Here is a 243,793-nt window from a genome sequence, read left to right as displayed (position 1 = left end):
GGTGCTGAACAGTGGGAGGTGGCACACAGGGGTCGCTGGCGAGGCTGACAGTGCAGCCTTGCTCCTGTGGCATGTGGCTCTGCTGTACCTGCTTCCAGCTGGCAGCAGGGGCAAGAACAGGGGCAGGCCTGAGGCTTCTCTCTCTGGCCAATCCCTGGCTGGAGCCAGACGCACCTGTCTAGGTGACAGACCCGGGGCTCCATCTGGCTTTGTGACCACAGGTATCCTTGCCCCCAGCAGAAACTCGGCTCAGGCAGTGTCTGGTTTCTGAGGGGGCTGGGCTGGGGCTGGGACCAGGACCTGTCCCTTGGAGCCAGTCTGGAGTGACTGTGCACTGCACTGAAAGACCAGATCCTGAGACACTGCAGACAAACAGTTCGGGACCCAGGCTGCTCACTTCTCTTCGCAGGTGTAGCTGAAAGGGGGCCTGAGTGCTGGTTATTTCCCAACAAGGGCCTGCATTTAGCCTTGCAGGTGGGTCAGTTGGGAGAGCCTGAATCTGACTTTCCAGGTGTTGCAAGTTTAGAAATGTTTAGTCCAGCCCTGCCATGACTTGCTGGGACCTCGGCCAACCTCTTCTCCCTGGTCTCTTCCCTCCCAGAGCCAGATTTCAGTGGATGAAAAAGCGCTTAATGCAGGGCACGGCAAGAGCTGGTGTGTGCTGCAGGGAAGGTGCTGGGGCCTCCCTGTCTCCCAGGAGGTGGTGGGACGGCAAAGACTTTACTTCCAAGCATGTCAGAGCCAGGGGAGAGCCTTTAAGAGGTCATCTGCTCTACTCCCTGGTGCAGAGACCCCTCCACCCAGAGGAGGAGAGGGGCAATCCCAGATCACCCAGTGAGCCAAGCTGGCCAGACCACCACAACTGGCATTAGGGGTATCCCCTGCCCATGACTGCCACCAGGGTGAACCAGATGCTGGGGTCCCCTTGGTAAAGGACAGTGTCCGCTCTGGACTCAGAGTCATCCTTGTAACATCATACAGCTGAATGGAGACAAGAGTCAGGCTTAAAATAGCTAAATAAATCTTTAATATTTCTAATTGCAAATGTACAGAAATTGCACAGCCACACAGAGTCTTAGAACACCAACGGCTTCCTCTGTACATTATTACATAGTTAAAAGTCACAGCTGGAGGGAGGAGCTCCAGCCAGACTCCAATGTCTGCATTTTTCCTTTTCACATACTTACAAAAGAGGGGAGCTGGGATGTGGTGTGGGAGCTGGGGGGGCTTTGTGGCTGAGTGTATAGAAAAGAGAGGGGCTGTTTCCCTGACAGTCTGGTTCCCGCAGTTGGGCGGGGCTCAGGGGGAGGTGTACTTGGGGGCAGATGCTCTGGGGGACCAGGGCGTGCGGAGCTGTAGCCTTGGTCCTCCACCCCACTTTCTGGGCAGTCGGAAAGAGTCCTCGCTGACAGGAGGTTTGGCAGTTTCCATCACCCAGAATGTGGAAGTTAAGCAAAAAAGTCAGGCCTCTGTGCTGGCAGGGAAGGACGTGGCTTTCTCCAGCAGAGGCTGAATCTTGGTGACCAGGGGGCCCGGGGACTGTGTTCTTCCTCAGCAGGGACTATCCTTCCCTCCAGGACCTCGGGCAACCCCAGCCCTGGCTGCAGGCAGGGCCCAGCTCCCGGGAAGTCAGCTTCTCTGTGGCCTGGGCAGGAGCCCCCACTGACCGGCCCAGTGAAGACGCCCCAGCAGCCCCTAACCAGACGGCAACTGCAATGCCAACACATAAATGCCACAGGCAAGGAAAACACAACCCCAGACCCCGAGCCTCTTCCTCCTGCCCAATACTGTTCTCTAGATTAAGAAATAAAATAAAAACCCTTGGGAGAGCAGCAGTCCGGGCCAGCCCTCGGCAGCACCAGGACCGAAGGATATGTACAACCATTAGGTGAGATAGTTACATTACAGTCAAACACCAAGAACATTTACAAAATTGGCAGACTTGCAATTAAGATAAAAATCTGTGAAGAGTCTGTACACTTTTACAGTTTTTGCACTAGGTAAATAAGGCTCTCGGCCTGAGAGCTCACCCACCCACTCAAGGGCAGCTGGCACCGGCCATAGCAGGCGGCCTCCGAGCCCGCCTGTCCAGGCCCTGGGAGCCTCCCCGTATTGGTAAGGGGGGCTCTGTCCGAGGTCACTCTATGAGGCAGCGGTGGGAAGGGATTGTGGGGAGGAGGGCAGGGCTCACTGGGCAGTGGGAGGACGAGACTGGAGCCAGGCCCTGCCTGTGTGGCCGCCCTGGTCTCAGGCACGCAGGTGCAGGGGTGGGGGCAGACAGGGGAGTGGGGCAGGAAGGGGTGGGGGCAGGGCCACTGCTCCCGCCTCCCATCTTCCTGAGGTCTGTGGCCCTTGGCGGCCCAGCACTCCCTCCAGCAGCATCTGTCTCCAGCCTAACTGAATTGTAGGTTACATCTAAGAGCCCCTTCCCAGTGCCAGCCACTGTCACCTGTCCCCGAGCTCAGGGTGGGCACAGTATGGCTCTGGGCCACCCCTCCAGCACATCCACCCTTCAGGTGGGGCCTCTGCGGCACATTCCAGCTGCAGGGACAGAGGGGTGGTTCCTGCAGCTCGCCCTGCCCTGGCTTTGCTGGCAAAGGCCCCGCTCCCACCCTTGTTACCCAGGGCCTGCGCTCGGAATCTGCAGGGGCTGGAAACAGACAGGGGCCGAGAGAGACCCGAGCTCCTGCTCATCTGTTTTGAAAGGGGGGGGAGGGGCAGATAAGCTACAGAACAGCCTAGAGCTGAGGAAAACCGGCCCCAGCTGTGGGGTGTGCCCCTCCCCTGTGTGCAGCGCCTGGGTCCTTGGCTGGGGGCCGGGAAGGGTGAGGAGGAGGCCGGCCGCACACACGGGGCCGGGTGCAGGCTGCTGCTGTCTTGGAGAGGGAGCAAGTCTAACATCCTCCAGGGCCGCTATTTCCCATGCAGTGCGCACGCTCAACTTAAAAGGCCCCTGTGTTCCAGCAAGCGAGCAAGCGGGCTTTTGTTTCTAATGCATACTGTGAAAGGAAAAAAAATCACAGTTATCCACCTTCTCAGGGCCTGCAGGCATTAGAATCTTTTTTAAAACCATCACTCAGAGGAAGGATCACCTTTTCTCTCAGGGTGAGCACGAGGTGGCACTCCCTACAGGGCCACTGTGGCCTGGGTGTGCTGGGCCCCAGGAGAAGGCAGATACAGTGCTCAGGGCAATCTGGCCGGCTCAGCCCAGATCTTTGGCTTCCGGAAGCCCTCGAGCATCAGCCTGGGCCTGTGTGGGAAGTGTGGGAAGCTGTGGGTCCTCCCCACAGGGACAAGAGCCCAGAAGAAAAAGCCATGGCCCTCACTGGGTCTATCTGGCAATAGAACTAAGGCAGGGCAGAAGGTGGCAGGTGGCGCTCTGGGACAGGTTTGAAGTGGGTGGGTGGGTAGGAATCCTCAGTTCCTCACAGCCAGGAAGGTCCCAACAGGCTGCATGCAGTGGCAGGCGCTTTGGATGGAGACAGGCAGGGGGACACTGGACTCCTGCCCTGTGTCCTCCCCATTGTATTCCTGCCTGCCAACCCATCTGCCAAGTGCCCGGTCCCACAGGACAGGGCCTGGCTGCCAGAGAGTCCTGGGCCCCCCAGGGAGGCGAGAGGAAGCCACAGGTATAGGCCCCTAGCCCTTGAATCCCCATTCCAGGAAGCCCCCTCCCTGGCACAGGTGTGGGGACACATGCACTCAGCCAGATCCAGGAGGACAAGGACACACCACATTCAGGAACCGACAGACGTTTTTGGCAGGACCCCTGCCCCATCAGGCTGTCCCCCACTCCCCAGCGTGCAGTCTCTTCTGCCCGCACCCCACAGGGAGCGGCTGGTGACCTCGCCTCATGCTGCTTCAGTCTCTGGCGGCTCCCTCTGTGGCCGCCTCCTGGACAGCGGCGGGGAGGGGAGGCTCAGCCTCCTGACACCCGCACTGGGGCTGCAACCGTGGGTGCCTCCCCTGGCAGAGACCCTGCCCTTGGCCAACATAGTCCCCCTCTCCTTGGGTAGCTTCCTCCCTCTCAGGCAGGTTAACAATTGCTGCTGTTTCTGAACTCGCCGTTCTCAGTAATCTGCAATTTGGTGGGGTTGGTGGGGGAGATGCCGTTACGGGCTTGCATGCTGTACCTCTCTTTCAGCTGGGTCAGGGCGCTCATGAGGCGGGCATTGGCAGCATCCAGCGAGGCAATGCGCTTCTCCTGTGGACAACGGGGGTGTGAGGGGGGTCATGGGACAGGCTCCTGGGACCAAGGGAACATCGAGAGAGCTGGAAAGAGGCAGGACTGGAGCTGAGGAGGGCAGGCAGGCCCCGGGCTGTGAGTGGCTGGCAGGAGACGGTGGCAGAGGCTCCGCAGCATCCGGGACGCAGCCTCACCACCTGCTTCTCATCCCGAACGGAGCAGTTCTAGTGCCGTCTATGGGCTGCCTGAGGCCCCTAGAGCAGGCACTCTTGCTCACATGTGGCATGTGGCATGTGACACACCAGAGGTCACAGCTACTGGTCTGTGCAGTTTACAGTCTGAGCAAGGCCCAGCCTACTCCTGGGCAAGTGAAAGGAAAGGGTGCAGTCCTGAGTAAAGGAGGCTAGGGCCAGAGTGCCTTTCATGCCTCCTCTCAGTGCTGCTTGAATGCCATAGCTGTAAGGAAGAGCCCCACTGCTCCCTATGACCAGCCTGCATCACTCCCACCCCAACTTCCCTCCTGGGAGCTGCCATTCTTTGGTCAGCACTCCTGGTGAAAGACAATACCCACCAGGAGCCAAGCAGGGGAGGAGCTGTCTCTCTCCTTTCACAGCCTGTCCTAATAAGCTTGTGGCCCACTAAGACCACAGGTCTGACTTCTCAGGGCAGAGAAGTTTCTGGTTTCTTATTCCACTCAGTGTCTGCAGTGAGGTATAACTGAGGATGCAGAGGCTAAAGTCACCCCCTCCTAAACCCGGGCCCTTTAACTCTTGTGGCTGACCAAAGGGCCAGAGCCCCTACCTGGGCATCAATGATCTTCTGTTTGGAGTCCACAGCTGCTTGCATCTCTGCATGGTCCTTCTTCAGTTCCTCCTCCACGGACATCAACCTATAGCCAGAGACAGGGACAGTCAGGCTGGCACTGGAGAGAGCAGAGGTGGGGAGGGTGTGGCAACAAGGAATACACTAGGAGAGCCCCTCCTCGGGTCACAGACTTGCCTTCATACTTGCCCCGGGCAGAGGCCCTCCAGCTGACTCCCAGCAACTGACACTGCTGGGCCTGCTCCTTCCTCACCTCGGCACCCTACACCTGCTGCTCCTGAAGCCCCAGAGACCCCTGGGCTGCCCCTTCCCAATGTTCTTCCAGGAGCCAAGATGGGTGGGAATGGGTGTTAGACCTTCAAAACCCCTGAACTTTCTCCACCATGCCCCTGCCATCTTCACAAAGTTGTGCGGGCTCCGCACCGGGCACTCGAGGTACCAAGATGAATGAACTCTAGTCTTTTCCCTCAAGGAGTTACAGGGCAGGAGGAATGAGTAACTAACTACACCCTGTACAGAGCAGCTGCGCTAGTGGAAAGTTCAGGTCCCTGGAACAAGCTGGAAACGGCGACCTTTCCTGGTCGGTGGGCTGGGGTGGGTTGCATATCGGAAGGACACATCTGAAGGACAGGTGTGCAGGCAGGACAATGGGCAGAGGCTGGGAGGACCCACCTGAAGATGCTCAGTGGGCAGGAGGCTGGCTCCGCCCTGCTGCTCCCTTCCTGTGAGCCCTCCTGGCGCCACCTGGCTTGATCCTGAGATACTCCTGCTACTGGGCACTCCCACTCCCACTTTCCCAGTCTCCTTTGGTTTGGGGACTCCATCTGGGTCTGCCTGTCTCCCAGATGGCTTGTCCTGTCTGTTCTGGACACAGGGGTGCCACAGGGCACTGGCCTCAGCCTCACTTCTCCTCACTCTGTGCACTCCTCTCGGATGAGCCCATCCACTCCCAAAGCTTCTCTCCATCCCTGCTCTCATGACTCCTCCAGCCCATAGCAGCCACCGCACACTGAGCAACCACCAGCCCATGCATAGCAGACGCACAGGGAGCCATAGTGGCGGGGCTGGTTCTGCATGGGACTGTAATGGGGGCAGCAGGCCAGCACTTCAGGAAGCACTGACCAGGAGGAGCAGAGGTGGGGGGACCTCCGGAGCAGGTTCTCCAGTACAGGAAGGTACCACTCTGAGAAAAGCCTGTGTTGGGGGTGGGGGAGGGTATTAGTTTTGTTAAGGAAAATTAGATTGGAAGGAGATTGTATTTACCCTCTTGTCTTAAAAACAAACAGGGCCGGGCATGGTGGCTCACAACTATAATCTCAGCACTTTGGAAGGCCAAGGAGGGAGGATCACTTGAGGCTAGGCGTTAGAGGCCAGCCTGGGTAACATGGTGAGATCCCATCTCTTTAATAAAAAATGAAAAAAGAAACAAACAAACTAGAAAACTGGACGCAATACAGGCAATGCAGTACAATAATTTCTAAAAGAAGAGAAACCAACAAGGTAAGCCCAGTGAACGGCCTGGGAGCAGAGGGAAGGTGGAGTCGGCAGCCTTGCTGTGCTGAGGAGTCAGGCAGGTTGGGAAGGTCAAGGTGTGGGATTTGCAGGGCAGACAGCCAGAGAGGAGGAAGAGGCAGAGAGAAACTCCACACAGCTCCCAACTGGGGGTTCCCCTTGTGTTTCTGACTGAATAATATCTGCATGCAGATGAGAAATTACCAGGCGAGGCAAGAACCATTAGAAAGGAGTACACAAAACAATCCCAGAAGCAGTTCATGTTGTTCCAGCGAGAGTGGAGTGACACAATGACACTGGGAATCCCAGAGGACCCTCAGAAGGAAACTACCTCACCAGCAGGGCCACGTTAGGCTGAGACTAAAATGTCTGCAGGATGCAGCCTAACAAAGCTTAAAAGGAAATCCAGAGAGGATTAAACTGATTCCAAGTAACCTCAGTGTCTCCTAGAACAAAGCCCCAAAAAAGGATTAAAAGGAACACAAAAACATCTAGCACCTAACTGTAAGGTTCACAATGCCTGGCATCCAACCAGAAATTACCAAATACACAGAGAAGTAGAAACATTCATGAGCAAGAGGAAAATTAATCAGCAAAAACAGACTCAAATGTCACAAAGGATAGAATTAGTCAAGGACATAAAAGCAACAAAGTATTATATATGCATTCTACAGGTTTCATAAAATAGTATAATAGACTCTACGTTTCAGAAAAGAGAAGTCAAAGCACAATGAGAATTAAAATAGATGGAATTTAAAGCAAAATGAAAGTCTGAGAGGTGAAAAAATACAATTACCTGCAGTGAAAAAAATACTAGATCAGATTAACAGCAGCTTACACACTGAAGAAAGAATTAGCAAACTTGAACACAGTCATAGAAACTACCAAAGACAAAAAAAAAAAAAAAAAAAACAGGAAAAAAATGAAGAAAGAAAACAACAGAGCATCAGTGAGATACAGGACGATATGAGCCTAACACAATCCCAGAGGGATGCTAGGAATCCCAGAGGAAGACAGGGAGAAGGCGGGACTGCAGACATCCAAATCCAAGACCCAAGAAACTAGAAGAAAACTACACCGATGAACATCACAATCAAACTACTGACAACCAGTGATTAAGGGGGAAAAAAGTATCTTATAAATAGCCAGGGAAAACAGATAACATAAAGTACAGAGGAACAAAGACCATGACAGACTCCCCGTACTTACAGCCTCAGGGAAAGGGCCAAAGCCAGACCCTTGCCTGTTTTGTAAATGGCCACCTCACACAAATAGTTCTGCTATAACAGCAGAGCTAAACAGTTACAACAGAGACCATATGGGCTACAAAGCCTAAAATAGTTTTGATCTGCTCCTTTGCAGAAAGTTTGCCAGTCCCTGCCCTAGAGCGACAAAGAGATATAGCTAATAAGTCAATAGGAGACAAAAGGGAAACAAAAAATACGCAGTCCAAAAGAAGGCAGGAAAAAAAGAACAGATGGTACAAACAGGTAACAAGGCAAAAATTTAAACATATCAATAATGACATTAAATGTAAATTGTCAAAACACTCCAATCGAAGGCAGAACCATTTAGATACAATCAAGATCCAATAGTATGGTGCCTGTAAAACAAACTCATAGATGGGTGCTATGCTCTGAATGTTTGTGTCACCCTCTAAATTCATATGTTGACACCTAACCCCTAAGGTGATTATCTTAACAGATAGGGTTTTTGAGAGGTGATGACATCATGTGGGCTTTGCCTTCAAAAATGGGATGAGTGCTTTCATGTTACACAAGGGGCCCAAGGGAGCTTGTTCACACCTTCTGCAGTGAGAGCACAGCAACAGCACGCTCTAATATGAAGCAGAGTCCCCACTATACACTGAATCTGCTGGCATCTTGATGTTACACTCCAGAACTGAGGGCAATACACTTTGCGTTGTTTATAAATTACCCAGTCTAGGGTTCTTCTTGTAGCAGCCTGAATGGACTAAGACAATGAGCCAAAGGCATAAGGATGAAAAAAGATATACCATACTAACATGAATCAAAAGGAAGCTGGGGTGGCTATTTTATATCAGACAAGGGAGATTTCAGAGCAAAGAATATTCTAAGGGATAAAGAAGGTGATTTTATAACGACAAAGAAGTTAATTCAACAATAGTATGTAAATAGCCTAAATGATTACGCACCTAAGAATAATTTCAGCGTACATAAAGCAAACACCAGTTGGAATGAAAGGAGAAACAGAAAAGCCAGTAAGGATACAGAATACTTGAACACTATCTACCTCACTGACACTTGTATTATGGAGGAAATATACCAGGATTGATTAGTAAAAATAAACATGTTAAGCAAGCCTCTGAATTCAGAACACGCACACCGCAGAGAATAAACACCATGTGGAGAGGCAGTTAAATTGAAAGGCGTTTCCATTCTTGGAAACACACACAGGTGAGCCAAGAGCAGAGCTAGAGATCAAGTGAACAGCAGGGTTCTAGTCACCCTGGTTCCACTCATGTTAACTATTTCACAATGAACAAAACTACAAGTAAATGAAGCAAACAACAGTCAGGAACAGAGAAACAGGTGGCCTAAATAGAAGGAATCTGGGAAGGGCTTATGCCATGGACAAAGCATGGAGCAGAGCACTTCCTGGCTCTTGCACACCTGCTTGGTCTGTCCAGGTGATGGGGTCTTAGACCAGGCCAATTCAAACAAGACATAAACCCACACTGTCTCTCCTCCTGCGCCTGCTATTACTAAACTCCATGTCTGGGACCCTGTGGGTTGACTGCACTCTGCCTGACATAGGGATGCCCTACCCATAGGCAGAGACAGAGAGATGGAGGTGTCAACATGGGGCCTGACATAAGCCTTCACTAAAGATGAGAGTCAGCATTAAAACCAGCTGTCCCTCTGAAGCCCTTCCCCCAATAACCCAAGCCCCTTAAAACTCAGCATATCAAGACTGGCAGTATCCCCCATTCAAACCACTCCTCTCAACAGTTCCCAGATGAGTAACTGGCACCCTGATAGGCCCACACTCTTTGGAGGAATCTGGGGGCTATGCTGTGTCTTCCACCTTCGCCTACTATATGTAACTGATGCTTATTCCCACTTTTCTTACCCTGTATGGGGGTCCTCACTGTCTTTCCTGGTACCTCCTAATCCAGCTTCTTAACACCCCTGAGAGTGCTTACTAGATGGTGTAGCTCCTTGTAGGGGCTCAGGCTTATTAGGACCCAGCCATGACTGGTCCAGCCTCATCCCCAGCTTTGCATTCTGTGTGGGCTGCTCACCCTCCAGGCCACCTCCTGCCTCCAGGCCTGTGCTCACACTGCTCCCACTGCCCAGCCACTCTCTTCCCTCCTCGATGCACTCTCAGCTCATCCTTCAGCTGCTCACCCCTACCAGGGGCTTCCTTGAAGGCAGCAATGGCTGCCCTGTCTGTGCCCATGTCCAGGCCAGTCAGGTGTGGGCCCCACCTGCTGATGATGCCCTTCATCTGGATATCCTTGTCCTCCTGCTGCCGCCGCAGCCGCTCCTCGCCCTCCTCCAGCCGTGCCTGGTACTCCAGCACCAGCTTCTGTGTCGTCTCCTCCTGGCACTTGAACAGGGTCTCATACTCCTCCAGCTTCTTGGTGGAGATTCGCAGCTTGTCCTGCAGCACCGCCAGGTCCTGCCAGAGGGGCAGCATCCACGGGCACAGCACCCAGGACACAGAGAGCACAGCCTTGTCAGCCCAAGTGGGAGGAAAGGTAGGAGGGAGCCCCACTCGGAAGACCCCAGTGACTGTGACCTGCCCACTTCACACAGCAATGAGACGCCCAAGGAGCCCTGCCAGCAGGAGCTGCAGCAAGATGCGTGCCTGCGCCCCACCCAGGGGTCTCCACTCTAGGCTCCCAGCCTGACCTGTATGGCTACGGCAGGGATGAAGACTCAAACCCAAATCCCAGGAGTCAGGGTGTAACTAGGGCTTTGAGCTTTTTATGACAAAGGTTAAAGAACCTTTGGATATATGAAAGACATGTGACAGCACCCTGAGAGGTGGGAGCTCTGCAGGAGGGGAAACTGAGGCCCAGATGGTGACCATGTCACATGAAGAGCAACTGACCAGCAGGGCAAGATTCCAGCTTCCCAGCCTCTGTTTGAATCTAAAGCCAGGGGGTGGCAGTGGCATGAAGAAACGAAGAAAGAGATAATTGAAAGGCAGGTGGTCCAGGCTCTGGATCTGCCTCAGCCCAGCACAGACCCCAACGATCAGGGCAGAGGAGGGATGTGGGGATGAGGCTGGGAAGCAGTGTGGCTGCAGAGGAGCCAAGTGCTCTGTGCTGAGGGAGGCAAGGCCAACACCGGGATCGAGCCAGGCCAGATGCCATGAGGACACAGGGACACAAGGAGCCTGGAGTGAGGCCAGGCCTCCTCCCTCCTGAGCCAAACTCGGGCTCTGGGAGCACTGTGTCTCCTGTCCCCTGGTCCCCCTTCATGTAACTATGGTGAAAGCAGGTGGATGTAGCAGACCAGGGATGGCAGCGGTGGCAGGATGCAGCATGGAGATGGGCCTCGCCTGAGGCCGGGGAGGAGGAGTTCTGCCATTCTGACCCCAACACCCTTGCTCGAGAAGGGGCAAGAGCATCCAGAGGGGAGTGGAGAAGCGCCTGCCATTCAGGGGCCTGCGCTGGTTCCTCCATCTACCTGGACTGTGGCCACCAGCAGGAAACAAAAACTACCCCTGGATCCAGAGCAGCTGCCACAGCTAGAAAGCTTGGGAGACCAATGAAGCATCCCCCGCCCTAGCAGATGCTAGATGTGTGTGGCAGAGTGGGACTTTGATTTTTAGAAAAGATTATTTTCCCAGGAGAAGAAAATATCTCATAGGCAGCCTGACCCCACCCCCCATGCTGGTAACTGCTGTTCCTTTCCCAGGCCCTGGTGGAGACCAAAGTGGAGAAGAGCCAGGCTGCAGGCAGGCACAAGCCCCCGGGGCCAGGCTGGGGTTGCTCTCCCACCCATCCTGGGGACCCATGTCTCTGCCTCCTCAGGTACCAGGCTCCCTCAAAGGGACTCTATCTACATCCTGGGCACCCTCAGCCCTCAAGCCCCAGGTTCTCAGGTTGGATGCCTCGGTTGCCCGGGCTGAGGAGCCTTCCCAAGGTCCTGGGAGTATGGATCCAAGACAATTCCCTGTTGATTCCAATCTGCAGATGGGAGGCCTCAGGTCTAAGCTGCTAATCCATTCCTCTTATTGCTTTTCTTCCAGACCCCACTGACTGCTGTCCTCATGGGGAACAGGGGCTCAGAGACGATGGACCCTTCACAAGGACAGCAGCACCCCTTACTGGAGGACCTGGGGGAGAGACTCCTACCAGCTGCTGCCAGGAGGCAGCCCCGCCCTGCCCCGAGCTGCCAGGGTCCAGCTTTACCTTTTCTGCTTGGCTGAGCTCGTCCTTACTCCTTAGCCTATCCCTGTGGGGGGGGTCTGGGCCCAGGCCCTCGTCTTCTAATAACTGCGCGTTCATGGTCAAGAGCCAAGCAGCTGTGCGGTCCAGGGCATTGGGGCTCACGGGTGAAGGGCCCTACAACGAAACACAGCTGTGAGGGGCTGGAGGGAGGTGGAGGGCAAGGAGGGGGCAGGAGTGGCCCAGGTGAGCCACAAGGACAAGCAGCTCTGGGGCATGGTGGGAAGGGAGGGGACCTCCAGCTGACTGAGTGCCTAGTAAGGCAGTCCCCACCTGGGAACACTCTCTCTCAGAAGGCAGCTGGAGGCAGAGCCGACAGCCCAGGTGGCATCCTGGGCACCACACTCTGTTGCCAAGGGGACAGCGAGTGACCCTGCCACAGCAGGGGCTGGAGCAGGCTGTGCTGAGAGGGGGGCAGGGGCAGGCTGGGTGGTCAGCCCAAGGTACCTCCATTCCAGGTACCACCTGAAGCCCTTGGGTGATGGGGCTGTCTATCCTCCAGGTGGTTGTCCCCAGAGGCCTGTCCAGCCTATGGAAACATTTTGGGAGTGTGGGACCAGAGTGGGGTAGGATGACTCCTACTTTGGGTGGGGGCTTCGAAAAGCTTGGAACTGAAGATGAATGCACTCTCCTCCTCTCTCTCTGACCCCAGCCTGCCCCTAGGGGAACTGACAGGGGGGCCTGGAGTTCTCTAAGGCCACAGTGTCCCTGGTTCACAGGATTTAGGCAGGAGCCAGGAGGAGGGAGAGGGTGGCGCATGTGGCAGGCTGGTGGGATGCAATGGCAGCTGGGTGCGGGCGGAGGTGAAATGACCGAGAGGAGGAGCATGGTATGGGGTATGACAGCCCCACTGGGTCTGAGTGCCCAGCCCTGCCCTCTGACTAGCAGCACTGACCTGTTTGTGCACTGCCCGTGGCTTCAGTTCTGGGCTGTCCCCCTTGGAGGAGGAGGACTGCTGCCTCAGCCGGGCACTGGGGCCCGCCCAATCAGATGAGGCTGATGCCAGGGTTCCGCTTGAGGGTCTCGGATACTGCAGGGTGCTCAGCAGGTTAGGGGGCGTCCGGCCGCGGGGGGCAGGAGGTGGCGGTGGGGGTGGGGGCGGAGGCTGGTCGATCCTCCTCTGGGGGCCGGCACTGTTCTGTCGTGGTACCGTGGGCTGCCCGCCCTTTTCAGTCAGTGACATCTGTCGCCGCGCCAGCTCACCAGGCCGCCGAGCCAGCTCCTCCGCGGCAGTGCTGAAACTTCCCAGCTTGGCAGCGGCCGCCAGCTCCTCGCTGTTGCTGTGTGAGCTCAGGGAGCTGTGGCCCTCAGAGCCTGAGTCACCAAGGCCACGGGGTGACAGCGGCAGGCCAGCCGCCATCTGGTACACAGGGTTCTGGAAGGAGAGCGGTGCCAACAGCTGGGGCCGGCCTGGCGCGCCCTCGGAGGTGCCTGGTGTGGTTGGTGGCTGGCCTGCCCGCCGCACTGTGGCCAGCCCTGCCAGGCTCACCGGGGTTGCCCGGGCTGGCCACCCAGCCACCAGCTGAGCTGCAGGTGCCTGCCCATCTGTGGGGAGGACGTCGGGGCCCGTCGGGGAGCCTGCCTCCCCGTCCAGCGCGCGGGCATCCTGGAGGTCCACCATGGAGAGGCTCTTGCCACCGTTGGCCATCTGAAGATCAGGCTCGTTGGCTTCCGAGTAACTCGAGCTGCGGGCAGGTGAGGGCTGGACCCCGGAGGACCTTGTGACAAAAAACAAGTCCTTGTTTTCGGGGGTTGGAGACGGTAACCGGGTGAAATCTATCAGACTGCAGGGAGACAAGCACACACAGGGAAAGAAGGGGAAAAGAAGAACTGTGAGTGCAGCCAGGGCGGGTCCAAACCCACAGCACCCGCCAACCTGCTGGGGCCTGGCAGCCCAAGCCGGCGCTGGGGAGGTGGATGTGCTCGGGTGGCAGGAGTGGGAGAGTCCAGGCCAGAGGCTGAGGCGGCTGCTCCTGCACAGAACCTCTTCTCTAGGGGCCAGCACTGCACATTTCAGGCCGCGCTGCCTGGCGGACCCTTTCTCTGCTCAGCTGCATCTTGGGACAATGAGTGCTGAGGCCTGGCCTGTTCTGGAAAACTCCTCCTTAGCTAAGCCCTAAGCCACAGCTCAGTGACTCTCTGCTATCCACGGATCCTGCATTGAGAACTCCAACTTCAGAGCCACTGGGTTCCCTATGCCTCTTCCCTCTTGTTCCTCATCAGAATGGTAACTAAAGTGGGAGCCCGGTGAAACCTCCTCTTGCCCAGCCTCCTGCTGCCGCTCCCTTGTTTGACTGGCAGGCGGGGGCTGGAGTTCCTGGCAAAAACAAGGAATGAGAGCAGGCTCTGTGGAGAGCATGGCTTGGGGGGAGGGCTGCACTTGCCCTGGCCTCCTCCTCACTCTAGGCTTTTCTCTGGCCTCTCCTTGGCCCCTCCCTAGAAGCCAGTTCCTTGGAAGAAAGCATAACCGTGGTGGGGGCCTCAGGGGGGCTTTGGAGGGAAGTATGTGGGAGGGGGAACTGGAGGTAGTGAGGACTTGGGGGGCTTCGAATGGTGAATGGGTTGGCTTAGCCTCAGATGGAGAGGAAGCGCCACTCCCTGAGATGGATAGTGGTAGCCACTCAGGGCTGCAGTGCTTGTGGGCAGTGAGAGCTGGCTAGAGCAGCACATGAGCTAGGAGAGATGGAGAGCAGCAGGGGCCTAGCTGCCCAAGCCACACATCAGGTCAGTCTCCTCACAACTCATGGGCCTGGCCACCTCTCAGCCTCTCAAGGGCTGTGCCCACCCTGCCCCTCAAACTCTTGGCATGAGACTCTACTTGGCCTCGCTTGGCACGTTCACTGAACAGACCCAATGCAAGACTCAGTGGACCTGCATCTCTGGCCCCTTGTGGGCTCCCCCAACCCCAGGTTCTCGATCTCAGCAGGTTCTTGAACTCAGCACCCTCCCCTGCTTAAAACTGCCCTGCCACCGCCTCAGGGAGATCACACTCCCAACTCTGCTGCTGCAGCCTAGGCCTCACACGCTGAGCTAAGAAGGATCCCTGGCAGGAGAGGGGAGAGATGGAGTGGAACAGAAATGCTTCAACATGAACTGAAAGAAATGTCCCCATTTTGACTTAAACCCTCAAGAACGTTTTGCTTCCCACTCTGCTGTGTGTGTCTTATTTAGGCAGAGCAGATCCCAGGACTGGGTCTCAGCATCACTTAATGTTCTCTGGGGTTCCCAGCCTCAAAGCCTGGCAGAGCCACCGAATGCCTACTGAAAACACCCCCAGCTAAACACCACTTCTGGAGATTTTGACTCAGGTCCAGGAAATAGAGAACATGTGTATTTCTAACAAACATCAAGTGATCTGGAAATGCTGGGGGTACCTGGGACCAGTAATTATTCTTTGACACCTCGTGTCTTTGCTTGTGCTTGTCCCTCTACCTAGAATGCCTTTTCCACCAATGGAAATGCTACTTTTCCTAAAACATTAAAAAACAACAACAACAACAACAAAAAACAACCCTATAGCATTACCTCCTCCAGGAAGGCTTCCCTGATTTTCCCAAATGGAGGTTCACCACTTAGGCTTGTTTTATAAACAGTATGTAGGCATCCTCTTCCCCATTGAGATTACAGATGGGTCGTGCCTAGTTTGCACATGCACCCACCACACCCAACATGCCTGACAGCTCTTACCCAGAAAGATCGTTCTCAATCACCATCTTCTGCAGCCCAGCTGAGATGCTGCTGCTGCCAGAGCCCGGTGTGGAGGCCAGGTCGTTGGTCCCTGGGAGCTGCCCACTGCCTGGGGTGCTCAGTGCTGTGTGGACGTCCCTCAGGATCCGAGGCAGGGGTCCTAGTTTAGATACTATGCTCTGCAAAGGCATAGTAAGAGGCAGGTGTGACCTCCTGGGGCCACATGGGTAGGCTATGCATGCTGCAGCCACTGTGGCTCAAAACCACCGCAGAGCCTGTCAGGAGTACACATCCCCCTCCACTGCCAGTCAGAGCCGGTGGGTCTGGGAGGGCAGTGAGCCCAGAAATCTGTACATCTACATTTTTTGCCAGCTCTCAGATATTTCTGGGGCAGGAGCAGGAGGCCCACAAGGGGAGATTCTGACCTAGCGTAAGCCTCTCCTTCAGTTTGCCCTGCCCTGGTGCCTCTGCAGGGAGGAATGCACATATGTGGAATTCCTGCTTTTCCACACCTCCACCTCTCCATCCAGAGGCTTCTGTGACAGCCCCTCTGACATCACCTACTCAATGGGATGGGCTGGGGCTTGACCCACTTTTGCACCTGAGCCCCAGTGGAGATGGTTCAGGCACAAAACCATCTGAAGACAACAGCCCCAGGTGCTGGTCAGGCAGAAGGCAGTGCCTGAGCCCATCTCAACCTTGTTAGCACACTTTAGAGGACTTGAGGGGCTGAGGATGCTAGGCTGTGGGGACGCTGCCTTCACCTGTGTATGCACAAGCTTCCACAGAGGTCTCTGTGCAAAAAACAAAGTATGAAAACTCATGCAGGCAACAGAGCATACACTTGAGAGGCTTTGGTTCAAATCAGTGAGAGGTTTTGGTTCAAATCTCTGTTGCACCCCATCACTGGGGTGACAATACCGATCACCTGCCTGGTTGTGCAGATACATGGACAGCACGGGGGCATGGTAAGTGGTGGCAGTGACAGTGAGGTGCTGGCTGCAGTGCAGGGACTGGAACTGGTGGAAGGGAGGGTCTCAGCCCTCATCTCCACTTCTCCCTCCTGTGTCTCTCACGGCCAAAGGCAAGTGGATACAAATGAGCAAAAAAGATGGCCTCTGCAATAGCACCTATTTCTAGTGAAAAGTCAGGACCAACCTAAGCGTCCATCAATAGGGGACTGGTGAAATAAACAGCATTTCAGCCTATGATGCAATCATTAAAAAGCCCCGGCAGTGGTACAGATTGCACTGACAATGCAAGGAGGCGCACAATAGAGTTGGTAAGAAATGCACAGTAAGTTCTCGCTTTAAAACAAACCGAAAAAGGGAAAGAGCTCTATGTGTGTAGGCCTGCATGAGTGTGTGTGCTTACACATGCACAGACTGCGACCAGAAGGCTGCATACCAGTGCTGAGTAGTCACCTCTAGGGAATGGGACCAGGAGGCATGAAGGGCCTTCCAGGCCAGTTTCAGCACTTTACAAAAGTAAGGTGGTCCCCTGGAGCCCTAGGAAGCAACAGATATTCAGGAAGCAGTTCCTGGCAGACCCAGCCCTAAAATCCAAGAACTAGTTGCTCACTGTGTGGGCTGAGGCTGGCGGTCAGTGAAGTCTCGGGCTAGGGAGGGCTCAGTTCAGGTGACTGCAGCAGTGTCAGAGGTGTCTGGGGAGTAACCTTGTCAATTGATGGTCAAGGGCAATCCTAGAAGTTTCCAACTTCCTGCTGGACAAGTGGAGGTACAGGGTCCTGAGTCATCTTCCTCATACAGGTGGATTCATGGTCTGATTCCATTCCTCACATGTTCCAGCAGGCAGCATAGTGGAGCTTGTCCACTAAACTGAGTGCATGGGGCATGGGGCATGCCCCAGCCCCAGTACCCTGAGTGGGGCTGCCTTGGCAGATGCTACTGAGTGAACACAGCATTTGCTCTCAGAGAAAATGGGGCCCACAGATCCCCATGACAGGAACTAGGCCAGAGCCCTGGGCTCCTGGTACCCAGTCAGCTCCTGATCATGCCGCAAGGGAGAACTCTCTGCCCTCCATGGTTACTCTGGAAGGGGGAATACTATAAGCCCAATGGCAGCTTTTGGCCCCACCTCCGCCCTATGGCGACAGGCACCTGCTCCAACTGGCTGACGGCCTCCCAGAGCAGTGAGTGCAGGCTGGAGAGTTCGCGGCCCAGGTCGATGTAGCCCTCGAAGCCGGCAGTGTTGGAGAGGGTCTCGGGGTTGGAGATCTCCAGCAGGAAGCGCTGCATGTTGGTCCACTCGTGCTCTAGGAACTGGTTCATGAAGGACATGTACTCCTCCTTGCTGCCGAATCTGGAGAGAGGGCAGCTGGGTGAGCACTCCAGGCCCAGGCAGGCCCTGCCCAGGAGGTCCCTCCACTGAGACACCACCACCGCTTGACCCACTATGGCCGGCTCCCACCCCACTCACTCCCCAAGTCAGCTTATCTGCTCCTACTCAGGTCACCAGGGCCCTCCGTGCTCATGGCAAGTCCAGCGACCCTTTTCTGAAGCTTTTCTCTCAGGACCTGGAATGTTCCATGTTCCCCATACACTGCCTGTTAACAGTGTCCTTCCGCTTTTCCCATGCTCAAATCCATGCTCAACCCAGGTCTCCCAATGAGCTTTCAGACATGTATTAATATATCCTCAGGCACCTCCCCTGGGAGTCCCTCCTACTTGGCCTGGCCACACCTGAAGTCATCACCATCACCCAAACCCATGCCCTCCTCCTGAGCTCCCTACCCTAAGTGGAGACCCCACTACCCACATAGATATCTGAGCCAGAATTGGCCAGTTGTCAACTCCCCCCGTCTTCCTTGTTCCCAAATGGCAAGCCCACTGATTTTGCCTCTAATTACCCCTAACCTTGTCGCTTGCAGCCACAACCTCCTGCACCACTTCACCTCCCTGCGAATTTTCTGCTATTATTGCTGGAACCACAGCTATGCTCTCCGCTCAGGTCTCCTGGCTGCCATCCTGCTCCTTCCAGCCCATCTGCCCACTGCTGTCAGGGTGAGCAACCAGAAAAGATGAAGGCCATCCTCTCCCTTGTTTAAAACCCTCTGGTGGCTCCCACTGCCCTGTCTGGCCTTCAGGTCCCTGCTGTCCTCTTAGGTCTCATGGCTGGCTCCTCTTGACCCGGCACAGTGCACGGCCCTCCCTGGCATGCCTGGCCTCTGCTCCTCTTCCTTGAGACAATGAATGTCTCACCCTGACATGCAGTTGGGGGATCATGTCACCTTGGAGGCTTTCCTGTCTCCTCTCCCAACAAGCTGAGGGCCCTCCTAAGAGGCTCGTGTGTGTCTGTCACTGCTCTCCTGCTTATTCCACATGTCTCCCTGGCTGAAGTGCCAAGCGCCACCAGGGCTGATTCACCTTGGTACCATCAGAGCCCAGCACACAGAGGGCCCCAGGATGGGGCTCAATTCACGCTTTGAGAATGAACAACAGTGAGGTGACCCAGCCCTTCCACTTTCACCTGCTTGTTCTAAGGATGCAGCTGAAAACACCAATAGTGCTTTATTAGCAAAGAAAGACATCCTGACAGCATTACGACAGGATGGTGGTGCCCAACCCAAGTGCCCGAGCACCGGGAATGGGTTAAGGAAATATGGGCCAGTCCCCCTTGCAGGAATCTTAGTCATTTATTTCCAAACAGGGCTTAAAGAATGTTCAGGGATATGTGAGAATCCTTATAATCATACATTAATTCAAAAAAGTAGAAGGAAAAAAAATGTCTCATCTCATCACCTTTAAATGTTAAGAAACACACCCAAATGACATGCACTTTGAGTAGCAGGATAGGGTGTGGAGATCTTATTTTGAAAAAAGTGGGAAGGAGAAGAACTGAGGATGACAGGGACAAAACTAGGGGCTGCTGATTGTCTCTGCCCAGCTTGGGGGCAAAAACACCCCAGGGCCTGCCCTATGGATGCCAGCCCTGCCTGACTCTGCCCGGTGACGGAGGAGGCACTCACTTGGCAAAGTTGGCCAGGTTCTGAGTGACCTTGGCGATGAGGGTGAGGGTGCGGGCGGTGCGGTCGTCGGGGTACTCCTGCAGCAGGTTGAAGAGTGAGGGCGACATGATGGCTGGGCAGAGGAAGCGCAGGAAGAGGGAGGCGCTGATAAGCCGCTCACTGATGTCCGGCCGGCCTCGGCTGCTGCACTCCTGCCTCCATGAGGCAAACACCTCTTTCAACTCCCTCGGGAAGACGCTGTGTAGGGACAGACAAGGGTGGGTGTGGCCATCAGGCAGGGGACCAGGACAGGCGTGCACAGAGCAGGAACCTGGATTTTAACCTTGGCTCTACCTTGCCAGCTGCGTGAAGTCAGCCCCGCTGTCTGAGCTCTGAGGATGCAGCCAGCTGGGGAGAGCACTCAGCACAGGGTGGCTGGAGCAAGTGCCCAGGCAGTAAGACAAGCGGGGAGACTGAGGCTCCCACCAGGCAGTGGGTTCTCAGTGAAGGGGAGGGCAGGTGGGATGGGAGAAGAGGCACGAGGAGCTGGCTCTCCATCCTAACCGGAATCAACTGCTAAGGGTCAGTGCTTAACTGCCTCTCCAGCTTCCGGCCTGAGCCCTCCCATCTTCTCCCCCAGTGTCTACTTCATTTTCCAACCCAAACAGCAGGCATCTGGGAAGTGAGGAAAACAGGAATAGACCACTATTCCTTGGGTTTCCATCACTGGCTTTGAGCCTCACTTCCTTTGCCTGAATAATGTCATGGGAATCTGGGATTTCCTACAAGCTCAGAGTGATCCACCAGATGGGATTACCCCTGATCACAGTGGAGAACACGGCTCTTCATTCTCTAGACGGGGAGGGAAGGGGAGGTAGTGACTTCCTCAGGGTGACAAAGTGAGTGGGCAGAGCTGGCCCTAGACAACAGGGCTCCTGGTTCTACTGGGCATCCTGGCCTGCTATGGTCAGGCCCACCTGGCCAATCTTGAAGTGGCTTTCCTATCTTTTTTACCTAACAGATGTATCTCTCACCCTGGGGCAGTCCAGGCCCCACTGGTCACTGAACCCAGTCTATACTTGGCTGTCATAAACTCAGGTGATCTGACCAAGGCCCTAGTCCTTCTGGAAGGCTTTGTTTTTCTCTCCCTTAAACTGAGAGCAAGGCCTGCCCTGCCAAGCTCGCAGAGCCAAAAACCCCAAGGCTGTAATAGGCTTGACCAACTTGAAATTTCTTCCCCCACAGGCCCAGCAGCCGGCTCAATAGGCTCTCCTGCAATGCATGCTGGCTGAACCATCAAGGGCACGCCTACGGGTAGTGAAGGTGAGCCACCTTTAGCCCTGGCTCTCACAGTGCCTAGCACAGAACTGGACAGGGAGCAGGTATTGAGTGGTGACATCTATCAATGGCCTTGTCCAGAATGGAGAGGTGCCTCTGACAAATGCCAGAGAGAGGAAATGGAAAATCACTGTCCACACTATGTTTTCCCTGAGTCACATGCCCAGCCTGCCCTGAAGAGAGAGGAAAGGGGGAAAGCACAGCCCAGCTGGGAATGGGAAGTGCGTTCCCAGAGAGTTCAAGCCCAGGCCCAGGGGTGTGGAAAGCTGCACATTTGTGGCCCATCTTGAGGTGTCCACTCGGCCCAGGCAAGCACCTTGTATAGCCCAGGAGCTAGGGCCCTGGGTGCCCACACTACTGGCCCTGCCCATTTCCTGTCCTTGAGGAGCAGCAAACACTTCCCTGGCCCTCCTGTGTGCCCAGCCCTGAGCCGGTGGGTTCACCTCCCCTCAAGGTGCCCCAGCATGTGCAGGAAACATTTCAGGCACAGGTACAACCCTATCCTGATGGGATCAGAGCTGCGATGGAGAACACCCAGCTGTGTGGCCTTGAAGCAGGAAGGGCAGGAGCATGTCAAGCAGGTCAAGGTGCAGGTGAGCGAGAGGCGAACCTAACAAGGAGTGAGGTGAGGCCGGGGAGGGAGTCGTGTCAGGAGAGGCTGCGGTCAGAGGCTTGGGTGGCCATAAGCCCTGAGCTGGAGGGGAACACGGGTTAGACGTGGGCAGCTTCTCCGGTGTGCAAAGGAACCCACTGCTTGGCCCTCCTGACAGTGCCGTGTTGCCACCACAGACAAGGCTGCACTTGGCACCAGGCTGGCTGGCCACCACACACATATACCCCAGGAGCAAGCCAGTGGCAGTGAAGTCAGCCTTACCGCAAGTTTCCACGGGACTGATTCTGGCCCTGCTGAGGGCCTGTCTGAGCCGCCCACTGCTGCGTGCCTTGCTCCTTTCCAGGGCTGGCAGAGCCTGTAGACCCCACTCTACTTCAAATCCATCCCTTCTTCTCTTTGTTCTCTAGTCCCAGCAAGAGGCCTACCTGGTGCTCAGGCCCCCAACATGCCCCTTCTGGGTCCCATCACAAGGCTGTGACATGAGCACCTTAGCTCCCAGGGATAGGTGAGGAGCCTTGGGTGAAGCCATCCACCCACCCCAAGTGGGGGCCCGTGCAGGGCTTTCAGTCTCACTCCCGCTGCAGTCCAAGCACCCACATTAGCCCCCGGCACATGAAGGGCACCCTCTCATCACCAGAGACAGCGGACTGGCATGTCCAGCTTCTTCCCACCACAACATCACAAAACCACAGCAATGTGCTAGACACTACCCTGCCTGAGAGCGCAAAAGGGACTAGGTCAGGAGACTGACAAATCAGTACAACTCAGGGACCAGGGAGTACCAGGCGCACTGCGGGAGCTGACACTGAAGGCCGGGGAAGGCGGCAGCGTGGGGAGGCCTGGGAGCCGCACTGACCAGTAGGAGTTGATGATCTTGCAGAAGGCCAGCTCGCAGCACATCTTAAGGTTGCCCTGGTGCTCTGGGAGGTCAGCAGCCGAGCACTTGCTGGGATCCACCTCGCAGTTCTCATCCGACTCGTACAGTGCTTTGATGAACTCACCTATGACGAAGTGGGCAGGGAGTGGGCAGTAAGGACCCAGCAGACCCTGTCCCACCCTCTGCCCCTTTGCCAGCCCACTCCCTACCTAGGGCGTCCTGCAGGTACTTCTGGCCCACTAGCTTGAGGTACTCCTCAATGGCCTTGGTGGCCAGCGTGTTCTCCCGGAAGATGAGGTGCTCATTGTCTCCACAGCGGTCCACCTCTGACATCATCAGGTCTGTCAGGAAGTCCTGGGGAAGCAGGAGGTGGGAGAGCAGGGCCTGAGCTGGCCTGGCATGTAGGACCCTAGGATTCCAGACCTGGCCAGAGAAGCCGTGGCATTTTGAGGCTGCTCCATCACCAAGCAGCGGAGGGCCCCAACAGGAACAATGTGTCCATCTTTGGGGGCTGCTGGGGAGTGTGGCAGGGCAGGCCCCCCAGCCAGGGGAGTAGCCTAGAGCTGGTGACAGTAGAGCTGGGTCCATGGATGGCAGCAGCCTGAACAGCAGCATGCCTCATGGAGCAATTAGCCCCCACCACAGAGAATGGATTCATTTCCATGTACAGCCCTGATCAGGTCTGGCCTGGGGACCACAGCAGAACTCGCCTCTCCCCCACCATCAGTGCCAAAGAGAACAAATGAGGCTGCCCTGTCTCATTGTAAAAATGGCCACCAGTGTCCACCTGTGACTGATGTGGGCTCCCTCTGTACAGCCCCACTGCCCAGGGAGATGGTGAGCCACCAAGCTCTGGCAGGTGAGAGCAGAAACTGACATGCAACTGGCTGGGGAGGGAAGGTGGAGGCACCACTGCCACGTGGCAATCCAGGGTAGCAGCCCCTGGCCCTTCATGTCCCACACAGTGTTGTGGAAAAACCCCAACAAAGGAGCCTGAACCCACACCTTCCCCCAACTCTAGCACCCATGCGGATACTAACTCCCTCCCTCTCGAGCCCCCATTTCCTTATGCTCACAAACAACCTGTGTCTTGGTGAGGGGGGTGGGGTGGGGGAAGATGGGAAAAACTGTCAGGTTTCAAGGGAAGGTGACAGTCAAGGCAGAGGGCCACCTAGCACAGAGCCTGCAAGGCACCCAGCAGGAGTGAACCCAGTTATCTGTGCTCAAGAAATTCTTCACTCCAACGTGCAAGACCTTGGGGTCCTTTAAAACAGAACTGAGTTCTAGACACAGGAACTCAGGCTGCACAGCAGAGTCACAGAGGGACAGCATGGGCCAAGGGGAAGCTATTGTTGGCTTCCTCGGAATCATGTGGCCTGAGGACCCCTTCCTGACCAGTGGGCACCCTCCAGGGTCTCATTCTCTGAACACACTGAAGCAGACGTCAGAGCTGCAACTCCCCTGGAGCTCCCCCATGGCCCCCGCTCAGGACCACAGCCTTCCTGAACTCCTGCAATGAGTGCCAGGTGCCAGTGTGGGATGAGGAGAACTTCCTGAGCCAAGACACAGTAAGGGGAAAACCACTGCACACAGAGCAGGAAAATGACTTGTCCATGGCCACATGGTCACCTGGGGCCAGATCTGGTCCAAGTACCTTGCTTCCCAGACCCTGTTACTCCTCCAGCCGTGGAGAGGGAGAGGGGCTAGTTACCAAGTATTCCAGGAGTGAGGGCTTGGGGGCTCCGGTGCCTGTCACCCCAGTGGCACTACTTTCTAACCTATATACTGCTCCCCAACCCCACTGAGGGCCTTCAGGGTTAGTTGGAGCCCTGGCTTCGCTTCTCCCCACAGTGAGCACCTGGACGCAACTATTGTCTCAGGCCACTTCAGGTAGGAATCCACTTCCCAGGCTAGGCCAGCCCCAGCCCAACACTGGGGACCAGGTACTGAAACATCAGACACAGCTGCAGAAAAGGCTCCAGCCTCTGCAGCCCCTCTCACTCCCTCTCTGGTGCCCATGGTCCTCGATTCATTCAGTTTCCCAGCATATATCCCCAGTGTCAACCAGCATGTTAAGGATGGGCAGCCAGTGCTGGCCCAACGTGCAGCCTAGCCAGCCAAGTCTGAAGATGGTGGGAGAGGAAGGGGAGGAGGCAGTCCAATACCACGGAGGAAAACCGCTCCCCATCACGGGTCCACGGGGAGGAAGTCCCCTCCCCAGCCTTCCACTTGCAGCATACACCAAGTCCACAAGAGACAGGGAGGCTGCAGAGGGCCTGCGGCTTCCAGCCATGGCCTCCCATTCCAGGGCCTCTAGGAACAGGTGGGAGGGTGAGGGGCCTCCATGGAGTCTTGTGCCCTGGACTCTGCCCTGGGGTACCTGGGGCGTGGCTCTCAACTGTGCCTCCTTGACCCTGGGCTAAAGGCCTAAGACCTTGACAAAGGGCACCCCTCAGCCACCTGCCACTTGGCTCACAACATACCACTGTCTAGAGGGCAGAGAGGCTCAGTCCTTAGCCCAGCACTGGAGTCCATCCACGCTACAGAGGCCTCAAGTCCACCCCCGTTTCCCACCCTTTGGGCAGCTTCCTGAATGGCAGGTGGCAAGTGTAAAGATAGAAGGACGCCTTTGAGACCCATAGATCATGCTCTACTGCCTTCCTGGGGGCACCCTGGTCCAGGAGTCCATTTTATCTCCAAACCAGGTAGGTGGGGCTCAGGCATGGCTTGCCTGGTGGGCTGTTGGGCCCATCTTCAGGAGTGGAAGGTGAAAGGGGTCATGGGGATGGATACTGGGCACCTCTGGCCCTGAACGAGGGCTTGCCTGGGTCTTAGACGATTCCTGCTTCTGTGAGGCTCTGGGGTGGGGCTGGTTAGATTGTAAAGATACAATTTTGACTGCATCTACCTGTGTGAGAATCTGTGTGTCTGGGTGAGAGTGTGGGGTGAGGTGGGGCTGTGATGGTGGCTCATCTGTGTGTCCTGCTGGGGAAGTGTGCCAAACTCTATACCCACCCTTGGCTCACTGGGGCTGGTGGGACCCGTGTGCTAGGATAGCCGGGCCACCAGGCCTGTTCCCCTGGACCTCAGGTGGTCAGTCCTCTGTACCAGTGGTAAAAGGCACCTCAACCCAAGCCCATTCCCTCACTGCCAGCTGCAATCCCATCCACTGGCTCCACACAGGTTCAGTGATCAGCCCCAGCCACAGAGCAGGAGTACAAAACCCCCAGACTATGACAGAACTCTTGGGTTTAGGGAGCCCATCTGGTAGTGACCGGTGCCTCAAGGCCTCCATTAGGCCTGGAATGCATGGATGTGGGGAAGGGCAGGTAACCCAGCCATCGCCCAGCCTGTGTTGGGAGCCAAGGGGCCTGCACGCACCTTCACCTTGCCCGTGCTCTGCAGGATGTGCACCAGGGCAGATGCCATCTCCTCCTTGGTCTTGGCACTGAGGATAGGCTCAAGGGCTGCACACAACCCCAGGTAGTGGTTGGTGATGTGCTCAGCGAACTCTTTGTACATCTCCATGGGCAGGATGGTAATGGTTTGGTAGCGCGCCTTGATGCGGATCATGGGCCCGGGGCCCTTGCCACCTTTGGGGTTGGGTGTCACCACTGGGTACCACTTCTCCACGAACTGCCGCCCAGCCACTGAGGCAGCGGGCAGGCTCACCAGGCCCAGGTAACTGTTGCGCTCCTTCTTCTTCTTCTTGTCAGTCTCCCGGTACAGGTGGACAGTGACTGTGCGTAGGGGCGGCAAGTTGTGGAACTCGAAGTGCTCGCCCCAGAAAACATTGTCCGTCTTGAGCTTGCCCGTGGTGCGGGCGTAGAGCACATCGTCCAGACACAGCTCACAAAGGTACTTCTTCTTGGCGGGCAGGTCCTTGGCTTCGATCACCCACAGCTTCAGGATGTGCTCCACACGCCGGCTGTTGTCCTGCATGTGCACAGGGGGTCCAGGGTGGTCAGCTTGGGGGTGTCACACGCAACCCCCAACCAGCCCAGAGTCTGAGAGAGTCCTCAGACCCAGGAGGAGCTCTGAAGGTGGAGGCGGCAGTGGGCACCTAGGCCCTGAGTCAGAATGAGGCGGGGCCTGATGGACAAAGGCTGGATCTCTGGTCAACCTCGCACAAGCTCACTCACCTTGGGTAAGTGACTTAACTGGAGCCTTGGCTTGCTTGTCTATAAAACAGAACTAAGATAACCCCCATCTCATGAAGGGCGAGACTAAAGGAGGCCAGCACAATGCCTGGCACGTCACAGGCTATGAAGTCATTATTAACTCTTCCTTAATTTGCTGGTCTGTAAAGTAACTTAAGAGATGACTATGGTGACCAGGACTTGATCAGGCCCTCAAGTCTGCTAGGAAGACAGACAAAGAAGCAGTGTCTGTCTGTGTCTGTGGGGCTCCTAGGACCTGATGGAGGAGCCCAGGGGCAGTGGGAACACAGAGGGCACCAACCTGGGACAGGGCTCCTCACCTGGAGGAGGGGCAGACATCTAAGCTGGAATTGGACAATGAGCAGAAGTTGGTCAGGGGCTGGAGAGTAGGGACAAGGGGTCCCAGTGGAAGGACCCCAGGTGCCCCAGCCCAGCCTCAACGTGTAGCTTAGAGAACAGAGGCACGCAGCACGTGTCTCAACCTGGCCAATCAAACATGCCTTTCAGAGTCCACCAGTATTGTCCACTTGAGTCCTGCCTCCACGCAGGCTGACCACTGCCAATCCCAGGCCACACCACAGAGATCATCTCTCTTGCTTCCCTGTGTCTGAGCCTACCATTGATCCCCTATGATTTGGTGAGAGGGGCGCAGGCTTACCTTGTTGGGGTGCACCGCCCGCCGCAGGTTCTCCATCCACTTATCCCGCTCAGCTGCAGACCGGCAGGAAAAGCACTTGCTTCCTGATGATGTCGTCACCTGTGGGGAGCAGGCAAGGCAATGTTACAAGGGAAGGGACCACAGTAAGGGCAGACAAGGATAGAAGAAGACCTTTGAAGCTCAGAGGACTCTGGTCACCAGGCCTGCATCACAGCCTCAAGAAGGAGCCAGGACAAGGCTCACATGATGCCTCTATTTCACATTTTACAGGTAGTACACTGAGACCCACTGTCCCAGGGCAAGTCAGCAGCCAAAGAGTGGCCCAGTCCTGCACCAGTGGGCTCCTCACTCATCCTTCAGTGCCCTCTGTTCAGTAGGAAAACATCTTTCTAACTCTATCCTCCCTCTCCCTGAGATGGGAAGAGGGAAGGAACGAAGACCTTACCCAGGTCAGAGGGCAATGCTTAACCCAAGTGTACTTGCCCTAAAGGCGAAACCACAAGAACCAAGGAGATAATGAAAGGTACCACAGTCCCTCAATCCTCAGCTGACATCTCTGAGGGTTCTCTTCTGCCAAGCAACAGTGACAACGATGGTAATATAAGCCTGGTATTTTTTACACCAGACCAGAAAATGAGACTCGGACTGTTTGGATGTACCAGGCCCCAGGGTCCCTGGTCCCTGACCCTTCTCCTCCCCTCCCTGTCTATCACTCACTCATCCTCAGGTCCAACTTAGACATCCCCTCCAGGTAAGGGAGCCAGTTGGAGCGATTCCTTCTGTGTGTTCCCACTGCCCCCAACAGCAGACCCAGGGTTCTGCAGGGGAAGCACACTCCACCAGGCACTCGAGGGCCTGTACACTCCATAGCACCTCCTGCTGTGAACCAGCAGACAGGGCCATCTTCACCCTATCTCTGGCAAGGAAGTCAGAGCTCAGATCAAGCCCAGCTTGGTCAGGGGTCCTGAACCAGAAATGGCACCCAGTGGGCACAGGGTATGGGGTAGGTGCCAGGTACCATTCTGTCTTTTCCCCAGGGCTAGGTGTGCCAGGAGATTGTCACATTAGTCCCCAAGTGGCTGCTTTCCATTATCAGGCTCATTCCTCTACCAGAGAGTTCTCTGCATAACGCATGATTATTGGGGGTAGGAATCTTCCCAGAAACCAGTAGGAAGCAATATGAATAACTGGAGAAGCAATTAGGAGGAACTCCCAGGAATACCTACAGCAATAGTAACCCTACTCCTGGCTTGGTCTCAGCCTTGCTGTGTGACCTCTGATGTCTTCGTGCCTTCTCTGAGTCTCAGATCCCCATTTACTATGAGGGACTAGACAGGTCATCCCCAGGTAACACCCTTGCCCAGGGTGGATAACTGACTCTGCAGTACAACCTCAGGTCGCAGAATGCCAGGGCAGCAAAGATTTGGGCTTTTATTGTTCACAGCAGGAAACAGGCCCAGAAAAGGGGAGACTCTGTGCTATCCACACCGCATTTGGGGTACCATTCTGTTTTTGTAAGAAAACTGCATTTGGGGGTGAGTGAGCTCTAAGACACGGGCTCTGGTGCTTCAGAAATTCAGGCTTTTCCCCTACTCACCGTCACCCACTGGGGGCAACAGCAGCTTCATGTTAGCATGGAGAATAGGTGTTGGCCCCTTTTCTGAGAGTCTAGAGAACAGAAAGGACAGCCCCCACCCCAGCTCCACTTGGTCTCTTAGGAGCTGAAAGGTATCAGTAAATAATAGCCACTGTCCCCAAGAGCCTGGCCACTACCCTCATGACCCCAGCCCCTGCTGAGGCCACAGCAGACTGGACTCCAGGAGGTTGTCTGTAGGAGACCAGCCAGGCCAGGAAAGGATGGGGTATCCACCCCAACCCCTGAGATGGGACCCACCTCAAAGCAGTAGTCTTGGCCAAGGATGCTGCTGTGCACAGGCTTGATGACCACCTCTTCCTCCATGCTGAGGTCCAGCGCCTCCACTGCACTGCTGGGGCTGAGCAGGGACTCGTGGGAGCGAGACTCCTTCAGCCTTGGCATCAGATGGGACCTGGGGTTGCAGTAGGTGTGTCAACCTGGGCCCCACCCCTGCAGGCTGGGCCAAGCTGGTAGCCACGTCCCACCCATCTGCCCTGCCCCTGCCCCTCCCGGGAGGCAGTCACTTCTCTCCACTCTCTCCTTTCTGTCTTAAGACAGATCTGGGGGAAGGGTCATCACAGAGACTGGTGGGAACCTTCTCCACACTGCAGGAGTCTGGGTCTCAGAGAACAAGAAGGTGAGGATTAGGTGACTACTCCGGGGTTAACATTAGCAAGTGAGCCTGCGGGGCAGGGGCCAGCTTGGCTCCTGGGCAGCCCCGGAGACCCAAGGAAAGCCCATCTGACCCAGGCAGCTGCCTGCAGTTCTGGAGCTGTGCCCATTTCCCCTCAAGCCTGAGCAGTCACTCCGTCCCAACATTTATCCAGCACACCACTGCTAAGAGCCCTTCCTCATACGCTGTCCCAAACCACCAGCCCCACACAAGTGAGAACCACAGGGACCCTGCTGCTCTCATCTTACAGATGAGGACAGTGAGGAGAGGTGAGTCTCGAAGCAGAAGGGATGCGGCAGTCTACACAGTACCCAAGACACACACTCTGTCAGGGTGAACATGCTGGGGCCCGGGGCCCGGGTCAGCGGGTCCAACACAGGCACAAAGAGCACAGGGCTGATGCCATCTGGCACCCAAATGCAGACCAGGCCTGGGCCCACTGCTCCCCTGCTGTGGTCCTGGGGAAATCATCCTCCTCTGAGCCTCAGTTTCTTCAGTGCATCACATGGAAAGCACCTCAGATGATACCTGCTCCAAGGTTAGGTAAAGTCTCTTTCCAAAGTCAGCAGCACAGAGCAGGCAGTGTCTTCCTAAAGCCCCAGCCCTGACGGTGGGGCAGAGGAAAAGTGTAAAGACAGGCTGGGCCTGTTAAGACCACCTCTGGTGCAGAAGCTGTGCCTTGCTTGTGTTGGCTCAAACCCTGGGGTTGGTGACAAACCTGATCCAGGCTTAGCCCCCACGGACCTCCTACTGTCAACCCCCTATGTCCTTTGGCTCATGGCTCCAGTGGTCCAAGTGCTCAGTCCATTGTTCTCTTCCTGCCTCTCCAAAGACCCCTACCTTGGGCCATGCTGAGGCTTGGCCCCTGACTTGGGGGGCTTGTGGCTTGGCAGAGCCACCAGACACTTCCCTGGAGGGTGAATACCCTGTACATTCATTTCTGTGACTGCCTCGGGTCAGGGGGCTGAGGCCCACTCCGTGGGTGCTCAGAAACCCAGAGTTGAACAGGAAAAGCCCTGTTCAGAAGGACTCAGGCTGACAGAGGCCACCTTCCCACCCCAAGCTCCACATCTCCATGGCAATAGCCCTCTGAGCATGAAAACCCTCCCTGACATGGAGTCCCATGCTAGATGCCATATGGAGTCAGAGCTGAACCCCAACCCTTAGATATTCCACAGAGGCCAGCCCAGAAGCCCCATTCAACAGACTCCCTTTGCCTCTCCATGTCCAGCACGAAGCTGGCCTCTGAAAGCAGAGGGAATGGGCAGAGCCAGAGGAAGGCTATGAGACAAGCTCAAGACAGGGCAGGGCCTTCCCAGCTTCCCCAAGGACTCCCACCTAGGGCTTCCTGCTGTGGCCTAAGCCCATGGGTATGCTCAGCATGTGCCTCTGCTCCTCCGGGGCGCTCTCCTTGGGAGGCCCAGCTCACAAAGGGGCACTGTGGCCTACCCACCACAGCACGCCACTGTGTTGGAACAGGCTTCTTCTCCTGATGATCCTCCAAGGCCCAGCCTCCTCCCCGTCACAGCAGTGGCCAATGCCATGGGGGGGCCTGTCCTCCCCGGGCTAAGATTCCACCTGAGCCACCCGCCTCCCAGGGCAGACTCCAGGCCTCCCTACCACATGGGGCTTCATACCTCAGGGGAAGAGACGCCCTGCCTGATGTTAGGGAAGTCACCCTAGCTGGGAAGGGCTGGGACTCACAGCCCCCTAGGCCTCACATCTGAAACCCAGCTGTGTTCTGGCCCAGCTTGGAAAATCTCTGCCAGGTAAAGATGTTGGGAGCCAGGAAGGGTAGGGTAGGGACCCAGGAAGTACAGAGCGGGGAGCTGGGTAGCTAATGAGCTGAGGCCGCCTCCTGCCTGGGCGCATGAATGAGCTGGCTGTGGAGAGGAAAGGCGAAGCATGCTTCAGCAGGCTGGGCCTGCCCAGGGAAACCTAAGGAGACCCTGGTCCTGTAACCCCAGGGGCCCAGTAGGCCCAGGTCAGACCCCAAAACAGCCAGATTCTGGAGCCTGTGGTTGCAGAGTCGTCTCCTTCCTTCCCCTCCATCCTGTCCCACAAGCAGGCTCTGGCTGGCCTGGAAAGGATCCTGGCAGAAGAGAGGGCTGTGGGGAAGCTCAAGGCCCTTAGGACACCCTGGACTGGCCTACTTGGGCAGCCCTGACCCTCCCCGCTTCCCTGAGGGCTTCTCCAAAGGAGGGATGTAGAGCAGAGGCTGCATCCACCCCTGCAGCCTAAACTCTCTAGGAGGAAGAGGAACAGGGCAACACAGGCCCGCAGAGGCCCAAGCGGTTCCCGCAAGGTCTCTGAGGCTACTCCTTCCTGGATAGCAGAGCAAGTGGGTGGTGAAGGCAGGGCCAGTGGACCTGTACTCTCTCACTCGTGTTCCTATGCATTTCCTTCCTGACCAGCCTGGAATCTACAGGCCCTGACACACAAGTGTCCTTGATCCCTACCCTATCTGGGCCCAGAGGGAGCTGGTCTGCTGTGACCCTGCCAGGGTGTGCCCATGGAGGTAGCTGATAAGATGAGGGGGCTCAGGAAGGAAAATTGGTCATTTGGTCACTTCCTGAACCCAGCAGGACCAACTCATGGTCCAAGAACCGCCCCTCTGGGAAGCCAGCCCTGTCCTGTGCCCGCAGCAGCCCCTGGCCACTCCATGGCAGAGACTACCTGCTCCTTCAGTCACCCAAGGCAGGCTTCTCCCTGACCCTGGCTTCATCCCATGCTGGCGTTGTTGAGCCACTTCCTTTTTCACTGCTAGCCTCTGCCTTGTCAAGCTAGGGAAGCAGCATATCAGAGGCAGGGCAGGAGATGGGCACCAAAGACTGCCCAGGCTCCAAGGGACAGGGTTAGGCACAGCCTCCCTACCTGGGATGCTCAGGTGAAGGGAGGTGAGCAAGCACTGGTTTCTACCTTGCTCCCACTCCACTCCCAGGAGAGGACACTTGTAGGCACCCACCCCTAGTCCGCACCTCTAGTCAGCGTCCAGTTGGTCACTTGCACATCCCCTTTTCCCTATTTCAACTGCACATAGCCTTGCCAGGAGTTTTCATCTACCCTTTTTACAGAAAGGTATAATAGGGTCAGGGAGGAGCAGTTACTCAAGCTGCTCAAGGCCCCCTGCTGGGATGGGAACCAAGTCAGTCCAGGAGCCTTGCCCACAGCTGCCCTGTGTGGTGTGGTATCTGGGGGCCGATGCCCTTATTTTCAGGGCCTCTGCTCTCCCCTAGCCCTGGGTCAGGTCCCTCTCTGTTGCCCAAGGCTGAGGTGGGAGGGAAGGTGGTCCGACTGCACGGCCCATTTCATTGCCTCGACCTCGACTCAGTCTCATGATGGCTTTCCCCTCTCACATCCTGTGGTCCTTGGAGACTAGAGCTTTGGTCCCTTAGGCGAGGTGGCACCAAGGAGGGCAAAAGGCCTTCACATGAGGATTCCAGCCCTGCAAATCACTTCCATGGCCCAGATCTGAACTACTTCTTGCAACAACCCTCCCAGGACGTCACACGCCTACTATAGAAGCAGGTCTCAAACCAGGGAGTGGGCTCCACACTGTCTGCGCCTCCTCACCATGGCATGGCAGAGCTGGCATCCCCAGACCAGGCTTATCTTGGGCCACGCATCACAGGAACCACCCCGCAAGTCACTTCGCAGAATCTCCACGAGCCCAAGAGGCAGATGCTGACCTCATCCCGCTTTACACAAGAGAAACTGAGGCCTGCCAGGGAGGGCAAGAGATGTGCCCAGCATCCCATCTTTGCTCTAGTGTGGCTGCCACACTTAAACCTTTGGGGTCCATTTCCTCACCTGAAAAAGGAGGAAGGAGGCTTGCTTCACCCAGAAAACACAGGCACTTGGCACACACACAAGGTGCTGTGAAGGCGGCAACTTCAGCCCGCTGAGTTGTGGGGGTGAAGGGATCCCCTCTCAAGACCACACAGGATTCAATGCCAGCCCTGGAACTTGGCACTCCAGGCCACTGGCTGGCATCTACCTGCCTGCCCCAGCTGAACAGGCTCATTCTCACAGCAGCCTGCCTGCTGGGCCCCTCTATCCCAGGGAGCAGGAGTCTCAGGTGGGATCCCAGGCACATGCTATCCTCTCTGCCCACAAGTCTCCTTCCCCTCTCCTATCCAATCTTCAACACCCAGCTTCAGTGCCCCTTCTTCCCTGAAGCCTTCCTGGACTCCCTGGGCAGACAGCCACACCCAGGTTGTGCTGGGAAGGTCTGTCACAGAGCTGTCTCCCTGTCAGGCAGGGGGCTCCCTGTGGGTAGGGCTGGGTCTGGCTGGCTCCAAGGTCCAGAGCCTCAGAGTTCCTGGACCAAAACCCCAATACACCAGCAGCCAAGGTGAGCTAAGCTCAGAGGGAGCAGGAGGTTAGCAGGGATAAGGACAGTCCTCCCTCAGCCTGCAAACCCCGGTGATGTGGTTGTTCCCTTGGAAGAGACAAAGAAGGCCTGAGGGTGGGTCGTCAGAGCAGCTGCCTGTTCAAGGCCAAGTCCCAAGTGCAGCATTCCAGTGTTCATTCCAGAGTCTCCGGGAAATGCCCTTGCCTTGCTCTGTCCAAGTATGGGGTGCTTCCCCCATCCCTCTCAAGGTTAAGAGGCTCATCTTATCCTCTGTGGTTGTACCCTGCTCCCCACGGCCCCAGCCCTTCTAAACATGGCAAATCACTAGCCCCATGACAGCGCTCCAGGGACTAGAGGCCCTTTGCCTGTTTTCCATGGCATGGAATTCTTCCTGCTCCCAGGAAGGGGTGGCACCATTACACCCAGGTCACACACAGAACGGTCAAGGCCACAGCTAGGGTGACCTGCCCTAGACTCCACTGCTGCAGAGGAGCTTGGCTAGGGCCTGGGAGCGCAGAGGGGACTGGGAGTTCCACTGGCCACCTCCCTAGACCGCAGCACCCTTCACTGGACAAGCCACACCACCTGGCCTGGCCTCCCCACTCCTGTCCCTCTTCTCTCGCGTCATGGCCTATAAGATAGTCAAGTCCCAGATGCCAGTGTATGAGCTCTCCTGAAAGGCTCGTCGCACTACACCCTGGCCAAGTGACCTGGACTCTCCTCCCCAGGTGCTTCCTGAGCAATCTGCCAACTCTTACCCTCCGAGGGCCCATGTCCAAGCTGTCTCCCAAGCCTGCCCATTCTGCCTCTCCCTCCACTTCTCTGCAAACAAAGTCCATTCTCAGTTTTCAAGGCCCAGCCCAATGTTACCATCACAAAGCAGTCCCTGGTCTTTCCAGGCAGACAACTCACACCATGCTATCTAAACTGGCTCAGGGTCACAATCTCCCACCTGTCCCACTTAATTCTAATGACAATCTTGTCAGGACTAAAAGAGTTCACCTAGAAAGGTGAGGCCACCTGCCCAAGATCACTTGTGTAGCAAGTGGCCGAGTCAGATGTGAACCCAGTTCAGTGGAGTCCAAGACTAACTGCACCAGCCTCAGCCTGGCCTTTCTATCATCCAGGGGTGACCCACAGCAGCCAGGCAGGGAAGAAAGGTCCACAGACAGCTAACACACTAGCTGTGAACCATTCACTCCAGGTGGGGAAGGAAGGGCTGGGGGATACAGGATAGGGCAGCCCCTGCCCAGGGACCAGGAAACGTGGGCACAAGGCACGGAGAGCCGCTGTGGGAGACAGCGCCAGGGCCCAACAGCAGCTCATTGTGAGGGCCAGCAGCAGAACAACGGGGACATTGTCCTGGCTCCGGAGTCCTAGCCTTATCTGATAGCCTTCCAGCCAACCCACAAGCTGTTTTTCAACTCTGATCCTTTTTTCTTTTAAAAGGTTAGTGACACAGAAGTTCAGCAAACTCATTATTCCAAGGAAGGAAAGGACCCCAAACCAAAACTTACAGTAATTAAAAAGCCCTACTTGACACAGTAAGGGTATTCTCAGCTACTGTGTGGGGGACATTGAGAGTGGGATTCTTTGGCTGGGAAAGTAAGGGGCTCAGGGTCACCCTCCAAATCTTGAAAGCTCAGAGGGAGCTGCCCTGTATAGCCCCAAAGGGCAAGGCTGGGACCAGGAGAGGCCACTTCCAGCTCAATCACAGATGTCCCCGAATGGGCCAGGCTCATCTGGTTTTAGAGAGTGGACTCCCCATCTCTGGAAGTGTGCAAGCAGGAGCTGGGAGGCCCCTTTAAGAGATGCTGCATGGTTAGGGCTGCCAGGATAACGGGCTGGGCAGTGCACACAAGCAGGCAGTGGAGTGAGCCCTGGGATTAAACACACACACACACACATACACACACACACACACACACGCACATACACACGTACACAAGTGAATGCTACAGAAATGCACCTGCAGCTGCCAGCAGGCAGGAGGACAGAGGGCCTAGTGTCAGGTGTGCCTTGCTGCAGAGTAAACCTAGTCTCTATTCCTTATGAAACACACAACCTTGGGTACTTTAAGTTATTCAACTCTCTAGGACCCAGTTTCCCCATCCAGAGTGAAGGTAACAACAAACCTTCCTCACAGGTTACTCTAAGGATCAAATGAGACCATGCAGGAGTGAGGGTCAAGAGGACAGGGGCGTCAGGAACTCCCATCACTTGCTTGTGACTGTTCATGCCACCTTGGTCTGTTCTATTCACCCACCTCACTGCCAGCTACGATGCTGAGCTGGAGAAAAGGCCATGAACAATACTGGTAAATGATGCACACGCTGCTATCACCTAAGGCTGATGTTTCTGGGATAGGTCATGCTTTTGACAATTTGGAGGGACAAGATATGGACTTCCCAGGCTGTTCCCTGTTCCTGTCCCTACAACTCAAAATCTTTACATGCTCCATACCTCAGCTTTCCCCATCTGCAAAATGGGGATCAATCACATCTCCCCAAATGCTCTGGGACATCTCAAATTTCTTTAAAAAGCCCTTAATTTCCTGAAGCAAAATGAAAAGAGCAGAAGGTGTGCCTAGCAGTGGGCAGTAGACCCCTGTGAGGGGGCCCTTTGGCCCCTCTGCCTGTGACTCCCAAGCACAGCCATCCCCAGCCCCAGTCTCCAGCCCACCAGCCTGTGTGGTCCCCAGCCACTGCCCACTACCCCAACCAGATCTGGAAGGAAGAGAAATCCTGGACAAGGTTTGTCTCCATAGAGTCGGTGCCCACCCGAAGGCTGGAGGGGCCAGCTGGTTCTGGAGTCAGGATTTCAGCACTCTCTAGGCCCCATCAAGTCAGAACAGGCCAATTATGCTTCTGCCTGTCACAACCTGGCAGGTCCGGGGGCTGTGCTAGAAGTCTCTGCCTACACTGGAAGGAGATAGAGTCTGGACACGGTCAGAATGAATGCACTGACCTGCTGGGAATCGAGCAGCAGGACATAAACAGGACAGTGCCCTGCCTGGTATGTCCAGCAGAGTGCTCTCCCCAAGCCCAGCCTTGCCCTGCTGGCCTGGGAACCAGCTGCTCAGAAGGCCAGTGCGCACTCCTGGTCCAGCTAGGATCCCAGGGGAGAGAAGAGGAATGCAGCTGCCTGGTGGCTCCCAGGGCCCTGGGGAGACAGAGCCTCTCCTAAAAAGGCAGAGAAGTTGGCTTCCCTCCCTGGGAAGTCTTCCAGGGATGACAGGGCCAAGAGGTGTGGTCGCTCTCAGCCCAGGGTTCCCTCAGGCCAAGGTAAGGGGCAGTTCCTAGCAGTCAGCAGGACCCAGTGTGACGCGACGCCCCCATACACACAGAGAGCCCTGAGCTGTGAAACAGGGAGGCACCTGGCCTTCTGCCCTCACCCCTGGGAGCCTGTGCTTTCCCCACATCACAGGGCTGAGCTGGCAAAGGAGGGTCCACACCCTACAACCAAAACAGGAGGACAGGGCAGCTCATTGCTTGCGAAGGCTACAATGCAGCCAGAGGCCTGGTGTCCTGTAGTACCCACTATAGGCTGACCAAAGGAATGACACTGTGGCAGCCTGGACCTAACAGCTACTCACTAAGCACCTGCTATGTGCCAGCTGCAGGTGTTCTTACCAAAGGACACAGATCCTCTAGCGGCTTTCCCCCAACAACACTGCACAAAAGGCAGCACCGCCCTAGAATGGGAGAGCAGGGATTCAGACTCAGGTCCCACGAGCCCTGGCTCATGAGGCAACTTTTCCCATACACACCCACTTAGTCCAAAAGGTTCACTGGAAGCTTTAGGACATTCTCTAAAGAGGAAACAGAAGCTTGGAGACAGGGAGTGGCTTGGCTAGGTCCAGAAGTGAAAGCTGGGGTTCTAATGGCCTGGTCACCCTCTGCACCTGCTCCGCAGGGGGTTAGGCCTGGAGTCGAGGGATGCAATCACCCAGCACCCCAGCAAGGGCCCGTTCCTCTCCCTGAGGGAGTCCTAGGTCTCTGTCCCAGCTCTATCTAGAGTCTATGATAGACCTTGAATGTGTTTCCTTCCCTCTTTAGGTGCTGTTTCTTCACACACTGAGCTACTTCAAAGAAAGCCACAAAAACCCTATGTCAACTTCCTAGAACATAAGGGACAATAAACTATCACAACTGCTACCACCACCACCACAAGCACCTGTAATAACATAACAGTAGCATCTCACTGCTGCCTGGGGCGAATTGGGCCAAAGCTCAGGGGAGACCAGGGATTCGGGAGGGCGCTGGTACTGGCTCCTGAATGAGAGGCAACCTTCAGCCTTCTCTCCCCATATAAACCGTGCAGGCCTAACAGAGTTTTCAAAAAACAGGAACACAAAATTTACCTTTCCACTTATTTCTTTTTTGGGGCGGGGGCATGCAGAGAGACAGAGAGAAGAAACAAAAAACTTTCCATCTAATCCCCGAAGTCATCCTGCAGCCAGAATAATTTCAGGTTTTTAATCAATAGCTGTCAGACTTGTCAAATTACTTTGGGGACCACAAAGCAGTTTTTAAACATTCATAAACCTCAGAAGAACAGCAAAGTGCCCTGAATTTTAAAAGAAGAGCACCTATGGAACACTCATTGACGAGGGTGAGTGGTGGGCATATCCAAAATGAGCTGTGGGCTAGCTGCCGCTGCCCCTCCTGCTTCTGAGCAGCAACAACTCTCCAGCCCTCCCTGGCATGTAGGAAAAACTACCAGGCTTGGCCTAGCCACTCAGAAAGTTTAGGGAGGGTGACAGCCCCTCCACCCCCAACCCCAGGAAAAGAGCCCAACTCCCCTGCACCTGGGACTCCAACCCCAGACACAACTGCAGCAACCCTGAAGCTCCCAGACTCTAGAGTCCATCACAGACGCGCTAGCCCACTGCCCTTCCCCAGTCTCTCCATTCGGATCACTCCTGAGAATGTTTCAAGGCCATGACCCAGGCTCTCCCTCTCCCTGAGCTCAGTCTGTGCCTGGCTCCTCCTCACACGTGAACAGACCTATGCATCATGGCTTGAGTGGTACTGGTTTCTAACTGGCTCCGTACCTCCAACAGCGCCTCAAGACCCAAGTGGGAAATGATAATGAAACGAAAAGAATAAACGAGCTGAAAAGTGAGAATTTCATTCTCTAGGAAGTGCTTCACTCTGACTTACCTAATTCCTCCCAGCTCTCCACATCCAGGAAGCCCTCCCTAGCCCATGCTCAGCCCCCGCCACAGAATGTGGAGGCAGAAGGAGCATCTTCTTCCATCACATCTCTTCCACCCAAGACCTGGGTGCCATGCCACGTGGCTTCCTGGGACCATGTGGGCCATTCATGTTAGGGTGATCTAGGGATGGCCTCCTTCCCCCATCCTTGAGGGCCAGGTTTCCTGCCTCAATCAAGGACCAGCTGCTTGTCTGCACAACCCCAGCTCCTAGCACTATGCTGGTTGAATGTGGTAAGTAGGCATGGTTCCTCAAAAACACACACATAAAACTCCGTGACTTTGGTAAAATTAATTAAACTGTGTGCCCGGTTTTCTCATCTGGTAAACAGGGACACCACCACCTTTGGCTGTAGGACTCACCTGACCTGCAGCAAACTCTCCATACACAGCCCCAGTGATCAGCCCTGGCTGCCCCCATGCCCATCCAGGCTAGGCTGAGACTGCCTTCCCTGGACATTCTGTCCCTTCCCGCATGCCTATCCTGCCAGCACTTCTCTGGATGCTCCTGGCTGCTTCTGGGGCCCAGGACATTTTCAAAATCTGTCTCTCACTCTGCCCAGCAGATCCTTCCTGACTCTCCCAACAGTTGAGCTCTCAAAAAGCCTCTCTGCCAACTGACCCCAGACCACCTTACCTGCTCCACCCCATCACTCCAAGAGCAGACTTCAGAGTACAGGCTGTTTTAAGCAGGAATCTCACAGACTGCCATTTAAGAAGAGATGGACAAATCTAGGAACAAATGCTGGCATCCTAGACTCCAGCCCCAGTGGTCACCCCAGCTCAGCTATCTCTTCCATTCCAGCCACCATTTGGGACAGAGTGGCTTTGTGGCATACAAGGCTCCCTCCTTGTTAGCAGCCTGAGCTCAGAGAGGCAGAAGAGTCGAAGATGTGAAGGGAAGGAGCGCAGGGTCAAAGGAGTGTGGACCTCCATGGGCCTCTCCTGCTTCCCAGCTTCCTCTGCCATCAAGTGGGATGCCCTTGCCTCCTGCCAGAACTTGCTGAAGATGCATCATAGTAAGGCACTCCCCATCCTGATCCTGGACAGTTGTTCAGCCACCAGCTCAGCCACCAGCACAGCCACTGAGTGCCTCCACTAGGTCAGCACGAAGCATGTGGGGCTATGGGCCTAAGGATGTCAGCTGCCCCTTCCTCCCAAATCCTGAGGTCTGGAAGTCCGCATGGGGCACCAAAGCAGCTGCTTCTCAGACTGTAACTAGCAGGAGACAGCCAGGAGTGTCCAGCAGCAGCAAGACCACAGGAAGGTGGTTATTAGTAAGCCCCAGGGTTCCAGGCCACTGGCACGGGCAGAAACTCAATGACACCATGTCGAAGAAAACCAGGAGTGTGGTTACCGAGTTCCGCCTGCTGCTAGTGACCGTGCACCAAAGCTACCTGTGGCTCTCAAGTACCTGCTCACCCACCATACCACAGCGAGCCCACATACCTGGGAAGTACACGTAGCAGGCACTGGCTCTCCACCTCTGACCCTCACACAGCTAACTGCAGTAGAGAATGAGGCTCTGAGACCTCCAGGGGCTTCCCAAAGCCAGGGTATCAGACTTCAGGGTCCGCCCTTTCCCCCCTCATTCCACACTGGCTGACTCCAGGCTAAGCTAAGCTAGCCCTGTCTGTCATTTGTCACCTGGCCCACAGGATTCCAACTGAGAAAGCAACATACTTAAAATCCAGCTTTCCAAGGTACATTTCCAGGTTCCAACCCAGCCATACCAGCCCTGCTTGGCCCTATCTGGCTCATAATACTAAACCGCATGCCTCTGCTCAAGGGGTTGCACTCCAGCAGCCTATCTGTCAATGCCTGGCTCAAAGGCCACCACCTCCACAAAGCCTTCCCAGAACCGACAACTTCCTCCAGGCTCCCTCCAGGCTTTGCACCTATACACACGCCCTCTGCTCTGAGGCAGAGGCTCAGAGAGGTCAAGCAGCTTGCCTAAGGCCACGATTCACAGGCACGGAGGTGGAGCAGGACACCTGGCACTAGAGCTCTAATTCCAAACTCTCTTCTCTGCCTGTGGATGCCACAGGTTTTCACCAAACCTACAAAATCTTACGACCAAATGCACAACTTTTAAGTAACTACAGGAACCCTGGGTCACCAGAAATGTACTGAGAGCCCTGCCTTTGGCACCTCCTGGGTGGCTGTCTGTAAAACAGGGAGGACACCTACTGGCAGGCAGTCTCATCCACCCCCAGCAGTGGTAATGAAGGTTGTCAGGACCAACCTGCACTGAGACTTGGCTGTAACAAGCCCAATCCTTCCTCTGACTTCTCCAGAAATCGGTACTTGCCCAGTGAAGACGCTATCACACCAAAGTGATCTGGCTTCTGACAACCGTTTCAAGTATTTAAGCAGAGCCAAAACACACTCCTGGCCCAGACACAGCCTTCCCAATCTCCCACCCGCCTCCACCCCACCCAGCGGGCCTGGGCCCCAGGGACTAGGGAGTGGGAGCAGGAAGGGAGAAGAAAAAAGACAGTTCTGCTGAGGGGCTGGGGCAGAGATACCATGGTCCCCAAACCCCAGTGCAGCCCCACCCAGCCAGCTCAGAGCAAAGGCCAGCTCAGAGCAAAAGCTCCTCAGCTCAGAAAACTTGTCTATGGTCCCTGGCATTTCCTGGTTTTCAACGGAGCACACCACAGGGGCCATTGCGCCTGGGGGATGGAGCGACTCACACTGGGCTTCCTCTCATTTTAAAAACTTAGAACAGCAACAGCTCTTCTTGGTGTCCTGTTTTTTGGCAGGGCCATCCTAACTGCTTCTACATCTGCACAGAGGGGCAGAGATAGCATCACGGAGCACACCACAGGGGCAGAGGGGACTGGCTCCTGTGACAGTTGCTCACTGAGGGTATCTGCTGCCACCCAGCTCATTCAGGTCCCCCTGGACCCTAAGGCTGCCTCCCTCCCGGCTTTCCCAGCCTCCCTTGTTCTAAGCTCCACTCAGGCCACTCACCATCCCTCAGCATGGCCACCAGGCTCGGGAAGCCAAGTGGCTGGGCCAGCCTTCCCGCTGTCCACTGCTCCCTGCTGGCCCTGGCCAGCCCAGCCCCGCTCTGCTCCCAGACATGCCACTCCAGCCCTGTCCGCTGGGACTAATCATGGTTAGTTCAACAAAGGCTATGTTCCAACTCTCTGTAATGTGCTTTTAAAGGGCCAGTGTCCTACTTGGGCCTGCTGGGTCTTAAAGGTCCAGGTCCCTTTTTCCTGTACAGGAAACAGGAAAGCAAAAAAACACAACTCCAAAACTCATGATCAGGTTAGAGGCCCTGGGCTTCTAAGGAAGATTTTAGACACAATGAACAATAGTAAAACTTCAAATTCCATGAAGGTCTCAAAAGCTCAAAAATCAAACAAGGAAGCTAAACCTCAAGAATAAGAGAAGGGATGGTGGCCCTCTTTGGGCACTATGTGCTGGGCACAACACTGGGTACTTTATGGCCTGGTCTCATTTACTCCTCACCTCTCCAAAGACACGCAGTACCATTGCCCCATTTTTCAGATGAGGAAGCTGAGGCCGCAGGGGCTCCCCAGCTCGCCAGGACTTGCCGCAAGCCAGCAGTAAAGCTGGACCATACCCTGTGAGGTTGATCATGGCCAGTCTTCCTCCCACCTGCTCCCTCCATGAGGCCCAGCTGTTCCATGTCATCCAGTGTCTCTCCTTCATGAAGAAGAAAGAAGGGGGTGAGACGAGGAGTCACCTGTCACAGGTATCCCACCACCAGGCTTTCAGTTTGAGCCTCAGAATCCTGCGGTGTCAGGTCTATCTTTCCCTCCATCTTCCAGGTGAGAAGACTGGAAATCATGGCTTCTGACATAACACGAAAGGAGACAGATGAACACTAGGGGAAGGCGAAAGCAAAGAAAATGGGGGAGTCAGAGGGAGGATGGGGGGAGAAGAGGCAGGTGCAGGGAACTGAGGCAGATGGGGGCAACCATCCTTCCACGCCAGGACTCAGGCAAGCTGGCTGAGGCCCTTCTACTGTCCACAGGAATGAGACTTCTCCTGGGCAAGGGTGGGCAGGGCCTGACTAGCTACTGGAATAGGAGTAGGATGGGGAGAGGAAGGGAAGAGAGACTTGACTGGGTCTCAGCACCTGGTCTAAGGTATCCTCAGAAAAGCATGGGCCATTCTGGCACCTGGAGTGCCTGGGCCCACAGTAGGTGCATGTGGCTATCTTCTTTTTTTTCTTTTTCTGAGGTGGAGTTTCACACGTGTTGCCCAGGTGTGCAATGGTACTATCTTGGCTCACTGCAACCTCTGCCTACTGAGTTCAAGTGATTCTCCTGCCTCAGCCTCCCGAGTAGCTGGGATTACAAGCATGTGCCAGCATACCTGGCTAATTTTGTATTTTTTTAGTAGAGATGAGTTTTCACAATGTTGGTCAGGCTGGTTTCAAACTCCTGACCTCAGGTGATCCACCCACCTTGGCCTCCCAAAGTGCTGGGACAGGTGTGAGGCACTGCACCTGGCCCAGTGTGGTTATCTTCTATCAGAAAAACCAAGGCCAGGAGGCGTCTTCAGACCCGACTCTGCAGGAGCTGAGTCATTCAAGGATTTAGCACCCTCATTCTTGTTTCTATGATGCCTGCAAGTCAAATAAGTTTCAGCATGTATAGCCTGATAGTAAAGAAGATGACCTCTGAAGCCAGACTGAGTTCAAACCTGGACTCTGCCACTTGTAAGCTGTGTGATCTTGGACAGGTTAAGTCACCTCTCTGAGCCTCTCTCAGTTTCCCTTCCTATAAAATGTATATAATAATAGTATTTACATCAGAGGCTTGCCAAGAGGATACAAAACAAAGCCTGGCTGAGAGTGGGCATGTAACAAAGCCTAGCCTTTAGCTGGGGTGAAGGAAGCTGCCCCCAGATAGCTGGAGGCACAAACAGGAAACTAGCCTCTTGGGTAGTGACCCTGGCCAAGTCATTTCTTTCTCTCAGCCTGTTTTGTTCTATAAAAGGACCCTCCATGATTTCGAGGCAGGACTACCCCTCTGCCACCTCCCAGATGCCTGGTTCGCCCCATAAGGAGACAAAGACAGAAGGAGAGAAACACTGAGAAATCCTTTGAGGCCTGAAAATATCTTGGTCCCCCAGGCCCAGGCTAAGAAAGTCTGCTGGGTAGGAGGGACAGAGCAAGGGAGAAGCAAGAGCCCAAAGCCACACAGGTTGTCAGGAGGCAGCATAAGGCTTCGCCTCTCTGGGTGGGGACCTGCTCCCAGACTTCTCTGGGTTTGTCTTCCACTGCTCAGACACGGTCATGGGATGTGATCTGGCTAGCTCACCTTACCCATGGGGAGTTCTGCATCAGCCATAGGGCCACCCTACATGCCTGCTGCAGAAACAGCCTCCCCAGATGTTGGAGGCTTGCCACAAGCATCCCCAAGACCTGACAAGGTTCAAGGCTTGCCTCATCCTATCTTCCTGAAGAATGTATCTGATGTGCATGCAGGGAGAGGATGAGGTGTCAAGCATCAGAGGAAACAGGTGGTTGGGAGGCAGGAGGATGCCTGGGAGCCCTGGCGGAACATCTGGCCTCTATTCCTGAGAGGCGGTAGGAGACCCGGGTATCATAAACCCCACCCCTACTACCTCATCCCCAGGGACAGTCATTGAGCAGAGGCCCGATTTGGGGGTTTTGCAGGCCCAGGCTGCAATTCTGGTCATGTCACTTAGCAACTGTGGAACCCTGGGCAAGTCCTTTCACTTTCCTGAGTCTCAGTTCCCTCATGTATAAAATGAGGTAATACAGTATCCCCTGCAGGTAACAGATGTAAAAACACTGGTTAACCAGGAAAGGCATTTAACAAAGCAACTGGGAACCTGAAAGACTCAAATTATCTGAGTGCCATTCATTCAACAAACTCTGGAACCAACCAGGGGTTCAGTAGACGTTAGGTTGTCTCCAACGTTGTGCCAACCCTGCACCCTCAAGACAAATGCATTCGAAACCCCCGCAGAGCCAGCAAAGTCCTGGAGCAGGGTTGTTGGGGGTGAGGGTTCGAGCTCCTGGCCACCAAAATATTGTATACAAAATCTCAAACTTCTTCAGAGCCAAACACATAAAGGAGCCTTCCGGAGAAATGCCTTTAGTGTAAAGGAAGTCTAGCTCTGCTCTGGGAAAAAACCTTGAGGTAAGCCAGGCTCCAGGACAGTCTTAAATAGGGGCCATGGACCCAGAGAGACTGGGGCAAGGAAAAGCGTTGATGTGGGGAACACAGGGTCAGCAGACTCAGCGTGAGTCCAAAAAACATGACAGTCAGCGAGCCCTCCAGGGAGGGGATGGAGAGGGCTCAGAGAGCTGGGAAAGATCACTGTGGGTAGCCTGTCGGTACTCCTGAATCAGAATCTCTGGGCTGAGATCCACTGGGTCAGCTGCTGGTAAACCCACACTGTGGACAGAGAACATTCAGGCCGCTGCCCTGGCCCTCCCCTCCTCAACTCCCTGGTCAGCTGGATCCTCAAGCACTTCTCTGACCACTGCTGCCCCCGCCGCCTTCTCCTCACCTCCTTTCCCTACTCAACATACCTGTCTGTTCTGACCCCACTGGGTCCCCTTGAGGACACCAAAGGCCTCCATGTTGCCAAAGCCAACCAGTTTCTGCACCTTATCACCCCCTGAATCCAGCCACCCCGCTTCAGCTTTCCTCTGTCCTCACAGGCTGCTGGCACCTCACCTCCTTTCCTCCAGGTGCTGGAGGTCCTCAGGGCTGTTTCAGAGGCACTCTTCCTTAGCATAACACTTTCCTCTGGTGATCCTATCCATTCCCATAGCCCTAAATACCTCCGCATGCTCACGACTCCTAAGTGTATCCCCAGCCCTCCCCTCCTCCGAGCTCCGGACCCACACGTCTCCATGCCGGCCTGGCAGTGCCTCTGGGACACCTCACGGAGCTTTACATCTGAAATGTCCAGCATGGAGCCTCAGTAGCAAAGCCAGGAGCCCTTCCTTTCCCTGGCCTTCAGAATCCAATCCAACACAAATCCTGCTGCTACTTGCTCTGAAATCCCTCACCCTCGTTTACTCCTCTCCATCTTCCCCAGGCAGCCTGCTGTCCAGGCAGCCTCCCCAGCCATTGGGAGGCAAAGGGACCCTTCAGAAATGCAAATCAGATTACTGAACTCCTCATCTTAAAACCAGTCAATTACTCCTGACCACACTGAATAAATCTGAACTGCTCCCCAGGTGAAAGACATTGGCAGGCGTGACCTACCTACTCCCTGACCTCATCCAGCAATACCCAACACCTCCCACCACACACAGCAAAGTCTCTTGTTTCCTGCTCAAGGACTTTGTACTTGCTGCTCCTTGCTCCAGCACACTCTAACAGCAAATTGGCGGGCTTCTGGCATCTTCTGCAAATCAATCCCTCCCTGACTGCTCCATCTACAGGTCCTGCCCTGCCCCCATTACTCCCTAGTGAAACACTTGGCTTGTTTGCTTCACAGCATCTTTCTTGGTCTTGCAGCTAGCAAATATTTAAGTGCAAACTTATGTGCCAAGCACTATTTAGGCACGGGGAAGACAGGTGCTGAACAAAGCAGACAGAAATCCCTGACTCACATTTCAATAGGGAACTTCATCCCATTGGGAATCACTTTGTTTCCCCACTCATTTCTTATCTGCCTCTCCTGTCAGAAGGTAAGCTCTGTGCGGCCAAGCTCTACATGTTGCATTTCTGTATCTTCAGAGAGGGTCTTATGTGGTGTATGAGCTCAGTAAGTCCCAAGGAAATCAAGATACAAAAACAAAGACCAGGGAAGCTAAAGAACCAAACTCTAAACCCTGAGAGACACATGACATCAAAAGCCAGGTCTTCAATGCCTCCCATGGCCTCTCTCCCTACCCCTGGGGGCCTCAAGTGGGAAGAAAAGCTTCTATGACACCCCAGCCTTCTGGGGTCAGGCAGAGGCACATGTGTCAGCTTTGTTTAACTGCTGGGTAACAGATGGGTGATGCAGACCTGAGAAGTTAGGGAGGCTTCTTGAAGAAGTTAGATCTGAACAAGGCCACCCACACCTCCCTCCCAGATCTAGGGAGGAGGAAAACTAATTTGTGTTTTAGGGCTCCGATGTTCTGTGCTCTAACAGGAAAGAAGAAAAAAAAACTTTTACTTTTTATTAGTGTCTGGATCAATAAAAGTTTTAGGAGTAAAGCGTCTCTCCTGCAATACTAACTGCGCGTGCGCACTAGAGAGAGCGAGAGAGAGTGGGGGGGGGAGAGAGAGAGAGAGAGAGAGAGAGAGAGAGATGTGGATTATTAAATCTATCTCAGAGAGGCAAGGCTGGGAGAGATGGAGGGCACAGGAGCATGGGCAGCTTTCCTCTCACTTGTGCTGGGAGCCTCTGGCTAAAGTCCCTCATTAGCCCTGCAGACTGGGGTCAAGGCCCACTCCTCATGGTTCCCTGAGCCTAGGTCAGCAGCCAGGCCGATGGACGCCCACCTTCCAGGGTCCCCACAACCTTGCCTGCTTGGCTGTCTCTGTGCTGTGCCCTAAAGCTTCTCCCCAGCCCACCTCCCACCTCCAGGCTAGAAAGTCAAGGAGGGCAGGGCTTGCTTCCCTGGAAGAGAAGCCAGTTTAGCAACCCCCAGCCCCCACCTTCACTCTTCCTCCCAAGTCTGAGGGAATCTCCCATTCAGTCCCTTAAGCCTTGCACTTTCTCAGCACACCAACAATCCCTGCCCACTGAGGACTGAGTTCTGGAACCAGGCCTCCTTGGAGAAATAGTGCTCACCCTCCAGCCCAATCTACTCCCATCCAAAGCCTGTCTGACCCCATACCTGACTAGAGACCCACCCAAAGGGAAGGAAGTTTCCTTGTGGCTTCTGTCCTCCCTCCCACAGAGCCTCAAACAGACCTTTGTGGCGGGGGCGCAGGCCTCTCTGCTGACCTGGTTCTGGGCACTTGCAACCCCGAAGGCCCTGGAGCCAGATCTGGCTTCCAAAGATGGCCAGGTCTCCAGTGAGCAGCCCCTCCGGCCCGGCCCAGGATCTTGCCGAAGTTGTCACCGAGAAGTCCAAGGCCACAGAGGCCCATTCCTGAGGGTGGTGCTCACCCAGGCACCTCTCCTGGACAGATCAGGAGGTCTCTCGGGGCCGGCATCTAAGAGGTGAGCCTAGGAGGGCTTCCCCTTCCTGAAAAGCAAGTGCTGAATCTGTGTCTTCCAAGTTGAAATTTCAAAAATGACTTAAATAAACACCGTGGTGACAACATCTAAAGGTTTCCATATCCTTCAGGAAACAAATGGAAAATTACAGGCTTCCATACAGGTAACCACAAGGCACAACCTCCAAGTCCAAGAAGACGAGAAAGACTCCTGAATGCAAAATATCACTTCCAGCCACGGCAAGTCTCCCTCCAAGGAAGGGCCTCTGGGCAGGGTGCAGGCCGGAGCACAGAGCTCTGGGTCAGGAAAGAGGGAGGAGCCGTCCCTACAGGCTCCTCCCTTAAAATGCTGACTCCGCCCAAGGTCATATCCAGCCTCAAGCCCCGCCTCTGGGCTTTTGCATTTGCCATTCCGTCTGGTCTGTAATGCCTGGACTGGAGACATGGCTGGTTCCTCCTCATTCTGGTCTCAGACCAAAAGTCCCATCCCAGGAGAGGACTTCCCTCACCACTCTAGTTAAAGGGGCAACTCCCACCTCCCAAGTTACCACCCAGCTTCATTTTCTCCACGGAACTGCCCTGAAGTCATCTTGTTTGTTTCTGTTTTTTACCCACCATGAAAATGTCCGGTCCACGAGAACACGGGGCATGCCCTGGGTAAGCCCAACACAGCTCGAACCAGAGCCCGGCACAAAGTAGGCGCCCGACAGATGTATTGAATGAATGAATGCATTTTTCAAGCTGGTCTGAGCCAGGTCAGCCACAGCGGTGGAAAGCAGGTGCGGGGGAACCAAAAGACTTGGGGACGCGCCAAGGTAACCTCCCCCGAGTGCCGCTCCCAGAGCATTCCGGACTAACCTAGGGCTGCGCCACGCCCCAAACCCTCTCCAGCCCGGAAGTGGCCGGCCCCACCCCCAGCCCTCTGGGCACGCCCACCCACCCCACAGCAGCAGGCCCCGCTCTCCCCAGGCCCGGCAGCCGGTAGCATTCCGCGGCCACTTGCTTCCAGCTGCGGCCACTTCCCGCTCGCGATCCGCCGCTGCTCCTCGGGTGCCCTCCGGGGCCCTCTGCCTTGCAATCTCTTCCCCAACTTCGTGCGAGTCTGGGTCCTCACCGACTCCGACAGTCCCTCACTCGCCCGCGGCCCGACTCCCGCGGCGCATTCCAGTTCGGCCCCACCTGCCCCACCCCAGCTTCCTCGGGCTTAGACCAGCGCAGCCCAGAGACCTAACCTAACCAAGGCAAACGCTTTCCCTTCCCCACATTTCCATTCAAACATTTTACCAAGTGAACACAACTGAGGTCCAGACAAGATCAGGGGGTTGCCTACCAGGATCACCTAACCCGATTCCCCACCCTGACTTGGGACTAGACAGCCTAAGCTGGGAAGGGCACTGGGTTCCCAGGCAGCAGTCCCAGGGTTCACGTTTCTGCTCTACAGCGGCGGTTTTCTCTTCTGGAAAGCATCTGGCTAGTCCAGCAGGACAGAGGGTGCAGGGAGGGAGGAGACAGGCAAGCTGTGTGAGCTGCCCAGGTTCAAAAGTGAGCCCAGAAGCCTGGGGGAGACAAACCCCTGACCCACCTACTGGCCTGGAGATTCATCCTTGGGTTACTTACCAGGCCCTAACTGAAACAAAAACCCCTAGGGGAAGGGCACACCCAGACAACCAGGTATTTTTGCCTGGTGTCACCACTTCCCATCCCACTAGAGAAGCCACCACAATGGTATCCACTTACTGAGTCTCTATCACATTCAGGGTATCATACCATCACACCTCCCTCCCTTACAGACACCAGCTAGAGGTGTTAGCTACAGGTCTGCCTCCAGCAGAGGCCAGGAACCCAAAGCTCCACAGCCTCCTAATGTAAATATAGATGAACAGAAGCCAGTGGGAGAACAAAAGCCACCACCTGGAGTCCTGCCTAGGTCCTGCCGGGCTCCTCATCCTCCACCTTAAGGCATCACAGACCCCAGGTCAGTCCTTGGCAGTTGCAGCCTGCTCCAGGACTTCAGCAAACAACACAGAGCTCCTACTAAGCTGCAGGCTGTGTCAGGCACTTACTGTGTACAGGCAGGCAGGAGACTGGCTTGGGGCAACTGCAGGGCTGGGAAGAGGTTTTACTGTGACCCCAGCAGCAGCTCCCAATCTGGAAGGTCCCTGACTCATTCTATCCCCTGCTTGGTCCTAGGCTCCAAGCTCAGCTCTGCTGTGCACACCGGCAATCCAATACCACACAGTCTGCCCATGTTTGCATCCATTCACACCTCCAAAGCCCAAAGGGCTACCGGGCTCCCCCTACTGCCTAAAAGGCTCCCAGCCAGAAGTGCACTTACAGTGTTCTGTCCCCTTCCTTCTGAGTTTTCCCTCAGAGTTTTCCTCTCTGTTTATCCAATGTCTTAATAAAGTTTCCTAGCAGAAGAAAGGTCTCAGAGAGGTCCTGGGGCCAGAGAAGCCCCTTTGGCTCCAGAGCAGCCAAGCCAACAAAGAAGGGGAAAGCAGAGTGCATCCTCTGAGCACCACTTCCCTCTGGGGTACAGGTTCCAAGTCAGGTCTGCTCCCACTGATTTCACAATCATGGCAAAAAACAGGCAAGGCAGATACTATGACCACTTTATAGATGAAATCAAGTCTGGAATAGGTAAGTCATTTGCTCAAGTTGACCCACCTATATCTGAAAGTGTGCCTCACCCCTAGACAACTGTTTCTGCACCTTTTACTTGTCCCTTTTTATTTCCCTCCTCAATCTGAATACTCCTTCCACCTGGAAGCCTTCCTAGATTTCCCTCAGGCAAGAAGCCATCTCCTGTTGATTCATCCACGCTGTTATAGTATCTTGTTATAAGAAAACAGGGCCCTATGACAGGGCCTTTTCCTCTGCATGACAGCTCTCATAGGAGGGAGTCACGAGCTAACAAGAAATGAGCCTACATCTGAGGGTTAGAATATGTCCATCTCCAGTGGGTATCCCTTCCTCACTAGCTGTCTGCCATCATGTCCTCTGTGGCTCCCTGCTCCTAGCCCCTTGCTCAGAGGTCTGCATAATGGCTTACAGACTCCTGTCAGCAACATTTTTAATAACACATAAAAGTACAGAGTACATAGTGACCATTCTTGGCCACATGCAGCTGGGCGAATTTCAGAGGCTGCCCTGATTCAGTCCCTCCTGGTTTCAGCATCTCCTGTGGCCATAGAACAAGCCCAGAGCCTTGGGCCTCTCCCAACAGTAGGTCCAACCTGTCCCGGCACACTCCTCACCTTTATACCTGGAGGTTGTCACTGGCAACAGTCACAAGGCCTGCCTCCTTTTCGACTCTTCCCCATGCATGTCCTGCCTTTCTCATAGTCACATCCTTGCTTCCACTAGGCTCCCCTCCTGCCCCCATTTCTAATTTTCATTCTCCTTTCAAGGCCCAGCTCAACTGCCCCCACTTGAGGGAGGCGTTCCCAGTGGCCCCGGGCACAGGAAAGTGCACAATCTCTCCCTCTCTCTGCCTGAATGCCGGGTCTGACTCCCCCCTCCTGGGTACTGCTGCCTGCCCGGCCGGGCCTTCCTTAGGGTCTGTCCATCTCTGGTTCTCAGGGCCTAGGGAACCTCATATATGAGTGATGGAGAAACATACACTACAGGCTGTCTTCTCCCTAGAGCTCAGGGCGTTCCTGTCTTGTTTTCTTTCAAATCTGAAGATGTCCTCGGCAACTAGGCTAGGCTCTGTGGGGGACTCTGGAACCCTCTCCCCTCAAAAAGTTTCCCATTTCCTTGAGTGACAAGAGAGTCTGGGCCACAACTGTCAAGGAATACCTCCAAGGAATGCCTGCACAGCTCCATGGGGAGAGATGTATGCATCCTGGGAGAGGAGACATTTCTGGTGACCAGATGTCTCTCTTCTTTATAGAGGCTGAGCAGATGAAAAGAGGCTCTTTCTAAAGCAGGGTGCTGCTAAAACCCACCAACTGCTCCAGGATACGTCTGTAGGACACAAACAGGTACAGGACCAGAGAGGGACACCCTGTGGCAAAGTCAGCCCAGGGTCTGGCTGTTCATGGACAAGGGCTTCTGAAGAGACCACAGCTGTACTTAGCCAAAGGCAAGAAAACAAACTTGGTATTAGATTGAGGGCCAATTCAGGAAGCAGTTTGAGTGCACCGGCTGTTCATTTATGTGAGCACATCTATGCTATTGGTTTTATCATCACCAACAAGCAGCAAATGTGTCCTGGCACCTGCTATGTGCCAGACCCAGCACTAGGTATTTTACAGACATTATCTCCTTTCATTCTCCAAAGAGCCATAAGCTGTGGGTACCCATGCTATATTTTACTAAAAATGAAGCAGAAGCACAGAAAGGTTGGACAAGTTGCCCAAGCTCACACAGCTAGTTACTGGTGGGAGCTGCGATCCTAGGACCATAAACAACCTGGCCCAGCCTGTCCCTCGGGTCTGAGCTGCCAGTGTTCAACATTTCAGAGCCTCTGCTCTCTGTTCCTGCCCCTCAAGCTCCCCACTCACCTAGTTTTGAGCTGTGTGGGTGGTTAATGTATGTGCTAGCCCACAGCCTCCCCACTCCCTTGCTCCTCACCATCTATTCAGTTCCCCCAGCTCAGATTCCTTCTACCTCCAGACAAGCCAGCCAGACTCCCGCCCATCTGGCTACTGCTGCCCTGCTACCAGCCTGGTCGCATCCCCTCCGCCTGCCAGTCCCCAACCAGTGTCTTGTGGCGATGGCTTCGCCTGGCAAAGAATCCTGGAACCTTTTCCCCACAGTGATGTTGACACATGTTCACTCCAAAAATGTAATGTTTCCATCAAAACATTTAGTGGGAGTAAATTCCCACCCATGCGACATCTCTAAAAAATATAGAGTAAATCTACTCGAACAAGCCGTGAGACATGGTCAGCATTTTTCTTTCTTGGTCGTCACAGTGCCAAGTGCTGGGTAACACTCAGCACAGTGTGCCAGGGGCTGGATGCTACCAAGAGGCAAGGGAAAGAGGACGGTTACAATTTATGAGCCTGTGACTGCTGGTTCTACTGTATAAGACGCCAGGTTCAACCTGGGCAGTCCCTTCAGCCCTGACCCCAGAGAGTCTAGTGCCACTAGCTGGGCTCCCACCAGAGCTGTGTCTGTGTCTCTGGCTAGGTTGCTTGCTGCTTAGACCCTAAGTCCTGCCCCCACCCCACCAGAGTAGGGCCCAGCCATCACCACACCATGTCTGCATCAGGTCCGATGCCTAAGTTCACATGCACGCTTCCTGAAAGGTCAGGGAATTCAAGCCTCCCTAAACACTCCCAGCCCTGAGACCAGCAATAATATTATGGGGTAGTGCAGGGAGATCCTGCTGTACACCTAGACCCCATGGCTGCCAAAAGAAGAGACTAATGCCAGGTACTGTAACCCAGGTGCCTGGAGGCCAGTGTTGTGGGTAGGTCTCAGCCCACCCCAGCCGCAGCCCCAGCCCCACTGCACAATCCGAGATGACTGAGGCCAGAGCAGTCCATTCTTGGGGAAGGCCCAGGCCTCTACAGCAAGAAGCTGGAGGAGATGAGGAAAGACCCATTGGCCACCACTCTGTTCCCACTTCTCCATGTAACCAGACAGCAATTCTACAACAAGACAGCATTTATAGCACAATGCCACGCCCCCTTAGATATTCCCTGCTTCAAGGAGGGCAGAGGGGCAGCCTCTGCTTTGGTTTCCTCTCAACGTTTTCTCTAGACTCCGTTCCGTACAGCCATCTGGCACAGTGCTGCCATGTGTGACATTAACCTCCTCACCATGACATGTGCCAGAGGGAGGGATCACTGTTCCCATTTTACAGATGTGAAAACAGGTCCACCAGGGTTAAACAACCAGTTCAAGGCCACCCAGCTGGGAAGGGAGTGACACCAGGAACCAAACACATAAACAAGACACCTGGTCTGTCCTCAGGAAACTGGCAGTTTAGTGGAGAGGGGAAGGCATACAAGTATTAAGACCAAACAAAAATATATGTAACAAGCTGTGGGCCCAGAAGATATGGTGAAAAGTGTCAGGGAAGGGCCTGGCCCAACAGGAGACCCAGAGAGTCTGCAGGAGCATTTCCAGTTTGGGAGCAGGGAATCAGGAAAGGTATCTGGACAGGAGGATGTCCAAGCATATCCTTGAGATCTGTGTCCCCACCAAGTTCTGTGCCTGGCACATGGCGCACACTTTTCATTGCCAGGAGGGTTAACCCTGGGCAGGCTGCTGGCATGTACACTGCAACCCAACTCCATCAGGACAGCCCAGCCCTGTGAGGTATGTCAAATTCGGCCTCATTTACACAGGTGGGATCAGAGGAGCAAGACAGTCAAGTTCTTTGCTCCCAGTCACACAGCTAAGAAGGTGCCAGCTGGGTCTGATTCTAGGGCTGCCTCTCCAACAAGCACTTCGTTTCTCTAAGCCTTAGTTTCCTCATCAGCAGAAAGGCTGCTGCAGAAGAACCTCCTCTACAGATGGGTGCTGGATAGTAAATGCCTATCACCTAAAGCCTAGGTCCCTGGAGGTGATGACCACACAGTTACGGAGCCTGAACCTACACTGGCCCAGGGTGCCTACTCCTGCAGCAGGGGTGAAAGCGGGTGAAAAAGGAGAGGGGGATAGGTTCCATTCACTGGCTCCTCTCTTCCTGAGCCAGGCTTGCCAAGCAATGGCCACCAATATGGAGCTATAATTGGTGAGCCTGGCAGCGCAGGGCCCAGCAACAGACCTGGTTGGTGATGCTATTGCAGGAAAACAGCTGAGCACAGCAAATATAGCCAGTGACCCAATTCAGTTCTGTTCTGTCTTCGAGAAAATAATTGAGTTTAAATGAATAGGTTTCCCATGTCCCCTCCAGCCTCGGGAAGGGTGAAAAGGGAGAAGAGGGAGATAAGAACAGTTCTTCAGGCTTACTGTTGCTTATTTTTGAGTCATTAGGCCTGTGAAAAGTTTCTTTCTTTCCTTGGCAGCCAGTGAGGGTTGGACATGGCTGGGAGGCAGCGTGTGAAGTGAGAACCACACAGCATGGAGATGAGGATGGAGGTTCAAGTCCTGGCCTTACCAAGAGCTTTATGGAGTGGCCCAGCCAGTCCCCTCTGGGCCCCAGGCTCCTTATCTGTAGAATGGGAACACTACAACCCCACACACACCCACATACCTCCCAGGGTTGCTGGGAGGAGCCTTCCAAGGAGAAAAGAAGTCTGAAGTGAACTGAAGAAACCAAATCTTTGCCCTGTAGGAATATAGGCCTACTGTGGCCACACCTGTTTTTAAATAGAAGCCAGAAATCTAGATTTTCAGGTGACTGTTTAAGTAAATGTTTTAGTGTTGGTAACTGATTTTAAACAAACAAGCAAAATAATAAAACCTTTTCACCTCATCAGGCCAAAGGAAACCTGTCTGTGGGCTACATCTGGCTACCAGCCATTCATATACTACCTCTGATTTAATGACAGCATATATAAAGCAATTAATGACATGCTAGAGTCCTCCCACCTGTTTAATGACTTATAATTTCTTTGTCAGAGAGGCTAGGCCTACATCACTTGACAGGAGAGGTGAGGGTCACCCTCCTCCTCAAGGCTGGACTCCTTCAAGACTTCAGGGGAGAACACAGAGGGGCTGCTGCCCCCCATCCCTTACTGCAGGAAGGCAGGTGGGTATGCTGGGGCTGGTTTTGTTCTAAAAGTTAAGGAGACCTGGGCTCACCTCCTGCCCATCCCCAAATTCTCTCCTAGGATCTCGGCTTCCTCTTTGGCAAAATGGAGGTTTCTGAGAGGACCAAATGAGAAAGAGAAGGCTTAGAGATAAAGCGTGAGAACACGTGTCCAGTGTCCCCAGAGAAGTAGTGCTGCTCAGTGGAAAGAGCCTGTGAGCTGGCATTTCCTTCTTGGCTCTTGGCTGTGTGAGCCCAGGGAGGTTACCTAACCTCTCTATACTTCAGTATCATCCTCTCTCCACAACAGATAAGAATCTTTGGGACACAGAGGTGTTGTGATGATTAAATGAATTGATGACTGTCAAGTTCCTGGGAGGAAGCCTGGCACAGAGAAAAGAACTGAAAAATGACAGGCATTATTACTATTGTTGTTGTTATCTTTAGTGAGAAGCATGCCAGAGAATTATGATTGGGTGATTACAATAATGTAACACAACCAGGCAAACTTGTTGTTAACAGATGAGGCCACCTATAATTAGCACAATTATTACATATGCAAATGATGCTGCTTAAATGCTGGAGAAGGGTGTTCTCTGAAGTGTGTTTAAATAACCCTTTCCCCTGGCTCTCCCCACTCCCCAAATCTCATTTACACTATTAATATCATTAGCAAACATTTTCTTCGTAAAGCAAGATAGAATCCCATACTAGGCATGTTGAAATCAAGGAGCCCCTGCCTAGCCCACCTGGAGTTGTTCTAGAGCTCCTGGGCCAGCTGCAGGCCTCCCAACCCTCACTGGCTCCTCTTAAGTTGGGCACTAATGCCCCTCTCTGATACAAGGAGCTCTGGAGGGTTGGGGATGTGTTCTCGGCATGGAGCAGGCCCTGTATCTGAGAAGAGGATCTCAGCAGCATTAATATGACCCATGAGTTCCCTATTGGCAGGCATATCACAATGCCTACCTTACATCTGAGAAAACCCAGTCTTTGAGTTAAGGAACGGCCCAAAGTCACACAACTAGCAAGCTGCAGTGGAATGGGACTCACACTTGGGTCAGACTCCTCCCTCTGGGGTCTGCTGTTCTTGCTGTGGCCTGAAAATGGAGTTCCACAGACCTCTCTAACTGACAAGCCCACCGAGTAAGTTACTCCAAAACTGATCACAGGAGGCCTCTTAGAACCAGAGGCGTCAACAGGCTGACATGAGTTTTTGAGTTGAAGAAACTGAGATTCAGAGAAGTACCATAAGTTGCCCAAGGTCTCATGGGAAGAAAGCAGAACAAGGGCCTAGAACCCAGGCCCTCGAACCCCAGGACCACTGCTTTTGCCTTCGGATCTTTAAAAACAATTCCATAATATTCTCCCCTTGATAGAGAGGTTGATACTTTAACCATCCCCGTATGCCCTGAGTCCAAAAAAGACCCAGGGAGACAAAAGGTACTTATGAAATGTTTGCTGAACTGGACTTTTTTCTTACCAAAAAAGACAACACTGAGCAGCTGAAACAGTGAAGGATGCAAAGGATGGTGGGTGGTGGCTCACGGACAAGGGAGAAGGCAGACAGCCTGTGTGGGAGAAGGAGTGGAGGTGGGAGAGCCTGGCTACCCCCAGCTTGGGAAGGCTCCCTTCAAAGCATTTCCCTGCTGGATGCCTGCCCAAGACAGAGGCAAGCAGCTGATTCTCAGCTTTGAGGGAAAAGGAAATACACAAGTGTTAACAGATACATTAGCTCCTCACCTGCCCCTGCAGTGGGGGCCCCCAACATTCCTTTTCTCACAATTTCCTTGGGTCCAGAAATTGAGGCTCAGAGAGATGAGTGCCTTGCCTGAGGTCATAAAGTGGTGGAGAGGAGGGCCCAGTGTCTTTCTTGCTTGGCCAACCAGGTTCTCCTGTTGGGCCCTCCCATCACACCTCCTCATCCCGGATCCCTGGCTTTTTGAATCCTAAGGGATCCTCGGCAATTACGGTGAAGACCCTTGCCATGCCCCGACTGCAATGCTAAGGCATACTGGCACCTCTATGTGTAGGCGCTCTGCCAAGCCTCCCTTTTAAAACACATGTTAATCCTTGAAAGTTTCCTAGGAAGTGGGTATACTTCGTGTCCCCATTTGACAGAGAGGGAAACTAAAATTCACAATAGGGCAAGTCACCTGCTAGAGGCCACAATGCTGGGAAGCAGATTCACCACAGGCAGTGCAGCTCAGGAGCCTCAACTGTTACATCAGTGTCTCTGCTCTAAGGTGGGGCCTGAGGAAATAGAGGTGAAGGGGTAACAATGTCCAGGCCAAGAGCAGGACACAAGGTATCACCCCGCATAGCGCTTTATCCCACTGGCAGTCATTCAACTGTCCCCCTGCCTCCAGGCAAAGCTATATATAGGCCTACAGTAAGCCCAGCAAAATATTTCTGAGAGACCACCCCACATCCCTACTCCCCTCCACCTCCTGTCCGCAGCCCACCAGCATTCCAGGGTGGGGACCTGAGCTCCTAGCAGTTGGCTGAGCTCAGCTGACCTTGGCACCAGTTCCTGAAGTACAGTATGAGAGAGTAGGGTAGAGAAAGAGACCCTTCCCCTTGAAGATAAAGGGGAATACAGGGCTGAGCCCTCAGTTGCCAGCTTCTTCCTCTCCCTCCCAGACACCTTCTGTAGAAAAAACCCAACTCAGTTTCTCCTCTCTCCTTTTATACTCTCATAAAGCAGAATACTTCCAACACCAGATGTGGTGGGGGTGGAAGGGGTGGTCCCCACACTCCAAGCAAGTGATCAGCTGGGCAGCAGACACCAGCCAGGTGTCTTCTAATTTTGTTCCATTCTGACACTATCTACCTGGAGATAGCATCAGATCCCCAGGTTGAGGGCTCAGTCCCCAAGACTATCCCCCCATCCTGCAGATGACATTCACAAGCCCCGGGTTGGTTTACCAGTGCTTCCCACTGACTGGCTATAAACTGGGTTTCCCATGACCCTCTCCTTGGGCTTGATTAATTTGCTGCAACAGCTCACAGAACTCAGGGAAACATTTACTTCTGTTTGCCAGTTTATCATAAAGGGATACAAATGAAAAGATGCACTGGAAGAGGTAGTGGGCAAGGTCATGGAGCTTCCATGCCCTCCCTGGGTACCTGACCCAGGAACCTCCAAGCATTCAGCTATCTGAAAGCTCCTTGAGCCTTGTCCTTTTGGGTTTTTATAAAAGCTTCATTTCATAGGCATGATTGATTAAAGCACTGGCCATTGGCGATTAACTTAACCTTCGGACTCTCTCGCTGCCCCAGGGGCTGTCCGAAGTGGGCTGAAAGTTCCAACGCTCTAATCCTGCCTTGGTCTTTCCTGTGACCCCTTTCTGAAGCCACCTGGGGGCTGCCAGCCATCAGCCAACTCATAAGTAGACATCACTTTAGAGATTCTAAGGATTTCAGGAGTTGTGTACCAAGAAACCAAATAACTGTATATATTTCCCAGTGTCACACCCTCCCATACCTACCCTTACACACAACCAAGGACTTGCTTCTAAAATCACTGATCTATCTAGGTCCCATCTCTTCTTAAAATCCTTCCTAGCCGCCATGTGCCCAGTGATACCCAACTACCTGGCCTGCCAGCAAGCCCTTCCCCTCCCTCCTCAACGGAACCTTCACCTTCACCCTGTGGCTTGACCAACAACTCAGTGGAGTTGAGCCCTGGTGGAGTCCTCACTCCCTTCTCTGTCCACACCCAGACCCTCTAAGGTGAGGCCTGTTGACCCATCTGCATTCTCAGCCAGCAGGAGCCCTTGAGGGCAGAGATTGCTGTGACTATCCCCTGCCCCTTGCCCATAGTAGAGTGCACACAGAGGAAGCATGCAGGAAATGGCTGGAATTTGCTGTACTGGGTACCCCAGGGTCAAAGAGGCCAGATCTAAGGGAGAGCCTAGGCAGTGGAGTCCCTTGGAGGTAGACCTGACTATAAGCCCTCAAGCCAGGTCAGACCAGGGCCCGCCAACTGGCTCTCCTAACCTGGCTCATTAGGGGAATCTGGATACTGCCAGGCCCAATCTTTCCATGGACGCCTGACAATGGCTGTGTTGAGAATCACAGGAGATGAAGTCATCTCTCCCAGAAATAGGCTGATTAAGAAGACGTGACGACAACGCAAACAGCAAGGCTGGACACACACACACACACACACACACACACACGCACACTCACTCACCATGTGTTTCTCCACCCCAGGAAGCCGGGCCAGGCCTGAGCTCCTCTGGGAAACAGAAATCGTGCCAGGAACCAGAGCCAGCACAAGAAGCCTGGAGGCAGCTGGTCTCTGGGAGTGGCTGGTGCTGGGGGTGCTCTCCTCAGAGATTGCTTTGCGAGGGCTCCCCGTCCTGACTCTTACTGAAGTCCCCAACCTGCCCCTGGCTCTCTCAGACCCCCATGGTTCACTCCCTCCTTGGCCTCACCCCTCAACTCCCAGGGTAAAATCCTACCCACCCTTTTGGGCCCCCCCCATTCCTGTCCATCCTAGATTCTGAGGAGGTGGGAGTGTCTACTGGCTAAGACAGGGCTCAGAGGCCATAGACACTGGGCTGAAATCCTGGTTCTGTCCCACTGCAACGATATGACCTTGGGCTAGTTAATCCATCTCTCTTCTCTGAGCCTAGCTTCCCCATCTGTAAAACGCAGACAGCAATGTGCCCACGTCATGGGGTACGATTAAATGTTTATTTATTCATTCACCAACTTTCTGTCAGGCCCTGTTCTAGGTGCTGGAGACACACCAGGGTACACATAAATGTTCTACTGGATGCATGTGGCATCCAGTCCCCCGTGGGAAGAGAACACGATGTATGTAATAACACCAGGGGAACTCCAGAACTGGGGACGAATGCAGAGCCAGGCCCAGTAGAGAGTGGGAGGGGGCTGTGTTTGACAGGGTGGTTGGATTAACACTTGAATGAAGCAAGGGGTTCAAATCACACAGGTATCTGGACAAAAAATGTTCCAGGAAGACAGGAAGAGGGAGCAAGGACAAAGATGTGTGCTGGAATACTCTTGGGACAGGGAGCCAGGAGGGATGGGGAAAGTACAATTGGAAAGGTAGTCAGATGTTGCCCATTCAGGGTCCACAGGAAGGAACCTGAGGCATAATGAGTGAGTCCTGGGCAGAGAACGGACTGAAAGGGGAGCAAGGGTGGATGTGGAGAGACAAGCCTAGGGCTGTGGTGGCAGAACACACAGCACACAGTGGGGGGGTGTCACCTCAAGCATCAACACGAGGGAATCCTCAGTAATCAATCCTCCACATTATCCCTGTCACTATCCTCATTACCATCAACGTCCTCATCATCCCCAACACAGGCCCAGGCTCTGCGGCTCCCAGGGGGGAAAGACTCTCAGGTAGCCCCTAGGAAAAGCCCCGGGAAGTGGGCAGGACTCCCTGCCCCATTTGACTGATGATTAAGTACCTTGATCAAGATCCCCGAGCAGCAATGGGTGAGGCCAAGGTGCCTTAAGCCAGTTGGCTCCCCAGCCTCAGCAGAGAAATCTTCACCATGCACCCTCCTCTGTGTCCCAACCCCAGGCCCAATCCTCAACCAGCTCTGTGTCTTCATCCACAGAGGGCCTCTACAGGGAAAACACTGTTCTCTAAATGAAACAGTCCCGAGTGTCTGCATCGCACAGATGTTAGAGTTCTTTTCCACCCAGTTCCTAGCTTGCTGAGCAGGAGGTGCTGTGAGCCCCATCAGGTGGAACCAGGGTTGGGAGAGCTCCTCCCAAACTTAGCTCATGACTCACTTCCTTTCAGGCTCCCCTGAGCCCAGGCACACTCCTCCCTGGACTTGGCTCCTGGCTGTCCCCAGTTCTGAGCAGCAAAGAGAAGCCGAGGTAGAGACAGTCTCAGCAGAGGTGGCAGGCACCTCTCCCACCCGACTGGGAGCTCCTCCAGGGAAGCAGGGACGGCAGCTGATTCCTGTCTCTGTCCCCAGGGCCAGGTACAGGTGAGCAAAAACAGAAATAACTCAATCCCGAGGATCCCCGGGGGGTGGCCTGTGTGCACTCAAAACCCTCAGCCAGCCAGCCTACTTGCAGCCTCCCCCTCTGCAGGCTGAGGCAACCCATGACCTGAGTCTGTGTGGCACTGCGGGGAAAAGAAACATGCCCTCTTCCATCCACAGCCACAGACACACAGCCACAGTCCGTGGAGAACCACCCACCCCACAGCTGTGGGACTGAAGGCTGTGGGTGCTAAGAGAGAGGGCTCTGGGCCATGGCAGCCAGGCTCCCTCAGTCCTTCTGCAGGCCAAGGAGGCAGGAACTGGGTGGCCTGTTCCAGGCACAGGGACATAGATAAGATCATTTCATGGGCCACAGAAAAAAGTCTTCAAAAAAGTGCCCCACCAACAGTCCACTGTGATTTCTGGTGAGGTAAGAGATTCTATGGTGGCAGTGGCATAAAAGTTTTGTTACTTCTTGCTTTATAGTGCCTGGAATTTGGTACTCTACACTTGTATATTTTAAAACTTATCTTGTTTTGAGACATAGTCTCATGATATTGCTCAGGCTAGACTTGAACTCCTGGGCTCAAAGGATCATCCTGCCTCAGCCTCCCAAGTGGGCCTGCAGTCATAACTTCCCTTTTTTCTGTTTCTCCCCACTGTCTGCTGCTCACGCCATGATTCACACCTGAGTTTCTTCTTCAGACCACCAGCTGTCTGTGTGGCTGTCTACTCCACCAGTCGGTGGGAGCCCTGGGCTTCAGTCGCCTCTCTGGCCCAAGGCTCTGCATACAGCAGGGGCTCAATGGAAGTTTCCTAGACAAGCCTCTGGGACAATCTGAAGGACCATATCTGCAGGTGATCATTCAGAAGAAACTCAAATGTAGATCATGGAGGGGAGTCGCAGACAGGAGGAGAAACAGAGAAAAAGGAAGTAATGACCGCAGGCCTGAACAGGAAGACACCTAGACAGGCTTTGGCCAGAGCAGTTCAAACCCTCTGAAGAATGCAGGACCCCTGCAGGAAAGGAACAGGAAGAGACAGAGGAGAGAAGAACCCCTTTCCAAAGGTTTAGGGGTTCCTGTCTGCGAAGGCCCTCCCTGCCCAGCCCAGAACCTGAAGGAGCTGTTGGCTGGCAGGAGAGAAAATGCAAATGGCAGAGGAGGTCACGTGCACGTGTGAACACTGGAGAGATGGACAGCCCCCATTCCATAGCTTTCCTGTAGATCAGGATCGTGTGTCCTGGGGTTTTTTCTTAAATACTCATGACCCTTCTTCCCTTAGCTCTTGCCTGGCCAAAGCCTCTCTTTATGTGCCAATGTTGGGTAAAAGCTCCTGACTGGAGAGATGGACACAGCTGGAGGCTCTCAGGGTGGCCTGGGTCAGCCCTGCAGCATATCTGATCGTACAGGGCATGAAAAGCTTTCATGACTGGGCGTGGCCCCATCAGTCCTGCCGCTCACTTCCCAGTCTCCAACTGCCCTAAAATGCTCATGCAGATTCCTACCACCACCCCTCTGTCCAGGTTCCCCCGCTCCAGGAAGGCCTTGCCTACTGCCCTCTGCCCATCTGGGTTTTATCCAACCTTTACAATAAAGGTCTTTAACTAAAGAGTATGAGCTGTATTTGGTCAACATTCATGTTTTGTTTAGCCCACACAGTGTTTGACATTTTTAAGTTTTGAATCAAATGCCAACATTTAAAAAATGTGAAATTTTAAAATGTCACAAAAAACCTCTAGAATTTTGGCTTCTCTTATAAATCCAAAGGCCTGCCACCAAATGCCCAGTGCCATGGTGCAGTGGCTGCTGCCCCCTCCAGCAGAGCATGGACTCTCCAGATGGCCACAGTTGCCACTACAATGGTGTACTGTCAGAGCAGGCAGGACCCAGCAGGACCCACAACACAGCAAACCTCCTCCCAGGATCCCAGTCAGTGCCTGGCACACAGTAGGGACTTGCTTACTGTCTGTGGAATAAGGAATAAATACACAGTCCTACACGGTGCCTAGGATTTCCTAAGTGCTATACCGCTTCCCTGAGAGACTCCCACAGCAGGGACAGAACAATGCCCTGCACTCCGGGGGTCCCAGTCCCACAGCTGGGCACACCTGCAGCAAGACACTGGGGTGAGCCTTCAGGCTGCATCCAGATCTCCCCATTGTTATTTGATCTTTACATCAAAAGCTGTGCTACCTAGAGCCCAGCCAAAGTAAGAGTGATCCTGACACCTTCCTGCCTTCTAAAAAAGGTGGCCGGATTCCTGCCCAGCCCATGGACAGTGATCCCCAGGACTTTTGTTAAATTGAAAAGGAGAAATTTGGCAGCAAGAACTCACAAATCCAAGGTTTCCTCAATGCCCGCCTGCAGGAGGTCTGCCCCTCTTTGAAGCTGGTAACCAACTCTTCCTTTTCTTTGGAGTAAATGAAGCCCCACAGGGTTTTCAAGGTCAGAGTCACATTGACAGGAAGGGTTCTCTTTGTTCTCCTGCCTCTGACTTACCCCAGACACAGACAATTGTCCCCAGCAACCAGGTCCTGGGTAGTGGCAGAGAAGGCCCCTGTTCCTGCTGGGTGGAGCCCTGAGGATAAGCCAGGTATCTACTGCAGCCCCCAGGAGCCCTGCTTCCTGGGATATGGATTCTCTGTTGGCCTGGCTTCCCTGCCAGCCAGAGAGCTCTATCTCTTGCTCACAGGAGTTGGAAAGAAACAGCTGTCAGCCCCCAGAGTGTGCTCACTGCCCAGGGAACAGCCCCCAGAGTGTGCTCACTGCCCAGAGTGGCTGGGCCTGGTTCTGCCCCTCCCTGGCTGACAGATGTAACCTCAGGCTATAGCCCTCCTCTCCCTGAGCTTAAGTTTCCTCCTTTGGAAAACGGGAAAATAAATACCTGATCCAAGACAATCAGCCTCCTAAGGGGACTGGGAGGAGCTTTGTGAATCATAAAGTGCCATGCCAAAGTTAATTATTCCAGGGCCTGGCACAGTACCTGGCACACAGTAGGTGCTCAATGTATCATTCACAGTACAAACATTTACTGGGCACCTGTGCTGGGCCAGGCTGCGTGCTAGGTGCCAGAGGCCCAGAAGGGAGGCCTGGGCCCTGTCCGCAGGAGATCTGCCATTCAGCGAGGCACACAGACAACTATCACAACCTGAGAACTGCAAGGAAGTAAGGAGCCAGATGCTATGGGACCCAGACATGGGGGTGAGGGGCTCAGGTCTTACGAAAGCCTCATCTTTTTGGCTGCTGGGTAACAGAGGCCAGAGTTGGGGCTGCCCAGCTGTAGGCTGCCTGGCATTCTACCCATTTTTCAACAGGCCTAGTTGAAGAGAGTTGCCAGACTTGGTGAACAATCCAGTTCACTGAAGGGGTCCATGTACACCTGGACACGTGCCCAGGACCTAACAATGCACCTGCATGGCCCATACATTCTCTTAGTGGCTGCCACACCTGTTTAGGGAGTAGACTACAGGGCCCCTGCCCTGAGAGGAGCTGCCACCCCATCCCAAACAGGTGATGGCCACCAGAGGACTTGAGAGTCATGTTGCTGGTGGTTTACATTATGGCTCTGCCTCTTACTAGCCCATAAGACCTCAGTCAAGCCACCAAACCTCTCTGCATCTGGTTTTCCCACCTCTAAAACAAGCACACCTCTCAGGTCACTGTAAGACTAAGAGACGAAGCACCTGGCCCAGAGGATGCTTATCCTTGGGCCATCCCTCCCCTAGTCCAATCTGGCACACACACATGTCTGGGCCAAGCCTCTAACGAGCTCAGCTTCTATGTCTCTGCCTCTCCTTAATGCTGCTCCTGCCGTTCCAGACTTCTGACTCTCCCAATGCTCCAGGCCCTTTCCACCTCTCACTGCAGTCTCAATGAATGTCCCAGGAAGATAGGAAAGTTTTCGTCCTCTGATCACTAGGACCACGGGGTTCCCTCTGCCTGAATGCCCTTCCCTGCCTTGGTCATGTGATGAACCCACCTCTTTCAAGCCTCAACTCCTGTCACTTCTTCTATGAAGTCCTCCCAGATTCCTTGAGAGATGGCCCAACTCCTCCCCCAACCCCAGCAGAGAGGCACAGAAGCAGCAGGCCAGGATCTCCAACTCCTTATGTGTCCTTGGGTATGTCCCTTCCTCATTCCTGGTCTCAGCTGCCCATCTGTAAAGGGATCTCTATGACTTCTCATCCTAAGGCCCTAGGAATGGGCTTGGTCATGTGCTCTACTTTGGCGGGAGTAAGGGGACCATAGTTAGGTTCGCTCCGAGGTTCTGTGGGGCTAGGAAGGAGCTAGATTCTTGCTTTGTTCTACCAGGGAGGGCAGGACACGTATATATCAAGAGATACCAACTAGTGCCCTCATGAAGCCCCCTGTCCCCCCACCAATTACCACCAGATGGAGCAGACCCAAAAGTAAAGCACAGAAATTAGGCTAAAAAAAAAAAAAAATGGAGGGCAAAGTGAAGACCTTAAAGTCTGCCCAGGACTGGGGGAGGGGGATCAGAACCAGCTTTAAGCAAAAGGAGCTAGGATCTGAAAGAGAGGTATGATCAAAGTAGGAATCGCAGGAGAAAGAGAAGGCAGCATTTCAGAGAGAGGACAAAACACGAGTCGGGGAACCCCACGACACAATCCTGGCCAACTCATCTCCTGCACTTGCTCTTCGCCAGGTGCTGCTAAGCATTTAGCTGCAAATCCCATTTACTCCTCTTGACAATGCTATGAACTGATACTATCCCCCAATTCGCAGAGTTAGCTAAGTTCTCTAAAGACACAGCTGATGAGTGGCAGAGCTGGAGTTTCAACCCCGCATTTGCCTGCAGTGTCCTGTGAGTCAATAGAGGAGACAGGGCCTGGTGGCTCGGGGGAGTGGGTGACGCAGTGTAAGGACTCAAGTCTGGAGACTCCCGAGAGACTTCTTAAGACCTTCAAGTCACATTTTGTTGTACCTACAGATAGATCTGGAATGGTACCCAGCCCATCCCAGCATATGCTGATGACATCCCTCGGGGTGACCTCACCCACACATGGGGGCGTGCAGCAGAGTCCGAGGACCCCCGCCTGCGCCTCCTTTGCACCATCTGCCTGAACGCTGCCTGAGCTGCTTCGAGCAGCTAGCGAGCGAGCGAGCGAGCGAGCGAGCAAGCGAGTGAGTGAGTGAGTGCCTTGGAGGGCGTGAGGGAGCTGGGAGAAGGCAGCCAGTCAGGAGCCGCGGCTGCCGGCAGCCACACAGACAGGCTGGCACAGAGCTGTTGCCAGGGCAGGCAGGAGAGTCTGCCTTCACAGGCAGAGGGACTGAAGACGGGTCACTCTCTCCTGGGTCACCAGCACATTCATCCAGACCTCCCCACCAAGAGCCTGGCCCTACTGAAACCTCGACACAGAAGGCCAGGGGCCCAGCAGGGAGGCCACCAGCAAGAAAGGCCATCAAGACAGAAGGTACGGTCACACCTGACATGCCAGAAACAAGTCTCTGTCACAACACAGCCCAAACAGGGACCCTGGCTGGGGTCTAGAGGCTTCTGGGCCAGGAGTTTCAACCACCCAGGCTCAGCTTGCAGGACACCCATTACTGTGTGGTACCTGCCCTCAGCCTGGACCAGGAACAGCAGGAAGTCCAGGACTGGAGTGGGAGGGGAAGACAGAAAGGGGAGGTGGTGCTCAAAGGAGAATGGTCCTAGTGACTGGACTCTCACTTGGGCCTCCTCTCAGTGTCTGGCATATGGCTGCCACCCAGCAGCCAAAACTATGGGTCAGGAGGAGCAAACATACAGAGAGGCAAGGGGGGCAGGTCAGGATGACCAGGGCACTGCTAAGTGCTGTGTTGTCCATATGCACACATACTAAGGTCAGTTACACACGGTGTGATAAACACATGTGCGTGACCTGAGTGAATCTACCCAGGGGTGGATTCTCAGCATCCACATGCCAGGGGTAGCTACAGCAAGCCCACTAAATAGTTTTCTGTAAAACTGCACCAAAAAGGATGCAGTGTTTCCTCTCATATGTAGCAATGTGCTTCTGCTAGCATGAGTGGCCTTTAGCTAGCTGGATAAAAAGGCCTTGTGGGCACCGCCATCCTGTCTGTACCTGCCCTAAGATTCAGGATACGCAGCAGGCCAATTCTTAGGAAGCCGCTCAGAGTCCAGAATTCTGCTTGATCCTAAGTCCCACCACTTAGAAGATCCTGGCCCCTGAGCCAATGAGGAAGCTGGTAATTCCTACCATGAGAACTGTATAATATCACGTAGGGGTGAATCTATGGTACAAGGTGCTTCTCTGAGGAGTCCTCTGAGGGCAAGATGCCCCAGGGGCTGCCTCAGGCTGACAAGAGACCCTAGCCCATCGTCATGAGTGCTTGCTATGATACACACATGCACAAGGCCCAGCTCCGTATGAGACTGGCCTTCACTCAGTCTTCCTGGTAGTTGCTAGGAGCAAAGGAGACAGAGTTCCCACTCACCGCTCATCATTAGAGGCTACAGAAATTCACCAAACAATCGGACAACAGCAAAGCAGCCACTCTGATCTGAAGGGGAGAGATTGCAGGGATGACCATGGGAAATGTGTGGCACTGAATCACCATGCCTGCCTTGGCCCGGTGGCTCCCACCTTGGTCTTTGGCCAAGCTGGGACACTTGTTTCCCCATCACATTCCTGGGCATCTGGAATGTGGCTCCTGGCCTCCACCTCCAAGGAGGCAGGAGCAAGAGCAGAAAGCATAGTTCTAGGTACCACCCCCAGGATGCCCACTGTGTCTCCTGGCAGTGACTGGGCTGGATCCCCTCAGGTCCAGTCCCTCAGGGCACTGCTGTTTATGTGAAGAACTAAGCAGAATTCTTTTGGAAGTGGAATCTGAGCAGGACAAAGAGCTGGGCTCTGCAACCAGCCCACATAAACACAGCCTCCAGCCAGGAAGGGCTGCAGTTCATATTTCACAAGGCACAGGGAACAGCCAAGCAGACCTGAGTTTGGGATGAAACTCAGCTTCTGGCCACCAGCAGTAGCAAAGCATCCCAGGCCAAGTTCCTGCCTTACCCAGGGTTCTGTTGCACACCAGGTTCTGCCCTACAAGTGGCCCTAGGGGCACAGTGTGGCCTGGCTCCCTCAGCTGGCAGCAGGCAGTGGTACAGCCAGCTCAGGAAGATCAAATTACACCCCACTACCACCATCCCTTAGAGGCCTGGGACCCTCTCAGAGAGGGGAGAATCCAGAGCTGCTAACTGGGGATCTCAATACTTGAGTGGGTCTCAGAATCACCTGGGGCTTATCAGGAATACAGATTCCAGAGCCCCCCTTAGACCTGTGACTCTGACTCTCCCAGGGTGGTCTCCGGAATCTTTTTACCAGGTTCTCATGGCACTATGATGCTCAGCTACATCCAGGCACCAAGACAAAGTGGGATGCCTCTGGTGCTCCTTTATAATGCCACAGGAAATGCCTGGACTCTCCCTATCTGCTGCTGCCACTCCTGAAACCTTGGGGAGTTTACAAGGACTTACAAGCACCTTCTGGTGACCATACCTCCAACCACCTCTGCAGACAACTGATAGGCCCTACCTGATGACAGGCCAGCTGGGATTAGAGGCAGGATAAACTGACCCACTTCATGGGGAGAGAAGTGTTATTTACAGAGCCTTTTCAAAGGGGGGTCATCAGTTGACTTGGCATTTTGAGCATCAGAAAATTACCCAAGTCATGTTGTCATTAAAAGGAAGCAAAGACCAAGAAAGCAAAGAGGACTGGCTATGGCTGTTGAGGGCTCCCCCTTTCTAGAGTCCTATAACCCTCTCACTCCAAAGACACTCAGGCAGTCACCATGCTGCACCCTGCCCTGCAGGAGCAAGGTCCTTGACCCCAGCTAAAGAGGTACCTCAGGGCAGCAAGCGCCAAGGCCAGCTCCCTGAAGTAGGTGGGCATGCCTCTTAGTGTGGGTTACACAGGCCCATGTTCAAATCAGGACTCTGCCATTTAAGGGCTCTATGACCTCCGTTGAGTCTCTTGACCATCGTCAGTCCTGGTTTCCTCACTTGTGAAATGAGAAATATCCATTTCCTAGGATGGCCAGAGGGTTGAGGCCATACAGGTCCCCTTGCAGGCCCTCTTGTAAGACCCACTGGGTCTGCACGAGTTCTCGCACTGCCCAGAAGATTCTTCCCCGAGAGCCCAGCTTATTACTTTTGTCATCAGGGAGGCCATCGCCACCACCCCCACCAGATGAAACACTCCAGATCGGGGCTCTCACTGCCTTCAGGACACATGCCTTATTGCAATTACACAGTTACCTGTTGGACAATTGCACTCCAGCCTGCATCCTCCACTAGGGGAGGATCTAGGGCTGGTTTTGCTCACCATTGCATCCCCCAGCTTAGCACCATGGCTGGCACGTAATGGGCTCTAACTGAAGAGTATCCTCTTCCTTGAGACCAGGCTGTCAGAGCACCTGTCCCATTGCTGGCTCCTGACTTGATCACTCAGCAACTCCTGAGCCTCTGTAAGATTCGAAACGGTGCGCTGCCCTAAAAGGGAGGCTCATAGCGCCAATAGCTGCCTGCTTGTTTCCCTGCTGCTTGGGACTCGGCCTTGCATAGCTCTCCAGATTTCTCGTAGTAACACCTTCTCAGAGTTTCGGAAGCAAACCAAAGTCATTTGCCAACTATTTTCTCCCATTAATCTCACAATGCATTTGCTATTTTCCCTCCATAATGACTCATTTAGCAGCAACAGAGCAATTAGGCAGACCACAGAATATTGATTTTCTAAGTGGGAGAAATGTCAGCACAAACATCACTTCATGTCTGTCTTGGGCTGTCTCTTGCTATATGATGGGGTGAACCCTGGGAAGGCTGGGTTGGATGTACTGCCAGGTTCTGGGATCTCAAACAGAAAAGCAAAAGCATGGTGTGTGAGAATGTGAGTGTGTGTGATGGCAGGATGATACGATCAAATTATCACATCACATGATCCCACATAGACCTCAGAACCCTGGGAATCATAGTGCCCATTTAAAAATGAGGAGATAGAGGTTCAGAGATTAGGTGACTTGCTCCAGACCATAGAGGAAGTCAGAGCGTTGGATACAGACCTGGGTCCATGGGTCACCAGAGCAGAACTCTTCATCAGACAGCCCCCATGTGGCTTGCTTTGGGACCAGAATGGAAGTGTCAGGTGTGGCAGTGCAGTACCTTTCATGGTATATGGTATAACCCAAGGAGATTTCTGAGATACAAAACAGTTGGCCCAAGTCCCAAAGTCACATCTCAGCCCCGGTGCAGCCTCTAAGCCCAGCTGCTGTGAAGAAGATCACTCCAAACTCCCTGGCCATCCACCAGGCTTGTCCAGTGACTCTCAGAAAGGCCTAGAGAAACACAAGCCAGCTGCACCCCCCTCCCCTACTCTTTTACCCCCGTACCACCACTACCGGCCCAAGATGAGTGCCTACCCAGCTCCTGGGGCACTTCAAACATCCCCACCCTATAACAAGAGGGCAGGAGAAGGAAAAGGGTGAGAGTCGGGAAAGGTGTGATAAGCCAGCATCTGGTGATTTTAGGCCCATATCTAAGAATGGCTCCAAAGCCATGTCCCACAGCTTGGAAACCTTGAAGCAAGGCTTTTGCTCACTCCGACCTCCACCCCTCAGACACTCCAAGCAAACTGGGAAGGGCACTGTCAGAGCAACAGGTCATAAGGCCCCACCCCAGCCAACATACTGACATTTATCCAGGGAGCAAATGGTTTCTTGGTGGCCAAGAGGAAAGAGCTGAAGGACCAGCTGGCAGACATGGGTTTAAATATCAGCTCTATGAACCCCTGGGTGAGATAATTACCCTCTCTGAGCCTCAGTTACCTTACTTGTAAAATGGAATAATCCCTGCCCTGCCATCTTCCTAGCTGGTATGAGGGCCCTGTGGGGAATGATAGGGTGCCACATCAATGCTGGCTGGGGAAGCTCCACAAAGGGGGAAGTTTCCAAGAGTTGGCACTGTCTTCCAAGGGCAGGGGCCACTCCAGGTAGAAAGAGCTCCCATTGCTAGAGATGTGCCAGCACTCCGCAGTGCCAGTGTGGATGGGAAGCAGAGTATCCTGTACTCCCTCCCAAGGGCCCAGACACACACACACAGGATAAGGAGCCATGCGTTGTAGGACTGACTGACTTGGTTCACTGGATGCTGCCCTGACCTGTTTGGACTGTGGAATTCCCTCATCCCAAGCACCCATTAACATCATAAGCATGTGTTCAGAAGAAGCCCTTTAAGAAATACTCAGAAGTTTTGGAGCAAGGCCTTTCAAGAGTACTTGTGGCTTGGAGAGACTCTAGGACTTTCCCCAATGTCAACTACATGTTGGGGGCAGGCCCACCCTTTACTCTCCTCTCTAGGGTGACAGGGAGACAAGGCCATGTGTCAGAGGGAAAATCTACTTCAATGAAACACCATAAAAAGGGACTTAGAAATCCCAAATAGGAATCACTCCCAGGCTACCCTGACTTTAACAAGCCCAGAAACTGGGAGGGATTGAAGAAGGGCCCCAAGCAGAAATACCTCCCCCTCCCCTATTCATCTGAAAACTTGCCCTCACTGCTTTTACTCTCTGCATAAGCACTGTTCCCTTTGGGCTGCCAGAAGAGAGGGCTAAGACCCCACAACAGCTGATCACACTTCAGAGAAAAAGGGTTAGTCAGACCACAGAAAGCAGGAAGAGTAAGAATCCTAAACCATCTGTGTGCTAGAAAACCCATGTGTGGATCCTGGAAGAAAGCACACTGCCCCTGACCTGCCCTTTATCATGCTACGGGAGCCATGCGGACACACCAGAGCCGGCTTCCAACCCAGTGCCCTCTCCTCTCTCTGGGGGCTACATGCCAGGAAAGGCAGAGGAGTCCGGGAACCTTCGGTTCCCTTGGAATTGCTCCGGCAAACCCATCCATGGCAAACTCATCCATAATGGTGCAGACTTTGCTCCCAGCAAGGACAGAGCTTTATTAATTATTCAGGGGAACGGTACAATTATGCAAATCTGTGGGCAGCCTCTGCCCTACCACTGCCTTCTGCAGAGGGAGTCTAGAGGGGGGGATGGGGAGGCCCAGAGTCCAAGTTGCCAGGTACACGGGAGCCGCCCAGCCTGCAAAAAGGGGAATAAACCCCCATACCCTAGGCCTAGGCTCGTCCCAGACAGACCGCTCCCCACAGAGGGCTCTCTGACTAGAGCCAGGGCCCATCCCACACACAGGAGAGCTGGTAGCTGCTTTGAAGAATCATGTTGAGGACCTGGGATGCCTTTTTCCAAATACATGTGCCCCACTACCTGTTGCTGAGCCAGCAATGCCATCATTCAAGGCTTATTCCTGCAGGTCCTAATGGCAGGGAACACTTCCAGAGCTTCCTCCGAAACATGCTTCTGAGGAGACATAACATCTCAAATGAATGTTTACCAACTAATGTTCTGCAAAATATGACTGCTCCACAGATGTTAACAGCTGCTCCTGGGGTGGGGCAGGGGACAGGAAACCCTGGATTAAACAAAGCAAAACTGATTTCTTTATTGCAGGACTTCTCAGGGCCTTTAATCTCCTAGGTCACAAATGATTTCCCAAGAATGAGGAAGCAAAATTTGAGGATGCAAAATGTATTTAAGCACACAATCACCCCACTGGAGTAAAACATCAAGTCTCACCTCCAAGAACCTCTGGAACTGAGTTTGAGAAATTCTGGACAGTCTGCTTCCCAGTTCTTTTTGGATTATGGAATTCTCTCATCCCAAACACCCATTAACATCTCTAAGAATGTGGTGTTCCATGGAACCCAGTTTGGGAAGACACTCCTATGGATGCTCTTCTGTACCTCCTAAGCAGCAGAGGTACAGAAGACAGCACGGCCTTTCAAGTGCACCCCTGGCTTGTACAGATTCTAAGACTTGCTAAGTTCTCTGCCAGCTCCATTATTCCTTAACTCTGAAATTCTCTGGAGTAGGTTTTCACTATCCTCATAAACAACCATCACATTCGTAGACTTTATGATCCTAGGGCAACTGAACAAGACTGCCTCAGGCAGGCTGGATGGGCTCCTGGCAGAACATCTGGCCCTAGCACTACCACTTCCCTACATCACATCCAGTCCACAGAAGGCGGTGGCTCCAGGGAGCATGGCCTGCAGCACAACAGGTGATGCCCTTGGTGAGTCTGCTATAGTACTGCCCAGGGTGGCTGGAGGTTTCAGCACCAGCTTCACCTATCTTCCCACAGACCCTGAGCAGAGGCTGGTGGGGGAGTCCCTGCCTACCATCATTATCACCCTGCTTGCCTTCACCCTCCTAGGTAGTGATGGAAGTCAGCTCTATGTTCTAACGTTGGAGGAAGGGAAGTGCTATGGAAGGCCACTTAGCCTAGCCACGACCCCTTCTTCCAACTGCCCCACTTCACCCAGCACTGTAAGTCAACAGATCCAAATGCAGCCACAGCTCATCACCTCTGCCCACATGAAAAGAGGTGTGGGAGCCCAGAACCCTGGGGGAGCCACAGAAAAAGACACTTGAATAAGTGATAAGCTGCAAACAGGAGGAGCCGTCACTGAGTGGGGCCTGCCCTTGCACCCTGATGACCCTATCTTAAGGCCCGCCTCCACTGCCACCCCTACTGCCTCAGGACTTGGGCACCCACAGCAGCCCCCTGCAGAGCCCCTGGTGTCCCTGGGACACACTTCCAAACCTCCTGGCAGCTGCCACATCTCTTACTTGGGAGACAGAAAAACATTCTACAAAGACCTGGATGTAAATCCTGTCTATGCCACTCACCTGCTGTCCAACTCAGGGCAAGTGACTTTTACCTCTCAGAACCTCAATTTCCTCACCTGTAAGATAGGGAGAGGGCAGTACTGTGCAGTGGTTAAAAACACTGACATGGGAGCCAGACTGCTTGGGTTTAATCCTAGCTCTGCCATTTCCAGCCATGTAACTCGCGCTTCCTCAGCTGTGCACCAGGGACAGTGAGCATATATGTCTTACAGGCTGCTGTGAGGGTGAAGTGAGTTTAACTCTGTGAAGTGCAGAGGGCAGGGCCTGGCACACAGGATGTGCTCAGCCATGTCAGCTAATATACCAGAGAGGGCCCTGGCTGTGGATCCAAAGAGATCTAGATTCTAAATCCACCCCTAGGAGTATCCTGGCTATGTGATTTTACACTCTGAGGCCAGTTTCCTCACCTGTAAAATGGGGGGAGCATAAAAGGAGGGTAGTCAAAAGAATCAGAGATAGTACATATACAATGCATAATGCCTGGCACACAGATGCTTGGTAAGTGACCAGGTGGTTTATCAATGTGATCACTGACAGAACATGTCATGTGAAACAGGGCACATGAGCACAGGCTGTGTAGAACAGTACTTGATGGGGGCTTTATATAATAAAGCCTGGGTTTGAAACCAATCTCTGCCATTTATGAGCTGTAGGACTTGAACAAGCTGCTCCATCTCTCTGTGACTCAATTTTCTTCTCTGTAAAATGGGGATAGTAATAGTGCCTATCCTTCAAAGCTCTGTAGTAAGAATGAGCTGAACAAATGCACAAGAAAGCACCAGGCGCAGAGCCTGGCCCATCCTGAGTGGCCACTCTAGTCCAGTGGGTGGGGCTATCACAGCATCAGAAGCAGCTTGCCATGAAGAGGGCAGGATGAAAGGCATCTCCGTCCCACCCTGCTACGATGGCTCCATTCTCTAGCAGCTCCAGGGGCTTCATGACCTGAATGCAGTAAACCAAAGCCCAGGAAAGACTGGGCCTGCCCTGTGCCAGGAATCCAGGGCCCTGAGACATTAGTTTCTGTTTTCATTTTTGCTTTACTGAAATAGAGAATCTGAAGCTCAGAGGGAAAGCAGTTGGTGGAACTGGGCCTTAGACCAGCTCTGGGAGACTGACTCAGGCACACCTGCTATTAACCTCCACGGCAACTGGCGGTATGGAGGACGGAGTTTTGGAGTAAGACAGCCCGAAGTTCAGAGTCCAGCTGCCTGCCTCACAGGCCTAGATCCCCCATCACATCCCACAACCCTAGTGGTGCCCGGCCTCCTTAGCTGGGAGTGCAGCCCACCCCACCTGGCCTAGTATCTCCAAGGACAGTCACTCTCTTCCCTGAGCCAAGACCCACCAACAGGTCTGGAAGATTCCACTCCCGGGAGGGAGCCAAGGGTACATGGTCCAGTCCTAAAATGCCGATGAGTTCTGTCCTATGGAATTTGACTTGGCAGACCTTGAATTGCATTACTGCCACTCACTCGATCCTAAGCAAATGAGTAAACTTCCCTGAACCTCAGTTTCCCCACCTGCAACCAGGGAGTCAGCAAGAAGAGCAGGCCCTGGTGGCGCAGGTGGGCTGAGCACTGGACCTGGAGTTAGGAGACGAGTTCCAGCCTCTCTTGCCTCTGCCCCTTCACCTCTCGGAGTCTCACCCACCTCAGCTGCAAAATGTAGATCGGTCACAGATGCCCGGACTGTTCCAAGCACTCTCACCGGTGGGGAGGAGCTTTTCACATTGGGATCCCAGTGCAGGCATAGAAAGGGACTACTGAAACTCCTCTGAGGAGGGTTTATTTCAAAAGGCATCATAGCCTTAAAGAAAAAGAGCATGACATGCTACTAATGGGATCTTGACATCAACTAGGGAACAGACTTGCCTGGTTACTGGGTTTCCTCCAATGTGTGATTCTGGGACACTCACACATTGGGTTTCAGTTTCTTCATCTGTGAAATGGGAAACAAAAAGCCCTCTTGCTATGAGGAATCAGTAAGAGTACAGCACAGGAAGTGCTTAGGCAAGTCACCAGCACACAGCTGGGGCACAATTCCTGCGCCCCTGCAAAAGGAGCAAACTTTGGGGAAGCAAGACTACCTCACCCAGAAAGTCTAATTCAGAAGGTCTGGGGTGGAGTCCAAGAATCTGCATTTTACCAGATGTCCTGGGCAATTCCTCCTCAGACAGGTCCTCCTCTGCCCTTGGTTTCTAACACAAGAGTAGGGATTTAGTCATAGCCACTTAGTTTCCTGATGAAATGTGGGCAAGTTGGAAAGAGGGAAAGAAAGCACAAAGGGGAGTAAGGAGCAGAGGGGGTGGGGCTGGGAACAATCTATTAATCAATCTCCTCCCCAGCCAGAAACAGTAATTGTTGAGGCTCACACATCCTTCACCTGCTAACAATCTGCAGCTGCAATACAACGCTCTGATTATGAATGTCAAAAAGGCAGAGCATGAAATTAACTTCACCTTAGTCAGTGGGCACAGGGAGACACTACACTAATTCACTGCCCTCAGTATAAAAACTCCCCATGACAATGTCGCATCAAATTAGGGCCCATGCTACCCTGGTGCCATCTCTATCTCTCCCCAGTGCACTCTTTTACAATCGGGCCCAGCCTGAAAACAAGGGCCCTGCTTGTTCCAGAAAGCTCAGGGCAACAGGCTGGGGGTGATGGGTTACCTGGGACAGGAGGAAGATGGGCTCTTCTGCTCCCCCGTGGGGGCTGCCCACTGAAAAGGGGAGATGGGAGATCACTGTGCCAAGGAGTAATCACTCGGCAGAGCGTCTGACGCAGGGATGTACCACTAGCCCCAACTGAGAGATGGGAAAACTTGAAGGAAGCGGCAGAAGGGTGGAGGTGGCAAAAACCTACTCAGGCTGCCTTTGGGGGAACCTCAAAAAAGTACAGCTTGAGGCTGCCCACTGGTCCATCCCTCTTAAAAAATTTAAGCATATTCAGTTATTCACCGGCTAACTCTAAATGTCTCTGCATAGGGCACAAAGTACTCTGTTGGTACCTCCAACCAGCCCACTGCCAAGGCACTGTCATCAGCTGAGGTCTATGAGGGGATGACCCTGGGGGTCTGCAGAACGCAGGCCTCCTAAGCCAGCACAGGGAGGGGCAGGAAGGGAGGTCTTATTTCTGGCCTGCCCTCAAGATCCAGCCTGACTTCTAGCCTTGGGGTCACTTCTTACCCCTTCTCCAGGGAATTCTCAGGTAGGGTGCCAGGAACCTTTGTGGTTGGGGATGGACCCTGTTTCCCTCTCCCTCCCATAGGTTTCACCCCATCACCCATGTGGCCCAGAGGGGCTATCTGGTGCACACTGGTGGCTTCCACAAGGAAGTGTGCATGCCCAGGGGACAGGCAGCATGGCCTGTATACACAAGGTAGGACAGCCACATGCCCATGAAGGATAGAGGTGCCCTCTATCTCAGGAGGGGATGGTAACACAAGCACACCCCAGCTGGGAGGGGAAACTTCCCTATCATTTCCATCACTATAATCTCCTGAGAGTTTCCAGCCAGTCCTTTGAGGTAGGTGGGCGGGCACAATCACTCATCTTGATGGATGAGTAGAAGGAGGGTCAGAGGAGAACCGTGGCTTACCCACAGTCACAGAGGCAGGGCCTGAGCAAGAGCCCAAGGAAGGAGTGTGCAAGCAAGCTCTCACATCACACATGGGCCACAGGTGACTCCACCATGAGCTCAGAGGGAAGCAGAGAGGAGGGAGTTGGGCCCTTGGTGGAGGTTTGGCTGTGGGAAGCTGCCCCAAGCTCCCAGGCTCTGACTGGGGGGTTGCTTGCCTGCAGGTGGTAGCCTAGAGGACCCTAGAGGGGTGGGAAAGCAGAGTGGCCAGTGACTGTCCCTCCCATAGCCCAGGCCTTGGGCATGTCAACTGGCTGCTGTGAGGCTGGTGCAGCCCCACTCCAGCCCAGGTTTTCTATCCATACCTCCTCACCCCACCATTAGGCAGATGCTGCCCAGAATACCTCAAAGATGGATGCACTGATGGCCAAAAGACTAGAACCTCCAGAGGTTCTTCATGCAAGGGGCGCGTTCATTTACTCACAGCCAATCACCACAAGCGAGTGGGCTGGCAGCTCAGAGCAGGGGAGAAGCTAAGCGTACCCAGCCACCCTGGAAGGAGTCACCAAGCTGGCTAGGGGAGCTGGATGCTCTTCCTTCTTGCCTTTTTGGTCTCTTATGATATCCTCCAGTTCTGTTCTGTGGCCTTCTAAAATAGCCATTAATTAGAGCCTGGTAATTAACTTTCTGGTTCAAGTAATATTTTGCAAAGGAATTCCATTAAAGAGTCGATTTGCATATTCCAATATGGGGCCTGGAAATAGGCAGGGCTACTTGAAGGAGAATGGAAGCGGTCCCATGGCACCCCTCAGACCTGGCACCTGGGCCTGGGCTCTGCCTGGTACCCAAAGGTGAGATGGGAAGCAAAGAAGCTCCCCAAGAAGGTAGAGAGCTTATTCACACACTGGCCAGTTCAGTGTCCGTGTACACTTGGGGCCAGGTGCAGTGGCTCACACCTATAATCCCAGCACTTTGGGAGGCCAAGGTGGGTGGATCAGGAGCTCAAGAGATAGAGACCATACTGGCCAACATAGTAAAACCCCATCTCTACTAAAATACAAAACTTAGCTGGGTGTGGCGGCATGTGCCTGTAGTCCCAGCTACTTGGGAGGCTGAAGCAGGAGAATTGCTTGAACCCAGGAGGCAGAGGTTGCAGTGAGCTGAGATCATGCAACAGAGCAAGACTCCATCTCACAAAGAAAAAGAAAAAAAGAAAGAAAGAAAGAAAGAAAGAAAGAAAGAAGGAAAGAAGGAGAAGAGAATACATGCACACCAGTATGCACATGAGTGCTCAAAGCTCAAATAGAGAACACACTATACACATGGGTACAACAGGGTCTCCTTACACAGACATGTACAAACAACTGGTAGATGTATACCTAAGGAGAAAACACACGATAATAACAACGGTAGCCAACACTTATACCGAGCACACAGACTGAATCATATGCAATTGCCTATATTTGGCCTCCAAAACCAGCTACTTTATAAAGTCTCACCCCATATGATGTGCCAGGCATTGTTCCAAATACTTCACCTGTATTAACTCAATTAAATACATAGACATGTACAAGAACATTAATATATACACACACCTTCATGAGGACAAGTACACACTTATAAGACACACAAAAAATGTACACAGACATACAGATACTTGTGCAAAGAAAGGCTTTTCCAGCCTTTGAAACCCCAGCCTGGCTTTCTCAGTAGCTAATTTCCATCGTTCCTAAAAATATTGCCCAGCTCGGATCTTGGGAAGGTACACGAGGGAGCTGCAGAACCAAAAGGAGGGCAATAAAAATGAGAAAGCAAGAAATAAATTGATTCTTCCATACATCCAGGTCGTATTCTGTGGCTTTCCCCTTCCTCTCTGGAGAGGAGACTCAGAATCATGTGCTCCCGTGCTGGTCAGCCCTGCCCCCAAAGGTGCCCATGGGGCTCAAGTATAATGCTGCAGTCGGGAGGGGATCTGGTTCCAATGCCTGGCTTCTGCATAGGCCCCACCTCCGTGCCTTGGACTGTGTGCCTCAGTTTTCCTGGCCATAGAACAGCCCTTTCACTGTCTACCTACCCTGTAGGCCAGAAGACCTCTCAAAGTGCTGTGTAAATACAGGGCCTCTTTATGATACAGGGATGAGGAATTAAACCTGATTTCCTTACGGAGCGGAGGAGGAAGGGAGAGCCAGGTGACCCTTCCTTGCAGGTAATTAGTGAATTCCCTCTCATACCTCTTGGAAGGCAGAGGCTCATTTCACATGTAGGATCCACCTACAATGGGACCTCTCGGAGCTGGGGAAGACCAAATAGAGCAACCAAGAATCCTGTAAGAGGCTTGTCAGAACACTCAGGCAAAGGACAGGAATAGGCAAGTCTCAAAAGAAGCACCACCACTGGCCATGAAACTCAGGAAAGCAGTATTCAATCAACAACAAGCAAATCAATGCAAATAACAACAAAACGCCGTTTTCCTGCCTGTCCAAATGACAAAGACTGTTCTAATGATGACATCCAATGTTTTGAAGGGTGTGAGGAAACAGGTGAGCACTCTCAAAAATCACTGGGGGTGTGTGAATTATTACAGGTTTTCGGTGGGTGACATTTTTCTTAAAAAAAAAAAACCCTCAAACTATTCATATTTTTTGACCTAGTAATTCTGAGACTTTATGCTTTGGGAAAAATCAGAAACATAGAGGATTTAAATCCTAGTATCATTTTTAATAAAGAAAAACTAGACATAACCTCAATGCTTAAATGATTAAAAACACGGATGACCCAAACAGAAGATGGAAAAATGAACTTTTAAAATTGATTCTTAAAACACATATGAGAACTTTGCTTTCCCAGGTATAGGCAGGAATCCCCAGGAAAATGTCTTGTGCTTTAAGTAATAACGACTGTTTCTTACGTTTAAGGCAATAATGATCCTTCTTACAACTCAATCCACCTTACCAGGCACAGCAACATCTATTATCTCTTGAACCTCAGGATGAGGCCACATTATTGCTTATTATTCCCACACTGTAGATAAGAAAACTGAGGCTTACCAATATGCAGTGGCTTAACCTTACCAATATTAACTGAAAATCTATGACATTATTAACCTAACCTCTTCCACACATTATTACTTGATTGAATTTGAGAAACATTTAAGAAATGTACATGACCCAGTATTAAATGCCAAGGAAACAGCACTGAACTGGACAATTTCTATGAAATGTGTGCTGAAAGTATTAATGTTACAATCTTCAGCAACATGATTATCATCATCCCCATTCTGAAGATGAGCAAACTGAGGCTCCGAAAGGTTATGTGACTTGAAGCCCCAGGAATGCCTGGCTTCAAATCCAAAGATCACATACATCCCATTACCTCTGGCAATTGTCTAAACTGCACTATCATCTCGACATTACCATGCTTGACAGATCAGTCCCAAAAAAAGGACCAGGCCCTCCCTGTCTATAGTAGGGGAGGGAACAAGGGCAAGAAACACCAGATGTGGGTGCCCAGCCCTGCCTGGTGGAAAGCAGGAAAACAGACCCTAACTACCACTTCCCTGTTCCTCATCAACCTTTCTCACTCTCCCACCTCCACGGACTGTCTCACCACAGGGGCAGAATTGATTCCCGCCTACTCAGGGCCAGGTGAGGGTCCCTGGAAGCTGCCATCCCCAACATCCAAGTACTGCATCTCCCTCCCTAGTCCCACATCACTTGGAATTCCACCATTAGTAACTTTCAGGTGTGGGAACACCAGCCAACACACACATACTCTGGAAGGAGGAATCGATCCTTAACTCTACACATAGCAGCCTTGCCTACCTGCACCAGGGCTGCCTGCGTTTATGAGCTAAGCTCTGCACGAGGCCGACTGGGAAGAATACGATGTAGGGTACAGCCGCTTTGGAGTAACTACTGGGATAAGTTTAGACAGGTAGCATGCCAAAGGAGGCATATTCCCAGCAGGTGTGGAGGGCTAGGGTCACCCAGAAACAGCATCAGGAGAGACAAGGAATGAGGAAAGCATAATATTGCTAGCTGACCCTCCTAGCTCCTCAGGAACATTAATAAATAAATGAATGACTTGGAAATTATCCTCTGGGCTGACAGAACCACATCCTCTATCACTTTTACCAACATTAAAACAGCCCCACAAATGAAGCGGCAGCATTTCCAGTCTGCAAAATGAAAATGCTTTTACCAGCACACCTTTCACCTGGAAAGTGCTCCAAGCAGCATATATTTCTGTTACCCAGGAGAAATGATCACCTGTCCCTGGTGCTTACTGCCAAAGCCTCTGAAGAAGAAATGAGTGTCTGAGGGACCCAGGGACTGTGGAGACCAGCTGGCAACCTCCCCTGAGGCTGTTTCAGAAGAGTAAGTCCAAAGGCTCAAGCCTGTCCTACAGTCCCCCACCCCCAGAGCCCAGCTATGCCCACCAAGTCCTGTCTGGCCTGACCCCCAGCCTCACAACCAGACAGCAACCCTCACTCCCAACCAGCCAGGTTTGGCATCCCCACACCTAAAACCGACTCCTTTTCCAGGGAGCCAAAAAATCCCAGCACAGAACCTACTGGTTTCCAACCTCCAGATGAGAGAATTCCAGCGCAAAAAAACCACCTCCCCAACACAGCAGCTTGCAGAGCACGCAGACAGCATTCAACAAAGCCTCTTCAGCAGCCATATAAACCAGAAACATTCATCTAAAGTCAGAACTCAAGCGGCCACCTTAGAGTGCCTGTGCTGCTCATCTACATGAGAAGACCATGGGGACCAGGGCTCCCACTCAACACCCTAGAAGCCCCTACCCTCCTTCCTATCCCTATCCCCACCCACTCACTAAGGCTAGCATCTTGGCACTTACCCCTCCATAGCCAGAGGCATGGCAGCCAGAGGGGGTCCCATGGAGCCAGGACACAACCCTTCCTCGCTTCAAAGCCAAGCCGAAGGCAGCCCATCCTGTCCTCCCAGCCTTCAACAACACAACCACACCACATCAGAGTAGGGAGAGGCACCGCTCCTCTCATCCAGGTTTGGCCATGAGCTGGGGTGGGGGTGGGGTCACCATAGTTGTTTTTACTCACTGAACTCCAAACAGGATGACTCCAGGGACAGCCCCGGAGAAATTTCTGCCCATCCATCCCAGTAGCAGCCGATGAATCCATTCCTAAGCAAAGCAACAAATCAGGAGACCCTAGTCCTGTGAAAGCCTATTTCAGCTCCAAGGCTGGGTAGAGGAATTTCAAACCCACTCTTTCTGCTTGTCCATGGGAAATCTAGGCTCCCTTCCTTTGCCAGCGAACCCACCAAGCCAGATTTTGTTTATAGAAAATTAATACGACAATTCCACACCGCTGCCAGTGACATTCTGCTCCAGCCGCTACCGTTTCCTACCGTTTCCAGAAACAGGCTTGTAGTTTCACTCCCAACCCCCACTCTGCGCCCCTTCACCGTGAGGCAAGGCTGACCTGAGGCCAAGTGAGGAAGGACCAGCACAAGGTGGTCTTGGCCATGCCCCGACCTCTGGCTAGGGTGGCTAGCCAGCACTTGCCGGCTTCTAGATACAGGCTTCCCGCTGTAAGGAGGTAAACATGACATGCATGCCGCCTGCTCCCAGGAGGGCAGACACACTCAGAGGCCAGACTGCCTGCTGTCTTTCCTTCTCCCCCGACAACCACCACATGCACACAAAATGGGGTACGTACACAAGCCCCCGCATGCGGGTGCAGAGGGTCCTGACCCCCGCCAAGGAAAACGTGGAGAAGGGCATGTTCCTGGGGAAGAGAGCCGAAGGCAGGGGCCGGGTGGAGGGAAGAAGGCAGCAAACCGGGTGGCCTGCCGCCCAGACAATAACAAAGATGGGAAGCGAGATTTTCAAAGACGCAGTGGCTGCACCCAGCGCTGAGCTCTGGCCTGGCTGCATCTTCCTGCCAGGGCACGCCTGGTCCCCTGGGGCACCACGGCCATCAGAGAAAGGCAGAGGGTCCCGCCTCAGGCTGGGCTTGGCAGCTGGGGCAGGAAACCAGCTGCAGGCAGTGGTGAGGACGCACTGGAGAGCAAGGCTCTGGGCCGATGGAAATTAAAGGTCTAGCCATTCTACCGGGAGGTGGGAGTGCTCCTCTCCAGGAAGATGCTAGGGGTCAGTTAAACAGTCACTCAGCCTTGGGCAGGAGTTGGGCTATGACTTGTACTCCTCTGCCTGCTAGAACCAAGGGGGAGGGGAGAGACATTTTCATGCTACCTATGCCTCCCCTACAGGGAGTGCCAACACAGACACAGCCTAAGAAGGCAGATGCCAGTGGTCTGAGATGTTCGGGCTGAATGCTGAAAAGGTTCCTCGGTGCCTGCGGGTACTTTCACCTCCACAGGCTGGGCAGGGACATGTTCTAACCCGCACTGGAATCCATCACCATACCTGTGCCTAAGTGGAAAGGTGCCTGTGGCTGGCACCACTCTGGGAGGACCTGGGCCCTGAGAGGCTGTGTCCGCCCAGTGCCCCCTGGAGGACAGGATGGCTTGCCCTTGCGAGCTGAAGCCTGCTCCTTTGCCAGCGTCTCCGGCAGGTTGAACCACCTCCTCCTCCCTCTCCCCCTCTGCCCCACCAGCCACCTCCCCACGGAATTTCCACACCTGCTCCCCTCTGGCCCAGGAGAAGGAAACAGGGAGTAGGAGACACCCCTGAGAGTGGAGAGGTGGAGGGAGGGAGGGAGAGAGGGAAGCAGCTGCCCACACTGGAGAGGAGGCGGCCCTGGCTCCCCAGCCTCAGGCTATGCCCCCAGCTCAGGGCCTGGGTACTGCCCGCTCTGCTCGCCCCAGCCCCCAGCAGAGCACGCGCCCTACTTAGAGCAGATGTGCCCACTAAGTGGCCCAGCCCCCTGCTCCTCCTCTCCAGATGTTCACCCTTCCCCTCACCACGGGCAGCGCCCGGTCTCGGCCAAACCCGGCCGAAAATGTCTTTTGTATCTGATATCCAGGGGCTCCAGAGGCAGGGGGATGGGTCCGGGGGCGGAGGCGCCACTTCCGTCCCCGGCTCCGCACGGCCGGGGAAACAATGCCCACTCACCTCGGACAGGCGAGGCAGGACTTCCCCGAGAGGGCACTCCGCGCCGGGCCTCGCCCGGGGCCGCCGGGGGCACCCTCTGCTCTCCTCTCCTCTCCTCACCTCACCCCGGAGAGAGGCGCAGGGTCCTCCCCTCGGGAACCCCGTCCGGCTGAGGTGGCCCCACAAGTTCCCGGCCGGCGGCGTGGGGTCCCCTCCCCCGTGTGGCGCGCCCCGGGTCGGGCTCGCGCTTTGTCCCCGCGCCCTCCGGGGCGCAGCCCCAGGCGGCGGCGCGGGGGACCGGGCGGCGGCGGCGGGCTCACCTCTCATTGTCCGCGGCGGCGGCGGCGGCGGCGGCGGCGCTCCGGAACCCCGGCAGGATGTGGCGGAAGCTGTGGTTGCGGTCCAGCTTGGGCTGGCTCTTGGTGCGCTTGATGGAGCCCTTGAGGCGGCGGCTGAGGAAGCCCTGCGCGCGGGGCGACAAGAGGGGGAAGGGGAGGCGGGGTTAGCGCGGCGGCGGCGGCTGCGGGCCGGGACCCGCGCGGGACCCGCACCCTCGCTGGGCGGCCGCGCGGCCGAGGGCGGGCCGGGCTCGGGCTCGGCCCCAGCAGCTCGCGGCCCGCGCCGCCCGCCCGCCGACCGAGCGCCGACGGCCCGGCCCGCGCAGCGCGGACCAGCCCACCCCACCCGCCACGTCGCCCCCGCCCCCTAAGCCGCTGTTGCCATGGCGACGCCGAGCCGAGCCGCGCCGACCGCGGCCGAGGCTGCCCGAGACCCCGGGCGCCGGGGCGAGCGAGGAGTACCGGGACTACGGGGCGGGGCTGCGGAAGGGCGGAGAGCCCCGGGGACCGCGGGGGCCGGGCGCTCCTCTCACCTCCCCGCCGCCTCCAAGCCCGTCCTCCGTGAGCGAGGTCACACACCCCCACCCACCTGGAGGAATCCACGCCCCCCCACCCCGTCGAGGATTGACACAGCGCCTTCCTCCGCCGCGAGGTCGCTGCTCCCAGCCTGCGGTGGTACCGATGAGAGCGGGCGCGTGGTCGGCTAAGGCGCCGGCTGGCCTGCGCCTGGCTGTGCCCTGGCCACCTAGCCCCGAATACTGGGCGACTTTCCTTCCTAGAGCGGCAGTCGCTCGATATCAGGGTGGAGCCCCTGCCCAGAACCGCTGTACGTATCCCAAGCAAGGACAACCACCCTGGGGATGGGATTCCTAGCGCCCAGCTCAGGGAGGAGTCCGAGGGGCTAAAGGGTTTGCTGAGTATCCCAGTTAAACGCTTCAAGATTTGGGGAACCTTATTCAGGCCGTTTATCCACCTACCAGGTTGCACTGACAGAACAGAGCTTAATTCCCCACCTCCCCATCCCAAGAGCTCCTGGTCTAATGGAAGAGACAGAGGAGACAGGCGTTCATTACGCACAGGTCGAACCGATCTTCCCTGTACAAGTGATGGGATAGATGTGGGGGCCCCAGGGGACACAGCCTGGGTCCTGCCGGGCTTGGAACCTATAGGCAGCTTGAGGGAGAGGAAAACTGGAGGAGGGAGAGTCCCCTGAGAGGGGGTGATTCTGGGGCTTACCCACCCCAGTCTCAATTCCAGGTGGTAAGTGGGATATTAACTTAATTTGAGGTTACTATACATAATCCGAATACCACATTTCATCCATCACAAAGTAAAGGGTCAGTTTGGCAGCCCTCTCTTTGTCCAAGAGGAGCAGTGGACGTTTGCCACAGGCGCTGGGCTGCATCTGTCCATCTTCAGTATGACAAGGTCAAACATAGGCTGTACAAAAGTCATCTCATGTCACCCTCACAGACAGAAAATGACAGAAAAACATTCTCTGCAAATGAAGCTTGCTCAGACAGGTAAAGTGACTCACTCAAGGACACCCAACTTCCGGGACTGGCTGATTTGAGAGCTTTCAAGATTTCCCTTTTCCTATCTTTCTCCCTCTGCCTTTTCATCTTTCCTTACCCTTTCCACAGGAGACCTACCCCTGTGGCCACCTGTTGTAATTCTGTGTGTCCTTCAAGGCCCACCTGAAATGCTACCTCAACAGAAGGCCATCCCAGGCAGTGGAGCCCAAATGCCTCTCACCTCTGCAGCTTGGAATTATCCATCAGAGTATTCTCATCTGCTGCCACAGATATCTCTTAGGTATTAGAGGCTGCAGGAAGGACCCTTCTCCAGAGGTGTGACTCATAGACAAGGCAATGCTTACTGCAGAGGGACCACAAATGGTGGCAGACCAGGGGACCACTAGGCTCTCTGGGAGACACAGCATGGAGGCACCGACCTGCACTTCTGCATGAGCTCTGAGCTCTGAGCTCTCCCAACCAATGCCTCTTGCCAGGTATAGGGGAGGGGGCTGCACCTGGCTAATTTGGATGGGTTCTCCTCTCCCAGAGGTTGTCAAGCAAGTTATCCCATGGGCTTGTACTTGTTCTCGGTTTTTATTTTCTACACTGATGGAAATTTCACAATTTTTGCAATCTTGAGATACAAAGAACGAAGAAGTATGTTTCACTATTTACGTAGCTCATGCTGGAGCAGTATGGATGGCTTTATCCTATTTCTGAGTTAAAAAAAAAGTTTTCTCCCCTCTAGGAGGTTTGATGCACATGTAGCACCTCCTCTTCCCCACTCTACCTTCTGTGACTCTACTTAATGCTCCTCTGACAAGCAGCCTCCTCCTTAAAGCCTACTTGGAATGGTACCTCCCCCACCCAAACTGACAATGACCTTGGGGACTCCTAATACCGCCTGTCATATTCACTCTTCCACCTTATTGAGAGCCATTATGTGCTAGAAAGAGTGGCCAAGATAGCCATGAACATTATGGGGTGAGCAATGGATGGATATTCAAGAGGTCAGGGAGTTCAGATCATGAGAAAAGTGATTCTTCCAGGGAACAGAGAGGGTTCCCATTGACCCACCCACCCATCCTATCACACATCCACCTAAAGACCTGTGTTCCCCAGAGGACTCAGCTCAGGACCTTGCATATGACAGGCTTAACAAATACTCATCAGCTTGGAAAGCCACTGCCAGAAGGGGACTCACATGCGAAGGCTGAATTAGAGGGTGACTGGGACCAGAGTAGGGAAAGGACTTCCTCAAGGTCACAAAGCAAGGTTAATCAAGGACCTCAGACTCCAGTCCCCTGCTCTGCCCAGTCAGACAGCTTGTTGCACTCCTTCATGGGGGTGGAGGGCCAAGGGTGTCCTCTCCCTCATTGCCAGATGAAGGGAGGCAAACCTTTTCTACTGTCCCTTCAGGGGCAGCTCCTGGGACTTGATTTCTGGAGGCAGCTGTAGCCCAGATTTGGAAAGAGGGGCTGACCGGTCTTGAAGTCAGAAACTCTTATTCTAGACCAAAGACAACCTTTAACTGAGGGGCTATGGGCAAATCATTCAGTCTAACAGGTTCCTGATACCCACTTTCCAGAACCCTAGTGGAGCCCAGTGACAGCTCAGTGACTAAGAACCGAGCCGGAGGCAGGCACACGGGGCTCAAACTCAGCTCCACAGACCCCTCACTGCAAGAATTGACAGTCAAGGCCCCTCTCCTCTGTGAAATAGGTGGGGGGCTGCAGTGAGGATTAAATTGGCAGATAAAAGCTGAATAAGCTGCCAGGCATGGTGACTCAGGCCTGTAATCCCAATACTTTGAGAGGCTGAGGCAGGTGGATCACTTGAGGACAGCAGTTCAAGACCAGCCTGGCCAACATGCGGAAACCCTGTCTCTACTAAAAATACAAAAACAAGCTAGGCATGATGGCACAAGCCTGTAATCCCAATTACTCAGGAGGCTGAGGCAGGAGAATCACACAAACCCGGGAGGCAGAGGTTGCAGTGAGCCGAGATCATGCCACTGCACTTCAGCCTGGGTGATAGAATGAGACTCCATCTCAGAAAGCAAACAAAAGACTGATAAAGCTGTAGGCTCAGAGTGGGGCAGACAATAAGTGCTCAACAAAAGGCACATATCATTCTCAGATGGAATCTCGTATACACGTACAGGACTGTTAAACACACTCAGTTTGCAGTAACGTGTTGGGCCTAGCTCATCTGCAAGGATATTATAAGTAGTCTCCATAATCACTCCCTTGCCTACTGATAGACTCTGACCCCTAGCCACACTCCCTAACGCCTGGCTTTATCCCACTTCTCCTACAGATGGCCCTTGACCCAAGGAGCCCCCGCTTGTGACCATGCCTTCTGGGCAGCTCGTCTCACATTGCTTGGCCTCAAATCTTCATTCAGACAATCTTTAGGCCAATTACTAGATCTCTCTGAGCCTCAGTGTCTCTATGTATAAAATGGACTGATGATAATACCCACTTTATGGAACCCTGGGAAGGAAGAAATGAGGTACAATGTCGCCAGAAAGACAGTAACTATTAAGCAACTACACACAGTAGTTGCTAGGTTTATTGTGACCGATACTGATGTTGGCTGAGCACAACCACCTCTTTTTGCCCCAGCAGGTAAATGACCACCAAGGGTGAGAGTCTGTCTGGGCTCTCCAAGGGGCTTGCAGGCCGCCTGGCAGGGGGAGAGGGACATGAATGAACATGCTTGCAAAGTGATTCTGGAGCCACAGAGTGTCATCCAGTTTGGTAGTTTTGAACTCTTTTAAACAAGCACTTTTTTTTTTCCTAAAGCAACCTCACAGAGACTCCTGATGTCCAAAGTGCACGGGGCGGGCAGGGCTGCTCAGATGGAGGCCTCAGCTTTCATTCACTGGAGCAAGGACTGATGTCTAAAGCTCAGCAAGCAGCCTACACAGTCTGCGGGGACCCATGGCTCCCTCCCCAGATGGGGCATTCTGCCTCTGTTAAGGCAGCCCATGTCCCCATCTACTTGTCAGGCAGCTGTGCCATGGCGCTGAGGTCAACCAAGGCCCCAGGGCTTTTGCACAAGCCTGCTGCCTCCTGCCACCTACCCAGCTCGTTCCCTGATGATTGGGCATGGATAGCTGTGTAGCCCCTGCCACTCTCTGTGGATGGCCCACTGCCCATCTGGACACCCTTCCTACACCAGCTGATCCCCAGGGCCCCTAGGCTTCCATCATATCACTTACCAAAGCACAGGGCAATTTGAGTAGGAGTGAGAGGCTGGGGGGTCTCTGGCTGGAAGGACCTGAGTCCTTAAGCAGCTCTCCCACCCCAGTTCCTGCCACTATACCACCATCTGACATCTGGACCCCAACCCCGCTCCTTCTCCAGAAGGTCCTGAATGACTTTCTCAAAGGTCTTTCAGAATTCAAGACACATGACTTCTTCATTCATTAATTTCAATCAATTCCATGTGATGATGATGACATATTACCAGCAACTGAGCTTCCATTCTGACAAGTCACCCTCACTCTAGGAGGGGATGCCTAGGGGGGCCCAATGCCTCTTATCAGGAATCCTTGGGAGGATGAGGGCTTCAGAATTCAGGATGTTTTGGGTTTCGTGGTGGGGAAATGGAGACTCAGAGAAGGTAAGCCACCTGCTGAAGGTGGCAGAGCTGGGACTGTAACCAGGAGAGTTCTGGCCCCTGGGGTGGACAGCGTGGGGACTCCCACATATAGAGGAACAGAATGGACAGCTGAGATTGTCCTCCCCACATGCAGCCCCAGGCACTGTAATAGGCTTCAGGGACCAAAGCCAAGGCAGGAGGGAAGAAAGGGAGGCCCTGAGAGCAGGGCTGTCACAGGGGGCTGCCACAGGGGGCTCCCACAGAGGACCTGGAGCCTCCCCACCCCCAGGGAGGGGAACCTTGCCCAGTGCTGTCCTTGCCTGTGTTCCCCTAGGGAACCGGCGATCTGCATTTCAGCACCGCCACCTGGACACCCAGGAACCCCATGTCACCAATGGTCTCAAAGCCACTGCTTCTCACCTGAATGTGAAGCACTGAGCACCATGCCTAGCACACAGTAGGTGCTCAGTCAAGGGTGAGTTCTTCCCCCAAACCCAGCATCTCTTTGTCCTTGTATCCTTCCTCCAGGCCTGTCTTCATCACCCTCTCCCCTTCAACAGACTGATGTGGGCTGCTGCAGATGGGCAGGCAGGACTGGCAGACGTTCGTAGCCTGTTGAGCCCTCAGCTGCCTGCTCGGGTACCCCAAGACAGTACTCAGGATGGAGAAAGAACCCTGCGGGCCCTCCCTCCACCCAGGCCCGGCTCCTCCCATAGCGGTTTCTAAAGCCCATCCCCAAACAGAGAGCCTTGGAGAAGGGAGGCTGTTTTGACAGGCATGTCTCTCAATATCTTTCTGGGGCTTCGCCCGAATGCCAAAAGCACATATAAATAAACAGGAAAGGGAGGAGAAGATCCCATCCAGATCCTGCCACCTCTCAGCTCCAGGAGGGGAGAAATGCTAGCTGCACAGGCTGCCAGGCTGACCTGACACCACGGCAGGCTGGTGGCAGCACTGGAAAAGGGTAGAGGTCGTGCTTCCAGAGTCACAGGGTGGGAGCCAGGAGGGCCTACAGAGGGCAGACAGGCCAGTGCCCACATGATACAGAGGAAGCACCTGAGGCCCAGAGGGCAGTGGGACCTGTCCAGTGTCACCAGGTGGGGCCATGAGAACCTGGGTCCCCTGCTTCTTGCCCAGTGCTCTTTGTATCTTCAGCATCCCCGCTTCAAGAACCTCCCAGGCTGCCCACACTTCCTGTTTCTGGGCCTCAGTCTTCCCACCTGCTATGCAAAGGGCTGGGCTGAGTGATCGATCACCAAGCTCGTTTCCAGGGCTGAAATTTGATGATTCTATAAAGTCAGAGCAGCTTCCGGGGCCAGGCTGCCTGGGCCGCCCCAGGCTTGGCACTAATGGCATCAGAGAATTCTCTGGCTTTGCCCAAATCCTTCAGACGAACCACTCCTCCTAGCCCCCCCTCTTCCCTGTTCCTGGGTCTCTACCCTCAGCAGCCTGCCAGGGTCTCTGGCCTCCTCCCCTCAAGGGTACACGACATCAAAGAGGGTCCCAGCTGGAGAATGACTCACTAATGTTGGAACGCCAGACACTGAGACAGGCAAAGAGGGGAGGCATGTTAATCTGGGATTAAGTTGGTGCCTTCCTGGTGGCCACCGACTCACAGGCCACCCTGTGCCCATAGAATCCTCCACAATCTCATGCCAGTGAGATCGCCACATACACCACCTAGAGAAAGTAGCCAGACTACTTAAGTCATACGGAGAGAACACATTCATAGGTCCTGAGGGCCTTCGGGGAAACCCCAGGATGAAGCTGGACCCTGACACTCAAGGGTCACTGTTGTGTTAAAATACACACTTAAGCATGTTCACATAGAGAAATATACAAGGCCAGAAACATACACAAGTTCAAGGACAGGCACACATACAAATACACACAGGAAAGGCAACCCGCAAAGAAATGCATACGTAAGCATGTAAGTCCCCCTAATACCACCACGCATACAGACACACACAAACACGTACACACCGATCAGCACACAAACGAATACACACATAGACAGTCATGAAACATACAAGCTAACAAATACACTGAAACAAGCCCACACACATACATAGTCATGAAACATATAAGCTAACATACAAATACACTGAAACAAGCCCACACACACACACAGTCATGAAACATATAAGCTAACATACAAATACACTGAAACAAGCCCACACACAGTCATGAAACATACAAGCTAACATACAAATACACTGAAACAAGCACACACACACAGTCATGAAACATATAAGCTAACATACAAATACACTGAAAAAAGCCCACAGATACAAAAAAAGTACTCAACTATCATCAGGCACCCACAGAACTGTGCAGACACGCAAGCGAAACACACTGGCCCACATGTGCTCAAATTCACAACCAGGATGGGAAGGGCAAGCAGCTGAGCAACCTTGAGTTGGGAGCCCAGATCTCAGGACCAAGGCCAGAAAACAGCTCTTCACTGCTTCCAAAACAATCGCCCATTTTCTCCCCGCTTTTCTTGCAGGGCTTCACTTTGTGAGGCTTCACTTCTCTCTCGCTCTGAAAGTTTGTCTTTACCGCTCCCTCCCTGAACATGTGACTTTTGTTCCCTGTCAAGAGCTAAAGGTCCCTGTCCTAAACAGTTTTCCTGCCCAACAGCACACCTGAAATTCCACCGTTTGACACACCTCTTTAGGTTCTCAGGGTAATCCAATCTCTAGGAATCCCCAGGTAAAATGTAAATATCTTTCATCCTTCCCAGGAAGAGGGTGAGAGCAGGTGATTCCAGCATGTAATGGTTCTGGGGCCTTGGCCTCCTGACTTAACCTTCCATGCATGTGTCCTCTGCTGTAAAATGGGGACAAGGTGGTTGTGAAGATTCAGTGAGATCATGCACGGAAGAAACTTTACAATAAATACAAACTGCTGTCATTGCTCTCATGATAACTTTCATTATCATAGTTTTTTATTACTTCCTTTGACCACCAGAGACCAGCCAAGCCATTAGTCAGAAGGGCCTGGCCCGTTCCTCCTGCCTGGGAAGGAAGACCCTCCACACCCTTCCAGGTACCTCCTCAGTCTTTGACTTAGAGGCCTCCCCTGATGTCCCCACACGAGGCCAGGTCTCCCTGCAGACTTATCACAGTTGTAATTCTGAGTGTGTTTGTTTAGTGCCTCCCCCACCCTATACTGAACTGTGGTCCAGGGCAGGGGCCAATGGCAGCCGGGGTCTCCAGTGCTGGACACCTGGCAGCTATTCTATCGATATTTCCTGAATGAATTAACACATATTTGATGATATAAAAGGAAACAGAGAAAGTGCTCTGTGGGGTTTTTCAAAAGGATTTCACTTGGGAGCAATCTAGGCAGACTGGCTGGAGGAGGCAGTAGGACAGTGAGGAGTCTGGCTGCCCTGGGAGGCCCCTGGAGTTACCATAGGTCCCTCCAGCCTCCAAGTTACACACCACCACCTGAGCCTGGGCTTGTCATCCCTTCCCCAGTGCAGAGGACACCCAAGTAAAGGGGACTCCTAAGGAACACTGAGAGTCTAACGGAAGAAAAAGAGAGGAGCCCAGTCTTGAAAAGGGTGAAGGTAAAGCTGGGAGGGGAGCTGTGGACGTCCGCAGGGCCCTCCTGGTATCTGCCAGTGCCCAGGACTAAGCAGACATCGGCAAACAGAAACCAATTACGCATTCCCAAGGTCTCAGCTTGGGATGTGACAACCAGAGCAGCCAGGGAGTGACTCATTGTCCCATAAATCCTCCAGCTGACACTTGCCTTAGCATAATAAGCCTGTCCCAGAGGTCTGGATGGCTACAAACACCTCATCAGCTCTTTAAGCTCTCAGCCAACCCTGGCCTCAGGGTGGGGAGCTGGACACTCAGGGCCATGTGGCTGCAAGGAAGCTGATTCCACCGGGCAGCTACACCCCTGCAGCTGGGTCTGTACTTTCTCCACCTGCCTCCACGCCCTATCACAGAGGTCCCGGCCAGTCCTCCCAGGGCAGCTTGCTGACTTCAGTGCTCACTCCCCAGCAGAACTCCCCTATCCTGTCCTCTGTGCACTGCATGAGTGGCAAGAAAACCACGTTTGGAGTCTAGAACTCTGGGGTCAAAACCCAACTCTGCTATTAATACTAATGAGGGCTCTTCCAATAGGATGCTGCGAATTAGAAGTATTTAGTAAGCCCTGTCTAAGCTGAAAGCACTGTATGAGAGCTTCCCATGACTTCTCTTGTTTAATTCTCACAACCCAATGTGCAGACGGAGAACAGAAGTTCAGAAAGGGCAACTCATTTGCACAGCACCACATGGCCAGGAAGCGATCGGCAGGGCTGGGTCCGACGCAGACAGGCTGCTCCAGAGCTAAAGCCCTCATGTAACTCCATTATTGGACTGAGGCACTGAGCCAGCACCTGAGCCCCTCTGTGACTCGGTTTCCCTGCTGTACAATGAGGGGATTTGGTCTAGCTGATCTCTATATCCTTTCCAGCTTGGGTGTGCCTCCCTGGTGACCCATTTGTAGGGGACAACACATGGGAAGGATCTTCTAGGGACAAAGGGGCACTAATGGCAGAACTTTTAGGCCTGTGCAAGGCTAGAGGGGGGTTCTGTTGGGTAGGATCGCCCTGCACTTCCAGGCACCCAGCTGGCTGGGGCGGCCCCAGGGCAGCAAGGCAGGATACAGGTGCTATCTGGTTTCTCTCCCTGGACCAAGAGCCACCAAGGAAACAACAGAACCCCAGGGAGCTCCAGGCCTGAGGACCAGTAAACACTAGTGGGAGGGAGGGGTGGGGAAAACCCCATAAATCCACCTGAGTAAGCAGTGCTTTTAAAAGCCCTTTTCACTACAGAATACAAAATGTACCATTTGGGGAGAGGATTTTATAGGCTATTTCTCCTCCTGCTTGATTTACCATCTGCGGGCCAAGGTTCACCTGGGAGTCCTGGCCTCAGAAGGCCCATGGGTATGGGGTAGAATCAAGGTCAGTTTCTTTTTCTTTTCTTTCTTTCTTTCTTTCTTTTTTTTTGAGACAGGGTTTCACTCTGCTGCTCAGTCTGGAGTACAGTGGTGCAATCTCAGCTCTCTGCAACCTCCACCTCCCAGATTCAAGCAATTCTCCTGCCTCAGCCTCCCGAGTAGCTGGGATTATAGGCATGTGCCACCATGCCCGGCTAATTTTTTGTGTTTTTAATAGATACAGGATTTCACCACGTTGACTAGGCTGGTCTAGAACTCCTGACTTCAGGTGATCCACCCGCCTCAACCTCCCAAAGTGCTGGGCTTACAGGCGTAAGCCACCACACCCAGCACTTTTCAAGGCAAGGGCTGGTGTCCTCGTCGGGCCTCTGGTGGGCTGGGTCACTTGTCTTGACCTGTCCTCCCAAGGCAGGGGGCCACTCTGACCTCAGATACACAGTGTGGGGCTGGCAGAAGTGGGGAGCTCGCTGCTCACCCTCTTCCCTGCTCACCCTGCAATTACTCCATTTAATTCATTTATTCCCTGTCTCCCTCTGTCACATGCACCTTCATTCCACAAGCCCCTCACTAGCCTGTCACAGGTGAGGCCTTGCTCCAGTGCCAGGAGTTCAGACAAATCAGAAATAGTCCCTGTCCTTGAAAACGTGACCACTGTCTGGTGGGAGAGACAGATGTGATGGATAATGAAGTCACAGTGTCCGTGAGAGAGTGTGTACAGGTGGGGTGTTCTGCAGCCTGGACAGAGCCCTGGATGGCACTAATGAGCTCTGGAGACAGAGAAATGGGGAGGAATTGTGGGCAGAAGGACCTGTCCACAGGCTGGGCGTGATGGCTCACACCTATAATCACAGCACTTTGGGAGGCCAAGGAGGGTGGATCACCTGAGGTCAGGAGTTTGAGACCAGCCTGACCAACATGGAGAAACCCCATCTCTACTAAAAAAATACAAAAGTTAGCCAGGCACTGTGGTGCATGCCTATAATCCCAGCTACTCGGGAGACTGAGGTGGGATTATAGGCATGAACCTTGAACCCAGGAGGCAGAGGTTGTGGTAAGCTAAGATTGTGCCATTGCACTCCAGCCTGGGCAACAAAAGCAAAAAAACTCTGTCTCAAAAAAAAGAAGAAGAAGGACCTGTTCATACAAAGACATGAAAGCTGGGACAGCCTGGGGGGCTTGAATGCCAGGCTGGGAACTGGATACCCCACCCTGCTGGGAGCCATCTAAGGTGCCAGAGCAGGGGAGTAACAAGCTCAGCTCATTTTAGACGTTCTCTAAGCAATTCCACAGGAGAAGTTACTCATCCCGATGCAGAGCCTTGTGTTGGAAACAGATGCCACTGCTGCCACCTCCACAGAGGGCCTCCTGGCTTTGGAAAAAAATCCCACCCAGCGACTCAGATATAATTATGTCTGCAATCCTACCAAAATGCCACTTGATCGTTTCATTTTCATAGCATGAGGAGGTGGGGAAAGAAAGGCATCTGAGCCTTGCCCGTGACATGCAGGTCTCCCCCACCTCCCAGGAAAGGAGAGGACCTGTAGGGCCACAGAGCAGGACGGCAAGAGGAGAGCAATTCTCTCCTACCCTGGGTGTCCGACCCCAGGGGCCAGGCCTGCTCAAAGCAGGGGCAGAACAAGAGAAGGCAGGGAGACTGGGAGGTGGTCTGGGTCCAAATGCCAGTTCTGTCCCTGCCAGCTGTGTGGCCCAGGACCATGCACCTCCCCTCTCTGGGCCTCATTATCCTCATCAGTAAGATGGGGAGGAAAACAACACTGGCCAGCAAAGACTGGGCTGTGTGCCGTGGGCCAGGCGCTGTGAGAACCTCAACACCCAGGCCCGTGAGTGGAGCCATCCTCAGCTGACTCTTCACTCCGCATCTGCCTTGATTTTGTCACCTTCAAAGAGGGAGATTTGTGTTACCTGAGTCTCAGGTTGTACGGATTAAATGAGACGATACCAGAAAGTGCTCAGCACAGGGCCTGACCCAGAGTACTGCACAGAACGGGATTCAACCCCGATCCTTGTACAGACAGCAGAGGTGGTAGAGCTGGGATTTGAACCCGGGCCAGTGGGACTTGGGGTACAAGCTCTGACCACCACCCTGCCTCTCGAACAATGCCCACCTTGCCCCTCTCAAAGCAGTGGTAGATGAACAGGTGCCTTCAACCCACCCAAGGGTGGCAGTGACTGAGTGTCTGTTGGCCCCAGCCCAGTGACCACAGTGCGGCGGCCCTGCCTGACAGATCACATGCTGGTCCACCTCACCCTGTGCCCTTCCTCTTCATGGATAGATGTCTCCACCCCAGACCTTGTTCCATCCAGTGTCCCTGACCAGGGTCCCCTTTCAGAAGCCCTGGCTTTCTGGTCTACCCAAGCCCAGATGGCAGTCAGTCATGCCAGGCCCAGCCATGACAGATGGTCCCAGACCTGAGCTGCCCCAGCCCAGCAGTGGGCTCTTGTTTAGCACAGTGGGCTGCTCCCTGTGGCCCCAGACACACAAATCCCTGGGACTTCAACACTTACTGGGAGGAGCCACCCAGGAGTCCACTCGCTGCCCTCTGCTGCCCCCAACTGGCTGGAAACTGCCCTGTGCAGACACCTCCACCTCCCTCTGAACTTGCCACCTGAGAACTTGGTCTCTGGTCCCCTAGGAACGCCTCCACCCCCTCCACCTTCTAGCGCCAGGGCTGAGCCCTAGAAGTTCAGCCAGGGGTGATGTTGCTTTGGGGCCATGACAGAGGAGTGTGGAATGGGGAGGGATCTGTCCAGTTACCTGGGGTTCTGGGGGAAATGAGGGGAAGAGGTATACCCCTCACACGATCGAGGTGAGCAGGTGTGAACATTGGGGAATGCTCCCTTGTGCCAGGCACTGAGCCCCCACAGCCGCCCAGTGGGGAGGGGTTCCTGCCCGTTTACAGACAGGTAAAGAGAGTGAGGCAACTTGCCTGAGCCATCCCACAGAACAGAGCCAAGATTCTAATCCTGCTCCATCTCTGGGTCTGTGGGGGGGACTACCCCTGGGAGGGGCCAGCACTGTAGCCCCAGGACCCCGAGTAGGTTTGAAGAGAGGCAGAAAGGCCCTCACAGAGCATTCCACTTGCCCGTCACTGAACTTGACATAAGCAGGGATTGGGGAGGCAGCCTTTACACCTCAATGGGAACCAACCAGTTTATCTGATTCTGCGCTGCCCAGCAGGCTTAAGTGCAGGGCTGGGGAAACGGAGTTTGCAGGGATGGCTGACGCATGCGTTTGGAAGACCCCAGGGCAGGAAGAGGAGGGGGTACTGAGGCTGTGTTGTAACCTTCACTTCCATCCTCCACTCACGCTGCCCAAGCCAAGCTGACCCTTGCCAGGAGGAGGCAGGAGATTCCAGGGCTCCTTGAAGTGGGCTCCTACCCCCTACCCCTGTGCAAGGGCATTCTGAGCACAGATGTTGACGGGGTGGAACAGGCTCCTGAGAACCTGCTTGAGAAAAGCGATTTGCTTGTCCCCCGAACTCCATGATGGATCCCCACCCAGTCTTGGTCTCTGACCACTGAAGGAGGTCCAATCTCTTTCAGCCTGGTCAAGTATGCTGCACTCCATGTCTGCTCTGGCCTACTCTAGCCCACCTCACCTCCCTTGCTGAGGACCTTATACTCCTGTTAATATGGCCTCAGATCCCATCTGCTCTGTTCACTGCCATGGATCTCTTGTTGCTTCCATTCCAGCTACGTCCTCACATTTCAGCCCCTAAACTGCTTTCCGTTCCTGCTGTCATTTGCTCCTAGCTGTTTCCTACGTCCCGGCCTGTGCAGGGGCTGTCCCAGCTGGCTGGAACATCCTTTCCCCTTCACCTGCCTGGAAATGACTTCACCAAACCCCAGCTGACCCCTCTGTATTTCTGCAGGTAGCAACTACGTTTTCATCCTATTTTATCCTCAATGGCCAGCATAGGCCCTGACACACAGTTAGTGCTGATGAAAAATTTATCGAAAGAAAGAATAAAGAAAGGCAAAGGGCGAGAGGAAGGTAAGTTGTTCACACCGCGGAGAGACTCACAGACCAGAGCTGGGCTCCCACCCCTGCCTCTCACCCGCTGCAGACCCGAGAAGGGCAGGCCCTTCCCCTTCCCGAGCCTGGGTTCCTCAGCTATAAAATGGACCTCACGAAACTGCCTTCCTGTTTATTAATGGGGTAGGGGGACAGCTCTCCACCCTACCAACACTGCAGCAGTCCCACCTCTGTCCCAGGCGGCAGACTGGCCTACTCTTAGATTCAAGAGGCTCCAAGACCCCCTGTCCCCATACTCCTGCCCCGAGCACCATCCTTATCCCACCCTGGCCACCCTCAACAACTTGTGAGTCCCACCTTCTAACACTCCCTCTGCAGAAAAGGGGGATGCCCCCTGCAGAAGGCAGACACAGACCAAAATGACAGTGATGTCCCTTCTGGGTTTGAATAGTTTAATACCAATCAGGCTCCATCAAGGGCAGGGATGGAGAGGGTGAGGGTGGAGGGGATGGGGCTTGCTCTCCCACCACCCTGCCCAGCTGCTGAATACACACCGGATGCTCAGTCAGGAGACTCTGGCTCATGGAGCAGAACTGGCAAACTCCTCATACTTCAAGGAGAAAACTGGGGCACCCATGGTAGGACCCTACCCAGGGGTCCAGCACTGCCACCTTGTTAAAGTCAGGGTTGCATGGCTGACATCCCTCCGCTGGTTGATGGGCCGCAAACATAGATTTGTCCCAAGTGAACGTCATCTGAGATGGACCCACAGCAGCCTGGGCCAGTGGAGGGAGCTCCAGCAAGTATCCTGGGCAAGCCGCTCCTCTCTGGGCCTCAGTTTCCCCATATACCCTGGGACAGACCTGGCTCTTCTGATCTGTGAGCCTAGCTGGCTTTTCTGTTCTGCACCCCAACAGCCACCCGGAGCCTGTGTAGCTTGGAAAGGGCACAAACGGGGGGCAGTGAGGCCAACCGTGTAGGGAGCAGAGAATGCCCCTCCTGGACCTCAAGTCATGTCCCCAGTCCAAACTGCGGGTCCCTCTGCAGCTGGAGCCTGGTGGCCAGGAGGGGGCAGTGTGCAGATGAGCAGGAGGGAGCTGTCGGGGGCTTCAAAGGCAGCTGGGCCAAAGAACACGCATTCCTCCCAGGAAATGTGATGGGGGCCAGGAGAGGGGCTCAGCTCAGACGGGTTGGCTGACCTCCTGGAGCTGGGAGGAGAGGGCAGGAAGGAGTAAGGGGTGAGGAGTACTGGATGAGGGGGAGAGGGACAGAGACCTGGGCTCAACTCCAGGCCCTACCCCAGACAGGCTGTGTGACCTCAGGAAAGGACCCTCCCCTCTCTGATTCTCAGTCCCTCCTCTGTATAGGGAAGGGTTGAACCAGATCATTTCCAACAGCCATAGGCGGGAGGGTCACCCACTAGCTCTCATGTTTGCATTCGCATGCCTGTTTCTGGTGTTTGTGTGACAGAAAGATAGCTGAAACATGGAGAGGGTGCAGGGAGGCTACAGGAGTGAGAGGAGGCGTGAGAAGCTGGGAAACCTGAGATCCACACACCAGAGGTCTCCTGCTAGCTCCACTCGCAGCCACCATCCACTGTGGCTCTTGTGCCCTGCAGGAGAAAGTCCAAAGGCTTCCACTCACCCACCAAGATCTCTCATCTTCTCTCCAGGCCCTCAACCCATCCAGCACTCCAATCACACAAGGCCATTAGCTTGCTTCTATTCATTTCACCAACTGAAATAACCATCTCCCTTGGTTTCTGACGAACTCCTATACAACCCTCAAAGCTGAGCCCCAAAAGTCCCTGCTCTAAGAATTCTTCTCTGTCCTTCCTGGCCAGAGATAACTGCACCTTGTTCTGTCACAGCATCAGGACTATGCAGGATGTGCATAGCCAGGCACCCAGTGAAAGTGAGTTGTTGAAAGAAACCAAAGACCTGCTCCGAGAAGCATCTGAAATCAATCAGGATTGAGTTTATCTGCAGTTTCTGCCAGCCCCCTGGGCCTTCCCCTCCCTGACACTTCTCCTTCTCCATCTCGCAAAAAATAGCCCTGAGACCTAATTTCAGCTAAACCTTCAAACACGACTCTCCACTTTCAACTTCCCGAGGAGGAATCAATTGGCTGTCAAGTTTCCCAGAGTCTCTGCCACCTCCCACACCCTAGGCCTGCCAGCGCTCCTCAAGGTTGATGGAGAGAGGGGAGCGCAGAGGAGGGACGGAGGGAGGACCCAGCCTGCAACAGGGAAAACTGGGGTTGGGAAGAGAGCAGGCTGAGGAGCTGGTGGGGAGACTAGGAAGAGTCATCAGCTCTTTGCCTCCCGAATCAAACTGTGGCTCCTCTGCCATGGAGGCAGCAGAGAGAGAGAACAGCACGCTGTCGCTGCTGGGGGTCCCAGGGCCTGGGGAAGCTGGGTGGGCACATGTAAAGCCCCCAAACCCAGCCTGACTGTTGGTCTATGTGGATCCAGGGCCCCAGCTTCCTGCCTGCCACCCTTCCCTCCCTTCCTTCCAGGAGACACTGCTGGCACAGAGCAGACAGACCTGGGTTTGAATCTCAGGAGCCTGAGAGCTGACGGCCCCAGCTGCGCAGGAAGCCTCTCTGGTCATCTACATCAGGCCCCTTCCCCATCCTTATTCAGAGCCCCTATCACTTGCTGGGCACGTGCCAGCCTTGTAGCACTGTGCGGTCCTGGAGAGCCACTCCCCCACCCTCCAACTCTCCCTATAGGAGGGAGAGAGTTGTCCCAGATGGGCAGCAAAGTTCCATTCCTGGCCAAGCCATAAAGCTGGTATGAGGCTGTAGAGGACCTGAATCCCAGGTCGGCAGAGTCTCTAGAGCCCATTCTCTCAGCCACCGCACCAGAACATTTAAGCACCTACTGTATGCCCGAACTGTATACTGCCTTACAAAGTCCATCCCCCACATTTCACAAAAGGGGAAACTGAGGCTCTCCCAGGGTCACATGGTCTCCAAGAGGTGGGGGCAGGACTCACACTGAGCCTTCAACACCTTGCAGAGTGGCTGCAGGTCCATGGCTGACTCACAAATGAGGAGGGGTGGCTGTGAGGTTGTAAACAACCCAGGCTCCTGAACCGCTGTCAGCTGGGTGGTGACCTCTGACAAGTCCAGCCCTTCCCAAGCCTCGGTTTCCATGGAGAAGCGGACGGGATGAGCCTTGTAGACCTTATACCCTGACTCACTGATTCTCCCACAGGCGCACCCCTGTAAGAGATGCTGACATACAGCCATCTGGGTTTGAAATGGCAGTGAAGGTGGCAGTTATCGCAGTACATCCTGTGGCGTCTCCTCTGCCTCCCCGAGGCAAAACCATGTTTCCCAGGTTCCCTCAGGGGTCTACACAGAGCAGAAGTCAGCTGAGCATGTGAGGACGTAGCTTTCGGGAGCCTATGAGTGAGCAAGCATGTGCTACAGGCTAGGGGAGGGAGAGGGTGCTTCTGGCCCTACACAGGGTCTGTGTGCGTCTGTCCCCAAGGCCCAGGCCAGGCTCACCTCTGACCTTTCCCCAAACACCTTGTCCTCTGCCTGTCCCCCAACCCTTCTAGATCTTTACTGATGTTTTACAGCCAAAAATGGAAACCTGATTCCGATGGTAATGATAAATTTCATCCATGAAGCACCTACCATGGGTCAGACCTGGGCGACCACATTCACCAAGTCCACAGCCAAGCAAGGGCCATCATTCCACATCTTACTGTCAGGGACACGAGGCTCAGAGAGGCTGAGTGACTACTGAGATCACATGAGTCATGGAAGAGCTGGGATTTGAACCCAGATCCCCACCTCTGAGTTCTCCAGTCCCCCCCAGGTTGCAGCACCCAGCCCAGAAGAGAATCTCAACTCACATCCCTTAAGGATCAAGGTCCCCAGAAAAGGACACAAAACATGAAGGTCCTGGAGTCCTGGCTCCAATGCCTGACTCTGTTACTCAGGAGCTGAGTGACACCAGCTAAAGAATCTCACCTCTCTGAACATCAGCTTCCCAAGATGATGAGGAGCCAGCCCTATGGCAAGCAAAGCATACCTCTGCAACTGCTTTTCTCCCTCCCCAGAAGTCCCCCTCTCTCTGTCCTTGCCTAGCCATTTTCTACAGACCCTTCAAGTTGCAGCTCAAAAGTCAGCTCCCAAGGGACCCCCTCCCAACCAACTGGGAATAGCCAGTCACTTTCAGCTCCCCTATATGATGCTATCCAGTGACAGCCAGGCCTTCACACCCTCTGTTCCCTCCACCCAGAACCCTCTTTCCTCTGCTCGCACATAGCAGGCATGACAGAAAAACTGGTGAGTGAATGAATGAACAAACAAACCTTCTGACATCCACCTGCCCTACAGACCTGAGCTCCCTGGGGGAAAGAAACGTGTCTATGTCATCTCTGGGTTTCTGGTGCCTGAAACAGTGCTACAGAGAGGTATACAGAGCAATGCTTGCTGAATGAGGGAGTGAAGGGACCCAAAACTCTTGTGTGTGTGTGTGTGTGTGCGCGCGTGCGCGCATGTGTGCACATGTTTGCACAGTAATGCATAAGGGCATAAACAATCAAACGTTAAGGGTCACTGGGCTCTGTTTCCATAAAGTTGTTTAGGTTTGTAATTTTCAGAAAGTCTGTGTGTGGCAGGGTGTGGTGGCTCACACCTGGAATCCCAGCACTTTGGGAGGCCAACGCAAGTGGATCACGAGGTCAGGAGTTCGAGACCAGCCTGGCCAATGCGGTGAAACTCCGTCTCTACTAAAAATACAAAAATTAGCTGGGTGTGGTGGCGCATGCCTGTAATATCAACTACTCAGGAGTCTGAGGCAGGAGAATCGCTTGAACCCAGGAGGCAGAGGTTGCAGTGACCTGAGATTGCGCCGTTGCACTCCAGCCTGGACAACAAGAGCAAAACTCCATCTCAAGAAAAACAAAAACATCTGCGTGTTGGTGGGGCTCACTCAATTCAATAGCTATGATACATATACTGTGTTTTGTTGGTTCTAAGCCATCATCAATTGTAAGATACAGCATTATTTTATGTACCACCAAGAAAGATTTAAATTACGGTATGCCATGAGAGGTGTTAAAATATATGGAAACAAAATAGTGCATGTTTTCAAGGTTGCTGAAGCGCAGTGTGTGTGCCCCCACCAAGGGTATATTTATCTAAACTGACCTGAGCCTCTTCTCTTCCCAGGCCAGCTCAGTGCTGGGCCCATAGCCTTCAGTGCTGTCTGTCCTCCATCTGCCCCCTCCCTCTCAGGATGGGATCTCCCATGTGGCCCCCGGGGACCAGGGCTGAGCCACAGAGAGGGAAGCAGCTGAGGGATCGGATACCTAGAGCAAGGGAGGCCGGATGCTCTCCGGGTCTGTGAGGCTCCAGGAAGGGGGGCCGCGGGGTCACAGAGCAGCACCCCGGGTGAGGTGATGATGGTGGTGGCAGTGGCGGTGGTGGTGACGCAGAGATAGTTACCGTGACCCGGAACGGCGTGGCGGCCGAGGGCTCCATGCTGGGGCTCTTCTCGGAGAGGCTTCCGGGCAGGCTGCGCCGAGAGCCCGGCCTTTCTTGAGGCGACTCTGCCAACAGAGGGGAAGAGAGAGGTTGAACCAGAACAGCCAAGGCCGCAGAGCTAGAGGCTCCTGCCACGCCCATCCCAGCCAGGAAAACAGACAGACCGGTCCCTAGAAAATGGTGCAGGCACTGTGGAAAAGTCTGGTGGTTCCTCCAAAAATTAAAAATATAAGTGCCACATGACCCAGCAATTCCACTCCTGGGCATAGACCCACAATAGTTGAAAACAAGTCCTCAGACAAATACCTGTTTGCAAATGTTCACAAAAGCCAAATGGTGGAACCCCAAGTGTCCATCAACAGAATAGACACACACATGGTATTGACACGTGAGGGGATATCATTCTGCTCTAAAAAGGAAGAAGTTCTGATACAAGCTGCAACGTGGATGGACCTTGAAAACGTGACGCTGAGTAACCCAAAAGGGCATATTGTGTATGATACCATTTATATGAAATATCTAGAAGACACCAATTCATAGAGACAGAAAGTAGATTTGAAGTTAGCAGAGGCTGGTGAGACAGGGGAATGAGTTATTGCTTAATGGTTCACAGTTTCTGCAAAGAGTGATGAAGAGTTTTAGAAATGGATAGTGGTGATGGTTGTGTAACATTATAAATGGACTGCATGTCACTGAATTGTACACTAAAACTATAGTTAAAATGATAACTTTTATGTTGAACATCTTTTACCACAATTTTTCGAAAAGGGGAAAAATGGCCTGGTATAGTGGCTCATGCCTGTAATCCCAGCACTTTGGGAGGCCGAAGTGGGACGATCACCTGAAGTCTGTGTGTTTTCCTGGCTGGGAGTTTTAGACCAGCCTGGCCAATGTGATAAAACATTCTCTCTACTAAAAATACAAAAAAATACACACTCCTGGTGGCATGTGCCAGGAGTCCCAGCTACTTGGGAGGCTGAGGTAGGAGAATTGCTTGAACTGGGAGGCAAAGGTTGCCAGGACCCAAGACTGTGCCACTGTACTCCAGCCTGGGTAATAGAGTGAGACTCTGTCTCAAAAAGAGGGAAAAAGGTTCCCCAAAACCCCTACTCCTTGTAATGTAGTGAGCTCCCTGTCACTGGAGGCATACAAGCAGACAGATAACTGAGCCATCTCCTGAGATGCCATATTGGGGGAATGTGTATGACCTCTCAAGTGTTCTGTTTGTTTTAGAGACAGAGTCTCACTCTTCCACCCAGGCTGGAGTGCAGTGATGTGATCATAGCTCACCACAGCCTAGAACTCCTAGGCTCAAGCGATCCTCCTGCCTCAGCCTCCCAAGTAGTTGGGACCACAGGCACACTTCGCCACACCTACTTAATTTGAAAAACTTTTTTGTAGAGATGGGGTCTTCCTTTGTTGCCTAAGCTGGTCTCAAACTCCTGGCCTCAAGCAATCCACCCACCTTGGCCTCCCAAAGTGCTAGAATGACAAGGCTGAGCCACTGTGTCAGCCCTCAAGTTTTTTCAAACATGAGAATCTGTGACTTCTGGCTTCCAGTTCAGACCTTCTTTTCCAGAGGCTTTAAACTTGGAAGGCCTGCAAACTTGGAAGGCCAACAGAGGCCAGCAGGAAACCCAGAACCCAGGACAGCAGCCAGCCACTCAGCACTAACTGGTTACTGCTATACATCGCAAGGAGGGGCTCAGGGCAGCCATAGTGTCCACGGTTCAAGAGAAGCTGAGAATCTGGGTTGTTCAAAATATGAAGTATTCTGACTCTTTTTTTTTTTTTTTTTTGAGACAGAGTCTTGCTCTGTCACCCAGCTGTCACCCAGGCTGGAGTGCAGTGGCGCGATCTCGGCTCATTGCAACCTCGGCCTCCCAGGCTCAAGCGATTCTCCTGCCTCAGCCTCCGAGCAGCTGGGGTTACAGGCGCCCGCCACCACACCTGGCTAATTTTTGTATTTTTAGTAGAGATGGGGTTTCACCCTGTTGGCCAGGCTGGTCTAGAACTCCTGACCTCACGATCTTCCCGCCTTGGCCTCCCAAAGTGCTGGGACTACAGGTGTGAGCCACGGTGCCCAGCTGAAGTATTCTGACTCTAAAATGATGATCGCTCATTGAAAACTTTTAGCCACAGCCTGAGCACACCTACATAAAACCTCCTGGGTCTGTCCAACCTGCCAACCTGGTCACTGATGACCGCAAAACAACGTGACACCAGCTGCTTCTTTTCCATTGCTCCAGAGGTGGCCCCGACAGAGGACTCCTTTCCTGCTCCCCTCCCCGAGCCTGGTCCATCCTGCAGGCCCTGGTGGAGAGCCTGGGTGACCCCCTCTACCTCCCACTCTTGCCTCCCTTTTGGCTCCTATAGCAATAGCTAGACCTGAGTCTCCTCTCAACGCTCTTATTTGCAGTGTATGTGTGTATGTGCACAAGTATGTGTGTGTGTGTGTGCACGCGCGCGCTTCTGTCTGTAGAACTCCTAACGCCCACGCCTAAGCTGGCTGCATCTCCACCTCCCCAGAACCCTGCATGGAGCCTGGTGCATGGGGGTGCCTGGGAAAGACCTGTTGACTCACAAGGAAGAGAAAGGGCAGGGCTGAGGTTCCGCTGGCAGGTGTGAACACACAGGGGTGTGGAGTGAGAAGGGAATGCCCGGACAAACACACGTGCATGTTTCTATTCATGCAGATACTCCAATGTGTACACTCTCAAACTCACCCCAGGGACACACTGAGGAGGGGACGTGTACATACACAGGACAGATGACAGGGGACTCACACAAGGAGCAGGCTTTCCAGAAGGCAGAACAGGAGACCAGGGCACCATGCACTTCCCAGGTTGTTTCTTCCATGCAGTCACATCGACAAGAGTGCACAGAAGCATGGAAGGACAGAGCTGAGGCCCTCCCCCAGGCAGGCTCCACTCCTGAGCCATGGTCCATGGCCAAGCAGGCAAAGCCATCCTGAGACTGGTTCAGGCCCGCTGACAGTTCCACACCATCCAGCCCCAGGCGCTTCTTCCAGAAAAGCTCCCTTCCCACATGGCTCCTTCTCAGCCGGGCACCATCCATCTCTTAAGGCCCTTGCTGTTCCCGCGTGGAGCTTCCTGATTAGAGCTGTCCTCAGCCTTCCTCCTCCACAATCTTGCTAGTCACACTCAAGGGATACCCACTCTTTCTGGAGATTTCACTAGGAAAATTCTTCCCATGCTTCCCCGGCTGCCTTCGTCTCTCACCCCCTCGCACCACCCACCTGGGGCATCCTCCTGTGCTCTGTGACAGCATATGCCACCTCCCTCTGGGGGGCTGTCTACCCATAACCTATGTCCTACCTGCTATACTCAGCCAAGCTGGCAATGAACAGAGCAGAGCTGAGGCTCAGGGTGCAGTCCCAGCCCAGAGTCACATGGCTACTGACCTCCAGAGCAGGAATGAGGGCCAGTGTGTCCGAACCAAGTCCATGGCTCCTTCAGTCCTGAGTCCTGTGGGTCCTACCACCCAGCCAAGGGCCCAACACATAGGAGGTATGCAGGGTTCAGTCTTGAGATGCCAACCTTAGCCAGAGGCTGACCCTCAGGTTCCGCCACCTCTCCAGGAAAAGTGGTAGAAGTGGGAGATGGGCAGTGCCAGGTACAGTCAGGACCCAGAGCCCAACTGCTTCTAATGCCTTCAATGAAGAGAAGGGACTCCTCACCCTGGCACCCAAGGCAATTCTACCCCACACACTCTCTGGCTTCTTTTCTTGCTAACTCTCTTTGCTGTACCTGCCACGATGCAGGAATGTCCCACCTCCACACCTCCACCCATGCTCTCCCCTCTCCCTAGAATTCTCTTCCTGGAACGGCCTCCTGCAGGGAACTGTCATCTTCTGAGCTCTAGGGCAATGCTGGGAGCGCCCAGATCGCTTTAGGCAGAATGACTCACAACCCCGCACATCAGTCAGCTTTGCAGACTTGCTACTTGGCATCTTGGCAGGAGGATGGGTTGTCTGTTTCCCACCCCTACCCAGAGCCAGGCACCCCCCCCGTGCTCAGTCAAGGTTCATCAATCAAACCAACAACTATGGGGTAACGGTTGCAGATATGGAACGTGGTTGGCAGAGTCAGGCTGCCCCACAGGGGTCTCGGGATCACCAGGACAACAGGAGCTAGAGCTTCCAGGAACTACCCTCTCTTGCCTTACACATACACACACACACACACACCTGGCCACTGGATGGGGGGCCCTTGCCACTGCAGGTAAGAGGCGCATGGAGTCCCGATAGAACACAGGTGCCAGTGAGGATGTCTTTCCACTGAGACCAACACCGATGCCCAGAATCCTGCCTCTTGCCTCCTGGGTCTGAGCCAGGAAGCTCTCAGAGGTTGCTTGCTCCAACCTCCCATTGACAGGTGATGAAGCTGAGACCAGAAGGAAAGAAATGTGTGCATAATCCCCCAACTCTACAGATCTGTAGCAAAGAGTGCTCCCAAAATAGTTTTAAACCTCCATTCAGAAGCCCTGGCTACACTCCCTCCACCTGAGAAGGTAGGAAAGCCAGCAAAAAGCCCGAGGGGCAGGGGGTAGGGGCCCACTCTCCCACCTGCACAGGGCGGCTGGCTCTCCTCCCTGACCTCCCCAGTGTCCCAGCCCAGGCCCAGGGCAAGCCTGCACTCCATAGGAAGCTGGAGGGAAAGCTGGGACACCCTCCCAGCTATCTTCTGCATGGCCTCTAGTTCTACTCTCCCCCTCTCTGCACACTGCCTTCTGCTCCAGCACTGGCCTGTATAGATGCTATCATCTGAGCTTCGAGGCCCTCCGCTTCCATGGGGTTTGGCCAAAGAGGAACCCTGGCAAGAGACAAGGGGAAGGAGAGGCATCAGGACTGCCTGCCTCTTCCACAGAAGGTCCCAGCCACCATCAGGAGGCCCCTGTCTTCTGGACCCTTGCCTCCCAGCAACCACGCTCTCCCCTCCTCCGTGGGACCTCAGGGAAGCAGCCCCTGCTATCCCTAGCTTTGGGGTCCTGCACTGCCCCTGTGGTTCCCGAGGCCTGCCCACACCTTTGTAAGCAGCCCCTCTATTAAATGCTCCTGTCATCACCATAGTCTGAGCGCCACCTGCTTTTCTCCAGACCCCAAACTGATCTGCCAGGCAGGAGCTCAACTGCCAGGGACTCACCCACAGAGCTGATCGGACGGACCTCTCTTACCCACAGATGGGGAAACCAAGCCCTGAGAGGAGCTGTGATGTGCCTGTCGTCACACTGAACATTGAGGGCAGAGTCTGGGCCAGACCAGGCTCTCTTCTGACCTGACACCCCACACACCTTCCCCATGGAGCCAGCTGCCTGCCGTAAGCTCTAAACACAAAGTTAGTAAACACACATGGCTGGGTTCTGGACCCATGTTTCTCAATGTTTTTTCATTGTCACTCTCCCTTAAAAGTTCTTAGACACTTTTGTCCTAGTTTCCTCTCCATAAAATTTTAATATCATATCTTTATGATACAGTATCTTTTATGTACTGTGTGTATATTAGGCTTTGTCCAGAAAGCTTTTTTTCATCTTCCAGCCCAAGAACCAACTTTTTGCCCACTTGGGGGCAATCTCGCCCCCGCTGAGAACGTGTTCTGGACTCTTTCAAATGGAATCCCACAAGACAACTATAGTGAGGTCCATTTTCCAGATGGGGAACTGAAGTTACGAAAAGCAGAAGTGATTTCTTCTAAAAGTCCTCCAGGGAAAAAGCAAGAGTACATGCTGACAGTCCCTTAAACTGCCCCCAAACTCTCACTTCCAGCCCCAGAGAAGGCGGAGGGGACATGGAGCATGAGGTTGGACGAGGAGCCAGGCTGATATCAGGAGCCTGGATTCAACCCTGACTCTGCTGTGTGACTCATGGCTGGCCCTTTCCCTCTCTGAGCTGATTTCATCAATCCAGTGAGTCAGGGAGGAAGAGCAGTGGCCATCTTCAGTCCTTAGCACCAAGTCAACACACACACACACACACACACACCCCCTCTATTTTACACAGGAAAAGAAGGCAGGGAACTGACTCTGAGTCCTAATTTGGGACCCTGGAGATTCAGGCTTGGGGTCCTAGGCCCAAGCATGCCGCCTTTGGCCTTTGATTTTGTAGCAAATGTGTTTTAATTTGGGCAGACAGACACTGGGAGGCTTGGGCCTCATGGCCCCATAGGTCTAGCACCACAGCAGGTGCCAGTAGAAACCAGAGAGGTTAAGTGAATCAGCTAAGATCACACAGTATGAAAGTGAATTCCTAGGGATAGATCACAGGAAGGGAGACCCAGCCGATCTCTTAAGAGTCCGCCCCAGACCTCCAAGCATGATCCAGGAGTCTTTCCTCCTCGGCTCAGACTCACTGTGTGACATCTATGTGACCTCTCGGTCACCTAGTCTGCAAAATTACACCGTGGGACCAGCTGATCCTGGATCCCCTTTCCACTAGGAGGTTGAAAGGGTCTCCATTTTACCAGGCAGTCTTCCTATTCTTGGAAGCCACAGCTGGAGAAACACATTTTAACCTTCATGTGTTTGCAAAAAATAAATAAAATAAAATCGGTTTCATTCAAATGCTGCTGGCTTGGTTGCCATGGATACCACCTAATCATGAAGGATGACTGTTACTTGTTCCCATGGAAACACGGCGGCCCTAGGAACATCCTGTAATTTCAGACAAGACACCAAATTTCAGTTGTCGGGTTGCACTGCCCAGATCTTAATGCTTAAAAGCAGGTAGAGGCAGCAACCTCTAATTCTAGTCAGGAGAAAAGAAGTCGGCAAGAGTGTAAAACGAGGTGGTGCTGGACAGCGGTGTCCCTGTGTCCTCAGCAGTGATCAGGAAAATGCAAGTTAAAACTCTCAGATGCCATTTCATACCTTTTGAAAACGTCCTAGACCAGTCCAGAATTTAAAAGAAATTAATTAAAAGAAATGGAAAAGAAACCAGTCTAGAAATTAAAAAGAACTGTGACCCCCAAATGTTGGCAGAGATGCACAGAACACTTTTGTCACTGCTGGTGGAGTGAAAAGAGTTTGAAGAACAATTAGACAATAGCCAATAGAAACCAAAAACACATATGTGCTAGGGCCGGAAGTTTCCCTCCTACACATCCAGTCCAGAAAACTGCTTCATCCTGCACACGTGGAGATCTGCACAAAGATACTGACCACAGCACTCTCTGTAGTAGCAAAAAGTTAGAAGCAACTTAAATGTCCACCAATAGGGGAACAGTCATTCAATAGAATATTACACAGCAAGGAAGAGAGAGGGCACTATTCACACGGAACACAATGACACTACAAAGGACCTAGAGCTACAGAGATCACCATGAATAATACTAAGCAGTATGATGTTGAGTGAAAAAAATCAGTTGCAAAAGGAAATGGTGTGCAATTCACTTCCATACCTCTTTTTTTTTTTAAATGGAGTCTCGCTCTGTCACCCAGGATGGAATGCAGTGGTGCAATTTCAGTTCACTGCAACCTCTCTGCCTTCCAGGTTCAACTGATTCTCCTGTCTCAGCCTCCCAAGTAGCTGGGATTACAGGCGTGCATCACCAAGCCCAGCGAATTTTAGTAGAGATAGGGTTTCACCATACTGGCTAGGCTGGTCTCGAATTCCTGTCTCAAGTGATCCGCTAGCCTCGACCTCCCAGAGGTATGAGCCACTGTGCCCAGCCCAATAATACGCATCCTTAATGTGGAAGAGGGAAGCAAGAAGGTGAGTCAGAGAAATGTGATAAGAAAAGAGGCAGGAGAAACTCTAAGCATGAGAGGAACTCCCTCTGCTGTTGCCAGCTTTGACATAGACAGCGGTGGTCACGAGCCAAGGAATGTGGGTGGCTCTATCTAGAAACTGGGAACAGCCCTCAGCTGATAGCCAGCAAGAAAACAGAAACCTCAGTCTTACAACCACATGGAATTGAATTCCCTAGCAAGGAATTAGCAATGGGTTTTTCCCTAGAGCCTTCTGAAAAGAATGCACCTATTGACACCTTGATTTTGGTCTGGCAAGACCCATGCCAGAGTTCTGACTTGCAGAGATGTAAGATTAAAAACCCATGTTGTTTAAGCTGCTAAGTTTTAACTCAGTACAGCAGTTAGAGAAAACGAATTCACACTTAGCCCTATGGAACACTACTTAGCCCTAAAAAAGAAACACACTATTGATATACGTGACAACTTGGATGGGTCTCATGGGCATTATGCTGAGCGAGGAAAAACAGTATCAAAAGGTCACCTAGTGTATGATTCCATGTACACGGCATTCTCAAAGGGATAAAGCAATAGGGATGGAAAACGGATTAGTGGTTGCCAGGGGTTAGAGATGCTGGGGTCGGGGCGGGGCAGGCAGGTGAGTGTGATTTTAAAGGCGCAGCATAAGCGAAGTTTTTGTGGTGATGGAATAGTCCTGGATGCTGATTGCAGTGGTGGTTACTCAAATCTACAGACATGATGAAATGGCAGAGAACTAAAAGCACGCATGGTGCCCATGTACACGAAAGATCTGGAAAAAAGCCCCTGATATCTGGAAGCTAGCTTGGCATACACAGCTATGGCACGTTATTCTCCTTTTAGACATAATCTCATAAGATACACCCTCAGACAAGGTGACTCCGAGGCTATGATAAAATAAGACAAAACAAGGTCATTTCATAATTTTTGTCTAAGTAACCCATAAAAACTAGGTCACTGTGCCACCCACAAAATACCAACCATCACCCTCTCTCAGCTGAAATCTATGACTGCTGCTGCTTTACCAATCACAGCTTTAGCCCCCAAAGCTAGTCTCCTCTTCCTGGAGGTTAAGACTCAAGCTACGCAATTATAGATTTGCCGCTGCCTTCTGACAATCCTATACTAGGTTCTTCCTAACACACTCTTACTGAGATGCCCTGTGGTGTGTGACCTCCTTCACTGCAATGAGTAATAAATGCAACTTATTCAACTAGAGGCGTGTTCTTGGTGGGTCTTTGGCTAGAGGACACAGCAGCTGAAGGATCTGTCCTATAGTTATGTAAGATGCAACCATCAAAGAAAACTGGGTTCTCGGGACTTCTCTGCACTGGTTTTGCAATTGCTTGTAAATCTGTAATTCTTTCAAAATAAAAAGTAAGGCTGGCTGGGTGCAGCAGCTCACGCCTGTAATCCCAGCACTTTGGGAGGCCAAAGTGGGCAGATTGCTTGAGGCCAGGAGTTCGAGATCAGCCTGGCAACATGACAAACCCCATCTATACTAAAAACACAAAAATGAGTCGGGCATAATGATAGATGCTTGTAATCCCAGCCACCTGGGAGGTTGAGGCACAAGAACTGCTTGAACCCGGGAGGTGGGGGTTGCAGTGAGCCCAGATTGTGCCACTGAACTCCAGCCTCGGTGACAAAGCAAGACTCTGTCTCCAAAAAGGAAAAAATAAAAATAAAAAAGGTAAGGCTTACTATGGACCCTTTAAGCTGAAATACACTTGCTGTCTATGTGATTTATAAGATGTTTTACTTTGTTTACATGTGCATGCACTTACTCACATAGAAAAATATCATATTACACAGTAGCCAGAGACTTGCTATCAGACGTTCCCTTTGGAGAAGGGGATAGGCTATGAATGGAAACAGATGATTGTACCATTTCCTGAATGAAAAGTAATTAAGACTTCCCAAAACTAATAGTAAAATTAAAATATAAATAGGTGATATGACTCAGTACAAATTGTACTCACTGAATACATCTGAAGAGAAAAGAATAGAAGGAAGAGAAAAAAAGTCACAAAACAAATTAAAATGAACAACAGCCTGGACGTGGTGGCTCACACCTGTAATCCCAGCACTTTGGAATGCCGAGGCAGGAGGGCTGCTTGCAGCCAGGAGTGCAAGACCAGCCTGGGTAACACCGTGAGACCCCCATCTCTAAGAAAAGTTAAAAATTTAGCCAGGTGTGGTAGTGCATATGAGTCATCCTAGCCACTCAGGAGGCTGAGACAGAAGGATTACTTAAGCCCAGGAGCTGGAGATTACAGTGAGCCATGTTCAGGCCACTGCACTTCAGCCTTTGAAACAGAGTAAGATCTTATCTCAAAAAAATAAAAATAAAAAATCAACAACAGCCCAAATGGCGATATGGTTTGGCTGTGTCCCCACCCAAATCTCATCTTAAATTGTACTCCCATAATTCCCACTTGTTGTGGGAGGGACCTGGTAGGAGATCATTTGAATCATGGGGGCGTTTTCCCCCATACTGTTCTGCTGGTAGTGAATAAGTCTCATGAGATCTGATGGTTTATCAGGGGCTTCCGATTTTGCATCTTTTTCATCTTCTCTTGCCGCCACCATGTAAGAAGTGCCTTTTGCCTCCCAACATGATTCTGAGCCCTCCCCAGCCATGTGGAATTATAAATCCAATTAAACCTCTTTTTCTTCCCATTTGGGTATGTCTTTATCAGCAGCATGAAAACGGACCCAATACAAATGGCCAGTTAGAAAAAGTGGATCTTGCCGGGCACAGTGGCTCACGCCTGTAATCCCAGCACTTTGGGAGGCCAAGGTGGGCAGATCACCTGAGGTCAGGAGTTTGAGACCAGCCTAGCCTGGCCAACACGGTGAAACCCCGTCCCTACTGAAACACGCACACACAAAAAAAATTAGCTGGGCATGGTGGCACATGCCTGTCCTCCAGCTACCCAGCTAATCAGGAGGCTGAAGCAGGAGAATCATTTGAACCTGGGAAGCAGAGGTTGCAGTAAGCCAAGATCCCACTACTGCACTCCAGCCTGGGCAACAAGAGTGAAACTCCATAAAAAAAAAAAAAAAGAAAGAAAGAAAGAAAAAGAAAGAAAAGAAAAGAAAAAGGAAAGGAAAGGAAATAAAAAAGAAAAAGTGAATCAGAGAAGTCCAAAGATCAGAGACACACCTGTGGCTGAGGAAACAGCTCCCAAGAAGAAACTGAACTGGCTAGTGCTCCCCAAGGGAGGGGCCAGGTGAACTGAGCAGGAAGCCAAATAAACACCTTGCAGGCCGGGTGTGGGGGCTCATGCCTGTGATCCCAGCACTTTGGGAGGCAGAAGTGGGTGGATCACTTGAGGTCAGGAGTCCAAGACCAGCCTGGCCAATATGGCAAAACCTAGTCTGTACTAAAAAGACAAAAAATTAGCCAGGCATGGTGGTGCACACCTGTAATCCCAACTACACAGGAGGTTGAGGCAGAAAAATCGCTTGAACCCAGGAAGCAGAGGTTGCAGTGAAACAAGACGGCACCACTGCACTCCACCTGGGTGACAGAGGGAGACTCTGTCTCAAAAACAAGCAAAAAACACCATGCAATGAGTCATGGAATCTTCAGATCGTTAGAACTTTCCAGACAAAGAGCTGTCCAGCTTAGGCCTCTGTGTACATCTCTTTGAGAGAGAGGAGAGAGACAGAGAGAGAGAGAGAGAGAGAGAGAGAGAGAGAGAGAGAGAGAGAGAGAGAGAGTTGGGGCTGGGGGTGGGGGTTGCAGCTAGATAAAGAGTTTGCCAAAATAATGCACTGGTAAATTGGCAGCTCTCCTGGCTCTCGCTGTATGCTTTCTCCTTTTTTTTAAATTATACTTTAAGTTCTGGGATACACATGCAGAACCTGCAGCGTGTTACATGGGCATACATATGTCGTGGTGGTTTGCTGCACCCATCAATCCATCATCTAGGTTTTAAGCCTCGAATGTATTAGGTATTTGTCCTAATGCTATCCCTCCCTGAGCCCCCCACCCCATGACAGGCCCGGGTGTGTGATGTTCACCTCCGTGTCCACGTGTTCTCACTGTTCAACTCTCATTTATGAGTGAGAACAAGCCAGTGCACACTTCTCCTAGCTTAGCCTTTGGGCATCCCTCTCTGGGACAGGGAGAGGTGGTACTTGGAGGTTACTAAACCTTACCCACCTGTGCTAAGCAAAATAATGGCCCCCAAAGAACCATGCATCCGAATCCCTAGAACCTGTGATATGTCACCTTATATGGCAAATGGAACTTTGCAGGTATGATTAAATTAAGGGTCTTGAGATGGGGAGATTATCTTGGATTGCCTTAGTAGACCTAAAATAATCACAAGAGTCTTTACAAGAAGGAGATAGGAAGGTCACAGCAAGTGATGTGGCAATGGAAGCAGAGGTGGGAGTGACATGGGGTGATGAGACAAGGAACCACGCAACTTCCAGAAGCTGGCAAAGGCAAGGAAATGGATTCTTCCCCTGAGCCTCAGGAAGGAATGCAGCCCTGCTGACACCTTGACTTTAGCCCAGTGAAACTGATTGCAGACTTCTGTCCCCCAGAAGCATAAGATAATAACTTTCTGTTGTTTTAAGGCACAAGTTTGCAGTAATTTGTTACAGCAGCCACAGGCACAAACACATCCATGGTTCAAGGCTCAATATATTCTAGTTACATTAAAGAAAGAAGGAGAAAGGTTCAGATCATTGGCTGATTCAGGACTGTGGACTTTCAAGGGCTCCCGTCTCTCCTCTTTCAAATCTACAACTGCCTAAATGAAAGAGAAGAGCTTCCTTTTAGAAATATCACACTTATTCCCACATGTAAGGTAAGCTTTATTCTTTCTCCATAATGCACTTGTTATCAAAAGACATATAATAAAGCTTGAAAACCACAAAAATATGTGGTACCTTGGTTGCCTGTTTCATGATATAGCTTGGAGATGTTTTCACATCCGTACACACATTATCCTTTCATAGAGTCACTCCTCACTCTGTGTATTTTATCCTTAGTATAGACACTAATTACATCAGTAATAATTCTTGGGGTATATACATTCTAACTATAGCACTCCAAAGGGAACCATGATTATCAAAGCCTAAATATTCACATGTATTATTAAATCATCTTATTTTTCACTTCATTAACTGTAAACCATTTTCCCCCAAAATTTCCACCTTAGTAACGTTCTGCACTTTCGTTCTTTTCTTTCTTTATTTTTATTAGAGATGGGGTCTCACTATGTTGGCCAGGGTGGTCTCTGACTCCTGGCCTCAAGCAATCCTCCCACCAACCTCGGCCTCCCAAAGTCCTGGGATTACAACCATGCCCAACCCATGCTTATCTGAAACCTATGTTATTAAATTAGAATAACATGGCTACATGAAATAACAGGCTTATTTTTCCTAACCAATATAAACAAACATACCATGTTAAGTGTGTACATATTGATTTTTCCATGTAATTTTGAAACTCTCTTTGCCTTTCTGTATATGACAACTTGGAAGTCAAATTTTAACTTATCTCCAAAGTTCTAATTTAATGATTTGATACTAAAGCAAAACTGAATTTCAGTCCTTTGTGTAATTTCTAGCCTCCAGAAAAGTTAGATTCTGACTATATATCAGATCTTGTAAGGGACATGAGGTTATAATTTGGAAAAACTACAAAGCAGATCATTTTATGTTCTAGAATAGATCATCATTTTATGTTCTAACACAGATGATTTTATGTTCTACAAGAGCCCTAGGAAATTAGGGGGAAGGTGAACTGATGTAAACCTGAAGCTCATGCTGCCTGCTATGCATGAGTCCTTTGTCTCTGACCCAGGTGTCTCGTGTCTTCCGCCAGCACCTGTGAATCTACCTGTTTAACCTGTTAGCTGCAAGTAGAGTAAAATTTCAGCCACGTGAGTGATCAGCCAGGAGCACCAAAATATACTTAACAGATTTAACCCATAAGAGACTAATAACTCAGAAACGCTACTAAGAGACATTAAGGATCTAAATAAAGAGATATATCACATTCAAGGGTTGGAAGACTCAGTATTGTCTAGTTGGCATTTCTCCCCAAACTGATCCATAGTGTCAACATAATCCCAATCAAAATCCAAAATCAAAATCTTGAGGGCATTGACAAGATGAATTTTAAATTTAGATGGCAAAGCAAAGGACCTAGACAGACAAACAAACTTGAGAAAGGAGAAACAGGTTGGTGGAGTTATATTACCTGGTCTCAAGAAGTACCTCATAGTCTTGAAATACAGCTAATTTATGAAACAGTGTTGTATTAGCATAAGGATAGACATGCAGATCAATGGAACAGAATAGAGGCTAGAAATAGACCCACACATACATGGGCAATTTTCAGAAACAGTGCCGAGGTAAACTGATGCTGGAAAAGACATGTTTTTCAACAAATAGTTCTAAAACAACTAGAAGTCTCTACATAATAAAAATGGATCACCAGGAAATGTGAAGAAATAGATCTATGAGAGATAATGACTGTGCCATGTATTTGTATTTTTATCCTAAAATTGACTCCTGAATTAAGAAACATCACCTCCATCTTTAATTGGAGGAAACTGAGGTTCAAACCATGCCCATACAGCTAGTTAATGCTGAAAACTGGTTTCAAGCCAGATATCTCTGAATCTAAGGGTTGCCCCAATTTGGGGAAGGAATGGCACTGCAGAGATGAGTGAGAAGACAATCGCCCCAAGTCACTCAGAAAGCTGAGTTCACTCCCAGACCTTGGCCCCCTCTACATCCCCAAGGTCCATCTCAGTCCCAACTACCCAGCAGAAAGAGATGAGGGACGCTGATTTCACATTTTGTTTTCATGACGTTGGGCTTGGAGGCGGGACGGTGTCCCGAGGCCATGGAACTGTGATAGCCTGTTGTCTCCTGACAGGAACTGGGATCCCAGTTCTAATGGTCTCTAAGCTTAGGAGGTTGTTTAGAGTCAGAGGGGGCTGCCCATTGCTGCTGGGGGATAAAGTCTGGTGGGAGAGGGACATGGGGACAACTGTGAAGGGCTCAGTATCCAGGCCACTATCCCTGCCTGAAGGATCTTCAACATAGAGCACTCAGGAGCAGGGCACAGCTCCTCAGAGGGGATGCACTTGGCTTGGAGCTGGAGAGGTGGGGCAGAGTAGCTAATGAGATGCATCCTTCCCAGTTACATCCTAGGATGTTGGGTAGGGCCTTTCCCCAAGGACAGCACAAGTTTGCTTGCTCACTGGCCTCTGATTGGCCGCGTTAATAGTCTAGTAGAAATCCTACAAGGTTTTCAGCATCTGTCAACCTTGTCACAAGTTTTTCCTTTTACTTCTCTACTTGAGCCCCAGCTAACAATTGCTTTTGACAGTCCATCCTTCCTATTCCTCATCTCCAGACACACCTCACTGCCAAGGAATTCCCAGCCTTCCAAAAATCTCTGGATTTCCTGAACACTTCGAGGATGAATTCAACGGCCCAAAGTCTTCTGTCAACCCTGAGTTTCTTTCTCCTTCTTTACTTTCTGAGGATTTCTAGTAATTTGAGTCTGCAGTGTCTGCAGTTTTCTTCCCACGATTCTTTTCTCTGCAGCTGCAGGCCCCATCCCAGGGCTGGCAGAGAGCTGGCATTTATTCCGTGCTGCTGGAATTCAGGAAACGGAGATCTCAGGGTGTCCATATGTATTTGCTCCTCTCTGCCATGTGCAATTTTACCATATCCATTTTTAAACACACAATGCAATATGACACACTTGGAAGCATATGCATAGGCTTCAACATAAAAGCAGAAAGCATACGTAGGTAGGATACCCACCACCTTTAGGTGGCCGGAGAGAGAGTAGGTGGCTTTAGCTGTATCTCGGGCGTCAGCAAACCTGCCATGGAAGGCCAGATAGCAAATATTTCAGGCTTACAAGGCCACTTGGTCTCTGTCTCAGCTATTCAACTCTATCATTGTAGCGTGAAAGCAGCTATAGACAATACATAAATGAATGAACATGGCAGTGTTCCAATAAAACTTTATTTATGGGCACTGAAATTTGAATTTCATATAATTCCCTATGTTCTTCTTCTTCTGACTTTTTGTTCCAACCCTTTAAAAATGTACAAACCATTCTTGGCTCACAAGTCATACAGAAATAGATGAGAGGCTGGGTTTAGCCAGTAGACCACACTGTGCTGACTCCTTCTGGGCCTGAGTCATTTTTATTTCTAAGAAAGATAGAAAGAAAAGAGAAGAGAAGCAGGTATGGCAATGTGAAGGTTTGTTCGACCTGAGAGGTAGGTGTCTGCAATATTATTTTCCATGCTTTTCTGTACTACTTTCAAATATTTTAGAATTTTCAAAAACAAAGAAAAGAAGGGGAAGGGCTAGAAATAACCCCCCAGTGGCCCTAGAGCTTATTGGTGGATGCTAGATTAAAGGTGATTTTTATTTTCCTCTGTTCTGTAATAGATATTTACTGTTTTTTTGTAACCTTAGGAGTTGGGTTTTTGGTTGTTTGGTTTTTCTTCGAGACAGGGTCTCATTCTGTTGCCCAGGGTGGAGTGCAGTGGGGCAATCATAGCTCATCATAACTTGGAACTCCTGGGCCCAAGCAGTCCTCCAACCTCAGCCTTTTAAGTAGTTAAGACCACAAGCCCGTGCCACCACAACTAGCTAGTTTTAAAATTTTTCATAGAGATGGGGGTCTCACTATATTGTCCAGGCTGGTCTCAAACTTCTGACCTCAAGTGATCCTCCCACCTGGCCTCCCGAAGTCCTAGGATTATAGGCATAAACCATGGTGCTTGGCCATAAGCATTATTATTATTACTATTATTATTTAATGTAGATGGAGGGGTTTGGCCCAAACTGGTGGTCTGTCTCCTGGGGACGTTCCATAACTTAAGAGCCTCTTCCAGAATGTCCCCCTGAAAGGCTGTTCCATCCTCTCCAGCTAGAGCACTCCCTGTGCTAGTAAAACTGGTTCCTCCCTCTGTGGACAGCATGGCCAGAGTAGGGACAGGGACCACAGCCTGGGTTCCCTGAAGCTCAGGATCCCCAGAGAGTTCAGAGGCTGCTGCTGATGGGGAGAGACTCACTCCACCCTGCTGACTACTAAACCTACAACTGTGAACAGGTTTCTAGATACCAGGTGTATCAGTAGTTAACGGGAAATCCAAGCTTCTCTTGCACCCCTGATTTCCACCAAACTTCTCCAGTGCTGTCCTATTCTGCACCCCACACTTCCCCTCCCCCAAATAATCCACCCCTTGCAGCTTCCAGTACCTTTCTCACCTTCTCCTGAAGTTGCTCCCTAAACAGTCCCCTTGCCCACTCTGGTGCCCCAACCCCAGCAGCAGCAGCATCCAAGGCAGGCCTGTCAGCCATGTCCACAGCCTGCCAGGCTCCACCCACCCTAGCCCTCATTGACCCTCCTCCTCCCACTTCTTCACGCCTTTCCAAGGGCCTCATCCCACCACCAGCTCCCACTCCTCTTGCTGTAAGGATGACCCCTGGACTTCTCCTTCCAGGTAGCTGCTGATGGGGAGAGACTCACTCCATCCTGCCTGACACTCAGCTACCATCCTTTGGGAATTCCAGGCACTAGTTCAGTGTTTATAAACTATGAAGTACCATAACACAAGGGTAGGCCACATAGAATCACTGACTTATTTTCTTGCCAAATATTGATGTTTAAAAAAAGTGAACACCATTTAGTATGGTGTATACTAGACATTTACACACTGCATAAAAGGAAGGTTCTAAGCCCAATGAATCCAAAGACCATCATCTCAGGATAAAAGAGACTCACCAAAATGGGTTACTGAAGTGAAATGGATGTTATGGGAAACAGGAAACTCGCTGAAACAGCCTTAAAGTCCTCATTTCACCGTAGGCCAGGGAGAGATCGTGGCAGGAGTCCAGCACTGGCCCTTGGATGGGCACAGCAGCCTCTCTCCTGTGTCAGCCCTTCCCAACTTCCCAGCTCCTCTCCACCTGCCTTCTGCCTTCCCCACCCTGCACCTGCCATCCTCCTTCAAGATTCCCCAAGAAGCACACTGGCCTCCCTGCTCCCTCTTCCCACTTTCTTCTCCCTGCACCCCACCAGTCTAGCTTGCAGGTTGCTAGATTTTCCTAAATCACAGCTCTGGTAAGCATAGTGAGGATTAAACATCCTGGACTCTGCCACTCAGCAGCTGGGTGATGCTGAACAGTCACCCATCCAGTCTGAGTCTCAGTTTTCTCATCTATAAAATGGAGCTGATAACACTATCTGGGAGAATGATGACATAAGGCAGGATGCATAGAGAGGACTTAGAAGAGCCCCTGGCGCTGTGTAAGTGCTCAAGACATGGAGGTCACTGTCATCATTCCTATTATTTTAAAAATCCTTCCTCTGATTCCCAGTGACCTCCAAAGGACTGTCCTCCCCTCTTTGCTCACCACAAGGCCCTGCCTACCTTTCCAGTCATACCATCTGCTAACCTGATGCCAAGAATACCTTCCCCTTGGCTTCTGAGCTACCGAGGGCAGGGGCTGGCTATATTTGCTGTGGCAGCCCCTGGCACAGAGCTCGTACACACTAGGCAACTCACTAAAGCTCTGCTGCTCTGAAAAAGTGCCAGTGAAACCTGTGGCAGCCTCTCGGGGAGGGATGCTGAAAAGCCACCTGGGTGGGTCCAATCCCCATTGGCTTCACTATTTCTTTCTAGATCAGCCCTAACTGATTTGCAAGCAACCCCTCAGGCTTTGGGTGAACAGCTAATAATGACAAGTCTCCCAGCCTATAATGACACTGTGTCCTGTCTATCTGTTACCTGTGCTTCTGAGCCCAGCGATGTTCAGTGACTTGCCTGCAGTCACACAAGATTTATGACCTAGTCAGGACTACTCCTAGATCAAACTCTGTGTCCCCAGAATCAAGGTATAAATGGATAGAAAACCAAGAGTATTCCAGATTACCAATTTATTGATTTCCAGTCTCCAAACCCAAAGTCCACAAATCCCTATGCCAAGCAGGACAGCAAGAAGGAGTCATTTCTAATGGCTCAGCACCCTCGGGCCCCACCCTCTCCTCTTCTCCCCTCTCTCCCTCTTCAGCCAGGGTCTTGGGGGAGGGAGGCAGAGCCTCAAGGCCTCCACATCTCCCTCCTTGTGCTCTGTCTTTTTCATTTCACAGCTGTGTCGGCACATTACCTCCACAGGCCAAGGAAAAAGAAATAACACAGCCCAGATGCCGACAGTACTCTCCTGCCTGTCAGGGAGAAGAGAAGGGGGAAATCAAAGCTAACAAGACTTCCAAAAGCAAAATCCCCAAACCACCTCTTGGGTACCCAGCAGCTGTCAAAGTCAACACAGGAACCTGGCAAAGGGAGGAAAACCCATCCCAAATAAAACTCAGGCAGCTGTGGATCTGAGATTCAGAGGCTGAGCACTGCTGCATTTCCAAAGGCGTGATGAGCGCCCTCGGTGACGCTTCTCTGCTAACGTACAGGTGGTCTGTCTAGACTGAGGAACCGAGCCTGTCTCTACTGAGTACCGAGACTACTCTTATTATTATTTGGAGGGCTATTGAGAGTCCCCTTGCTTCCTTATTTATGCAATCGGGAAATCACTGCACAGAGAGCTGCTTCCAAACTGAAGGCCACATGGGCCAATTTCAGATGGATAATTAAATATTGAACAAATGCTGAAATGCCTCTACTGAATCGGGATGGCTAAAAATAGCCACCCTGCCACTCCTAGAGCGGGCACACGATACATGGGCATCTCAGCTGCTCATTCTGAAACCCCTCCTCCCTGCAACTGTCAAGCAAAACCTCGGGAAACACAGAGGAGGTGGAGGGAAACAGACTCCCCAAATACCTACTTAATGGAAAACAAAACTTCAGCTCCCAGCAAGCTCTGAATGTTCCTGACCAGGAAATACTCTCCCTTTCCTGACATTTAACCAAGTGGCCCCGAGAGGGAGGTGCAGGGGAAATATCACAGCCATTGCTTTTCTCTTAAAAACAGTGAAAAGCCTTCATGTCATTTCCAAAGCAAAACACGTATGCAGCCTGGGATGTGTGAGCGTTTGTGTCAAGTTCAACAGTACATGGGAGTTGAATCCCCATTCTCTCCCCCAGGAAGACCCAAGCAGGAGCCCAGGCACCTCAGTTTCTCTATCTGGGCTCACCTTAGGGAAAGCAACAAACAACACCAACACCGAAGCAGGATACAAATGGATCTGAGTTCCAGACCTGGATTTCCCATTCACATCTTTAGGTACCCATGGGCAAGTTGCCTTAGCTCTGTGAGCCTCAGTTTCCCCAGTTGTCGAGGGGAATAGTTGACTCCTGGTACTGGAGCCACAAGTATCCATCTCTCCAACCTCACCATTCAGCAGCTGGGCAAATAGGCTCCAAGCCCCTCCCTGTACCCCCAGGTCTTCATAAGTACAGAATTAAATAGAAGGACGGAGATAGAAGAACCGAAACCTGATGGATGCAGCAAACCACCACAGCACGTGTGCACCTATGTAACAAACCTGCACATTTTGCACATGTACACCAGAACGTAAAGTACAATTAAAAAATAAATTAAAAAAAAAAAAAAGAAGAACTGAAACCTGAACCACTGAGAGGAGGAGCCCATCCTGGGTCCATTCCAGCGTTCTCTGAGTTCTAGTGACCAAGAAAGTTAGAGGCAGCACCTGAGCTTCTGAGCATAAGCTTTTGAGTCCAGTGGCCTGGGTTCAAACAGTTATCTCACCACCCTGCGAGGAAAATGCAGGGGAAATATCACACCCTGGGATCTGTTTCCTAACCTGGCAAAGGAAAGTAATGACAATGACCCCTACCTGCTAGGAGGACTGGAGAGCTGAGATGAGCCATGAGGTAATCAGGGGAAGCTCTTGGCATGGGGCTGGGCACACATTCAGCTTGGCGAAAGGGAGCTGTTCTCTTCCTGATTTTTTTTTTTTTTTTGAGATGGAATTTCACTCTTGTTGCCAAGGCTAGAGTGCAATGGCCTGATCTTGGATCACTGAAACCTCTGCCCCCCAGGTTCAAGCGATTCTCCTGCCTCAGCCTCCTGAGTAGTTGGGATTACAGGCATGCACCACCACGCCCAGCTAATTTTGTATTTTTAGTAGAGATGGGGTTTCTCCATATTGGTCAGGCTGGTCTTGAACTCCCAACCTCAGGTGATCTGCTCGCCTCAGCCTCCCAAAGTGCTGGAATTACAGGCATGAGCCACTGTACCCAGCCTTCTTTCTGATTACTAAAGGTGATGAAGGAAGGTCAGGAAGGACAAAGGCAAGAGGCTGAAATTCCAGCAGATTCACTGGGGCCTCTGGTTTTCTTCAAGGACCTAGAGAGCTGTGGGGATTAGGCCTCAGCTGTCTCCCAGGCTCCAGGGCCCTCACACCAGGGGACTCTGAACCCCCAGCACTAAGGGCTTTGGTGGAGAACCAGGGCTAAGGCCCTGAGACCTGTGACATGCCTTGGGAAAGGGCATGCTTGGCAGGACATGAATGACAGCAGGAGCCAGGAGCCAGGGGTGGGCCAGGGAGGTCTCAGCTGAGCTATCCCAGGGAGGTGGAGGAGGCAACCAGATGACAGCGGGGCCACTCCCCTGCCTTCCTCCCAAGCTTTGACCAAGATGGTGAGATGATTGCCATGAACACCCAATGGAGTCATTGGCTATGAAGGGAGGTGGCCGCATCAAAGCCAAGGCCTGACCTCAGAGAGGTCTGCCTGACCATGGATATAGCAAGGTGAACCTCAGGACCTGGAGGTAGGCAGAGCTGGGCTCCACCATTTCTGAGCTGTGTGACTTTGGGCAAGGCTTTCACTCTCTGGCCTACAGTTTCCTCACCTATGAAATGAGGATAGTCTCAGCATCCATCTCACAGGGTTCTGAACACTGCATGAGACAAGGCAAGTTCAGAGTTGAGGTCACATGGAGCAGGCATGCAGCACACAGAAGCCATAACAAAAAGGAGCCATTTTTACCCTCATTATAGGACCTGAGAGGGAGTGAGCTCCCCATTCCATGAAGTATGTAAGGGAGAGGAGGGACTGGAAAGGCTGGGGCCAAGTCCCAATGAGAGATTACGTCTCAGCAGAAACAGAAGAAACAAGGCAGAAAAGGGCATCGTGACGATTTCAGAGGTCTCATCCGAGGTGGAGGCAGAGAGCCAGGCCTAGGGCCTTTGTGGGGAATATTTGAGGACTGGGGAACCAAAACACACAACTAGCCCCTATCTCACAGCTGTTCTCAGGCTCGCCCAACTCATGGAGTCCAAGCTGTTGCCCCAGAGGTCTCTTGCAGACCTTATCAAAGCCAGGTTCCCCTGGTGGCTCTTAGGTCCTTACCTAACTGTTCTCTTGGTTAGGAACCAGTTGCGTAAAACCATCCTCCCCCACCATGTGGCCCTCTCCCCAGGAACAAGGTACAGAGGCATGCAAGAGGGGTGCGTACAGGTACGGAGGAGGACCTGACCATCTCAAGAGAAAAACATCTGCAAAACCCCCAGCACCCAGCCAGGGCCTGGCAGGTGGCCAGACCCCTAGAAAAACTCAGAGAAAAAACATGAATAAGATAAACAAAACCCTTCATGGCTATGGGTATAGGCATTCCAAGAGGCAGCAGAGCAGGATTAACCCCCCTCGACAGATGAGGAAACTAAGGCCCTATGATGTGCCCAGTCATACAACCAGTTCGTGGCTGAGCTGGAACTAGAACCCCTGCCCCCCACTAACCACTGCTCTGTCTTATAGAAAGAGCTGTGTTCCCTAGTGCACCCCAACAAGCTGGCCTCCCCAATCGACTGGGGGCTTGGTGAGGGCTGGAGCACATGTGATTCATTTCCATGTGCCCCTGCACCCAGGCTGAAGCCCACCATATAGTAGGTGCTTACGAGGAGCTGGCTGGCTGAATGAACAGGTCAGAACATTAACCAGGGCTAGAGGAAAATGTTTCTCCTAGCAGCTCTGGGGGAACAGAGGGGTCAGAGACAAAACTTTTCATCATCTTGGTGTGGAGGCACCTTGATGATGACACCTTTCTGGGGACAGGATCCCCCTAAATCCATGGGGCATGCCCAGCCTTCCAGTGGAGTCAGTGGCGCAGTGGGAAATAGCCAACGACCCTCACCCTCCAGCCACCCTCCAGCTTCGTGCTCTGCCTCCCACCATATCAGGTCTCACTCTGCCCATTCTTCAGATGGGGAAACTGAAGCCCAGAGAAGGGAAGAGTCTCGATTAGTGCCCCTTATCGGTCAAACTAGAGAGACTGCAGATGCTGTCCCTCACTCACAGCCCTACCAGGGAAAAAGCCCTGCTCCCTGGCCCCAACCTCACCAGCTGCAGAACCCAGCAGCAACCAACTCTTCATTGCACTGTTCTGTTTCTGAAGAGAAACACAGCCTGAGTTCTTGGTCATTTTCCTTCCATACTAGTGCCAGAGGCCAAAAAGGGTGTGGGGATAGGAGCCTGATCCAGGCTGAGGTGCTAGGCAGCACCCACTCCTCTGAGGTCTGATGCTACCACACCATGGGACCAAGCTCCCATGTGGATGGGGAGACTGAAGTTCAAGGTCAGAAGGGACTGGATCACAGGTTGGCCTCCTCAGCCTGAGTTTCTTCCTGGGTGGGGCCCTGCCCTCAGGAGGTGGTTGTGGCTCTGGGGCAGAGTCAGGTGTCTGAGGCTTTAGTGCAGGGAGGGCAATGGCTGCCCTAGCTGCCTCCCATCAAGAAAGACAGGGGGCCTCCAGCCTCCACCCCACACCTTGGCTGCAGCTGAACTCACTCCTCATTACCCAAGACCTTTAAAAATATATATATATGTATTTATATATATGTATATTTGTATATATATGTATATATATTTTCATATATGTATTTTTATACGTGTGTGTATATGTGTGTATATATATATATATATATATACATAGAGAGAGAGAGAGAGAGAGAGAGAGAGAGAGACAGGGTCTTGCTATGTGGCCCAGGCTAGTCTTGAACTCCTGGGCTCAGGAATTCCTCCTGCCTTGGCCTCCCAGAGTTCAAGGTCCTTTATCAGACCCAAACTACTGTTGCCTGCTCTTCCCCACCCATCCGTCCAGCCCCCTTCCCAGTCAACTCCCCTCCCCAACCCGGGAGGAACTCTATCCTCAACACCCAAGAGTTTTCCTTCTCCCTGACTGCACAGTCTGTTCCTTCTGTTCAGAGAGAGGACAGTAGCTCACCCTCAACTGCAGCCTTAGTCCCAGGCACTGGCTCCCGGCCCTCATACAACCCTGTCACTTCTAGCCCCATTGACCACACAAGGTCGCTGAGGCTTGGAGAGGTAATTGGCCGAAGCACAGTTTTGTGCACAGCTGAGACTTGAACCCAGATCTGACTCACTCCCTCTGCCAAGGGAAATCCTATCCATTTTGTGACAGCCCACCCAAATGTCACCTCCTCTGTGAAGCTCTCCCTGATCTCCCCAGATATAACTTCTGTTCAGAGACAGTCTCCTCCCCACTCCCTGCAGGCTGTGAGCTCCTTCAAGGTTGAGACACAAAGCAATGATCCTGTGCCTGGGGGGTCTGGGAGATGGGGCTCAGGTGACAGCCCCTGACACGTTGATTATCGCCTGCCCAGACAACTAAGCAGGTGTGGGATTCCCATTACAGTCAGGGATGGAACTGGGCTGAGATGAGAAGAGGGAAAGGTCATGCAGGGCATTTCTGAGGCAAGGGAGGGGCAGGTGGGTGAGGTGACGAGGTGGGTACTAGAGGAGAGGCCTCAGGGTGGCCTGAGCAGTACTGGGCATTTTCACAGCTCCCATTTCTCATTTTCCTCACTGAATCCTCCACATACGGCAGGTTCATTTTACAACCAGGAAAACTAAGCTCAGAAAGGGGAAATGACTTGCCCAACATCACAAAGCTTGAGCCCAGATTACTGGCCTCCCAGACCAAGTCCAAGTAGGGGGAGGGAGTAAACAGGACCACTTCAGGAAAGGCAGGAGTGGGAGGATCACAGGCTTTGAGAGACCCTTGCAGACTGAACTACCAGCACACACCTGTGCACACCCTTAGCCTCAGCTCGAACCCTTCTGTGCACGGGGAACTCACTACTTCCTAAGAAAGCCCTGCACTGCACACTGCTGCTCAGCCTTGACTGGGGGAAAAATCTTCCCCATTCTGGGAGAAGCAAATAAACACAGCCTGTCTGCTTCATTTACCCTCACAAGGACAAGAAAACTGAAGTTCAGAGGCAGCTCAGCCCAAGTCACACAAAGGCAGCCTGCGGGGTGGGGATGTGGCCCCTCTGGGCCTACCAGATTCCGCGCCTGGCATTTGCTGGCACAGGGCCTGGCTTCCCACTTTCAAGATAACCTGGTGGCGTCAGCTCGGGCCAGGTCCCTGCTAAGGCACCGTCTTTCTCCTCTATTCCACCCCACGGGCACCCCTGGTGGGCCTGAACCTCTGCCCAGGACCCCAGCCTCCCCAGAGCCCCTTTGAAGGCCCCCTTCTCCCAGAGGGCTTTCCTCCCCCCCCCCCCCCCCCGACTCAGCCAGGGAAGGAAGTCTCGGCCCCCAACCGCCCAAACGCAGCCCCCGGGATCACACGCATTTCCAGTCGAGGATCCTGTTACTGGAAAAAGAAAATGCTGCTCGCACCTCCCCCTCCGCCTCGTCCTGCCGCCTGAGCTTGAAGGAGAGAAACTTTGCAAAGGAGCTGGCGCCCACCCGCTCGAGGGGTCCCTGTTCCTTCCCTGAGGTCCACCCACTTGTCCCAGCACCCAAGAGGTGGGGAGCCCGTTACGTTCCTGTAAAGGGAAGAAAGAAGTCCGCGGCCAGGGCAGGGAAGGCAAGGTGTGGGAAAGCCAAGATCCACCCTAGGTTACTTTGCCCGCTGCTGAGTAAACTGAGGCACAGCGGGGAAAGAGGTCTGATCTGAGATGCGGAGAAGGATTCCTGGCTCCCCTCTCCCTGCCCATGGCTTAAGAGAAGACCCTAGAGCCTCGGCTTCCCTCGGAGAGGGGAGGACGAGGCAGAAACTGGGAATATGGGTGTCCGGCAGACTCAGGAAGGGGCGGATGAGGAGACCCCCAGCAAAAGGCTGGAAGGAGGATCCCGGTCCCCAGCACCCCAGGGCATCAGGTGGCTTAATGGCCTTGGGAGGGCCTAGGGGTCAGGGGTCGGGGTGACGCCTACCCCTGGCAGGCCGAGTCCGGCTGCGGGAGCGGCTCCTCTGTCGCTGCAGCCGGGGCCGCCTCAGCAGCCGGTAGTAGTAGGAGGACCTCCCGGTGCTCTTCCTGGCGCTGCCGCCCGCGGACATGCTGCCGCCCGCCGGGCACCGGACCGGGCCTGGGCGCGCTCACACGGGCCCCATCGGCCGCTCCGGACCGCCCGGCGGGCGTCCCCGCGTTCTCCTGCGCTCGCCCGAGTAGCTGCCGAGGCCCAGGTTGCCCCACAAAGTCGCTCAAACTCCTCCTCTGCCTCCCGCCCCCTCCCGCTCCCAGAGCAGCCGGCCCCGCGGCGGGGGCTGGGGACCCGGAGGCCGGGCTGGCACCGGCCCGGAAAGTCAGTACGGGAGAAATCCCGGCCTGGAGTTGGCGGGGCGAGGAGGCCCGGAGTTTCCCCGGGACCCCAGACGGGTCCCCCCAGGGTCCTGGCTCCCACCCCCGCCCCGAGGGTTCCCCCGTCGACCTTGGGGCTCACAACAGGCACCCAATCCCGCCAGCACGGATAGACCGCGCACATCTGCTTGTGCGCTCTCCTTAGCCCGGAGCAGGACGCACGCTGGAGGACGGTCGCCTTCAATTAGGGTCCGTTCCTGTCCCAGGCTCCCTGGGCTGAGAAACGACCTGCACTGCTCCTCAGGCCCCGGCCCAGCCAAGTTGAAAGACTCCCCTGCGATTCAGGATACTTGGCTATTATTTACATTTTAAAGGCTGTCCGGTCTGATACACATATCATTTTTCTATCATTAAAATTATGGTACCTGTTTCAAGTACGCAAAAAGTAGAGGCCTGGAGGCAGGGCAGAACAATCCCTACCTTACTGTAGGGACCAGAAACCCTGGCTGGGAGAAGGTCAGGTGCCAATTCTCTCTGTTACATTGGCTGAAAAGCTTTCTCCAAGTCACTCCTCAGCTCAAGAACCTTCCATGGCTCCCCAGAGCACACTGACAATACATCTAAACATCCTTCCTTGTTATTTGGACCCCAAATAATCTTGCCCCAACCAAAGCCCCCTCCAGCCTCACCTCTACTCCCCTTACTTCTCACTTCGCTGTGCTGCCAGCAGGGACTGCCTTCTTCACTGCTTTTCTCCACCTGGCCAAAGTCCACCTTTTCAGGGCCCAGCTCCTCAAGCCTTCCCTGACCAAGGCCCGCGATCTCTCTCTCCGCTCCTTATCCCCTTAGCAACATTCATCGGTTCAATTATTAAGACACCTGCCTTGAAGTACAGAGGGGGAAACTGATGCCTTAGCAAGGAGGTCTTGCCTCAGTCACAAGAAGAGTGGCAGAGGCAAGTGGTCTTAGCCTTAAGGGTAGCGGGTGTTAGTCACCGCAGGTGCCGGAGGCCGTCTCGGGGGTCTTCCTCCAGAACAGAGGGAAAGGTGGGGCCCTGGAGGGGGGGGGGGCGTCTGGTCAGGAATCCAGGCCGGGTTTTGCACCTCACAGGGGAAGCCCCCTCCCTAGCTCTCTCAGCCAGCTGGGAGGGCCCCCAGTCCGGAGGAGCCTGTCTCACAGCTGGAAGCCAGGCGCCTTCCCCGACGGGGGGGAGGGGCAGGAGGGGTGTTTCTCCACCAAACCCAGTCAGAGGTGTCCAGAGCCATCAGCCCCCCTGGTCCCCTCTTCCCGGAATACCGGCCAGTCAAGGGAAGATGGGAAACCGGGGTGCTCAAGAGGACACCCTTAGCCTCCTTTGGATTAGCCCGGGGTGCCCCATTTTTAGTCTTCCCTGGGCCACATTGGAAGAAGAATTGTCGGGCCACACATAAAATACCATCACACTAACTATAGCTGATGAGCTTTAAAAAAAACTCATATGTTTTAAGCAAGTTTATGAATTCGTGTTGGGCCGCATTCAGAGCCATCTCCAGCCACAGGAAGCCCGTAGGCTGCAGGCTGGACGAGCTTGGAGGCATTGCCCGTCTCCTTTGGACAGCAGACTTGGTGCAGGAACTCATTAAAAAGAAGCCGCTGGACAGAGCCCACACGAGTCACTCAGTCCCCAGGCAAGCCGGGGGGCCTTCTTAGCATGCATCCTCCTCTTGCCAAACCGCCAGAACCCATACGGTGGGGCTCCGAGCACCACCCATCCACACCTTGGCACTTCCAGGCATGACTAACCCCCACAGCCAGGTCCACAGGTTCTGGGGGTGAGGAACTCCCAGGAAGTCCTGCTCAGGACAGGGGCACGCTCCTGCTCCAGGGTCTGGAGTTCATCCTGCCCATTTTGTTTCCCAAAGCAGGAACCCTCTGATCAGCCAGGTTCTAGCCCTCCCTGGAGGGGACGGGAGGCTCACAGCCAACTCATTCTTATCAGTGGTGTGGGCAAGTGGTCTTGGCCTGGGCCCTCAACAGGAAGTCAGGACTGTGTGTGGAAGGGAGAGAGGGCAGTAGCTTGGAACTCAGGACCTCATCTGTAAACACAGTTGGGCACCAAAGCTAGGGCATGGTCTCCCCACTTCAGCTTTTCAAGTCCTTCTCTGTGCCTTAGTTTTCCCACCTACAGGGAGAAGCTATGGACCCCCAATCTATGTGCCTTGTGGAGGAAGGAGGGTCCGCTAGTGAAATGGACAAAGCTTGTGCATTTCTGGCTTTGGGATGGGAATGGGCATCGCCAACCAGCAGAGCTGAGCAACTCCATGGGCCTGGGGCAGGTACCCGCCGGGTACTGAGTGGGGAGGGGGCAGGGCAGGAGCTATGAGAGAAAGGTCCCAGGCTCCTTGTCCTTCATCCTGGCCCAGGACCAGGGCAGACAAAGGCTGCTCCCTGCACAGTCTGGCAGGGGACCTGGAATCAATCTTGCTGGGTAACTAGTCCCCCAGTCTGCTTCCACCTCCCACTCCTGTGGCTTATTCCCTCTGAACAGGATTGAACAGGAGAAGCCCCCCTTCCAGTGCCCACCACCACCACTTCCTGCGACAGACCAACAGGACCGGGCTTTCCAGCCCTGCCGATCTGAGAGCCTCAGTACCTATAGGGCTAATGGTTGGTCTTATTCTCCCACCTCCAGAGGGGCTCCTGAATAGGCCTGGCTCCTACATCTCCCAAGTGCTGCTTTAGCAGACACAGAGCTGCAGTCCTCACATCACTTCTGTTCAGTGAACAGGCATATTTCTGGGTTTCCCTCAAGACACTTAACTCAATGGGTCTGGATGGGGCCTGGAAATGTGCATGTTTAGTGAGAAGGGGCTGGGTGATAGGGCTGTCTAAATCAGATCCGACCCACCCCTACCACCAGCACCTTCACATCCCCCTCAAAAGCCTCCCAAGGTAAACTCTCAGGGACCGAGCTGTGTCACAAAGTGACCATCTCCCACCATATCCCAGCCCCCTTGGTCATCCTCCAAACACTCTTTCCCACCTCTGGCCTTTGCCCTGAACCACTGCCACCAAGCTCTTCCCTCTGCAGCCACCTGATGAATTCCTTCTTACCCTTCAGGACCCACCTCAAGCATCCCCTCCTTTATTTTTTAAAACATTTTTAAACTTTTTTATTCCATAGGTTTTTGGGGAAGAGTTGGCATTTGGTTGCATGAGTAAGTTCTTTAGCAGTGATCTGTGAGATTTTGGTGCATCATCCCGAGCAGAATATACACTGAACCCAATTTGTAGTCTTTCATCCCTCCTGCCCTTCCCAATCATTCCCCAAGTCCCCAGAGTTCATTGTGTCATTTTTATGCCTTTGCATCCTCATAGCTTAGCTCCCACTTATAAGTGAGAATATACAATGTTTGGTTTTCCTTTCCTGAGTTAATTCACTTAGAATAACATTCTCCAATCCCATCCAGGTTGTGGCAAATGCCATTAATTCATTCCTTTTTATGGCAGAGTAGTAGTCCGTCATATATATATAGACTGTGATATGATATATAGATATATATCATATCACAGTTTCTTTATCCACTCATTGATTGATGGGCATTTGTGTTGGTTCCACATTTTGCAACTGCAAATTGAAGCACCCCGTCCTTTAAAAGTCTACTCTGACTCCCAAGGAAAGACATCCCCCTGCTGGCTTCTGGTATACCTCACCAGTAAGTTTGAATACTGGGGACACAGGAGGCTACTTGTAAAGACCAAGGAGGGATGGACCCAAAGAATTCCCCTCTAGGCAGAAAGCCATCGGCATCCCTGCTGGAAAAGAAGCAGTGAGCAGTGGCTCACACCTGTAATCCCAGCACTTTGGAAGGTTGAGGTGGGAGGATTGCCTGAGGTCAGGAGTTTGAGACCAGTGTGGCCAACATGTTGAAACCCCATCTCTACTAAAAGTACAAAAAAAAATAGCTGGGCCTGGTGGTGTGCACCTGTCATCCCAGCTACTCGGAAGGCTGAAGCAGGGGAATTGCTTGAACCAGGGAGGTGGAGGTTGCAGTGAGCTGAGATCACGCCATCGTGCTCCAGCCTGGGCGACAGAGCGAGACTCTGTCTCAAAAAAAAAGAAGCAGTGGGTGGCATCAGAGCTGGGCTGAAAGTCCAGGTACATCCTGGGCCAGGCCAGGGCTGGGTCAGCAGGGGCACCAGATGCAAGGAAGGGAGGCTAGCCCAAGGCAGTCTTGAGTCCCTCTGGGGTGTCAGAGTTGAAGTCAGTGAGGAAAGAGGAAAAAAAAGCATATTGCCGAAATTACCCATGAAAAGCCTTACACTACCCATAAAGCACAGTTTTTCCTCCAGTGTTAAGGCAGATTCCCCCATCTCTGCAGCTGAGTACACAACAGAAGAGGGCAGCCTTCATGGACGGGCCATTCTGTACGGGGGTGGGAGGGGGGGATGATAACAGCAACAATGACCAGTTATCTTCAAACACCAGCCTCCCCAAGGGCAGAAGAGATGCTCCTGCGTGGGGCACCACAGAAACCCACGGCTTCTTAACAGAGGAGGGTTACAGGTTTGACCTCAAGAGGTTCGTTTGAGGGTGGAGTTTGGCTTTCATCCTAATCATGGTAGCTGAACTGCATCTCGTACCTGTTGTGCCCCGGGTCCTGTCTCAGCATTCTACCCACATTATCTCATTTAATTTCAGAATAGCCCTAGGAAGCAGATGCTTATTTCTTTTCCCAGAAGAATTGTCAGGAGGCAGAGAGAGGGTATGTGAGCTCCCCAAAGTCACCGGGCTTGGACGAGGAAGCAGGATTTGAACCCAGGGGCTCAAAGGAGTGAAGACCTTAAGGTTGAGCAGTACTGAATGCAGAGATGGGGGAGTGGAAACAGTCTGGAACTTTCTTCAACAGCCAGCTTTGTCAAGGGACAGGAGGAGGCTAGGGGCGACATGAGTCCTGACAGGGGAAGCCTCGGAGCCCACACCAGGCCCCACACAATGAATGGCTGGAAGGCTCAGATCTGTCAGTTTCCTGTTGGGATGAGGGTGGGTAGTGGTGACAGGGGAAGTCCCCAGCCAGGCAGGCCCGCACACATCCGCCTCCCAGGACAGTCTCAAGCTTTCAGTCTCTGGAGCTCTGGACAGGGGTGGGGGGGGCACGGGGGACACTCGTGGTTAAGGTCATGGCCCTCTGTCCCAGGAGGTGGCCTGTCTGGCAGGCAATGACGACTTCCTGCATCCACTGTTCATCTGGGAATAAGGCTGGACCAGGAGCAGAGTCTTCACTAGGAAGATGGGGGAGGCTGGGCCAGCTCACCCCGCTCAGGGAAAGGAATGGACCAGCCCCGTGAGGTCATACTAAAGCACTCCAGGCTGGCCGGGGGACCACCGCTGCCACCGCCTCCCAGACTTCCTCCCGAAAGCCACTGGTATATTTAACAACATCCTTTGCAGAAAACAGTGCAGCCAGGAATGAGATGACCCCAGGCTTGGCTGGCCCTGCCCCTCTCAACACAGGCAGAAATGGGGGACCAGTCAAGCGTGGACATTTGAACATACACAGACAGAGCCTTGGGGAGTGTGAGTGCTTTCCAAATCAAGTCACCCAGGGCTGGGCTGAGGGTAGAGCCCTCGGGAGAGGCTGGGACTCTAAGAGGAGGTCACTGTGTGAGATCTCTGGGTCTCAGGGTTCCATGTGTTAAATGGAGATGGGACAGCTCTGCTCAGCTCACCTCCCTGAGATTCCATCAGTATCTCAAAATCTCCCACATTCCCCAAACCCTCATCTGCAGGTCACGTCCACATCCTCCAAAAACACAGAGAAGAGGACATACACCTCTCCCCTGTACATGACGACAGCCTGTCACAAAACCCCGGAAGGTCAGAGGTAGAAAGAACCTCGAGAGAAACTAATGGAACTGGGGAAGCTGAGGCCCTCAACATCAGCTGCTTGCCCAGAGGACCCTGCCTAACCCATGGCATACCAGGATCTGGCATCAACTCTACCATCACTGAGGGTCTGGCTGGCGCTCTCAGCCCAGCACAGAGCAGTAAGGGTGGGGTAGCACTCCCTGAAGTTGGGGAAGTTGAGGCCAAGGGAGGGAGGGGCTCACCCAAGGTCACACATGGGGCTGGGGATTAGGGTGGGCTGCATCTTGAAATCTATACAGCTGCTAAGACCACCTCTTACTGTCAAGAGCCTGGACCACTTCTCCCAGAATGCTTGTGGCCTTCTGCCCACAGGAGCCCGGGGTTTCCCCACTCCACCCTGGCTGCCCTGAAGTTGAGGGCTCCGATCCTGTGGCCCAGGGGAGGCTGGAATCCACTCTCCAGGCCCCAGCCCCAGCCCTCCTTCCTCACCCCAACCCTAGCAGCCCACATTTCAGCCCAGATGGCCAAGCCTGGAGCCACTCTCGTTGTGTACTTCCTCTCCCTGCCCTGACCCAGAAACGCTGCCAAGATCCAGGTGGGCCCAGGCCCCATTGAGGCCCACAGCCCCTCCTTTCTCCCTGGCCCTGGCCAGGGCTGAGGTTCCATGTCTCTGGGCTTCTTCCTTCCCCCTTGGTATGGGCCCAGACAGTGCCACACCCACTGGGGAACCAGAGGTGATGGCATATGGTCTCAGTGTGAGGTCAGGGAGCCCCCTCCCTTCTCAAGCAGGCCTGCCTGGTCATCTGTGAACCATTTCGTGCCTGGCACTGGCCTGGGTTCCAAGGGAGGGCCTTGCTCAACCCCTGCAGAGCCCACAGAGAAGGACAGCTGAACGGGCCCCGTAGTCAGCTCCTAGGAAGCCCCATCCAGGTCGGGCATTTGGAGTGATAAGCCTTCCCTTCTTCGCTATGTGACCCCAGATCAGTGTCTCACCTCTCTATGCCTCCATTTCCTAAAGTGTGAAGGGGTATACAAATACTTTGTGAGGTTGTGGAAGAGTCAAATAACATAGTGGATCAAAGCCTTGTGTGTAAACTGACCAGCAGCTGCCCCTCCTAGCTTGTTCTTTTCTTCTCTTTTTTCTTCCTTCCTTTCTCTTTCTTTTTCTTTCTTTCTTTCTTTTTTTTTTTAGACAGAGTCTCCTTCTTGTTGTCCATGTTGGAGTGCAATGGCACGATATTGGCTCACTGCAACCTCTGCCTCCCAGGTTCAAGCAATTCTCCTGCCTCAGCCTCCTGAGTAGCTGGGATTACAGGCACCTGCCACTGTGCCTGGCTAATTTTTGTATTTTTAGTAGAGACAGGGTTTCACCATCTTGGCCAGGCTGGTCTCAAACTCCTGACCTGGTGATTCACCCACCTTGGCCTCCCAAAGTGCTGGGATTACAGGCATGAGCCACCATGCCCAGCGGAATCTGTATTCTTAAAAGAGCTTTCTAGCGGATTTCTTGGGGAGCCACCAGCTAAGATAGTTCTGGACTCAGCTTGATGCCTTTTCAACCTCCAAATGTGCCGATCGTGGTCCCACCCCAGGGACTTTGCATCTCTGGTTCCCTAGGTCTTCAGATGAGCAGCTCCTTCCTGTCATTCAGGCCCCAGCCCAAATATCACAGCCTCAGAAACCTTCCCTGGACACCTCATCTAAGTGCCTTTGCCCCAGTCTCTCCATGATATCCCATTGACCTGTATTTTCTTCCACTTATTGATTCCTGAAACCAATCTGTGTATTCGGATGTTCATTAATTTGTCTCCCCAAACTTTAATGAGGCAGGAACCTTGTGAGTCCAGTTCACAGCCGTATGCCCAGTGTCTAGAACAGCACTCAATAAATGTGTGATGAACACAGACAATGAAGGAAGCTGGGCTCAAAGCTCCTATTATTATTATTATTATTTTTTTTTTTTTTTTTAAAGAAAAGAAGTGGACCAGGTGGGGTGGCTCATGCCTGTAATCCCAGCACTTTGAGAGGCCAAGGTGGGCAGATCATGAGGTTAGGAGTTTAAGACCAGTGACCAATAGGGTGAAACCCTGTCTCTATTAAAAATACAAAAATTAGCCCAGCGTGGTGGCGTGAGCCTGTAGTCCTAGCTAATTGGGAGGCTGAGGCAGGAGAATCGCTTGAGCTTGGCAGGTGGAGGTTTCAGTGCTGAGATCTCACCACTCCACTCCAGCCTGGGTGACAGGGTGAGACTGTCTCAAAAAATAAAAATAAAAAATAAAAAAAATAGAAAGAAAAAAGAAAAGAAAATAAGCAAATAAGCACTTTGGGAGGCTGAGGCAGGTGGATCACCTGGGTTGGGAGTTTGAGACCAGCCTGACCAACATGGAGAAACCCTGTCTTTACTAAAAATACAAAAAATTATCCGGGTGTGGTGACACATGCCTGTAATCCCAGGTACTCAGGAGGCTGAGGTAGGAGACTCACTTGAACTCAGGAGGTGGAGGTTGCAGTGAGCTGAGATTAGGCCATTATACTCCAGCTGGACAACAAGAGTGAAACACCGTCTCAAAAAAAAAAAAAGAAAAGAAAAGAAACTGTGGTTCTAGCACTTTGGGAGGCTGAGACAGGAAGATCACTCGAGCCCAGGAATTTGAGACCAGCCCTGGCAACACAGTGAGATCCTATCTCTAAAAAAAAAAAAAAAAAAAAAAAAAAAAGCCAGGTGCAGCAATACAAAAAAACAGGAGGGGGGATCAGGTGCAATGGCTCATGCCTATAATCTCAGCACTTTGGGAGGCTGAGGTAGTTAGATCACCTTAGGTCAGGAATTCGAGACCAGCCTAGCCAGCAACGGTTTAAACCCATCTGGAGGCTGAGGCACAAGAATTGCTTGGGCCTGGGGGTGGAGATTGCAGTGAGCTGAGATTGCGCCACTGCACCCCAGCCTGAGCAACAGAGTGAGACTCAGTCTCAAACAAACAAACAAAAACACTTGCCCAGCATGGTGGTATGTACCTGTAGTCCCAGCTACTTGGGAGGCTGAAGTGGGAGGACTGCTTGAGCCAGGGAGGTTGAGGCTAAAGTGAGCAATGAGTGTGTCACTGTACTCCAGCCTGGGCAACAGAGGAAGACAGTCTCAAAAAAGAAAAGAAAAGAAAGAGAGAGATAAAAAAAAGAGAAAGAAAGAGAGAAAGAGAAGGAAAGAGAGGGAAAGAAAGAGAAAGAAAGAAAGAAAGAAAGAAAGAAAGAAAGAAAGAAAGAAAGAAAGAAAGAGAAAGAAAGAAAGAAAAGGGGAAGAAGGGACTACAAAGAGGAAGGGGAAGGGAAGAGGGAGGGGAAGGGGAGGGGAAGGAGGTAGGGAGGGGAAGGGGGAAGGAGGGAAGGAAGGAAGGAAAGGAAGAAGGGAGGGAGGGAAGAAGTGATGAAGAGGAAGGGGAAGGAGGGAAGGAGGGAAGGAAGGAAGGAGAAAAGGAAGGGAGGGAGAGAGAAAAGAAAGCCATGGGACCAGGAACAAGTGACCTACCCTTTGGGGCCTGGTGTGACATATGGATGGCAGGCTGGAAAGTTTACTTTTGAGTGGCAGCTGAGGATGGTCAGGAGGCCAAGGTGCAAATCTTGGCTATGAAGGAGCTGGCACAGAGTTTGCACTTGGTGAATAAATGGATGGATGAAGAAATGTCTTCACTTTGCTATGTGCCTTTGAACAAGGCTTCTCTGGTTCATAGCCCCAGCCTCCTCTCCTGCAAAATGGGGTTGGCCTGGGTGGGTGTCCAAGGCCATTGGGTATTGACATTCAGGGCCTCTGTGTCCAATCTGGAACATAAGTGGGAGCCACAGCTGGTGTTAGAGGAGAGGCAAGCACTGCCACGATTCTCACATTTATGGCCTTTCCTGAGGACCCCCGCTAGCCCATAGCTGGCATCCTAAGGCCATGTAGGTGGGAATTAAATGGAGCTTCAGCCATGCTCACTTCTCAGATCCGCTTGGGAGCAAGAATAATCGAAGCCCTGCCCCTATCCTGGGAAGAGCATTTTGTCTGGAAATTCTACCAGGGAAACAAGGAAGGGCTGGGGCCCTATAATTTCTGCACCTGCTCAAACAGGAAGTAGCGGAAAGTTTGGGGCCAAGGAAAACAAGTTCAAGGTCATCCTAGAAATCAGCATCGCCCACAGCTAGGGACTCATCGAATCCCAGGAGGAGCTCTCTTGGCGATTAATGAATAACATAGACAGATGGGGTATAAAGAGGGGATGGCCCAGGACCCTCTAGCCTGTCACCAAAGGCTTAAGAGGAAGCAAAATTCACCTAGTCTTGTCTAGCATACCTTTAGTGACGGGGAGCTCACTACCAAACCAGCCTCGCCCACCTCCCCCCTCCCCTGCCAGCCCTTCCCCTGAGAGTGAAGCTGCCTTCCCACAACTGGAGACTGCAGATGGCCTCAAGAGAACTAGTGGTCAGCCCACTCTCAAGTCAGAGGTCAGGAGGCTCAGGACTGACCCAGCCCCACATCCGTAGGCCTGCCCACGGGTTCCCAGCAGCAAAGGAAGCGGTAGCATGCAAAGTAAGGAAGGGCCGATGCTGGGCGGGCTTGGGGAGGGGCCGACCTCTAACTAATCCTCATTTAAAAGCCCGGAGGACATGGTGTGGGGGGATTGGGGAGGCCTGAATCTGCCCCAATCCCACTGAGAGCCCTGCAGAGGCAGCTTGGGTGACAGAGGCCCTCTCCTCTTCCCCTGCAGCCTCTTCCCTGGGAGGCTGTAGGCAGTTTCATGATGTTCTGGGCCTGCTTTCTCTGACGTCACATTTCTTGTGTCCTCCTGATGTTCCCTCTGTCTTGTCACCCCCTCCCCACCCCCCCGACCCAGGCTCCCATACAAACACAGGCCTGCCTTCCAGCCCATCCCCACAATTCCCTCTCCCCAACAGTGAGCTCTTTCTTTTTTTTGAGACAGAGTCTTGCTTCGTCACCCAGGCTGGAGTGCAGTGGCGTGATCCCAGGCTGCAACCTCTGTCTCCCAGGCATGTGCCACTACGCCCAGCTAATTTTTGTATTTTTAGTAGAGACGGGGTTTCACCATATTGGCCAGGTTGGTCTCGAACCCCTGACCTCTTGATCAGCCTCAGCCTCTCTAAGTGCTGCAATTAAAGGCGTGAGCCAAGGTGGGGTCTTTCTAGATCCCTGCTGCCAGGCCCAGGCCCACACAGCAGCTGGGAGTCCTCAGCAGGTGCTGATTGGTGCTACCCCCTGCTGGGCTATGGAGCCCTAGGATAAAGTCCCCTTTGCCCCAGGCATCACCCAGGACTCCCAGGTCTCCTGGGGCTATCCCCAGGGAGGACACTTGAGTGGCTTGGCATGGGGTTCCAGTCTCCCAAGCAACTCAGGCCAGCCTCCCCCATGCCCTCTGGGCTCCTGTTCCCCTGGTGCAAAGAAGTGATGCCCAGAACTTCAGTTCTTGGAATTTAGGACGTTTCAGTCCCCTGGGATATGGATTAAAGTGTGGACACTTGGGCCACCCAGCGGAGTCTAGGTTAGCCAGTCTGGGGAACAGCCCAAGAGTCTGCATTTTCCATCAGCAGGCGATGGGCCCACAGGTGATTCTGAAGCAGGTCATCCATGGGCTGCACTGAGCCTCACTCGCCCACCTGTTGCTCTCTCAGACTCTGAGACCACAGCCCCTGATAAAGACTTGAATCTGCTTTGTCCACACTTCAGCCTGTCCCTTTTTTTCAGTACCCCAAGTGCTACAGGCAGGGAGATGTTATAAACCTCATGGTACAGATGGGTAAACTGAGGCCCCAAATGGAGAATGCTCAGTTTGCACAGTCCCTGACCCATAGTGAAGCCCACAGCTTCCGCCTCCCTTCCCAGGCTCCCCATGTGGTCTGGATTCTGGGGCCCAGCAGGTCATCTAGGGCCAGGCAGCAGCCCTGACTGGCACCCTTTGTCCTGGTCCCTGTGCCCTCTGACCTCAGCAGGTCCTGGGCTGATTAAAATATCCCCTTACAGCTCTGATAGGCATGGTATCCCCTTACAGGGCAGAGAGGGACACTGTCGCATCTGAGGCGATACAGCCAGCTGGGCGCTGTGCTCTGGCCACCCTCGGGAGCTGCACACTGCTAACACAGGGAGATTAGAGGACTTTGGCCAGAAGGGTTTGCAGGAACCTGCTAGGAGAAAGCAAAGCTCAGAGAGGGAGAGCTGCCCAGGATCACTCAGTGCATACTTATCAACCGCAATTCAGCACTTCCCCTCTGCCAGGCAGTGTCAGTTCAGCCAGTCCGTCTAACGACCATAAGCAGTGAATCCTATTACTCTCCCACTTTACAGGCACAAGAATTGATTAGGGGCAGAGACAGGATTCAGTCCCATGCAGCCTTGAGTCCAGTTCTAGCCTAGGGCAGTGGTCAGTGGATACAGCCCCAGCCCCTCTCTTCTATCTCCCCTCTTACCACACCCTACTCCTATCCCTTTCCCAGCCACCCTGGCCCCCAGCCCTCCACTGCTTCTCTCCTTTGTGTCTTTGCTCCCATCATTCCCACCTCCAAGGACACAGGACATGGGGCAGGCTTTGTAGACTTCGGAGGCTGCTCTGTGAAATGGGCTATTTTAAGCCCCAAATTCCAGCTTGAGGCTGTCCACCTCATCCCTTCCTTGACATCTCCCAGAACCAGGACATCACCATCTCTATCTTTGTGGACCTCCATCCCCCCAAAATTTCCGCCCAGATCCTCCACTGCCTCCTCAGTGTGTGGTTCTCTTGAAAACAAGCAGGGTGAAATCTGAAACACAGCCCCTGCCTGGCTGCTCTGGCCCTGCTGCTGGCCTTTGGACACTCTTTCTGGCTCATCTTCCCTGCCACAGCCTCTTGACCCACCTGCTGACTCCCATTCACTCTTCCTTTCCAGAAAAACCACCTCTCTCCTCTCCCAATTCAGCGCCTCCTCCACGGCCCTCCTGCAACACTCTCTCTGAGCTTCCTGCACCTTTCCCCCAGGAAGCCCCCCTGCCAAATGCAATGTAAACACTATGGAAATCGTTGTATTGTTTAGGTAATCACAACAACGAGAAAGTCTGTACACGTTCAGTACAGATGCAATTTTTTCTGACCATCTTCAATCCTCGGTTGATTGAACCCACAGATGCAGAATTTGTAGATTCGGAGGGCCAACTGCATATTTTTTGATGATTCATCTCACATCTGTCTCTCCTGGCACACTGCTCTCCCGGAGGGTCATAACCCAGTGCCCAGCTTGGCATCGTCACATGGCAGCTGCCAGTGGGGGAGGGGGTGTCACTGTTGCGTACATAGGAAGTGTGCCCATCAGAGCCCCTCGGACCCCAGGGCCTTGTGCATCATGAAGCTGCCAGGCTCACAGCAAAACAGGGCCAAATGCTGTCCACCCCCCACCCCCAAACAAGTCACTGCTCAGGACTTCTTAATTTTCCTCCCCACAGGTTGCAGGGCTTCTCATTCTGTGATTTATAGCCCATCAAATAAATTCCCCCATTATCTTTCACATGCAGCGCCCGGCTTCGCTGCCATTTAATAATACATTTGGCTTGCTGGGCCTCTCCCGGGAGAAATCTAAGGCTTGGCTGCAATTCGGGGGCAGGCAACGTGGAATTCCAAGGGCTCATTTCAGACCCAAATCTTCAGCAGGTCTGAGCCTCCTGCTCAGGGGCTAACTGGGCAGGGTCCCAATCCCTCTTCTCTCCCTTCCTCCCAACCACTGCCTGAGATATCTCAATGTCCACTGGAGCTCTAGGGCCAGTTTGAGAGCAGGGAGACCCTGCTACTTCCCCCACTAGACTCGGTGGTTTCAAGGCTCCACAGGCATGATCTCAATCTACCTGTCCAATTCCCCGAGCAAGGCAGAAACCCATCGGAACTGTCTCACAGATGAAGTAGCGTCTCTGAAACACAGGGAGGTTGCCCCAGCCTTGCCCACTCCACTCCGTGCTTCCTAGGTTCAGATGCAGCCAGCAGAGAGTTCAAGGGTATCCTCTGTGTCGGGCACTGTGCCCCGTGCTTGACTTGAATTGTCTCATTGCATCCTCCCAATAGCCTTCAGAGGGAAAAGGTGCTATTATACCCATTTTACAGATGGGGAAATCAAGCCTCAGAAACAACCAATTTCCCTAGGCTCCTCCAGGAAGCAAATGGCAGCTCCCTGGGGGAAAGTCTTGCTGGAATGAAGGATGAGAAGGGGCTGGAGGCTGCAGAAAACTCACGGCTTCGTGCAGAGCCCTGCATTACAAAACAGAGTGTCAAGAAGGCAAGGAGAGCTCAGGGCTTTAGGATCTGACAGTTCAGGGTGTAAATCCTCCCCCTAGGAGTTCTTAGCTCTGTGACCTAGGCCAAGCCCCCTAACCTCTCTGGATCCCAACTCCCCGCTCTGTGGAATCTGAATACTCTCCTCCCAAACTGTCATAAGACTCGAATGAGACAGCACTCAGGAAGCTGCCTGGTGAACTGCCCAGTCCTGTGCTGTTTCATTTTGGCTTGTTAGAACAGTGGAATCAAGACATGGTATAAAGACATGCAAAGACTCCTCCAGGCAGACATGGAACTGGCGGCTCAGAGCCAGGCGGGGACCTGGGCAGAAGATGAGGTCTCCTCCTCAGCCCACAAGCTGCTTACCTCACTCTGGTGCCAGGCACCTCCTGCCCAGGCTTGGGAGAAAACAGACAGCCCTCCTGCTCCTGAGAGCACAGGTCCCAGCGTTGCTCAGCTGGGGAGGGTGGCGAGGACTGGGTGAAGGGGCATTCCAGGCTAGCCTGGGCCAGGCCTCCCGCCTCTCCTCCCGCCCAACCACCAGGTCTGCGTCCCTCCTCCCTCCTGCTCCTGAAAGTTTCTGCTTCCACTTTATAGTTTCCGTGGCAACCACTTCTCTTCCTTTGATTGTTTCCTCCTTCTCAGTCACTTTGCCATCTTATGCTAAAGGGAGAATAAAAATGGCCAGAGCAGGAGGTCTGGCCAGGAGGAAGAGGATGGAGAGTCACAGGGCTGGGGTGGGGGTGACCTCTGCAGGGCAGCCCTGGCCCCTCCCTCAAAAGACATGTGAGGCCAGCCACTGTGTCTCACGCCTATAATCCTAGCACTTTGGGAGTTTAATGCGGGTGGATTGCTTAAGCTCAGGAGTTTGAAACCAGCCTGGGTAACATGGTGAAACCCATCTCTACTAAAAAAAAAAAAAAAAAAAAAAAAAATGCAAAAAATTAGCCAGATATGATGGCATGTGCCTGTAGTCCCAGCTACTCGGGAGGCTGAGGCACAAGAATCGCTTGAACCTAGGAAGTGGAGGTTGCAGTGAGCCAAGATGGTGCCACTGCACTCCAGCCTGGGGGGGACAGAGCAAGACTCCATCCCATCCCCGCCGCCGACCAAATAGGCATCTGAACAGGGAACTGTCCCTTGGGAAGGTCCTCCACAGCAGGGCCCCTCAAATGTGACTCACCTGGGCAGACTGCCTGCCAGGCCCTGCAGAGGATGCCCACGGCGTGTTGTCTTCACCCAGAGTGCTCTGCATTTGAACAGCCTCCACCCCCAAGCCCCACCCTGTCTAGCTCTGGGTGTCCATTCTCATCCAAGGCTTTGCTCCCATCTCAGCGCCCTCCTTCCTGAGGTTGCCCTGCTGTGTCCTAACCTCTCTCTTGAGTGGCCCTCTTCCCTGCAGGCAGGCCATGCTGGCAGCAAAGCCAGTGCCACTTTCACTCCGTTTCTAGGCCCGGCCCCTGCATGGGGCTAAGCACACAGTAGGTCTGCAGGAGGTGACCTTGAACCTATGGCCAGGGAGACCAGGGTTCCAGTTCCAGTTCTACCACCAGCTAATTGCGAGCCTTTCACGAATTCACTCTAGAACTTGGCGTTCCTGGTGGTAAAATAACGATGGAATTAACTTCCTCACCGGATGTTGGAGACTGAAAATGGTCTGTGGGAGGTCTGAAAGAGCCTGGAAATTTCTGAAGTGCTGTACCAAGTCCAAGGTTATTTTTAGGCACTGAATCAGTGCCGCCCAATGAACGGCCCCAAGGTCTCCTTGACCCCACACATGGCTCTCTTTCTCCACCTGCTGACCTCCTGAGGCATTGACCGGCCACACGGAGACCTGGCCTCTGTAGCCCCCTCCATGCCATAATCACCCTCTGCCAAGAGTCCCTAGCACACACACACATGCACATGTACACATTCACAGATAATACATGCACACGCACACACACACGCACACACACATACATGCTCACATGCGCACACATGCACACATACTCATGCACACACATACATGCACACATACTTGCACACTCACATGCACACACACATGCACCCACACACATGCAGGTCTGAGGCTGGGTGGGCCGAACTGACACGCATGGCCCCACGGCATCAGGCATCAGACCTGATTGGTGTTGGCTGTTCTGGAGGGCTGGGGGTGCCTCCAAGGCCCAAGTCTGCAGGGAGCAGCCAAGCCCATGGGGTGAGGATGGAAGTGGATGAGCAGCTTCCTCACAGCCTTGCCACAGGTGGTGGCGGGGGCAGGGGCTGAACCGACAGGGCTGTCCGATGCCTTCTTCTGTTGCCACCATCTGCTTCCTTTATAGGCTGGAGCACCAGGGCCAGGGCCAGGGGGTCTAGGTAGGGTACCCAGTTACGCCGCCGGGAAGTGCTCTCCCCAGAGAAAGCTGCTCTTCCTTCCACACTCCCACAAAGGCCTCCTCCTTCCTCTTTGGCGCTGACAGTGAACTCCACCCCCACTGCCCACCCATTCTCAGACCTGTGCGTCACCTTCCAAACTGCTTACCGAGGCTGCACCTGCCCAGGCTTGTGCTAGGGTAAGGCTGCTTTCTAGGCACAAAGGGACACCTGGAGCCGTGCTGGCTCAGGGTGGCGTTCCTGTGTACACTGTGGGGGGCGGGCATTTCACCCTCCTCCAAAGACCTGAAGGATTGAAGGGCTTTGAGCAGATTCAGAGAAAAAAGAAGACTTGTGAACTGTCAGAACCAAGAGAGTAAAGGCAGGGTCAACTGTGGCCGGCCGGGGCCTCTGCCTCCTCCACCTCTCCTCTTTCCTCACCCTGCTCCCGTCTTAAAAGCACAGGATTCCCACATTGTCACTGGGAAGCCAGGCCATTCAGCTCCCACCCTGGGATGCACAGGAGGCACGTCCTAGGAGCTGGCATGTGAAGGCCAGTGCAAGTCCTAGCACGGTCCCTGGAACACCCTCCAGGAACTCTGTGTCCCTCTGTGTCCTAAGAGGGCTCTGACACAGTCCCTGTCCTCAGAGAGCCAACAGTCTGGTGGGACACAAAGACTTCCAGAGAGACTCTGGAGCAAGAGCCCAAGGCAGAGGGAGCACAAGGGAGAAAGCAACCAATTTTGACTGACAGGGCAAGGAGAAATCAAGGAAGCCTTCACAGAAGAGGTGGCATCTGGGCCAAGACTTTGAATAGGGCTCCAAGAGGCTGAGGGTGTTAAGGAAGGGAGCAGCAGCCCCAGACCCATGGCAGAGACCTAACTTGACCTCCCTTATCCAAATGCCATGTACTTAGACCGTGGTGAGGGTTTGGGCCTGGCGGACGCTGTCCTGACGTCCCCTTAGCTGAGCCTTAAATCTCCCACAATGATCCAGAACGAGGCATATCCAGGCTAGCTCCTGTGGCCAAACCCTGGGGCAATGTTTGTCCTGGTCACTTGTCTCTGGGCAATGGCCTGAGAGTACCAAAGGGCACAGAGCCCGCCAGGTCTTAAAAGCCTAATGAAAAGAGTCTCCTCAAGTTCCCTGAGCCACCTATTCCAGGATTTCACACCACTCTACGGTAAGCCAGGAAGTCCTTCCCCCTATCTAACCTACATCTCTCTTGCTGAAATGTACACCTACCTTGCTTTGGAGACACAGGAATAACAAAGCAGAGGCGCTGAATGGCCTCACCAGGCGCTCTGTTTGCAACAGAGGTGATTTCGTTGGGGGGTGGGGGGGTCAGTGGGCAAAGACACAACCCTACGCTCTGACAAGAGAGAACAAGGCCCTCATTGTGCTCATGATTAATTTATAGGCCTGGGGAGGGTCTAGCGGGGAATGTCCTCTCTCTGGGCCTCGAAGGCTTCCCTGACCCAATTTAGAAGCTGCGTTTATTGTATTGTTCATGTCAAACCTTCCCAATGAGGTCTCTATTCCCAGCATGCTCGTGAATTTTCTGGGAGTTTAATAGTGCACAATCTGAGAACCATTTATTAAGGAGATTAAACCCCCAAATATGCTTCCACATACTTTGCAAAAACACAGCAAATTTATTCTCCAGCATCAGTGGGCTCTCACAGCCCGAAGCAGCTGGAACCCCTCAACCTGGGAGACAGGGGAGCTGAAGCCAAGCAGGGATGGGGAGCCCCTGAAAGGATCTAGGGGAAAGTGCACATGAAATTCCAGGAACCCAATTTCAGCCCCAGTGTGAGCAGGGCCCAGGGGTGAAGCTGCGCCCGCCAAAATCCCCATGTTCAAAACCCCATGTTCAAAGTCTCCACCTTTGTCACGCCACCTTGTCCACGGCATCCTGCCAGGGAGGCTCCAGTGCTCACTCACGGTGGGACGCTGGGGTAGACACTTCCTGCTCTGAGCTCCCAATGTCACTCTGAGCCCTGCCTCATTCACTGCACCTTCCTGACCCTGGGAACTCCTGTAGGAAAAGAACGGGTTTACATGGCACCAGAGGTGTCGGAATGAGATGGAGTTTGTGTTTGACCCTTCCTGGGGGGTGGGAGTCTATACTGGAGGGGCCAGAGGAGGCCTTGCTAAGGGAGAGCTGGGTAGAGGAGGTGAGAGCAGGGGAGGAGGTGTCCTGGCCCCAGCCCTTTGGGTCAGCAGGGAAGACAGCACCTGGAGACCTGGTCTGTGCTCACACACCAGCTGCAGAGACCCGGTCTTGGTGCTGATCTGAAACTTCAGGCTTGCCTTTGTTTGTCCCTGCATCTCCTCCCGTCCACTGGGTCACCAGGACCCATCTGTTTTATCACCGGTAATAAACACAATCACAGCTATGGCATGTCCAACGCTTACTCTATGCCAGGCACTGTGCTGAGCTTTAAATGCCTCAGCACATTTCATGCTTGCAGCAATTCTGTGAGACAAGTGCTGCTATCACCACGCGTCTCAGATGAGCAAATGAATTCACAAGCATAACGGACACGCCCAAGGCCATGCAGCTAGTAACGTGCAGAGGCCAGGATTCAAGCCCAGCGGAGGTCTGAGCCTTCTGACCTTCCACCTCATTCCATGGCTGGGACAGCCCCCATCTGTCCCCACAAGGACCCTGGGCTCTGTTCAGCTCTCCACACTCCCCGTCAGATGGCTGCCCGGTCTCATCACTGGCCACCCAGCCTTCTGCATCCTCTCCCATCATCTCTCCACACAGCAACCAGCGGGTCTATCCTCAAACCCAAACCTGCCTGCTCTGGTTCCCCGGGGTCTTTGCCTTGGATTCCAGGACTTTAATTTCCACCTCCCTCTGCTCTCTCTCCTGGACATTCCACTTGAAGCCTGCTCCTCCCCGTGCACCACTCACGCCCCAGCCTTCTGGTCTCCGTTTCTTTGCTTAGTCTGGTCCCTCTCGGCCTAACCTGCTTTTCCCTGTCTCTTACATCAAAAATTTCAAGACCCAAACCCAATGCCACCTCCTCCATGAAGCCTTCCCAGGATGGCCAATCAGGTCCCAGTGGTGGAAGTGACTTCTCCCTCCTCTGAACTCCTGACAGTGCAAGGGGCTGTTCAGCCCTTTGGGTGACTCGCCCCCTCCCACAACCAGGCCAGAAGCTCCTGGAGGGCAAGGTCCTCTCTCACCAGGAGCTGCTGTTCCCCAAAGGCTGGCACAGAGCTGGGTACAAAGAGCAGCCTAGCCCAGTGAAGACTCCAGTCCGTTTGACAGTCGGACACCTCCTCCCTATCTGTGTAGCCCTCAGCCTGTGAGGGCCCCTCCTGGGGCTCCAGCAGAAGTCCTTTACCTTTCTTTGGTGCCATGGACCCTCTGGGCTCTAGTAAGGCCTCAGGACTTCCTCTCAGAAAAATGTGTTTAAATACATAAAACCGACCAGGCTCGGTGGCTCACACCTGTAATCCCAGCATTTTGGGAGGCCAAGGCAAGTAGATCACCTGAGGTCAGGAGATCTAGACCAGCCTGGCCAACATGGTGAAACGCCTTCTCTACTAAAAATACCAAAATTAGCCAGGTGCAGTGCCGCACACCTGTAGTCCCAGCTACTCAGAAGGCTGAGGAGGAGAATCACTTGAACCTGGAAGGCAGAGGTTGCAGTGACCCCAGATCGCATCACTGTACTCCAGCCTGGGCAACAGAGCAATACTCCATTGAGAAAAATATATAAATATTAAAAATAAATAAAAATACAAAAATTAGCTGGGTGTGGTGGCACATGCCTATGACCCCAGCTACTCAGTAGGCTGAGGCAGGAGAATGTCTTGAACCTAGGCAGCGGAGGTTGCAGTGAGCTGGCATCACACCACCGCACTCCAGCTTGGGCAACAAAGTGAGACTTCAGCTCAAAAAAATAAATAAAAATACATACATACATAAAATAAAATAAAAATACCAAGGGTTACAAAGGAAACCAATTACACTGAAATATAGTTATCAAAATATTTTAATGTTATAGCAATATATATGCTTCTTTACTAATGCCTTCAGAACATGATCTGGGGCTAATAACTACTGAATTTTGTAGTATGATGAACAGAAATGTTATTTTAGGAAACCCATGAAAACTGAGTATCTCATGTCTTATTATTATGAACACAATAATAGGACATGAGAGTTTCTGCGATTCCTGTGATTTCTGCAACATCATGGAGCAGCTAATGCCGCTGTGATTGGTCGCCTACTTTCATAATTGCAGGAATTACCATTGTAATTGTAATGAGTAGTTAGTGAAAATAACAGTGGGATTCTTTTTTTCCTATCCAGAGTTTGGACACTCTGGATTCCAGCCTGAGACTCACTGGGTCCTGGAAGCCCTGGTTAAGAAGCCTTGGCTGAGAGGCAGGGGCTTAAGGGAAAAGGGGATTTGTCTGGGAACCCAAATTCTGGCCTCTAGCTGGCTGCCAAGGCCCTGACCTTTTCCAATCCTCCATCGCCACCCGCCTGCCTCAGTCACATCACAGAGGAACCCAGCCTGGGCCCACAGCCTGGTTGTCCCAGCTTATCTGAAGACCCTCAGTGGGGTGAGCTTAGCAGAAGCCTCCAGAGAATGATGCCCTGGAGCCAGTGTGCCCCAGACAGCTCAGCTCAGGGCTTCAGGGACCCTGGCTGCCTACCAGGCACTTATTTTACTTCCAGAAAGAGCAAAGCTGACAGGTAATAAATGGCCGAGGAGGGCTGGAGTGGGCTCTGACTGTCTGCCCGGCGCCTGCCCAGCCAGCCCGCCATACCCACCACCACCCTCTCGGTGGGGGGGGGGGGGATGAGAGCACCATTAATTATCCCGGAAAGGGCGCCGTGAGGACACGCCCAGTGCTGCTTGGGGACTTCATCTCTGGCCGCATTTTCTGAGAGAACCAACAAGCCTGAAGCCTGGCTGTCACCCCCACCACTCTGCCAACAGCCAGCGAGGCTTTCCTCCTCCCTGGGTACCCCAGGGTGCCTTCCAACTTGGATCCTGCTCTCAAAGCCTCTTCACCTGCCCAATGTCCATAAGGAATTGCTTTTTGCAGATAGGGCCCCCAGCTGGGCAAGCCCCTAAGGTGGGACCCAAGAGGGAAGGGGAATCTGTCCCATGATTGCTGTCGCCTTCACCAGAACCTCGGGTCTATGACTGAGTTTGTAGGGTTCTACTAGGGAAGTGTCTCTGGTCTCACCCAGACACTAGGGCCAACTCTAGCCATCATTCCAGGCCCAAGTGACTGGATTACCTTCAGGTGTAACCACACCTGTTACCTTATGCAGGTTGGGGCCAACCACTCTCCAAACACAAGCTCAAGCAACCGCCCCACTAGCCCTGTGAAAAAGGAACTGTTATCACCACATTTTACAGACCAAGTAACTGAAGATCAGAGACGGCAAGTGACTGGCACAGCTGGTAACAATGGAGTCAGGGTTTGACCCCAGCCTGTCCAGCTCCAAATCTCCCCTTTAGCAGCTTTCCGGCCAGCAAGTGGTCATCCTGTAACCACAGGTGGCCAGAGTCCCTGTAAATAAGGTTTGCCAGGCCCTTCTGCCTGACCCTCTTTTCCTCCCCTGCCCCTGCCTAGTGGCTCCCTTGGAGCCCAGAGACCCTGCCTCTTCATTCTTAAACCCCCACTGGCCCCAGTCCCACCTCTTCCGGGAAGCCTTCCCTGACTGCTCACACTCTGCAGATTCAAAAGCCTTCCAGTGCCTCCCACCCTTAGCATAAGCTGTCAGCACTGGCCACCAGCAGTGCCTAAGTTCTTTCCTTATCACCTCCAACCACCACACCCGTAGCCAGGCCCAGGTACCCTGTAGGGTCTCTTTTAAGCCTGGAGGAAGATCTTGCTAGAAGAAGATACATGGGTGACCCCATGGCTTGTGCCAACCTTCCACCAGAGTCAGGGTCTGTTCACACCTGAGGAGAGGGTGTGATCTGCCTCAGGATCACTAGAATGGGGGGAGCCCACCGAATCCAGTCTGCTAGGATGGCTAAGGGGGACTAGGAATCACATCGAAGCTAACCTCTGGGCTAGGAGCAGCCCTGAGCCAGCATCTCCACCCAGCTCCAGGAACAAAGTCAGCAGATTCACTACACCCACATGGAGCTTGAGAAGAACCCAGAGAACGGCCAGACCCAAGATCAAGGCCAAGGCAAGAACCACGACCTCTGCTCTAGGTATATGGCAGGAATAGCAGCATCATTCTTAACAAGGGACCATTTTCCTAACAAATGTGCTTCCTGCAGACAGGGATGCTGGCACCCAAGCCTGACCAGGCCTACAGAGGATGTTCCCTGAAGCACCTGGAAGGGCCGCAGAACCCCCACTGTGGGGTGGCTAAGTCAGCCTCATACTGCAGAAAGTGCTATGCAGCAGATAAAAGCAGTGAGGTGGAGCTCCACAGCTGAACTAGAAAAATGTGTCCTAATATCTTAAATGAAAGAAGCAAGTTGCAGAATGATAAATGACTTTAAAAAAGAAATTTAAGCAGAATCATATATATTCAATGGATATATCTGTGTGCATGCTCCAAGGCAGCATGGAGAAAAACACCCTCCAACTGCCTCCCACGCACTGGCTAGGTCCTGCTGCCAGGCGCCCACCCCAACTCTGCCCCAGCCCCGCCCAGCCCGGCTCCTGATACACAGGAAGACCATAACCCACCGATTCTCACATCCTGCTGCCAAGAGAGTAAACAGCCACAATCATTGCAGAGGGTGAGTGGCAATGTGGATCAAATGTTTAAAATCCATAAATGTCCATTTTAAATGTATACATTCTCCTTCTACATGTTATCCCTCAGATAAACTCTCACAAGCGTGTAAGAACAGATGTACAAGGATGTTTATGCACTCCTGTTTGAAGCAGCAGCAAAAAGAAAAAAAAAAAGCACCAAAACTGTAAACAATGTCTGCGTTCGTTGCAGGGGGCCTGGTTGAATAAATTATAGTCTCTCCTGAAAATGGAATCCCGTGTGACCGTTCTGCAGCACGAGGTGGAAATTCGTGTACTAACAGCGTGAACTTCGAGGTGAAGATGCATGAGTTATTTCAGGATAGGCGAGATAATTTCCTGGATGGATAGATATTACATACGCTTCTGTGTGTGTGTGGGGGGGTACGTGTGTTGAGTGGGGGGTAAGAAGAAAGGCTTAGTTTTCAGCCTATAATGTTTGATTTTATTTTCTATCAACAAAATCATGACATATGCCATTTCTATATACTAAGAAACAGATGTTGGTGCAGGATGTGGATGGTGGGAAAGGCTGTGCTTATATGGGGTAGAGAGTCGATGGGGTCTCTCATACTTTCTGCTCAATTTTGCTGTGAACCTAAAACTGCTCTTAAAAATAAAGGCTACTAATAGATTAAAAGTCCTTAGAAATGAAAAACACAAGAATGAAATGAAAAACTTCCTCCAAAGTCAGTGCTTTTCCAGGTTGAATCTTCCTGTGCCTTCATCATTCTTGAGCAACTACCAAGTTCCCATGTTCTCCCCCATGGTGAGGAGCCGCCCCCCAACAGAAGCTCAAACCAGGGGGTGCTGTCAAGGTTTTTCTTCTGGCTGGGCACAGTAGCTCCTGCCTGTAATCCCAGCACACTGGGAGGCCGAGGCAGGCAGATCACCTAAGGTCAGGAGTTCAAGACCAACTTGGCCAACATGGTAAAACCTCGTTTCTACTAAAAATACAAAAATTAGTCATGCATAGTTGTGGGTGCCTGTAATCCCAGCTATTCAGGAGGTTGAGGCAGGAGAATCACTTGAACCCGAGAGGTGGAAGTTGCAGTGAGCTGATATTGCACCATTGCATTCCAGCCTGAGCAACAGAGCGAGACTCCTTCTCAAAAAAAAAAAAAAAAAATGGTTTATCTGCTGAAGTTATGTCTATACCATCTCATCTACTCAGAGTGCTTCACATCTTCATTTTTACCAACACAAATATCCTTCTCCATGAAAGCCCATTTTGGATGCCCTTGCCCTCGGAATCACAGCCTCTCTGAGGACAGTCTGTGTCCTGAATATATCTCTGCAGCCTCCAGGGATGGCCAGTGCCGGGCACAAGGCAAGAGCTCATTAAACGAGTGCCGAGTCACTGGATGGCCTCCTCTGAACACATTAACATTTCCAAAAGCCCCAAGCACTATCTAGACATCTCTCTGGGGCCACTCATCTTGCCTTGAATCGTAATTCTGCCTGCGCTTGTTAGCAGGGAGCTCCTCAGAGGTAGCTCGCAGGGCCCACACCGCATATGTGCCCCAGCCCTGGAGCCCACTTGGTTCAGGAATCACAAATGCAAATGCCAGCATGAGCCAGGAGGGGAAGGGAAGGTGAGAAGCAGGCCTGGCCAGGCTAAACGGGGCACACACTCCAGCCCTTGCTGTTCTGTTGGAATGTGGGCTCAGGATGGCCAGAGGATCAAGTTTACGAGAAGCTATGAGATTTGGCTGTAAAATCCTGATTGTTCAATAGAGACAGCTAGTCACATATTATAATAAACACACATCATACAGGTCACAGCAAACAGGGCTGCAGGCCAGAATGGCCCAGACGCCCTGCCTGTGGTACCTCAGGAAGCAACAGTTCAGAATTGGCATCATTAAAGAAAACAAAGCAAAAACCCCTCCTGATCCCACCATCCCATCAGCCCAAACTCCAAAATCTAATTACTGCAGAACCCAAACCTGCTACCAAAGGGAGATGCACAGCCCAGCCACCTGCCAGGCACAGGGCTCACACCTGTAATCCCAGCACTTTGGGAAGCCGGGGTGGGCAGATCATTTGAGGTCAAGAGTTTGAGACCAGTCTGGCTAACATAGCAAAATCCTGTCTCTACTAAAAAAAAAAAAAAAAAGAAAGAAAGAAAGAAAGAAAAAAAAGTTCACCAGGTATGGTGCATACCTGTAGTCCCAGCTACTCGGGAGGCTAAGCCACAAGAATTGCTTAAACCCAGGAGGCGGAGGCTGCAGTGAGCCGAGGTTGCACCACTGCACTCCAGGCTGGGCGACAGAGTGACTCTGTGGACCCGTCACCGAGGGGCTGCCGGCCAAACCAGGGCCCTTCCCTCCCCACCTGAGCTCTTCCTTCATGCCCTGGGTGGGGCAGGGAGTGGGAGTGCTTAGCCTCCGAGATCCTGGCCCAGAAAGGGGGTGCTCTTCTCCCAGCCCCCTAAATCTCCACAACAGAAATGAATACTTATTGAGACTTATGTGCCTGGCATCGTGTTAAATGCTTCACGTTAAGTTCCTGTTTTTGAACTTTCTCAGTAATTCCATAAGGTACAGTGTGTGTTGCTTAATGATGGAGATACGCTCTGAGAAGAGCATCATCAGGTGATTCTGTTGGGTGAACATCACAGAGTGCACTTGCACAAACCTGGGCAAGGCAGCCTACTGCATGCCCAGGCTCTACCATGTAGCCTGCTGCTCCCAGGATTCAAACCTGCACAGCATTACTGAATACTGTAGGTGACTGTAACACAGCGGTAAATATTCATGTGTGTAGACATAGAAAAATACAGTAAAACATGGTATTAAATTTTATGGACCACAGACATGGATGCAGTCTGTTCTTGACAGAATTTTCATTATGCGCCAGTGACTGTATTTTTACCTCCCCATCTTACAGATGAGCATACTGAGCCTCAGAGAAGTGATCTGACTTGTCCAAGGCTGGTTTGTAAGTGGCACAGCCCAAATTTGGCCATAGGCTATTTCAGCAATCTCAGCCACCATGCCAGCCTACTCCTCAGGTGCCTGCCTTCCTCCTTGCCACACACCTCTGTGATTCCTACAGGCTGCCAGATGCTAACCTGGTCAGTCCTGGGGACACCAGAAACAACACCAGCTCCTGCCACTGGGCAGCCCTGCTGGGTCTGTGGCACAGACAACCATAGACTCTGCCTGGAAAAGCTGTTTCATGAGGGAGGTAACATCTGAGTTAGGGCCAATAGGTGCAGAGGTAGGTAGTGACCTGGTGGTACCAGAAGTGAACCCAAAGCACCCCAAGCCTTGGGGCTGAGGGCTGGGAACTGCAGTCCCGACAAAACCTACTGGGCTGAGCCCAAGGCAGGTGAGAGAACAAATGGATGGTTTCCCTCCTGAGAAAATGTGCAAACGTGGAGGCAAAGGAAGGAGCGAAGCAGATCACAGATGTGAAGGAAACTCAAAGCCTTACCCCGCCTGCCAATACGGTGAAACCCTGGCTCTACTAAAAATACAAAAATTAGCCTGGCATGGTGGCTCATGCCTGTAGTCCCAGCTAATAGGGATGCTGAGGCAGGAGAATCGCTTGCACACAGGAAGCGAAGGTTTCAGTGAGCTGAGATTATGCCACTGCACTCCAGTCTGAGCAACAGAGCAAGACTCCACCTCAAAAACAAAACAACCTTAACCCTGACGAGGCGTGGTGACTCATGCCTGTAACCCCAGCACTTTGAGAGGCCAAGGCAGGCAGACTGCTTGAGGCCCAGCAGTTCAAGACCAGCCTGGGCAACACAGCCAGATCCCCATCTCTACAAAAAATTCCAAAATTAGCCAGGTGTGGTTGTGCATTCTTGTAGTCCTGGCTACTCTGGAGTCCCAACTACTCTGGAGGCTGATGGGGAGGATCACTTGAACCCAGGAGGTCAAGGCTGCAGTGAGCAGTGAACATGCCATTGCATTCCAGCCTGGGCAAAAGAGCAAGAGCCCATTCCCACCGCCAAAGAACAGCAACAAAAACCTGAACTCTTAACCCTGAAAGCTTAAAACCTACCCTTGGGGTTGCCCAGCCTCAAAGAGGAGGCCTCTCAGGCTGGGTAAAGTCCCCACTGGTCCAGTGCCACCCCTGGACGTTAAATCTGGTGGGGCTGTCACCTCAGTCTAGGGTAGGAACTGGCCATGAATGTCACAGCGAGGATCGTGGCTTGGCAATCTGGAGCTGACCTCAGGCATATCAAGCCAATGTCATCTGCAAAACTGAGGTGAGAAGGGCCGGCCACTTGCTTAAGAGAGATGGTGCAAGGCTCAGATTCAGCAGATAGGCCTCAGGGAAACCCACGTGCATACCCCCAGGCACCCACATGCTCACTCTCAGGAATGCCTCCACCCGTGACATTTTATTTTTATTTTTGAGACAGAGTTTCCCTCTTGTTGCCCAGGCTAGGGTCCAATGGTGCAATCTTGGCTCACTGAATGAAACCTCTGACTCCTGGTTTCAAGTGATTCTCCTGCCTCAGCCTCCCAAGTAGCTGGGATTACAGGCATGCTCCACCATGCCCAGCTAATTTTGTGATTTTAAGAGAGATGGGAGTTTCTCCATGTTGGTCAGGCTGGTCTCAAACTCCCAATCTCAGGTGATCTGTCCACCTTGGCCTCCCAAAGTGCTGGGACCTTGACTCCTTCTTAAGGCTGTGAGCATTAAACAGGGGAATGAAAGTAAGTCAAAGCCTCGTGGCCCAGGCAATGGCACTATTCCCATCCCCCTTGCCCATATACCCCACAGTACTTGTCACTCTCTCAGCCAAACCTGTCCCAGGCTGCTGTGAAATAATCTCCTCCAAGGGGTCAAGCAACCATTTGCTCTCCTCCCTCCTGGGGAGTGGGGGGTGGGGTGGTGGTGGTATTTTTCAGCTATTAACAATTGACATCTGTTAATTATTAGTTTGTGTACTTCTGTTTTGCTTTTACCCACACCATTGCTCAACCTACTCAGCAGCCCCAGCCCTGAGAAGTAGAAATCTTACCTCCCAACAGAGAGGTAGGGAAGCAGAGGCCCAACATGAGGGCAGTGCAGGGCTCCCAGCTACAGAGCCTAGCATATCTGACAAAACCTACATAACCTTCGAGACAGTGAGTCACAAGGAATAGAATTCTGCCCAGTGCCAGGAATTAGAGGTCCCCATTCTGGCCTCCTCAAACCACACACTTCTGGAGGCAGCCATCTCGTCCCTGAGAGATGATTTTCCTAGAAGGCAAGACCCCTCTGCAGACCCCTTTGTAGATTTCCAGGCTGCAAAGAGTATTGCTTCTATGGAAGGAGCCAAGGGGAGGGTTAAGAAACACAAACAGGGCCGGGCTCACACCTGTAATCCCAGCACTTTTCGAGGCTGAGGCAGGAGGATCACTTGAGGTCAGGCGTTCGAGACCAGCCTGGCCAATATGGTGAAACCCCCGTCTACTAAAAATACAAAAAAAAAAAAAAATTAGATGGGCATGGTGGCGTGCTCTTGTAATCCCAGCTACTTGGGAGGCTGAGGTAGGAGAATCGCTTGAACCTGGGAGGCAGAGGTTGTAGTGAGCCAGGATTGTGCTACTGCACTCCAGCCTGGGCAACAGAATGAGACTCTATCTCAAAAAATAAAGGAAAAAAAGAAATACAAACAGCCCTGCTATTCTGATGGGAGACAGGGGACTGGACTGCGTGAGGACTCGTGCCCCTTCAGCCTTTGTGAATGTGATCAGATCCACATGGCAGGGGAGGCCATGGAGTTGGCTGTTGAGCCAGCTGAGCTCCTGGGCACATAGGAAGGAACTATTGGCAAGGGGCTCCTAGTGGAATTTGGAATAAGGGCCCTGGAAACTGGGCTGAGAGGTCTGGATTCCCCCAGGGAAAACAGGGAGCCCCTCAAGATCCCTGAGCAAGGGAGGGACCCTCGGACCAAGATCCAGGGGCTCCCCCTGGGGGCAGTGTGGAGGAGACAGGAAGCCATGCCAGGAGAGGCTGTGGCTGGGCTGTCCCCTAATAGGCAGCGAGAGCAGTGATGGGGTGCAGGAGATGGTGCCCAAGGGGAATGACCAGTCTAGCAGGTGAGATAAAAGGAAGAGAGGAGGGCAACATGTGCCTGTGGTTCCCTGTCCCAGGGGCTGGCCGGTGTGGCCTTCTCCTCAAAGAGGAAAGTTGGGACCTCAGGGAGCAGGGGAACACAAGAGAGGAAGTAGTTGTTGGGGGAAATGAAAGGCCTTTCTTTTTCTTTTCCTTTTTCTTTTTTTTGAGACAGAGTCTCACTCTTGTCACCCAGCGATCTCGGCTCACTGCAACCTCTGCCTCCCAGGTTCCAGCAACTCTCCTGCCTCAGCCTCCCCAAGTAGCTGGGATTACAGGTGCCTGCCGCCATATCCAGCTAATCTTTTGTATTTTTAGTAGAGGCAGGGTTTCACCATGTTGCCCAGGCTGATCTCAAACTCCTGAGTTCAAGCAATCTGCCCACCTTGGCCTCCCAAAGTGCTGGGATTACAGGCATGAGCCACTGTGCCCGGCCGGAAAGGCCTTTCATGTTGGACAGGTTGATGTGCTTTTAGAGCAGCCAGTGAAAATCCCTTCTCTCCATCTGGAACTCGGGGGAGATTTACAGTCTGGGTTGGGAGCAGCCCAGGTTCCAGGGTTGTTAATGCCCTGGGCATGTGTGGGGCTCCCAGGTGAGAGCTAGATGAAAACAAGAGGGTACCCAGGATAGGACCCTCTGAGGGTCAGGCGTTGTCAACAGAGAAGTCTCAATAGAGAAACATCTGAGAGATGGGAAAAGCACAGTGTCTGGGAAGACAAGAGAGGGCAGCTGGAGGGCAGGACCCCCCCCCCACACACAGGATGGCTGGCCAAGGCCCCGAGCAATAATATAATATCAAAGTTCACATGTATTGAGCTCCTTTTGCACGCCAGGTCTTTAACCAGGGATCTGATATGTATTAGCTACCTCACCGATGCTTCCAAGAACCTACTGGGGTTAGCACTGTTATCCCATTTTACAGATGGGAATGTCAGCAAAGATCAGTTCAGTTACTCAGCAGGTCAAGCCTCATCCTAAACCCATTCAGACTCCAGAGCTGACACACACCTTTAACCACTGTATGTGGAGCGGGGGAATGATTGGCATTTGTGGACCAGTCAGTAGCTGGCATTTTCAGTGGAGAAGGAGCTCCTAAAGCCAGAACATAAACAGGTGGAAGCAGACAGCCATGGCTCCAGCTGGGAAGGATGGGAGGGCAGGGGAGTCTGGCCAGGGCTCCAGCAGCTTCCTCCAGCAGCTGGCCCAGGCAGCAGGAGTTGGAGCCGCCCATTTGAGCGGCTGGATCCGGAAGGTTGCAGCAGGGGGTCAGAGCTGGGAAGGACCTTTAGTTCTTGTTCTGCCTTCAGCATCCAAACTTGGAAAACAATGACCACTAAAAGTGATTTGATGATGACAATTTTTGACTGTTGCTAAGTTTAGTACTCTGGGTGGGGCAGGCGTGACGTCTTACAACGAACAAACTTTGGCTTCCACCACCAACCCAATGTTGTATCCTGGTTCCCGGTTTAACTCCATTTCCACTTCCACCCAAACAGGGGTTCTCTTCTTAGGGCCTTGTCATGGGAGAAAAAACAAAGAATTACTTCTTACCCAAGGAGGCCTTAGCAATGAACAAGGTCCCTATTTAGTACCTAATACCTAAGCTATTAATAGAAAGGACAATGCTTACCCCAAAGGAACGAATCACTAATGGTGGAATTTCAGGCACCAGAGGTAGTTTACAGGCACTCCGAGAAATCATTACTGGGATCACAATGTACTCCACCCAAGTGTAAGCACATTTGCAACTCTTACCAAGGCCCTACTAGGAAAAAATCTTAAGAGCTCCCTCCTCTTCCAACACCTCCTCTTTCAGAAGTTTGACATAGAGTCTCGTATAAAATTCTCTTGATCTGCTCCAAAACCGTGCCTGGTACCTGGTAGGCACTAAATAAACGGGTGCTGATACCGTTAGCACAGGCAGAAGCCATGCAGCTCACTCCTGTCACAGTTAAAGGAGATAAAGCCCCAGGGCAGTGGCTCACGCCTATAACCCTGGCACTTTGGGAGGCTGGGAGGAGAGGATCACTTGAGGCCAGGAGTCCAAGACCAGCCTGGGCAACCTGGCAAAAGCCGGTCTCTACAAAAAATACAAAAATTAGCGGGGCATGGTGGCGCGTACCTGTAGCCCGAGCTACTCAGGAGGCTGAGGCATGAGAATTGCTCGAACCTGGGAGACAGAGGTTGCAGTGAGCTGAGACTGCGCCCCTGTACTCCAGCCTGGGCAACGGAGTGAGACCTTGTCTCAAAATAAAACAAAACAACGAAAAGGACATGAAGCTCTCCCTGGAGCCCTCAGAGTGCCAAGAGCCACACCCGCCAACAACCACCTCCATCATGGCCTTCACGTTATAATTTATCTGACAGTTCTTAGGATGAAATCACAGCTGGTCAGAAAGGCTCCCAACCACATATATTTGGCTCTTTATAGTTTGGGGAAATCTTTCAACATCATTTAAGTTCAATCCAATTGTTTGCAACTCTTGAAAGTACTTCTATAACACCAAAATTGGGACCAGATCAGGGATGCCGTACACACAGCCCCTGTCCTGCCACCCCCACCACCAAGGCAAAGGCACAGATCATTAAATCGACTATGATGCTCTTTTCTGCTGAGCCAAGATATGGTTTCAAAATCTTTCTCCATGCACAGGTCCTGCTCTGTTTAGTTACAGGAGCTGATGTGCATCTGTATGTCATGCCCACAGTGTCAATTCCTTTGGGGAGAAACAAATGTTTCTACAAAAATGCATTGAATTTGGCTGGACATGGTGAATCACACCTGTAATCCTAGCACTTTGGGAGGATCACCTGAGGTCAGGAGTTCAGTTCGAGACCAACCTGGCCAACATGGTTAAACCCCATCTCTACTAAAAACACAAAAATTAACCAGATATGGTGATGCACACCTGTAATCCCAGCTACTCAGGAGGCTGAGGCAGGAGAATTGCTTAAACCTGGGAGGCTGAGGTTGTAGTGAGCCGAGATTGTTCCACACTACACTTCAGCCCAGGCAACAGAGCGAGACTCTGTCTCAAAAACATTTTAAAAATCCATCAAATTTACCATTCATGACATACACATTGTGTGTTCATGAGGCTTTTGTTGTTTTTGCTTGTGTCTGCTACCTCTTCCTGCTAACTGGGTTAGCAACCCAGTTTCCCTTGAGGAATCCCTTTTTCCCATTCCCAGCTCAGTGGAGAAATTGAACCCAGAACTGAGGGGAAATGGAAAGAGAGAGACAGACAGATATCCCATCCTAATTCATTTGGGTCTCCTTGGGTTTTCAGACACGTGAGCCCATAAAATCCCTTTCACTCTGGCCAGCTTGAGGGGGGCCTTCTGCTTATACCTAAAGCGCCCTGGCTGACCTCATACAAGTGCCGAGCTGGGCACAAAAGGTGATCCCATGGTGACAAAGACTCCCTGTCCTTCAGAGGCTTCTCAGTCTAGCAGGTAGTTAAACATAGACTCGAGGAACCGTCCTTGGAGCTGAGACTCCAGCTAAGAGGTACGATGGAATTAGAGAAACCAGTTCCCCTCCCACATGCATACCCACCCCGCTCCTCCACTGGTCATCTGATGAGCTCATGACCCCCCTGGACCAGCTATCAGGAGACTGGGTATGAGGCTTTGCCTCGTGGTTAACTCACAGTGTGAACCAATCACCCTGGGCCTTGATTTCCTCATCTGTAAAAGAGGAATGAACATGCTGAGGGCCATGGGATGGAGCTGCAGTGTCCAGGCCTCATGGGGGAAGGTGGTTGCCATGACAAAGGACAGGCTGCCTCTGCAGCTGGACCCAAACCAGTGCCCCACGGGTTCCGTTCCCTTGGGTGAGATGCAGGGGAGGGGAAAGAGAGACTCCAGGGAAACCGCTGTATTGGGCTTCCCGTCCCACAGAGCCCTTGAGATGAGAGAGCCTGAGGAAGCTTCTAATCCAAGCTCTTCCTCTCAAATCCAGAATAGTCACTCATTTGAAACTGGGGCATTAGCTAGGGGGGCATTTCTAGGAGGAAATCTACTTGCTACTCCCCCTCTTTTTATTTTTTTGAGATGGAGTCTTGCTCTGTTGCTCAGGCTGGAGTGCAGTGGCACAATCTTGGCTCACTACAACCTCCACCTCCTGGGTTCAAGCAATTCTCCTGCCTCAGTTTCCTGAGTAGCTGGGATTACAAGTGCATGCCACCACATATGACTAATTTTTGTATTTTTAGTAGAGATGGGGTTTTGCCATGTTGGCCAGGCTAGTCTTGACCTCCTGACCTCAGGCGATCCACTTGCCTCAGCCTCCCAAAGTACTGGGATTACAGGCATGAGCCACCACCTGGCCCCTCATTCCCTTGTTATCTGCTGAGCAGATAAACCTCTCCAATCACCCCAGGCCTCTCACACTGAGGTCTCCCCTTTGTGATCTTCTCTGTCCCCCCCATTTAGCCAGGTGCCCTGGGCAGCCCTTCCTTCCCAGGGGACAGCAGTGCCTGGGGCAGCAGGGTCTGGAGCCGGTACCTCGGTCTGCCCAGCAGAAAGGTCAAGCCAATTGGGAGCAGCTGCTCTCTTTAAAGGCTCTCCAAGGAGTTTCTGCCACCTCCCAGGCCCCCTGGCAGACCAATGGGTGAGAGCCAGGCCAGGGTCAGGCCAGGGCCAGTGCTCAGGACTGACCTGCCTGTGGCGAGGGTGACCAAGCCCATCAGACCTGACAACTTCCCTTCAGCAAACCTGCCCCAGTCCCACAGTCAGGAGAGCTCCCATGCAACCCACACACCTTCCACATAAGTGGGGAAGAATTCAAAGTGAAAAAATGCATCCTCTTTAGTCACTGTTCCGTCCCTGTTACCAACCACCACCAGCAGAGCTGCTGGCCGCCAACGCCTTTAAAAACGCCTTTGTGGGTATCCCTCTGCCTCTGCACCCACACCCTCTCCTAAGAAATGTTCAGAAGCTCTGAATTACCAAAATCAATTACTCCAAGAAGGAACTCAGGCAGACAGGCACTAGAATAAAGACAGCAGATAATTCCACTGTCAGGTAATTGCTCCCCAGAGAATTTCAGATAAAAAAGAAGACTCTAAAAGAAAGCATTTTCCTCCAGAAAGGAAGAAGGCTGTGCCTTGATAAACAGACGGCTCTTCTCTTCCCCTTTGCCTTCCCGCCCCTCCCTCACCTGCGTCCTGCAAAAGGCAACCAACCACACTAGGGCCGCAGGAATCCCCCGTGATCAGGTGGGATGTGGGTGGGGCCGAATTCTGGGGTCCCAGGCCCAGGGACAGGGCTGTTTTCTCAAAAGACATTTGACTCTCATGTCCCTTCTTGTGCAGGGACACAACAGGGTCCCAGGGCTCCTGTTACACAAGATTCAGCAGTTAATCCATCTCTGTTCCATCTCATCACCTCGACAAGGCCAGAAGTTCCTTGAGGCAGGGCACAGTGGCTCAAGCCTGTAATCCCAGCACTTCAGGAGGCCAAGGCTGGTGGCTCACCTGAGGCCAGAAGTTCAAGACTAGCCTGGCCAACATGGTGAGACCCCAATCTCTATTAAGAATATAAAATTATTGCTTATACCCATTACTGGAGATAGTAAAAATAAATAAATAAAATTAGCCAGGCATGGTGGCATTTGCCTGTAATCGCAGCTACTTGGGAAGCTGAGGCAGGAGAATCACTTGAACCCAGGGGGCAGAGGTTATAGTGAGCCCAGCTTGCATCACTGCATTCCGGCCTGGGTGACAGAGTGAGACTCCATCTCACCAAACAAAAAAAAAAAGAAAAAAAAAGAAAGTTATTTGAGAGCAGTTCCTTGGCTGTCATGCTCAGGTAAATTTACCATGCCTGTAATCCCTGCACTTTGGGAGGCTGAGGCTGGTGGATTACCTGAGGTTAGGAGTTCAAGACCAGTCTGGCCAGCATGACGAAACCCCGTCTCTACTAAAAATACAAAAATTAGCCAGGTGTGGTGGCTCATGGCTGTAGTCCCAGCTACATGGGAGGCTGAAGCAGGAGAATTGCTTGAAACTGGGAGGCAGAGGTTGCAGTGAGCCCAGATCATGCTACTGCACTCCACCCTGGGCAATAGAGCAAGACTCCATCTCAAAAAAAGAAAAGAAAGAAAGGATTCTATGGGCAGAGACCGAGTAGTTCATTTGGAAGGGGACCTTCCAAATAGTAGAAACTATAAAACAGAAGTGCAGAGATGGGGCCGGGTGTGGTGGCTCATGCCTGTAATCCCAGCACTTTGGGAGGCTGAGGCAGGCTGGTCATCTGAGATAAGGAGTTCAAGACCAGCATGGCCAATATAGTGAAACCCCATCTCTACCAAAAATACAAAAATTAGCCAGGCACAGTGATGCACCCTGTAGTTCCAGCCACTTGGGGGGCTGAGGCAGGAGAATGGCTTGAACCCAGCAGGCAGAGGTTGCAATGAGCTGAGACCATGCCACTGCACTCCAGCCTGGGCAATATAGACCGAGACTCCATCTCAAAAAAAAAAAAAAAAAAGAAGAAGGTGAAGAAGTGCAGAGGTGGGAGAGTCTTGGGCACATTAAGTTCTGGTTATCATCTTGCAAGAAGGAAGTCAAGGCTAGAAAGGTAGGATGGGGAGGGTCTTTGGGTAAACAACATGATGAGGATCCCTAGGTTAAAAATAATGGCTTACTTACCAGTGCTTACCATGTGCCAGGCATTGTGTGAAGCAAAACTCTTACAATATAGACCTATGAAGCAAGTTACCTTGTATCCCTCGTTTTAGAACCCAGGAAAAGTTAAGTGGCCGCAAATAACTCCCATAGCTACTAAGTGGCAGGATAGGGATTTGAAACTCCACTGCCTCCCACCCACCACCCTACCCTCAAGTACATCAATTTCAACCCCAGGCCTTTATCCAATCTGCTTCCCCACTCTAGAGCCATGAGGGACAGGACAAAAGCCAACACCATCAACGATATCAAGGTGTGGCGAAGAGCCACTGATTTCTCGCCATCTGAAGCCTTCTCCCTGGGCCTTGATTTTTAATTTGTATGCCATGAGACAGCACTTCTCCAATAAGCACATAGATCATTCATTCTGAATATTTAAAAGGAGTCTTTTCAACTATCCCTCCGTGAGTTCACAAGAAGTTGCCCAAACACCAGAAACCACATGTGGCCAAACGTGTCAGCATCAAACAAGATTTATGTTCTGAGCACGTGGCTGCTGCTTGATTTATGGGGCCGGTGGAGCTGTTTTAAGAGAAAGCAAACCTCTCAGGGGAAGGAGGCATCATCATCACCATCATCATCAAATATCTCAATAATCATCTCAATCACAGTAAAAAAAAAAAAAAAAAAAAGGCACTGGGCCACTTCCCGCCCTTGCTCTGGAAAGGAAGTGAAATTATTCATCTGGTAATTAACTAAACAATGTGAAGAGAAATTCCAGCAAGATATAAATACTTGAAAAATCCCTGCACTAGTTGTTGAGGAGGATGTCAATAACAAACAGGAACCCCAGCGGTGGGTGGGGAGGCAAGAGGCGAGGGCGGTCAGGTCGGGGTAAGGTGGGTCGCAAGCTAAAAACAACAGTGGCTGAGGTGGTTTATAATTACAGGCACTACCTCATGCCAGCTCTGTGCTAAGCACTTTACACACATTACCTCACCGAAGCATCAAAACACAGAGGAGCCTCGGCAGCAGTGGAAGGACAGGCCTGACGGTACACAGTGGAAACTGACAGACTCAGCTCTCATCCAAACCCACATCTCCTTCCACATCCCTCTGTGTCCTGTCCATAGGCATGACCTAGATAAAGGGGGCTCTAGGAATAGCCAGGACAAATGGGGAAACTGAGGTAGGATTTCACATCCTCCCTCCCCCCACCTCCCTAAATGTCCTAACTGCCAAGCTTGGGGGCTCCCAGCTGACCTGGCTTCGAGGCTCTGATGGAGAAGCGGGTGAGCTCGGGAACAGTGATTTTTCAATCCTGTTTGCAGAAACCTGAGCAGTTGTCCTCCTGGGCCTGGCTCTAGTCTCTCTTCCTCTAGGAAACCCCCTTCACCTCTTACCTCCCCACCAGCACACACACACAACATGCAAACACACACACACACTGCTTTCTATACCAACTTCACCAATCTGTGGCTTCCCCAAAGGCTGAGCAGGCTTTCTCTCTAAGGTGGACCCTGGAGGTTCTTGGGAGGGAGAGAGGAGTAGCAGCTGAGACTTGACTTGTTGGTGTTCAGCCCTGCCCCGCCTTCATCCGGCAGGCCTGCTTCAACAAACACTCACCCTAGTGACTTACATGGCAGAAACAAGCTCACAGGGGAATGTGGATGCCAGGCAGGGGAGAAATTTCAAGCATCTTAAAGAAATCTTTTTCTCTATTATCCCCTTTCTCTGTTCCTCAAAGCAGCTCCCTTAAAAACCCATGTTCAGACACCTTTTTTTTTTTTGGCCGATTTGAGACTCTGTGTATCTCTAAGAGAAAAATAAATAATTCACATGGCTCTTTTTTTTTCTTTTTTTGAGGCAGGGTCTCACTCTGTTACCAAGGTGGAAGTTCAGTGGCGCCTTCATGGCTCCGGCTCACTGCAGACTCGAAATCCTCCCACCTCAGCCTCCAGAGTAGCTGGGACTACAGGTGCATGCCACCAAGCCCAGCTAATTTTTTTTTTTTTAATAAAGACAGGGTTTCCCTATGTTTCCCAGGCTGGCAGATTGACTCTTTAATTCAGACCTTCTCATACCCAGAACTACCTTCACCAAAGGCAGTAAGCTCTGGAAAGGGGTATTGACCAGAGGATCCCAAGCAAAGTGGATTAAGAAGCCCATCAGTAACACTAATGCAAATAATAAGTAACAACAAAACACTAGCATTTTATTCAATGTTTACTATGTGCAGACATCATGCCGGGTTCGGTGGCTCGAGTCTGTAATCTCAACACTGTGGGAGGCCAAGGCGGGTGGATCACTTGAGGCCAGTAGTTCAAGACCAGCCTGGCAAACATGGTGAAACCACATCTCTGCTAAAAATACAAAAATCAGCCAAGCATGGTGGCAGGCACCTGTAATCCCAGCTACTCGGGAAGTTGAGGCAGGAGAATCACTTGAACCTGAGAGTTGGAGGTTGCAGTGAGCTGAGATTGCACCACTGCACTCCAGCCTGGGTGACAGAGTGAGATCTTGTCTTCAAAAATAAAAAATAAAAAAATTAATCTAAAACAGCCCTAAAAAAAATAGGTATTATTATCCCCAATTTACAGATAAGAATACCAAGGATCAGAGAAATAAGACAACTTTGTCCAAGGTCAAACAGCTGGTAGGTGGACTAGCCAGGACTCAAAGCCAGGTCTGTTTGATGGGCCTTAGACCACACACACCCCCTTAGCCTGTCTGCTCTACTCAGCTTCCTTGGGGTGGGAATGAGTTAGTTGGTGCTTCCCCTAGCTCCAACCCCAAGCCCAGGATTAAGTGGCCATCAACACATTTCTCTCCCAAATCTGAATCAAAACCCTATGGTCAAGACCAGGCGTGGTGGCTCATGCCTGTAATCCCAGCACTTTGGGGGGCTGAGGCAGGTGGATCACTTGAGGTCAGAAGTTGGAAACGAGCCTGTCCAACACGGAAAATCCCGTCTCTACAAAAAATTACAAAAATTAGCCAGGCATGGGAGGGGGGCAGGGGCCTGCGATCCCAGCTACTCAGGAGGCTCAGGCAGGAGAACTGCTTGAACCGAGGAAGTGGATGTTGCAGTGAATCGAGATTGCACTACTCACTCCAGGCTGGGTGATGGACTGAGACTCTTAAAAAAAAACCGCTTTATGGTCACTCCACTCAAAAGGAAGAGGAAGTCCTTTAGCAAGCCCCTGCCTTGAAAGTACCTTCTGGGGGAGGATAGGAAAGAAATGACAATCAACATCCAAAAAGCCAGCAAGCTACAGGGGCTGGAAAGAGACGGGCCCAGAGGGACTGGAGGTCTGTGAAATCATGTCTTCAAATGTTTCCTTCCTCTCATGGAGCCTGGATACCACCATACCTGCTCTGCTCTGTGCCCCGCTCTGACTACACAAGGACAGCACTGGAGTGGGGAGATGGAGAACGAATATCAATGTAGAAAAAGACCCTTCATTCATCACCTTCCCATGCCTCACCTGCTTAGTCACACCTGGTTTCTCCATACTTATACTTCCACACGCCCTCAGGAGGTAGTCCTGCAGCTACAGGGCAGGGCAGCAGAGTGCCTGACACCATAGGCTATGGAGTTGACCTGCCTTCAAACCCTGGCTCTGCCCCTTCCCAGCTGGGTGACCTTAGGCAAATCACTCCTCCTCTCTGGGACTCAGTTTCCTCATCTGCAAAACAGAGATGAAAACAGGACCTCATGAGTCTATTGTGAGAAGTAAATGGGCTGATGCTTGGAAAGCCTTAAGCCGAGTGGCTGACCCATGGGAAGAACTCAGAAAGTGTGAGCTGCTAGGTATTATCATTACAGCCCAGAGAGGTTGTGCACCGTGCTCAGGGTCACACAGCCAATGTGAGGCAGAGCAAATGCTAACACCAGGTTCTGCCTCTGGTCCAAGCTCCTTCTTGACACAGAGCCACTCTCCCAGGAAGCTGTGAGATGGCACAATACAAGTGCTTATCATGCCCCAGCAGCTCCCCCAAGCCCACAGTTCATGAGCCAAGTACAAAGTCCCAACCAACAGGTTTGTTTTTCTTATATGCACACACACAAAATCCAGTGGCTCAGAGTGAAAGTTCCCAAACTTTGGCATCCTCCCCTATCCAGAGGTAAGTAGTGATCTCATCCTTGTGACTAAGCTGCACTGACGCGAGGAGCCCTCTCCGGGAAGCCGCAGGCTTGGCGTTGCTGGCTCCCAGCCCCAGGAGAAGCCAAGGCTGCAAAACTGGGATTCCTACAGAGCCGGGAATTCTTGGCTTTTGGGGCTGAGAAGCAGGATGGCTCTGAGAATTGAGTGCTGTGACAGCCAACAAGATGGCCCTGGAGATCTGAGTTCGAATCCCAGTTCTGCCAGGAACTTGTCAGGAAGATCCAGGCAAATCCAAGCTTCTATCCCTGCAATTCTAAAATGGGTGGCTTGCACCAGAAGATTTCCAGTTTTCTGTACAGCTCAGCTCTTGCTTAGTTCCTGTCCTGCCCACCAGGGGCCTTGGCCTAGCTAGGGAAGGAGCAAAGAGTTAATAAAGGTACAGGTTAGACGGCCACAGGCACTCAAATGTGCAGAAAAGGTCAGTGTTTCCGGAACAATCGGCGCAGCCTGCCTGGAGAAGTTGGGAGCTGAATGGAGGTCCCAAAGCAGGATGGGTGGAACTGGGAAGAAGAAGAAACTGATCCTGGTGGTCTGGGAGCTTGTCAGTGGCACAGGGTGAGATGCACTAGACATCCTGTAAAAGTTTCAATGAGTCAGATCAGGAGAGAGAAAGAGCCTTCCAGAACTTTGGGCACCACTTCCTCCCTCTCACTTAATTCCTCCCACTATAGGGAAGACAGACAGACGGACAACCAGGCGCACCTAGACTAAAAACTAGAAGGCCAGGCGTGGTGGCTCGCACCTGTAATCCCAGCAATCTGGGAGGCCAAGGTGGGTGGATCACCTGAGGTCGGGAGTTCAAGACCTGCCTGACCAACATGGTTAAACCACATCTCTACTAAATATATATAAAAATTAGCCGAGCACGGTGGCACACGCCTGTAGTCCCAGCTACTAGAGAGGCTGAGACAGGAGAATTACTTGAACCCAAGAGGCGGAGGTTGCAAAAAAAAAAAAAAAAAAAAAAAAAAAACAGAAAAAGCTACAGACTTTACCCCAGAGTGGGCTCCTCCCAAAACCAAGAAAATGGGGTGCTCCCTCCAGCACAATGCAAGGTTCCAGAAGGAGAGGTCAGGATGAACAGGTGTCTTCTGAGGATTTAAAAAATACACATTCTGTCAAACGCCATAAAGTAATGCCTACAGCAAAGCCAGTTAGCACATCATTGCACTGCACTGCTGTTACAGCAGGAAACTACTGTGTTCTGTAATCCTCAATGGCTCCCTATTGCCTATAGCTTTATGTTCACAATTCTTATCATGGCATTCCAGGTTTTCAATTTGGGGTCCTGATGATACTTTTCTGCTTTATTCCCATCACTACCTTACCCCGCCCAACTCTGGCTCCAACCAATCACAGTTCTCGATCACTCCCCAAGCCCATCATGAGCCTTTGCTTCCCAGGCTCCTCGATTCGTCCTTATCTCTCTGCCATCCTTGCTGCTTTGCTTAAAAAGCTACCCCTATTGTTTCCACCAACCCCTTCCGTCCTGGAGCCTGTTGACTCTCATCTGGCTTCTCCTAAGAATAGAAAACACAGACCTTAGGGGCTGGAGATCAGACAGGTCCTGCCACTGAATTTGGGGTACAGTCTCAAGTGAGAAACTGGCATACACCTCCACATGCTCACTTATAAAGTGGACAGTGCAACCTCTCCCCGTGTCAAAGGCTGCCGAGCCACTCAAGTGAGATAATGGAGCCAAAGGGCTCTGCACAGCATCAAGTGTGACACGAACTCAAGGGATTAGGATGTCTATTTTTAACTCCCCACATCCTGGCTGAAAAACAAATCTCTCACACACCCTGCAGATCCCTATCAGAGGGGCTGACAGAGCCTTTTGGGAATTCTCTCCTCCTGGAAGCAGCACCAGCTTTGATGGTGTTCCCTCTGCTGGGAAACGCTCTGAGATCCCTACTCTGGCCAGGGCCTGCTTCCATCATGTCTGGCTGGATCCTGCAGCCCCTGGCAAATAGCTGTTGCCTGGTGGACTCAGTTGTCACACATTCTACAGCCAGTGATAATCAGATAGGGTCACCAGAGATGCTGAGAAGGGCCCCTCATTGACCTGTTTATTCATTTCCTTATTCACATCCCGTCCCCTCCCCTCTTAAGAGGTGGATCTTGCTCTAGGATCACCCAGAGGGGTAAACCACGAGGCACCTGTGCTAGGATGTTCAGTCTAGGGACAGGGCAGAGACAGATAAACTGATAAGGCCACAGAAAGTAGGGCAGGAAGTAACAAAGAAATGATGGGGTGGTGACTCATGCCTGTAATCTCAGCACTCCGGGAGGCCAAAGTGTGAGGACTGCTTAAATGGGAGGACTACTTGAGGCCAGGAATTCACCAGCCTGGATAACACAGCAAGACCCCATCTCTACAAAAATTAAGAAAATTAGCTGGGCATGGTGGCACTTGCCTGTAGTCCCAGCTACTTGGGAGGCTGAGATGGGAGGATTCCTTGAACCCAGGAGTTCAAGCTACAGTGAGCCCTGATTGAGGCACTGCACTCCAGCCTGGGTGACAGAGCAAGACCCCATCTCAAAAAAAAAAAAAAGAAAAAAAAGAAAAACCCAAAGGAACGCTAGGAGTATCCGAACATAAAACCAGACTGTGATCAATCTCTCTCTTCTCCCTCCAGTACCCTAGCATCCATCAGACCATACTCCAAGATGAGCCTTTACTAGGTATCAGCCGCTGCCACCTACAAGGAGAAGGGGCTTCCTACTTCAGGACAGAGATCTCTGACCGGGTCACCTGGCCCACCTGCACAGGTGCTCACTACATTCATAAGAATGCTGGCATTCTCCCTGGTCCCCCTCCCTCACCCCTCACTGCCTGAGTTCACACTCATCAAATGATACTAACATGGAAAATGACCCCAACACAAGAACGTCAAAGAAAAAAAAACCCTCACTCTGAATGAGCCATCAATACGGAGAACTTCCTTCCAGCGCCCACTCTGAGTCCTCCCTGTGAGCACTGGACCTAGAGTGAGGGACCCAGGGAAGTCCTGACCTGCCTCCTTCTGGCCATGGGAGCTGAGCCATGTTTCCTCAGAGCCTCAGTTTCCTCAATGGAAAGTCACAAGGGGACCGTCTGAAGAAAGCACCTTGTACATCAGAACATGTGATATAAATGCTTTGTGTTTTAGCATATTTTCTTTCTTTTTTTTTGAGACAGAGTCTCATTCTGTCAGCCAGGCTAGAGTGCAGTTGTGCCATCTCAGCTTCCTTCCTCCCTCCTTCCCTTCCCTTCCCTTCCCTTCCCTTCCCTTCCCTTCCCTTCCCTTCCCTTCCCTTCCCTTCCCTTCCCTTCCCTTCCCTTCCCTTCCCTCCCCTCCCCTCCCCTCCCCTCCCCTCCCCTCCCCTCCCCTCCCCTCCCTTCCCTTCCTTCCTTCTTTCTTTCTTTCTTTCTTTCTTTCTTTCTTTCTTTCTTTCTTTTTGTATTTTTAGTAGAAACAGGGTTTTACCATGTTGGTCAGGCTGGTCTTGAACTCCCGACCTCAGGTGATCCATCCGCCTTGGCCTCCCAAAGTGCTGGGATCATAGACGTGAGCCACCACACCCAGCCGTAGTATATATTCTTGGTCCTTATTTTGTTCTTTCCCTTTTGGCCTCTAAGGCTCAACAGCCCCCTTTGAGCTCAGTGACAGATGTTTCTGTGGACTTTCTGGCCACACATAACTGTGCAACCCTAGAAGAGCCATGTGACCCCTCGATGTCCATGTCTGTGGGGGCCACGTCTGTGGGTCCCCGACATGATCCCAATGACCCCCACAGAGGCTTCGCAAGTACTTTATAAATGCCCTTAAGAATTCTAAAGAAGCCAGGCATGGTGGCTCATGCATACAATCCCAGCACTTTGGGGGGCCTAGGTGGGAGGGCTGCTTGAGCCTAGGAGTTCATGACCAGCCTGGGCAATATAGTGAGATCTCATCTCTACAAGAAGAAAAACGTTTAAATTAGCCGGGCATGATGGTAGGTGCCTGTAGTGCCAGATACTCTAGGGAGGCTGAGGTGGGAGGATCACTGGAGCTCAGGAGGTAGAGGTTGCAGTGAGCCAAGACCATGCCACTGCACTCCAGCCTGAGTGACAGAGTGAGATCCTGTCTCAAAAAAACCAATAATAATTCTAAAGAAGCAGATGAATTTGGCTATTCTCATTTCAGACCTGAAGTTCAGCCTGCAGGTGGGGACTGACACTGACAGGTGGCTTCCCCCGCCGGCCCCGCTTGATGCCACACAGCAAGAATAAAGTTTTTTAAAGAAGCAGATCGAGAACAATTCAGGCCGGGCGTGGTGGCTCATGCCTATAATCCCAGCACTTTGGGAGACCGAGGCGGGTGGATCACCTGAGGTCAGGAGATCGAGACCTGACCTCAATCAGGCCAACATAGTGAAACACCATCTCTACTAAAAGTACAAAAATTAGCTGGGCGTGGTGGCACGTGCCTGTAGCCACAGCTACTTGGGAAGCTGAGGCAGAAGTATCACTTGAACCCGGGAGGCAGAGGTTGCAGTGAGCTGAGATAGAGTCACTGCACTCCAGTTTGGTGACAGAGCGAGACTCAGTCTAAAAAAAAACAAAAAGAACAATTCAAACAATGAGGCCGGGCATGGTGGCTCATGCCTGTAATCCCAACACTTTGGGAGGCTGAGGCAGGCAGATCGCTTGAGCTCAGGAGTTTGAGATGAGCTTGGGCAACATGGGCAAACCCTGTCCTTACAAAAATTGGCTGGGTATGATAGTGAGCACCTGTAGTCCCACCTACTCGGGAGGCTGAAGTGGGAGGATCCTTTGAGCCTGGAAGGCAGAGGTTGGAGTGAGCTGAGATTGCAGCACTGCCCTCCAGCCTGGGCGACAGATCGAGACCCTGTCTCAAAAAAAAAAAAAAAAAACACAATCCAAACAAGGCAGAGAAGTCCTTCTGTGAACCAAAGGCATCTCTCTGTCTGTCCCTTTCGAGAGCCAGCCGTGCCAGAGCTGACTGTGAGGCTCCCTGCTTGACTGTGTGGTGGAGGGGTGCAGGTACAGCACTTGGAGCGGGAGTGGAAAAACCATGCCTGATTCAAAGCTAGTCCAACTCTACAAAGCTTTCTGAGCATTCACTAGGGCATTTACTAGAGCAATTACTAAAGCCCAGAGCCCACTGTGGGGGACAGGCAAGCGGACAGCAACAGGCAAAGCAGGGCAGTTTGTAAGAAAGAGCCACAAGCCAGGCCATCAGCAGGAAACAGCTCATCCTTAGAGGGGCAATGAGACAAAATGGAGGTGAGATTTGCGCTAGACTCAGAGGGGCAGGAAGAATTTGGGCAGTGAAGCAGTGGCAGAGAGAAAATGGCATTCTGGAAGTCACAGGCAAACATCAGACCAGACAATATAAAACCTGCAGAGCAGATAAAGAAGAGGAGGGAAGAAAACTGGAGCCAGCTGTGGGCTATTTGCCAGGCCTGGGAGCTTGGGTTTGATCCTGTGGTTAACAGGAAGCCACTCACATGACAGTAAGTGGCCAGCAAAGGCTGTGGCTACCAGGGGCTGCTTTAGGAAGCCGGGCTGCTGGAGGCCAACCAGAGATGGGGGACAGGCAGCTGGACCCCCTCAGCCAGCTGCTCGCTCCAGGGAGAGGTTAGAGCCGTTCAGGTCAGATTCAGGAAAGACTGAGGAAGCCCAGAGGAGAGACGTGTGATGGGAGGCTTGGGAGACAGACAAGGCTGTTACACATCCCCTTTGTCTCCTGCTGAGGACTATCCAGGGCTGAGAGAGGTGCAGTGGGGTTGGCTCTAGTGCCCCCACGTTATCCCTTAGCTCCTGCCCATGACTCCCAGTCATTCTCACTGTTACCTTCTTGCAAGGATAAGGGTGCAAAATACTGCGTAATTCTAAGGTAAGCAACCTCCCCCTGCCCTGGCCTTCCCCCACTACCTGTGCACCACTGGACTGTCCCCTGGTGTCCTGGCCCCACTGGCCACCATTCCCATAAGAGCCTTTCTGGCCCCGTTGTTTTTTTTTTTTTTTTTTTTTTTTTTTTTGGAGATGGAGTTTCACTCTTTGTTGCCCCAGGTGGAGTGCAGTGGCTCAATCTCGGCTCACAGCAACCTCTGCCTCCTGGGTTCAAGTGATTCTCCTGTTTCAGCCTCTAGAGTAGCTGGGATTACGGGCACCTGCCACCACGCCCGGCTAATTTTTGTATTTTTAGTAGAGACAGGGTTTCACCATGTTGGCCAGGCTGATCTTGAACTCCTGACCTCAGGTGATCCGCCCGTCTCGACCTCCCAAAGTGCTGGGATTGCAGTCGTGAGCCACCGCACCTGGCCTCTGGCCTCTTTCATAGCAATTCCCATGGAGCACTCTGCCCTCCAGCCCAGCTCAACCCCTCACCCATGCCCTGAGCCCATCACGAATTCCTCTCCCCAGAAATGCAGACAGGAAATGCAGACAGAAGTCCAACCTGTGAATGTCAAGGTAGGAAAGAACCTCAGAGATCTGGCCAAAAAGCCCCACCTCCAGCCCCTTTACAGAAGAGAAATCTAATATTTTAAGGCACAACCAGCCCTGGCCAGGGTCACACAGCTGGATCGTGGCCCAGGTCTTCAAGCTTCCAGGTGAGTGCTCTGGCACCAAAGCCACAACCAGGTGGGGCAGAAAAACAGTGAGGCATGAAATCGACTGCGAAAGAGACCAGAGTGCCTTATTGTCAAGGCATCTGGATTCAGGTCCTGACTCCTCACCACCACTTCCTCACCTGCCCACACACACACACACGTTAGGGACTTGGACATGTCACTGCAGTTTCCTGGACTCCAGTGACCTTTTCCATAAAATGGGTATCTAATAATTTTGTGAAGATTGAACAGGTTCAAGGCAGAACAAGCACCCTGTCTGCAGCATAGCTGGTAGGCCAGAATTGCGATACAGCTGAGGTCCATGCTGGCGATTCCTTTACCCTGTACCTCTCCTAGTGAGTCAGCCCGGGCCAGGCAGCCTTGGGCCAGACATTTCTCCAGAGCTGTCCAATGACCCACGGAGCAGTTCTCCAAGGGAAGGGATGGAGATTGAAAACACAGATGGGCACACCCCACTCCTCTCCCCCAGAGATGTGGGCCCAGCACCTTCTGGCTGGGAGGGTCAGAGGCCACCACAGGAGGATGGAGGAAGAAGATGTAGAGGGGAGGGAGAGGTTTCTGCCAACCTCTCCAGGGTCCCCACCACTCTGGGTGAAAAACCTGAGCAGAGGCTGAGTGCGGTGGCTCACACCTACAATCCCAGCACTTTGGAAGGCTGAGGCAGGAGCATCAGGAACTCAGGAGATCAAGACCAGCCTGAGCAACATAGCGAGACTTCATCTCTATTAAAAATGTCAACATTAGCCAGGCATGATGGCGTGTGCCTGTAGTCCCAGCTGCTAAGGAGGCTAAGGTGGGAGGATCACTGGAGCACAGGAGTTTGAGGCCTCAGTGAGCTATGATAGTACCACCACACTCCAGCCTGGGTGACAGAGTGAGACCCTGTCTCCAAAATAAAATAAAATAACCTGAGCACAAGGGCCTGATCTAAGACACACCAATCCTAGAAAGCAGAGGCCAGTGATCTTGGGGGTGCCACAGGTCTGCCCCCAAGCGCATTCACTTATGGTAGGAGACGTGTCACCAGGGCTCCTGTCAGCCAAGGGCCTGCTCCCTTCCACCTGCTGGTGGGTGGGACAGCATCCCCATCTTTCAGTTGGGAGAAAGCCCCAGAAAGGAAAAGTAACCAGCTCCAGTAAATTCAGATCTGCTGAAACCTATAGTCCACGTTCTCTTCCTAAGAGGGCCTCAGTGCTATGCTCCTCAAACTGCCATCTGCAGGAAAACAGCCTGAGAGGTTTGAAAGTGCAGATCCCAGGGCCTGGAGTAGAGATGAGGAGCCTGCACTGTAACAGGTGCTCCAGGTGTTTGTGATAAAAGCATTGGTGGCACACACCAGTCCCAGGCACACACAGGTGGGTACACACACACACACACACACACACACACACACGAGGCATGTGTGCCAGCAAAGGTCAAAAGTGAAGCATGTGCTGTAAAGACAGACACAGATGCTGGGTTTGGTACACAGCCCAGCCCCTTACCAGTTGTAGGATCTTGGGTCAGTCCCTTAACCTCTCTAAACCTGTTTCTTTATATGCAAAATGAAGGTAAGAAAACAATCAACCTCATGGGTTTGTTTTATGGATGCAAGAAAATAACATGTAAAATCCTCAGGGCTGGGCCTGGCATATAATAAACACTCAATAAATAGTGTATGATCATCACCAGCCTCATGCCTGTGTGTTAAATGCTCAAGGGACAGAACAGAACACCAGGCACCAGGCGACCACGCTGGATAATTGAGACAGTAAGAGATACTCCAAGGCTTGTACTAGTCAGCAGATAGAAGTCACGGAGACACAGATTTCTGCCCCAAACAGGAAGCATGTTGCCCAATCATGAAACCAAGAGTTGCACAATCATGAAACCAACTGTCTAGTGAGTTCACTGTCACTAGAGGATCCCTAGCAAAAAAGCCTAGATGTTCACCAAGTGGGGACACAGTACCAGGGAAGGAAGAATGGGGGGGGCAGGGGGGCCAGGGGGGCCAGGTCATCTTGAAAGTGACTTTGGGGCAGGTTCTGCAGGTCAGCCCTTTTCCCCACCATGCTGGTTATTTAGTTCATTTGCTCTTCCTTGCTATTTACAATAGCTACCTCCAGGTGTCTAAAGGGGGTGGGGAAAGGGGGTAAGGTCAGGATAGACAGAAGCCTTGTACATTCTGAATAATTCATGGCAGGGATAAGAATGGTGGGGCTGTTTAAATCTGAGGCTGCAAACCCACTGAAATTGTGAGTGTGTGCATCTGTGCACTTTTCTTAAAAAGGCTGATTAAGAGGGGCTGGTCCTTACCAACGTTCGAGAGGAGAGGAAACTGAGGCACGAGGATGCTAACTCTCTCACACAGCAAGAGGGCACAAGCTCCAGGGTATAGACTGGCTGCTCAAGAGGCTGTTCTGTGAGCCAGGCGCCTTCGACGCCTCACCTCGAAAACGTCTCACTATAGCCCCCTTGGACCGGACCCTTGAGCTCGGAGAGGTTAGGAAACCTGCCCACGGATACACAGCTAGTGAGCAGCAGGGGCTGGCGTTGGAACCCGGTTCTCTGGGCTCCAGAGCTAGGTTTTAGTTCCTTTTTTTGTTTCCTTGTTTGTTTTTTTCTCTTAGGTGTTCTGTCCTAGGTCATCAAACATGGAAAGGAGTTAACATTAAGGGAACTAATGCTAAAGATTGGTCCTCATCGGTGACAAGCTACGTACTCACCCGCTCACAATCAAAACTAAGATAAAATGTCCCTTCTTAATAGCAGAAGGAGGCAGAGGGAGAGGAGTTTCCATCTAAGTCATACCAGATAGCTCAAGCGTGGACCATCCTGAGACCAGAACACCCCGCAGTCATCCCCACCAGGCTGAGCATTGCAACCAGGTGGCGCTGGTTCCTGTTCCCACTCTGCTTAGCCCAAGGTGTTTTCACAGAAGGTGGGGTCCAGAGCGGCCCAGGAAACGGAAAAGAGACCTCACTCCAACGACCCAGCCCTGCCAATCGCCTCCCTGATAATTTAGGATCGGCTAGGATTGAACAAAAACACCCAAAAGTTGAGTGCCCCACGGGGTGCCTGGCTCTGGGTGGAGAGGTTCGACTGCTCTATCACCAATCCCCAGGGTGAGCTGAGGAAGATCTGAAGTTTGGGAGAGCGCTGGAAGCCTTGGGGATCGGTGGGCTGGCAGCTCGCCACACACACACACACACACACACACACACACCACACACACGACTCCCGCCGCCCGCGGGCCCCAGCTGGGGGCGTCTTCCCGGCGATCCCCTGTGTTGTACTCCCCCAAGAACCCAGCTTCAGCCCTGGGTCCCTGCGGTGGAGATCTGGGCAGGACGCACGGGAAAGTTTAAAGGGTCAGTGCATTGCGCAGATTTCCCTGAGAGAAAGGGGACTGTAGCGTAAAAGCGGGGTAAATAAAGCAAAGTCGCTGCCTATTCCTCAGTCCCCTACCCCAACACCTCGCATCGGAGCCCCCGGATCCTCTGGAACCTGGGATGCCGCTCCTATCCCGGCCAACCACCCGGGCCCCCTTCACCTGACCCGCGGCCCCCAGCTTTTACCTCTACGCCCGGGCCCGGCTGCTGGGCGCTGCCATCCCGAAAGCTCCGGAGCCCGAGCGGCCCAGGTCCAGGGTCGCGAAGCGGCGGAGTCACGGGGTCGCCGGGCGGCTGCAGGAAAGTTTCCTTCGCGCCAGCTGGGCCGAGTGGAGCGGGACGGGCGGAGTAGGCGGCCGGCCAGGCAGAAGCGCGCTCCGGCGGGTCTGCGCCTCCCCCGGCGCCGGGGCTCTTCGGCTCTTGGGCTCCCCGGGCCACCCGGCCTGCCCAGCCCTGCCAATCGCAGGCCCAGCCGCCAGCAGCTCCGCCCGCCAGGCCGGGGACCCAGCGGGGGCGGGAGCGGAGGGGCGGGGGCGCACCTGTTTGGTCAATCCGCCGCCTCCCCACTGCCCCGCCCAGGCCGGACTGCGCAGAGCCGAGGTCCTCGGCTCGGAGCACAGGCTCCCCAGCCCGGTGCTGGCCCGGGATGCCGGCGGGACCACACGCCCCCTTTCCTCCCGGAATCCCCAGGCCTCCAGGAGTCCAGAGATGACCTCTGCTTCCGTCTCGGGGCTATGAGGGTACGGGACGGAGGAGTGGCGGCGGCTTTGCTTTACTTATCCCCACAACTCCCCTTCGCGCTAGACTCTTCCCGCATCCGCTGACCCCTTAAACTTTCCTGTGTGCCCTGCGTGGATCTCCAACCTCAGGAGCCGAGGACTGACCCGGGGACTAGAGCTTTGGAAGAGCAGAGTGCGGGCTGTCACGGGGAAGGCACCTCAGCACTCCTACTAACAGAAACTCCCGAGGACTCCAGCTGGCTCGGGGAACTTCCCGCGAGCGTCTGCAAGCCGCTTTAGCAGGTCCCCACACTTCTCTTGGGGTCACAACAAATATTAAATCGTGACTATCTTCTTGACCCATTTCCCAGTTAGGCACACTGAGGCCAGAGTTGGGGGGGTGGCGAACGCTTTTCGGACAGTGGTGGCGGGACAGCGACGTTTTCCAGCTAAAGGCGGGTTTGCAGAGCGCTGCTGCCTCCTTTCCCCAGCCCTACGCGGATGCCTGGGTTCTTCCTCACCTCGCCCCCACCCTCGGATCTGGGGCCGAGGAGAAGAAAGAGGCCCCCGGCAAGTGCCCAGGCACGACGAGGGCGCGTCCTCAGGCGCCCGACCTTACCTCGGCAGCAGAGCGTGTCTTCGCCGAGCGCGCAGGCGGGAGGCCCCAGCAGGGGCAGGGAGGCCCAGGCGAGGGCGCGGAAGGCGACACCGCCGGCTCCCATCCCGGACGGCCTAGGCAGCGCTTCAGCCTGCTGGCCTGCCACCCTCCGCGGCACCTGTGGGGCCAGCGCGATGCCCGTGGCCTCCGCCTCCGGGGTCGTTGTGCAGGGCTCCCGGGCTCCTCGAGCTGTCCCGGCTCGGACTCCCACAGCGGCGCGCAGGTAGAGCTCCAGGCGCGCACAGGTCGAGCTGGGCAGGGCGCTATTTTTAGCGAGAGCTGCTCTCCCAGTCGGACAGACAGAACCAGTTAATTCGGCCGCTGGGGACGGGCCTGCACGGTGAACTCCCCGAACGGCAGCCGCAGCTCAGCTGAAAGCTGATCCTTCGCATTCCTGCCTCTCGAGGCGGGAGGGCGGGAGGACGCGTCTAACTCCAGGGGGAAGCCGGCGTCCTCTCCGAAGACAGTGCCTGGGCCCAACTGCACGCCAAAAATGAGGCTCTTTAAATTGGTTATGAAACCTGGCAGGACTTGATGCTGATCCCAAGCAGCAGACGGTGTCCCATAAAATGCCCATCTACTGTCTCACCCTTCCCACCGGTCTCCAGCATTGGGAAGAGCCTCCCAGAAATGGGATCTCAGCCCCAGCACCCGCCAGAAGCTGGCACGGCCATCAATCAGGAGCTACTTGTTGAATGAAGGTAGGAAGGAGTGAAATCCGATACCAGGATCAATGGAAGTCTTCAGAGCATGTGAGATGGATGCACAGGATGGTTTTGAAATCTGATAGAACCCCTAATCCAACACTTTCTGGCCATGTGACCTTGGCAAATCATCTCACCTCTGTGTCTCAGTTTTATCTTCTGCAAAAGGGAGTTTTAGAACTCCAAGAGGTAGTATGCAACAAATCCTTTTGTAAACAAAAGAGTTATGTGAATGTTCATGTAAAGCATGATCAGAGAGCTGCAAAGGTGAAAACAAGAATCTACTCTCAGGAATTCACTAGCACTTTTCTAATTCAAGAGAGGAGGTGCTAAGGGCCCCAAAATGTACAATCACAGCATATGGTATTGGCCTAAGGATAAATAGGCCAGTGGACTAGAATAGAGGCTGCAAAAATAGACCCACACAGGTATGAAAACTTGATATGTAGCAGAGATGCCCCCATGGGTCAGTGGGAGAAGGGTGGACATTTCTAAAAATGGTGCTAGAGCAATTGAATGTCCATATTACAAAAAGATGAAATGAATCCCTACCTCACACCATGCATAAATGATCAGTTCCAGGTGTACTGAGAACTTACACACACACACACACACACACACACATACACACACACACACACAAACTCGTAATAATCAAGGATCTTGTCTTAAAGAAGACCCTAAAAGTACAAATCATCATGAAGAATATTGATACATTTAATTAAAATGCAAACTTCTGTTTATCAAAAGATGATATTTGCAACATGATATTCAAAATATCATGCCTTCTACAAACCAACTTCAAAAGAGACAATGGGAGATTGGGCAAAATATATGAACAGGCAATTCACAGAAAAAGAAACATGAATGACCAATAAACATATGCAAAGATGGTCCGTCTCACTAGTAATCAGAGAAATATAAAACAAAACTACAGTAAAGTGCCACTTCACACCTGTCAGATTGGCACAAAAACAAAGAGGTGGGACAGCAGGGACATGGAACCTGGAGAACTGTCCTATGCTGCATGCAAGAGGGGAAATGGGTATGGCCACTCTGGGAAACAATTTGGCAGAATCTAGAAATGCTGAAGTGCACATACCTGAGTGACCCAGAGTCTTGACCTAGAGAACCTCTTGCTCACTGCAACAATGTTAATACTAGTAAGGAATTTGAAACAGCCTCCATTCCTATCAGAGGAAGAATGCATAAACAAATTGTGGAGTAGTCAGTGAAATTCTACACTGCAGCAGAAATGAATGACCAGAAATTCATTCTAAATCTCCAATCTCAAATGAGGGGAGGAGAGCATGTCACAGATCAAACTGGTGTAATATCATTCCTACAGTGTTTTGTTATGTTTTGTTTTGAGACAGAGGCTTGCTTTGTCACCCAGGATGGAGTGCAGTGCACGATCACAGCTCACTGCAGCCTCAGACTCCTCGGCTCAGGTGATACTCCCACCTCAGCCTTCTGAGTAGCTGGGACCACAGGCGCCGAATGCAGTTAATTTTTTATCTGTAGAGAAGAAGGTCTCTTTATGTGACCAGGCTGGTCTCAAACTCCTGGACTCAAGCAGTCCTCTCTCCCGGCCTCCTAAAGTGCTGGGATTATAGGCGTGAATCACTATGCCTACCCCGGCTTCAAGTTCTATTCCTGTAATTCCACAAACTACGTGACTAGTGGCATGAACCACCATGCCCAGCCTTCATATAGATTCTTTAAACATGCAAAACAGAATACCATATATTGCATAGGAATGCACAGATAATATGGTAAAAGTATAAAGACATTCAGAGGAATGATAAATACCCCATTTTGCAAAGTGTTCACCTCTGGAGAGAGGGAGATATTTGATAGGAAGGGGCTTCACACATTCAAGCATCTTACTAAGGTTTTCTTTCTTTTCCTTTTTTTTTTTTTTCCAGACAGCATCTCACTCTTTCAATCAGGCTGAAGTGCAGTAGTGTAATGATACCTCACCGCAGCCTTAAACTCCCAGGATCAAGGGATTTACCCACCTCAGCCTCCTGAGTAGCTGGGACTACAGGTGCATGCCACCATGCTGGGCTAATGTTTTGTTTGTTTGTTGTAGAGAAAAGGTCTCACTATGGTGCTCAGCCTGGCCTCAAATTCCTGGGCTCAAGCAATCCTTCTGCTTTGGCCTCCTAAAGTGCTAGGATTACAGGTGTGAGACATCATGCTCATCCTAGGTTTTATTTCTTGACCAGGATAGGAGACACACAGTGTTTGTCTTTCTTTCTTTCTTTGTTTTTTTTTTTTTTTTTTTTTTAGATGGAGTTTTGCTCTTGTGGCCCAGGGTGGAGTGCAATGGCGTGATATCTGCTCACCTCAGCCTCCATAGTAGCTGGGATTACAGGCATGGGCCACCACACCTGGCTAATTTTTTTGTGTTTTTAGTAAAGACAGGATTTCTCTATGTTGGTCAAGCTGGTCTTGAGCTCCCGACCGCAGATGATCTGCCTGCCTCAGCCTCCCAAAGTGCTGGGGTTACAGATATGAGCCACCAAGCCCAGCCTGTGTTTGTCTTATTCTTCGTCACTTTTTTTTTAAGGTGCAGAGCAGTCGTGGGGGAGGCCACATAAAACTCAGTCCTACTCTGAACTTCAATTTTCTCATTTTAATAACGTGGTCATCCTTTCTGGGAAATACCTAGCACAAAGCCTGGTTCATGATGAAGTGCTCAGTAAATCTTAGGAATAAGAATAGCCCCACCTGCAGTCTTCACTGGGGTCCTTCACACCCTAGTCCCAATCAGCTGAGACTGCCCCCGACCCAAGCACTACCATACAACCAGTTCTTCCAAGCCCCCAAGCTCTATCACGCCCCAGGAATTTGTACACACTGTGTACAAATGCTCTTCCGAGAATGCCTGTCCTCCCTGTCTCTACCCAGTCAGTACCTGCTTCTCCTATTATAATCCAGCTTAGGCATTTCAGCCCATGGGAAGCAGAGGGTTCCCACAGTACCCACCCGTTCCACATCTATGTTTATCACATTGTAGATTGTTGCGCCTGCTTATGGCTCTGTCTCCTAGAGCAGACTGTGAGCTCTTCCAGGTCGCAAACCTTGCAGCCCCACTACCTGCACGGGGTCTGGCCTCAGGAAGGTTTGTTGAATGAAGAAAAGGACTGAGGGACCTAAAGATTCAGAAACCAAAAGGGCTCATGCCAAACTGTCAAAAGGAAAGTAAGCTCACTGCCTGCTGGACTGATTGCTTGGTCTTCATTGAGTGTTCTTGATGGGAATGTGAACTTTGAGTCAGAGTGCTGCATTCATATCCAGGCTTACCTGCTTGCCAGCTGTGTGACCTAGAGCATGCTACCACATCCCTCTGAGCCTGTTGCTGGGTCTACGTAGCCAACATTGACTGCAGATTATCACAAGGGTTATTACAATGATGCAATGAGATCATAGTGGCAAAATGCTTGGCTTTGTCCTTGGTACAGGTAGCAATTATATGACTATGGTCAAGAGGAAGATGTTTGGATGGGAGGATGGAAGGAACTCTATCAGGTTACTTACTATGAAAACAGGAAGGCCAGGCACAGTGGCTCACCTCTGTAATCCCAGCACTTTGGGAGGCTGAGGTGAGCAGATCACCTGAGGTCAGGAGTTTAAGACCAGCTGGTCAACATGGTAAAACCCTGTCTCTACTAAAAATATAAAAATTAGCTGGGTGTGGTGGTGCATGCTGGTAGTCTCAGCTACTCGGGAGGCTGAAGCAGGAGAATTGCTTGAACCTGGAAGGCAGAGGTTGCAGTGAGCCCAGATCATGCCACTGTACTCCAGCCTGGGTGACAGAGTGAGATTCTGACTCAAAAACAAACAAACAAGCAAACAACAACAACAAAAAGAAAGTTGGAAGCTGATTAAAAATTCCAGGGAGCTGAGCACAGTGGCTCATGTTTGTAATTCCAGCACTTTGGGAGGCCAAGATGGGAGGATCGCTTGAGCCCAGGAGCTCAAGACCGGCCTGGGCAACATGGCAAGACCTCATCACTACAAAAAAGAAAAAACAATTAGCCAGGCATGGTGGCATGCATCTGTAATCCCAGATTCTTGGGAGGCTGAGGTGAAAGAATCACTTGAGCCCAGGAGGTCAAGGCTGCAGTGAGCCATGTTCATGCCACTGTACTCTAGCCTGGACAACAAAGTGATACTCTGTCTCAAAAAATACAACAACAGCAAAATTCTAAGAGGAGCCAAGCACAGTGGTGAGCATGCCTGTAGTCCCAGCTACTTGGGAGGCTGAGGCAGGAGGATCCCTTGAGCCCAGGAGTTTGATGCTGCAATAAGCTATTGCCTTCCAGCCTGGGAGACAGACAAGATCCTGTCTCCAATATTTAAAAAATTCCAGGGGCGCTCTCCAGTTCTGAACAAAAAACACACCGATGGAGGCTAGCCTGGGAGATGAGGTCAGAAATGTGCCTGAAGTTAGTGCTTCTGGTGCTCATTCCTTCTGTCCTTCGTCCCACCCTCTGGGTGAGGGGCTGTACAGCACTTCAGAGCTATAGACTCTCCTTTCTGTCTCCCCATCCGCTCTGGCTCCCCTCAGTCTGTTCTTGCATGTAGCCCAGGGATTCCAATCTGGACCCGTCTTTGCCTTGCCAGCTTCCATCTGTAGGGGCGACAGAGCCTGTGGCACCTTCCCCATGGGATGCGTCTGAAGCGATTTACCAAATGCATCATCTGTACTATATATGCAAAATCCACATATGCCCACTTGTCGGGTTCTTCCTTTAAGACAACATACTGGATAGCAAATTGCTTATGGTTCAGCTCTAGACGATGAATTGGCTGATGTTACATGTTGTACAAGCAAACAAATATATACAGATGACAGGGCTATATGGCCACTGGAAAAGAACAACGTGTATTTCAAGGGTTCCAATGAGATTCTCTGAGCTAATGTCCCAATCCTCTTTGGTTCAGATCTTTTTGGACAACATAATATTATCCTGGTGACATGGACATTAGCCACTGGGGCTCTTTGTCCCATGCACATGGCCCCACCAGGCAGGAAGTTGGCCCAGCTTAAGATCTGCCGTCTTTCTTTCCTTTTTTTTGAGATGGAGTTTTGCTCTGTCATCCAGGCTGGAGTACAGTGGCACTATCTTGGCTCACTGCTGCCTCCACCTCCTTATGCCGATGATTCCCAGATGTTTATCTCCAGCCCAGTCCGGGCACTGTGGGCTCCTGCCTGGACTTCATTAAGAACTGAGCTGGTTCCCTGCATCCACCTGGCACCTCTCCATATGGGTCCCTGTCCGCTAGTTCTCCTCATCAGGCTTTCAAAGCACAGATCCAATCATATCACCCTCACTTCTTTTGAAAAGCTTTCAATGTTTCTTGTCATCCTGTGGCCTCCCAGATCCTGGGTGATCAGGTCCTACCCACCTCCCCAGCCTCAATTCTTTTTTTTTTTTTTTTTGGTCGGAGAACAGAATCTCACTCTGTTGCCCGAGGTTGGAGTGCAGTGCCATGATCTCAGCTCACTGCAACCTTCACCTCCTGGGTTTAAGCGATTCTAGTGCCTCAGCCTCCCGAGTAGCTGGAATTACAGGCATGTGTCACTGTGACCAACTAATTTTTATATTTTTGGTAGAGACGGGGTTTCACTATGTTGTCCAGGCTGGTATTGAACTCCTGGCCTCAAGTGATCCACCAGCCTCACCCTCCCAAAGTGCTGGGATTGCAGGCTTGAGCTACCTGCCTGTCCCCAGCCTCATTTCTTGCCATCTGCTCCCTCCCTCTCTGCCTTCAGCCACTCCAGTCATCTTCCAGATTCTCAAATATGCAATGCTTCTTCCCACAACACAGCCTTTGCATACCAGGCCCCCCTCTTGAGAACACTTTCTCCCTTCCTTGGCCTACTTAGCTTCTCCCAATAGAAGCTTAATGTGGTTTCCTCAGGGAAGCCTTCCCTGGCCTCCCACAGGACACACCCATGGCTCAAGTCACTTTCCTTCATGGTATTCATTGCAGTTGGTGACCACACCGTCATTGTGTGATGACTGGGTGGATGTGTCATGCTCCCCGGCTGGGGATCCCTGAACACAGGGGTCATGCCTGGTTTTCCACATTGTTGCATCCCCTCCTACCCTCAGCAAGGGCGCTGCACATACTAGGTGCTCAACGCGTGTTTGTTGAATGAACGAGTGAATGCACGTCTGCTTGCCCACCTCCATGAGAGGCTCTGTTGATCGTTGTTGGACACTGTTTTTTGCTAGAAATATCTACGTTTCTGCCCATTGCTATGAACGCAAGTTTCAGTACTTTGCCAGGTGTTCTCTCGTTTAATTCTCACAGCCGCCTCTGAAAAGGTTCTAGTATCTATTTCTCCTTGACAGATAAGGAAACTGAGGCTCATAGTTTAAGCAAATTGCACAAGATGACACAGCAGGTTGATGACAGAGCCTGTTCTCAAGCCGCATCTGTTTGATTCCACATCCTAGGCTTTGTAACCACAACACCCTTTTCACAGATAGATTTTCATCTCTTACTGGGGTGGTGAGTCTTTACCCGATGATGGAAGTGAAACTCAAAACCACAGTGACTGAAGCATCACAGGATGAAGACCCTGGAACAGGGATGGCATAAATGGCAGGGAAGAGAGGGAAGGAGGGGCCAGGAAGAGAGAGCAGCTCTGATGCAGTGTGTGGGGAGCATGACAGTCACAGAGCATAAATAGGAGAAGTGCACAGACCTCACTTCTGCCTCTGAGGCATTGAGAATTCAATGCCCAGAATGAATGAGATGATGTCAGACACTATGCATGGAGGAAGGACCAGGTGATACTGAACAGGAGAACAGCCGTTCCCAGGGAAGACCTGTTTTGAGGGGGCGCATCCCTGTCTGAGTCTAATCATTCCCAGATCCTTTGATTCCATCTCCGCAGTTTCTCTCATACCCACTCTTGCCATCCTTGGGTTCTCCACGTGCCTAAGTCAATGTCATCAGTCCCCTTTTGAGCGAGGCTCTGGGCTGGGTGCTGGGGACCCAGATGCAGGGGGAAGAGACAGGTAACAATGTCCTCAGGTTGCCCTCAAGCAGGACACTCCCATGTGCTGCTGAGCACTGCTGGCAATGGCTGAGACAGAGGTGGGCAGCTACAGGGCTCTGCTACCAGCCTTGGGAGGGGGGCGGGAGTGGCTCCAGGAAAGGCTTCCAAGGAGATGACTTCTGAGTGTGTCTTTAAGGAAGAGAGACAGAAAAGTTAGCCAGGCCAAGAGGAAACCGCCCATGAAAAAGCATGGTACCGTGAAACAGCCAGCACTCTCTGGGAATTACAGTCAAGTATTATTGGAGCCTCAAGTGAGGGGAGCAGCCAGGAGAGGGAGCAGGAGAAGAGACAGGGCTGTGTCAGGAGGTACCCTACATGCCATGCACAGGAGCTTGGCCTTTAGGAGGCTACTGGGAGACCTTAAGCAGGGGAGGGACATAGCCAACTCCTGGGTTTGACAAAAATCTGGGGAGTGACTAGGAGAGGAAGGTAAGACAGGAAGGGTTGGGTCAGAAGGAAGATAAGAAATTTGATGGCTGCTGGTGGGGAATGCCTTGGGTTTGGTGTGGGGGTGGTGGGATGTGCAACTCAGATCTCTTCTTCAGGAGTGAAGGTCTCACTCCCTTAGGGGTCGGGGGGGCTGCTGGAAGTAGTCCCTCAGCGCTCAGCTCTTTGGGGGTTGCCTCTGTTGAAGAGCCACCTCCACAGAGATGACACCTCCTTCCTGGGGTGTCCTACATCCGGTGACTGACCAACCCAGGGTCCTAAAATCTTGGCATGCTTTGGGAGGCTGAGGTGGGCGGGTCATGAGGTCAGGAGTTTGAGGTCAGCCTAGCCAGCATGGTGAAACCCTGTCTCTACTAAAAATACACAAAATTAGTCCAGCATGGGGGTGCGCACCTGTAATCCCAGCTACTCGGGTGGCTGAGGCAGGAGAATCACTTGAAACCTGGAGGCGGAGGTTGCAGTAAGCTGAGATTGAGATTGCACCACTGCACTCCAGCCTGGGTGATAGACTCTGTCTCAAAAAAAAAAAAAAAAGCTTGGCCATGCTCAAGATGACTCTGAAGGGCCCTCCCAGCTCCAGGTGTAGGGTGGGGTAAGGCTTGCACTGACTGCAGGGAAGCTCAATTCCTCCTTCTGCCCAGTCCTGCTCCCTTCCCTCCCCTCCTCTCCCCTTCCTTTCCCTTCCTTTCTGCTGGTGTTGAGCCCAAGAGTGGTCCCTGATGGACCTCCTGTGCATGAATACCTCTCAGAGCCTGCTCCTGGGGAACCCAACTGAGGACAAGGAGGATGGAAAGCACTTGCTAGGTGTTCCAGCTGGTGGGAATGGCCCAGCAGAATGTCTGATTTGGGGGCTGCCAGTGATAGAGGTGTACAATACTCAAGGGATCGGGCAAGGTTGCAAGAGGGGTGGAGAAGCCGGCTTGTCTTAAGACAGAAGCAGACATTGGAATCAACTTGGGTTGGGGAGGAAGACTCATGATCTTGACTTTTTTCCCCTATACAGCCAGAAGTAAGATTGGCTGCTGAGGGGATGGGTAGATAGTAAAATAATTACCTAAGAAAGTAAGCACCGTAATGCATGATAACTATTGCCACAGTGGGGGTAAGAAGGGTAGGGCTTCAGTGGGTGGATAGGAGTTTACCAGGCTGTGTGCCTGTAGGGGAAAGTCATCATGGGCAAAGAACCCAGCTGGGCACTGATGTGAGGAGATGGAGGTAGGAGGACCAGATGAAATTCAAGATGCCAGGTGAATGTAAATTGTATAAAAACATGAATTTTTTTTAGTATATCTTATGCAATATTTGGGACACACTCATGCTGAAAAAATTATCCATTTTTTATCTCCTTCTGCCCCCGCTCCCCGCAAGCAGCCTCATCTACCAGTGGGCCCCCCCAACTTCCATGCAGGTATCCTCTGAGTCCATCTTATCCCTCCTTTACCCAAACACTTCTGGTGGCTCCCCATTGGCCAAACCCCCAATTGGTCATTTGAGGGTCTGTTTCCTGACCTTCGGCTACCCTCTCAACCCCATTCCTTTTTTTTTTCCTCTTGAGAGAGGATCTCACTCTAAGTTGCCCAGACTGGAGTACAGTGGTCAGATCTTGGCTCACTGCAGCCTCAGCCTTCCAGGCTCAGGTGATTCTTTCACCTAACCCTCCTGAGTAGCAGGGACTACAGCATGTGCCACCACACCCAGCTAATTTTTGTCTTATCAGTAGAGTCAAGAGTTCACCATGTTGGTCAGGCTGGTCTCGAGCTCCTGACCTACAGCAATCTGCCAGCCTTGGTATCCCAGAGTGTTGGGATTACAGGCGTGAGCCACCGCACCTGGCCTCAACCCCATTCTTGAACCCCCTCTTTAATCACCTGCCTCTGAGACATTTGCTCAAGCTGTTCCTCTGCTTACAATGCCCTTTCCTGAATCTGTTCTTCCAGGAAGTCTCCTAGATCTAGATTCCCTGTGGGTGGATGGAAGGAGTCATCTCCTCCAATTAGCAGCAGTGGCACCATTTCACTTCTCTGAGCCTTCATTTCCTTGTCTCTAGAATGGGCACAATACTGTCTCTCTCATCAGGTTACTGAGAGGACAAGAGACTGTTTAGAAAGCATCAGGCACACCCTTGAATGCTGGCAGCCTCCCTGCCTGTGCCTAGATCACTGCCTGGTACCCAGTGGGCTCAGAGGCATGTTTGCTGAATCAAATCGATTGAGAGGTCCTGAGCTTTTACAACTTAACTTGCTTCTTGGAATTATCATGCCCAACAGTGGAACTTGGACAAATTCAACTTCCTGTATTAAGATGATCTAAAGAGGGATGCTTAATGATGCCACTGCAAATTTTGTTTATGTTGCTCCCCAGGCTGGAGTGTGGTGGTGCAATCATGGCTCACTGCAGCCTCCACCTCCCAAGCTCAAGTAATCCACCCACCTCAGCCTCCTAAGTAGCTGGAACTAAAGGTATACACCGCCGTGCCTGGCAAATTTTTGTATTTTTGGCAAAAGCGGGGGTCTTGCTATGTTGTCCAGGCTGGTCTTGAACTCCTGGGCTCAAGCAATCTGTCTGCCTCAGCTTCCCAAAGTAGAAGTCACTGCAATTCAGGCTGCCCACCAACTTTCTCCCCCATAGACAGGAGCCAAACCAGCTCCCTGGAAGGAGCCCATTTTGGACCCAAACATGGCTCCCAGTCTCTCCAACTCAAAGCAGGTAATATCTTTCACTCAGGTTTCTGTCTCAAGCCCTCCCAATCCCAGACCACAAAAGAGGATTTCTTATAACTATTAGCATAATTACCCAACTGCAACGCCATAAAGAAACGATTAGATGAGCCTGTGATTTTCGCAGTTATTTTTCTCAAGTAAGTCACCTGAAGTTCATCTGCCATCAGGATTCATGACTGTGTTCTGTAATCATAGGGAATTATTTTGCTAATAACAGAGGTACCTTGATCTAATTTAGTTTTAATGCCAGGAGGTGCCCTCCCAGAATAATCAGCTTCAGGCCAATTCCAGTTTCCAGGTTTGTTACACATTCTGGATAGAAGATTCAATTCAAGGAGGCTGAAGTTACTTCTTTATCACCCAAAGTCATCTAGGGGCAAAATGGTATCCTACCTCTACGTGTTTGCAGCAAACTACAGGGAGAGACCCAGAGCCAGGGAGCCAGGGTGGGCTCCCAGCCCAGAGGAATCACTGACTGGAAGACACCGATGGGTTAGGACCAGGTCAAGTTACATTCATACTAGGGTTCCTGGTAGAACCCCAATTTTTCTTACATTCATTCATTAACTAGTTCAAACCCTCACCCAGGCTGGAGTGTAGTGGCACAATCTCACCTCACTGCAACCTCTGCTTCCCGGGCTCAAGCGATCCTCCGGCCTCAGCTTCCCGAGTATCTGGGACATTAGGTATGCACCACCATGCCTGGCTAATTTTTGTATTTTTTGTAGAGATGGGGATCTTGCTGCCCAGGCTGGTCTTGAACTCCTGAGCTGAAAGCGATCTGCCCACCGTGGCCTCCCAAAGTGCTGGGATTACAGGCATGAGCCACTGTGCCCAGCCAATCTTGTGCATTCTTTTATTCCATTTCTACCATCTCTTCTTGGCAAGACCTAATCTTTGAGATACTAATAGGGTCCAAATAATGATAACAAACACTCATGGAGCCCTGTTCTAAGTGCTTAAATCCATATCAACTCATTACATCCTGTGAGGGAGGTGCATGCTACTATCATCCTCATTTTGCAGATGAGAAAACTCAGGCAGAGAGGTTAGGAGACTTGCCTCAAGTCACATATCTAGTAAGGGGCAGAGCTGGGATTTGAACCTTCCCCAAGCTCCTGTGCAAGGAAGAATCCTGAGCCCACCAGGAATTGTTGAGCCTCTACTCTGCTCTCATTGACCCCTCACCATTCTGGGACCGAGGTGTTGTTAGCTGCATTTTAGTGAGGAAGAAACTGAGTCTCAGGAGGTCATTAATTTAGCCAGGGTCAATGCAGTGAGTAAATAAATGGAGGAGTTGGGACTTGAACCCTGAGATTCTGATTCTAAACCTAGTGCTGCTGGGCACAGTGGCGCGTGCCTGTGGTCCAAGCTACTCAGCAGGCTGAGACAGGAAGATCGCTTGAGGCCAGGAGTTCAAGGCTGCAGTTGGCTATGATCGTGCCTGTGAATAGCTACTGCACTCCAGCCGGGGAAATGCAGCAAGACCCTGTCTCCAAAAATAAGTAAAAATTAATAAATAAAGATAAACCTAGTGCTGCCTTGTCCAAAGCTGGGAAATTTATGAAGTGTTTTTAAATGGCGTTGGCGGCAGGCTAGCTACCATTAATTACCAAAGTGCAGGGTGGCTGTCTTTCCACGAACCCCTTCCAGCCACTCTGTGTCCCTATTCCCACTTTGGTCCTCTTTTCCACTTCCCACGCCTTGTCCCAGAAACTGAGTGTCCTTTGTTGTTATTCCCTGTTACCCAACAAAACCTACTTTCAGATTCTTGATCCTTCCCTCATATGTTTATGTTTTCAGCAGAGGGCCTGTGTGCTCCAGCAGGAGGGGCCAGGAGCTAGAGGTAGCTCTGTACCCTGTCCTCCCTGGGCACTTGGGATGAAACCTGTTTGTCTCTAGGCCTTGTCTTCCCATCTTTACAAGAAGGGGAAGAGGTCAGACCAGTGTTCTTTAAACTACTTGAGCCACGGAACTCTCATTGCATTTATTTATTTATTTAGAGACAGGGTCTTGCTTGTTGCCCTGTCTAGAGAGCAGTGGAGTGATCACATTATAGTTCATTGCAGCCTCAAAGTCCTGGGTGTAAGTGATTCAGAACCCTCATTTAAATGAAAAATTTCAGGCAAGCCCAACATTTGTATTATTATTATTATTATTATTATTTTGAGGCTGGGTGTGGTGGCTCATGCCTGTAATCTATCTAAAAAAAAAATTTTTTTTTTTGAGACAGAGTCTCACTCCGTCACCCAGGCTGGAGTGCAGTAGCATGATCTCAGCTCACTGCAAACTCTGCCTCCCGGGTTCAAGCAATTCTTCTGCTTCAGCTTCCCAAGTTGTAGCTGAGATTATAGGCATGCACCACTATGCCTGGTTTTTGTATTTTTAGTAGAGGCGGGGTTTCACCATGTTGTCCAGGCTGGTCTCAAACTCCTGACCTCGTGAGCTGCCTGCTTCAGCCTCCCAAAGTGCTGGGATTACAAGTGTGAACCACTGCGCCCGGCCTCAATGTTCGTGTTGTATCAGATGCCAGCGAGCTGCTCTAGTCTCAGCTGGATTCAAGGAAGGAAGTGTCTCCTACATGCCAGCTTCTGAGCATCTCCTTGGACACGGTGGGAAAACCACTGGCCTACACAGAGCCTGTGGGCTCTTGGGGTTCTTAGAGACAAGAATCCACAGATGGCAGGTGATGCCTGAAGTGCGGCTAAATGCCCACCTGGGAACCCCCCATCCCCCAACACCTGTCCTGCCTTGTTGGCAAACTGTAGCGGGGCCTGCCAGCAAATCAGCCTGTGCCCAGGACCCTGACTCTTGGGCACTGAGCTGTCCAGGGGTCTCGCCACAGAGGAATGGTATCTGCTCTGATGCTCAGGCCGTTCAATCTGTCCATTCTGGAACGTTCCTCAGTGGCCAGAAGAGTCAGCCACTACCCGACCCCGTTACCCATTTGCTTTCTCTTTCTTGACCTCTCCTTTTTCTTCTTTCTTTTCCCTCCTTTCTTCCCTCCCCTCCCCTCCCCTCCCCTCCCCTCCCCTCCCCTTCCCTGAAAGAGTCTCACTCTCAGTTGCCCAGGCTGGAGTGCAGCAGCATGATCTTAGCTCACTGCAAACTCCACCTCCCGGGTTCAAGCAATTCTCCTGCCTCAGCCTCCTGAGTAGCTGGGATACTATAGATGCCTGACTAATTTTTTGTATTTTGTGTAGAGACGGAGTTTCGCTATGTTGGCCAGGCTGGTCTTGAACTGCTGACCTCAAGCGATCCACCCACCTCAGCCTCGCAAAGTGTTGGGATTACAGGCATGAGCCACTGCACTTAGCCAGCTTCTCCTTTTTCTAAAAATATGTTTTTGTTTTCATTTTTGTTTTTATTGCTCCTTCCCTTCTCTCAACAAAAGCTCACTGGTTGCTGGTTGCAAGCTTTCTGTCTCAAGCCTAAGGCTACGGGAGAATGAGATGAACATGAGGGCTGCCCCCAGGGCAGAGCCTTCACCCGGAGACAGCTGCATCCTGCAGTGACTGTGGCCACCAGGGCACTAGGAACTCAGTGAGGGTCTGGGAAGGCTTCTAGGGGCTGTGGTGAGCAAAGGGGCACCGGCATGTGAGTAGGAGTTTGCCCCATTTGCTGGTCAGGAATGAATGCAGTTACGGAGGAGGCAGGTGTTTCTAGCTCGTAAGAGAGGCATGGAAACTGCAGAGGCTTAGCCAGCCCAAACGTTTGAGGAGCTGTCAACTGCTAGATTTGGCTGAAGCTGGAGTGATCATTGTGGGGGGGCGCTATCAGAAGTGGGACAAGGTAAGCTGTCCAGGCACTGGTGGCCAGGGGTCCGGAGAAGCTGTTCCAGAGCTAGGGAACAGATCCTGAGGGTCGTGGGGGCACCAGTGGAGGTTTGCAGCAGGAGACGTGAGTCCAGACCTGCATTGCAGAATCGCATCTGGCTGCTCACAGTTGAGGGTGGAGAGACGTGAAAATGGGGTTTCCCTTCCCTTCTCATCCCTCACAGCCCACACCCTCCTGTGAATGTTCCTAGCAGCTCCAGTTCCCTCTGAGACACAGCCACAGCATGGGGACAGAAGGAAGGGGCTTTGGGCTGCTGGCTGCCCATCCCACCCTGGCCTGGCCCCCACCTCAAGGCAGCCCCTGACCTCTTCAACCCCAGGACCACGGGTCAGGAAAAGCTCCAATCTCGCTCTCCCCCAGCTGGGATGTTTTGGTTTCTGGGTCGTCTGAAAATGGCCCGTTTGTGCAGAGACGCTCAGGCAGATTAGCTTCCAACCCCCTTTCAGCCCTTTCAATCTGAATCCTGGCTCTAACAAGCCCCTTCCCCAGCCCTGCAGCCCCTCTTAGCCCTGGATGACTGTCCTCACTTCCCCCACGGCCCCCCACCGTGGTGAAGGAGGGGGAGGTCCTATCCCCAAACACAAGCTCTTTTGTTCCAACGGGCAGCTTGGCCCTCAGCCCTGCACCCGCTGCTGGTGGTTTCCTAGCACTTAATGAGCCTGGGGTCAGCTGAAGGATGAGGAGTTGGCACTGAGGGGCTGGGGACAGGGGCGGGAACACAGGCGATTTCTGGCTGCAGCTTTGGACCTGTCTCTCCTCTGCTCAAATCTCTGCCTCAGTTCCTGCCTACTCTACTGGGAGTGCTGAGGTGCGCAGAGACCCCAGGCTCCTTGTAGCTTTCACACAGCCCCTCTTGCCTCTCCCTGGAGCAGGACCAGGCACGGGGGCTGCTCAGTGCAGACTCAGAGCAGGAATGCACACAGTGGGAAGCATGCGGGCTTTGTAAGCCAGCAGGACCAAAGTTCAAATCCTGACTCTGCTCTTCCTGGTAGTAGGACCAGGGGCAAATCACAAATCTTTGTGTGCCTCAGTTTCCTCCCCTGCAAAATGGGGCTATGTTCTCCAGCCAGAGTTCTGTAAGCTCTGGCACAAAATGTTCATGGACCTTCCTTTCCCTTTCTCCTGTTCCCTAAGAGTCTGGCTGGCTCCCCTCCTCAAGGTGCAAGGTCCAAGGAAATGGCCAGAGCTGCCCTCCCCCTGCTCCTCCACAAGCTGAGTGAGCACTGGGCTGTCAAAGATATTGGGGGACGGAGACCTCTCATGTCATTAAACAGGGAACCGGGGGCTGAGCAGGTCTGTGTGGGTAGCCGGTCCAGGAGCCCCACGTCCCCCTTGGCTCTGGGTCTTCTTGGCCTCCCTCCCTCCGCTAGGCTTCTCCTGCTGGGATTGTGAGCTCCCAGAGGTGGGCAGCCACCCAGACTCACCTGAGCTGGCTCAGGGATGGTTTGGGTCTTGGGAATTCCAGGGAGACCAAGCACAACCCTGTTCCTCCCCTGCCTGAAACTATTCCTAGCTCCCCCCGCTACCCCCACCGGTGCAAGCCCAATCTCCTGAGGCTGGCATTTGAGGCCACTGCCAGAGCCTGGCCGACATCTCCAGGACTGCCCGCCTGGATTTGGGGTGCAGGCTTACTGAATCGCTCAAAGTTCTTAGCGGGCTACTCTGCAGTTCTCAACTCCTGGCCTTTTCTCTGTGGTTCCCTCTGACTGTTCACTACCTCCATCTACCAGGCTGACCTCTGGTGTTTTGTTTTGCTTTGTTTTTAGAGATAGGATCTTGCCATGTTGCCCAGGCTGGTCTCAAACTCCTAGCCTCAAGCGATCCTCCCACTTCGGCCTCTCAAAAGGCCTAGGATAGCAGGCTCAAGCCACTGTACTCGGCCTTGGGTCTCTGATTGACTTTAAGGTCAGCATCTTCTCCACCTTCCCACCTACCCTGAGGCCACCATGCCCTGGATGTCACTGTAGCCTTGAGTGCCTGTTCTGAGCTCTTCCCTAAGGCAGAGTCCCATGATTCCCTGGGTGCATCCTTCCCCTCTAGTGCCCAGCATGAAGCTAGCACAGAGAAGGCACGAATTAAAAGAAGAGAACCTGGGCAGAGAACAAAGACCAGAGCTCCATCAGCTGCCCCTTAGAGTCACCTGGTGGAGCAGGGGAAGAGGGAAAAAAGGAGGAGGCCAATGCTCAGGCCCCTCCAGACTAAACTGAATCCAAATCTCTAGGGTGAGGCTGGGTATTGTTCCTACCCAGAATGATCCTGAGGCATATCAAGAATTAGAACTTTCCGGAAGACTCAGGTCTCCCTCTCCTCACCTAGGTGCAGCGGAAACCCCCCGTCAGGTAAGGCCAAGTCCCTCGGAAGGCTGTGAGTGCTCTATAATACCCCACTTCGTGTTGCATTGATTGGAGGAGCCCTTTCTACCTTGCAAAGTACTTTCTCCACATCGAGTCAGTCATTCATTCATTATTCATTCAACAAATATGCAGCAGAAAGTGCCAGGGCCACAGGATGAAGCTCCAAGGTGTGTGGCAGAGACAGACTGTGGACTGACAGATTGATGAACAAGGCCACAAGGTGTGAGAGGGCTGCCCCCAGAGTCCTGAGCAGAACCAGTCAGGGGCACAGGGGAGGAGGGTACTGAGCAGGTGTTAGGGAGTTCCCCTGCTCTGGGTGGTACTGGCGAGGCAGAAGGCTCTGGTAGGTGCTGACAAAGGTGTGGTGGCAGAGGTGGACTTGGTCCTGCAGCGGGCAGAGGGTGAGGAGGGACAGTGGGGGACTGCAGAGGGCCTGGCCTGGGCACCTCATGGTTTGGCTGGGATCCTGCAGGAAAGATGGAGAAGGGATGAAGAGAGGCGAGAGGAAACCCAGGAGACCATGGGGTCCTCGGGGTGGGGAGGGGGAGGTGAGAGATTCAAGCAATGGCAAACACAAATGATTATAACAACAGCCAAGGTCAAGTGAGGGCTCAGTCTCTGCTAGAACAGTTCTCAGAATTTTTAATAAGCATGAACACCATTACTCTTTTCAGTAACCTGTGAGAGGAGTACCAGGGTGATCATCCCATCTCACAGGTGGGAAAACTGAGACTCAGAGAAGTTACGTCATTTCCCCTGGTAATGACCAGGGCAGAGATCTGATGGTCGGGGCTCCAGGGACCCTGCCCTGACCTCCTCCCCACCAGAGCCTCAGCCGAAGGGACTGGTACGATGGTGCCCCAGGAGAAAGCCCTGGATTCTGCAGTTGGCATTCCATTGGCGGGCCCGGTCAGAGCAGCTCTGGGACAGGGAGTAGTGTTGAGTATCACAGGGCCAGTGGGGAGCAGAGATCAGAAGGACATGGACTAGTAGTCCCAGCTACTCAAGAGGCTGAGGCAGGAGAATTGCTTGAACCCAGGAGGCGGAGGTTGCAGTGAGCCAAGATCGCGGCACGGCACTCCAGCCTGGGTGACAGAGCAAGACTTCATCTCAAAAAAAAAAAAAAAAAGAAAAAGAGAAAAAGGACATGGGCCAGAGGGGAAGAAGGGGTGAGGAGGGAGGGATGAGAAAGACTTGGTCTCGTTTGCAGGGCTGGAGAAAGGGCCAGCAAGGGAGGTTGATGGGTGGGTGGGGTCCTCATACAGGCAGGAGGGTGGGCAGGAGATGCAGAACCCAGGGAGCAAGGTTGGCCTCAGCTGGGGAATTGATGGAGGGAGGGAAGAACTGAAGCAAAAAAACCCGGGGGCTTGGAAGGCTTGGGAGAAACTGTTGGGGCTTGAGCCTCACTTCTCTCTTGCTGCAGGGCACAGCTGGCCCTCGGCCAGGTCTGTGTGGACCCTCCTCTGCTGCGGAAGGGGAGCTTTGCAGGAGTTACTAGGGGGAGAGGAGGAGCAGGGGGAGCCCAGCAGGAGGGGGAGAGAGAGAGAGACAGAGAGAGAGAGAGAGACAGAGAGAGAGAGAGAGAGAGAGAGAGAGACAGAGAGATGACTGAGACAGAGAGACTGAGAAAGATAGGAACAGAAATAAAGACAGAGACACAGAGAGAGTCTTTGACAGAACTACCGATTCTATCCCTGCTGTCAGGGACCCAGTCTGAAGGAAGAGCCTCAGAAGGGGCTGGGGAACAGCAACTCTATCCCGCCCACCACAGAACTGGCAAAGGAGAGACTAAAGGGCCTCCAAGCAGGGTGCCCATCCCCCGGATTGCCAGGTGCCCTGGTTTCAGGGCCATAGTGTCAGTTTAGCATCTCGGAGAAGGACAGGGCCTCCCAGGAGGGAGGGGCCTTCATCTCTACCACCGCCTGGGGGCAGGAGGATGCTGACCCAGGACAGCCCCCAAGGACCCCTGAGTGAAGCCCTGACCTCTGGCTGCAGGGCCTAGAGCCTGGTGCCTGCTCCCTCTACTGAGCCTCAGCCCTCCTGACCTCTGGCTGCCACGTGGCTGCCTTGGGCTGTGGTTTGAGGTCCCCACCCTCTAATCTCTGCTGCCTAAGAGCTGTGCCCTCCATCTTCCATGCCTAACACCCCACCTTTAACAAAGGGCAGTGCGAGGCCATTTGTCATCGAGAGAGCTTGGGAGGAAGGAGAGAGGGTCTTGGGCAAGGCTGCGGGTGGGACAGATCCCCCCCAGCCATGTCAGTCCCTGTAATCCCTGGTGCTGGCCTTTCCCGGGCATGGAGCAACTCTTTCTGGTGCAGAATCTGTGGAACCCCGGAGCACGAGTGTGGGCCCCCGATGCCCTCACGTGCTTATTCACGGGCTCTGGAGGAGACAGCCTGCCGAGACAGAGGCCCACTGGCAGGCAAGCCGAGAAGCTCCTGAGCTCACGCTCGCAGGCCCGTGTGTGCACACACAGAGGCGCCCTGGGAATGTAGGTCACCGGCTGGAACGCTTCGAGCCTGGGGTGCTGGTGATCCGGCCATCCAGCACACGCTTCCAGATTGGACAGAAATCCACCCCTCCTCCACCTGCTTCTCCCCCCCACCCCGCACCCGGCTCTCCCCTCCCGAGAAAATCTGACCCAAAGCTCCTCAGGCTTGTGTTTTATCTTCCCCGGAATCCCACTGGCTGGGGCTCTGTCCAGGGGAGGGGGCGGGGCTCCTTGTCCACCTGGCTGCTTCTCTGCGACTGTCCCTGTGCTGGGCGATGCAGAGTCTACAAGACATGGAGGGACGTATGTGGCTCCCACCTTGAAGAGTTCTAAGGCAGAGCCTGAGAGATGGCCTCGGGGGTTGAGGGGGAAAACAGAGCAGTTGCTTTGTCGCGGCCAGGCTGGCTTCCTGGGGGAGGCAACAGGGCCCTGGTTGGGCAGTTGAATGAGGGCTTATGCAAGCCTGGGAAAGGGAGCACCATGGCTCACGCCTGTAATCCCAGCACTTTGGAAGGCTGAAGCGGGAGGATCACGAGATCAGGAGATCGAGACCATCCTGGCTAACCAGGATGAAACCCTACCTCTACTAAAAACATTTAAAAATAGCTGGGCGTGGTAGCAGGTGCCTGTAGTCTGAGCTACTCAGGAGGTTGAGGTAGGAGAATCACTTAAACCCAGGAGGTGGAGGTTGCAGTGAGCTGAGATCGTGCCATTGCACTCCAGCCTGGGTGACAGAGCGAGATTCCATCCCCCAACCGCATCTCAAAGAAGGAAGTGGTTCTGATGCTCGCTGGGAAAGCCCCAGCAGTTCCCCTCCCTCCTCCTGGAATCCAGGCCTCTCTCAAAGGTGACTGTCACTGGTTCCTCTAGAGATATCCACTGGATGGCCCTGCAGGCCCTCCAGACACAGCAAACCCAGAACATCGTTCCCCTCCCCGCCCAGAATCTATCCTTTCACCTAGGTCCACCCTCAGTGTGGACACCAACATCTCCTGCCACACAGGCCAGAGATCAGGGTTATCCTGACTTCTTTCTTTATTTCACTCTGGCTCACCAAGCAGCTCAGCCCAGAGATGCAGACAAGCAGTAAAGCAATGGACTTTACTCATCACAGTGTACTGGGATAGCAGAAAGCCCAGGGAGCCTAGGCAGCCCAAACAAGCTTGTCAGGGAAGGCTTCCTGGAGGAGGTGACCTGAGCTGAGACTTCAGGATGGGCAGGATCTTGGAGAGGTAGTAGGGAAAGCTGAAATGGAAGAGTGTTTCGGGCAGTGGTGACAGCAAGTGCAAAGGTGATGGAGAGAGAGAGAGGCACATTCAAGACAGAAATTAATTCACAATGGTGGGAGTGATGAGAATGAGGGTGTGGCTTGGAGATGAGAGCAGAAGTGTATCTGCAGGGTCAGACCATGAATGGTGTTAAGCCCTGTTAATGAGTTTGGACTTGATCCTGTGGCAGCGGTGGGCCCTGTGGAGTTTTTTGAATGCCTATGAGTGGCTCCTTCTGGCTGTACATGAAGGGTGAATTGGGGAGACAGGTAGAGATGGGGAGCCCCAGGAGGAGGCAAGGCTGCTGTGCAGGTGTCCAAGGTGGGGCCTGGCCTGAAGTGGGGGCTGGGAGATAGAGAGTCGGGGTGGATCTCTGGACTCTTAGAAGGTAGCGTGGACTGTAAATGGGTCAGCTTTCATCCTCTCTGACCTCCATCTTCCCATGGTGTAATGGGGAATGGACAGGAGGACTTCGGGAGACCCTTCCTCTGGGGTCTTCCCACACCTTGGCCATTTGCTATTTGTTCCAGCCTCCCTGGGCTTCCAGAGGGACACCTTGGGAGGAATCCCAACTGGGAGGACCACAGTTCTGGCTTCGGAAAGCTCGGGGTGGGCTCAGTAGCCCAGGGCGTATCCACCCAGCAGAAGGAACAGACTGGGCAGTTGGAGCAGAGGGCTGGACTCTGGATATCTTGCAACCAGCCCAGGGAGGCCAGTGAGGGGAAGCTGGGGACACACTGGGCCTGAGGCGTGGGGATCACCTGCCTCTTTGGAATAGGGAGGGCTGCTGCAGCCAGCCGGCAACCCGAGTATGAGTCAGGCACCGTTACTTGAAGGACTGATGCTTCGTTTCTTCTTCTGTAAACTGGGAATTGAACAATATGCCAAAAAACACATTCTGTGGTAGGAAAGCTCAGGGGACCCGGGCGACGCTAGTGACTGACTGAAACATCTGTGATTCGGCACCAGGTCCCACAGCAGAGGAGCCAGCCGGAGGCGGTGGCTGTCCAGGACCACAGACCAAGGAAGGACCTGTCCTGCTTAGTCCTCCCAGAGAGGAGCCCTGCACGGCGGGGCTGCTGTCCCCATCCCTCCGAGGCTCTGAGAATCAACTGGGCTGGCTCTCCCATCATGTGGAGGCAGAACAGTTAGAAGCCCAGGCCTGGGGTGCTGAGTGCGGCTCAGGAGCGGCTCTCCAGGAGCCTGTGGGAAGTGAAATGTCCACGTCCTACCACAGAGGTGCTCCCTCCCTGTCCCTATCCCTTTCTCTGGGGACACCAACTCCCCTCTCTTGAGCTTTATCCTGGCTCTTCCCTGCCCAGCTCCAGGCATGGGGCTCCCTCCTCACCAGCCACCCGCCACTGCAGCCTCAGCCCCTGACCTTGTTATGAGGTCAGCTGCTCAGGCTTGGGTGCCAAAATGACGGAAGCCCCTCCCAAGCTGATCTTTTTGTTCCTCTTTATTGTCCATTCTTCCTGATTGAGCCTCTTCCCAGAGTCTCAGGGCAAGGGGAGGGGACGTGTGGCTCTACCACTCATCTACCTGCCCCGCTGGGGAAGTTCAGAAGCCTCCTGCATGGCTGGTCGGCAGAACTGAAGCTCCCCTGGGCATGGGAAAGGGCCCTGGATTGGGGACCAGGAGACCCAGGGGGGTGGTGGAACCAGACCAGAATGGAGAAAGTGCACAGGATTCTGGGAGTCCCACATTTGAATCACAAGTGTTTCTCACTTGCTGGGGGCAGGGCCCTTCTAAGCCTTGATTGCCTCATCTGAGCTATGGGGTTGTCCCTTCCTCTGTGAGGAGTCAGTGGAGAACATATAGCAGGGAGCCAGGCACACAGTAAGTGCTCAGTAAAGAGGACCCCAGCTCTGCCTCCTTGGCCTCGTTGTTTTTACTTACAGAAGGGCTCCAGGTGTGAATGTGGCTTCTCTTCCTTAATGTTCCTGTGAGGCCCAAGCAGCCTGGTCTAGGAGAGAGCCCTTGAACAAGATGGAAGGAATCCAGATTCTGGCATCCCTTCCCCATTCCGGGCAGGCTGGGTTGGTGTCAGTTTCACAGATGGGGAAACGGAGGCTGGACAAGGGCCTAGGTCTTTGGCTTTGGCCCTGCTGAGTTGGCTGAGTGCAGAGCCGGGAGGAGGCCTTGGAGGAGGGCAGACCTAAGCAGGGGAAGTGAGATAATGAATGGCCGGCCAGTGGCTGGAGATATAGCTGTTATTTCTTATGATTATCATGTATCTGGTACCAGTTGAAGCAAATCCCTCTGCCTCTCAAAGTAAGGCCCAGGAAGTTATGACATCAGACCCCCTGATGACATCAGGCTATTTTGGCCTCAAATTGTCCTCTCTTTAGCCCAACCCTGTCCCACAGCAGCTTCTGCTGCTCGCCTTGCCCAGCGAGCTGACATGGCTCCCGCCACGTCTCTGAGCTGCTTCAGTGAACGCTCCCCGGGAGAGGATTTTCCACGGGCACAGGGAGGGACCTCCAGGTGGCAGCTTTGGCACACAGTGGGTGGCTCTCAGGACTGCAGCAAAATAAAGATTTCAGGCTTTGTAGCTGTAGCGAGCTGGGTTTGAATCAGTGCGCTCACTGTGTGATCAGGGCCAGTCACGTAACCTCCCTGGGCCTCAATTTCCTCATCTGGAAAATGAGGCTAACTGCAACCCATCAGATGTGTTTCAAGGATTCAGAAGACAATGTAGCCCAGATGCGGTGGCTCAGACCTCTAATCCCAGCACTTTGTGAGGCTGAGGTGGGCAGATCACCTGAGGTCAGAAGTTCAAGACCAGCCTGGCCCACATGGTGCAAAACCCTGTCCCTACAGAAATAGAAAAATTAGCCAGACATTGTGTCTCGTGCCTGTAGTCCCAGCTAGTCAGGAGGCTAAGGCAGGAGAATCGCTTGAACCCAGGAGGTGGAGGTTGTAGTAAGCCGAGATCATGCCACTGCACTCTAGCCGGGGTGACAAAGCGAGACTCTGTCTCAAACAAACAAACATACAAACAACAACAACAAAAGAAAAAACACTGGGCACAGTGGCTCACACCTGTAATCCCGGCACTTTGGGATGTCGAGGCAGGTGGATCACCTGAGGTCAGGAGTTCGAGGCCAGCCTGACCAACATGACAAAAACCCCGTTTCTACTAAAAAATTCAACATTCGCTGGGTTTGGTGGCACATGCCTGTAATACAAGCTACTCAGGGGCTGAGTCAGGAGAATCGCTTGAACCCAGGAGGCAGAGGTTGCAGTGAGCCAAGATGGCACCATTGCACTCCAGCCTGGGTAACAAGAGCAAAATTTCGTCTAAAAAAAAAAGACAGTGTAGATAAAGTGCCTTTGGATCCTGATGGAGTAGGTGCTTACTGAATGGTGCTGTTTATTATAGCTATAGCACTTGGAAGTTTACAAACTCACATCCACCTGCCTCTCTGCTGGGGCCTCCCAACAACCCTGGGGTAGATGCCCATGCTGATTGTCATCAGGGAGAAATGGAAAGTTCTGAGCTTCTGGGCTGCCCGCTCCACTTCCATGATTTTCAAAGCAACCACCCTCTTCTGGAGGGTTTATCCAACCCCCTCCTGAATGAATCACAGACAGCCCCGGACAAGCATCCAGCCTCACATTCTTTTGCCTCCTTACTCCTCCGGAGCTCCAAGACCACCTGGAAAGCAGGCAGGGCAGGGCTGCGCCTGCCCGTTTGTCAGATGAGGAAGCTGAGACTAAGCCAGAGCAGGGACTTGGTCCAGGCCACCCAATAACAGAGAGAGCTGGGATGAGGGGCAGACCTGCTCTCTTGGGGCCCAGCACCCTCAGCTGACCACTAAGGAACCAGAAGTCCAGAGCTGGGGAGGATGCCTGAGGATGCGGAGCAAGTTAAGGGTGCTCTCCAGCTGGTGCCACTCATTAATTCACTCACTCTGGCTCACTCGCTCGTTCATTCATCCACTGACTACGTATTGAGTGTCTTCTCAGGGCCAGTGCTGTGTGACACCCTGGGAACCCAGTGGCAGACAAGATACAGCTCCTGCCCTTAAGGGCCTTATAGTCTCATGTGGGAGTCAGGTCAGTGAGCAGGCAATGAAAACACACTGTGGCGGAGGACGCGCCAGGCACTGTCGGCAGGGTACAGGTAGTAGGCGGTACCTGTGAAGTGGGAGAAATAGCAGGACTCCAAGAGAACCCGGAGAAAGCACATTTTTCAGGGCAGGGCTTTTTCTCTGCCCCTCCCTTGGAAATCACAAGGCAGACAGAAAGACATGCTTCTCTGAGCCGGACTTTTCACACAGCTCCAAGGAGCTGGCACCAGAATGTGGGGCAGCCACATCTTGTCTGGCCATCACCCCAGTTTACACCCAGGGAAACTAAGGCCAATTGCAAGGGCTCTGCAGGGGTTAGTGCCAAGGTTCAAGCTCTCCACTTCTCTTCACCTTTCTGCCTCTGACTGTCCTGTGAAGGAAACCTCTGTGCGCACGTCTGCTCCTCCCCACTGCCATGTCTGAGCTCTTCTTGGCCTTGCTCTAAGGGGCTCCCACCACCAGACCAACCAGTAGGGCTCTGCACAGTCCCGCCTGCTAAGAGGGTCAGGCCTCCAGAACTTCACCAGTAGCTGCAGATCCCCCACCACACCATGGCCAAACCCTTTCAGCCTCTGAACTCCTGGCGGACGCAATCAAAGCTTGGATCTTCACCAGACAGAAGGGTGCTTGCTCAACTTGAAGCAGGAAGAGGTGTCCAGAGCCTCGCCCCCAGCTCTGCAGCTCCCAACCCTTCCCCATCAATGTTCCCGATTCCCCTAAAGGAGCTCGGCTTGCCAACCCCTGACCAAGACTGTATCAGAGATTGCTCCAAGACATCGCCAGTCTCCATGCCTTTGCACCTGCTGTTCCTTCTGCCCTGGAATGCCTTTCCTCGCCTCTTTGCCTGCACAAACTGCATTCATTCACTCACTCATTCAACAAGCATTTGTTGGATGCTTACTCCTGACAGGTGGAGAACTGTGCTCTGGGGATCCAGAGAGCTTAGAGACTCATGGGAGACGAAGGTGAAACACATCAGCATGCAATAGTGAGTACTGCACATGTGAACAGGTCTGTAAGGAAAAGCCAGGCTAAGAGATGGTGGGATCTAATCAGTTCAAGACCAGCCTGGGCAACATGGCAAAAACCTGTTTCTACCAAAAATACAAAAAATTAGCTGAGCATGGTGGTGTGCACCTGTAGTCCCAGGTACTCGGGAGGCTGAGATGGAAGGATGGATTGAGCCTGGGAAGTGGAGGTTGCAGTGAGCCGAGACTGCACCACTGCACCGCAGCCTGGGTGACAGAGTAAGACCCCCTCTGAGAGAGAGAGAGAGAGAGAGAGAGAGAGAGAGAGAGAAGGGCTGACTGTTGTGGCTCATGCCTGTAATCCCAGCACTTGGGACCCTGAGGCATTGGGATTGCTCGAGCCCATGAGTTCCAGACCAGCACAGGTAGCAATACCCCATCTCCACAAAATTTTTTTAAACATTAGCAGGGGTGGTGCATATGCTTATAGTCCCAGTTACTTAGAGGCTGAGGCAGAAGGATCCCTTGAGCCTAGGAGTTCAAGGCTGCAGTGACCTTTGATTGCATCACGGCAAAATATTATTATTATTTTTGAGACGGAGCTCTGTCATCCAGGCTGGAGAGTGTGTGATCTTGGCTCCCAAATTCAAGCGGTTCTCATGCCTCAGCCTCCCAAGTGGCTGGGATTACAGGCATGTGCCACCATGCCTGGCTAATTTTTTATATTTTTAGTAGAAACGGGGTTTCACCATGTTGGCCAGGCTGGTCTCAAACTCCTGGTCTCAAGTGATCCACCTGCCTTGGTCTCCCAGAGTGCTGAGATTTCAGGTGTGAGCCACTGTGCCCAGCCTTCTGTCTTAATTTCTGTTTTTGAAACCTTTGCTGTGTAAGTCACCTTGTCTTTGTTATGGCAGCCTGAGCTGACTGATATAGAGGGAATCATTGACTTCTTCAGTGGAGGAGTCACCTCTGCCAGGAGGCCTTTCTGGAATCCAAGTGTGGGGTTAGGGCTTCCATGATGCCTTGACTTCCGCCATCAGAGCACCTGCATCTCTCTTATATTAGCCTAGGAATGTCACAAGGTTTGATTTGCTCTTGAACACCAAAGCCCAGTCCACAATCTGAAGGTAATTGTTAAATGAATGAATGGAGAACCAGGGCTCAGACTGGGAAGTGACTCGCTGAGGCCACAATTTTCCTTTGCTGCCCTGACCCAGGATGGCCTCTCCTTCAGCCCTGCACCCCTGAGGCTGGCTGGGTGGAGACCCTGGCTGGGAAAGCCAGACCCCTCTCCAGCTGGGCCTGGGTTTGCTCCCAGAGAGAGCCTGGGCTCCACTCCATGCCTGCCTGTCCCTTTCCTAAGGCCCTCTCTGTCCTCTTCCTCTTGAATCCCTTACCTCCCTGCCTGGCCAGCTTCCAGGAGATCAGCAACCGGCCCCGTGACAGGCCAGGACAAGGGGCTGATTGTGCATGAGGCCTTTCTGGGAGGGTGGAGGCAGCCTCAGTTTCCAGCCTTGCCCAGCCCAGAGGCTGCTGCTTGCAAATCTGGAGGACAGCAAGTGGGAATGTGGGTTCCTGAGACATCCCTGGCTAGGGCTAGTCCCCCCACTCCCTCACCTGCCTCTTAAAGGTCAGTGCCCTCCCTAAGGGAGCATCCAGACATCCAATGAGCCCATACCCATCCTGATGCCAAGCTTCCGGTGAACAGCTCTGGAGGCAGGCAGGCCTGTCCCACACCCCTAGACTGTCTGCCCCCAGCCTCCCCAAGGACCAGATCACTCTGAATTGAGTCTGGGATCGTTTGTCTGTCTCCCATTCCAGACTGGGAGCTCTTCCAGGGCAAAGGCTGCTCTATTTCTTCCCCTCTCTCCTCCCCTTCTCTCTCTTTCCATTCACGAAGCATCAACTATTTGTTAGGACTGGGCTCCTTGTATTGCACCCCTGATCCTGACACGGGGCTTGGTGCATGGAGGTCACTCTGCATGCATCGACTCCCCATGACTGCCCAAAGATGCTGGGTCTGGGGGCTGGGCCTTGCTAAGATTCCCTGAGGACTGCAGCTCTAAACGTGGCAAAGGGCCCCTTTCCCTGGAAAGGACTGAGCTCCTGCAGGAGGAAGGAAATTTGGCCTTGAATCTGTGCCAGGCAGCCAGGCCTGGATGGGGTGGGGGGACATCCAGAGAAACAAGAACTTGGTATTCTACGTAGAACTGTGGTCTCAGGAGGACCTGAGCCCCAGAAGGCTGACCTGACCCAGGCTGGGATGAGGTTGCCCTGCAATTACCACCTCTTCCGAGGCCAACAGGGCCTTCTCCCGGCTAAGTCCTAAAACCTGCTCCCGCATGCCCCCACGCCCAGCCTCCATCCATCAGCCACTCTTGTGTCCCTCCTTGGTTGTTCAGAGACGGCCAGGCTCTGCTGGGCATCCCAGCCAAAGGTGAGCTGTCTGGCCAGGCTGAGCAGCGCAGGAGCTGAGGTACTGTATCCCTAGAGCCCCAGGCCTGCAGAAACCACCTGAAGGAACCCTTCCGAATCTTATAAATCCCTGTTCCAGACTCTCTGCATGGGCTCTGTCCCAAGCAACTTTTCCCCAACAAAGCATGCAGGGCTTCCAGTGGCCTGGGCAGCTGCACAGGGGCAGCTCCCCGGTGGCAGCCACTGGGGCCCTGTCACACAGGGAGTGCTTTCAGATCGAGCTGTGGCCTTTAATTACAGGGTATGTTCCTGTTGCCTCTTCCATCTATATTTATCTGCAGGATCACACTAATTGAATTCCCCACCACACAGGGCAGGCCTAGCGAACAGTGAGGCAGGCAGACAGGCAGGGGGGCTGCAAAACTTCCTTCCTTTCCTTCTCGGCCAGGAGCAAAACAGAAACAGCTGAGAAACTCTCTCTCCCTCCCCTCGACGCTGTCAATGCCCGGAGTCTGAGGGGCTTCCCGCTCCAGGGACCCTCCAGCCCTGAGCCTCATAACCCAATGGGTCCTGGGACCAGACAGTGCCCAGATACCTGACCCCCTACCCGCTCCAACTCAGATTCCTACAGCAGAGAAAAGTCCTTTGAGTAGCGATGCTGAAACCCCCAGCTCTGCACTTTGCCAGCACTGTCTTACCGTAGGAGTCGTCTTGGTCCAGGAGGGAGTCGGGCTCCATGGCGTGTGGGCCCCCAGCCCCTGGCCCCACCTGATTTATGAACCGAGGCTGTCTCCATGAGCGGCTGGGTTCTTCCTTTTGTATTCCATCTGGCGGCTTTTCCAACTAGATGACTGGGTATTCCTGCAAGCAGGCCCCTTTCCAGCCCTCGCCTTCATACAGTACATTTAAAGTAGCAGTAACCTCTTTTTACTCCCCCCGCAGCCTGGCTGGAAACATTAGAAGGGACTGAGGCAGCGAGATGTCTAAAATAGGAAGACGCCGGGACAGTTGGCCTGGCTGCCCGCGATGCTGGCTGCGGGGATCTGGCCCGGCTGTGCAGATGGAAAAGCTAAGAGGTAAGGCTGATGCGGGCTTAGCATCTGGAAGCCGGCTCTGGGGCCCAGGGGGTCTGTGGAAAGCCGGGAGCCCAGCCCTCCAGGGGAGGCGTTGGGGTCTGCTCTGTTTACCCCCAGAGCCCAAACCCAGGCCCTGCTGGAACCTCCCACTCAAATCTGTTCTACAGACATTTCCCGCAGTGTGGGGGATGCAGAAATTGACTCATCCATCCATTCAGTTAGTCACTAAATATCTTTTGAGCATCTAGTCCACACCAGACACTGTGCCCGGTGCTGAGTTTGCAGCAGGGAGCGAGGCACAGTGCCTGGCTTCTTGGAGCTCACAGGAAAACAGGTCATTGCAGTGCAGCTGCAGGAACACAGAGAAGGGGTGCCTCACCTGGATAGAAGAGGTGGTCAGGGAAGGCTTCCTGGAGGAATGGGCACCTAAGCTGGGGCCTAAAGGATCAGCAGGAGTTAGCCAGGTACAGAAGGAGGGAGTGGCCTGATGCAACAGCCTTGAGGTAAAAGGGTGCATGGGGCGTTCAGTGCCCCCCAGATAAGTTCCAGGTGGTTGGAGCAGAGCGAATGAGTCGGGCTGGTGAGATGGGACAGGGGAGCCAGGAGAGAGGCAGGAGTGGGTCAGTCAGGGCTGTGGGGATGGGCCCAGGCCTGCCCTGAGGAGGGTCTGTGAGAGTGACATGATCCAGACTGTCCTTTGGGAAGGCCTCCCTGACAACCTTGTAAAAGAGGGAGGCCATCAAGCCACCAGGAGAGAGGGAGATGCAGCCTCCACAGCCACAGCTGCAGGAACACTGGGTGTTATTTATTAAGCAGGCGCCAGAGGTGGGCGCCGTTTTGAGTATTTGCCCACATTGTCTCATGCGCTCCTCACGATGGTCCCTTCCGGAGAAACTCTGATTCTCCCATTTTACAGATAGGGACAATGCAGTTTAGAGAGGCAATGTGACTTGACCAAGGCCACGGTTGTGCATGACCTCCAGGGCAGGCCTGGACCCCAGAGAGGGCACAGCCTTGGTGCTGGGATGGTGGGGAGGACAAAGATGCATCTCAATCCGTCTGTATTCAATCTGCTTCTCCATGCCGGGCACGGTGGCTCACGCCTGTAATCCCAGCACTGTGGGAGGCTGAGGCAGGTGCATCACCTGAGGTCAGGAGTTCGAGACCAGCCTGATCAACATGGTGAAACCCTGTCTCTACTAAAAATTAAAATAAATTAGCTAGGCGTGGTGGCACACACCTTTAATTCCAGCTACACGGGAGGCTGAGGCAGGAGAATCACTTGAACTTGGGAGGTGGCGGTTGCAGTGAGCCGAGATCACACCACTGCCTGGGAGACAGAGTGAGACTCCATCTCAAAAAAAAAAAAAAAAAAAGAATCTTCATCTCCCTCTCCCACAAGCCCACCCAGACCACAAGGCAGTACCATGGGCTTATGGGAGAGAGAAAGCTTCATTTGGGCTCAATCAGAGAAGATTGCCGAGAGGAGGAGGTGTTTGAACTGGGCAGAGGAAGAAGAGCAGGGAAAAGTAAGGGTGTCCCAGTCAGAGGGAATGGCACAAGCAAAGGTGTGGAGGCCGGAAGGTCACACACAATGGACTGGACAGGTGACTGGGAGGACGTCAGGGCTGATGACCAGGTTTGGGCTAGATCAAGAAGGGGCCTGGAGTGCCAGCCTGGGAGTGTGGGTGTATTCCGGAGGGTGACACAGCCCCAGCAGGCATTTGTTCTGGAGAATGACCTCCTTTCCAACAGCTGCCCGGGAGCACCTGCAAGCCACTCCCCAAAGCCTTCTTCCCACTATTCTCTTAAAGCAGGAGAAATCCCCTGTCCCACAGCATGGCTGGAACTCCAGAAGCCAAACCTGGGTGACCTGGTTTTTGGAGACATGGCTCTGGTGCTCCGGTGGAGGAGACATTAAGAGAAGGGAGATGCAGAGAGACAGGAAGTCAAGGTGGGAGGCTAACAGGAGGGGCCAGGCCAGGGGTGGCAGGGAGGGAAGACCCCACCAGGCTTGCTCCCAGCCACCCACTGCTGCCCAGCGGCTCCCAGAGCAGCCAGTGGCTGCTGACGTGGTAGGCCTGGTACAGGGAGGCTCCTTCTGTCACTCATCACCCCTCCTCCCCAACCCTGGATGACAGGGATCCCAGCTCCCAACCTCCTGCTGCCTTAATTACAGGGAGACTCGCCCTACCCAGGCTAGCTGCAGGCACCAGGCTCCCTGACTCTCGTCAGTGGGTAGGGCAGGCTGGGGGCTGGGGAGGCAGAAGGGGGAAATCAGGTCCTTGGACCACCGGCCAATGAATAGATTCAGGTCTAGCTCTCCCTGTTCCTCCAAGGCCCCAGGGGATCTGCGTGCCCAGTCGTACATATGCACACGCAGTCTCTTTTCAGATAGAATGTGGTGGTTAGCAGGATGGGGCTGAAATTGACCATCTGGATTTATATCCAGGTTCTGCTGCCAACTAGCTGGGTGCCACTGGGTGAGTTACTCAACTCTTGTGAGTCGTGTTGGCAGAATGAGGCTATTCACAGCCCTTACTTCAGAGGGTTATTTTGCAGATGAAATGGGATAATGTGCATCAAAGCCTTAGGGCAGGGCTGGGTGTGTCTGAAGCATTCAGTAAAGGGCAATGCTCATCCTCATACAAACCATCATCTCCACAGCCTAGTAAAGGAAGTGTGGGAGAACATGGGCCCATTTTACAGATGAGGAAACTGAGGCTCCAAAAGAGAGGACTTGACTTGAGGGTCTACAGTGAGGCTCAGAATGTACCCTTCATTCCGCTGGCTGTACCCCCAGAACCTGCTGAGAGCAGAAGGAGGTCTCAGTGGCAGAAAGAACTGGACCTCAGCTCTGGCTATGCCTCCAGGCAGGGGTGTGACCTAGGTAGAGGGTCTTGCTTCCCTGTGCCTCACTTTCTTCACTGGTCAAGGTACAGACTTGGATGACCCTGGCAGTTCCCACCTCCCTATCCATTTCCCCCTTGCTATGAATTAGACATATTTAAGTGCGACCAGAGCACCTACCCTCCAGGGATTCATCGTACTGAACATCGGGCACTAGGCTCTGCTTCCTTCCCTTGGTGAAAGGAGACCCATCTCCTGTTTAGTGGCTGCACAATATTCCACCCTTTGCTGCGCCACACTTGCTATGAGCCAATCTCCTATTGATGGACACCTGGGTTGCTGCCAGTGGTCGTGATGAAAAGCAACGCTGCGGGAAATAACTTTTTTTTCTGAGATGGAGTCTTGCTCTGTTGCCCAGGCTAGAGTGTAGTGGCGTGTTCTCGGCTCACTGCAACCACCACCTACAGGGTTCAAGTAATTCTCCTGCCTCAGACTCCCCAGTAGCTGGGACTACAGGCACGTGCCTCTTCGCCTGGCCAATTTTGTACTTTTAGTAGAGACAAGGTTTTGCCATGCTGGCCAGGCTGGTCAGGTCCTGACCTCAAGTGATCCACCCACTTCGGCCTCCCAAAGTGCTGGGATTACAGGTGTGAGCCACTATACCCAGCTGCAAGGAATACCTTGACTGTACTTCTGTGTTCATCTGTCTACCGATCTCTTTAGGGGAAAACCCTAGACGCCAAGTTGCTGGGTCAAAAAGAGCCTGCATTTGCACATTTCCAGCATGGCGGCAAAGAGCAGTCAAACCCCCTCTGTTCTTTTGTGTGTGTGTGTGTGTGTGTGTGAGACTGAGTCTCACTCTGTCACCAGGCTGGAGTGCAGTGGCACAATCTCGGCGCACTGCAACCTCCACCTCCTGGGTTTAAGTGATTCTCCTGACTCAGCCTCCCAAGTAGCTGAGATTACAGGCATGCACCACCATGCCCAAATAATTTTTGTATTTTTAGTAGAGATGGGGTTTCACCATGTTGGCCTGGATGGTCTCTATCTCCTGACCTTGGGATCTGCCCACCTCAGCCTCCCAAAGTGCTGGGATTACAGGTATGAGCCAGTGCGCCCAGCCAGCACCCCCTCTGTTCTTTTATTCATTCCACCAGCCATTGTTGAGTCTGATTTTGTGCCCAGCTCTGTAGAGGGCCTGGGATGGTGGGTGTCCCTGCTCCTTTGGATTTTCATTCTAGCTGTGGGGGAGACACACATACTGCCCGGTGGAAAGGAGTGCTATTCAGAGAATTAAATGGGGGCCCCACAACAGAGGGGGTGACATCTGAGCAGTAACCTGCCTGGCAAGCAGGAGCCAGCCATGCAGAGTTCAGGGGCCAAGCACCCAGGAGTGAGCAGAGCTGCTGCAAAGCCAGGGCAAGAGTGAGCTGGTTGAGCAGGAGGGTAGGAATGATGGCCACATGGCTGGCGCTGGGAACAGCTGGGAGAGTAGTCCAGGAGAAGAGGGGAAGGTCACAGAGGCCACCTCGCCAAGGACCTATGGGCCAGGGGACGTGGGAGCCATTGCAGGTTGAAGCAGGAGAGTGACATGAGAGGCTCCCTGGCTATAAGGGGAAAGTGACTGGAGGAGTGGCCAGAGAGGATCAGGAGGCCAGTGGGACATGGCTGTGGTCTCTAAGGAGAAAGTCCTCAGTCGGGGTGTTGGTAGCAATGGTGGGGAAAAGTAAACAGACTCAGGATACATGTGGTGATCCGGTGCAGTGGCTTATGCTTATAATCCCAGCATTTTGGGAGACCAAGGTGAGCAGATCACTTGAGGTCGGGAGTTCAAGACCAGCCTGGCCAACATGGTGAAACCCCATCTATACTAAAAATACAAAAATTAGCCTGGCTTGGTGGTGGGTGCCTATAATCACCCATGGGAGGCTGAGGCAGGAGAATCACTTGAACCCAGGAAGCAGAGGTTTCGGTGAGCTGAGATTGTGCCATTGTGCCCCTGCACCCCAGCCCGGGTGACAGAGCGGACTCCAACTTAAAAAGAAAAAAAAAAAAGGATACATGCGAGGACCTCAGGCACAGGCTGATGGAGTTGGAGGAAGGGAAAATAAACATGTCCAGGCAGACTCTGAGGCTCTTGGCCTGAGCAATTGGGTTGGTCCACAGAGCTAGGGGAGGACAGGAGAGGGTTAGGCCTGGGCAGAGGGAACTCTGCCGTGGTGACGTTAAGTCTGAGAAATGTAGACTGACACGTGGTGATGTCGAGGTCACTACTGGCTGTGGGATCAGAGCTCCATGGAATGGTGGGAACAGAGTGTATAGATCTGGGAGCCACAGCTCCCCGACAGCCCGCATGACCCTGTTCCAGCAGCAGCAGCAGGAATTCCTGGGTTCCAGACGTGACCTGTCACTCCATCTAAAGGAAAAAGCTGAGGAGTCACTGGTGGCCACTGGCCCCCCAAGTCTGGCTGCGTGGAAGGATGTCAGCAGGAGGGAGTGGGTGGACCAGGGTCCCTCAGTGGGTATCAGGGGAAGACAGCAGCAGCTGGTGGCCGGCTTGTTCATTGGCTGCCCTGCTGGGGAGGATGTGGCCAGTGAGGCTGGCACAACAAGATGTGGCATCTGCCCCACTCACCCCCTCTGCCCCTGCCAAGGCCTGGGCTGGGTGGAGAGTCAGACACAAAGGAATAACTGAAACCAAAACCCAGGAGTCTAAAAGCTGTAGGAAGACAGGTAAAGCAGCAGCATGACGGGAGAGATCTGCTCAGCAGGATCTAGTAATGCCTTTGCAGAGGGGCCAGCCCAGGTGGGCTACGAGGGATGAAGAGGAGCTCATCAAGCAGACTAGAGGAGGACGGACATTACTGCATGTACCAAGGCATGCAAATGTGTGAATACCTGACTGTGTATACTTGCAGGTAATTTTCCTGCCATGGGTTTTGATTTTTCTTTTTTTTTTTTTTTTTTTTGAGACAACGTTGCTCTGTGCTCTAGGCTGGAGTGCAGTGGCACAATCTCAGTTCACTGCAACCTCTGCCTCCCAGGCTCAAGTGAGTCTCATGCCTCAGCCTTCCAAGTAGCTAGGATTACAGGCACCTGCCACAACACTCTGCTAATTTTGTATTTTTAGTAGAGAGAGAGTTTCACCATGTTAGCCAGGCTGGTCTCAAACTCCTGACTCAAGGGATCTGCCTGCCTCAGCCTCCCAGAGTGCTGGGATTACAGGCATAAGCCACTGATTTTCTAACTAAATCCTGCTGTTCAAGGCCAAATAGAGCCTATAGGGGGCCCATAGTGTCTTACTCTTTCTGAGATTCTGAGCCAAGGTGGAGCCTGACCTAAGTAAGGCTGGGGCACTCTCCTCAACCCAGCACCACCTGTCTCCAGAACACAGACCCCAGCCATTTAGCCAGACCCAGGTGGGCTGAAATCCAGCCTCAGCTCAGGCTTCGGTGCCTCGAGGACAGGTAGCAGAGCTTGCCTGTAAGGTTTGGAACTGGGATCTGGCATCAGCCTGCCTGGGTCCAAGTTCCAGTTCCCTATTTACCAGCTGGATGACCCTGGGCAAGTGATTTTACTTCTCAGTGCCTCTGTTTCCTCATCTGTAATCAAGGATAAAAATAGGCCATGCCTGGAGGGCCATTAGGAGAACTAATGAGTTAATTCAGATAGAACTTAAAATAGAACGTGGGGCTCAAGTTCTGTTTTGGTGGTTCAAACCTGTAATCCCAGCACTTTGGGAGGCCGAGGTGGGTGGATCACCTGAGGTCAGGAGTTCGAGACCAGCCTGACTAACTTGGAGAAACCCTATCTCTACTAAAAATACAAAATTAGCTGGGCGTGGTGGTGCATGCCTGTAAATCCCCGATACTCGGGAGGCTGAGGCAGGAGAATCGCTTGAACCCAGGAGATGGAGGTTGCAGTGAGCTGAGATCACACCATTGCACTCCAGCCTGGGCAACAAGAGTGGAACGCCTTCTCAAGAAAACAAAACAAAACAAAAAAACAACAAAAACTTAGATTGGGGAGGTGCTCAGTGAATCTAAAATCCATAGCCCGTAACACAGCCTGCAAAATCTGCCCACCACCTCATCTCCCTCCTCCCCTCTCTCCTTTTCTCCCTCCCTCTCTCCTTTTCCTTTCTCCCTTTCCCTCTCCCTCTCCCCCATCCCTCAACCACACTGCCCTTCTGTTTTTCTCTGCACCGCTCTGCGCATCTCACCTCAGGGCAGGGCTTCCTTATTTCTTCCTCCTCCCCTTCTTCCTCTTCCTCTTCTTCCCTTTCCCCTTCCCCTTCCCCTTCTTTTTTTTTTTTTGAGATGGAAGTTGCTCTGTCGCCCAGGCTGAAGTGCAGCAGCATGATTGCAACTCACTGTAACCTCTGCCTCCCAGGTTCAAGCAATTCTCCTGCCTCAGCCTCCTGAGTAACTGGGATTAGAGGTGTGCGCCACCATGTCTGGCTAATTTTTGCATTTTTAGTAGAGACAGGTTTCACCACATGGGCCAGGCTGGTCTCAAACTCCTGCCCCTCTCATTGCTTTACCTGCCCCTGTCCTGGCTTTAGTTTTCTTCCTGGCCCTTCGGATCCCACCTGACATTATTTATATATTTATTTGTGTATCATTCTCCAGCCCCTGCCTTCGTGCAAGCTCCAGGCTGTATCCACAGCATCTAGAATGGTGCCAGCGCAGTGGACCCCAATAAACACGTATTGAATAAAATATTTGGCTGAGCATGGTGGCTCATGCTGGTAACCCTAACACATCAGGAGGCTGAGGCAGGTGAATCGCTTGAACCCAGGAGTTCAAGACCAGCCTGGGCAACATGGCAAAATCCCATCTCTACAAAAAAATACAAAAATTTGCCAGGCATGATAGTACACGCCTGTAGTCCCAGCTACTCAGGAAGCTGAGGTGGGAGAATTACTTGAGCCTGAGGTGTCGAGGCTGCATGGAGCCATGACCGCACCGTTGCACTCCAGCCTGCATTATAGAGCAAGACCCTGTCTCAAAAAATAAAAGTATTTGTGGAGTGATTAAGCGTTGGCTGTCTTTGTTATTTTTTTCCCCACTCCTTCCATGCCTTGTACGCACTCCATCCAGGAGCCCTTATTGAGGTACCGGCTTCCCTCTCGGTCTCATATACCAGCCTTCTAAAAAGGTTTTCTGAGCCCCATTTCACAGATGGGAAAACTGAGAGGTGTTCCAGTGGCTGAGAAGCAGAAGCAGCAGAGCTAGGGTTTGAATGCAAGTCCACCTGGCCGGAAGTCACTATTCACCCCATGGAAACGCCAGTGCCTCTTAGCCAAGGAGGGCAGGAGCATGTCTGGATGGGGTGGCGGGGAGGCTCCGAGCTGGGAAGGGGCTTCAAGAGAAAGAAATGTCTAAGCCAGGCTTTGGTCTGCTCCCTGGTGGTCTCACTGTGCACCCTGGGACCCTCCTGCAACTGTCCTTCTTCAGCCCCACATTTAGGGAGTGGGTGGGCTCTGCTTTCTTCTTTTTTTTTTTTTTTTAACTTTTATATTAGGTTTAGGTTTACAGGTACGGATTTGTTATATAGGTAAACTCGTGTCACAGGGGTTGGTTGTACAGAGGCTTTCTTGACTCATCCAAAGGCCTTGAACCAAGGGTTGGCACCGCCTTACGAGTTCTGAGCCAGCCCACAGGATGAGGGTGCATTGCCAGCGGCGGTCCTGCCATCGGCTCCCCAGGGCGAGCAGGGGCCACAGACAGCTGGCTGTCCCATGTGCATGCTTGCCTAGGGTCCAGTGAGTTCCCACATTCTCTCAGGGAATCCCAACTGTCCCGAGGAAACCCGGGCTCAGAGGAGGAAGTGGCTTATCAACCTCACAGAGGGAGGATGTGACAGGCACCACGCTTCTGGGGCTGGGTTAGAAATTTGAGTCCTCCGCGGTGGTTCTGCTGTGGAAGTTAAATAACTTGGCACCCCCTCCCCCATCACACAGCTGACTCCACACCCAGACTCCCAACCACAATGCCCTGTGGCCTTCTCTTAGTGCCAAATGTGAGATGGAACTATCATACCTCAAACCTTTCCAGGAAAGAAGGCAAGCTATAAATAAACGCCTGGAGTTAGCGGATTTCCAGGGCTGAGTGGATGGAGATGATGGTCTGGGGTCCTCAAAGTTCCTGGAAATCATCAGTTTCATGATGAACTATGGGGCTGGACTTGCGATGTCCCGGCTGCTGGGTCCCATGGCCCTGCCTGGTGTTCTAGGAAGCTGTGCCCCGGATTCCTGTAGCAGGCACACAATTGTAGGAGTTCAAGGCAGGGATGAGGCACAGGCTTGTGTGGATGGAGTGGGATTTTCAGCAGCTTGCAGGAATGGGGCTCTCTGTCCTCTTTCCCTGCCCCCATAGCTTGGCCTTGGTGAGGCACAAGGGCCTGGCCATCATCAGAGAACCCCAGGCTTCCTGGGCTCTGGGTTGGAAGCAACTGGAGACCTCATCCAGTAAACCCTCCAACAGAGCAGCAATGTCCTCCATGACATCCTTGATCTAAACTCTACTTGCTTACCTCCCAAAATGGGGAACTCCCTACCTCCAGGCAATCCTGATCCTAGCTTTTTTTTTTTTTAATGGGGTCTTGCTGTGTTGCCCAGGCTGGAATACAGTTCCATGACCTTGGCTCACTTCAACCTCTACCTTGTGGGTTCAAGCTACTCTCCTACCTCAGCCCCCCGAGTAGCTGGTACTATAGGCACATGTCACCCCGCCTGGCTCATTTCTGTATTTTTAGTAGAGACAAGGTTTCACCATGTTGGCCAGGCTGGTCTCAAACTCCTGACATCAAGTGATCCCCCTGCCTCGGCTTCCCAAAGTGCTGGGACTACAGGCGTGTGCCACAGCACCCCGTCCTAGCTTTTCTTTTTTTTCCCATTTGTACAAATATATGAGATAAATGTGTAATTCTGTTACATGCATAGATTGTGTAGTGGTCAAGTCAGGGATACTTACAGGGTGTCCATCATGTGAATAACATCCATTGAACCCAGTAACTAATCTCTCATCCTAGTTTTATTCTCTATGGTCACAAGGAGTGATTCTGCCCTGGGGAAGCCCCTGAGATCATCAGAAATCCCCACATGAGCTCAGCTCTCTGCATTCCACCTGACCCCCCTCGACAGCCACCCTTCCCCATGCTTCTTGGCTAGTTTTCAGGTTTTGTGGCTAGTCAGGAAAAACCTCAAGAAGCCTGGAAGCATTTCACCAACCCGGCAATGATAGCAGTTCATGCAATTCAGCAAACTTTCACCAGGGACTATGCCAAGTGCTGGAGACAGAGATGAATCACTCAGTTGCTGCCCATGAGGCTCTCCACTCAGATGGGGGTTGGGAGGGTGGGGAGGGACACCCGAGGCAAAAGCCAGGAGGGGCAGGATCAGTAAAGTGAGCCCACCTGGTGGAGGGGAGGGTTCGAAAGGGTCCTTTAGGGTGGCTAATTTCCCACTAAGACAGAGAGGGCATTTAGGGTAGGTGAACCCAAGAGAAAAAAAGCCACAGAGCAACTGACTGGCCCCAAGAAAGATATTATATATTGGGATTGGCAAACTTATTCTGTAAAGAGCCAGGTAGTATTTTAGGTGCTACAGGCCATACAGTCAGAGATGCAACTACTCAACTCTGCCACGGTAGCTTAAAAGCAGCCACAATGTGTACATGAATGAGCATGGCTGTGTACCAATAAAACTTTATTTGTTCACACTGAAATTTAAATTTCCTGTCATTTTCTTGTGCCATAAAACAGTACAGTATTGTTTTCCAACAAGCCATGGGCTGGGTCTGGCCGGTGGGCCCTAGTTTGCTGTCCCTGCTATTTGTGTTTGGGGAAACTGGGAGATTGTGTTTGAATGCTGGGAAGAAGAGGGTCTTGAATGCCAAGTGAGGCTTTGGGGTTGATTTGATCAGAGCTTGACAACAGATGCCACATTTACCACCCTGAGTAAAAAAGCAGCCACTGCCCACCAACCCACCCTCCTTCCCACCCAACTGCCAATCAAACCTTTGCCTGCCATTACAAAACTAGAAAAACGTGTGTTAGGATCAAGTGCTGACACAGATGCAGGGACAGTTTCTTTAAAAGTGTGCATCCAGTTACACAGGAATACAAGCTTATTGTTGAAAGCCCTGGCCAGTAAAGAAGTATCTGCAGCTGGGTGCAGTGGCTCATGCCTGTAATCCCAGAACTTTGGGAGGCGGAGGTGGGTGGATCACCTGAGGTCAGCAGTTCGAGATCAGCCTGGCCAACGTGGTGAAACCCCGTCTCTACTAAAAATACAAAAATAAGCCAGGCATGGTAGTGCATGCTTGTAATTCCAGCTACTAGGGAAACTGAGGCAGGAGACTCTCTTGAACCTGGAGGGCGGAGGTTACAGTGAGCCTAGATTGCACCATTGCACTCCAGTCTGGGTGACAGGAGCAAAATTCTATGTCAAAAAAAAAAAAAAAGAGATATCTAGGCCAGTGTCCTTTCAAATCCCGCTCCTCATCCAGGGGCAACCTGATTAGGAGGTGGGTGAGTGTGAGTCCCACCCCTTTCCAGTGCACACAGACATGTACATCAGGGCACACTCACACCCACAGGCTTCATTAATTAACCACACATGGCTCATTCCACACGGTGGTTCCATGACATGCTTCTGACACTTGGCAACTCCTCCTGAATCTTCCCACCTCAGCACCTGGATCCATCCTCTTTGATCTTTGTATTGGCCACCAAGCACCACATGGCAGGCTGTGCCACCCTGTACCCAGGCGGTCCCCCACTGTTGGGCATCCAGGCTGCTTCCTTCCCTCGGTGATTACCAGCCATGCGGCTGTGACCCTCCAATGTGTGGCTCTAGCTCTGTGCACTGGTGCTGGCCTTTTAGTCAAAAAGATTCTCTGAAGCAAAAGTGCTGTGAAAAGGGCCCAAGAACTGAAGTTATGGATCAGTGTGGCATCCTGCAGCAGCTTCAAGTCTTGCTGCCAGGAACAAGCACTGCAAACCCTCTGGGACCTGGGGAAGTCCTATGGGGTGATCAGGAGCTAGAACCTCAGTGTCTCCGGTGCCCCCAGGAGACTCTGGGGCTCAGGCATTGGCGGGGTGGACAGACCTGCCTCCTCCTGAAAAGTTGGGCTGGATACCTATCTGAGTAGCAACCTTTGGGGACAGTTTATCCAACCGTCCATCTGTCTATTCATTCATCTATTCATCCATTCATCCATCATCCATCCATCCATCCATCCATTCATCCATCCATCCATCCATTTATCCATCCATCCATCTATTCATCCACCCATCATCCATCCATTCATCCATTTATCCATCTATCTATTCATCCATCCATCCATCCATTCATTTATCGATCCATACATGCATACATACATCTTTCCATCCATCCATCCATCCATTCATGCATTCAAGAAGTATTTCCTGAGGCCTGATTAGGCTCAAGTACTCCAGCTATGGTGGGTGAGTACGAGCATGGGTCTGCCCTTTTAAACTTCACTGTCTGGTGAAGGAGGCATTTGTTCATTCATTCATTTATTTAGCAAATATTTTTCTGGGTCTACTACATGCCAGATACCATTCTAGATACCAAAAATCCATCCAAAAACACAGGAGAAAGAAATTCCTGCCCTCACAGACTTATTTCTAGTGGAGGAGACAGGTAAGGAACATATAAACATATGTCTAAGATGGGAAGTACTGGGGACCTGATTTGCATGCAGTTGGCCAGAGGAGACCTCCCTGAGTAGAGATCCGAGAGCAAGAGGGAGGGCGCTGTGCAGATACAGTGGGGGGAGTGTCAAAGGGAGAAGGAACAAACAGTGCAAGGCTCTGAGGCCAGCAGTGGTGGGAGAGCAGGTCAGCCCCAGAGGGTCTCATAGGCAGGGAAGGGCTTGGCTGTTACTCCAGGTGAGGTGGATGAATGTGGCCTCACTTCCTGAGGATGAACGTGGCCTCACTTCCAGGCCAGTTGCTGGTTGGGAATAGACTGTAGCAGCCAGGGCTGAAGCAGTGATGGGGCCAGGAGGCTGCTGCACTTGCTTTACCAAGAGATCTTGGACCAGGTGGTCCAGGTGAGGTGGTGAGAAGGGGGTGGGATGCTGGTGTATGTTGAAGGTGGTCACTGGCTTTCCCGATGGATTGGATGTAGGTTGAGAAAAAGGAGTGAAAGATGACACCAAGCTTTTCGGCCTGAACAGCAGGATGAGGATCCCAGAAGAGGAGTGAGTAGAGGAAGAGGTTCGAGGGAAGGATTCAAGCTGAGAGCTTGATGTGGACTTGCTGGGTTGGAGGTGTCCATTAGACATCAAGTGGAGAGGTGAGGAGCAGCTGGAGGACGGAAAATTCAGAGGCTGTCAGCATGCAAATGGGATTGAGGCCAGGTGCCTGGAGGCCAGCACGAAGGGAAGGAGAGTAGACAGAAGAAGAGGTCCTGGGACCCAGACCGGGAAACACCAACGTTAGGGGCAGGAGATGAGGAAGAACCGGCCAAGAGAACTGAGTAGAAGCAGCCAATGAACAAGAGACCTCAGAGACAGCAGTGACCTGAAAATCCAGGAGGAGGGCCTTCAGCAAGGAGGGCGTGGCCGGCTGGGTTAAGCCAGGCTGAGCAGCTCTGTGTGTTGAGGACTGAACACTGACCCCAGATTTGGCAACAAGCAGACAGATGATAAGCAACAGCAACACAGTGTGACCAGGGCAGAGTCCAGTGAAGCCCAGGTGACCATGGGAGCCCCAAGGAGGGTCACCCAATCAGGGAGGACTTCCTGGAAGAAGGGATGTCTAAGCAGAAACATGAGGGTGCACACATATTTCCCAGGTAAAAATGGGAAGACCAGGCTGAGGGAACAGCGCAGACAGAGGCCAGGAGCAGAGGGCAGGCGCAGCTCATTTGGGGAACTGAAAGTAGATAAGCCTGGCTGTGATATGGGGCTCAGGAGGGCTCAGGGGTGGGCGAGGGAGTTGTCCTCCCAGAACCCTGCAGAGTTCAGCAAAGCAGAGGGTGGGGTCCTCAATTAGAGACCAGACTCTGGTGATGGGTGGGTGATGGTAGAGGGAGGTAAGTGGGGTGATAGCTTCAGAGATGGTGGAGCCATTCCTGAGACGGGGAATCAGGAGGGGAAGCTATTTTTGAGGAAAATGATGAATTCAGATGACTTTCAGATGCTGGAGGACACTTGAGGCAATGTCCGTCATCAGCTGGGCATGCAGGCTGGGCATTGGGTCTGGGAGGCGACTGCGTGCACAGGGAGGAGGCCAGGCAGGGCTGGGTGAAGGGACCCACAGGCTCACCTCTTTCTGGTGCTACTGTAGGTCAGCCTGTGTCCAGCCACCCGCTGGGTGCTGGGGAGAGGCCTGGCAGCCACCAGTCATTGTGGTTTGTCAGATGGCAGGAGTCCAAGGGAAGCCGAGTGGCTCATTAGACAGGCTGTTGTAATGTGCCTTGTCCCTGCCGCCTCCACCTTCCCACAGGCCACAGAGCGTCTTTGCATACCCCTCAAGCACCCACCACCATGAGATGCATGGTCACGAACATTCACTCATGGCACAGCAAGTTATGGAGCACCTGCTGAGTGCTGCGCGGTCCTGGCCCTGAGAGAGCCCTAATGACCCAGGCAGACAGACCCCTGCTCTCCTGGGGTCACTGTCCAATGGCGGAGTCAGGCAATAAACCTATCATTAGTGAAGGCTGGGTGTGATGGCTCCTGCCTATAATCCCAGCACTTCGTGAGGCCAAGGCAGGAGGATCACTTGAGGTCAGGAGTTCAAGACCAGCCTGGCCAACAAGGCAAAACTTTGTCTCTACTAAAAATACAAAAATTAGCCGCTGCACGCCTGTAATTCCAGCTACTTGGGAGGCTGAGACAGAAGAATCGCTTGAACCTGGAAGGCAGAGGTTACACTGAGCAGAAATCACACCACTGCACTCCAGCTTAGGTGACAGAGGGAGACTCCATGTGATGTTGGTAAAGGGAAGCCTGGGGGACCTTTGGCGTGAGGTGGGGGGGCAGTTCCAGGAGGAGGCAACATTTAAACTATAGGTCTGAAGGATGAGTCAGAGTTTTCCAAGAAGAAAAAGGAGTGGAAAGGTGTTTGAGTGAATGGGAATGGCCTGTGGGAAGCTCAGAGGTAAGAAAGCACCTCACAGGTGGAAGGGAATGAAGATGGTGCATTGGGTGTTGGGGGTGGTAAGGAACCTCAGGAGTCAGGCTTAGGGACTTGGACCCTCTCCTGAGGGTGATAGGGAGCCATGGAGTGTCTTAGGCAGGGAGTGGTTTGCTCAGATTTGCATGTGGGAGAATTCAGAGAGAGATTAGAAACACCTAACCTCAGCCCAGAGGGACCCAGGCAAGACCCCGCTCCCTCCTCTGTAGTTCCCTTGACGGGTGAGGTGGGTCAAAGGTGGCTTGCGCTCCGCCGGGGACCTGAACCTAAGGGCCTCTGGAGGCAGGCCCCAAGCCTGTCCCAATAAGCTCCGTGAGAGCCCTCCAGGCCTGCTCTGGGAACCCAGTCTCATAGCTGGGAGACAAGAGCCCTTTTGACTCCTGGCGGCGAGGTGGGCTGGGCGGCACCACTGCATAGATAACTGCCTGGCAGTTGGCGCCTAATGCTCCGGAGCTACCCATGGAAGCGACTGACCTGCTGCCAGCGAGCGCCCCGATGCCACCTGGTAAAGCTGCCGGCGGGACGCCGAAGAAATCAATGGGTTCCCGAAGACGCACCACCCCTTCCCTGCCGCTATGGCCCCCAGCCCTCGGAGCCCGGGAGAAGAGGCTGGGCCGTTCCCGCAGTGCCACCGTGTGGGCGAGGCGGGTCACGACGGCAGGCGGACCAGGCGATGAGCTGGAGGTGCTGGCGCTGGGGAGAGCGGAGGACACCGCGGGATAGGCAGGCATTGGGGACCCCAAGGCAGCCATCGATCCTATTCTCATCACATAGTTTCAAATTAATTTTTTCTAAACAGAAACATTTGCGGCCTGTTTGTGACTTGTAATTATGACTGAAAACATCATGCAAATTCCAAAGACTATAGAGAAAGGCAGACTGGCCCTGCGCAGTGGCTCACGCTTGTAATCCCAGCGCTTTGGGAGGGCAAGGCGGGCGGATCACGAGGACAGAAGTTCGAGACCAGCCTGGCCAATATATGAAACCCCGTCTCTACTAAAAATACAAAAGTTAGCCGGGTGTGGTGGCAGGTGCCTGTAGTCTCAGCTACTCCAGAGGCTGAGGCAGAAGAATCGCTTGAACCTGGGGGGTGGAGGTTGCAGTGAGCAGAGATTGCAGCATTGCACTCCGGCCTGGGAGACAGACTGAGACTCTGTCTCAAAAAAAAAAAAAAAAAAAGTCAGACATAGGCAGTTTTCCTGCAGAATTCCATTCCCACCGCAACCTATGATGGCAGATTATTTTTCTGGCTTCTCTTTTTAAAGTCAGGGTCTTGCTCTGTCACCCAGGCTGGAGTACAGTGGAGCGATCATGGCTCACTGCATCCTCCACTTCCCTGGGTCAAGTGATCCTGCCACCTCAGTCTCCCAAGTAACTGGTATACAGGCATGCATCACCATGTATAGCTAGTTTTTTTTATTTTTTGTAGAGACAGGGTCCCACTCTGTTGTCCAGGCTGGTCTCAAACTCCTGAGGTCAAGCAATCCTCCTGTCCCAGCCTCCCAAAGTGCTGGGATTACAGGCAGGAGCCACCACGCCCAGCCCAGATTTTCTTCAACAGAAAACAACTATGTATATAGTATGTATATACATTTATATATTCACACGCACTCAAATGAGTCATATTACATATGCCTAATGTTCTGCCACTTGCTTTGCTTTTTAAACATTTTAATCAACTCTGGAGTACAGATAAAAGAATATTTATTGAATACACATACGGTATATGAATCAGGTTAAAGTGGAACACTGTGTGCCCACCGCCCAATTTAAGAACATTTTAATTCCCTTTGAAGTTTCTTTTTAAAATATATTTTCCCTCCTTTCTCACCTTATTGTGGATTGATACAGGTTTTTTTTGTTTTTTTGGTTTTGGTTTGTTTTTTTTCATGTGTTTGTTTGAGACAGAGACTCTGTCACCCAGTCTGGAGTGCAGTGACGCATTCTCGCTCACTGCCACCTCCATCTCCTGGGTTCAAGTGATTCTCCTGCCTCAGCCTCCTGAGTAGGTGGGATTCACACACACCACCACGCCCAGCTAATTTTTGTATTTTTAGTAGAGGCAGGGTTTCACTATGTTGGCCAGGCTGGTCTCGAACTCCTGACCTCCAGTGATCCACCTGCCTTGGCCTCTGAAGTGCTAGGATTACAGGCATGAGCCACTGCACCTGGACTGATAGGTATTTTTAATTAATCCATGCTATTGCTTTATTAATTTTTTGTATTCTTTTCTTTTAGCAGGTTATCCTAAAGATTATAATGCATATCCTTGACTTATTGAAGTCTGCTACAGATGAACTCTCACCACTCAGAGGAAAATGCAGGAAGCTTAGACCACTTAAAACTCCATTTACCCCCTCCCGGCTTGTATGCTATTGTCCTCTGTTAGCATCTGCTATTTGAATCCTGTATATCTATTGCCAACTCCACAAGACCTAATTATTATTGTTTTATACAGACAATATTTGTTTAGATTAACCAAATATTTTCTCTCTCCATTGGCCTTCATTTCCTCCCACATCTCCAAGTTTCCATCTGGGATCCATTTTCTCCTGCCTGAAAATCACCCTTTGCTAATTTTTTGATGGAGATGTGCTGGTGATAAATTCTTTCCATTTTTATTTGTATGAAATGTCTTGGTTTCACATGCATTAAGAAAATTTTTTTCTGCTTCTTTTTATAAAATCAGATCTTCCAGAAGAGACCACCTCTGTTTTTGAAGAGTATTTTTTGCTGGTTGGTGTCGAGAAAGCAATAAAGGAGAGAAAAGTAACAGTATAAGTGGGACAAATAGAAAACAAACAGTAGGACCAGTGACCTAGGCAAGGCGCACTGGCTCATGCCTGTAATCCCAGCACTTTGGGAGGCTGAGGCAGGTGGATCACCTGAGGTCAGGAGTTTGAGACCAGCCTGGGCAACATGGTGAAACCCTGTCTCTACTAAAAATACAAAAGTTATATGAGTGTGGTGGTGCACGCCTGTAGTCCCAGCTACTTGGGAGGCTGAGGCAGGAGAAGTGTTTGAACCCAGGAGGCGGAGGTTGCAGTGAGCCCAGATAACGCCACTGCCCTCCAGCTTGGGTGACAGAGAAAGACTCTGTCTCAAAAACAGTCCAAGAAAGGCACTAACCAGACCTGCCCCCCAAAGTTGCTGGAGGGACAGCATGGAGCCAAGAGTAGGGAAAAGCAGGTAGCCACTGGGGCAGAGAGGGGTGGGGATGGGTGTGGGCCCGTCTGTGAAGGGACACTCCCTGGGGTCAGTTCTTCAGAGCCGGGGGCCCAGAGTTGAGGATGGGAGTAGAGAAGGGAGATGGGGCAGGGGTGGACTCTGGAGTCTGGCAGCCAAGGGAGCCTCAGCTGTGGAGCTGAAGGAGCCCTAGAAAAGGTCCTTGCAGTCTTCCGGGAGAAAAGCAGGGGGTTGCCAAGGAAACCATCCTACAACAACCCACTCCAATCAGAGCTTACCGAAGTTCCCGGAATAAGAACTCCCCTCTCTCAGGATGCGGCTTCCTACCTACATCTGCACCTCCAAGGGGGTGTGTGTATGTGCTTGTGTGTTCGTGTGTTTGCTTTGCGTAAGGGGTTTATGTGTATTTGTGTGTCTGTGCGCGGCCCTCTCACTGCATAACCACTTAACCATGCCTGGCTCTCTCTGCTCAGGGCCTCGCGTGTGCTCATTCCTCTGCTGGAAAACACTCCCCACTCCCCTTTGCCTGGTGCTCTTCTGCCCATTCATCCAGAGTAGGTGGAGCCCGCACCTGTAATCCCAACACTTTAGGAGGCCAAGGCAGGAGGATCCCTTGAGCCCAGGAGCTCCAGACCAGTCTGGGCAACATTGTGAGACCCTGTCTCTACAGAAAAAAATAAATTTCTTGTTAGCCAGGTTTGGTGGCACTCAACTGTAATCTCAGCTACTCCGGAGGCTGAGCCTGAGCCTGGGAAGTTGAGGATGCAGTGAGCAGTAATTGCTGGGTGACTGAGATCTTTTCCCAAAAATATAAAGGGAAGTGGAGGAGTCTTCTCCCCCAAAAGACTTCCCTGACCTCCCCACATGTCTGGTGAGGGGCCCCTCTGGTATTCTCAAGCCTCTGCCCTGGGCTTCTTTCTCCCCCAGCACTGACCATGTTGGGTGCTAATCTTGGTTCTTGTGTCCATGAGCTCCTCAAGGGAAGGACAGGATCTTGTCCATTTCTATATCTCTGGCACCAGGCAGGGACCTGGCACAGAGAGAGGCTCAGAGAATGCTTGTTGAATGAAGGAGTGAGTTAATGACCACATGAACAGCCACTTCTTTGGAAGGGTCTGGGACACAAGCAGGTTGGAGCTGGCAGCTCCCTTAGAGATGAATCCAGAGGCCAGGCGAGGTGACTCATGCCTGTAATTCAGCACTTTGGGAGGCCAAGGTAGGCTGATCACCTGAAGTCAGCAGTTCAAGACCAGCCTGGCCAACATAGTGAAACCTTGTCTCTACTAAAAATACAGAAATTAGCTGGGAGTGGTGGCTGGTGCCTGTAATCCCAGCTAGTTGGGAGGCTGAGGCAGGAGAATCACTTGAACCCAGAAGGCGGAGGTTGCAGTGAGCCGAGATCACATCACTGCACTCCAGCCTGGGCAACAGAGTGAGACTGTCTAAAAAAGAGAGAGTGAGAGAGATGAATCCAGGATCCAGCAGCATGGACCCCACCTGGGAGCGCCTTAGAAATGCTGCTTCCCAGGCCCCACCCCAGACCCACTGAATCAGAATCTGCCTTTAAAAAGATCTCCAGGTGATTCACATGCCCTTAAAAAGTGAGCAGCTCTGCTCCCGAGGGCCCCACCTCCCATTATATAGACCAGGACACTGAGGCCTGCGGCGGGCCGGGGCCTGGCGAGGCCAGGGATGACCAGGACCCCAAGCCGGGCGGCCTCCCTGCGATTCCCGATTCCCGTCCCCACCCCGCGGGTTCAGCCCCTGCCCGACCCGCCTGGCCGGTCCAGACCCTTCCGCGGCCTCCTGAGGTCTTTACAAGGAGCTCGGACGCCCCCTGGCGGGCGTAGGGAGGGACGGCCCGGGTTGCCGAGGAGTAGAAAAGTGGTCTCAGGGAAGGGGCAGGGGCGGAGAGGACCGGCCGGGGGCCAGGGCGTGAGAGGTGGCTGCGTTGGCACCCTTGCTTTGGAGAGGCTGCCTGAGCTTATCTTGGCCGCGCACCACGCGCCACCTGTGGGGTCCCGGGCCTCTGCTCCCCTCCTGCCAGGGGAGAGAGTAGGAATGGAGGCCCTCGTGAGGATCCCATGAGGGTGCGCTGGGGTGAGGGGCCAGGGCGGAGGGAAAGCCGACCATCTGCAGACCACCCCGGAGCGCCTTCGCCTCCATCCCAGGTGTGGGCGAAGCTGGCCCGGGGCCAGCCCAGCGCTGCACCTCAGCCCCTCACCTCCCACCCCTGGAAGAGGGGGTTTCAAGAACCCCCAGCGGCCCTCCCCTCACACTGGGGGTCGCAGGCCCACGGAGGAGGCTGTAGAAACTCCCACTCCTTGGCAGTGGTGGAGGAGGGGGTGCCCCGTCCCTGAGACCCCAGGATCCCAGAGCCTGGATTCCGGAGGGGGGCGACTTTGGGGGGGGGACAGGAAGTCGGAAAAAGCACGTGCTCTGAAGTCAGACAAGGTTCAAGTCTGGCTCAGCCACAGACAGGCGAGTGACCTTGTGGCTCCTGACTCAGTTTCTTCTCTTGTGAAGGACCTTCCAGGACTGCTGTGACACTTCTGAGGCCTGTTGAGCACTCTGCACACAGCAAGCCCTGTGATCACTGTTGTAACTCACAGGGTCCAGTTGAGGCCAGAGGATGGGGTCAGTCAGGTGATCAGGGGAAGATGCCCCTCACACCACGGCACTGCCACGCCCAAGTACAGGGCTGGGGGCTCTGGGGCCTTTCTAGGCAAAGTTGTGATGTCAGGGCAAAGGAGGGTGTGGAAGGGACTGGTAAATGAATTGGAGCACAGTCTTTTTTTATTTTTATTTTTTGAGCTGGGGTCTTGCTCTGTTGCCCAGGCTGGAGAGCAGTGATGTGATCTCAGCTCACTGCAACCTCCGCCTCCTGGGTTCAAATGATTTTCTTGCCTCAGCCTCCTGAGTAGCTGGGATTACAGGTGCCTGCCAACCCTTCTGGCTAATTTTTGTATTTTTAGTAGTGACAGGGTTTCTCCATGTTGGCCAGGGTGGTCTTGAACTCCTGGCCTCAAGTGATCCACTGGCCTTGGCCTCCCAGAGTGCTGGGATTACAGGCATAAGCCAGGGCACCCAGCCTTTTGTTTGTTTTAAGTTTTTTTGTTTGTTTGTTTTTGAGACAGGATCTTGCTCTGTCGTCCACACTGGAGTGTAGCAGCTCACTGCAGCCTCAGACTCCTGGGATCAAATGATCCTCCCACCTCAGCCTCCCCAGTAGTAGGGAGTGTGTGTGTGTGTGTGTGTGTGTGTGTGTGTGTGTGTGTGTCTATAAAAGATAAGAAACTGCTGGCTGGGCACAGTGGCTCATGCCTATAATCCCAGCACTTTGGGAGGCCAAGGTGGGGGGACCACTTGAGGTCAGTTCAACACCAGCCTGGCCAACATGGCGAAACCCTGTTTCTACCAAAATATAAAAAGTCAGTCGAGTGTGGTGGTGGGCACCTGTAGTCCCAGCTACTCAGGAGGCTGAGGCAGGAGAATCTCTTGAATGCAAGAAGTGGAGCCTGCAGTGAGCTGAGATCACACTACTGTACGCCAGCCTAGGCAACAGAGCAAGACTCTGTCTCCCCACCCCCAGCCCCGCCCCTGACAAGAAAGGGGCTGCCACAGTGGCTTATGCCTGTAATCCCAGCACTCTAGGAGGCTGAGGCAGGTAGATCACGAGGTCAAGAGTTCAATACCAGCCTGGCCAACATAGTGAAACCCCGTCTCTACTAAAATTACAAAAATTGGCCAGGTGCGGTGGCTCATGCCTGTAATCCCAGCACTTTGGGAGGCTGAGGTGGGAGGCTCACCTGAGGTCAGGAGTTCGAGACCAACCTGACCAACACGGAGAAACCCTGTCTCTACAAAACTACAAAATTAGCCAGGTGTAATGGCACATGCCTGTAATCCCAGCTACTCGGAAGGCTGAGGCAGGAGAATCACTTGAACCCAGGATACAGAGGTTGTGGTGAGCTGAGATTGCCCATTGCACTCAGCCTAGGCAACAAGAGCAAAACTCCATCTCAAAAAATTAAATAAATAAATACAAAAATTACCTGGGCATGGTGGTGTGTGCCTGTAATCCCAGCTACTCGAAAGGCTGAAGCAGGAGAATTGCTCGAACCCAGGAGGCAGAGGTTAGAGTGAACCGAGATAAAAACAAAGAACAAAAAAACAAGAGAAAAGCATACAAATTTATTTCATGAGTTTTATGTAAATAGTATGTAATACAGGAGCTTTCGGCTGGGCGCGGTGGCTCACGCCTGTAATCCCAGCACTTTGGGAGGCCGAATAGGGTGGATCACGAGGTCAAGAGATCGAGACCATCCTGGTCAACATGCTGAAACCCTGTCTCTACTAAAAATACAAAAAATTAGCTGGGCATGGTGGCGCATGCCTGTAATCCCAGCTACTCAGGAGGCTGAGGCAGGAGAATTGCCTGAACCCAGGAGGCAGAGGTTGCGGTGAGCCAAGATCATGCCATTGCACTCCAGCCTGGGTAACAAGAGTGAAACTCCGTCTCAAAAAAAAAATAATAATAATACAGGAGCTTTCATAAAGAAATGAAGACCCAAAGAGCCATTAAACCTGAATGTTTTTATGCTGGTTTTTTTTATATTTTGTTTTGAGACAGAGTCTTGCTCTGTTGTCTCCTGGGGTGCAGTAGCACGCTCATGGTCTACCACAGCCTTGAATTTCTGGGCTCAAGTGATCCTCCCACCTCAGCCTCCTAGTGGCTGGGACTACAGGTATGTGCCACCACACTCAGCTAATTTTTGTGTTTTTGTAGAGATGGGGTTCTCACTATGTTGCCCAGGCTGGTTTTATGGTAGGTTCAATGAAGAGCAGAAAGTCATGGAAGAATGGGATGGGACAAAGAGCTGAGTGTAATCAGCTGGGGGAAGTTTACTCAGGCCTGTTCATCCAGGTTCCTCTTGACATGCTTTCACCTTCAGAGTTTAGGAGGCTCCCTGTCCTCCAGGTAGAGGGAGGGCACCTCTCACAAGTGGGTTTTATGACCTGATCGGGAGAGGTCAGAAAGTCTTTCCTGCACATGCTATTTCTCAAATTTCTTCAGCTTGAAATAATCAACATGCCAAGATGGGCCTGGAGCAATGGCTCACACCTGTAATCCCAACACCTTGGGAGGCCAAGGCAGGCAGATCACCTGAGGTCAGGAGTTCAAGACCAACCTGGCCAACATGGTGAAATCCTTTCTCTACTAAAAATACAAAATATAGCTGGGTGTGGTGGCAGGCACCTGAAATCCCAGCTTCTCAGGAGGCTGGGGTAGGAGAATTGCTTGAACCCAGGAGGCCGAGGTTACAGTGAGCCGAGATCATACCATTGCACTCCAGCCTGGGTGACAGAGTGAGACTCCATCTCAAAAGAAAAAAAAACCAAACACCCAAGATGCCATATTGGGGGTATCCTGCCCTGAGCCTGTCAATATTAGCACGTCGTGTTTATCCATCATCTGTTGGTGACCTTGAGTCATTTCCACCTTCTCGCAGTTGTAACTAATGCTGCTATGAATGGTGTACAGATAGTTGTTTTGAGTCCCTGCTTTCAATTCTTTTGGGTCTATAACCAGGAGTGGAATTGCTGGATCATACGGTAATTCTACGTTTAACTTTCTGAGGAGCCACCAGATCATTTTCCACAGTAGCTTTTGCTGCGTGTTTTTAATGCCTCATCTCATGAAGCTATGGCATCTGCCACCCAGGAGGCCGGCTCTGTCCTTGGCCCACTTCGCAGGGATGACAGTGAGATTCAGACAGACGAAGTGAAGTGTCCCACGTCCCTCAGCTAAGAAACACAGAGCCAGGGTTCAACCCTAGATGGACTGACTCCAAGAGCTCGTGTCACCTGGCCCTGGGATGGCTTGGGTCTCCATATCTGCACACTAGGAACTAGGAGGGAAAATAGAAGAGGCCACCAAAGAAAGGAGAGGAAAGGCACAGGCGAGAAGCAGAACGCCACAGGCGAGAAGCAGAACGCCACAGCCCTGCATGGCCCACCTCAGGCCACCTCCAGCTCCCTGGCTTTGGTTTCTGGGAGCCCAGTGGTATGGAGCTTCCTGGATAGAAAGGATGAATCTGTCTCTGCCTATCGGCCTCTCTTCTACAGGTCTGTTTTCCCTAAGGATCTCCTAAAACCTTCGTCTAGGGGATTGAGTTGCCTAGAAGTGGGTAGAGACACAGACCTAGCCAATCAGTGTAATTCTTTCCCCCTGGCTGTGGTGATTGGTTGAGAGAAGGGCTGGGTACCTCATCTGGCTCAGTGAGACTTATGTCTGGGTGGGACCATGGTAAGAACTGATAGAGGAGAAAAACTGCTCACTGGTAGCTAAGAGGGTGGGATTGAGCATGGAGGAGACAGATGATGGAAGCAAAATGGAATGCTGGATCCAGCAGCACCTGAAGCCAGCTACGCCAGTACCTCCTCCTCTTCCTTCTTTTGCTTAAGGATAGCTTGGGATTTTTATCATTTGCATCCCAAGGAGCCCTGATTTGGAGATCTTGGGGTATTGAGAGAATCTCTGCTCTACCTGGCTGTCCTACCTGTGTTTGTGCCATCCACTTCCCCTCTGTGAGCTGGTCAGAGCAGTCCTGTTCATTTCAAGCACCTCAGCCAGACCAAAACAGAGAGACCTCCCTGCAGCCTGGAAGGAACCCAGAGAGTGACTCAGTAGTTATGGAGCTGAGACCCTCACAGGAGCCTGGCACAGTGTCCTAAGGGCAGGACCACCCAGGCAGGGCTACAGAGGCCTCCACTCTGGGGAGGAGCCCTGGAGCTAGTGACGCTGGAAGGTAGATGAAGAGACTGTATCTTTCCAGACAGCTCAGGGCTTAAGAGAAAGACTCAGTTCCCAGGCTTCCACAGGGAGCACCAACTCAAAGGACTCACAGAGCCCCATAAATCAAAAAAATCAAATCCTGTGAAGGGGAACCAACCCTCTTGATAGTTTTGTTGTTGTTTGTTTGTTTGTTTGTTTGTTTGTGACAGGATCTCACTCTGTCACCCAGGCTGGAGAGCAGTGTTGTGATCATGGTTTACTGCAGGCTTACTTAACTTCCCAGGCTGAAGCAGTCCTCCCACCTCAGCCTCCCAATTAGCTGGCACTACAGGTGTGTGCCACCACGACTGCTAATTATTATTATTATTATTGTCATTATTATTTTGAGATGGAGTTTTGCTCTTGTTGCCTAGGCTGGAATGCAATGGTGCGATCTCAGCTCACCACAACCTTTGCCTCCCAGGTTCCAGCGATTCTCCTCCCTCAGACCCCCGAGTAGCTGGGATTGCAGGTATGCACCACCATGCCCAGATAATTTTGTATTTTTAGTAGAGATGGGGTTTCTCCATGTTGGCCAGGCTGGTCTTGAACTCCTGATCTCAAGTGATCCACCCACCTTGGCCTGTCGAAGTCCTGGGATGAGCCAGCATGCCCGGCCGGGTCCTCATCTTTCTAGTACCAGCCAGAAGGTGGCATTAGAGCAGCTCCCAAATGTCATGCAAGGGTCAGAGCCAGGGCAACCTCAGGTACGGATGGGATAGTGGCTGCAAATGGGCCTTGAGGACTGTAGAGGGAGAAGACCAGGGAGGGCAGAAGAGAGCCGAGAAACAGCAGCAATCTGCAGGCTGATGTGATCCTCAGGCCTCCGGGGTGAATTAATGTCAGATAGACAATCTTGGTCAATGTCAGGAGCCAATGAGAGAACAGATGGAATGTGCTCAGTGCTGGACATGGAGGTGCTGAGGAAATGTTGGGACGTTCCTTCTCCATGTTGTCCTGGAGGAGTAGATGGCTTTGCCCTTTAAAAGGCCAGTGCCAGGCCGGGTGTGGTGGCTCACACCTGTAATCCCAGCACTTTGGGAGGCCGAGGTGGATGGATCATCAAGTTGGGAGTTCAAGACCAGCCTGAGCAACATGGAGAAACCCTGTCTGTACTAAAAATACAAAATTAGCCGGGCACAGTGGCGGGTGCCTGTAATCCCAGCTACTCGGGAGACTGAGGCAGGAGAATTGCCTGAACCCAGGAGGCAGAGGTTGCAGTGAGCCAAAATCGTGCCATTGCACTCCAGCTTGGGCAACAAGAGCAAAACTCTATCTCCAAAAAGGCCAGCGCCTGGGGCCCAACCCACGTCCATGCTGTTACCAGCACATTTCTCACTGGCCATCGTGAACCCACCCTCTGCAGGACAGACCCCTGCGAGACGAAACGAGTCCTTTTCTCTTGCAGCTACTTGTTCGGTGGTAAGATTCAGAGGGTGGGAAGAAGTGGTAACAATAGCTATAGGTGGCCCCATTTTTCATTGTCCTTCTGGTTTTTTGTCTCCCAGAAGAGGAAGTCAGTGGGAGGGGCTCTTTGCTGGGAGCTCACTTTGTCCCCGGCAGTGAGCCTCCATGGAAAGAACAGCAGACAGAACCTGAAAACCTTGGTTTGTATCTGCTGCTGTGGTTCAAAGCTTGGACTTGGCCGGGTGTGGTGGCTCATGCCTGTAAACCCGGCACTTTGGGAGGCCAAGGAGGAAGGATCACTTGAGTCCAGGGAGTTCAAGAACAGACTGTGCAACATAGGGAGATCTCAACTCGACCAAAAAAAAATTTTAATTAGCCAGGCGTGATGATGCGTGCTTGTACTTCCAGTTACTTGGGGACAGAGGTAAGAGGATCGCTTGGACCCGGGAGGTGCTGACTGTTGTGAGCCATGATCACGCCACTGCACTTCAGCCTGGGCAACAAAGTGAAACTCTCTCAAAGAAAATTTTGAAAAGAAGAAAAACATAGCAAGGAGGTAAGGGAGGACTTTAAGGAATTTAAAAATAACAAAGTAAGGGCCAGGCACAGTGGCTCACACCTGTAATCCCAGCACTTTGGGAGGCCAAGGCAGCAGGATCAGTTGAGGTCAGGAGTTTGAGATCAGACTGGCCAACATGGTGAAACCCTGTCTCTGCTAAAAAAAAAAAAAAAAAAAAAAAAAAAAAAAAAAAGAACATGGTGGTGGTGACTGTGCTCCAAGCTACTCGAGAGGCTGAGGCCCAAGAATCGCTTGAACTTGGGAGGCACATATTGCAGTAAGCCGAGATCGTGCCACTGCAATACAGCCTGGGAGACAGCACAAAACTCTGTCTCAAAAAAAAAAAAACAAAGTAAACAACAGTTACTATTTCTAGAGATGACGGGGAGTATTCAAGGAAATATATCTTTCCTACGGTACTTTATTTGTATTTGAAATTGTCGAGGCTAGAGTGCAGTGGAGCGATCATGGCTCACTGTAGCCTCAACTTCCAGGCCTCAAATGATCCTCCCATCTCAGCCTCCCAAGTAGCTGGGATCACAGGCTCATGCCACCATGCCTGGCTCATATTTATTTTTATTTTTATTTTTACTAGCAATGAGGTCTTGCTAAGACCCAGGCTGGTCTTGAACTCCTGGGCTCAAGCAATCCTCCTGCCTCAGCCTCCCAAATGTTAGGATTACAGGTGTGAGCCACCGTACTTGGCCATCCTATGGTGCTGTTAAAATTTTCTCTTTGTCTTCAGTTTCTGACTATCTTGTTCTGATGTACTGTCATGTGGCTTGTTCGTGTATATTTTGTTTGGGATTGCTCAGCTTGTTGAATTTATAGTTTGATGTCTTTCCTTAGATTCAGAAAAGTTTTGGTCTTTATCTCTTAACATACTTCTTCCTAATTTTCTCTTTCACAAGCCATGTTTATATTACGTCAGATCTTTCGTGTGTGCTGTATTTACGTCTTATGCTCATTTGTGTTTTAATTTTTTTCTATGCTTCAGTTTGGATATTTTTAATCATACTCATCTTTCAGTATGCTAGTCCTGGCTTTACTTATTTCCAGTCTTCTGTGAAACCTATCTATAGACTGCTTTTTTTTTTTTTTTGAGACAGAGTCTTACTCTATCACCCAGACTGGAGTGCAATGGCATGATCTCAGCTCACTGCAACCTCCACCTCCCAGGTTCAAGCAATTCTTCCAATTCAGCCTCCCAAGCAGTTGGGATTACAGGCACCCACCACCACGCCCAGCTAATTCTTGTATTTTTGCAGAGACAGGGTTTCACCATGTTGGCCAGACTGTTCTTGAACTCCTGACCTCAGGTGATCCACCTGCCTTGGCCTCAAAATGCTGGGATTACAGTCGTGAGCCACCACACCCAACCTGGAGTGCTTATTTTCAGTATGTAATTTTTTAGTTTTAAAATAATATTTGTTTGATTCTTTTTTTTTTTTTTTTCTGAGACAGAGTCTTGTTCTGTCACCCAGGCTGGAGTTCAATGGCAGGATCTCAACTCATTAAAACCTCTGCCTCCCTGGTTAAAGCAATTCTCCTGCCTCAGCCTCCTGAGTAGCTGGGATTACAGGCAATTGCCACCATGCCTGGCTTATTTTTGTGGAGGTTTTTTTTTTTTTTTGGTAGAGATGGGGTTTTGCCACATTGGCCAGATTGGTCTCAAACTCCTGACCTCAAGTTATCTGCCCACCTTGGCCTCCCAAAGTGCTGGAATTACAGGTGTGAGCCACCGTGCCCAGCCTCATTTGATTCTTCTTAGAAATTCTAGTTGTTTGAAGAAAAAAGAAAGAAAGAAAGAAAGAAGGAAAGAAAGAAGAAAGAAAGAGAGGAAGGAAGGAAGGAAGGAAGGGAGGGAGGGAGGGAGGGAGGGAAGGGAAGGGAAGGAAGGAAGAAAAGATTTCTAGTTGTCCCTAAAAAAAACACTAAGGTGAAAGAAACTTTAAAAAGGTGGTTGAAAGCTCGATTCTCATGGTTGGGTTTCACTGAAAGGTGATTGAAAGGTGTGCAGATCTATCCTCATACCATCAACAGAAAGTACATTCTTTGGGACTTAGTAGCTTAAAAGTCCTCCAATTTCAGGCCAAACGCAGTGGCTCACACCTGTAATCCCAGCACTTTGGGAGACCAAAGCGTGCAGGTCACCTGAGGTAAGGGGTTTGAGACTAGACTGACCAACATGGAGAAACCCCATCTCTACTAAAAATACAAAATTAGCCAGGCGTGGTGGCACATGCCTGTAATCCCAGCTACTCAGGAGGCTAATACAGGAGAATCACTTGAACCAGGGAGGTGGAGGTTGCAGTGAACCGAGATCTCACCATTGAGCTCCAGCCTGGGCAACAAGAGCGAAATTCGATCTCAAAAAAAAAAAAAAGAAAGAAAAGTCTTCTAATCTCTCGCTTGGAGTAGGGCATGGAGGAGATACCCTTGGCTGCTGGTATTCTAGGAGCAGGCCAAGGAAAAAGAAAAATCCTGCCATTCAGAATGCCGATCCCTCATCTCTGTTTGCAGTCCAGCTCTCTGCTGTGCCTGGTCTAAACAAGTCTAGGACATTTGAAGTTCAGTTCCTCCAGGAAGAAACTGCTGGTTTTGTTGTTGTTGTTGTTTGTTTGTTTGAGACAAGAGTTTTGCTCTTCTTGCCCAGGCTGGAGTGCAATGGCGTGATCTCAGCTCACCGCAACCTCTGCCTCCCGGTTTCAAGCGATTCTCTTGCCTCAGCCTCCCAAGTAGCTGGGATTACAGACATGCACCACCACGCCCGGCTAATTTTGTATTTTTAGTAGAGACAGAATTTCTCCATATTGGTCAGGCTAGTCTCGAACTCTGACCTCAGGTGATCTGCCCACCTTGGACTCCAGAAGTGCTGGTATTACAGGGGTGAGCCACCGCACCCGGACAAAACTGCTGTTTTTATGCTTGTGGGTTTCATCATCTGGCTGCATGGGATAGGGAGAAGGCTTGAGAGACAACTGCCCCATGTTTTAGTCTTCCAGCTGCACCTGTTCTCTCCAAGATTTGGACCTCTCAGGGATGTTTCAGGAGAAATTGGCGTTGGTATCTCCTCCATGGGCACTTTAGGTCATAACCAAAAGTTACCTTGGTACTTCTCTGTTAGCATGCCATCTTCCAAAGGTTGGTTGGAATCTTTATTTGGCTGACGCCTCCTCTTCCAGCCTCTTTGTCATTGTAGGTCAGCTTATATTATTCCTTTACTGTCAGATTCTTGGTGTCTGAGGAGGGAAAGGCATGCCTATGATCAATCCACCATGTTTAAGTGGCTCATGGCTAACGTAGATTTGTCTCCACTTCCCCGCTCGCCCTTCCTGTCTGGTCTCTGCCCTCACCACTCTGCTGAAATTCCCCTCATCAGGTCCCCAGTAGCTGGATCCAATGGACTGTGTTTTTTCTCCATATTATTTGATGTCTTGATAGTACTTGACACCATTGAGCTCACTCTCCTTTCAACACTCTCCTGTTTTATTTCCTGGGGGAATACTTTGTCCTGATGACCCTTTCTGCATTTCTCCTACCTCTCTGGTCTCTGCCTCTGTTTTCAATGTGCTGGCTTCTCTTCCTTCTGCTTCCTCAAAACCATGACTATTCTCAGGGGTCTGTTCTGATTCCCTTCCTTTCTTGCCCTGCACCCTCTCCCTGAGTGTGCTCATCTATTCCCACGGTTTCAATTTCACTCCAAAATCTGATCTTTTACAAACATCAACCTCCAGCTCCAGCCTCTTGCCTGAATTCCAGATCTACAGCTCCAGCTGTCCCCAGACGTCTCTTCTTGGATGGCCTCAGGCTGCTCAGATCCACATGCCTGAAGATGGACTCTGCTTCTCCTTCCTCCCAAAACTGCCTCCCCTCCTGTACTTCTAGCTCAGAAGTGGTCGCTACCAGCCGAGTGCAGTGGCTCATGCCTGTAATCCCAGCACTTTGGGAGGCCAAGGCGAGCGGAGGTCAGCGATGGTGAAACCTCATCTCTACTAAAAATACAAAAAACTTAAGCAGGCATTGTGGTACATGCCTATAATCCCAGCTACTTGAGAGGCTGAGGCAGGAGAATAGCTTGAATTCAGGAGGCAGAGAGTGCAGTGAGCCAAGATCGTGTCACTGCAGTCCAGCTTAGGTGACAGAACAAGACTCCATCTCAAAAAAAAAAAAAAAAAAAAAAGAATTGGTCACCACCATCTGTCTAGTGGCCCAGAAACTTGGATGCCAAACTTGACTGCTCCATCTTCTATTTCCACACCCAATTAATTGCCAAGGCCCACTGCCTTTATCTCATGCCTATAATTTCAGCACTTT

At 52.5% G+C, this 243,793-nt stretch overlaps 1 protein-coding gene across 50 annotated transcripts; it reads right to left on the bottom strand.

Annotated features, from left to right (window-relative positions):
• Positions 1 to 1,004: 1,004 nt before the first annotated feature.
• On the bottom strand, positions 1,005 to 212,236 carry DAB2IP (DAB2 interacting protein). Of its 50 annotated transcripts, none has more exons than XM_078375523.1 (18): positions 212,082 to 212,236; positions 205,824 to 206,082; positions 105,207 to 105,310; positions 85,632 to 85,774; positions 29,161 to 29,314; positions 27,267 to 27,365; positions 25,830 to 26,384; positions 22,658 to 22,802; positions 22,428 to 22,572; positions 19,642 to 19,878; positions 17,774 to 17,975; positions 15,654 to 15,832; positions 12,862 to 13,750; positions 11,931 to 12,083; positions 9,993 to 10,186; positions 4,988 to 5,075; positions 4,134 to 4,204; positions 1,005 to 2,999 (listed from the first exon to the last, which is right to left on the bottom strand). In XM_078375523.1, exons 3-18 carry the CDS (start codon positions 105,240 to 105,242, stop codon positions 2,990 to 2,992), a joined length of 3,300 nt encoding a protein of 1,099 aa, XP_078231649.1. In that variant the 5' UTR covers positions 105,243 to 105,310; positions 205,824 to 206,082; positions 212,082 to 212,236; the 3' UTR covers positions 1,005 to 2,989. The 50 variants fall into 50 exon arrangements, with proteins under 50 accessions (XP_078231649.1, XP_078231671.1, XP_078231610.1 ...); XM_078375545.1 differs by having other exon boundaries at positions 12,862 to 13,684; XM_078375484.1 differs by lacking the exon at positions 205,824 to 206,082 and adding an exon at positions 182,978 to 183,496 and having other exon boundaries at positions 12,862 to 13,684.
• Positions 212,237 to 243,793: the final 31,557 nt, after the last annotated feature.

This window comes from Callithrix jacchus, chromosome 1 (genome assembly GCF_049354715.1).
Source record: "Callithrix jacchus isolate 240 chromosome 1, calJac240_pri, whole genome shotgun sequence".
NCBI lineage: Eukaryota > Metazoa > Chordata > Mammalia > Primates > Cebidae > Callithrix > Callithrix jacchus.
The sequence above is the reverse complement of the archived record's forward strand: the minus strand, read 5'-3'. Positions and strand labels throughout refer to the sequence as shown.

What these genes read in the sequence shown, in the direction of transcription:
- DAB2IP (XM_035256247.3), bottom strand. Translation starts at nt 131,288, where the DNA reads ATGTCCGCGGGCGGCAGCGCCAGGAAGAGCACCGGGAGGTCCTCCTAC. An exon ending in CCACGCCGTTCCGGGTCACG is followed by an intron (nt 85,775 to 105,206) that starts GTAACTATCTCT and finishes CCCCGCGCGCAG; the next exon opens with GGCTTCCTCAGCCGCCGCCT. An exon ending in AAGATCATCAACTCCTACTG is followed by an intron (nt 19,879 to 22,427) that starts GTCAGTGCGGCT and finishes GTCCCTACACAG; the next exon opens with CGTCTTCCCGAGGGAGTTGA.